General features: G+C 37.8%; 9 protein-coding genes across 21 annotated transcripts; 6 read left to right on the top strand and 3 right to left on the bottom strand.

Annotated features, from left to right (window-relative positions):
- The first annotated feature begins 34566 nt into the window (after positions 1 to 34566).
- Positions 34567 to 50648, top strand: LOC118804690 (protein NLRC3-like). The gene is made up of 13 exons (XM_036565277.1): positions 34567 to 34614; positions 35013 to 35166; positions 35299 to 35412; positions 35555 to 35668; positions 38131 to 38244; positions 40721 to 40834; positions 42727 to 42840; positions 45213 to 46976; positions 47727 to 47891; positions 48097 to 48279; positions 48768 to 48941; positions 49064 to 49237; positions 49920 to 50648. Exons 2-13 carry the CDS (start codon positions 35048 to 35050, stop codon positions 50062 to 50064), a joined length of 3294 nt encoding a protein of 1097 aa, XP_036421170.1. The 5' UTR covers positions 34567 to 34614; positions 35013 to 35047; the 3' UTR covers positions 50065 to 50648.
- Positions 50649 to 55315: 4667 nt separating this feature from the next.
- On the top strand, positions 55316 to 69973 carry LOC118804688 (NACHT, LRR and PYD domains-containing protein 12-like). 3 transcript variants are annotated; one of them, XM_036565274.1, is made up of 19 exons: positions 55316 to 55387; positions 55798 to 55952; positions 59126 to 59239; positions 60932 to 61045; positions 61182 to 61295; positions 62432 to 62545; positions 62661 to 62774; positions 62900 to 63013; positions 63138 to 63251; positions 63375 to 63488; positions 63576 to 63668; positions 64403 to 66169; positions 66750 to 66914; positions 67264 to 67464; positions 67616 to 67789; positions 68201 to 68371; positions 68514 to 68687; positions 69033 to 69206; positions 69724 to 69973. In XM_036565274.1, the coding sequence occupies exons 2-19, from the start codon at positions 55903 to 55905 to the stop codon at positions 69866 to 69868; spliced, it is 4026 nt and encodes a 1341-aa protein (XP_036421167.1). In that variant the 5' UTR covers positions 55316 to 55387; positions 55798 to 55902; the 3' UTR covers positions 69869 to 69973. The 3 variants fall into 3 exon arrangements, with proteins under 3 accessions (XP_036421167.1, XP_036421168.1, XP_036421169.1); XM_036565275.1 differs by having other exon boundaries at positions 62697 to 62774; XM_036565276.1 differs by lacking the exon at positions 62900 to 63013.
- Positions 69974 to 72175: 2202 nt separating this feature from the next.
- Positions 72176 to 82916, top strand: LOC118826673 (NACHT, LRR and PYD domains-containing protein 3-like). Its single transcript, XM_036597704.1, has 13 exons — positions 72176 to 72221; positions 72542 to 72707; positions 74242 to 74328; positions 74914 to 75001; positions 76458 to 76753; positions 77037 to 77123; positions 77902 to 77988; positions 78109 to 79875; positions 81400 to 81585; positions 81780 to 81953; positions 82138 to 82311; positions 82452 to 82622; positions 82790 to 82916. Exons 2-13 carry the CDS (start codon positions 72658 to 72660, stop codon positions 82914 to 82916), a joined length of 3294 nt encoding a protein of 1097 aa, XP_036453597.1. The 5' UTR covers positions 72176 to 72221; positions 72542 to 72657.
- A 2202-nt stretch (positions 82917 to 85118) lies between these two features.
- On the bottom strand, positions 85119 to 152947 carry epha4l (eph receptor A4, like). 2 transcript variants are annotated; one of them, XM_036565278.1, is made up of 18 exons: positions 152641 to 152947; positions 148131 to 148198; positions 144047 to 144710; positions 115609 to 115764; positions 112137 to 112472; positions 103402 to 103526; positions 103031 to 103190; positions 100736 to 100847; positions 100007 to 100056; positions 99153 to 99266; positions 98394 to 98579; positions 92157 to 92218; positions 91042 to 91251; positions 90692 to 90841; positions 89803 to 89996; positions 88881 to 89042; positions 86869 to 88008; positions 85119 to 86734 (listed from the first exon to the last, which is right to left on the bottom strand). In XM_036565278.1, exons 1-17 carry the CDS (start codon positions 152735 to 152737, stop codon positions 87894 to 87896), a joined length of 2961 nt encoding a protein of 986 aa, XP_036421171.1. In that variant the 5' UTR covers positions 152738 to 152947; the 3' UTR covers positions 85119 to 86734; positions 86869 to 87893. The 2 variants fall into 2 exon arrangements, with proteins under 2 accessions (XP_036421171.1, XP_036421172.1); XM_036565279.1 differs by lacking the exon at positions 86869 to 88008.
- Positions 152948 to 163260: 10313 nt separating this feature from the next.
- Positions 163261 to 189233, bottom strand: LOC118804692 (NACHT, LRR and PYD domains-containing protein 3-like). Of its 9 annotated transcripts, XM_036565282.1 has the most exons (15): positions 189118 to 189233; positions 186203 to 186328; positions 185993 to 186087; positions 182807 to 182908; positions 181257 to 181373; positions 176159 to 176275; positions 175871 to 175948; positions 172702 to 174501; positions 172053 to 172103; positions 171243 to 171416; positions 170885 to 171058; positions 170630 to 170800; positions 168269 to 168442; positions 167852 to 168025; positions 164377 to 166386 (listed from the first exon to the last, which is right to left on the bottom strand). In XM_036565282.1, the coding sequence occupies exons 3-15, from the start codon at positions 186040 to 186042 to the stop codon at positions 166380 to 166382; spliced, it is 3189 nt and encodes a 1062-aa protein (XP_036421175.1). In that variant the 5' UTR covers positions 186043 to 186087; positions 186203 to 186328; positions 189118 to 189233; the 3' UTR covers positions 164377 to 166379. The 9 variants fall into 9 exon arrangements, with proteins under 9 accessions (XP_036421178.1, XP_036421180.1, XP_036421176.1 ...); XM_036565285.1 differs by lacking the exon at positions 182807 to 182908 and having other exon boundaries at positions 163261 to 166386; XM_036565280.1 differs by having other exon boundaries at positions 185993 to 186328.
- Positions 189234 to 204645: 15412 nt separating this feature from the next.
- LOC118804694 (calponin-3-like) lies at positions 204646 to 230912 on the bottom strand. The gene is made up of 7 exons (XM_036565290.1): positions 230693 to 230912; positions 213290 to 213411; positions 212806 to 212872; positions 212466 to 212603; positions 211507 to 211623; positions 211268 to 211414; positions 204646 to 206521 (listed from the first exon to the last, which is right to left on the bottom strand). Exons 1-7 carry the CDS (start codon positions 230747 to 230749, stop codon positions 206177 to 206179), a joined length of 993 nt encoding a protein of 330 aa, XP_036421183.1. The 5' UTR covers positions 230750 to 230912; the 3' UTR covers positions 204646 to 206176.
- Positions 230913 to 238448: 7536 nt separating this feature from the next.
- Positions 238449 to 245275, top strand: si:dkey-10f21.4 (uncharacterized protein LOC100137126 homolog). The gene is made up of 6 exons (XM_036597715.1): positions 238449 to 238603; positions 240426 to 240515; positions 240617 to 240675; positions 243041 to 243135; positions 244789 to 244862; positions 244975 to 245275. Exons 1-6 carry the CDS (start codon positions 238449 to 238451, stop codon positions 245273 to 245275), a joined length of 774 nt encoding a protein of 257 aa, XP_036453608.1.
- A 5207-nt stretch (positions 245276 to 250482) lies between these two features.
- On the top strand, positions 250483 to 256771 carry LOC118804695 (cytochrome c-type heme lyase). Of its 2 annotated transcripts, none has more exons than XM_036565291.1 (7): positions 250483 to 250594; positions 252402 to 252521; positions 252698 to 252867; positions 253333 to 253481; positions 254664 to 254783; positions 254877 to 254963; positions 256168 to 256771. In XM_036565291.1, the coding sequence occupies exons 2-7, from the start codon at positions 252422 to 252424 to the stop codon at positions 256358 to 256360; spliced, it is 819 nt and encodes a 272-aa protein (XP_036421184.1). In that variant the 5' UTR covers positions 250483 to 250594; positions 252402 to 252421; the 3' UTR covers positions 256361 to 256771. The 2 variants fall into 2 exon arrangements, with proteins under 2 accessions (XP_036421184.1, XP_036421185.1); XM_036565292.1 differs by having other exon boundaries at positions 250491 to 250594; positions 252398 to 252521.
- Positions 256772 to 258622: 1851 nt separating this feature from the next.
- rwdd3 (RWD domain containing 3) lies at positions 258623 to 266329 on the top strand. Its single transcript, XM_036565293.1, has 4 exons — positions 258623 to 258806; positions 262714 to 263180; positions 265055 to 265170; positions 265306 to 266329. Exons 1-4 carry the CDS (start codon positions 258722 to 258724, stop codon positions 265415 to 265417), a joined length of 780 nt encoding a protein of 259 aa, XP_036421186.1. The 5' UTR covers positions 258623 to 258721; the 3' UTR covers positions 265418 to 266329.
- Positions 266330 to 288358: the final 22029 nt, after the last annotated feature.

The raw sequence follows: 288358 nt of genomic DNA on the forward strand, positions 1-288358 counted from the left end.
TTACCTAATTATTTATTCTAGACTGTAAAAATGGTCAGTTCAACCTAAAAAAAAATAATAATTCATGAGGTATCAAGTAATCTAAAGCCTCAGGTTCACTACACGACTTTTAAAGTCTTAACAGGTTATAAAAGACTGGGTGTCTCACACTTTTTTGGGTGACTGAAATATTGGGGATCACACACTACTCAACTTTTCAGCTGCTGCTGTACCGAACGGAACTCACTGAACTCTCGCACACTCTCACGAACTCTCGCAAACTCTTGCGTTACTCGGAGACCTAAATAAACAAATGTGGTGCAGCTTGCTGCTGCTGCTGTTTTCTCTGCCGTTTGCGCTGACACAGGAAAGAAGCAGCAGGTAAACATGTCTAAGTGAGGGTCATTGATTTAAAAATGTGATCAGTTGGTATATAAAGTCGATTGTGCCTTAAACTCAACTCAGTAAAAGCTTCGCTCAATACATGAGAGACTTTTCGCCATTTTTCTTTGTCTACTTGCTGTAATTTCTTATTTTGTGCTCTCAGTTTTCTGTGGCTGTTGCAGAAATCTGTTCAGATTGAGTCGTTGACCAGTTTACACTAGTTTACGCTCAGAGTCGGGTCTAAAAAAATCAAACATGTTTGATAAACTCAGACTGGTCTGAAACTCAAACGGGGGCCAAAAATCTGAGGAGGTTCAAATCTGCATTTCTGATTTTATTTTGCTTTGATGCCAAATAAGCTGAAAAAGCTGTGCACAAAGCAATAACATCATCAAATTCAAGTCAGTATATAGAACCACCGAGACCTTTGGGAAGCAAATGCTGGTGAGGTTCTTCTCGGTTCCTTTTTCTCCAAAACTTATTCAGAATCACCACCAACTGAATAAAACCGAGTATAAACCTAACAACATACATTCATTTTCATTATTAAATGAGAACAAGTGATAATAACAGTCTGATCTGCCCTCAAAGGAGATGAATTTTGGAAACAAAGAACATCAACAAACAAATAATGTCCAGTTAATCCATGATGGAAAGATCAATTAGATCCTCAACAAGCAGCAAATGGATTTTATTTAAACAAATGACTGTTTTATTCTGTTTGAAGGTTTTGTTTATTTTCAGTAATACGAGAAGAAAAGTTCAGGATCCAGTGATCTCAGACGGGGTCATCACGCTCAGCCGGTCTAGAGAACACCTCACACTGAGACTGAAATGATGTGGAGTCCAAATGATGTTGAGATTGAGACGTGACTGACGTGTACTATAATACTAATACATACTATAGTAATGAATGGGATTCTAATGGTGGTGAACTGCTTACAAATACTGTTAAGTATGGTAATATGCAGGTTTGGATGCAGTCAAAGAAAAACATAAGAAAGAGACAGAAGCTGAAAGAGAGATACAGACAGTAGTACTCAAGGAAGAGAAAAAAATGTAGATGAAGAAAACAAAGATGATGGCGAGACACAGAAGAAGAACAAACACCTGGAGCGGATCACTCTCTCTCTCTGAGGAAGTGATTGAAATCAGCTCAGACGCCCCTTCTGAGTTCATTTCTATGATTGTGAAAGACTGCGATTAAAAAACAAGCCATGAAGTACAGTTAGTGTAATCACCCCGTTCATAACTGCGGCGACTGTTGCACAACTCCACAATGTGGTTTTACAGAAAGGAGTGGAAAAGCAATCATAGCTGGGAATTGCTGAGCAACTGTGAAAATACTCACAAGATCCAAACGTTTCAGTGTGGAGTAAAGCAAAGCTCCACAGTGCAGCCTCCACAAAACACATACTTAACGTGTCAGAGATCCAGGCTGTTTCGAAATGGGCTCTTGGACAATGAAAACATGGCAACATCAGCAGCTTTCGCAGTTTTCAGAAAAATAAGAGAATTACTGTCACTCCCCGGTGAGTTTTTGGAGATAAGTTTACATTCACTGGCCACTTTATTAGAAACACCCACCTTGTACTTCCACTCACTGGCCACGTTATTGGAAACACCTACCTTGTACTTCCAGTCACTGGCCACTTTATTAGAAACACCTACCTTGTACTTCCACTAACTGGCCACTTTATTAGAAACACCTACCTTGTACGTCCATGGACTGGCCACTTTATTAGAAACACCTACCTTGTACGTCCATGGACTGGCCACTTTATTAGAAACACCTACATCATACTTCCAATCACTGGCCACTTTGTTGGAAACACGTACCTTATGCTTCCACTCAGTGGCCACTTTATTAGAAACACCTACCTTGTACTTCCACTCACTGGCCACTTTATTAGGAACATCTAGCTTGTATTCCTCACTGGTCACTTTATTAGAAACAACTTAATTGTCTCATTCCCATGCCTCAGTAAGTTGTGGCCACCCATTAGTTTTATTAAGTAGTGATGGCTACCAGCAGGGCTCTGTATTATTCTTCTAAGCAAGATATCAACAACTTTTAACAAACAAACTAAATCTTGTTGCTGTTCTAAATATAATTATTTTATTCAAATGTTGTTGTGTTTTTGCTGAATAAATAGTAAAATACTACAGATAAATAGACATTTTTTTTCTAGACTGTCTAAAACTAAAGCCAATAATGTGTCTTCAGAAAAATGAAAAAATGAAACCCTCACATTTCAGCGGCTGTGTCAAACTGGTGCTCTTGCTGTGGTGGAACAACAGGCAATGGCAGCAGGAGACAGAATCAGACTATTGATGAAGGACTAGAGGATGGATAACACAAACTGTGTCTATGGCTACGTTCACATTACAAGCCACATTGCCCAAATCCGATTTTTTGCTCAAATCTGATCTCTCTGACATGATGGTTCACACTCGTTTAGGTAAGTGATTCAAATCTGTCATCATTAATGTGAACAAACCGGCGTCCTGAAATGACCCGCAGGCGCTCATCCTACTCAGTAACTTCATGTGAATGATTCACGTGCATCATCAGCACAAACTAACGAGCAGAACGAGCTTCGCTGAGAAGATAATTAACTCTGATCAGCTCTCAGCTTCATTATTAGAGCGAGACGAAGGTGAAAAAGGTGAGATGTGCTGTTTTTCCACCGTTTACAGGCTTTAACTTCTGTTTGGTGCTGCTGCCAAGGTAACGCTGAGTGACAGCACACATGCAGTGGAAATAAAGCACATGAATTCCGATCTGAGCGTTCACATTGAGGTCATATGGCCATGAATCGGATATGTATCCAATCTAGGACCACATATGAAAGTGGCTTAGGTCGGATTTGAAAAGATCAGATTTGCGTGTCCACACAGCCCTGAAAACATGAGATCCGAGTCACATTAGGGCAAAAATTTCGGATTTCGGATTTATGATTAGTGCAGTTATAGATTCGCCCTTTCAGAGGCTATAAAATCACGCTTTCCGAGCGCTCAACATCCTTTGGGTTCAAGCAGCTTCCCATAAAGCTGTTTTTAGCTTTCCTTAAACCAAACTTCCCACTGTTCCTTCTCACCCACTGGAATAACACTGTCTGTTATTAATCTTTTCTCTCATATATAAAGCGTTAGATTGTGGTGAGGCTGTAATGGAATCCAGAGCGTTTTGAGTCAGACTGGTGAGGGTCATTAGTAGATCCTGCAGTGCGCTGACATCATGTGGACGATGTGGTGGCGTTATGGCCAGAGCGACTGTATGACTGGGCTGTGTGTCACTGGAACAAAGTAAACATACAGACCGCATCAGACACAGCCTATACGGAACAATCTGGAACTGATCCGAGAGAGAGAGAGAGAGAGAGAGAGGAGAGAGAGAGAGAGAGAGCGAGCGCATATGCATTCACTGGATTAATAGACTGAAGTGTGATAAACAGATTTAAAAGCTTTGGCAACACTGCAACTTGATATGGTTGAGAGAGAGAGAGAGAGAGAAAGAGAGAGATAGAGAAGGAGTCAGGGAATGGGGTGAGAAGTGGAGAAAGAGACTGAGAGAAAGAGAGAAAGTGAAAAAGAGAGAAAACTGAGGGAAAGAGAGGAAGAGAAGAGAAAGGAAGAGGGAAGAGAGGGAGAAGGAAGAGAAATAAAGGAGATGAGAGAAAGTGGAGAGAAGGAGAGAAAATGACAGAGATAGAGAGGGAGTGCGAGAGAAAGAGAGAGAGTCAGGACTGGGTAGAGAAGTAGAGAAAGGGTGAGACAAAGAAAGAGAAAGTAAAAAAGAAAAAAGAGAAGAGAAAGGGTTAGGGAGGACAGAGGGAGAATGGAGAGAAAATAAAGGAGAAGACAAAGAGTTGAGAGAGGGAGAGAAAGTAAGAGAAAGATTGATAGGGAGCGCAAGAGAAGGGAGAGAAAAGGAGAGAAATAGAATCAAGAGAGGTAGAGAAAGAGTGAAAGAGCGAGAAAAGGTCAGGAAATAGGGAGAGAAACAGAGATTGAGACAAGGAGAGAGAGAAAGTGAAAAACCAAGAGAAAGTGAGGGAAAAGAGAGAGAAAGAAATGAGAGAAGAGATAGAGAAAAAGAGCATGAAATGTGAGAGAAAGAAGGGAGAGATGGGAGAAGGGAGAGAAAAATAGACAGAGAGAAGAGAGAAAGAATCAAGAGAGGTACAGATAGAGAAAAAAGAACAGGACAGAGAGAAGAGTCAGGGAATGGGGAGAGAAGTAGAGATAGAGAGTAATACAAAGAGAGAGAGAGAAAGTGAGGGAAAGAGAAAGAGAAGAGGAGAGAGGGAGAAGGGAGAGAAATAAAGGAGAAGAGAGAAGGAGAGAAGTGGATAGAGGTAGATAATGCGAGAGAGAGAGAGAGAGAGTGCAGGAGAAGGGAGAAGAAAGAGAACTGAGTGAGATAGAGAGAAAAAGAAAGAGAGTGAGGGAAATTATGAGAGAAAAGGGCGACAAAGGACATGAAAGTGAGAGAAAAAGTAAGAATGGAGAAGGAGAAAAATAGGAGAGAGGGAGAAGGGAGAGAAAAATAGATGGAGATGAGAAAGAATGGAAGGAGAAAGAAGAAAGAGAGAAGAGGAAGAGAAAGAAAACAGCTGAAATGAGAGAGAGAGACTGAAAGAAAGACAGAAAGGAGAAAGAGCGAGAGAGGAGAGGTAGAGAAAGGAGAGAAGGAAAGGAGAGAAAGAGAAGGGAAAGTGATAGAGAGGAGAGAGGAGGAGAGAGGGAGAGAGAAGAAAGGAGAAGAGAAAAATGGAGAGAGAGGGAGTGAGAGAGAGAGCATATGAATTCACTGGATTAATAGACTGATGTGTGATAAACAGACTTAAATGCTTTGGCAACACTGCAATTTAATATGGTCTAGAAAGAGAGAGGGAGGGAGAAAGAGGGAGAGAGAGAGAGAGAGAGAGAGAGAGAGATACAGAGAGAGAGAAATCAGTTTTCATAACAGGTTTCATTGTTACAGGTTTTTATGAAGCTTCCTGTTTTATTACTTTTAGCAGATCTTTGGCAAAACAAATGTGTCATTACTGATTCTGTCAATAACAGCATGAACTGTGAACTAAACTGAACTGAGAGAGAGAGAAAGAGAGAGAGAGAGAGAGAGAGATGGAGAGAGGGAGAGACGGAGAGAGGGAGTAATGTGTCTTTAAGTGGAATAACATTGCTCTAATCCAAACCACTGATTTGTTTTTCACCGTATTCCTCTTTTCTTTTCTCTAAGTCTTTTCCTCCTCTCTACTTAAACCTGATCCCGTCCGTATTGGCCGATGCAAAGAAGTGGAGGAAGGGATAGATGAATCTCTTGTTTCATTGCCTTCCCTCCCCCTCTTTCTCTCCTCACTGCCTCTCTCTCTCTCTCTCTCTCTCTCTCTCTGATCTCAGACTCTCCCCCGCTGTTTTCTCTCAGCACAGCACATCATCTGCATGTCCAATGTGATCCAGACCCTGTGTGTGTGTATGTGTGTTTGTGTGTGTGTGTGTGCGTTGCTGAACTTGGTCAAACGGAGACAAATTACACACAAACCCTTCCCTTCCTCCCTCCGTGTCCACATTCCTTCTCATCCACCTCTTCTTTCGCTCAGACTGAAAAGAAATCCTGCTCCAGTGCTGAAACTCTGCTCTGGAATCTGTGAAACATCCACTCTGTCACTGTGTCTCAGACACTGTGCACTGTCTTCTTAACCCTTGTGTGGTGTGGGGGGGTCTGTGGGACCCATTTTCGATGTTTACCAAAAGAAAAAATGATGCAATTTATTATTATTTCTACCTCAGATTTCTTGTCCTTTGCTCATTTTCTGTGAAGAACATATAAAATAACCCATTTTCAGTGTCTTCACTCTGTTCACCCCCCACACATTTATATTACACATGTGGTGTTGGGTGAACCTGCGGGGAATAAAAGTGTGGAGGTGCTGTGTCCTTCACTCTGTTCTCCGCCTGCTGTTAGTGCATGTGTCTGTGTGTGTCCTGCTCAAACAGACCTACTAAACCTGGAAATTAACCAATGACGTTAATCAGTTAAGAGCAGGGAAACTGTGTCCAGGACTGGAATTGAAGAACCTTGATCTAGAGCCTTGATTTTTCTAGGGCAGGGGTCGACAACATGCGGCTCTTTTACTGCCCTGATGCAGCTCCACAGCAGAATTTGATTTTTAGGTAAAAATAAAATAATCTTTCTTTGCACTAACATAAAGCTCTGCTGATCATTCTGATACACTGTGACGATTCCAACAATAAATGGTCTTAATTCTGGAGTTCACCCTTTAACCCTAAAGATCGGCATGCAGACTGCTGGTCACTATAGCAACACAGACAACAACCTCACCTAGCTAGTAGCTAACGAAAAGGCAAGACAAACATCGAGAATCACTCCAGCTGGTTTTCTGATTTGTTTAATCTGCAACGGGAAACTGCCAAATGCTAAAAAGTCACAAAGCTGTCAGAAGTCAGTTTCTCGTTCGTCAGCTTCTTGTTCAAATTTTCCCGTTCCACCTTAAAAGATGTAAATTCTGGCGCTTCATGTACCATTTAATTCTACTTTTGCTGAAAAGTATCCTGCTGGAGATGCGAGAAAAAGCAGCTATAGCTGAGCTACAGCTTAAAGCAGAGCAAAGTAAGTCTGCGTTTTCATTGATATTCTATTTTTAGCCTATACTAGTACATTAACACATATTGAGACATATTTACAGCCAAGATGGTAAAATGAACATAACATGTGGCTCCCATGATGGTTTGATTTTTGTTGAAATGACAAAATGGCTCTTTTTCAACATTTGGTTTGTCGACCCCTGCTCTAGGGCAATAATCGTCTCAAATTGGACGATAACATTTTGCATCAAACTAAAATGACAAACTGCAGGTAAGCAGTTAAAGGCGCAGTAGATGATTCTGGAGAACAATTGTTGATATTTGAACTCAACAGCTAAACAAATACACCGTCCGTTCAGTGCTCCTTCGGAAGCTCCGCCCCAATGGCGGATATCGTATATTGTATGGACAAAGACAGTGACATAACATTAGAGCGAAAAATGACACAGGAAGTAATGTAACTAACGCGAGCTAGGTAGTAGGTTAGCAAACTGCCACTACAATTGTTGCCATGAAGCTGACAGTTGCTATCACAAACATTGGCATTTATGATTATTTACTACATAAAACAATTATAAATAATTGACTGCTGTCTAAATAATCTTACAAACAAAGCACTCTTGGTGTGGAAAGGCTAATATTAGTGAGATAAAGTTAGTTATAACATAACAACCCATAACTTACATGAACACTGACAGGATAATACTCTCAACACACTCATCTGACAACAGTTTAGGTTGTTTTGAAAGGAAATTTGATGGTTCTAGATTGTTAAATATGTTCCTTTTTGAATGTATACATCATTTCCTCTCTTGTCCAATTAACACATTTCAAGCCTACAATACAATGAAAAGAAAAATGAACTACTCTAGATATTTGAAGTTCATTCAGCATTGCTTGACTGCAGTGCTGGAAGTTGTAATAATTCAATCAGGCCATGTAAGAGATGACCAGTGCTTCTCATCATGGAATAAAATTCATACAATGGTCATTTCAAAGTGAAAGTCCAAGATTTGTTGATTATGGTCAGAGCTGGGTTCTAGTTCAAGATATTCTATCCTGGGTTCATCAAGTGTGAGAAAAGTATATGCAAATCCATCCATCCATCCGTCTGTCTGTCCGTCCGTCCATCCATCTGTCCATCCGTCCATCTATCCATCCGTCTATCCATCATCCATCCATCCATCCAACCATCATCCATTTATCCATCCATTCATCCATCCATCCACTTGCCTGATTGCATAAATTATTCACCTCAGTGCATAATTTGTATATAATTTCTATCATTTGCTGGGTTTAACATATTGTGGGGAAATGTGTTCTCTGTAGAGGATATGTGAGGACAGTGTAAGAGTTTAGAGTTTACTTTAGTAAGGATTTCTGATTGAGAAGTTGACCCAGATTAATCTTTCCTCTCTGTGATCCTCAGCTGAGATAACCAGTAAACTCTAATGCAGGTATGTTTTTGAAAGGAGCTGCCAGTGCATTTAACTTCCTTGTACTTCAGCAGAAATCCCCTGTACTACCCCAACAATCACACCATTGTGTCTCGGTGTTTGAATACAGTGAGTTGCTGCTGTCAGATATGCCTTAATGAGAAAGAAACACTGTTAAAGTATTACACATATTTGACACATACTTAAACCTCAATCTCCAACACACAAGGCTGTGGAGTTACCCACTAGGCTATATATTCTGTATAAACCCCTTTTATTTATTTATAACTTTATTTAACAGCTTCACAGAGTCTGGCATGAATCCTGTGTTAAATGTGTTAATTATGTGTTAAATATTTGTAAAATGCATTTCAGTGTAATACAGTGTGTGTTTAAGGCAGAGCAGCTCACTGTATTCACTCTATAGTTTGTTTTGGTAAGTTATTAGTGCCCCTTACTTCTGACATTACTACTACTACTACTACTACTAACAATAATGACAATAATAATAATAATAATAATAATAATAATAATAATAACTTTATTTAGAGAGCACTTTTTACACCATACTATAAAGTTTAACAATAGTAGAAGAAATTTGATTTGAGTTTGATTTTCTTTGTTGGCAACAGCAAACAAACATTGAGTATTAATTTAAAATCATATGAAGAAATGACAGAGCAAATTAAAAAGATGTACAGAAAGAGAGATAGAAATTCAATTAAAAGCTTAATTCAAGAGATATATTTTCATGTTTCTTAAAAGTGAGCACTGACTGTCTAATAAAAGTTTAATTGAGTTCAACAGTCGAAGCAGATTTACAGAAAGTGTCTCTCCACATTTTCTAAATTACAGAAGGTATTTATAAAAGAGCAGTATCTGCAGATCTAAAATCACGTGTTGAAACATAAACAGACAAGATGTAAACAGACAGGTATGTGTTATGAGGTCATTTAGAGCCTTAAAAACTGTGTTTTTTCTAATATGGGGTGATATGAACAACAAGTTGTAGGGGATGGACTGTTTTCTTAGATCATTACAAACATCAACTGTTTTGCAGCAAATGCATGGAAAAGGAACTTTAGTGGCTGAGTTCAGAGTTCAGAGTTAAAATAACCACATTATGGAATGTGAATCTGTTTTAAAGAGATTATCGGTGCCTTATTGGAAGTGATTTCCAGTGCTGAGGTGATGCATCCATGCAGATCGGTTATTGGGTTGAAATCTTCACAAGTGGTCAGTGCTGCACCAGAGGGAGTGCCCAAGAGCAATAAAGCTAATGGAACCATCACCACTAGCTCGGTTCTTGCGCCGAGACTGAGCTGAGCCTCTCTGAGACGGATCTTGAACAATGGCTATATGAAATACTTATTATACACATCAACAAAGAGGTCACTTGTAGTCCTTCACTTGTAGAGGGCAAAGGAGCAGACGTTCAGAGTCTGTTTGTGCACAGACCTCGTCAATATGTTCCAGACCTCTTCTTGTGGCAGCTGAGTGTTATTTGTATTTATCATGCAATACTTGGCTTATCTAATTAAGTCCAGTGTGTAGGAGATGGAATTTAACGAATAGACAATTTAGAAACCAAGTCTGTGTTGGTTTATTAGTGTACATTACTGTACACTCTTAAAAAGATGCTGCTTCAAGGGTTCTTTAGTAAAGAAAACGGTTCTATATAGAGCCTTGAACACTCAAAGAACCCGTTGCATGATTAAAGCCTTCTTTGTATCATGAAAGGGCTCATCAGACTGATGGAGAATGTGCTGTAGATGGTTCTATATAGAACCTTTTTGAAAATGGTTCTATATATAACCCAAAAGGGTTCTTCTGTTATTATAGTGTCAAGCTTATAACAATGGCAGAACCCTTTTGGGTGCTATATAGAACCGTCTATAGCATGTATATGTATATTTTTCATCAATCCAAAGAACTCTTTCATGATGCAAGAAACCCTTTAATCATGCAAAGGGTTCTTTGTTCATGGTTCTATATAAAACCATTTTCTTTACTAAAGAACCCTTGAAGCACCATCATTTTACAAGGGTATTTATGTTTATTTTTCTTTTCTTGGCAAAAACACATTTACTGCTGAGGTAAATGGTTTAAAACAAATTTTTCAGGTTCCTAAAACTTTTGCCGAGTACTGAACTTTCAGCGTAACACGTAAACACACAACAGCAGTCAGTCCTTGTTCCGCTAACTACAGTTCTAAAGAATGAAGGCATTTCAGGTCTTTTTGTTTATGAGGTCAGTGAATGGCATCTAGAGGCACATACATGACTTTTGACCTCCAGCGGTGATGTGCTATCAGCAGGAAACAGCAGAGGTTCTTACCCTAAGCTACATCTGTCAACACACTGTACATGTGTGTGGGTGTGTGTGGTCTGGGGTCCGTGAATGTGAACACTGAAGTTTAGAAAATCTGAGTTCATATGACCACACTTGTGGCCAATAGTGTGGCCATATCGATTTTTTTGAAAAATTTCAATTTTAAGGCTTTTTGAACTGAAAAAAAGGGTCATGGTACCATTGAATTTGCAAATGAGGTAAACATTTATAGAACATGATAACATTGTAAAAGTTATAACACCACTGACTGTAAAACCCTTCATATAAATATTAAAATCTGAACTAAAAATCTGAACCTAAAAACCAGTCCACTGCCACTTTAGCTATAAAGGCACAATGGATACAGAAAATTACAGATATTGCATTCACGTTGTTTTTTAGTTCCATTTTCAAACAGTCAATATTTTAACTAAATTCATCAGAAATATACAAACAGATTTTACTAACTGTGGACTTCTCAGAGTCTTCATTCTTTTAAGGTATCTAAATAAGAAGTAATTTAAAATGGCCTTTTTTAATAATATAAAAAATTTACTGATGTTATTTCTAAATTCTTAGGACAAAAATCAAATTTATGTTTATATGTTTCAAATAATTTTAAAATAGGACATACAATAACTTGAACTTTTATACTATATACAAGCATCAAAATGGTGGTTTCACATAAAAGCAAACATTTGTGGTCACTGCTGTGATGTGTTTTTTCATATGCAACTAAACTAAAAATCACTAAAATGAACATTGGAATGTGGGTCACCATCTCCCGCCGCAATGGTGGAACGACCCAAGTACTAGTAAGTTTATGGGACTTCTTTATATGAATAAACACACTTATAACAGTGTAATAAGTGGCAATTAGTACATAGTTAATGAGTAAAAAATAAATGATAATAATGAGTAAATGAGCTATGAACCATTACTAAACTATCAGTACTCAGTTACTAATTACTAAGTACGTAATTAATTAAAAAGTTATAAGTAATACTAATGAAAAGTTAACTTACAGATCAATGACTTATTAACAATAAAATTAATAATTAAATTGTGACCGCTAAGTTTTTTTTATTCTACTGTTAATGAACTACACTATTTGGTGGAAGAATAGTTTATTGCAAATTGAACTATTGATTGAATATTGGTGTGCTTTGTCATATTTTGTATATATTTTAAGTCCTGGCATTATGGTAATTTTACTCCACCTCCTGTCTGTCCTGATTCTGATTCTGTGCTGATCCACTCCTTCCTCACTTTTCTCACTTTATTTTCATCACTGATGAAACAGGTTGTGTTTGTTTCTGTCATGTATGCTTATGAATCTCACGCTAATATCAACAATGACAAGCAGGATCATCTTTCACATACTGAGTACAGTGGGTCAGCGATGGAGGATGCCTGTGTGAATGTAGCCATATGCACATCTCTATATGTGTGTGCGCTCGGCCTGGACTGGACTATTTTCTTTAATTGGCCGTGCAGAGGATTGCATGGCCAATTAAAGGAAACAGTTTGGTCTCAGCAGTGGGAGAAAAGAGCCATTAAGCTCAAACCATGAAAAGAAGCAGCAGCAGAGAGGAGGAGAAGAGAAGGAGCAGAAAGAACACTCTTTCAGAAAACTCAGGCATATTTTATTTTATACATCTACACTATAACTAACATCTAACCTACGTAACTTTTACAGTTATATATATATATATATATATATATATATATATATATATATATATATATATATAGACAGATAGATAAATAGATGTAAACAGTAGAACAACGAGAATCAAGTAATAAAATAAGTTAAAATTAAGTTAAAGTTTAAAATTTTACAATTTAAGTTTAAAATATAAAAGTAAGTTGACAAAAAATAAATGAAAGTTTAAAGAAATACAGTAAATTATTTATCATCTAATAACTTTATAGAGTATTTAGTAAAACATCTGAACAATCTTGATAAATGTTTATCAATGAAATAATAATAATAATAATAATAATAATAATAATAATAATAATAATAATAATAATAATAATATTTAAAAGGACATTTCATGTGCTCACATTACATGGTTAGAAAATGATTTTTCACATGGACATATGGTTCTTGGAAAAGCATTAAATGGGTGTAGAACCTTTACATTAAAGTGTTTCTTAGCACTCACACAGCTCATTTACAGAAATGATTCAAGTTTACTAGATTTTTATTGGCATAACAGTACTGTCCAGTATTGCCAAACCATAACAACAACAGTAGCAATACCAGCAACACTGACAACAATAGTGCATAACAATAACAAGAAGAGAACAATAAATGTGATCATTGTATTTACAATATGAATTATTCCCATAATTGGTAAAATTATATTTTTTAAAAAATAAACATTTTATTTTACAGTCCTAATGTACTAGAGAATTATGTTGGGTAACCAAGAAATGCCCAACAGGTTCAAGAAAAATAAAATGATGAAGAAAAGAGTAAAATATTTTTTTTTAAATCTCATAAATAGATTATTATTTGAAGTTACAGGCTAACTGTCAAGGTAATATCATGTGTTTAAGCAGGAAAGTAAATCAGAAAAACTACCAAACAGATAAAATGTAAGTATAAAGATAACATGATAACAAATTACTTTCCTGCTTAAAAACGATATTACATTGACATTTAGTGCGAGTTTGTTCATATTTACCTCCTTGTTGCTACAATTTTGAGATATTTTACCGAGTCATTTCTCAGTTTAATGTCTAGAACCTGTTAGACATTTCAGTATTATTTTGTTGTCTTATTACCTACTCACGTTTTACTCAAAACAGTTGAGCAGTACTACTTTGCTATTTTAGTGTAATTCATCTTTCTGGTTACCACCATGTTACTCAATGTAATTTCCTAGTACCTCACACTTACCTGCTTACCTAGAACAGAAGAGACTGTAAAACAAAGTGTTACCCAAAAATGGGCAAATCAGTGATGCAGTGATTCTTACATTCGCATGGTGAGCACTGGACGGGGTCAGCAGGGTTGGAGTGTGGGTTGTGTTACTCTTCCTCAGGCGTATTTATGGTTCTTTAAGCCTTTAATATTTGCATGGATTGTTTTAAAGAGGTCAGTTTTTGGCATGAAATCTAGAGCTAATTTCTAGGATCTGTGTCCTTCCCCCCATTCCGCCTCTGGAATTTCACATTCCTCATCCATTTCCCATGTCATTTACATCCGACTCCCTAATCTTCACAAATCCCTTTCCCCAAATCAGACCGCAGTGCTGCAATGCAGAGAGGGAATTTTTCATGAGACATTTCAGGCCTCAGTGAGATTTTAATTAGGCAATAATACAGAAACATAGCTCTCTCACCTTTACAGGCCAATATCAATCTCCCTGTCTTTCTCTCTCTCTCTCTCTCTCTCTGTCTCTCTCTCTCTCTCTCTCAAATTCAAATTCAAAGTAGCTTTATTGGCATGACTGTTTTGAGTACAACGCTGCCAAAGCATATAAAATTCAACTCAAAGTGAAGCAAACTTTGTAGAACTAAAAACAAATCACTGTTATCAGAAGAAAATCTTGTATCTCCAAAATGGTAACTTTACAGGAGGAGGAAAAAACCTACTTTACTTTTAATGTAAGTCAATGGAACCCGACTTTTTTCCAAGTAATTTTGGGCCGTTTCTTTTGGTCCATTCATCTTGAAATGTTTACACACAATGTAAAGGGTAACAGGCATTTTCAAATTATGTCAAAAGCTAAAAAAATGACAAAAATGGAGGTTTTGTCCAGACAGCAGTGTTATAGTTAGAATATATATAGAATATAATATAGAATTAATACTAATAATAATAGTTTAATGATAATAGTAATATTGAAATAACAGCAACAATATTAAAATAAATTAAGTAAATAAATAAGACAACATATATTAAATAAGTAACACACTGAATTTACTTTTCATTTATTTATGTTTCAGTCAAAACCATTATGTTTAAGTTATTTGTTTTTCAGGAGAAATACAAGAAATGGACAAAACTGAAGAAAGCAAACAAAGAAGCTACTGGTGGTCTCAGAAGAAGTCCAGACCTCAAAACTGCTGAGTGGGTTTGGATTACTTGGCTCGTGAGAAAAGAAAATGCTGGGCCAACTTCTAAGACTGAACTTTGGAGGTGTGGAAAAACATCCCTGCAGATTTCTCTGAAAAACTGAAAGAAAATGACTTTGCCGAAAAGAACAGATGCTATAATAAGGAAGTGGAAAGTAAGGAGTGACATTAAATACTAAACAAGTTATATTATATGTAGTTTTTAGCATCTGTGTGATTTCTATTAAAAACATGTTTTCTGCTTTATTCTTGGCTTTATTTACTGATAAATTATTTTTTATTGTTTTTACTGAAAATGCAACAAATAGTGGCCTCTCACTCTTACACTGTGAAAATAAGAAGTTTGCTCAACTTAAAACGATATAGTAACTGATTACATGGCTTCTCTTGAGTTGACCCAACTGGAGGACAAAAGAGTTCACCCAACTCAAACTTCTTAATTGAGTCAAAAGTTCTCCCAGCTACTGTTTCTAGGTCTGCCTCTCAGTTAGATAAACAAACCTGAATTTGTGTTTTTTACTCAGCTCCCCACTAGCTGGCATTCCTTCTATCACACCATCCCATCTGGCAGATTTTCCTCTTGGGCTTCCAGATAAGCACAGCTATGGCATCGCTGAGATTCAAGCTAACAATCTCCTGATGTTGGGATGATTATTAGACAGCTCCACCACATGAGACTACACGCCTGCTTTAAAGTTAAAACAACAAATATTTTTCCAGTATATTAAACATTTGTAGATACATAATCTGAGCTGCTTCATGTCTTCCTGACTGGTGCAGTGGACTAAGCCATCACCCAAACAGGAGGTTGTGAGTTTGAGCCCCAGCAATGCTGTAGTCATCTATAAGTGCGTACCCAAGAGGAAAAACGTCTAGCAGGATTGTATGATAGAAAGAGTCCTGGTTAGTGGGGACGTTGAGAATAACTGAGATGCAGAAACTAAAAAAATTAAGAGAAGTTTAAGTTGTGTGAACTCTTGTGTCAAGTTGAGTCAACTCAAGAAAAGCCATGTAATCAGTTACTATATTATTTTAAGTAGAGCTGACCTCTTATTTTTAACAGTGTACACAGTACTGCACTTCATTTTCAGATACATAATATACATTTCTCTGAGTAAATGAAGGTTCTCTTCTCTGTGACCTGATTGTGCCCCTGTCTGTCCATTGCTGATGTTGTTTTGGGTTATTGACTCAGTTGATTGAATGTTTTATAACTCCAGGGTAAGCAATATCTGAGTGTTTGCGTGGCCTGTTAAACACATGCATCGTAAGTGTGTTTTCAATAAAAGCTGGAAGAGAGCTCATTACTGAGCGTGACACACTTCACGCTCGTCTGCCTGCTCAGTGAACCAAACAGGGCTGTATGTGTGTGTGTGTACATGTGTGTCTGAGTCATTAAACACACCTTGTACTCTAAATGGAGCATTTAAACATGTAAAACATGACCTGATTAATCAGCTTACACAGTACAGCAGGAAACACATGTCACCTTTACACCATAGAATGTCAAAACACACTACCATGTGTATGTCTTTGTGGGGACCGAATCCCCCCAGCATGTGTTAAAAGATTAAAATTTGGTGGTCGTGGGGACATTTGTCTGTTTTCCACAAGAAGAACAAAGTAAAATAGTAAAATGGGCCAGAACTGTTCTTTGTAAGCAAGATAATGTGTAGTTTTTGGGTCAGTAAACACTAGACTTACACTGCAAAAAATAATATCTTAAGAAGTGAAAACTTCTTAAATGTTTCTGCACATTTTCACTTGTTTTAAGTGATTTTATCCAGTGATTTTATCCACTGAAAGTGTCTTATTCCACTGGCAGATTAGTTTACTTGTTTTGAGAAATAATGAAGATAGTTTTGCTCATTTCAAGAAATAATGCTTAAAACAAGTAACATTATCTGCCAATGGAACAAGACACTTTCAAAAGATAAAACTAGTAAACATGTCTATAAATATGTTAATTAAATAATATGTTTGTCCTAAACCAGAGGTTTGGTAATGGTTAAATGAACACATTGACATACAGAAAGTCATTAGTTACTGAATCAGCATTATTTTTGTCTATTGTAATAAAAGTATTTTTTTCCCTAAACAAATACATTTTTACTGCCCAGATAAACAGCTTTTTGATTCAAATTTTACGTGTATGTGCAAGGTTATATAGCACATTGTGTTATAGAATTGGTCACACAAGACAAGCGTTTGTGAACAAAGTTAATTAAGAAGTTTAAAACAACTGGAGATGTTAAGAATTTGCCAAGAAGAGGATATATGTCTTTATTAATCCCCACACACAGTGTAGAGGACAGTTAGAGTGGACAAATAAAATAACCTGTATACAAAAACCTGTATATAACCACAAGTTGTTTTTTGGGGGGTTGCTAGAAGAAAGCCTCTGCGTCAAAGACCCGACAAACCCAAAAACCTACAGTTTGCCAAATATTACTGGAACTCAGTGGAATCATCTTCTGTGGTCAGATGAGACCAAAATTGAGGTTTTTAGCAACAAACACTGGAGATGAGTTTGACACAAAAACAGCCATGCAGAAAAGTACCTCATTCTCATTGTGAAGTATGGTGGTGGATTCGTGATACTGTGGGGCTGTTCTTCTTCCAAAGGACCCAGACAGTTTATATGGATATACGGTATCAAAGACTCCATCAAGTACCAACAGAAATAAAATCAGATCCTGCCTGTCTCAGCCAGGAAGCTTAAAGTGGGCCACAGTTTGGATCTTCCAGCAGGACAATGATCCAAAACACGTCTCAAAATCAACATAAAAATGGCTCACTGACTACAGAATAAAGGTTTTGCCATGGCCACCCCAGTACCCTGACCTATACCCCATAGAAAACCTGTTGGATGGGCTGAAGAGGAGAGTCCACATGTGGAGTCCACGTATGGAGGAATGGGCTCAGATGTCTTGTTATGTGTTGTCCAGTCTCACTAGACATTATAGGAGAAAACTAGTATTAAGTATTAAATGAAGGAGAGCCAGTGATTGTGACTAAAACAAATTTAAGAAAAATATTTCTTGACAAGATTTGTTATTAATTGTAGCTCTAAAAAAAAGTTAGATTTTTGTTAATATTTTGAATGAAAGACAAACCTGTGTACTATTACCTTTTAAATGAAGCTCTTTGTTGTGCAAATTATTAAGCACAACCTGCCTGTGTAATTGTCCAGTCTGACAATGGACTATTTTATTCTTTTTGTCTCTTCATGAATGAAGCCACCTGTGCTCACCTGGTTTGGGTTCCAGCACAACGTGACCTTAAAGGTCAAAAGGTCAGTGGTCACTTGAAAGGTCATCTGTATGTTCTGAAAGAAAACGCCTGAAGGCTTGATGAGAAAGAACTCCCTCAATTCCACCAGGCACACATATAGAGGATGTTTTCATTAGCACAGGAAGCTGTTGGAGATGTATTGGATTTTCCACTCAGGTTAAAGGTCACTTAGTGCACTCTGTGATTATTTCCATTGCTGTCATCAGTTTTAGATATGAGAGAAAGAGAGAGAGTGAGAGTGAGAGAGTGTGCAGACAGAAAGATACTGAAGAGAAATAACGAGTATTTTCTCTGGACTTTAATTATATTTAGCTCTGTCTTTCAGTTTACATTGATTTTGAGTATTAAAAATATCTGATATGAAATATGCAACTCAACTTGTAATTAAAAATAAAGCCGGTCTTTTGCCATGTATCAGAGTTTTAGCACTCAGCATGAATCCAAGAGAACATAAAATCAATCAAAAACATGGCCGCCTTATGCTAATTGTCTATTTTTACTCATAATAACCAAAAGAATGAATCACCATCAAATTCTTGCAGTTTCAGCTCACAGACACTCCAGACTAACAATGTCTGAAAAGATATCTAAAATCCACCTTGTTTTCAAGATCTCTATGAGCAAAAATGTACAAAATTTTGCAGGTGCTAGTTAAATTTTGATCAAAAATTAGCCAAATTCATAAAGATATCAAATGTCTGTTGGCATTTACATGTCAAATAATGCATATCTGAGTAGTCCAGGGTCTCCTGAAAATAACACCATATGGCATGTGTGACTGTCTCATTTAAACACTTTATGATTGCAGTTGTGATTGTAATTACACTTAAAATATCAAAAAATCCACCAGAAAATCCTAAAGTTCTAAAGGTTAAACATAGAAATATACCTATTGTAAAATATGATGCTATACAGCATAAAAAATGAAGGTACTAAAAACTGTTCTTTGCACATTGAAGAACCACTTTTGGTTCTCTAAAGAAACATCCTTTGAAAGGTTCTTTTGAGAACCAAAAGACTATGGCATCTTGAAAACATGCTTGCTTTTTTAGAAAATCAACAAAGGATGTCATTTGACCAGGAGTGTTTAAACTTATACATACGACTTTATATTATGTGTGCATCTGTACGTGTGCACACTGCAAAAAATGATATCTTAGCGAGTCAAACATCTTAAATGTAGTCAATAAATCTACTATTTCTCACTATGAGACTGTTGTAAGAATACTGAGATTATTTAACTTATTACTAGACTTTTGTACTTGTTTTTAAGCAGTTTTATCTATAAAAGTGTCTTATTTCATTGGCAGATCATGTTCCTTGTTTTAGCATTACTTCTTAAAATGAGCAAAATGATCTTCATTATTTCTCGAAACAAGTAAACTAATCTGCCAATGGAATAAGACACTTTCACTGGATAAAATCACTTAAAACATGTAAAAATGTATAGAAACAGGTGGAATAATCTTATAATATTCTTATAACAGTCTCATAGTGAGAAATATTAGATTTATTGGCTACATTTAAGACGTTGTCACTTGTTAAGATGTTAGTTTTTCAGTGCACGTGTGTGTGTGTGTGCTACAGTAATGTACTGGCTTGTCGCTGTCCTCTCTAATCAACACGTTCTGCATGTGACTACAGAGAGACGGTGGGACGCCTGGCAGCTACTGCGCTGACCACTCGAGCATGCACAAGTGTGTGTGTGTGTATATGTGTGTGTGTGTGTGTGTGTGTGTGTGGATGTCTGTGTGTAAATCCAGAAATTCAGTTTTTCTTGCCCTTTTTATCGCCAGGTGCATTGAGATTGGGCAATCACCATGACAACAGATTGTGATGTCACAGCGCATGACCGAGAAAACAGTATGACATTGTCACCCTGGGGCCGTTATCTACACACACACACACACACACACAGTGAACACTGCTCGTGAGGATGGACAGTAGCTGCGTGTTTCCTCGTGCACGTCTCACGAGCTGTTATGTTTGATTTTGTCTCACAGTTTGATGTAAAGCTGAGTGCGCATGTCTCTAAAGATGTCTCCAGCACAATCCAATGCACCAGATATTATTTAATATGTGCAAAAATAAAAGGAAAGCCTTTTAGAGTTACTGTGTATGGACCTAACATGTTGTTGCTGACTTAATCTGGCAGCCTGTGTGCTCACAGGGAAGGGAAAGGTTGTACATATTATTAGTCATATTCAGTTTACACTGGCTTCCTGTTAAGGTACACATTAACAACAAGGTTTTGTTTATGACCTTTGAAGCTCTAATTTTTTTTTTTCATTTCCCTAATATTTTATTTATATTCTTGTTTAAAGTGCTTTGAAAGTTTGACACAAAATTGAAAAGTGCTATATAAATACATATTTTTTAATTTTTATTATTGTTGTTGTTGTTACCATTTGAAAAAAAAAGCCAATAGAAAAAGATAAGACGAATAAAAAATCTCCAAAATAACTTGGTAAAACTTTTTGCTACTTTGATGTAAAATCATATTTAGCAATATATTTTTATCTCCTGTGACAGTGATAAATATTTATGTATCAGTCACTGATAGCCTCTATTTGGAAATTAGGTACCACTTTATATCATGTCTGTCCTAACTGTGTAGTTACACATTAACAATACATGTAAAAATAATGTAATTCTGCTGATGTTTTTATCATCACAGGTGGATTACAGTAGTACAGCTTTTATAAATACACTTGTGTATCAACTTCAGTTTTTACTCATATGATTATATAAGTGTGATTTGATAGTTACAACAGCGTATTTTCTCTTTTGTAATTATACATGACAGGGAGACGTTAATTACATCTGCATGAACTTGTTTTTTTCAAGAAGACTTTTCTAATTGTAACAAGATGTGTAATCACCTAGATTATAAGAGTACTTGCACTGCATTTTGCACAGGGAATGACAACTTTCCTAACATTTTACATTGTAATAATTCCCAACTTATTACAAATGTGTTATTACATAAGAAAACAACTACTTATCAAGATACACTTGTGTAATTACATGAGTAAAAGCTGAAGTTGAAATACAATTATTTATATAAACCGTATGCCTCATCCATTAGTAACTGTGAATATTTCACTATATATTATATAGTGTTCATATTATGTTATATTGTTATTGCATGTATTGTTAATGTGTAACTACACAGTTATTATAGAGACTATAAAGTGGGCACATAAATTAGGATACAAATGATGTATGAATAGGATAAGGGATAAAATATAGAAGATGTTTCCTTTACCTATGAAATGGAGCAGCAGTTACAGACTGTATTGTTGTACTAAAATCTTTTCATATAGATTTGGATTACATTGATTAAATCATCTTTAATATGGATCCAAACTGAATATATAACAAATATGTGTGTGGTATGTGTGCAGTCAACCTCTTTTATTGTCAGTGATGGCTATTACCAACAAACCCAAACACTCAAGGCCACTGGACATGGTTTTAGGGTTTAGATCCTCATCTGGACGCCTGCGGTTCAGACACAAGTGGTCAGCCTCACAGCACAGTAAGTATTTTTTTCTGCCAGAGCTCAGAGTGGCTTCTGGAGTTAATCAGTGGTGAGAGGAGAGAGAGGCTACTAACATCTGCTTTCAGAATACACGCAAGGCAAAACTAACCAGCTAAAGATGGCCAAAAAACACATAGCATCTTTATATGGGTCACTGTTACTACAGCTAAATACTGCTAGGTCTAACCCAACCTTCACCTTAACCTCAGGAACTAAGAGGAAATCTTTGAGCTCTTTAAACTTTCCAAGGAAAACAACCTTCCTCATGATGCTTGGCAAGAAGTTATTGAAAGTTGGGAACTTTTATGTTTTTCTATTATTGTGGGGACCTTTTGTAATGCAGAGAATACTTGTTGTCATAAAGTGTCAAGACATGTGATCATGTGTATTTCTCAAATGAAGTATCTGTATATCTACATTTATGTTCACATCACCATCAGAATGGGGAAAATTGCGATTTCATTCATGACATTTATTTTGCTGCCAGATGGGCTGATTCGAGTATTTCTATAACCACTGATCTCCGGGGATTTTCACACACAACAGTCTCTAGAGTTACTCAGAATGGTGCAAGAAAAATATCCAGTAAGTGGTAGTTCTGCAGATGGAAACACTTTGCTGATGAGAGAGGTCAGTGGAGAATGGCTCTGTACAATTGCGGTGAATAGAAAAACATCAGAGAATGCACAACACATTAAACTCTAAGGGTGGATGGGCTACAACAGCAGAAGACCACGTTGGGTTCTATTTCTGTTAGTCAAGAACAGAAAGCTGAGGCTGTAGTGGACACAGGCTCACCACAACTGGACATTGGAGATTGGAAAAATGTGTGTTGGTCTTATGAATCTCAATTTCTGCTTGTTCACACAGATGGTAGGGTCAGAATTTAATACCAACAGCATGAATTCATGGACTGCCCTGTCAACAGTCCAGGCTGGTGGAGGTGGTGTAATGGTGTGAGGAATGTATTCTTGGCACATTTTGGGCTATTTAATATTGTTGCTGACTGCGTACATCCCTTCATGGCCACAATTTACCATATTCTAATGGCTACTTCCAGCGTGATAATGCATGTGTCACAAAACAAAAGTCATCTCAAACTGCTTTCATCAATGTGACAAGTTCAGTGTTGTTCAGTGGTTGTCTTTTTATAGACTTTACTTGCTTTGTGGGAATCAGTCAGCTCCATTTTCAGATCCTCAACCAGCAGTTAGAAGAGCCCATGGATGTTGAGTGTTAACACAAGGTACAAGATTTGAAGAGTCAGAGAATTTGCTCTGAATATGCTCTGAATTGCTCATACCAAATAAAAATTCTTGGCCTGCTCAGCCAGTCGTAATGACTCAGTTAAAGCCTAATGAGTTAATTAAGTTCTGAGATTTTACAACAAATATGTCCAAACTTTTGAACACGCCACACTTTGTTTCTGTTTAAGCTAATCAATTATAAAGTAATTATGCATTAACATTTGCAAAAAATGTTATACTTTAGAATAGTTTGCTGCAAAGGTTGCATTCACATTTTACTTTTGTTAGAAAACATTTTACAAATTTGGGATCATGTTATTGGTTCTCTAGGTTAGACTTATTTTTCTCTGGTTTAACTGGTTTCAGATGATTTTTGTCCTGAAGGTGGACAAAAACATGCACATAAAAACAGAGCTGTTCTCTTTATTTGCAGTAAAAGCACCTGCCAACCTTCTAAGGCATTTATGGATTATGCAGATATCACCCCCTCCCCTTCAAATCTAATTTTCAGAACAGAGCAAAATAAACCTCCCTGAGCCTCCAGCATGGAGGCTGCTCGGTCAGAGCGTGCTCGGCTCTAACAGGATTATTCTTCCGCAGGGGAGAACTGCGGGACGCACAAATGACGTGAGCGATGGAGGAATGCGCGGGAAGCGCGTGATGCGATTCAGTCTGTCGGGCTGCAATGCAGGTACACAGCTTAAACAGGTATTCACTACAGGATTACGACTCAGAGGTGAGCTTGCCATCCCTAAGCTTCAAAAGTAGTGAATCTGCGGTTAGGATGCTAATCAGTGCCTTTTCTTAAGGCTGAATATCTATCATTTAAAGAACACAGAATACATTCAAAGCAACACTGACTAAAGATGGTCAGCACTCACATATTTTGTCATCTTTACATGGATTTTCTATTAGTCAGCATAACTATACCTATATGCCACTGTGCTACATCTGCGCTAACCTCAAGAAGCAAGCAGATGTATTTGGACCAGATTTACTAAAAGAGACCCTAATTACTGACAAACTACCAACATTTTGTGTTGATAGAAGTGGCCTACTAAGAACTTACTAAGAACTTCCATGAAAATGAACACAGGTGCTAATTTGTTTAACATTAAAATATGACCAGCTCAATATGATCACACCTTTGACTCACATGCTTATGTGCGGAAGCCTGTTTTCACCACATAGAAGACAAAAAAAAAGTGTTTTATCCTCTGATTCTTGTTCAAATTGTAACTTGTTAGATTGAAATAATGACTTATTTTCCTGAGGTTGAGAAAATAAACACCAATAACTAAAGAACAAGTTATTGCTCTTAGTAAATAGTAAGTGCACAATAAGTAATTGTTACTTTTTGTTTTAAAAAATGTCCATTTGAACTGAAGTGTTTGTGCATTTAGACTTTGTGCAATGCTGGAAAATTCCTGTCTGATTTGAACTTGTGGTGAGCACATCCTCTCAGCTCTGTTCAATGCATCAAACACCAGCATGAATGAGTTAAAACTGTCAAATATATATATATATATATATATATATATATATATATATATATATATATATATATATATGTGTGTGTGTGTGTGTGTGTGTGTGTGTGTGTGTGTGTGTGTATTAAAGAGTGCACAATCAATATAAGAATCAGTGTAAGAATAAGTGCCATGATTTCTGTTAAGAGAAGTGATCTTTATTTACACCAGCAGAAAAGACACATGCATATAGCTGGGCAAAGCAGACAGCCATACAATTTCTCTTGATGGTTAAGACGTGACTCACTTTAACTAACCCCACTGCCCAAACAAAACAACACAATAAACGCATGTACACACCTTCAACCAATGAACAACCAACATAAACAACACAACCGACAACATTTAACATCCCTTTGGCGGGGGGGTGGGGGGGGGGCGCTGGGTGCACAGCACATCTTATGCAGAACCCCTTCTGCAAACCAGTTTAAGTGGCAGCTGCCACAATATTGTGCAATGAGTTTCTCTCATTAGACATTAAATGAGAACAGCATTTCTGCCAACATTCTGTAGAGCTTGTTCAACATAGCAGGGAGCATGGATAAGTCATTTACGAGCCTGCCATGCCAAGGCCATATTCCTCATTTTTCTTGTATTTTATTGTTCTCCTTGAGGTCCACTTATGAGGTTCCTATGATTTCATGCACCAAAAACAATCATAATTCATTTTTATATGACTATTTTCTAGCCTCTCTTTAGATTTAAATGGGCTATGTTATTACTGTGCCTTCAAGAGTGATATGTAAATGACATCTGTTCTGATTTGCTGCTCTATATTGTACCTCATTCAAAAAGCCAGGTCAGGAATAAAACCCAGCATATAATGTCAGTGTGAGCAGGTGGGGCTAAACTGCTGTAGGTTGTTGTGCTTGTGATAAGCAAAAACACTGCTTTTTGTAATGTTATGAAAACAGTGAATTGTAAATGGCCTGTTTTTGCAGCTTAATTTCCACATATGGACAGTACAGACTGGGGGGTGAATGGTATGTTTTAAAAAACTTATACCAGGGCCACTGTCTGACCTGGGCTACCAGGGCTATAGCTTCAAAAATGTTTGACCTGTCCCAAACCTTATAATGTGAACATTTCACATGTTTCACCCAGCCTTGTTTGCATATCATTCTCATTATTCATTGTTTCATTCAAGGGCACATTTTCTGCTCAAAATCTTCAATTGCATTGCACACTATAGAGTTGCAAACTGCCTCTGGAAGCAACATTAGCAATAGAACTTTGCATTAAGAGCCTCATGGCCGAGCAGCAGCACATAAGATCACTATGCTCAATGCCAAGCATCGGCTGGAGTGGCGCAAAGCACGCCACTACTGGACTCTGGAAAACGTGTTCTTGGAATGATGAATCATGCTGAATCACACTTCACTATCTGAAAGTCTGATGGACGAATCTGGGTTTAGCAGATGCCAGGAGAACACCACCAACTGAAATGCACGCTGCCAACAGTAAAGTTTGGTGGAGGAGGGATAATGGGCTGGGACTGTGTTTCAGGGTTTGGGCCCCTTAGTTCCAGTGAAGGATGATGTAAATGCTACAGCACACAAAGACATTTAGACAATTATATGCTTCGATATTTGTGTCAGCAGTTTGGGAAAGAAGCTTTCCTGTTCCAGCATGACTGAGATGCTGTGCACAACGCAAGCTCCATAAAGACATGGTTTGATAAGCCTGGTGTAGAGGAACTCAAGTGACCTGCACAGAGCCCTGAACCAACCCCACTGAACACCTTTGGGATGAACTGGAGTGTCGATTGTGATCCAGGCCTTCTTGTCCAACATCTTTGCCTGACCTCACAAATGCACTTTTGACTGAATGGGCCCAAATTCCCAAAGACTCACTCTTAAATCTTATGGAAAGGCTTCGTTGAAGAGTGGAGGCTGTTACAGACACAAAAGGCAGGAGGGAAGGGATTCCATATCAATACCCATGGTATTGGAATGGATGTCCAACAAGCTCATATGGGTGTGAAGGTCAGGTGGCCACATACTTTTGGCCATATAGTGTATCAGTAAATATGTAGATAAACTGTAGATAAAATGTTTCTCTGTTAGCAGGACAGAGAAAAAAAAACTTTTTTTTTATTATTTTGTTTACATGCCAGTGATGAATTATAAATTTATGCATATTTTGTTGATTGGCTAGATTCTCACATTACATAAAACATTACAAAAAATGCATATTTTACAGGTTAAAATCTGGGTGATGATACCCAAAACCATCCTACAATGACCTGGTTGAACCCAACCCGGATCTTTACATACCCAGCCAACGCTCCTGGTTTATACATTGCATTAAACTCTCTTACTTCAAAAAGAGAGAAAAATTAAATTTTGCAATATATGGGCCATTTGAGACTAAAGAATCTATGAATAAGATGCAAATGAAGGTTGATTATTTTTCCTTTTCCTCCCATTTAAATACTTAGAAGTATTAAGAGGTGAGACGAACTTGGGTTGAAACTCTTGGAGTCCTTCAGTATTATATATTTAATAAGTCTTTATTTTAGGTGGACGTTATAATGCTAAATAAGCCTTATCAAGCCATCATTCAATGATTTGACTAATGACATCAAGAAAGACAACTGTTATCCAAGGCAATCTGATGAGACACAGTCTAACTGACAGTTTTAACACAGATTAAGGAGCTCTGGAATAATGCTCAGTTCACACTGCTTAGTAAAGTAATTTGCAGGCAGTAAACATGCAGATATTGACTTGAGAAACTTTGATCAAGCTTTAAAACAGGACTTCAAAATAAAGTATCTCTAATTTGGATTAACCTGTGACAGAGGCTTATAATCACAGTCAGTTTTCTCAAATTAGCTCCTCAAATGATTAATTACTGAGAAGATGAAAGAACTAGTACTAGCTTTAGATCAAAAACTGCTTTTTTGGTCAGTCTCTATTTGTTTGGACTATAAGGCCAAGCCAAAGTACGTTCTAACACTGACCATCACGGCTTTAACTCTGCTGAATCACTGCTGGCATTTAAACAGAAAAAGATTTACAGCGGCAGAGCTGCCAACTCCAGCATCGCTCCTCAGTGAGTTATAATGTTCGCTCACCTCTTTCTGTAACAGTCGGCGTATTTTCTTACCGTCACCTTGTGAGAAGTTCATTAGCATATTCATCTACATCATTTCTTTACAGGAAGCTCATCTCCATATTTATAGCTGAATAAACTGAGAGAATTATGGCATCATCAGAATGATCTCATGCTGCTGTTAGCATGGTAGTCACTACTGACCCATCAGAAACACAGTTTAAAGAGCCCATATGAGGATAAAAAGGGGTTTCACTCACATTGTTTTAAATAAGAGTTCAATGTTGTATGTAAGCATTGTTAAAACATAGTATTCATTTCCATACAGTCCATATATGGAAACTGATCTGTAATTATTAACAGTCATTAACAAACTACTGCATTATGACTAAAGTGCTGTTTATTAAGGCCTTTTATTATAAAGTGTTTCCCCTGGATTGCATTTTGAATGAGGCACAATACAGGTCAGTCAATTAGAACAGAGCTCATTTACATATATTTGTCTTAAAGGAGCAGTAACAAAAACTAACAAACTACCATAATTCTAAGAGATAAAGAGAGGTTTGAAAATGGTGATGTTAAAAAGAATAATGACTGTTTTTGGTACAAAAACCAGCAAACACCATAAATGGACTAATAAAATGCAAAAAATGTAGGATGTGGACCATCTAATGCACAAGCTTATGATCAGGTCATACTGAACTGTGGATGGTGAGGTAGGAGAAATACTCCCTAATGCATAAAATCAGAATAAATCTTTATAACTGTGACTTTTATTGATGAAATAAATTGTGTTTTATGTTGTTTGGTGTTACATATGCAGAAATGGGTGCTGTTTCTTCATTGCATTTGTGTTTAGTGGTGGGGCAGCAGCCGTCGGAATGATGCAGTAGCTTTGCTGAGACAACATTGACTCTCAGGCAGAGGAAATAATCATAGGAAATGAAATGATCTCATATCAAGGCGCTATATATATATATATATATATATATATATATATATATATATATATATATATATATACATACACACACATGACAAGACAACAAATTACGGTGAGAGTAAAATTGTTTTGTTTATTTTATGGATAGTTCCACAGATGGATAATTTTATATTATTTGAAGTCATTTTTGGCACAAATAGAGCTTTAATAGTCACACATCAGGTTATTATGATTATTGTGTCAACAGTTATTACTTCAGGGCCTTTTAACTTCAAAACATAGCCTCCTCTTACATTGCTTTAGTTCAAGGAATTAGAGATTATATTTTAAGTCATTTGAAAGCTTTCATATAACAGCTCTGATGGCACAATCTGATTGGTTGAAAAGTATGCTGCCGTCATTTGTGATAACAGCATTTTTTTACAGTAAGTGTTTCATTCCGCTGAACACCGGTTGCTAAATAACAGCACATCTTACACAGCAGCTAACCATCAGTGCCTTTCTGCTTTAGCATATACAAAAACAGAAAATAGACACATTAGATAACTTCTATTGAGCTGCAGCCCCTTTGGTCAGATTCTGAAGAAGAGAGTGACCACAGGACTACATCAGGTTCAGAACCTGTGGTTGATCCTAAGAGATCTTTTCACTCAGAAGCTGAATGACTAAACAAACTGGAATTAGCCAGAAAAGAGCAGAATAAAATTTAACAAACACCATGAGCTGTGAAACGCTTTACAGACTGACTAGAACAAAACCACATTCAGCTTCGCCTGGAAAATATTGAAAAAAGGAACACAAATTGAGTGTTTGTTAAGGGCTTGCTCACCGTGTCTTAAGCTTTGTTCATTTTGACCTATATTAGTGTGTAATTGGATGTCTGTTCTGTAAAAAACATTAACAACCGCATTATTACACTTGAATACCTTGTTTTATTATTACTGACCAAGAATGATTTATTCACTCCTTATTGCTGTAAAATTGGCACCAGGCAGTGTCAAGTCAATTCTGTCATCTTTTACCTTTGATTAAGGAATTAAGTCACAATGTAAAGTCAAAATGAGTCAAAATATAAAATATAAAATGTGGCATAACTTTTGCACAGGCTTCATTTTATGTTATTTTTTCCTATTATGTTGAATTCAGCAAATAAATTGTAAATAAAATGTAATTGTGCATCGTGTTCACTTGCTTTCACTTTCATTTGACCAGGGATGCCTAAACTTTCACATACAACTGTATATACAGACTTCCGTGCAAAAAAAAGAAGGTCCAAGCCCAAATTATGATGTTTATTTACTGATAGTTTTGGCTGGTCAGAGTCCAGATTGAAACCCTATAGAGAATATTTGGTATCACATTAAACACAAACTAACACAGCAATGTTTTTCAAATGTGAAGTTATTTATATTCTTGTTTGTTCTAATTTCATTGAGGTTTTTCTCGTAAATCACATTTAAAACCTAGATTTAAATGTTTACTTACTAGTTTTAGGATATTCAGGGTGATGTGACAAACTAAATATTGTTTTTTTTTTTAAGAAAAAAAGTATTTACATCTTGTTTTCTATATATTTTTCTAGTTTTTGTGAATGGCTGGTTCACGTTGAGGGCAGAAGTGTGTGTATGTGTGTGGAGCAGGAGACAGCCGGGCTGCCAGACGCCTCAAATGAGGTGTTGGTGGATCCACTGATGAGGTGATGGCTCCCTTCTACACCTCTTGTCACGCTCTCTACATCATCCTAAATCATCCAGAGAGAGAGAACGGAAACTGCAGAATGAAACACAGACGGTGGGCGAAAGATAAAGGGTGATACACTCCTGTTTGTTATTTATAATCTTCAGATTTTTTTATTTTATTCATAGGTGTACATACGATTTCCATAAATAACCTTTCATGAATCTCATTTCATGCTCCGACCTCTTGTTTTTCTGCTGTGATTATTTCAGCTTTTGGCCACATGCAGCACTGATACACACATGCACACATAAATTATCCTTTTGTTTTCCTCCCTGTCCTCCCTCTCTTCTCTCTTCCTTTTTATTATTCCCTGTCCTTTCTTCTCTGTATGAGGGAAAGGAATGTGTTTTACTAGAGATCTATGAAGGAAACACACTTACATCCAGTTATTTTGCACAACTCTGGGCTTTGAATGGCTAGAGACAGTCTAACTGCTCTGACAACATAAGCTACATTCTGTGCAGCTAATTAAGTCGATTAAAAATCAGGGGTCGGATTCACTAAAGAGGCTTAAGAAAGAAAATTTTCTTAAAAATGTATTTTTTTTAACTTCATTCCTCGAGAAAACGGTTGTTATTCTTCAAATAACTTCTTAAGAATTCTCTTATTTTCTTTTCTTAACTATTTTCTTAAAAATAATTGGTAAGTGGTATTCTTGAAAGTAATATGTTCTTAAATGTTTCCTTAACCTTGCAACAGCCTCACACTCATCTTAGGCTGTAAGAGTTGTCAAGGTGAACATCTAAATGTATCACGGAAGTTGCCTCTGCTGCTCCTGCCCATCCTTGTTTTTTTTTCTGTTGGCTGTTTCTTCCACCATCACCTCCATTTTGCTCCTCTGAGTGGGATGAATAATGTAAATAACAGTAAATACAAATTCAAAATGTATCTTGCATGGTATGGGGTACAATGCAACGTAGCCTACATAAGAAAACAATGAAGATTTTCTTAAGCAAGCAAAGCAAAGCAAAGTTTATTTATATAGCACTTTTTACAACAGGTGTTGTCACAAAGCAGCTTTACAGAAAAATCAGCATTACAGAAAAAGAAAAACCCGGGTCCAAGCCCCCATGAGCATCGCCAGTGGCAACAGTGGCAAGGAAAAACTCCCTAAGAGCAGGAGGAAGAAACCTTGAGAGGAACCAAGACTCAAAAGGGGAACTCATCCTCCTCTGGTTGGCACCGGATAGCAAACATTGTTTAGACAATCTTAAGAAAATAATTGCGATTATCTTAAGATAATATTTCAGAACTTCCTAATTTTTTTTTGAGAATCCTTAAGAAAACTTTTGTGAATCTGGCCTCTGGAGGTCAATATGCAATTATACTGCTTCTAGACTCATATTTTAGATATTATAGTATGTCTTGCTGGCAAATACTAGAATTCATTTTTCCTATTCCTTTCTTTGTGTGTGTGAAATTTTCATGTTATTGTTTTTTATTAAAGAAACAAGTCATTTATTTGAAAGGAGTTTCCACTTTGTTACTCCATTGATAGCTTTTCCCATGTATTACTATAAAAGTTTAATAGGCCCTTTTCACAAGAAAAGGAAATACATAAACGGCAGGTAAAACAAATTCTGCTATTGCCTTACCGACAGTTATTATCCTCAGAAATACTGGTGCTCATATCATTATCACCTGCTCACCATGGGGAGGTATTTCACTCTGTCGTTGTTGCCAAGATTGAAATTCGTGAAGAGAAAATTAGTGAGGGAATGGTATTCATGAGTCACTATTAAGCCATGTTTGGCAGGCTGAAGATTCACCATATGGGGGAGCTATTGGCACTGAAATTGCTTATGTGAGCTTTATAGAAAGAGAGGAAACCCACACTAGCAGGATCTCATGAATGCCTGCTGATTGTAGTATCAAATTTCACATACGCAAAGTAAAATCAGAGACATTATGAAGGAGGAGGAGGTTGAAAAATTGAATGGAAAGCTTGCAATGCTAATCATGGTGTCTATTTACAGGGAAAGTAGCACCCTTCACAACACAACCCAGCTTGCTGGTAAAGCTGCAAGTGGTAAAAAAGCTCTTCCTCATTGTGGAGATATGTGCACGTGCAGAAGCCAGAACAATATGAAAAACTGATTTTTTGGTGTGTTATTTGAACCAAATGCTGCAACCTATTCATGGATTATTTTCAGATGTTATCAGTGATTTCAAATATGTATTTGGAATATTATTGAGGCTTTCAGTTTTGGATTTATAGGTATCTCTAAATTTATAGAAGTAGGAGCCTAGTATTGCATGACTGGAAATAACTGACCAGGGGCATTGCCAAGATGGCTCTCGAGTGGATGGATTACTGTGATTTTATCATGGGTAAGGGGTATTCTTAGGCCTTACATGAAGCAGCCTCAAGTGGCGTATTACAGAAGAATACAAATATGATAAATAATATAAAAATATGATAAATACAAACATTGTCAATACATTATTTAAGTTATATTTAATAATGCTTGCAATGAACAATTCTTCCACCAAGAAATGTAGTTTGTTTAGAGTATCCTATTGTTGCCCAGCAACTATGGATACTGAAGGAATATAAGAACTTTCATCTACCCCTCATTGAAAATTGCAGTCATTTTATGAAGTTTTTGGTCATATTATAATGAAAATAGCATAATGTAGCACTGCAGATTTATTCATCTTATGCATTTTTGATTACCAAATTATCACAGAAACAGCAACAGTAATTTCCACAAGTAACATATTCTTTACTTTTTTGTAGTTTTATAGTGAATCAGTAATTATATAAACTCAAATCTTATCACTGTATTTTCATGGAGGTGCAATTTAGCCTGTAATCCATCATTTGGCCTATATTTAAGTGGAGTTACATAAAATAAGTTGTCAGTCCCTCAGTTTAAGCAAAACAAAGGTTCTTACTTCATCAGTTTACTTGGTGGTCCATGGAAGCAGCAACTATTCATAGAAGAATGATTTTTTTGTGCATTAATACAAAATAGAAAACATATAGAAGCCACATTTTGGTATGCTGGCTTGATTACGTCAGCACCCTGCTGACTGTGCACCACTGTTGGTCCACCATCAGACCACCGAGATTGTTGTCCTGCATACAAGGTCTAACCAGTTTAATCTCCTTAAACAGATTTTAAATGCACACAGTCGTATTTTGGAAAAAACTAAGATAAATGTTACTGTAATGTTAGACCGACTAACCAGATGCTCGCAGGTGTAAAAGTTCAAAGAGTACTTGTTAACAAAGAGCGACTTAACCAAAGGAGTGTCTAAGCCAGGCCAGTTAAGAACTGTGAAGAGTAGAAATACAAACATGAGTGCTAACCAAAAAAAGAGGGTCAAGCACACGTGTGGGTCAAAGCCAAATCAGCAATCAGTCCGAGACAAACAACACCAAAAGTGGAATTTAAAGACACAAAATGAGAAATGAGAAAAAGGTCATAAATACAAGAAGATCAGACAAAGAAAAGAACGCCCAGTATGCAATGAATAAAGTTGGCAATAGTTCACAAAGAAACTCTACAGATTTTAGTATTTACACCCAGAGGATAATGAGAAGCAGCTGACAACAGTTCAATCTGGGAAGTGGCTCATGATCAGTTGGGTTCATGGTGTAAGAGTCCAGAGAATCATGGAAATTGTAGTGTGTGGATTTGATGGAGGCAGGGAAAAGACCTGGAGGCGTGACACTTACAAACAACTGAGAAAAAAATGATCTAATACCTAAAATTAATTACACTTTACACACAATTAATAAGTGTTCAGTTAAAATTATTTACTAAACTACTTCATAAAGCACTCCAAAAGACAGCAATGATGGAAAAATAAGGAAAAAGACCTGAGAATGGAAAATGAGTGTCTTTTTCTCAAATACTCTGCTTAACCACTAGTGGACTGCCCATAAAACATTGAGCAAAAGCCAGTGGGCCACTAGCTTTGCTGTCAGCGTGCCAACAGTTGCCCTCTATCCTCTTTTTAGCTGGGGAGGTGGTCATAGGTGTGCCTGTATCAAGTATTCTACAACAGCTTTGAACATGGCTAAACTAATCAGATTGGAATTATGAGTTTTATAATATAGAATGTTTTGATGTAAAGGAAAAACAGATTTTTTTCTACAGATAAAACTGTAAATTTCTGAAACATTCCATATACAAAAATCGACAGAACTGACCTCCATGTACTAAGAATTAGTGCTGTTATTGAATAGAATTTCCAGCTGAAGAGCTGAGTGGTGTACAGTGCTGCCTTTGTCCTTTACAAGGAGGTAAATATGGCATGTAAATATGTAAAGAGAAGCTTATTCATGATTGGTTGAGTTGAAAAAGGAAAACACCCCTTTTCTTGTGAGGAATCTTATCAGGAAGAGAACATCTACCATCAGATAATTCAGCTCTGCTTCACAGGTCGGTGAAAGGATACCCCAGTGTGTATGGTAAGTGTTGAAGAGAGTGGAGAGTAAAAGGTTGTGTGATGGACAGTGTAGAGTATGACCAATGGTCAGATTTCTTAAGACACTGAACGCTTACAGGAGTAGTTTGAGCAGTTTATACAGTGAACACTGTAAGATATTATGGATCCATGGAATGGTATGTTGCCTTATTTTTCTGTAAACATCACTGTTTTATACCTTGTTTATCTTGTATTATGTTTAACTGTAATTTATTTGCAATTTGTCTGCATTTATTTGAGAAAAGTAGAATTTGTTTATGTAATGCTTAGCACAGCAAACTTGGCAGCGTTGTAAAAAGCAGTTAACATGTTGTTGAACTGGCTTAGCATGTTTTTATTAACTGACTCCTTCCTCATTCTGAACCGTGTCCTTTTTCTCAGGCTTTTGCCACTGTGTTTTATCCTTGACCAACTTTATGTATGATGGGGCACTATATCCAAATAAAATGACTGGTGGGATGAAAGAGAGGGACATTAGCTTTGCAATGATTGACCCAGAGCTACTGGACCATGGCCTTGTCAGTGAGGTTGATGGGTGAGAAAAACTTGTTTTTCCTATTCTAGTCCTCATAGATTCATTTCAATGACATTATTTCATTTAATGTGATATTTGACGTGTTCATACGATTATCAACAAGGTTTTGAAATTAATAAACAAACTAAACAGTTTCCAGCTGAAAAGACCCAGTTCACCCGTACCCAGTGGCGTGTCTCTGAAGAGTGACAGGTCCATGAAAATGCCAATTAATTACAATGAAGAAGCCTTGCCACCAGAAGAAAGGTAAGAACTTGCCTCAAGAACATTTATGCATTATGTACCTCCATTAGTTTCAGCTTAAATTTGGTCTTTAAATCATACTCCATTCCTTAAAACTCTGATTATTGAATATTAAATCAATTAATAATACTTTTTATTATGGCAGTTTTCAGCTGAAAAGATCCAGTTCACCTGAGCCCAGTTATGTGTCTCTGAAGAGTGACAGGTCCATGAAAATGCCAATCAATTACAGTGAAGACCCAATGCCACCAGAAGAAAGGTAAGAACTGAATGTTTTTCCTTGGAGCTGAAGCTCAGCTTACTGATACCTTAAATCTTACTTCATCCCTTTTTAGTCCCAGTTAATAAATATTACAGGTTTGCTCAATTGCTTGTTTTTCTCCGTTGCTTACAAAGGACAGTGGGGCACAGACTAACGCAGGGTGCAATGTAATCAAACAGGTTGAAGTGGAATGTGCTTTTGGTCATGTTTTCAAATTCCCATTGTCATCTGCGAATTTTCACTGCAAACTGAGGATGTTTCTCCAGATTCACCTGTTGTTAGATCATAAAAGTAACTTTTTTCACACTAAGTGTTTTTTGATTACTGAATTGTGTGTATTAGCCACTTTTTTGAGCCATGTAAATAATTCACAGCATGAGGTAAAGTACAGCCTCCACGCAGCAAGTTAAGTTGTAACGCACAACTAATTACAACTAAGTCTCCAAAAGTAAAAATGAGAATAGTCCATATCCCCCAATATAAATTCTAAACAGCAGTGTTTCAAAAGTGTACTGAAGATTTTATGTAAACAAAATAGATTAAAATTTTTATCAGGCAGATAAAAATAAATGTATGTATTTAGGTTGGAAAGTTCATCTGTTTTAAACAATACAGAATTGTATTGAATTAACCCCTTAACACTGCATGTTTACTTCTTACTAAGGCTTATTATTCAGAGATCACAGGATCTTCAATGCAAACTCATGGAGCTATTCTTAGGTTATAGAAGTGTGTAATAAAAGCCAGTGGGCCCATGGCTTGTTAGGGGTAAATTGCGTTTTGCATTAATTTACCAGACATTTTAGCAACTGTTCCAATAAACCTCACCTACTCCAGCCACTTTTGGCTGAGTCATTCATAAACTGTTGTTCTTGGGAACAATGTTTATGTAGGTTGCTTGTATAGAGCAATATTGATATATATTAATAATAGAGCAATGTTAATAAATATTAATATTGTATGAATCAATATTAATATAATATTAATCATGTTCAATTACTTTTAAAATTATGAAGCAAAAACAAAAATGGAAGCATCTCTGCTCTAAAATGCCCAAAAACATTTCTCTAAAAATGAAAACCATTAAATGAAAATCTAAAATATACTTATCCTATAAATAACAGTAGACTGAGAAACTGAGAACAAAGTGGTCATTGTCAGTATGCTGTTGGCTTAGTTGTGTACATGTAGAGCATAGACAGGAAAAAGAAACTGCAGAGAATTGTTACAAATTTATTGAAAAAAGTACTTACTTTTAACCAAAAATGTTCAATTCGTGTGAATTTGAGTTGGTGTGAATCCAGGGATGTGAATCCGGGTTTTGTCTCTGGAACTCAATTCCTAGTCAATTCAGTCAAATTTCAGATTAGTCTCATTATTAGCTTCAGGCAGTGCCATTGTACAAAGGTAAACCCAAATAAACCCTGGTAGATTCAACCATTCTTCAAATAATGAGCTTTTGAATACAGAAAAATCTTTAGTCTGAAGGACAGAACAGAAAAGCTGCATGCAGTAATTGTGGTGTATAAAGAGAAAAAGGCAAACAGCTTGAAATAATTGGTAAGACTGTGGTTTATAAGTACATGCTACCTAACTAGCACAATAGCTAGTCCAGCTGACATTTTACAAAATTTTAAAGGAATTAGATCTGTAATTTACTAAAACCCCAACTGGATTAGCTGGCAAGTGCTGAAGGTATTTATAGCTACTGTGCTAGCTAGCATACTTGCTATTCAAACTACATGCTAGCCAGCTGTTTCAAGTTGTTTTCTTCTTTCTTTTAGACCTCAAATTTACTGCATGTAGTATTTTATTCTGTCCACCAGACTGAAGGTTTTTGTACAATGCAAGGCTTGGTATTTGAAGTTTTGTTGAACCTGATGCCACTGCGAGCTGTTTGAGAAAATGGCAATGTAGTGATGACTGTACACAACCTTAGCAAAACTGACAAGCAACTCATACACATAAGATCGGCAACAAAAGTTTTCTTTCATTTACCACATTAAGGTTTCTAGTTGTAGAAACAAGTTTTCTTCGTGTTTTTTTCTCAGACTGAAATTTCACACGTCGTAAGTCTGACTCGAGTCCTCATTTTTGCTTTACACTCTATTCGTTTTTTAAATGAAGAAAAACTCCAGAACCTTTAAGTGCTACAAAATATGAACCACTCTTTTGTAATGAGGGAGCAGACGTGGAGGCTGGAGTCAACAAGAAACCTGAGAATGCAGTCTCTGTCTTTATCCATAAAAACAAAATAGGAAGGGAACACTCAGTAGCATGCCTGAGGAAAACAAGTAAAACAGAAACAATGAACCAACAGTCAGACTAACAGAACTAATCCACACAAGTAATGATATTCCAGGACTAAAAGAAAGGCATGAGCTGGAACAGTGACAATGTCAGTGTGCAAAAACTACACATGAAAAATGTAATACCTAAAAAAAGTGTTTTATGAACAGTTCTCAGCTGAAACGACCCAGTTCCCCTGGACCCAGTGGTGTGTCTCTGAAGAGTGATAGGTCCATGAAAATGCCAATCAATTATAGTAGAGAACCTTTGCCACCAGAAGAAAGGTAAGAACTTATGTTCTTTCATTAGCCCATTTAATCTAATTCCAAATCTTTATTTTAAATTTAATTTTATCCTTAAATTTAATTAATTTAATTTTTCTGAATTTAGTGCTTGATGTAGAATAATGCAAAATACCACTAGTGGACTGCCCGTAAAACATTGTAAGGATTTAACACAGAGACACTTATTGCTACAAGGAACCAACTTGCAAAGCATGTTAATATAATTGATTTTACCTTGAAATTAGGTGTCTGGGTTTTGAATTAGACAATAATTGGGACAGAAAAAAAGACAGGAACTGGGACAAAGACAGTGGTGGGAACACATACATACAAAAACGCTTCAACAGTGAACAGGAAAAGAATGTGGAAGTTACAGGATCAGAAATCTATAATTTTGCAGGCCATAACAGGAAGATTTCAGGGAGCCCCTGCAACCTTCCAGGGCTACCAAGAGAATTAGGTAGTGATTGTATAACATCTGCATGTTATAAGCACATACAGGAGCAGAGACAGTGATTTGAAGAAGAAACATACATGGTGATTGGAACAAGGATGGAAAAAGTTGGGACGTTGCTGGAGACAAAAAGCAGGATAGAGATGGTGACAGGCAAAGGGGCAGGAACAGGAACACTCCCTGGGATGGGCACAAAAGCCAGATTAGGGAGTGGAGCTGAGTCAGGGATTGGAGCTGGCCTAGCATGAGGTTCTAGGTCAAAGCGGGCCAAGGGGCTGATACTGGAGCCGTCCAAGGGCCTGAATTAGCTAGGGGAATTGTCTCAACCTAGTGTGAAGTGTTTGCTGTTGTTGAACATGTGGATCTTTTGCTTGGGGTTGAATAAGACTGTTGCACAGAGTTTCAAAGAAAACAAGAAGAACTGATAGCATTCTTTGGTCCAAGTAAAGCTTAGTGATATAAGAATCCATGCGTACTGATGGCAGTGCAGATGCTAACCAGGGACATCCCCTTAATGAAGTTTTCATCCTACTGTTCCCCGTCTTCCTCTTTCTGCTCATGCTCCAGCTTGCTCCACTGCACAGTGTTTAACAAAGCAGGCTGTTGAAATTTTTTTGTGTTTGTTTTTTTTTGTGATTTATTTTCCTGTTTCTTCTCGGAAGCTTGCTGGCTGAATGTTGCCTGGCAGGTTTACATTTTTTCTCTTGTTGCTTGAACACTTTTGTCTGTTCAGAGGTGACAGCTAACACACAAGACCAAACAGAGGCTTGCTGACAAAATAATGACTTTTCTTTGCAAAATGGTCCACCTTCCACAAAACACTAAACACATGACACAAAAGCTTTTCCATACATCACAACTGACTAAATCCCTTCAATCACTCACTAAACAACAATAAAAAAACACAAAATACACTTTCAGGTTTCAGCCTTCATTAGTGCTGTATGTCTAATGTTTTATCTGCTGATAGTTTCCTGCAAACAGTTTTAGAATGTGCTAAAGTATAATTATATCACAGTGTGGAACTGTGTTGAAATGCATGCATCTCAGTAGGTAGGTCTGTTGTTTTAAAATCAGTTTTATAAAATAGAAAGTTCTGGTCCTAAAATCTAAATGGCAGATCCATGTTCAAAGTCATCAGAAAATAAACAATATACACATTTAAGGCCATCTGAACTCTGTTTTACTGTGCCACCTCACAAAAACTTTTTTTTAAACTGAGGGGCTGACAACTTATTTTCTTAACTAGAACTAGGAGATTCAATTAGCTAACAAGCTAAAGCTACATTAATATCACAGGCTTGAATTAAAGTACTTATGAAATGATTCACTGTAAAACTGCAATATAAAGACTAAAGAATGTCGCTTGAATGTCTTACATGCTTTGTCAGATCTGTCTTAAGAGGCATCAAACCAAGGCTGAACCTCAAACAACTCCCTAATCCCTAAATAGCATGCTATGGAAGTTTTAAAATACTAGCTTCTATAGCCAAATAGTGCAAGTTGACCTCAGTTTTGTTAAATATATTTTAGCAATAGAGAAAAACTGCAAATAATTTAAACAAACAGTTTTGGGTGGCTAATCTATGTAAAGGAAAATCAGAGGAGTAGCTAGAACTTTTAGAAGCCATGCATACATTTTAGACTCCAGTCTATCTTTGCCGAATGTTGTTTTCCATGGGAAATTACATTTTTCTTACTTTCCTCACACTATCACTGCAAATGAAATATAGAACTGCAGAGTTTGTTGAGGTGCAGTCAGAGTTCTGTCAGTGATTTCCAAATGTATGCATTTTCCATCTTAATCTACCCAAAAGATGGCAAAACGTCTATAATTAAATTAGTGCTAAAAGTTTGTGTGTTTTGCAAAAAATACTTAAGAATTTTGTGATGAAAATGGAAAATGTTTTGTGCCGTTGACATTCAATAGGCAAAAGAATGCTTCATGCTTAGTTTGTGACATCAATGTGTAAATGATCAAGAAAAGTGTAATACATTAATAACACAGTGTTTTCTGGACAGTTCTCAGCTGAAAAGATCCAGTTCACCTGTACCCAGCGGTGTGTCTCTGAAGAGTGACAGGTCCATGAAAATGCCAATCAATTACAGTGGAGAACCTTTACCACAAAAAGAAAGGTATGGACTTAGTTTAAGAACATTTATGCCTCATTAGCCCTGAACCTAATCCTAAACTTTAATCTTATCCTCTGAAACTAATGCTAAGATTAAACCTTGCCCTTAAATCTAAAATTCTCCAGAACAGTGGTCACTGAGCCTGGTCCTGGAGGTCTACCAACATGCAGAGTCTTGTTCCAACCCTAATCTGTCACACCTGGTCCAGCTAATTAACTTCTTCATAAGTGCTTGATTGACTGAATCAGATGCCTAGTAGATGCAGGTTGGAATTAAACTATGCAGGAAAGTCTCCAGGAGATGGGTTGTTGATCACTGTTCAAGAATGAACTCCCTAAATGAACAAAAACGTTTTAGACTAGAGCGAAACTTTGCACATTCATGCTTCCGAGGCAGCTTTGCATTCGTTGGATTCCATTCATCATTCACGGAAAGACGTGTTGAAATGATGATTTTGGTCCTGTCAATCCTTTTGTTCAGATATTTTTATAAATTGCACCGTATTTTCACTGTAATCATTAAAATGTCAAAACTCAACAGAAATGTTTATTTCAGTGTATTTTGTTTCCACGTATCCACTTGAGTTCAATTGTATTTTGTTAAAGTGCAAATTCATCAAAGGTTTTAACTCAGTAAAATCTATCATGTATGACTTAAAACATAATTTCCTGTAGAATCTATTTAGTGTATCATCACTGTCAAAACAAAAGCCTAGATCTCATTTTTTGATTATTGACATAATTTCAAAATGCTAGCTTCCTTTTTATTGTGTGAATGTTTGTTGATGAATGGGCCAATAGAAATAATCTAAAATTACTATAGAATAAAGTACTATAGAATAAAATCTCTTTACATTAACTTAAATTACATTTTTCTTTCTCCTGTAAAAGTTGGCAAAAGGTACCATTTTAGAGATACAAGGTTTAGACCTGACAGCAAAGGTATTCCTAGTATATCTACTTCATTTGCAATAAGGACAACATTCCCACAAATGTCATATATTCCCCGAGATCTTTTTAGCTAACACAGTTTTGAGGCTAATTCTTACAATAAATTGGTTTTCTAAAAATCACTTTTTTGTTTGTTTTTTTGTATTTTCATATTTTTTTTCATACATTCAGTACCAAAAAATTCAGTTTTGGAAACATGCATTTATGAAATTTTACATTTTCATTTGTAGCCCTGTTCTGAAGGATGTTACACAAGGATTTCACAATATATTGGGAAAAGATGGATTTATAAGATTTTTTATTGAAATTATCTTAAAATGCATTTTCAATAACAGTGTGTGAGATTCCAGCCTAAATTATTAAAGCATTTCTCTAAACAATGTTTAATTCTACACTATTTTAATTCTAACATCAGAGGACTAGATTTTTTTCAAAGCGTGCAAGTATTTATGTTTGCTTAGATAATGTCTCATTTGCACATCTAAAAATAATTTCTTGGAAAGCTTCAAATACAAAAAAATAAAAAATCTTGGGGGAACATCAGTAATGGATTGGAACTATAATACCTGTTAAACAAAAACTCACAATAAAGAAGAAAAAAAGAAAATCAAATTTGTCCGTAGTGCCTTGCTTTAAGATTCATATCAATTTCTCTTATTATTAATTATTACACACACATTCTTAGCTTACATTTCACACCACACCATTTAACATTAATAGATTAACAATGTATGCTTTTATGACAGTTTTCAGCCGGAAAGACCCAGTTCACCTGTACCCAGTGGTGTGTCTCTGAAAAGTGAAAGGTCCATGAAAATGCCAATCAATTACTGTGAAGAACATTTACTACCACAAGAAAGAGCTTACTGCCACCTTAAATCTCCCTTTTAGCTCTAAATTTTCTATTCGCTATTAATAAAATAATAATGTAATGTCTTATGACAGTTTGCAGAAGAAAAGAACCTGTTCACTTGTACCCAGGGGTGTGTCTGTAAAGACTGATAGGCCAATGGAAATGCCAATCAACTATAGTGAAGAACGTTTAACACCAACAGAGAGGTAAGGAAAAAAAGAAGTATATCTAATGGTCTGCCATTTGTTCTGTGCATCAGAATACTGTGACCTTAAATCTTGCATAATTCCTTTTACATCCCATTGGTTTATTAAATTTCAATGTATCTATAATATAGAAGATTTTTATGTTTTCTGCTGAGGGAATTCGAACCTTCTATGCCCTTTTCACATCACAAACTTATGTTTTACCATGTTGTTGTTGGTATTTTCATTTCCATACCATTTAATTCACTTTTGTCAGTGAAACACAGCATTTGTAGACTTCTAGACCAAGACAGCCCATAAAGGATGATACTCTAAACTTTGGTGTAAACACTGGAGAAGAACTGTAATGAAGTAAACACATGCTATGTTTCAATACCTAGTAAGCTGCCTCACTGACTCAGAAGTCAGTCTTCCAAGGCAGTATTTTAACAAACATAGAGCTTTAAAAGTGCTTGATTGTTGAGACAATTTAGAGAATAATCACACCAGATGTCAACAGCAACGCAGCAATCTAGACAATCTTGTCTAATAGCTTATGCTAAAGGCTCCAATGTGAGGTGAGCATAAACAGCAAGGGAGAGAGAGGGAAGCCCTGAATGGTGCCTCTGCACAGAGAAAATAAGGAGACATGACCACATTCATGACCACGGCTACCTCAGGCCATTCTATTCTGTCAAATCTCTTATCAGCATTTGAAGAGAGTGCTTCAATAGGCGATTATTCATTACAAACCTCCCAAACAATATTATTCAAACATCTAATGTTATCTGAAGAACTGAATACACAAACAAAGCCCACTTGGTCCTGATGCACGAGATAAGGCAAAACCCAGTCCAGTTGTTTTGAGACCTTTGATAGTATCTTTCTATCAAAACTGATAAGCAAGTTTGGTCTGTAGCTTGGGCCATTGGTGGGATCCTTGTTTGGTTAAGGCAGGGGTCTGCAACATGTGGCTTTTACTGTCCTGTTGCAGCTCCACAGCAGAATTAGATTTTTAGGCAAAAATAAAATAATCCTCCTTTACAGTAAAATAAAGCTCTGCTGATCATTCAAACACAGTTTTAACAATAAATGGTCTTAAACGCTGGATTTAATGCATATCTGCTTTAACCCTGAAGATGGACATGCAGACAACAGTCTCACCTAACCAGCAGCTAATGAAAGGGCAAAGAGAACGATTAAGACAAACATCAATGATTTAGAGATGAGTGGATTTATTTGCATTTATAATCACTCCAGCTGATTTCCTGATACGTTTATCTGCAAAAAACTGTCAAACACTAAAAAGTCTGAAGTCAGTTTCTTGTACGCCAACTTTTTGTTCAAATTTTCCTGTTCCACCTTAAATGGTGCAGCAGTTACATTCTGGCACCTCAGTCAACATCTAAGGTGGAACAAGAAAATTCAAAAAAGAAGTTGGTGAATAAGAAGCTGACTTCACTTGATGTTGAGAGACATTTTACAAAAAACTATACTACTTTTGCATAAAAGTTTCCTGCCAGAGATGCAAAAAAAGCAGCTATAGCTGAGTTAAAGCTTAAAGCAGAGCAAAATAAGTCTGTTTTCATTCATATATATGGTTTTTTGCCTATACTAGGACATTAGCACCAGCTGAAACATATTTACAGCCAATATGGTAAAATGTTACTTCAATAAAACAGACATAAAATGGTGTGGCTCCCAAGGTGGATTGATTTTTGTTGAAAGGACAAAATGGCTCTTCTTAATATTTGGCTTGCCGACCCCTGGGTTAAGGAATGGGAGAGATGTAGCCTAGTTATACAGTTTAAAGGGAAAAGCCATAGTTTTTGGAGTTTTCATTTAAATCAAGCAGGACGGGTAGAATCTCCTTGGCGTAATATTTAGAAAGTTCAGCTTTGAAGTGTTTTAGGCCATACAGCTGATGTTTAATCACCTCAGCTAACAGGAACACTAGGGTTTTCAACAATGTTTTATGTTTGTAAAGACTGCCAAGTATGTAACTAGAAAGGAAGCAAGAAAGTTACAGATTAACTCAATGAGTCCTACACTCAAAAATAAAAGTGGCAATGGTGCAAGGTTGGACAATAGTTCTGTATTTGAAACAAAATTGGCAAAAAAAACTACTTGAGTAAAAGTACAAGTGTTCAATCTATATTTTTACTTAAAGTGCACAATTTCTTGTTTGTTAATGTGCCATGGATTTTTAATAGTTTAGGGTATTTAACCCACACCGGGGTCTACAAGTCTTACTAACTAGGGTCTTTTTTTAAAAAATACTGTCTACATAGACAACTCAGTATTGGGACATAGCTGTCATGAGATTAGTAGACATTTTTACCTTCGATTGAAATGATACCTAACATCGTACAAAATGTTGTATTATTTTACAGATTTGACACCCTGAAGGCACAGAGCAAAACACTGAAATTAATCTTTAGAGAGAGATATCAGCATTTATTTGAGGGAACAGCACAACAGGGAAACCCAGTACCTCTTAATGAGATCTACACAGAGCTCTACATTGTGGAAAGCATGAATGAAGCTCACAGCTGTCGCCATGGTGCAAGCCATTTTGAAGTAGCACTGAAAAGAGTAAAGGGGGGCACACGAATCAAATGCAATGATATCTTCAATCCTACACCTGGACATGACAAGCCCATCAAGACTGTACTGACAAAGGGAGTGGCTGGCATTGGAAAAACTGTCTCTGTGCAGAAGTTTGTTCTGGACTGGGCAGAAGGCAAAGCAAATCAGGATGTCCATTTCATATTTCCACTCTCTTTCAGGGAGCTAAATTTGATGAGGGACCAAAAATACAGTCTGAATGACCTTCTTCAGCATTTTTTCATGAAAGGAATCGATGCAAGTTCACCCCAATTTACAAACCATTCTCTTCTTATCATTTTTGATGGTCTGGATGAGTGTCGCCTTCCTTTAGATTTTCAGAACAATGAGAGTTTATGGGATGCAACGAAGACAACCACAGTAGATACCCTGTTAACAAACCTCATCAAGGGGAATCTGCTTCCCTCTGCACAAATCTGGATAACCTCTCGACCAGCGGCAGCTGAACAGATCCCCACTGAATGTGTTGATCGAGTAACAGAGGTACGAGGATTCAATGATCCACAGAAGGAAGATTACTTTAGGAAGAGAATCACTGATCAGAGCCTGGCCAACAGAATCATTACCCACCTGAAGTCACTGAGGAGCCTCTATCTCATGTGCCACATTCCAGTCTTCTGTTGGATTGCAGCCACTGTTTTAGAGAGAATGGTGGTGGACTGTGGTTGGGATAACATACCAAAGAGTTTAACTGAGATGTATACGTACTTCCTGATCACACAGATCAACACTAAAAAAGCAAAGTACTCTGACAACAAAGTCACAGATAAAGAAGTGATCTTCAAGCTTGGTAAGCTCGCCTTTGAGCAGCTTGAAAAAGGCAATCTGATCTTCTATGAGGAAGACCTGAAAGAATGTGGCATTGACATCAGAGAAGCATCGGTGTACTCTGGAGTCTTCACACAGATTTTCAGAGAGGAGTTTGGACTTTTCCAGAGGAAAGTATTCAGCTTTGTGCATCTGAGCATTCAGGAACACCTTGCAGCTCTGTATGTGTTCTTGTCCTTCCACAATCACAAGCAAGATGTGCTCAATTCACACTCCCGTGAATCTAACCAACCTTTAACAATATTAAGTTTGCTCCAGCAAGCAGTTCATAAAGCCTCTATGAGTGAGAGTGGTCATCTGGATCTCTTCCTTCGTTTTCTCATGGGCTTCTCACTAGAGTCCAACCAGAACCTCCTTCAAGACCTTCTGGTACAGGGAAGCAGCAATCCTGAGGTTGTAACAGAAGCCATTAGCTATCTGAAGAAACAAATTCAAGGGACCTGCTGTTCTTATATGTTTCTCAAATGCTTCCATTGTCTCAATGAGCTTAATGACAGCTCTCTTGTAGATGAAGTCCAAACCTTCCTGAGGAACAGAAACCTAAATGAGGACAACCTATCTCCTGAACTTTGGTCAGCATTAGTATTCATCATAGTTACGTCAGATGAGAACTTGGATGTGTTTGAACTTAATAAATATGGCACCTCAGATGAAGCTCTTGTCAACTTGTTGGCTTTAATCAAGATGTCTAAGACAGCCAGGTAAGTCTTTTTTTAATGCAGAAGTACATTATTTCTGTAATATTCACTTTTGACTTGAATATAAAGCCATTTAAAATCATTACAATCTTTAACATTTGAGATATTTTTGACATGACATTGAAAGCAAAATCACACCTAAAATAGATGTATTATCTGTAACAAAAAAAAATAATAAAAAAAAGCATAATGGAACACATTTCACATGGTCAACTATTTTGCAATGGAAACATTCTCCTTTATTAACATCCTGTTTACTTAGAAAACTTTTTAGTAATTTGAACATGTATGGCAAATTCTACACCAAGTCAATGTGTGTTTATAACTTGTGAGATGCTTTTTTCCAAGTTTGCTATCATTTTCTTGCACCTTATTTCTGTTTCTCACAAGTAGTGTTTATTGGAATATTGGCTATTACTATTTGGGTGACCAAGTAGTGTGATTTGGGTTCAGTGTGTTGATTTATAGTGCTGTCCAATCGGTTTGGAGACATTTTATTATACATCATTGTACAGGGTCCTTTATGCTTTAATTTAAACTTTAATATATAACTACCAGTTGAGGCATAAGGGTAAAACAAAGCAGAGAAATCACTTATATCAGTATTTTAAACTCCACAAACTGTTTCCTGCTGTGCCATAAAAACAAATGCATCTTAAAGAAAATATCTTAATGATGTTAATGTCTGCCATCAATATGTGTTCCTAGGTTTTAAAATTACAGTGGTGAACTGTATTGTATTTATTCTGCCAGGCTCAATAACTGTAACATCACAGTGAAAGGCTGTGCAGCACTAGCTACAGCTCTTCCCATCATGAAAGCCACAAAGGAGCTGGATCTTAGTCACAACAATGTGCAAGATGCTGGCGTGAAGGTGCTCTGTACTGGAATCCAAGGCGACACTATGGAAGAAAAATTGTAGGTTTTTCATTTTGTCAATATACATATATGGACTAAACTTGGGTTATTAATGCTGCTTTTACCAACTCATTAAGTAGTGGCTAAAATCATGCATCCAAATAGAAATGTAAATAGAAATTACTCGGAAAGCTTTACAAAATACTACTTAACCTGCGCTGACCTTAAGCTGTAAAAGTTTTTGTTTTTGTTTTTTTTCTTGCAGGTTGAATTGCTCTGGTATTACAGAAGAAAGTGGTTTAAACCCTTTGTGTAAGAGAGAGCAGGTCCTGGTGTGGGATAGCATGACAAAATTGCTTTACCGTTTCATGGACTCATTAAATCAGAAACATGCCATAAAGGAATTCCCAGGACTGCAGGGCACAGAGTGTAACATCGAGATCCTAAGGTAAATTAACAGAATTCACATGTGTTTTCAAATCCACAAATATTAAAGCTGCTGTATAGAACGTTAGCTCTTTCTAGCTTCTGCCGGGCTTAGCCACGGACAGAGTCCAGAGCTTCGATTCCTTTTGATTTATAGCCTCCCTTTGACAGGCAGGGAGAAACTTTTTGGAGACGTTTTCTGAAAGTTCAGGACAGTCACAGAGACATTTTTTCTCAGGGCATCTTTTTAGTACAGGCCACATGTAACTACAATGAAACTAAAATATAAGTTTGGTAGTTATGAAAGTGAACACTGGAATCTAGAACTGCAAATGCAACCTGGATATTTAAGGGGTTAAATGAAGAGGTTCACAATTTCCAACTGTCCAAAATGTAATTTTATAATTTATTCTAAAAAGAATATCCTGTAAAATAACAAGTATAAGCTGCAATTCAAATCTTTACAACATTGACTTTCTTTAATATAATTGTGTGCTATCTTTCCTGCAGGTTTAATAACTGTGGTGTTACGAGTGTAGGGTGTGGTTTTCTAGCTCTTGTCCTGAATTCAAACTCCTCAAACCTGAAGGAGATTGACCTGAGCCAGAATGACATTGAAGACTCAGGAGTGAAAGTGCTTTCTGATGCATTAAAGAAGGCTTCATGTAAACTGAGCACTCTAAAGTGAGTTTCAATGAAGGAACTTTACTAAATGAGATAAATTGATACTGTCTATTAATATCCTAATTGTAATGCAATGTTCTACACTTACCTGGTAAAGCACAATGTATTTTATGGTCTTTTAGGCTAATTGAGTGTGGCATCACAGAGAAAAGCTGTGCAACTCTGGTCTCAGTTCTCAGCTCTGAGTCCTCATGTCTGAGAGAGCTGGACCTAAGTCTTAATGACCTGAAAGATTCAGGAGCGAAGCTGCTGTCTGTTGGAGTGGGAAACCCACACTGTAAACTACAAAATCTTACGTAAGACTATTGAAATATCTTCATTTTTAATAATACTTGTCCACCAAATATATTACAAGACAGCACATTAACAGGGTGGCATTTATCAATCTAACATCCTTGTGTTAAAGTGATTTGAGACTAAAATCAATGTTTTAATGCTGTTTGATGTTTCACTTCATTTATATAGTAAATAATATACACAAGGGTACCAAATTGTAGAAAAAGAAAAAAATAAAGAAATATAAGTGCAGATGCTTCCAGAGAGGTGTACTGTATGATACATTTAAGCAATTAACATAAAGAACATATAAAATGAGGAACGGGCCCTAGACTTTAATGTTGGATCTAGATGTCTAGTGACCGAAGTAACATCTGCATCTAGATTTAGAGGAAAAACATCAGTAAATAAGGTTGGAAATTGTGGTCAGAAGTGCACATTCAGAGAGTGTGATGCTTTTGCATTGGTACAGTATGCAGAGGAGCAACTGTTCCTCAGGTGACTGAAAATGTCAGTGAAGGATGTGATCAGCTTTATTCACCTTATTACAACACTGAATGTTCTTCTTTCTTTTGATTTGTCACCCAACATGTGTAAGATTTAAGATGTCTAAGATATATTATAAGGATGTACATTACTGAGTATAAAACCTGAATCATACTAAAAATACTGATGAGATAACAAAACATTACATTTTTATAGGCTGTACAACTGCAACATTGCCGAAGAAGGCTATGCTGCTCTGACTGAAGCTCTGCAATCAAGTCCCTCACTTCAGATACAGTATTGTCTAAAGGACAATGAGGCCAGAGACTCCAGAATGCAGGGGCTGTCTGATACAGCATAGTTCATAAATCAGGCTCAATCAGCAAAGTGCAATACTTCAGATGTTTTACAGCTCTGGAAATCCATTCTTAAGCTAATGTACAGATAAAACAGACCTGTCCAGATATTATCAGTCATTTTACAACAACATTACACTTATTTTACCTGAGCAACAGATTACTGTTTGCAAAAGTTTTCTTTTCTTTATTTTTTTTTTACAAAGATTTCCAGTTAGTATTAGTGTGTTGTAATATCCTTTATATTGTCCATGTTCATTCACCTTTGTATTCCGTGCAGGGCTCAGAAACAGGATTACAACTACTAGAATGCTTTAATGTTTCCAGTCTTGCATTCAACACCCACATATCAGTCCTTAACCATTTAGACCATTTAATTCTCTTCTTTTTATATAAGCTGTAAATAACATATCTGTTTGCAAAGTTGTTGCAAATAGTTGCTTAAATTGATCTCTTTCTGTTGTTAAACTGCATCTGTGAAGCAAAGCAAAACAATTACACACATGTTCATTTTATGTATTGTTGTGTTTGAGAAATCAACTACCAAATTAGCTAAATGTTAGTTGAATAAATGATACACTGAATGACATTTCTGTCATTAAATGATTGCATTTGAAGCCTTGATTCTGCATTCAAAAAGAGAACATTTATCACTGTTTCTGAAAACTCTAAGCTTGTTTATACCCTTGTCTATTTGTTTAATACTGTCTTCAGCATTGTTCTTTGTCTGGAATTAAAAATTAAATATTGATGTTCCTTTTACTATTTCTATTGAATTTACATATTTACAAAAGTATTTTTCTACTGAAATTTCATTATCAAAAATGTGGATCCATATTTTACAGGCTGAATTCAAATTCTGGTGTCCTTGTACTGAATGATAACATTTATCTTCTAGAATTTAAACATAATTGATTTTTTGTTGAGTAGATTTCCTCCTTCATCCCTGAAACACCTGGAGGCTTTTTTTCATAAAGAATGATCCACTGCACATGCAGTTCTGGCCATATAAAAAATAAGATATATAAAATGCACAGTATCTTCATGAATAAATGGAAATATGCACATTTTTATCATTAGAATATATTAATAGATGTTTAAAACTATTAACTATATTAACCACAATTTTCTCAACTTGCAGGAAGTGATTTTAAAGAAGTGAAACAAACTAAGACATGGACATTATCAATGGTCCCTTTCCTAATATTTTGTTGCAGCAGTGATGGCCTCCAAATGTTTTTGGTAGCCATCTACAAGCTTCTTGCACCTGTCTGCTGGTAGTTTTTCCTACTCCTCTATCGCAAACTATTCAAGCTTAGATATTTGCATGGTATCTCTTCCCTATGGCAGATTTCAGGTCTCTTCAAAGATCTTCAGTGGGGTTTAGATCAGGTCTCATTTCTGGCCAGTGTAAAACAGTCCACTACTTCCTTTGAAACCATTCTGTTCTACTTTTTGATGTGTGCCTTGGGTCCTTATCATGCTGGGGGACCCATGATCCTCTACCCACACCTGGCTTCCTTACACTAGAAAGCACATTTCCCTCTAAAACACCATGTTTGACTGTAGGTAGGGTGTTCTTTTGCTTATAAGCTTCATTTTGTCTCCTATAAATAAATTACTGGTCTGCATTGCCAAAGAGCTCTATTTTTGTTTTATCTGTCCACAAAGCATTTGCCCAGAAGGATTCTGGTTTGTCTAGATACATTTTGAAAAAAGATCAGTTGTGCCTTCTTATGTCTTTCTTTCAATAGGGTCTTCCTTGGCCTTCACCCATGAAGTCCTTTTTGGTTTAACAAGCCTGCCGGCCAGCCCATAGTTTTATTACACACTTCTATAACCTAAGAATAGCTCCATTAGTTTACACTGAAGTCCCTTTAATAAGCTTGGATTGTTAAGGGGTCAACTTAAAGCATATGGTACGGGTTGAAACCATCAATCCAGACTGCTCCAGGCCTGCCTTTAGCTCTTTGGATGTTACACGTTTTTTTTTTTTTTTTCCCCACAGTTTGTGCCAACCTTGGAAGACTTTTCTCACTGATTTTCCTCTTTGACCCTAAGAGGTTCTTGACAGTTCCATTAGCAATAAACTTCTTAATGACATTAGGCACTGTTGAAACAGAGATATCAGGAACTTTGGAGGTGGCCTTATACATTTTACCATTCTTGTGTTTGAAGATAATAGCACTTCTGATGCTCTCAGATAGCTTTCTTGTTTTCAGCATTGTGAAATGGGAACAGGGAAAGTGTTTTTTTTTTTTATAGGCATTAAAGCCATCATTCATTGGTTAATTCAAGTTATATGAGCCCTTTATTTATCACAGGTGATTCTAATTTCTAATTTATCAAAGGTTAGTCTAAACTAGTCTAACCAGATTAGAAATCTTTAGCAAAGGGTATCATGTATCAATAACTGTGTCATGTATATATTTCCTTTTTTGTACTTTTTCCTTACATGACTTTTTTAAAATTGTGTTTTAGTAAAATAATGCTCCTTAGCTGTTGTTTATTGAACAGTAGCTTTTTTGGGGCCAAAGATGAGTTTTATAAATAATATATATATATATATATATATATATATATATACATATATATATATATATACATATATATATATATATATATATATATATATATATATATATATATTATATATATATGGTTTAAGGAGCTGTAAAGCATCTATAGGGGAACATCCAAATAAACTGTAACCAAGACTTTGCAGTGCAACGTAGGGCCCAGAAAAATGAAAAGCATAGATATAGTTTAACACAAAGTGCTGGACTGTTCTGAAGTGGTCATCAGTGAGTCCAGATCTCCAATTCCAATACAACACCTGTGGAATAATTTCAAAGTGGTAGTTGGGAAAAGCACCCCTCAAATCTGGAGGATCTGGCATAGCAAAAGATGAGTGGCCCAAAATAACAGTAAAGACGAGAAAGAAACTCATTCTGGGCTTCAAGAAGCACTGGATTTCACTTATTCTTTTCAAAGGGTTTGATACACTAATGTGTGTGTGTGTGTGTGTGTGTGTGTGTGTGTGTGCATGTGTGTGTGTGTGTTCCAGGATCAAGCCACACTGTGGGGACCAAAACCTGTTTATACATATTATGAAGACCCTTCTTTCTTGTGGAGACCACAAGCTGGTCCTCACAGCATAAATCATTAAATTTTAAGGTGAAGACAGGTTAAGGTTAGGGTTAGCGTTAGGGTTAAGGTAAAGGCTTGGCTAGTAGTTATGGTTAAGATTTAGGTTAAGTCTTCAGGAAATTAATGGAAGTGGAAGATGGAAGACATAACAGTACTTTTGTGGTTCATAGTTTGCATATAATTAGTAAATATGTGAAAAGTATCAGGTATATACAACAGAGCTTAGAATTTAATGGTAAATATTTACAAAAGTTTAATATGTAACAATAAGTAACTAATGTGAAAAATACCAGATGTATTTCAGCTTTTAATGATTCAGCATTTCAGTAAATACTTATATATGTAATAGAAATGTACAGAGCAAAATTGAGGAAGAACCTTAATTCCAGTACAGTAATTGATCCATATTATTGGTATAATCACTGGTCCTCTGTTATACCATGGAAAAAGGACTATAAAATAACGTGTAAATTTGTTCATAGTAATTTTATAGTAATATTTATAGTAATTTTATATATGTTAATAGTAATTACACAGTAACTTCCTATTATCTCTTTGTAATCATATGTAGATATTTACCAGATATTCTACTAGGTACATAGTGTAAGGTTCTCTGTGATATGATGGAAACTTCACTGTAAAATAAATTTCACTTTGTACATAGAAATTAGACAGTAATGACCTTTCTTATCATTATTATATCCATATAACAAGACATACTGAATGCAGAGTGTAACCATACATAGCGTTCATCTATCTATCTGTCTATCTATCTATCTAGAACCATAAATAATGCTATAGATGTGATCTAGGTAAACCCCTCGCATGGCCATGGGCCCACTAATGGGCCCAAGTTTTATCCTTAGCATGTAATAAGCCTGGGAAGGGGTTAAAGCACAGCAGTGGTAAGTGATGTCTCTGTTGCTGTGTGAAATATGGAAGAATAAAGCAAAAACAACACAGATGACAAAAATGGAAATCTACAAAGCAGTGAACTACAACACACAGCTAACTGGAATTTAGAGTTCAGGTTTGACCCACAGACAAGATAACAAACAAAATTCCCAACTACCTGGTAACAAGGATACAGGAGTGGCTAACTTATACAATCAAAACAACAACAAACAAAAGACACAGAACCTTCCTTTTGTCTCTGATTACCAAACACACACTGAAGAATCCAAAAGGGCAGAGTGAAAAGCACGGCAGAAAAAATGATAGATAGATGTGTAAATACTCTGTACAACATTAGACTTTATATTACAGTCCAGTTTCCATAATATTACAGAGACCTTACTAGTAAACATACCATAATGTACTGTATTGTATATCTCACATTCTTTAGCCTGTACTTATATATTAAACCTGAAAAGTATGCACCGAGTGTTTAGTACTTGTAAAGACCACAAATTTATAAGTTAACTTTGTGTAAGTAGTGCTGTAAATGTCTGGCATGTACAGGCAAAGTATGTACCTGAAAAATACTTGTAGTTCTACATATTTACCTAAATGACATGTTTTGTTGATTTGGAAAAAATGTAAAAAATAAGCTAACATATTCTCTACAGAGAACACACTGAAATATGACAGTTTTCTGTATGTTTGGTGCCCAATTTCTATTTGTTTTCAGAGTTTAACATATTGGAAAAATATAAAAAGTTTTGCTCATGCCATATTTTATGTGATTATCCCCAGAATTCAGCAAATAAACAGTATCTGTGCATGAAAATGTACGTAAATGTCTTCCCTATAAAGGATGTGTCAACCCCTTAAATGGCCCAAACTTTTGTTACACACTTCTACAACATCTATAAGAATAGCTCAGCCAGTTTGCACTGAAGTCCCTGTAGTTACTGAATAATAAGTCTTAGTATATAATAAGCCTGGGATATTATTTTTGATACTGGACCACCTTTACTTTTCAGTAATGCTTTAATGGCATGAATTTGTTAATATATGCAAATATGTTATAAAGCACATGGCTTTTCTGAGTAATGTAAAATGTACTGTAAGGAAGTAATAAACATGTGCAAATGCATTCTTTCTCTTTACTGGCACAGTTAAAAAAGTTCACACCCCTTTTTGAGGCCAGAATCTTACCAGGAAGAAAATATCAACAATCAGATAACTCAACTCCATTTCATGAGTCACTGTGGAGAGGAAAGGCTGCTGAATATGGTGAGTATTAGAGTTTGTGGAGTGAGATGAATGTGTGATGGACTGTGTGCAGTAAGATCAATGGTCAGAGCTAACGCTGATATGCAAGACACTAAAAGCAGCAGTAGTTTGAGCAGTAGTTTGAGCAGCTTATGAAGTGGTTGACCATATGTATGATCCATTGGTTGCTATGTTGTTCAGTTTATACATGAAAGTACCTTTGATAAAAACCAATTATGCAGTGTATTTATTTGATAAAAGTACAATCTAGTAATGTAATATGCGTGAATGTACTTGACAGAAGTGCAGTGCACAAGCACAATGTTTAAGAAACTTTGTCAGTGTTGTATAATGCAGTTGCTGAACAGGTTAAGTGGGTTTTTGATACATGACTCCTTCCTCATTCTTCATTGTTTTTTTTTCTCCCTCAGGCTTTGGCAAGTACCTGTATGTCTATGCTGCTCAGTTCATAAAGGCGCACCATATCTAAGTTAATTATTTCTACTGGGTAGAAAGAAAAGGATATTTGTTCCACAATGAGCAAACTGAAGAAACAGAACTACAGCACTGGCAGTGGAGTCAATGGGTGAGAAAAACTTGTTTCTCTGAAACAACAAGACATTACAATGCAATCTTCAATTAAACAATGAAGTCAGTCAGATCTTAATAGTTTGATTAGTTATTTTGTTTTTTTGTGATCTGTGTGCTGTGATGTTAATTGTTGAACCCACACATTCAGTGTTACTATGTATCATTTTAAGAGTGACGAGTCAGTGCAAAACCCATTCAATCTAAAAGAAGTTGGCTTTATTCATCAACAAAGTCAAGCTTGTAGTGTACTGTTAGATGACAAAGGTGAAGGAGCTATATGTGAGACCTACATTTCATTAAGAAGAATATAATATGTATACAGACATATTGATAGCTACCTCACTAACCTATCTGTGCTGTTTTGTTTGTTATTGAGAAAGAAACAGAGCACTAAATAAGAATGTTTGACCAGCGACAGCAAAATTGTCATTAAAGTATCCACATTTTATTTAGAACAGCTAAACTAATAAATAAGTCAAATAAACTGGTATGATTATTAGTGATTGGGTACAAATCCCTTGCTCACAATTATATTGAGCCCTAAATGTACATCTGACATGGATGTAGCTGGGATTTAATACATTAAAAGAACCTTTTGAGGTGATTATTATGTTAGCCTAATGTTGATTTTCCACAGCAAAAGTCCAAATTTCACTTGTCTTTGGACTAGAGAGGATGAAATGAGCACCCATGGCATTAGACAGCCTAACCACACTATAAACTTTAAATGAGCAGCATAACTGTTTTTGATATGTTTGTCTCTGTTTAATCTATCTTATTATAAAATAATAAGAAGAAATAATAAACCTTGTCTTATATGTATCAGAAAGTGACTTTAGGTTTTTGCTTAACACTGAAGCCAGTGCAGTTAGAGGAAGTCATTCAACAACCGTACATAACAACTGACAAACATGCCAAGCCAGCATGGTCAGGCTAGCCAAAAATAATAAACAGGACATTTATATACTGAGTTGGTTGTCAGAAGTGTAGATGATTGAACATGAGCTGTTAACCTATTTTGTTAATATTTTTATGCACTTATCTCCACCATACACAAACCAAAGCCGTTGTAGTTATACTGACTACCAGTAAGACAGCTATCTAACATTTTGAACGTTGTGCATGAAAATACCCCTTAACCACTGGGATACATCACTGTAGATCATCGCTTTAATGCCCAATCCCATTTCAACCCTCGCCCCTACCACTTAACCCTTAGCCCTCTGTTTTGCGCGTTCATGTTTAGGGGTAGGGTGTCCCAATTCTTGCTGAGATAGAGGGGTAGTGTGAAGTGTTAGGGCCACATGGCTCTCCAAACGAAGGTTTTTCAGAAGCACACTCCAAACAGAGTGTTATAAACTAGCAAGATGGCTGCGCGAGTGACCAAAGAAACCCACAATTGTGAGAATTTTCTCTGTTTTATCTTAGTTTAATGTCGTTTCAATGTATTATGGTCGTTTTCTTCATAACAAGCATAAAAACTCACTAATAGCATGCTAATGTCTCGGTAGCTAGCTAACTAACTTTCCTGTTCCACCTTAAATAGTCCAGCAGTTCTGACACCTTAAGCGGCAAAGTGTAACTTCTGCACTATTTAAGGTGGAACGGGAAAATTCAAACAAGAAGCTGGTAAATATCTGACTTCAGCTCCGTATCACCAAAGAATTGGCAGTGGACGATAATAAATAACTGTCTTTTACCCCCTCTTTGAAGGCATATGATGCCCTAAATGTAACTAAAGCCCAGCAGTGAGGTTGCTGAACTGTTCCCTCCTCTGATATCACTGAAGACTGGCCGTCACCTACAGAGCAGGGCCAGTAGAAAGTTAATGAAGCGATGTAAAGTTAATTCGAGGGTTGTCCCATTATGTAGGGCAAGATTTTAACCACTTCCGCTTGTAACTCAGTTCCAGGGGGTTAGGGTGACACTCGAAAATAAGGGGTAGGGGTAAAAAGAAGAAATGGGATTGGGCCTAAAAAGAAAAACCTATGTCTGCATAGCCAACCTTACAAAAAGCCTAAATTGGCCTTTGAAGAGGAGCTTTTCAACACTATTACAAGTACGAGTAAATTAAAATAAAGTAAAAAAGCAAAAAGATGGGGTGCACGCTGCTTCAAGTCGCCCTGTAAAGCCTGAAAAAGTCATTTAAAAGACCTAAGTGTTGGATAGGATTTTGTGGGGGTTTTTCAGACCATGTTGTACATCTTTACATATAAAGGTCACACATACAGACTCAAAAAGAAGGTCACATCATCAGATGCATTCACTCGGGGAAGAGATCTGACGCACAACCCACATTACAGAGCTCTTCAGCATATTGGGTGCAATTCCACATTACCACCAGGGAGGACTCCAAATCCACAAAACTTACATAGTGTAGCTTTAAGCTCAAAATTAAGTCTAAATTAGACAGCAAATTCTAATATTGTTTAAATGATTTCTTGCCTACCATAGCTACCAAGCCCCAATACGATACTTTAGCAAATGTCACCAATTAGTCACTAACATTTACCACCAGAGCGGTAACTCACAACTTCCCTTGGCTAAACATAACTCTACCTCCAGTGTCCAGTACCACACAAAGGCCTGACAAATGTCACACAAAAAATAATAAAAAATAAATGCCCTACTGGGGTGTTTGAGTTGCAATTGTTACACCACTACCAATTATTGTGTGGTCTGAAATGCTCAGATGCTGTTTTTCTAGCTCTTAACTTAATTATGGTTCAGGTTTTTTTTTGCGAATCTGACACATATTTTTAGGATCATTGACATATTGTTCATTTCTGCAATCAGGTTGGCAGCTCATTTAATACAGAGGTTGCACTGTATGACTGTATGCTTTTAAATTTCAGTCTTCCTGTTTCTGTTATTGTACAGCCACTGAGATCACACTGACCTTTATCAGACTCACTACTGAACCTGAAGTGTGGTCCATGTCTTGTCTTACACATGTTCACTCACTAAGACAAATTCCATGTATAACATACTTGGCAAAATAAAGTGATTTTAAATTCTGATTCTGATCTCATGTTCATCGTTGCTATCAATTTATTAACGCAGTTGTGTAAAGCATTGTGTCTCTGAAAAGTGATCAATTCAAGCATTCTTTTTAACGTTTCAGTTCTTAAACTTAAAAAATAACAATTTAGTGTGCTTTTATGACAGCATTCACACAAGAAGATCCAGTTCACCTGTGCCCAGTGATGTGTCTATGAAGAGTGATAGGTCCATGCAGATACCAATCAATTATAATGGAAAACCTTCACTACCAGAAAAAAGGTGAGCACCAATAGTCTTTCATTTGTCTTGAACTGAACATTTTTGCCATTCACTTCTCCTTCCTGGTTCAAATTGTGAAATATTAACATGATAAAAACTAAGCAACAATAACTTTTTTGACAGTTTTCAGCTGAAAAGATCTAGTTCACCTGTACACAGTGATGCTTCTCTGAAGAGTGACAGGTCCATGCAAATGCCAATCAATTTTGATAGAGAATCAAATGGAGATTTGTCACCAGAGGAAATCTACCTTATCATGTCCTTAGAAAGCCCTCATCTTTTACTGCCTAAGCAATGAATCACCACTGTTCTGACTTCCCTTAAAGGAAATTATACAAGAATGATTCAAACTGCCCCACCACAACCTAAGAAATTCCCATATTTATTCCTGCTGAGGTGTCCCCAAACTTTATTTTTGAAAACTCCAACTTCCATACATTGCACAGCCAGCTACTTAGACACTCCCAAGTAACAAAGAGGTGAGTTTACCTCTGAGTGCGCAGAGAGTGGGACACAGGTGCGGACAAGGAGCAGCATATTGTGGACTATTCATTAAAAGCGCTGACCAATTATGCTGGGTCAGAGTGCAAAAGTTGCAAAATAGCGAAAGTGAAGGGCATTGCTTCCATTTTCTACCAAGTCACATCAAACTTTACTGTGGCTTCAGGTTATTCAGACACAAAATATCCAGATGATACATCAAGATAGATATTCAAATATGAGAGCATGTGTCAGCATTTCATTCCAGAGGACTATGAACATGACCTTCAAGCAGAGTTTGCTGGTTGTCCACCAACATGTAAAGAAACTGCTGTTCCTGGAATGTGAAAGTTCTACCGGCATTCTAAAAAACTGCTCAAACAATTCTGACGTGAACAAATTAGTTCTGCTAACTGTTGCACGTAAGTTGGCTAACAAAAATCCTCACACATCCTCTAAACCACTTATCCTTCTGGGTCACGGTGGGGTGCTGGAGCCTATCCCAGCTGTCATTGGCCGGAAGGCAGGATACCCCCTGGACAGGTCGCCAGTCCACCGCAGGGCAGGCTAACAAAAATAATATTTATAATTAGGTATATGAGCATCTATATGTTTGTGATATGTGCACTGGGCACTATAGCAACAACCTGCATTTTATGAATGAGTAAACTGTTTTTCTTTTTTCTGTAAACAATGAATAACTACTTGTTTAACTCACTGAGGAGCTGCTAAGAGCTGTTACTCCAAATTTTGCACAAAATAAACCCACTGCAGTACATATATTCAACCTCCTTAGACACAGGATAACAAACGCAAATAGTCAGCAGTAGCCTGTTTTTCTCCTGTGTCAGTTTTAGTCTGCTGTCATCCAGATACTGTTGTTTGAGAGTCCTATCTGGGTCAATAGCAATGGTAGTTTGAAATCTTAGTGTATGTATGTGTGAGACTTCCTGTAAGATCCTTAGAGAAGTAAGTCACCATTTTTTGAACATTCCTTCCCCGAGTGAAGACCTTGCAGGACACAATAACACCTTCTGCTCTACCTCTTCTAGTTTTAAGCTGAACCATTTTGATTACATCAACAAAAGTTAAGAACTAATGTTTTTTCATTAGACCTGAACTTAAACTAAGGAGCCTTATATCGTACTCTGTTCTATTTCATTTCCAATTAATAAACAAAATTATTAACATTAAAGTGAGCTTTTATGACAGTGTACAGATGAAAAGGTCCAGTTCACCAGTGCCCAGTTACGTGTCTATGAAGAGCGACAGGTCCATGCAGATGCCAATAAATTATAATGGAAGACTTTCACCACCAGAAAAAAGGTAAGAACTGAAAGTTTTTAATTAACCCACCAATCTAAGCTCACTGAAACCTAAAATGTCCCACCATTGTTTTTTTTTTGTTGTTTTTTAACAACTGTTAAATATTACAACAACATGCTCTACTGTTTAATAACAGTTTCCATCTGAGAAGATCAAGTTCATCTGTGCCCAGTAGTGTGTCTCTGAAGAGTGATCGGTCCATGCAAGTGCCAATCAATTATCAGGAAAAACCCCCTGTACCAGAAAAAAGGTAAGAGCTGAAGGTTTTTCACTAACCCGCCAATCTGAGCTCATATATATATATGTATATATATTCGTTTTTTTTGCAGCTAACATTGTTGTGCATTTATTATGACAATGGTAGCATTGTCCAATACATTCCAAATATCTTTCTGTACCTGTTGTAGAAATGCCAGTAGGCTACCTGTTTCTTCTAGCAGTCTTGGTTTTGAGCGTGGGACCAGCCCATCAGCGTCTGTAAAAGTAATAAATTTACATACATCCAGACGTTTATGGAACATTGTTTATGGTATGAGCATTGCTACACAGCTAGCCATTGTTCATCATCAGTTGTGGTAGCCACTCCTAATAGCAAGGCAATATAATGAGTCAAGTCAAAATATAATAAAAGTTATATTTGGTGCCCAGCCATATGAGCAGAAATTAGAGATTAAACACTTGGGACCACACCAGCCAGAGGATTTCAACATCATTCAGTCTGGAAAGGACAAAAACTGTTCTTTCAATCCAGAGAGGATCAAGAGAAAAACATGGCTAACTTTGAGTGTAGCTAAAAACACTGTCCTTGCCTGCACTTTTATGCACTTGCTTAGCTATAAATTGAATTCATTCATGCGTTGTTGGACTTTGAGAGAAAAGTTTTTGACAAGTTTGCCCAGATGAAAGATCGTCGTACATCTTTTTTTTTTCGAGCAGTGAACGTCACTCGTGAGTCATTCTGCATTATTAAAAGGCGTGTTATTCCTAATGCCCGGAAAACAGTGTGTTTCTCTGATATGAAATATTGCTTTGGATTTGTAGTTGCAGACCACAATGATCATATACTGCAAGATAACTTTGGATTTGTAATGTGATGCTGCATAACCAGGTTTTGTGAGATCTAATGTCGTTATCATATCACTCATATTCCTGTCTCCACTTCCTCTAACTCCTGCACCACATTACGTTAATTTGTGAATTTGTGATTTAATTGATTGAGTGTGTTGGTGTTTGGATCAGGTTTGTGTGCAGTTTCATTGACAAATCGCTGCTGCCCCTACAGTGTTTTGTGCCCCACCAGGCTTTCTGTGCCAAAGACACCACGGATTATTATAGACTCCAAATATTAACTATTGACACTCAGATAATATGGTGTTTTTTTGACAGTTTTCTCTTGAAAAGATCCAGTTCCTCTGAGCCCAGTAGTGTGTCTCTGAAGAGTGATCGGTCCATGCAAGTGCCCATCAATTACAAGGAAAAACCTTCACCACCAGAAAAAAGGTGAGAATTTTCAATAGCTCTCAGTTTAACTTCACTGAAACTTCCAATGTTACTTCACTGTGTTAAGCACCAGTTATTAAATATTAATACATTTTTCTATACTATTTTATAACAGTTTCCATCTGAGAAGATCAAATTCATCTGTCCCCAGTAGAGTGTCTCTGAAGAGTGATCGGTCCATGCAAGTGCCAATCAATTATCAGGAAAAACCTTCACTACCAGAAAAAAGGTAAGAACTGAAGATTTTTCATTAACCCACCAATCTGAGCTCATTGAAACCTCTAATGTTACTTCATTATTATTGGCTCCAATTAATAAATATTGACACTCAAAAATGATGGTGTTTTATGGCAGTTTTCTGCTGAAAAGATCCAGTTCATATGACCCCAGTAGTGTGTCTCTGAAGAGTGATAGATCCATGCAAGTGCCAATCAATTACCAGGAAAAACCTTCACTACCAGAAAAAAGGTAAGAGCTGATGGTTTTTCATTAACCCACCAATCTGAGCTCACTGAAACCTCTAATGTTCCTTCATTATTATTGGCTACAGTTATTAAATACTGATACTCAAATAATGTGGTATCATTTTCAGTTTTCTGCTGAAAAGATCCAGTTCATATGAGCCCAGTAGTGTGTCTCTGAAGAGTGATAGATCCATGCAAGTGCCAATCAATTATCAGGAAAAACCTTCACTACCAGAAAAAAGGTAAGAGCTGATGGTCTTTCATTAACCCACCAATCTGAGCTCAATGAAACCTCAAATGTTCTTTCATTATTATTGGCTACAGTTATTAAACAATGATACTCAAATAATGTGATATTTTTTCAGTTTTCTGCTGAAAAGATCCAGTTCATATGGACCCAGTAGTGTGTCTCTGAAGAGTGATAGGTCCAGGCAAGTGCCCATCAATTATAAGGAAAAACCTTCACTGCCAGAAAAAAGGTAAGACCTTATGGTTTTTCAATACACCTAATTTAACTCCACAGAAACCTCCAATGTCCTTATCAAGTAGTACTCTTTCTCTATCAGCAACACACAGTGGCAGTTGAGGATGCCTAGACAAGAAGAGACCACGAGGAAGGAGTTCATTCACAATAGCAATGAAAACTCCAGAGAAGCACTGTAAGTAACACATTAACCATCTGTTATTTCTCAATGCCTAGTGAGCTGACTTGCTATCCACTAACTAAAATAGAACAGTTTACTAAGAGATCCTGGTTAGGCAGCAATCACACCACCAATCAGCATCACTATAGGTTTTAAATTTTTCTGTAAAATCTGCTGACTGAGCAGCAATGTAGTCCCAGATTAGCACAATGTTTTTTTTTATAATTGGAGCTAATTATCAAGAGTAGGTCACATACTAGGGTCAGTTTATCAACTAACAGTAACTTGCTAATGAAGTTCAAAAACACTACTTAACAGCCTAGTACTAGCTAAGCTAAAAAGTTAGTTAACTAGCATGCTATCTATGATTACCTTTGATGCATCAAAAAATCAGGTAATTTGTCTAATGTGTAATTTGACATTAACAAAATCATTTTTAAAAATTATATTTAGACACTTTTAAAACAACAACAATAAGATTACTTCACCACTTGCCACATCACCATCATCTACCCTCTTGACTGAAATGATTCACATAAGATTAGGTCAATTTGAGACATTTGAGTAGGCAGCATTTTAATGTATGTAATGTAAAAAGGTTCATGTTGAGGATGCCTATTTGCTGTTTAAATGCTGTCTATTTCGACAGCTTGAGTTATTTAGACATAACAGCCATTGTGAATGTAGTACAATGTACATTTTTGTATAGAAACATATTAAACATATTAAAATTCCTTTTTATTTCACAGACATGAATCAAGCACCTTGGAGTTACCAAATGAAAAACTGAAATTCATTTTTAGAGAGAGATATCAGCATTTATTTGAGGGAACAGCACAGCGAGGAAACCCAATATTACTCAATAAAATCTACACAGAACTCTACATCACTGAGGATATGAATAATGCTCTCCAAGGCCATCATGAAGTGAACCACATGGAGGCAACACTGATGACAGTAAGAGTGGACACCCCAATCAGATGCAATGACATCTTTAAACCCTTACATGGACAAGACAAGCCTATTAGAACTGTGCTGACAAAGGGAGTGGCTGGCATTGGAAAAACTGTCTCTGTGCAGAAGTTTGTTCTGGACTGGGCTGAAGGTGAAGCAAATCAGGATGTCCACTTCATATTTCCACTTCCATTCAGGGAGCTAAATTTGATGAGGGACCAAAAATACAGTCTGAATGACCTTCTTCAGCATTTTTTCATGAAAGGAATCGATGCAAGTTCACCCCAATTTACAAACCATTCTCTTCTTATCATTTTTGATGGTCTGGATGAGTGTCGCCTTCCTTTAGATTTTCAGAACAATGAGAGTTTTTGGGATGCAACGAAGACAACCACAGTAGATACCCTGTTAACAAATCTCATCAAGGGGAATCTGCTTCCCTCTGCACAAATCTGGATAACCTCTCGACCAGCGGCATCTGGCCGCATTCCACCTGAATGTGTTGATCGAGTAACAGAGGTACGAGGATTCAATGATCCACAGAAGGAAGATTACTTTAGGAAGAGAATCACTGATCAGAGCCTGGCCAACAGAATCATTACCCACTTGAAGTCACTGAGAAGCCTCTACATCATGTGCCACATTCCAGTATTCTGTTGGATTGCAGCCACTGTTCTGGAGAGAATGGTGGTTGACTTTGGGTGGGATAAGATCCCTAAGAGTTTAACTCAAATGTATACGTACTTCCTGATCACACAGATCAACAATAAAAAAGCGAAGTACTCTGACAACAAAGTCACAGATAAAGAAATGATTTTCAAGCTTGGGAAGCTCGCCTTTGAGCAGCTTGAAAAAGGCAATCTGATCTTCTATGAGGAAGACCTGAAAGAGTGTGATATTGATGTCAGAGAAGCATCTGTGTACTCTGGGGTCTTCACAGAAATCTTCAAGGAGGAGTTTGGGCTTTTCCAAAGGAAAGTGTTCAGCTTTGTGCATCTGAGCATTCAGGAACATCTTGCAGCTCTGTATGTGTTCTTGTCCTTCCACAATCACAAGCGAAACATGGTTAATCCTCAACAGACAAGTAATCATAAACCCCTAACGATGTTAAGCTTGCATAAGACTGCAATTGATAAAGCTTCTGAGAGTGAAAGTGGACACCTGGACCTCTTCATCCGTTTTCTCGTGGGCTTCTCACTGGAGTCTAACCAGATCCTCCTGCAAGACCTACTAGTACAGAAATGCAATCCTGAGGAGATAACAGAAACCATCAGCTATCTGAAAATGAAAATCAGAGAAAACCTCTGTGCTCATTTGTCAGTCAAATTCTTCCATTGTCTGAATGAGCTAAATGACAGCTCTCTTGTAGATGAAATCCAAACATTCTTGAGGAACAGAACAATAAATAAGGAAAATCTCTCTTCTGAACTCTGGTCAGCATTAGTATTCGTAATACTCACTTCAAATGAGAAGTTGGATGTGTTTGAACTTCGCAAATATGGCACGTCAGACAAAGCTCTTCTCTGCTTGTCTTCTGTGATGAAGTTGTCTAGGATGGCCAGGTAATGAATAGGTCATACCTAGTGACAAAGTAACAAATACTTGACTTGATGAGCTATATTAAATTATATGAATATATCTGAGTATATATATATATATATATATATATATATATATATATATATATATATATATATATATATATATATAGCTGCTGTCAGAAGAAAAACTTGTATCTCCATTTTTGTAATTTTTTCAGTTTTTGACATGAAAATGCCTGTTGCCCTTTACACCTTTACATTCTATGTAAATTTCATGAAGAATGGACAAAAAGAAATGGCCCAAAACAACCAAGTCTAGTTCCACCGACTTACATTAAAAGTAAAGTAGGTTTTATATATATATATATATATATATATATATATATATATATATATATATATATATATGTGTGTGTGTTCTTTCAGATTGAAGAACATTGAACTGTCTTGTTCAGTGTTATTTAGGTTCAATTTATGAGTGTAATTTGAATAAACTAAGAATGTCATTGTTTAACAGTGTTTCATGAAACTGCTTCCTATGCCTCGATATATACAAAATGCAAGATTTCAGAAGTGAAATGTGATGTTTTTGTTCTGGCAGCTTGAGGAACTGTAAGCTCACAATGAAAAGTTGTGCAGCATTGGCTGTACTTCTCCCCACCATCCCAGTCACAAAAGAGCTGGATCTCAGTCACAACAACGTGCAAGATGCTGGAGTGAAGCTGCTTTGTACCGGTCTTTCAGCAGACACTTTAAACAAAATGCCGTATGTTATTTGTTTTATATTAATTTATTCAGTTAACCTCTTAAAATCCCAGGCTTATTACATACTAAAGCTTAATATTCAGTAACTAGAGGAACTTCAATAGAAAGTGGTTGAGCTATTCGTAGGTTATAAAAGTGTGCAATAAAACTATGGGACCACCAGCAGGCCCTGGCCATAGGGCTGAACAAGAATATTTTGAATAAGTGTGTTTTTGCCATATCCTGTTTGAAAGCAGTGGCTATTGGTAAATTCACATAGGAGCAATAATGAGGTAGAAAAGTTCAGATTTGCTCAATACTGTTTCATATGTCTTGAGGTTAAATACAAAACATTTTTTCCCGCTCTGCAGGGTAAACTGCTCTATTGCTAAAAAGAAACATTTTCTTACTTCAGCTCTGAGTTTAAACCCCTCATTTAAAACTGACCTGACCCTGGAATGGGATGATGCAGCACAAATGATTTACCATTTAATAGAGGTATTGCCTCAGAAATGTGGCATGAAGGAGTTCCCGGGACTGAGGGGCACTCATTGTACCATTGAGATCTTGAGGTAAATAAACATGGTTGGTGTTCACCCACAGTTGCCATTATCAACAGTAAAAAACACTGGGCCATTTAAAATACAATCTTGGAGATCTGTTTGGACCTCTACAATGTTGAGCCCATGTATTTAATCATGTTTATGTCTTTGGTTTTCGCAGGCTGAATAACTGTGGTGTTACAAGTGTGGGCTGTGATTTTCTTGCTTCAGTCCTGAGTTCAAACTGTTCAAACCTGAAAGAACTCGACCTGAGCCAGAACAACATAGGAGACTTGGGATTAAAAGTGCTTTCTGATGTTTTGAGAAGTCCTTCATGTAAACTGGACACACTAAAGTGAGTTATGATAAAAGCACTTAGCAGATTAAATTGCTTAAATTGATATGATTCAAGAGAGAATTTCACAATTTTTTCGAAATATCTCCATAATTTATTTGTTAAGAATGTACAATTGTATGTGTACTGAAATTTTATATGTGTTTTTATATGGATGAAGACATTTAGACTAAAATGTACTCAAAACTATTATAAAACATCAGTCAGCAATCAGTCAGCAATTCATGTCATCATGACTGAATGAGTTTTATATCTTAATACATTTTATATCTTAAGAAATTTTGAATTATTCTTTTAACAATATTCTTGATTTTTTTCTATCTTTTAACAATAACCTAATTGTGTAGCAATATACTGCATTTAGAGTACTGAATGCATAATTAACATATATATATTATTACTTTTCCTCAGGGTGAATAATTGTAAACTTACAGAGCACAGCTGTGCAGCATTGGCCTCAGCACTACAGGAAAATTCAGGCTTAAAATCTCTATCCCTGAGTAATAATGAGTTACAGGATTCAGGAGTGAAGCTGCTTGCTGCTGGACTGGAGGATCCTCGCTGTAAACTGGAGGCATTGGGGTGAGATTTTCCAACAGAAGTTTATATTCAAATGATACTCAACGAGAAATATTTGAGGAAAGTCAATCTTTAAATGCATCAGTTTGTTCTTTTGTAAACAATGATCACTAAGATTAAAACATTCATATATCTCTCTTTGTAGGCTTTCAAATTGTAACCTCGAGTTACAAGGTTTTGCATCACTGACATTGGCCATGAGGTCAAATCTTCCTAACCTGAAAGTTTTGGACTTGGGCAAAAACAGACCAGGAGATTCAGGAGTGAAGCTGCTTTTTGCTGTTCTGGAAAGCCCACAGTGCAGACTTGAGAAACTAAAGTTAGTGTTATGATTAGTCATCTTACTTTGTATATGAATATTTTTACTGAGACATTTTGGTAGTCATGTGGAAGTAATTGCAAATGTAGTGTACACTATAAAAAGCCTATCTTGGAAGTATCTTATGTCTGATAAACATGTACAATATACAATATTGACAAGCAGTAGAATAAGAGCATTTTACATTACAATGTATAGACCTATGTTGAAATATCTTACAACAATAAGATTTATTGTGTTATCTTAAAACATTTTGTCAAATATTAGACATTGCTTTCATTTGCCAGGATATCCTTTTTCTTGCAGTATAGAAAGTAATGCTTTAATGATATTTCTGCCCTGAAGGCTAAACGAGTGTGGCATCACAGAGGAAAGCTGTGCAGATCTGGCATCAGTTTTCAGCTCTGAGTTTTCATGTCTGCGAGAGCTGGACCTGAGTATTAATGACCTGAAGGATTCAGGAGCAAAGATGCTCTCTGTTGGAGTGGGACATCCGAACTGTAAACTAGAAAATCTCATGTAAGTCTGTTTGACTGCTAACACTATAAGTATACCAAGTCCATTTCTAGTGAGCACATTGGTTTCAATGTAAAGTCCTGATTTGCTTTTTTCTTGCATTTGATGTATTTACAAAGTAGTTCAGTTTTTTGTCATGCATCGTTAATGTGTAACTACACAGTTATTATAGAGACACTATACTACTGTAATCCATTTTACAGTGAATACATTTCACCAATAGGTATTTTGTTTTTGCATGTACAGTTAATATTTAACTACACAGTTATTATAGAGACACTATACTACTGTAATCCATTTTACAGTGAATACATTTCACTAATAGGTATTTTGTTTTTGCATATACAGTTAATATTTAACTACACAGTTATTAGAGGCACTTCTTTTAAAGTGGGACCATTTCACCTGTTATTTTATAAATTTGACAGAAGATTGTTGGTTTCATGCATTAACTACTGACTATGTGTCATGATTTGAGTCTGAAACTCTTAATAATAAAAAACACCTTTCTTCTCCATAGGCTGTACAACTGCAGGTTTTCAGAAGAATGCTATAGTGCTCTGGCCAAAGCTCTGCAATCAAATCCCTCACTTACAAAACAGCAGTGTGTAATGGACAATAAGCACGGAGGCTCCAGAATGCAGCTACAGTCCGATACAGGATAGATCACATATCAGACTCAGTCAGCAAAGTGCAACAGTAACCAGATAGTTTACAGCTGTGAGGAAATAAATGCCTAAACCCATCCTCAAGTAAAAGTGTTGTCACTGCTGTTAAAAATAATGACTGCTTTAAAAGTGACAGCCCCTTCACTTTCACTGGAGCTGAACCAATACAATAGACTGAAATTAAACCCAGGAAGGAACATTTTAACATTTTAAATGTTAATGTATAACAAAACCAAGTAAAGACCAGATTCCTCACAGATATACTTCAGTAGATGTAAAATGATTACTTGAATTATTAGTACAACTCATCAAAACATTAATGTGCCAGTTTAAGTGATTACTACCCATCTGTGATCTGTAGTTAGGACTCCTTTCAACTGAGTAACAGATGACCAGAAGCATCAAGATAGAACCTTTTAAGGCACCCATGGTTTACATACATTGAAACGGCAATTATTTTCATTTCTCAGAAGTAGATCTTGGAAACACATGGAAATTGCAGATTCTAAACATTCAGTCCATACCTCATTTAAATAGAGGGGGAGATATGTTATTGTAATTTTAATGTGAAAATGTATTTTTGTGTGTAGTGTTGTTTAATGGACAGAAACTTCTATTTTTTGGCCATGTTTGACATCAAAACAAATCGAAAAAGGTGAAGAAATGTAGACTCATACTTAACAATATAAAATGAGATTGTAATATATGTAAATAACTCTGTAACTAGTATGTTATTACATTTAAATTTGTATATTATGTAAATAAAAAAAAACATGGCTAAATGACAATAAAGACTTCTAAAATGAACGAATGAATCAGACATACTAAAGTACTGTGTTCCAGCTTCTGTTTACAATAACGTTCAACACAATATCCATATTTATTCACATTTGATCTCGTTTCATACAAACTCTGTGAAGAAATATCAAATAAAGAAAGAAAGATAGAAAGAACAGAAATAATGTCTGAATGTGAACGTAAATAAACAATAATATTTCCCAATAATTATTGTCTTGTGCTTAGTCTAGAATTGAAATTATTCATTCTTATTACTGATAAAGAAATTTGAGAGACTTTTGTGCTTTATATACATATATTGTTTTTAACAGCTACACAGAGCATTTACATTGCATTAATTATTACTGGATTCTGTTATGTTAGTCATACAGACTGCCATTTGGTTTGTTCAACAACTACATGTTATATTCTAAGAGGAATATGAATTAAATCTGTGCTACCTAAGAAAACATTATCCTGTTTGCCAAACAAATATGGTGCCTTATTTTCCATAGACTCCAATTCAAGTCATTTGAGATTGCTGAGTGTTAGAACCAACCATAATAAGATCATTTACAGCATTTAGACAAGTTGTTACATGTACTCACTCAGAGCACAGCAACTTGCTTACCGTGTGAAATCAAAATGTTCACCACTAACGGTATTTAGGTCAAAAAGGCTCATCATGAATGAAAAAATAAACATATATTCTCTGGGAACATCAAAGCAAAGAAAGAAAAAATAATTAAAAACAACAGCAACAAAGTAGACAAAGTAGATTAGTCTTCTTACAAATATACTAGAATAGAATTAAAAGCATACATAGTATCCAGAATTATCCTGTTTTAATGTATAATGTATAATGTATGTATTTTTGTGCTGCATTCAAAAAAGTACAGTAGTGTCTTACTGTAAACAAATGTTAGTGTGAGTACTGTAAATATTAATTACAACTACCTTGGAACTTTGCTACATGGAAGTTACTGTAAATATATAATTATTTATTTATTTATTTAGTTAGTTAGTTAGTTAGTTAGTTAGTTATTTTACAGTGCACAGCAACTTTCTTATGGCATGAAACCAAAGCGTTCATCAGTTCATCACTATTTCTATGGTGGCATAAATTCTTTATTGCTAAAAGTTCCTCCACAGCAAGATGAATGTAAAAGGATTCATTTAATTACAAAACTTGGAAAGATTAAAGGTGAAGTGACAGCTGAATGTATTTAAACAGTATTTTTTTTTCAAAAGGGGGGTTTGCAGTCTTATCACAAATAGAGGGTCTTGGACAAAATGTTGGACAAAGTGACTATAATGCAAAGAAGTAATCAAAAAAATTAAAGGCATATTATTATAAATGACCCTAATTCATTTTGTTTTTGTTACTCAACCCAGATACAACCCACATACACAGTTTATAGGTATGCTGAAAATAAATAAAAAGGTTTTATGTAAGAACAAAAAGAGAATAACTCCTCCTTCCTGAAATAGTACCTTGTGCGTAATCATGTGCAGAGAGGACTGTCAGGTCACTCAACTGCATTTTCTGAGCAGGCAACATTAAGAGTGAAGGGTGAGTAAAACACAGCAGTTCTTTGGATTTTTAATAATCCATTTGCTAATTTAGGACAATAAATGTCTTCATTAAAACTAGAGAATACAATAACTTAGAAAACACACTGTTAAAGATTCAAATGCTATGATGTACTATTTCAAATATGTGTAAACAAACAGAAAAACTTATGTATACTTGTGTAACAGTGTGTATAAGTGAAATGTTCAAGAAATCTTTTATAGATTTTCACTAATTCCTTATTTGTTTCTGTGGAAAAATTTTATTTTCCTAGTAGTTTGTTACCGTCAATTATAAATGTGGCTTCACCTGTTTTACAGGTAACTACAGACTCTTCTTCCTTGTTCGCTTGCAGTTTTTTCTGTCCTGCACTGTTCTTGATGGATCCAAAAATACTTTGTAAATAGGGTTCAAGGAAGTTATTTCAGTTTTCACTATGAACCTCAAGCGTGCAGAAAGCTATGAAGATCACATTGACGTCAAAAGGTGAGGTAGTTTTGTTTGTCTTTTTGCATGTTCTTTCCTAAATGAGATAGATCCTTTAATATAGTCCATAAATGGAACATCTTAAATTATGCATGCATTTAAATCTCTCCTTTAAAACATCAAGACAAGTGAAGAGCTATATTGAAAGTGTAGTTTATGGATGTTAAAAAAAAATGAGAATGTGAATGTCTGATGTGGAATCTTTGGCAAATGTTATTTTTAAGAAAATGGAGGCAACCAGTGAACATGAGATTGTGATGCTGTGCTGACATTAATATTCATATTGTCAGTCGTGTATATAATTTCTGAATGAATAATATTTCCCAATGTGTTATGTGGTCATCATTTGAATTTGTTGTTTATCTTTTATCTAGTTGCTGATTTAACACCTTAAGCCCTTAAAATTCCCAGGCTAATTACATACTGAGGTTAATATTCAGTAACTACAGGGACTTCAATGCAAATAGGTTGAGCTGTTCCTAGGTTTTAGATGTATGTAATAAAACTTTGGGTCTGCATGAGGGACCTGCCCATTTAAGGGGTTAAAATCCCAGACTTATTACATAGTAAGGCTTATTATGGGTCTTCAATACATATTTCCTTTCCCTGTCTGAGTTGTCTCAAACTGCAATCACCAGCATTTCTATCTCTCATTAAATCTGGTACACCACAGCTTTAAATGATGATTTAAATCTTGGCCAATTCTAAACAGCATTTTCTTACTTTAAATGAAAAAATATTTGTGGGGAACACCATAAAGTCTTTTCAGTCATGATTCACCTAACTATCCTAAAGTCTGTAGGATAGCCCAAACCCATACTTAAGTAAAAGTGGAAAGATTTGGAAAGATATTTTTACTTTTATTGAGTCATTATTTTACAGAAGTAACAACACTTTGACTCCAGTGTGGGTTTGGGCTATCATACCAGTGAACAACTTATAAAACAGCAGATGAACCTATTAGTATATCCAGCATCTATCAACATAGTAACTGAAGTTTGTTAGCCTCTTGATGCACTTTTACTTTAAAATGAAATACTGAAGTTCAAAAGTCAGAGATGCAACCAATTTCAAGGCAGTGCAAATGCTGTTAGTAACATAACATAATGAAATTAAACACAAAAGAAACTAGTAACTAATTATCAATGACTAAAATGTAAAAAAATAAAACAAGGATTACTTTTTTCCAAGGTGTATTTTAATGTATTTTAAGGTAATGCAAAAATTCATCAAACGTTTTCATCAGTACATGAAACTAAGTAAACATAATGAGTTACTATCCATACCTGTGGATAGTGTATTTTGATTATAATGTATTTTGAAGAGAAAACACATGTATGAGTAAAAGAAAGTGCAGTAGGTAATGGTCAGGTTAAAGGTGCAGCTTTGGACAATAGTTCATCGTAAAGAAAAAACAGCAGGGAATGTTTGTATATTTGTGTAGACAGTGTGCCTCCAACCAGTGTCTAATTTGTATACCTAGTGTATTAATTTAATATATTACTTTTTTCATGTCCATTTTCCAAAATGTTAGGTCAGATTCACCTATGCCAAGCAACGAATCATTTAGGAGTGATGTATCAGTGCAACATCCAGTTGGCAATTTCTCATGTGACCATAGGTAAGACCATAGTTCACTTCTACATGCATAGCTTTGAGGGATTTTTTTGTCCATCCTTTGTGAGCATTACTGCATTTTTATTTCAACAATGTATGTGTTATTTTGCTTAGCCCTTTATAAGTACTAGTATATTTTAAGTATAAGTACCTTAAGAACTAGAATGTAAGTTTGCAAATAAGGTTTGCAAACAAAGAGGAGGAATTTTGCAGTCAGTATGAAATGAGCTTTTGTCAGTAGAGGATCTTTCTAGCAAGCCTATTGCATGGGCATAAAAAACTGAAGAAGTAACAAAAATACTTCATTTCTATGAGATAGTGGAGAGACAAGAAAGTATGGCAGGATTAGATCAGAATGAATTACAGATCTGGCACCTGTGTCAATGCCTAAAGCTTAATCTAAGCTTTCTAGGTTGTGCTTGGTTAGACAGTGGACTATTTAAACAGCATTGACTGATGGCTGTGAAGTAAGAGAGAGCAGCAAAGGTATAAGAAAACACAGTAAAGGAAAAAGTCAGGTAAAAGATGCAGTTTAGTAGGGCGACTAACACTAGTTATATTGTTTCCATTTTCCAATTAACAAATTTAGGTCAGTCTCATCTTTGTCAAGCAATGTGTCCTTTAAGAGTGATACATCAATGCAACACCCAGTCGGCAATTTTCTCACGCACCCAAAGGTAAGACCATAGTACAAAGGCAAGCTCTGTATTAAATTGATTGGCACAACTATTCAGAGTAAAGTTTGTAAAAACTTTTAGCTGGTGTGGCAAAGTTTAATTCAAGACATGGAAACGAAGAATATGTCTAAACCAAAGATTTTTAGGGATGGAAAATCAGAATGCAGTGGAGTGAGAATAAAATAATCATTGCACATCCAGTATGTTATGCAGCCTATGCACTGTTTTCAGGAGAAGAATCCTTCTGGCAAGCCTATTGGTTGCACCATAAAAAAGAAGAAGTAATGAAATAGTTCATTTATGTGAGCTGACGGAGAAACAAAAAGTTATAACAGGGTTAGTATCACAGTGTCATCCCTCTGGGAACACTCCACTTGGACTTGCCTGGCTTGGCTCTCTGTATTAATCTGGTCCCAACACCTCTTGTTACAGTTACGGGAGACTTGGCTGCAGCCAGTAGCAAACCCCTCACAACCACCACCATGCCTGTCTCCTCACAGTCTTTCTTCCTTAGGACAATTGATGGTTCACATCAGGGCTGTGTGGAAGAGCTCCAGCTCTACTTCCAGACTAACATTTTGAGCTCTTTTGAACAGAAAAAAACCTGGCAGCATTTGCTTGCCTCATGATTAGGAGGACCTGTCTTTGATTGGGCTGCCTTGGGAGCCACATCTGCTCCCGTCCAGCTGCCTGGGGCCCCATCTGCTCCTGCCCTACTGCCTGCAGTCCTGCCCATTATTGCCCCACTGACTGCAGTCCTGCCCATTATTGCCCCACTGACTGCAGACCTAGAATGCTCCTGCCCCTGTAATGCTCCTGTCCAGCCTCTGCCTCTATTTTGGGCTCCTTTGTTGGACTGCACCCTCCGTGATCCAGGCCAATGCTCTTTTTTACTTTTCAGGGGCTGAACATTAAGGGAGGATAGGGTTCTTTCACAGTGTCAAAAGAAGAGACACCAATCCAGCTCCAGCAGCTCCAACTATGTATACTATACTTATGTATAGTGTATACTTGCCTGCTTGTGTTTTGACTGCTGCCTGTGACGACTGAGTGTTGGAAAGCTATCCTCCACATGTATACTGCCTTAGTGCCCCTGACAGAAAACTTTGTCAAAGAAGAATCCAGCGAGTAGCAAACCCCTCACAGCCACCACCAAGCCTGTCTCCTGACAGTCTGTCACCCCGAGGACATTTGATGGCTCATTTGAGGACTTTCTGGGCTTTATAGGAGGGCCAGTTAAACTAAGCCCAACACCATGAGGTCTTTCATTCAGAGAAAACTTTGGCAGCATTTGTTGCCTCCTGGTTAAGAGGGCCTGCTTTGTATCAGGCTGCATACATATGCAGTGCCTTATTCACAAATCTGAGATCTCTTCCATTTTAGATCTCCTCTTTGAACTGGAGGAGGAAGAGGAACAGTGCCTGTCTCATAGCTCATGTGCCTGTCCCTCTTGCAGCTCCTGTACCTGGCCCTTGTGCAGCACTTGTGCCAGATTGCCAGTACACCACTCAGACAACCTCTGCCTTCTGCCTCTGCCACAGAGCCAGTGCCACCTGTCTCTGCTGTTGATCAAATCATCATAAGCTTTTGTCCTGATCCACGTTCTGTACTTGCTCTAATCCATCTCCTGTCCAGCTGTCTGCGGCCTTTTTTGCTCCTGTCCAGAGGCTTGTGGCCTCATCTGCTCCAGCCCTCTTGCTGCAGCCCTTCAGCTCCCACTCCTGTCACTCGTCCAGTCCATGCCTCTCCATGGTCTGGACCCACCTTCTGTTTCTGTCTCAACACCATTTATTGTACAGTTAGATCATGGCTCTCAATATGAAATCTGGTCTTGGTCTTTGTGTTAATGGCAGACAGTGGGTTTCTGTGGAAGGACAGATGGTTGTAAGAAAGGACAGCGGGGTTTTAAAAGAAAAGTGCAATCAGTATAAAATGTATTTATGTAACTTGGAACAGCAGGTATGTCATTTTGATATCCACTGAATAAATAGGACTGATTAGTTTTGCCATTTTTAATTTCCAATTCATAATTTAGGTCACAATCACCTGTGCCAAGCAGTGTATCACTTAAGAGTGAAACATCAATGCAACACCCAGTTGGCAACTTTACATGTGACCAAAGGTAAGACTATTGTTTACTTTTCACTTTTACACCATAGCATTAAAAGACTTCTATTGCAGGTCCTGTGTGTTCTTAGAGCAACAATGATATTGATATAACACAGCCTATGCACAAGTCAGTGTGCTTTATTAACGAGCTGTACTTGGCCACAGCTATGCAAAACACAAAGAGAGTTTGGCTACAGTTTAGTCTCATATTCTCAGCTCTGGACTCTTTAAGCACTCAGCTCTGCCTACCTCTGTTCTTCCTGTTTTACAGGCATAAAAACAGCTGACAACCTCTGTTCGTCCTGTTCTACAGGCATAGACATATTTTGCAGGCTAGCCTCACCTTTGCAATAAGCGGCCTTATCAGAATAAAACCTTTCTTGAACATGCTACACTATCCATGACCTCTTCATTCAGTAAGGAACAGTACATTTTTAAGTACTACGACAGCTAGAATGTAAAGTCTGTAAATTTAAAGTTAGATTGCCATTCCAAGGCATGGAAATTAAGTATATGGAACATGAGTTTAAAAGTCAATAGGTTTTCTTTCACTTGAGATGAAATGAAAGCGATCACTTTGCTATCAGTACAAAACATAGCCTATGTGCTTTTGTCATGTAATTTTTGTATCTGGAAGAAGTAATAAAAGTAATACTTTTCAGTTACATGACGAGAAGTAGCAAGAAGCAGGGTTAGATGAGTGTTCTCAGACTGAAAGCCAGTCTTGACAAAGTTCAACCACTGGTATTTTTATATTCATGCAATTTCTAACAAAGTTTTGCCTCTGCCAGTAATTCACAATGTCATTTATGGACCTTTGGACCAAGAGTGCCCTCCCAGAATTGCTCCAGTCTCAATTCTGACGCAAACTCTACACGGTAAGGAAAAAAAGTACAAATCATTACAACAGGACACACAACTATTTCTGCATAATATTAAGCTAATATGAAGCAACAGGTCTTTTTGAATTCATAATAATATTATAAATCATTTTTCAGACATCCCTCAAGCACTCTGGAGACAGCCCAAGAAAAACTTAAGTTAACCTTCAGAGAAAGGTATCATCATTTAATTGAGGGAACAACACATCAAGGAAACTCAGTACCACTCAATAAGATTTACACAGAATTGTACATCACACAAGGTATGAATGAAGGTCTCTGCCATCACCATGAAGTGAACCAGATTGAGGCAAAACTGAAGACAGTAACAGTGGACACACTTATCAAATGCAATGACATCTTTAAACCCTTACATGGACAAGACAAGCCTATTAGAACTGTGCTGACAAAGGGAGTGGCTGGCATTGGAAAAACTGTCTCTGTGCAGAGGTTTGTTCTGGACTGGGCTGAAGGTGAAGCAAATCAGGATGTCCACTTCATATTTCCACTTCCATTCAGGGAGATGAATTTGATGAGGGACCAAAAATACAGTCTGAACGACCTTCTTCAGCATTTTTTCATGAAAGCAATCGATGCAAGTTCACCCCAATTTACAAACCATTCTCTTCTTATCATTTTTGATGGTCTGGATGAGTGTCGCCTTCCTTTAGATTTTCAGAACAATGAGAGTTTATGGGATGCAACGAAGACAACCACAGTAGATACCCTGTTAACAAACCTCATCAAGGGGAATCTGCTTCCCTCTGCACAAATCTGGATAACCTCTCGACCAGCGGCATCTGGCCGCATTCCACCTGAATGTGTTGATCGAGTAACAGAGGTACGAGGATTCAATGATCCACAGAAGGAAGATTACTTTAGGAAGAGAATCACTGATCAGAGCCTTGCCAACAAAATCATTACCCACTTGAAGTCACTGAGGTGCCTCTACATCATGTGCCACATTCCAGTCTTCTGTTGGATTGTAGCCACTGTTCTGGAGAGAATGGCAGTCGACTTTGGGTGGGATAAGATCCCTAAAAGTTTTACTCAGATGTATACGTACTTCCTGATCACACAGATCAACACTAAAAAAGCAAAGTACTCTGACAACAAAGTCACAGATAAAGAAGTGATCTTCAAGCTTGGGAAGCTCGCCTTTGAGCAGTTTGAAAAAGGCAATCTGATCTTCTATGAGGAAGATCTGAAAGAGTGTGGTATTGATGCCAGAGAAGCATCTGTGTACTCTGGAGTCTTCACACAGATCTTCAGAGAGGAGTTTGGACTTTTCCAGAAGAAAATATTCAGCTTTGTGCATCTGAGCATTCAGGAACATCTTGCAGCTCTATATGTGTTCTTGTCCTTCCACAACTACAACCAAAACATGCTCGATCCTCAACAGACAAGTAATCATAAACCTGTAACAATGATAAGGTTGCATAAGACTGCAATTGATAAAGCTTCTGAGAGTGAGAGTGGACACCTGGATCTCTTCCTTCGTTTTCTCATGGGCTTCTCACTGGAGTCTAATCAGATCCTCCTACAAGATTTACTAGTACAGAGACGCAATCCTGAGGAGATAACAGAAACCATCAGCTATCTGAAAATGAAAATCAGAGAAAACCTCTGTGCTCATTTGTCTGTAAAATTCTTCAATTGCCTGAATGAGCTTAATGACTGCTCACTGGTGAATGGAATTCAAACATTATTGATGAACAGAACTCTAAATGAGGACAATCTCTCTCCTGAACTCTGGTCAGCATTAGTATTCATAATACTCACTTCAGATGAGAAGTTGGATGAGTTTGAACTTTCTAAATATCCCAAGTCGGATGAGACTTTTTTCCGCTTGCTTCCTGTGATCAGATTGTCTAGGAAGGCCAGGTAGTAATATGTGACTTTATTTATTTTTATCCTTTTAAATTTAAAGGGAAATTTCTTATTGTTTAGAACATCTAATCGAATTCATATCATTTAAAAATGAAACTGCCCACAACAATACTAATTTGTATTTATATGAGTACTAGTACTGCCAATTTTCATTTACTTTTTACCTTTATGTACTTGATCATGTTTAAATATTAATACTTTTATTTACTTTCACTCAAGTATTTTTGGCTCCATATTTCCACTTTTATTTAGGAAAGATTTTGACACAGTACTCACTATTTTGCTGTTTTAGCACCCCACAAACTGCTCCATATAGTAGTTTGGTTTGGTTCACTGTATCCAGAACGTTTTGAAAGATTTTCTTGTAGATTACCACACAGTGTACTTTTTTTACCAGTATAGACTAAACCAGAGAAATCCATGTATGCAGATCAGGAAACATATCTTAAAGAACCATGTCTTAATGACAATAAGAATACAAGTAAAATGTAGCAGTAAAATTTCCATTTAAAAAGTACTTTAAAAATATTCTTAGAATATATTTGTTCCTAACACTCTATTGCATGAATCATTACTTTAACACTTTAACCTGATAAAAATGTTTGAATGTTTTCATTATTTAAAATTGCTTAATTAGTGGAAATAAGTTCCATGATTTCCATGCTTCCATACTTTCCATGATTGCACATTGTTGCTATACTGTTACCTAAAAAAAAAACATTGATCAAACATTGATTGATTCTTGATCAAAACCAAATGTTTTCTATTCGATGTCATTTGATCATTCTCATTCCATACTTTTCATTTGATTTAGTCATCATTGACATGTTTTTATTGACTAGAAATTGGATTGGATTTATGAATCATTTGGGACACAGCGAGATTATAATTTACACCACTGTACATCATGGTTGTCCAGTGGTGTAAATTATAATCTCGCTGATATCTTACAGTTATAAATTTTCTCTAATTACAATTGATTGTTTTTTTTCCTTTTGAAGGTAATCAAAATTTGTAAACATAGTCTAATATGTGCTATGTAACTCAATTACACTCCATTAGATTGAACGAAGACACATCACTTCCAAATTTGCCATATGGCAACAAATTCATTTTAACATTTTACAAAAAATGTATCAGATCTAATTTTTTTTAAATGATGAAATTTAAAAGCTAATTTACCCCAGATAGTATTTCAATTTTTTTCTTGAAGGAATTTTCCTTAAATATTGAATAATTAGTCATCTTTGGAAGTCATGACCAGGTCATAACCTTCTCAGTGTCAAGTGTCCATGGAAAAAGGAAGTGCAAACAGGATTTCCTGGTCATGTAATGTAATCAAATATGTGTCCTTCAAAAGTAAAAGACCCTTTTCCACAATTAAACCTAAGGATTTTATATTACTGCTATTTAGTAAAATTCAGATAAAGTAATTGTTGCCATATGGGTTGTTGCCATGCACTAGAGGACTAAGTTTTAAGATTGCAATGGTGAAATGAAATATATTTATTCTTCCAGGTTAAATAATTGTAACATTACAGCGAAAGGCTGTGCAGCACTAGCCGTAGCTCTCCCCACCATGATAGCCACAAGAGAGCTGGACCTCAGTCACAATCAGTTGCAAGATGCTGGAGTGAAGGTGCTCTGTACTGGAATCCAAGGTGACATCGTGGAAAAAAAAACTGTATGTTTTAATTCTGTCAAGTCAAAGACATTTGGATTAAATATAAGCTATTATTCCTGTTATTATTATCTTATAAGGTAGCGTATAAGGTGATTAATGCATATAAAGAAATATTCATGTAAATCAAGAAGTTCAAGTTTGCTCATCGTTTTACTGAGCTTAATGGTGAAATTTTGTTTTCCTCTCTCTGCAGGGTGGGGTGTTCTGGTATTAGACAAAAGAGACACTTTCTTGATTCAGTTCTGAGTTTAAACCCCTCATGTAAAAGAGAGCAGGTCCTGGTGTGGGATAATGCAGCAGAACTGCTTTGCTGTTTAATACAGTTTTTACATAAGAAGCAGGAATTCCGTGGACTGAAAGGCACTCCTTGTAACATCGAGATACTAAGGTAAATAAACAGTTTTGATCTATGCATTCAAATCACAGATAACAAATGTGCCTGCCCACAGCTGCCATTATAAAATGGACCATTACTAGAAATAAGGCTCCCCTAAAAGGACAAATACAAGCTTAAATTAAAATATGAACAATTATTTCATCTAATCATGTATTTATGTCTTTGTTCTCTGCAGGATGAATAACTGTGGTGTTACAAATGTGGGCTGTGGTTTTCTTGCTTTAGTCCTGAGTTCAAAATCCTCCAACCTGAAGGAACTCGACTTGAGCCAGAACAACATAGGAGACTCAGGAGTGAAAGCACTTTGTAATGTTTTGAAGAGAGCTTCTTGTAAACTGGACACATTGAAGTGAGCTATTATTAATGCATTAGTAGATTAAATTAGATATGTTTATTTAATCTAACAATGCCTTCAATTTAATGTAATAGAGTATTACTGTATGTGCATGGAACCAAGATTAATTTTGCTTTTTATTATTTTTTTCCAAGAATAGACAACTGTAAACTTACAGAGCACAGCTGTGCAGCATTGGCCTCAGCACTACAAGAAAATTCCGGCTTGAAAACTGTGTCCTTGAGTAACAATGAGTTACAGGATTCAGGAGTGAAGCTGCTTGCTGCTGGACTGGAGGATCCTCGCTGTAAACTCGAGACACTGCGGTAAGATTTTTCAACAGATTCAGAAGTTCAATTATTAATCAACAATTTATATAAATGTTTGACTAAAGAGCCTTTTTGGAGCAATGGCTGAAACATTTGTTCGTTCTGTTGTTAACAGTTATCCCTAAGATTATCTCAATGAAATATTTTAATGTCTCTCTTCATAGGCTTTCAAACTGTGAGATCAAATCAGAAGGTTTTTCATCTCTAGCTTTGGCTCTGTTGAATTTATTTATAGGTTGGAGGTTAGGGAACGAGCCTTGTGATTGGAAGGTCACTGGTTCGATCCCCTGAGCTGACAGTACGTGACTGAAGTGCCATTGAGCAAGGCACCTAACCCCCAACTGCTCCCCGGGGGCCGTGGATAGGGCTGCCCATCATTCTGGGACAAGTGTGCTCACTGCCCCCTAGTGTGTGTGTGCCTTTGCTAGTGTGTATGTAGTGTTTCACTGCATGGATGTGTAGATTGCAGAGGTGAAATTTCCCTGTTGTGGGACTAATAAGGGAAGGGTCACTTAATCTAATTTATCTTTCGTTTTACTGTACATTAAGCACTATTAAAATGTATTTAAATTTTGTTGATCTTTAATGCTGTATTCAGCACTGTTCTGTCTAGATTAAAATTGAAACTTATATACATATGTAACATCAGAAATTCCTTGTAATTTATGATATAAATTAAATATATACATTCTCACATGCAGAACCATGATCTTTTATTCTATTATGCTTACTAATTCTCTTATTTTTAGTCAGTCCCACACAGATTTTAGGATGTCCTGGAAGATGTTGCATTTACCAGTACAAATGATATTACTAAATACTCATAACGTCTAAAAGTTGTTGCGAAAGCCTTTTTCAATATATCCCAGATGTAGATTAGATTGTAAGCACTCCCAAGATCTGACTTACTCAAATACCATGAACCCTAGAGTTGCAGTTTAATCTAGTGCAGAATTTAATCCATAATAATCTATACATGCTCTAAGTCCTCTGTATTTCTTTTGTATGAAGAAAAACACTGCAAACATTTGATAAGTAAAGGACCCCATAAAACCCTCACAAAGAGACTCATGGTTGTACTCCTCCATGGATAATGAGTAGTTCATTTAATATATGCACCGTGGTCATTTTTGTGTTTTTTTTTTTTTGGTCTATTTTTTTATTTTTTTTGAATCTAAAAATTCAGGTCTCTTTCACCTATGTTAAGTAACGTATCTTTCAAAACTAAATCAAACCTAATGAGGGTGAATTTGCATATGATCAAAGGCAAGTTCATTGTTCACTGTTATATAGGAAAGCAAGAAGTGTAAATAAGATGTTGTGTATGACATAAGGTGATATGTTTGGTAACACTTTACTTGAACCCTGCGATATATCATTAACATGACCATGCCACAAACATCATGGAAGATGTCATGTATGACATCATGAGAGCTTGTACCCTAGTTAGTCATCATGACATCAAATATTACGACATCTGTCATGACAATTACTGGTAATGGTAATATGATACTTTAATATTACTGGTCATAATAATGATATACGTATGGCATGGATATGTCAAAGTTATGTAGCAGGGTTCAAGTAAAGTGTTACCTTATGTTATTTAGTAAACACTTCTGGGATAGTGAAGTCAAGAGTAGTGCTTATTCTTCATATACAATAAGTGGAATAAAGGTGAAAAATCAGATATAAGTGAAGAGCACAGTGTAAAAAGTAATGTCTGCTGAAAAGATTTCTATGGTTGTTTTGTCCTTTGGGCTAAATGAGTGCAGCTTTGGCCTCAGTTCTCAGCTGAGTGTTTATGTTGGAGAAAACTGGACCTCAGTAATAATGACCTAAAGGATTCAAGAGTGAAGCTGCTTTCTGTTTAAAACAATCTATGGTAAAATTTTTTAATGAATGACATCATTCTTCAGATTGCCCAAATGTTATGAAAGTGTGAATTTATCACTAATAGGTAATTTAAAATGATTTGTCTTTTGGATTTATGTTTGCACCATTTCAGAACAATCTTAGCCAATTCTTTCTTTTGATGTTTTACAGTTAACTCTTAGTTAAACCACATGAATCCAAGAGCAAGTAAATATACAGGGTCTGGATTCTTTGAATTAATCAGAAGCATGGCTTTTTAGTTCAGGCTGTCCAGTTGTAGTGCCGCAGTAGAGTGTATTGTTGCATTGGCTGAAGCCCTGAAGTCAAATCCCTCACATCTGCAAGAACTCAGTTTGCAGCATAATGATATTAGTCTCTGGAATATGCTCTCTGGCATCCAGGCCTACACATGATATAAACAGCGGAATTCAGAGAGACTGAAATGTGATCCTCCAGACGAGCAAGTTATTGAACTTGTTAAACTGTGCTCTTTAGAAGCTGGTTATTTTGAAAGCAAGACAAACCCACTGAACTTCCAAATTAAACTTGCTACTGCATACTGATCTGAATGTAAATCAAATAGTGTGTGTAGTTTCAGTGATCCACACCACCTCTGTATTTTACCTTTATTTTACAAACTAGATACAAAATTTCATAAATAAAACTCATAAGTTACATGTACCTAAATTCATCAAGAATGAAAAAAGGAAGAGAAACATTTCAAGCAAGATGAACAAATCACATATTTTAAGAGTGCGCCTAAGAAGTGTTATTGCATTATGCTGTGTTATGTTCAGTGTTGTCCATTTTAAAAAAAAAACACATTTATTATATAATACATTCAATTCTTCTTTCCCTTTTGCATATGAACCAAAAGACTTTCCATCTGCATTTCACATATTCCGCTCATAATATAGCAAAACAACACTGCTATATGTACATATATAATCCCAAATGTGTAGACTTTTAGTGCGTCCTTAGTGAGTGCTGTTACATACATGAATCTGTAAAACATCCCCCAAAACATGGGCTGGCTCCTTAGAGACAGATTAAGGAAATACATAGATCAAAATTAAGACTCCAAGTCCAGGACGAGGCTTAATCTGTGTCTGGGAAACAGTTTAAGGCAAAAGGGCTTGTGAAATATCTGATTTAGTGGGCAAAAAGACAAACACATTGCAATAACACTTTACTGAAGGGCAGGATTCATAAGGCTACATGACACCTACATAAGCCCTTCATGACAACTCACATAAACGTATATCATGCCTGTTGGCTTATTCCAACAGGCATGAGCTGTTTTTGCAAACTTTGATTTTGAAGTTGACATAACACCTATGTCAAGGTTATAGATTAGATATTCTATAATCTTCACATAGATGTTTTTTCTGACATTAGATTGTAAAGACATTCCTTGTGGGGAATGGGATAACATGCTAGGACAACTGACTTTGTAGAGCAGTGTATTTTAGGTATGTCATAGTGGTGTAATACTGATAACTGCCAAGTCAGGCTGGTAACAAAAGTGAACAAAGTGAAAAAGATGCTCTGGATCTCCTGTAGTTGGTCATTTGTGGTAACATTGAGATAAAAACCTATTGTACAATAGACATATAGTGAGTATATATAGTAGAGCATTGACACTAACAGCCGTAACACTGTGAGGACAATATTATGTATATTTTCTCTGGCGCTTAGGTGAAGTGAGTTTCAATTTACTGTTTTGTTTGAATCCCTAGGCCAAGTCCATGACACTTCAGTGTCATGTTTACAAAGGGCTTATTTAAATGTCAGGTGTCACCCAAACTGCCTATGTAGTGAAATTGCTTTTATAGTGTTTGGTGATGTGGCTGATCTAATGTGAGAGAGTTTTCCAGGCACATATTAAAGATCATGAATGAACAATTGTGTTCAGAGATCCCTATTTAAACAATATATCTCCATAGCTTTATATTACAAGGCCACCACTTTGTTGTGGTCAGTTCAAAGTGGACTGCTAGTCTAATTTGAAAGCAAATGACATTATAACATGATGTTTTACATTCAAATCGTTATGTCCTTAATACAAGTCTGGAAAACCAAATCCACACAAAATACATTAACAACAGATGAATACCGGTGGATTACAGTGTAATACAATGGCGAGAATTTGTCAGGACTTCTCACTGCAGTCTCATCACTGAACAGTATGGAGGCAGAGGGAATCCTTAACGCAACAGAGTGGAATGATGTAGCTAGAAAGAGAGACAAAAACAAAGAAATGAAGAACAATGATGAGTTGTGTTTTTAATTCTAACTTCTGCCCATTTTGTAATGGAAAATAATGGAAAATAAATGAAGCCTTGAGCCCCTTCATAGTGGAAAATACCTGGATTCATCTATTCTCTCCCATGATCTGTATACTGCATATGTATTTGTAGAAGAATTCCTCTTAGTCCAGTGATGCTTCTGAAATGCATCTGAAGAGAGTAGCTCTATGTCCAAGTAAATAGAAGTCAGTCAGGTATATTGGAAGTTGGACGGAATGGATCCTGAGAAAACACACTCCAGTAGAAGATAATGCTTGAATTTTGAATTTGAAGGACCATGTGAACAGAGAAATAATCCATAATCATTGAGAAGAGTGACATTCAGAAGATGACCTGAAGGGGGCAAAGTTGCTACCAATTCAAAAAACAAAAAAATCTTCCAAGACTAAGTGGAACAACTGGCATCTTATTGCAGTTACGTGAGTTTCAATCCCAGTAATGCCACTGCCATCCATGTCTTGTTGTCCAAGACAATTACAATTGACTTGACTGTACTCTGAGTAGAAAGGATAGCTTTAGTTTTTCTTTCATGTCTATCTATAGCAATGCTAGCCAATTGTGGGCACCTGCCATGTCACATAGACAGAACTTTGCTTGGTAGTATTCACCATTCATTGCTTGGTGTCATTGCGACAATGGGTGGGGAAACATGGCAACTAACATTAGGGAGATAAGTGGGCCACAAAAAAATATCTCTGTTCACAAAAGGAATACACATCTCACAGTTCAAGTCCCACTTTGCAGTCTCCAGAGCCAAGAGTAGATTCAGATATGTGTCAAAGAAATCCTGAATCTGTATCAAAGTCTCAATAGTCTTGAGAGATTAAGTAATCAGCCTTCATTATTAGCAAGGGGCCACATTAGATATCCTCATCCAGGAAGACCACGAGGACCACAGGCATGGAAATGTCCATGTTCTCTAGATAATGCAGGCTAGTCCATCGAAAGTGCAGCTATTCCCACTGTCTCTTACTCTCCATTTCGAATTAAAGTGCATGAGTAGGTAAATTATTATATCCCTCTTATCTTCATATGATCATTCATGTGGGTTTAAGATGCACTGAGTTTTCTTCCCTTTTGCAGATCAGACAGGAATCTTTCTGGCTTGTATCTGCTGTATTCCAGCTCGGATTTCCTGAAGACCACTCAAGAGTTTCTTCTGATGTGCGCTGGATGAGATCCCGATTTTGGCAAAGTCTCTGTAAAGGGCAAAGATGTTTTTAAAGAAAGTGTGCATATACAGTGGCCCAAAAAGTTTTCGGACATTTGTGCCATACATGCATTAAATAAAAAACAAAATTCCAAACCAAGTGTTTGAATTTATCAAAAGACACATTGTAGAAAAAGTTTCCAAATACTTTTTAGGATCATGTAAATGTGTTTAACATATCCTGTACTGGAAACAAACTTAAATATGGCTTCTGTGGAAATTCTTGTGCACAATTTCTATTTATCTGCTGGGTTAACAATGCTCTAGAACTGACACATTTAAAGTCAATAATCAAAAACTCAAAGTACAATATTTTTTATATAGAATATTTCACATGCACACTACATCAAAATTAATTAAGTAGCACTAATTATGCTCTTTTTCAATGAAACATGCAGCTGGTCAGTTCTCTCTCTCTCTCTCTCTCTCTCTCTCTATATATATATATATATATATATATATATATATACACACACACACACAAATGTTGATTGAAAAAGATTCATCCGATTTCAAAATGATTTATTTCACTTCTAAATCAATACAGATCAAAACAGTAAACTGTAAATGGTTTAAATGAGCATAAAGTTTATTATGTAATTTTACGAGTGCTCAGTATGAACCTCCTCCAGCTGTACAGTCAACATCAACGCCATAGTCAAATTCATCCCATTCTCAACTGAGCATGTCCGGTGTCTCTGTACTCACGGCTCTTTCAATGCAATTTTGGAGATCATACGTATATATATATATATATATATATATATATATATATATATATATATATATATGTGTGTGTGTGTGTGTGTGTGTGTGTGTGTGTGTGTGTGCGTGCTTGTGCTTGTTTGTAATGACACTTACTCCTGATTCATGTGTATAACACTCTCCAGGTTGCTGTGTCCAGCTGTAATGAAGTTTTCTCTGTATTTCTCCAGACTGATAGTTTTCAGCCACTCTTCCACTGAACCAAGTGAAGGGGGAGGTTCTACAGAGGCGGTGTGGCTTAGCATAGATGGGTGGGGCCTGTGAAGAAATAAATCAGTAAGTCCTCTAATTCAGTTTTCCTTGAAATTTACCAGTAAATGTTCCACACACACACATATGTGCTTCTTCGTTAGTTGCTGTTGCTGGGTTGGACAAGCTTTAGAGAACGTTGGCAAAACTCCCATTTAACCTAATAAATGCCTACAAAATAATATTTAACCAAAAACTCCCATTTAACCAAATAATGCCTACACCTTACACGGTGATTTTTTTATTTGTTGCAGTAGTTTTTGGTCAATTTTTTATACATTATTATCTTCTCAGTAGGCTCCAAAAGAAATGTAAATCTTAAAATAAAATGTTTTATTGAAGTTATTAACTGATATTGGATTGATTATCTATTTACAAACATTTTGGTCAAACTGTCTGCCTTGAGTTTTGATCACCACTTCTGAAAAGGCATGCTGGATATTCATTTTATTAGAGTTTTGTTAATGAAGCCCTGAAGCTGTACAACTTTCTTATAAATGTATATGCAAATTAGTTTTATGTTATCAAAAACGATTCTTTTGAATGGTATTGTGCTGAGATTGAATAGGATTTTAACCTGTGTTCTGTAAAGCTTGTCCAACCCAGAAATAGCCACATTTGTGAGCATGGGCCTGTTAACTCAGTGTATTCCCAAAAAGCAATGTCCAAACAGACATGCTATTTATCACTTAGTGAATGAATGTTTTTGCCTGAGTGTGTATACATGTGCGTGTGTGTGTGTGTGTGTGTGTGTGTGTAAGTGTGTGACCTGCTTGTCTCTCCTCCTGTCCTCTTGAGCGACGCAGGGTTGCGGATCAGTTTGTCCAGCATGTTGACGATCTGGCTGAATTTGGGCCGCTCGCTACGCTCTCTCAGCCAACACTCCAGCATCAGCTGGTGCAGCGCCACGGGACACTCCATTGGCGGCGGCAACCGGTATCCCTCCTCTATCGCCTTTATCACCTAGAATACAAGGTCAGAAGTAGGAGGTGGCCGACACTCACTGGTAATGTATGAACTGTGAACACTAAATCCAATTATCAATATTATGTTTATGAGCACCAAGCAGCAGACTGAAAACACTGCAGGTAAAGAGTTTAAATGAACATCAGTGCTCAGATTACATGGACAACAGATAAAGAAAAATGATATAATATGCAAAAACGTAATAATTCATTTATTGTTGTTACAAATAAATTATGTAAATTAATTAATATAGTATATATTTAACCATTACAGTGGATATACAGTCATATACAAAAGATTGAAGACCTCCAGACAAATTATGTGTTGTTGATTTTCTGAATGTAAATAAGTTAACACATCCTCTACAGAAAACACACTTAAATAGACAGACATAAATATTGAATGTGCCAACATTTTTGCACAGGCCACATTTTATGATTTTTGCTTATTGTCCCCAAAATCTTAAATTTGGCAAACAAACAATAATTGTGCATTAAAATGTGCAGAAGTGTGTTCTCTGTAGAGGATGTGTTCACTTGTTTTTAACTATTAAATCAACTAAATGTAATTTGACTTAACACTTTTGCAAACATACTGCATTATATAATATTTCACAGTTAGTGCATAATTAGTATTACTCTAAATTAGCAATAATAATAATAATAAAAATAATAATAATAAGTTGTACTTACATCCTGATTACTCATATCCCAGTATGGGCGCTCGCCGTATGACATCACCTCCCACATGACGATGCCGTAACTCCACACGTCACTGGCTGAGGTGAACTTCCTGTAGGCGATGGCTTCTGGGGCTGTCCAGCGAATGGGAATCTTTCCTCCCTGTGATTGACAGCTACGTGTTAACACTATTATACAGATCCGTAGTGCTCAACATTCACAAGTCCAGTGATGCCTAGATGGCCAGGGCTCACTTAAACAAGACATTTTTACTCTTAGTAATAATAATAATAATAATAATAATAATAATAATAATAATAATGTAATTCACATGTACAGAAAAAAAAATCTCTCTCTCTTACCCGGGTAGTGTACGCTCCCTCCGGCTCGTCCTCCAGCACTCTGGACATGCCAAAATCAGACACTTTACACACCAGGTTACTGTTGACCAGAATGTTCCGCGCTGCCAGGTCTCGGTGGACGTAACTCATGTCTGATAGATATTTCATGCCTGAAGCAATGCCACGCAGGATGCCAACCAGTTGAATGACTGTGAAACGCCCATCATTCTTCTGTGGTTTACAAGAATAAAGCAGCAGGTGATGAATAAATTAAAGGCTAAAGATTACCATGATTATAATTGTCTAGACACAAGCCATGCAGAACTGAACTTTAAAATAATGAACCCTTAGAAGTCGAGTTATTATATTCTTTTTTGCTACTTGATTTTAATTTAAACATGTAATTACATATGCATTACATAGTTTGTTACATAACGAATTACATGTAAAGTCAATTTACATTCTGCATCAAAAGGTTTGAGTCGGCACTTCTGACTTGTTTTAGTTTTTATTCACAAAATGACAAAAATGCCGCAAAAATATTAAATGTATACATTTACATATAAATTTCCTCTTCCACTGACGAACACAAAGGTGGTAGGGATTAAAAGTTTAGCACCTGCACATTTGACTGAATTTCTACACTTGTTTCAATGAGCTACAAGTGAGAACACAGTCATGTGCCAAAGTTTAGGCGCCCTTCGTCAAATGACGTTTTGCTGATTGTCTAAGTGAAAATAAGTGAACACATCCTCTACAGAGAACAACACTTCTGTGCACTTTAATGCAAATATACTGTTTATTTGATGAATTTGACAAATTCAAAAAAGTATTAAACATAAAATCTGGCCTGTGCAAAAGTTATAGCACATTTCATATTTTATGTTTTTTTCTAATATGTTAAACTCAGCAAATAAATAGAAATTGTGCACTGAAATGTGCAGAAAATGTCATTTGTGTTCTCTGTCGAGGATGTGTTATACTATTTTCACTTGGAAAATCAACAAAATATGTAATTTGATCTAAGGTGTTCAAACTTTTGCATACAACTGTATAACATTTTCATTCATAACGTTTTTATCATTATCATCAATAACTGCAGCTTTTAGGAGAATGAAAAGTTGATCCAGACTTACTCTGAGAAAGGTGTCCAGAGATCCATTCTCCATATACTCCGTGATGATCATAATGGGTTTGCCTATAAAACACAAGGGACACAGAAAGGAAAGTTAATGAATGATTTTGCTTTTATGTAATAGTTTGTCACAAAACAAAGGAAAAAAGCAAGGAAACCCTGCAAAAAATGTTGTTCTAACAATTTAGAATATAGGGACCTTTTTTGTTACTTAGCGGGCAGTGGACAGCAGAATGATACATGACACCCTGTTCTAACAGTAAGCGATGGTTTAAAGAATATTCTAAGATTATTCCACCTGTTTCTGTACATTTAACTTGTTTTAAGTAATAAAGATAATTTTGCTTATTTCAAGAAGTAATGCTTAAAACAAGTAACATCATCTGCCAATGGAACAAGATACTTGAGATACTTGAGACTATGAGATAAAACTTAAAACAAGTAAAAAAATGTCTAGAAATAAGTTAATCTTGCAATATTCTTATGACAGTCTCATAATGAGAAATAGTAGATGTATTGACTATATTTAAAAAAAAAAAAGTTTTCTTTGGGGGCTATTTTACCTCACAACGCCCTGCAGGTACTGCTCCACCATAAAAGATTTTACAATACCATATCATATAACTATCATAACACTATGTCTCAGGAACCAGGCAGTGTGTTCATAACCATTTCATGTAACACATTTCTGTGTAAAAGCTTTTCAAGGTGGACGTCGGGTTCCTGTCAACACCACTGTGAGCAATTCTGACTCTGTTAGTTTCTCTAGAACAGAGCATTTCACACCAAACCACTCTGAATGACTTTGTTTACATGCTTTTCAGACATTTGGGAAATTGGAGTGGAGTTCCCTTTTAACCCTCTATTGCATGCATTAAGAGAACAGTTTCAAAAAAAATATCCGATGTACTTTTCTTGCATGAAATCGACCTGATTATTGAATTCAAAAACATGTTTTGAATAATACTATGTGCAGGGGTCCTTTTGGTGTATGTTGCCTTGAGGCAACGTTGTGCGACAATGGGACGAAATGATGTAGATCCGTGTTCCCTGAAGTGGTGAGACCTGGCTTGTGACTGGCTAAATCTATTCCACTGTCGCACAATGTTGCTTCTAGGCAACAAACATATTCCTGCAAATTTGCGTAACTAAAAAATTATACTGAAAGTTAAAAAGAGGTTTAAAAGTGCCCACTAAGAGACAGTATGACCAAATATATGCTTTTTTACTGACTTACTCAAAATCTGCCCTTTATTGTTAACCCTGTCAGTGTCCTTAAATATGTATAATATTATTGGAAAGTGAGGAGAATGCTTGTTGCCCTGAGGCAACATTGTGCAATAGAAGGTTAAATGTTATAATATACTTAGACTTAGCTACGCAGCAGCAGACGGACACATTTAAAGACGAATAAACAGACACTCACTCAAAAAGTAACAAATGTCCCCTTGTTATTCACAGAGAAATCAACACCAGAAACACCCTCACACTCTCGTGCACGTGGCCTCTCTGACTGACAGCTGCTTAATGGTGCGTTCGTAAAGAGGAAGTGTAGTTAAGCAAGAGCAGCCAGACACATTGTCGGCCATCTTTGTTGCCGTTGGCCTCTGCAGTGACCTCCAGTCAGATTTGACTGACAGCTCCTCATGAGGGCCAGAGAAGCAGCTGACCTCTGACCCCGCCTCCTCCTACCCGCCTGCGTTTCCCAGCCACACCCCTTTTCATCCGCCGCTTTAAGATGCAAATTTGTTATTTACTATGTGCGGTTATGTGTGCGTGTCTGTGAGACTGCGTCAGAAGTTGGCAGTGAACTCCACACGACGAAGCTTTCACCGTCACTTTGTAACGAAGCGTGAATAATCTTTAAAGGGGATTTCCACCAATTTTTCTGAATTTCTGCAAAATTCTCAGACTCAGATGTTTTAAAAAAGTTTTAACCTAAGAATAGCTTAACCAGTTTGCACTGAAGTCCCTGTAGTTGCTGAAAAAAATACAGGCAGAAAAACACATGAAACTTTGAAGTCTTTATATTTTACAACACTAGAAAACAACAGCTGTTCTTTACATTGTGTGAACATTTCGTGACAAATGAACTAATATAAATGCTCTACGCTTAATAGAAACAAAATTTTGTTTTATTAACAGATGTTAAATGGGAATTCCACCTATTTTTTCTAAATTTCTGCATACTTAAATTAAGACGTAAACAAAGTCATTCAGAGTGGTTTGGTGTGAAATGCTCAGCTCTGGAGAAGCTTACAAAGTCAGAATTGCTCCTAGTGGTGGTGATAGGAACCAGATAACTGAAGAGTTTAATGCAAAATAGGCAAAATAGTCCCCAAAAAACTTAAATTTGTCAATATTTTACCATCATAAACATTACATGTAAAAACTCAGAAGTAGGTTCACTGGTGGTTCTGGATAGTAAATGTCTATATTTGTGTTGTAGACATTGTTCCTATCAGCACCACTGTAAAGAAATTCTCTATAATGATTTTGTTTCCATCTCTGTGTTTAAATTATGCAAAAATCCCTGTAAAAACATCTTTTCCTTCTCCAATGAAGTTAACATTATTATTATTTTGTTACGTTTTTGGTTACCATAGTGATGATATATAAAACATATAAAAGGTGTAAGAAAGAAAAGACAGAAAGGACACAGTAGAAAGCCTTGTGTCTGAAAGAAAGCACGGCTGAGAAGAAAACGTGTGGGCCGAACTCTCGCTGTGGCCTCATTTACATACTCAGATTTAATTCACAGGCATTTACATTATGCAAATTAAGCATTCAAATTCATTCCCATCGCCGTAACAAAGAGCAGGAGACTTACGAGGAGGTTTTTGTGGTTTCTGAGGGACATTTGAGAGATGAAAACTGGAGTGCTGATCATTTTCATAGAGTGTGTGCTGCTTTCTGCCTGTTTGGAAGTGTTCAGTATTCCAATCACCATCAAAGAATCATAAATAATTAAAAGCCTTTGATGTGGCCAGCTGGTTGTAACTGGTGCAGGGTTACTTTTAAAAGGATTACGATGACTAAAATATTCCATTAAATCAAGTTTCATGAAAGGGTGAATATACAAATCTGTGAAAGATTGATTGTTATAGTGACGGTGATTTTATGACAATATGGAACGGACTAAAAGGAAACTGCTGCAGGGGAATTCTGATCTGCTCACCTGATCGCCTACAACACCCTGAAAAATACACATTTATTATAGAATTGTGTACAACACTTTCACACAGACACACTTATTTGAGGAATTACTCTGATTTTTCAAAATTTCTGCATAATTACATGTTTAAGATGTAAACAAAGTCATTCAGAGTGGTTTGGTGTGAAACGCTCCGTTCTAGAGAAACTTACAGGGTCAGAATTGTTCACAGTGGTGGTGAGAAGAACCAGACATTAGAAGAGTTTAATGTCTCTAAAAGCTCCCTCAAAGAAAGTTATTACGTGAAATGGTTATGAATACACTGTCTGATGCATGAAAGATTGTTTTATGATAGTTTGGTAATAGGATTTTGACCTAATGCCTATTTTTAATACATTCATGTTAAAGATACACATGCAGGGTGTTGAAACAGTCCCTAAAGAAAACATATTATTTTCAGATTTACCACTATGTTACCATCATCACAATTACATAGAAAACTCAGATGACCCCTGGTTCCTATCACCACCACTGTAAAGAAATCACTGTACAGTTTCTGCGCAATTAACCATTTCACATCAAACTGATACATCTCAACCGTTCAACTGTTCAGAAATTTTGAAAAATAAGTGGAATTCCCCTTTAGTTCTTTATAACATTCTCACAGTAAAACTCTGCAACACTGACATTTACAGTAGAACTCACCACATCAGTCTCGGTCACAGAACAGAGCATGATGAGCCATTATAACTAATCCAAATACTGCACATCATAAAATAGACTTTGTAATTGGCAACATTTCTAATTACATGTCAAAATGAACCTACAATGAGAATGTGTTCACACAGTGTGTGTGTTTGTGTGTGTGTGTGTGTGTGGGTGTGTGTGTGTGCATGTGTGTGTGAGGGGAATATAGAGCTGTGTGGGAGATATAAGGTAACAGTCTGACCTCCCACCCCCAAAGATATCAACACTCACTTTACTTACTGCTCTTTTACACACACACACACACACACACACACACACACACACACGCTAATATACCCCGTATGCAATACACATATAATACTAATATACTAGTATACTCCCATATGTAATACATATAAATGTAAGACCATGTTCCATATCTATTATGTACGTCAGTATTTTTATGCACTGTCCTATATATGTATATATGTGTATATATGTATATTATATATATATATATATAATATATATATATATATATATACACACACACACATGTATGTATGTTCCATACTACTATGTAACCACAGATTATCCATTTCTCATAATTATTCAGTAATTGCCTTACATTATTTAGTAACTCCTAAATAATTGAAGTATACTAACTATATATATCCTTTATGTGTGTTTGTGTAGATAGACAGATAGATAGATAGATAGATAGATACTTTATTGATCCCGAAGGAAATTTAGTCATTTATATATATATATATATATATATATATATATATTATATATATATATATATATACATACATGTAAGTATATATACATATGTGTATGTGTACAACAGTGTTTTTGCTTGTAATAACCTCTAATCTCAACCTCAGTAACCAAATGTAAAGAGAAAGAAATGTTAACCCAGAAGAAGTGCGTGTGCACACACTACGCTGTAGGCTATAGAGACGTACATATAGGGTGACACTCAAACGTCCCAAACACACATTGAGTCACTCTCTCTCTCTCTCACAGACCCCCGCGGTAGGGCTGAAGGCTACAGAGCAGTAGATATAGGGTGACGGCTGAACCCAGCAAACACATTTAGATGTGACAGTGTGATTAATGGTTCTCAGAGTGTTCCGGATTTACTGAGCTTTTTACAACACCTACTACATCTGGAACCCACAAACCTTGTGTTTATGTGTGTGTGTGTGCACTTTTGAGCTGGAGAAAGAGGCTAAAGCCTTTGTTGGTGCTTTGCATGGCTACACACACACACACACACACACACACACACACATTGAAAAAAATTGCTGCAATGAATTAACTTTTTTGATGTCTGGAATACGTACAACTTACATTTGTCTTCTGTTTTATTTGTTCCCTTGAGATCCACTTATAATGCTTGTGTGATTTTATGCACCATATTCAGTCATAATACACTTGAGCATTTAACAAGACCATTTCCAAACTGTCTTTATCCCTCTCTAGAGTTAAACAGACTGTTTTTGTTACTAATACATGTAAATGAACTCTGTTGTTATTGGCTCCCCTGTATTATGTGCAAAACAAATCTGACTCAGCGTGACTGGGTTGAGCTAAACTGCCATATGCAGATAGGTGTGAATAGTTGTTTTCTGTGACATCACAAAAGCTATGAATTTAAAACAAGCTGTTTTTGCAGTTTAGTTTTCGTATATATATGGAAGGATGCGATGTACTATATTTGTGTGGCAATGAGGTACTATGAATTATTCAGTAACTACTATTAGTAATCACCTTCAATCAACCTGCAACTGTTTGTTTCTTATACTTATTTTATCGTATTTATTAAGTTACTATATCATTGTAATTTTATGTTGTAATTTTTTAATGGTTATGTATATCTATATAAATATATACACATATATTATTATTACTTTTCAGCATTTGTTATGTTTTTACTATTCAACTTCTCAATCCCTGATTTCTGTATTGGCTCGGCTACATTGTAAATGAGGGTCTCCCTCAATGTACTCTGAGTTTAAATAAAGGTTGATTGACTGATTGATAATTCAGTAAACACTATGAATTATTGCATATCTACTATAAATTATTCAGTGTCTCCTAAAAAGTATTCAGTAACTAATATATTTTTTTCTGAATTTATTATAAATCATTTAGTATGGACAACACATTCATTATCTACTATACCTTATTCAGTATCTACTATAAATTATTGAGTAACTACTATAAATTCAGTAACTAGTATAAATGATTCAGTTTCTACTATGAATTATTCAGTAACCACTATACAAATAATGTGTAGGAATGAGTGAGAAACTGAAGTGTGAAGACCGTTATATGTTAAAGAGTCTTTATGCGCCTTAAAAAGCTTAATATAAGGCTTTAACTTACACTTGGTGACCACGCCCTCCAGGTGAATGATGTTGGGGTGGTCAAACTGACCCATAACACTGGCCTCGCTCAGGAAGTCTCGCTTCTGCTGCTCTGTAAATCCTGCCTTCAGCGTCTTAATGGCCACACAAATCTCACGCTTTCCAGGAAGCTTCAGACGACCACTGCACACCTCACCAAACTCACCTACACACAAACACACATACACATACATGCAGTTTAATTATGCTACACTGTAAATATACCAACAGTTTTCCTCCTTACCTCAAACATATTTTTCCTTGTTGTTTGTTTGATGTTTGGAGTCTTAAGTTTTGCACTAGAGCTATTAGGCTAATGTAGCTAAAAGTAATGGTGACAAAGACTTTAATATTAATTATTTTATATTAACCTAATAGCTCATGCTTCAGATACCAAACTTGTCTTAGCTGATCAACTACGTTCGAGGAAAGGAGAAAATTGTGTCCATTTGATTTTTCGGTGAGCTGTTCCTTTAATATCATACATAAAAAATGCAATATCCCTTAGTTCATCTTAATGACAAAATGACTGTCTAATTATTTCTTTCCATTTTTAATTTTCTCTGTGTCTGTATATTCTTATATACCATGCCAGTACACTGTATTATGCACACTCATAGTTACAAACATCTGAATTTCCCTTTCAGGATCAATAAAGCTCTTAAATCTAATTTTATTCTAAGAAATTAGAAGCGAACACAGTTTGAAACAGCTCTGTCCCAGTATTAATAACACTTACCAATGCCAATGACTTTCTCAATCTTAATGCAGGACGCATCAATCTCTTTAGCGAACTCCCTGATGGCCTGGTTGGGGTCTTCATAGGTGAAAGGGTCCACATAGACCCTCACTCCTAAAAAACAATGTGGAAATATATGTAGCAAATCAGAAATACATGTACATATTTGAATTGACACTGCTTAATTTTTCTAAACATTTAGTAAATCACATTGATCATTTCTGTCCTTGACAGCCTACGTAAACAACACGATCTAACAAAGCTGAAAATGTATAGATTTTCTATTTTGTTTGTTTTGCAAACTACTATTTTAAGCAAGCAGACATAAAAAGGAATACATTTCACACTTCATTGGCCTTTATTATTGCAAAAAACAAATCAATAATAAGTGCTTCCGATGTGAAGTGTGTTCTGAATGTGTTCACTCACTTAGAAACTATAACAGAGCATCCAACAATAAAGGCAGCATGGAGCTCCTTTTATACAGGGATAGGAAACACAGTAGCTCACAGAAAGCTCTGATTCCACAGGCTGATCCATTTAACTGACCAACGTGGATATCACTGTTGTCGGATAGAAAACTTCGTATCTCCAAAATGATAACATTACGGGAGAAGGAAAAAACCTACTTTACTGTTAATGTAAGTCAATGGAACCAGACTTTTTTCCAGGTAGTTTTTGACCATTTCTTTTGGTCCATCGATCATGAAATTTACACACAATGCAAAGGACAACAGGTATTTTCAAATTATGATAAAAACTGAAAAACGGAATTCAGAATTCAATAATGCCACTTCAAACCAAGGATCCCCCTGCGTCCAGGAACAGAGTGATTAAACTCGAATCATTCATACCTGGCTGGTGTTTCTCTTCATCTTGTTTAGCTTTGCTGTACTTTGCTCTCCTGAAAATAAACAGCTAGTTTAACAACTGCAGCACAGCATCAGTGGGTAAGTGTCGACTATAGTAAACAGTTATTTTTTAAAAAACATTAACAAAATAAATACAAATAAACAAACAACCAATACATTGTCATTTGACCTAGTTTATCTAATCTAACCTTCCTTTACCTCTTTCTACAGGCCCCCTAGTGGCCATTCCATGAGTCAGACATTTTGATAACATTTTAGAATAACAGTAGGTTATAAGACATGTACTAGCTGTTATTTAATGATTGACTATCACAAACTAATGAAGCATGTAGCGTTATTAATCAATATATTAACATGACATTGTAATACACAAATGAACCATTACTTTATAGTGGTTTACAAATGACTTGTGAGTTATTTTTGCAGCCCCTAATCTAAAGTGATGTCACAGTGTCCTGTTCCTGGCTCCGCCCTCTCCTGACTCCTCCTATGAAGCTCTGCCTTATCATAATGATCAATGTTATTGAAGGGAAAAATAGTCCAACTGAAACACTTCTAAAACGGGTAAAATGATATTGTGTGTATATATGTGTGTGTGTGTGTGTGTGTGTGTGTGTGTGTGTGGGTGTGTATTATGTACATATTTGAGTGAAGTAACTTCAATACATCACTTTTTTGTACACACAGAGAGTGAGGCAGCGTCTAACTCACCTCTTGCTGATGATGAAGGTGCAGGCGAGGATGAGGAGGAGAATGATGGTTCCACCTGCAGATAGCAGCAGGACAGTGGGGCTTACACCCTCCCCCACCACTGGAGAGGGCACTGAGAGAGAGAGAGAGAGAGAGAGAGAGAGAGAGAGAGAGAGTGAGAGAGACTTATGTTACCTCATTAAATTTCTGTCTAGTTTCAAATGAACTCTTCCATACGTCTTGCCAGCGACCCAATCAGAGTCTTAGTGTTTGTATCCTTTAACTGATTAAATCTACTCTTGGAGTAGTTGGTGAGTGTGCATTTCCTCGTTCAGTAAAACGGATCAGCACGTGGAACTGGAGCTGAAATGTGTGCGTACACTGAGAACACAATTTACTATCACAATGCTTATTATTGATCTGCTTCATCAGAGTAACAATAAAAGGCCACTGAAGTATGAAGTGTATTCATATTCATGTGGTTTACTGTTTAAAATGGTAGTTTGTGACACAAACAAAATAAAAATCTATAACCTGTCAGCTTTGTTAGATCATGAACAACAGCATTGAGGAACCACTTTACTAAAGGAGAAGAACAGATTAAACGGCAGAAAAAGCCTTTTTGTGCTGTTCTTAAGGAGTTAATATCTGTCCCTTTCACAGCATGGACTTTTCCTTACCACACACACAGCTGCAAAAAAAACAACAAAAAAAAATAAATAAAAACCAAAACAAAAAAGAAAACCTCAACCAATTTGGTATAATCCTACTCTTCCTATATTTAACACTTGGATTTCTGAAACTTTGTATATGTTGAAGTACATGAGAGATCAAGCGCCAGGCTTCAGACAGCTACAGGCAAAACTAGACTAACATAATTCATTTTCTCAGAGAACTTATATAACTGTTTCTTTTTTCATTATCATTATTGATTTAGATTGCATTAATATTACGTCTATTACTGCTGTGATGCATTGTGACAGCTATTATTCTTATTATAATTATGATTATATTCTATATCCGAATAAATCTGGCTTTTTCTAATAAGTTCGGCCTTTTCTGTCTCAGAGCGATGCAGAGAAACTTGTTCATGCGTTTGTTGCATGAGAAAAGTTGATTACTGTAATGCTTTGTTTACTAAGCTTCACAAGAAAACAGTTCTTCCTCTGCTACTCATACAAAATGCAGCAGCATTTCCAAACAATAACTCCTGTTTGGTAACTTCACTTGCTGCCTGTATCTTTTAGGATAGATTCTAAAGTTCTGCTACTAGTTTATAAGGACTGATTTTATGAACTAGGTACCTGTAAATACTACACTTGCGTGGGTGTGTGTGTGTGTGCTCCGCCATAAATACACTGGCACAATATGGCTGCTGCTTTACATGCGCTTTTCGTTTGAGAGATGCTGTATCGCGACTACGAGGCTCTCTTGACTGGGGACCTGATCGCCATGACATCACAGCCTGGGCTGGCTGTTTGGTTGACGCTGCACTGCAGCTGTGGGGCTGCCTGGACCGGTAGCATTTGGCTGCATGAGCAGCGCTGACTGCCTAAGTGACGCTACATCGCAACTACGTGGCTGCCTGGGCCGGCCGCTTGGGTGACGCCGCACTGCAGATATGAGGCTGTGTGGACTGGTGGTGTTCAGATGCAGGAAAACACTACCCCTTCTTTGTTAAGTACATTTTCAGCCTCATGGCTTCCTGGGCCGGCCTCCTGCGTGATACACCGTAGGTGTGAGACTTTCCCCGCGGCTAAGGACTCTTTCTGGGCTATGTAACTGACAGTGGTCAATAAGAGGTCAGTAAAATCTTTCCTGCTACACTGTAAAAAAGTGGTTTGTCAGATCTACCTAAAAAATAACAAGCAACAGAACTAGTTTCATTCAACTTAAAATACTACATTGATTTTAGGTAGACCTGACGAGGCTCATTTTACAGTGTAGCTGTGGGAACTGTGGAGAGTGTGTGTGTGTGTGCGTGTGTGTGTGTGTGTGTGTGTTCTGTGTCATGTATACTATGTTGATACTTTCTGATTGTAAAGCATTCTTGAGCATGGGAAACGCGCTATGTAAATAAAAGTTATGATGATGACGATGAAGATGATGATGACTTCCTACTAATACTACACTTTCAAATCTTCAAGAATTGTTTTGTTTATTTGCGATTATTCTAAAGTTAATGTTTCTTTTTTCAAACAAATAAATGTTACTGCCCAGAAAAATGACTTTAAATATAATTTTCTCAGACTTCTGCACAGCACTTTATGCTGAATCTTGAAAGACAAAGTTCACTGTTTCTTTGTTTTTTCTAACCTGAGTTGGTCATGACCTCCAGCGGAGCGCTGAAATCTCCGTAACCTGCCGCAGTGCGAGCGCGCACGTGAAACACGTAGGAGGTCAGAGGGGTCAGGTCCTTTATGTTAACGGTGCGAGACGTGGTCTTTACGATGCGATAACTCCTCTCATTCTGCTCCTGAGAGAGAGAGAGAGAGAGAGAGAGAGAGAGAGAGAGAGAGAGTAAAGGATAAAGGAAGGAAAGAGGAAGGTTAGAAGTTCAGACGCTAGGAAGTCTGATGGTTATTTTAGTCGTGACAACTCTCTGACTTCCTGTTTATCCCCTCAGGGTGTCCTCAGGATCCAAGGTCTACACAACTACTAACCAAATCTCCCATGATTCCTCTCACCTTTTCATAGTATTTGACCTCGTACTCCAGTATGACTCCGTTGGGTTTCTCAGGCTCCTGCCAGAACAGAGTGAGGGTGTCCCGCGTCACGTCCTTACTCTGAACGGACATCACCGTAGAGGGAGCTTCATAGAGACAAAGAGAGAATTTAGTGAAGTTACTTCTAATAATTTACTACAATAACTTGAAACTGAAAACAACAGGAAATCTTATGTGGTTCAAAAAAATAGAAACCAAGCAAAATCAGCTGTGATGATCGCTACTGTTAAAAGTTACTAAAACAGTACAAAAATGGTCCCAAACATTTTAGCTTTTTTATTATTTTTATTTTTATTATTATTATGGTTAAGATGTAAACAGAGTCATTCAGAGTGGTTTGGTGTGAAATGCTCTGTTCTAGGAAACTTACTGAGTCAGAATTGTTCACAGTGGTGGTGATAGGAACCAGACGTCCACCTCTAAAAGCTTCCTCATAGAGAGTTATTACATGAAATGGTTATGAATACTTTGCAAGATGCCTGAAAGTTTGTTTATTGAAAGTTTTGAGATTTTTTTCAGCTTTAGCACTATTTAACCATCAACATCATTACATATAAAACTCAGAAGACACAGAGGTTCACTGGTGGTTTTGGATAGTAAATCTGCATGTTTCTCTACAATGAACCGTTTCACATCAAACCACTCTGAATGACCGTTACAGCATAAAGGTTCTCTGCCACACCACACACACATATATATATATATATATATATATATATATATATATAAAAAATTAATCCTAAATGGATTGGCAAACTCAATTAAGTTTTAGCTTCCATATTTTATATTTATTTAAAATATTAAAAATATTAAATATAAATATAAAACCAAAAAACACCCCGAAAATCTTTTTGTTCTTACATTTGATTTTTATTTTTGCTATTCCTTTTACCTCATTTAATTGTTTTTTGTTTGTTTATTTGTTTGTTTTGTCTGCTAACTCTATAAGAATTCACTTTTATAGTTGTTTTTTCGAATGAGTTTGTAGGGATCCAAGCACCACAAATACTATTATTATTATTATTATTATTTTTTTTTATTATTATTATTATTTTTTTTCCCACATAATATGATGGCTATCATACTGTAGATTTGTGAAACTACAATATACAAAAATGAAATAAAACCATTTTTTCTGCAAATGAAAGCTAATAAAGCATCCATCCTAAAAACTGAACCTACACTAAAATGTAAAATAATATAGAAAGAAAAACCACATAATGCACAAGTGACTTGAGTTAGCAGCCAGGGTCTTAGTTAGCAGCCAGGGTCTTAGTTAGCAGCCAGGGTCTTTTCATCAGTGATCTCCTTCCACTCTCTCCTTCTGTCCCACAGATACAAACTGAATCAGAACAGGATTAAGAATGCTTTACATCTCTCCCTCGGCTTTCCTCTGGATTAAATCGCCAGCCTGCTTTGTGTGCATGTTTGGTTTTTTGTGCTGAACCTTGTTTTGTCCAGGCTGAGAAAGTCAAACAGAGTTAATGTGACTGAGGGAGAAAACAGTTTCAGCTTCGGCTCCGCAGCCAGGCCGGCATCAGAACACAAACAAAACACAGAGAGACTATCAGCAGCTCAGGCTTTAGGCATGTGTGTGTAGCAGTTTCTTCTGTTCTTCATAACTCTGAGAAACTCCAAACTCCACATCACTCATGAGTGTGGAAAATTACAAGAGTCTCTTAAAGCGACTTAAAAATACAGAAAATACAGATTTGTGTTTATTAAGGGTGAAAGTATATTGACGTATCTTTATACGTTGAACTAAATGTAATAATGTGATTCAACTGCACTGATTTTGGAAGGCTATCGTGATAGTTATTGTGATAACTGTGTGCCAGACGGCCAGTTCAAAAGCTCTGCCTTGTTAGGTTTAAGTGCTCCAATTGAAACTTGTTAAGACAGCAGTAAACTATATAAAATATATATTAAAATACTGCCCTGATTTCAACACAAAAACAATTCATTTTTCAGCCCTATTTCATGGCTGCTCAGTGCTGTATATATATGCAGAATTAACAGACATTCTATAGTTGCATGCAAAAGTTTGGACACCCCTGGTCAAATGACAAGCTTTGCTGATTTTAAGTGAAAATTAGTGAACACATCCTCTACAGAGAACACACTGCTGCACATTTTAATACACAATTACTTCTTATTTGCTGAATTTGATGTACTTGAGAAAAATAAAACATGAAGTGTGGCCTGTGCAAAAGTTATGGCATTTTATATTTTTTTATGTTTTATTGTTTGCAGTGTGTTAAACTCAGCAATTGCATAGAAACTGTGTGCTAACATTTTTAGAAAACTGTAATCTGCAGATGATGTGTTTTAATTTATTTCTTTTAATTTATAAAATCAACAAAAGATGTCCTTTGACTGGAGTGTTCAAACTTTTGTATACAGCAGTAATTATAATGTTAGCTGCCGCTGTTATGATCCCACTAAGACTTGAAGTGGACTGAGAAACGTTTCTGATACCCAGAACACTTTTTCTCTCCCGATTACTCAGGTTTCCATGGGCTTAAGTGTGTGTGTGCATGTGTGTGTGTGTGTGTGTGTGTGTGCATGTTAAACAATTAAACCCGTCTCCAGCAGCGCAGCAGCATGACGGTGGGTTTGTTCCTTCAAGCAGATCCATCTCTCTCTGCTCAGACCGACAGACTAAACACGGTTTAGGGGTCTGTCCCAAACCCCCCTCACTGGGGTCAACACCCCTCTAACCCCCAACACACTCAACTATAACACACACATCCATCACTCAGGCTGCTGTGACAGATATGAGCCCGTAATCGAGTTCAGTTTGGGGGGTGATGTGAAAGTAAAGATGAGTGTTTCTGTGTGTTCAGTGAAAATGGTTCAACTGATCTGTCCTACAGAGAGAGAGGACACAGATACAACACAGCTACACCCGTGGACACTCAGGTAGAAGATATACTGCGATTTTCAACACACATTTTAGTCAGTCTGTAGTTTCAACAGAGATTTTTAGATTTGCAGAACAGCTCTGGTTTCACAAGCACCCACTTATATATATATATATATATATATATATATATATATATATATATATATATATATATAAACATACATATATTTCAGTTTTTGACATAATTTGAAAATGCCCGTTGCCTTTTACATTGTGGTCCAAAAAGACTTGAAAAAAAGTCTGGTTCCATTGACTTACATTAAAAGTAAAGTATGTTTTTTCCTTCTCCTGTAAAGTTACTATTATGAAGATATAGGTTTTTTTCCCACAACAGCAATATGTATATATGTATATATATATATATATATATGTACTAATGGTAGCACTTTATAGTAGGATCCCACTGTACACAGCAATGTCTTTATTGTTTAATAGTGTGTTAATAATTGTTAATAATGATCTAACTGTTATTAGCTTTAATAAGTGCTATCACTTCAATTATTAACCATTTACTTAGTGACATCATGTAAAGCCATTATATTTAAGCATAGTAAATAATACTAGATATATATACTACATAATACTATATATGTTGTTATCAAAAAAAAAAATCAGTTCTACAGTAGAGAGCAAAAAAGTTCTTAACTTTTAATATAATGTAAATAAAGTTTATTTCAACATTCCTATTGGTCTATTTATTGTGAAATTTCCACACAACTGCTGAGTTCAAATGATGTAGAAAAAGAGAAATTCAAACAAAAACAAGGGTTTTTTTCTAGATGATATATTAATGACTGTATAATGTTTTACTAAACATTAAAGGAAAGTAATAAGACTGTAAGTAACAATTTAATAATTTAAAACAGGATGAAATACTTAATAAATAGTCCTTTATATTGTTTACACAAGTAATTAAATGCTTAATATTTCAAGCTAAATAATTCATGAAGTATTAGTATCAAATAACTAAACCATTATTGACAAAACAGAATTAATGATTACATGTCTACATTTCAAAATGTTTATTTATTATCCAAATGTCACTAAGTAAATTCAAATTGCCTTTTTAATTAATTTAATTTGTTAATTATTAATGGTTATTGCATGTGTTACTATAGTCTTTAACAAAATTTAGATCATGATTTAGCTTATTAATCTTAAAAAGGTCACCATATTATCACATACAGCTCTGTGCAAATGTCAGGGACCACCCCCTAATTTATTTACTGTCCAGTCAAAATGGCTATTAAGCAGAAGTTAGTTCAGGAGACTTGCTTTCAACTTTTCAAAGAAATCTGCAGGGATATTTTTCCACACCTACAAAGTTCAGTTTTAGAAGGTGTTTTTGAATTTTCTGTTTCTCATCATAAAAATAATCCCAAATATATTCAGTGATGTTGAGGTCTGGACTCTGGGGTGGTCAGCCCATTGTTCAGCTTCTTTGTTTGATGTGTCCGTCTCCTTTTCTCAGTGAGGTTCTTCTTGACAGCTACACATCCTTTCAGACCCACAGCGCTGAGTCGTCTTCTCACAGTGGAAGGATGGACAGAAACACCTGTGGATGTTTTCAGATCTGAAGCAGCTTGATTTTCTCCTCTCTCTCAAAGATGAAAGCTTTAAGTGCTGTTTATCTGATGGGGGCAGTTTTGGTGTCTACCAGGTCTTCCAGGTGGTTGTTAGGAGTCTCATTTTCTCTGTAGCTTTTAATCATTTTTTGAATTCCAGTTTTGGAAACTCCTGTTTTACACTTTGACTTTCATTTCTTATGCAAGTGGATTATCTTACATCTAGTCTCCTCAGCAGTGTGTCCTGAAAAATGAATAACTTCTACTTAATGGCTGTTTTGACTGGAAATTAAATAAATGACTGGTGGTCTCTGACGTTTATACAGTACTGGAACCTACAAAATCCTATCAGTCATGTCTGTATGACAGCTCGAAACATACAAAAAAGGTTGTGTAAATAAAATGCAGCTTGTGTGTATGAGTGTGTGCTCCACATGTGTCCGACAGATTTTCTTCACGAGCTCCGGAGAGAGAAGGCAGAGAAATGCACAAAAGAATATGCAGAGCAGATGTCATGAATATTCAGGACTCACTAATGAATAAACAGCAGCCGCTCGCACGCCCACCGCTTCCCTCCTGCAGACCCTCCTTCTCACTGCCTGAGCCTCTTCCATACAGCACACACACTTTCCTTTTACACACTCTTTCTCTGTGTGAGACCGAGAGTGCAGAGCCGTTCTCTTAAAGGCTGATTCAAAAAGTGGGGTTTTCTGCTGTTTTATCTACACTTTTTTCCTTAATAGCCCAATTTAGATTGTAGCTTTTTGAACAAGAAAACATATGAACAGAAATCTAAGTCATGTCAGTCATATTACTGTCACAAATCAATAATAATCACTTACTGATCTGAACTGCGCTCTGAATGAGTTTGTACGCTCACTATTCAATCATTTGCACTGTCATCAGGAGATTGTGAGTTCGATCCCTGGTGTTCTCTCTGGGTGGGTAGGATGGTGCCCCCCATCTCCCCCCATCACTCAGCGCAATGCTAGCCAGCGCGGGCATTTGTAAGCTGAAGTAACAGAACTGACGATTAGTGTTCTCCTCCAAACGCGTTCAGCTGTCCAATGACTTTGCATTAGCGGCAGTTCAAAAAGATGCGGTGGCACTTCGCAGGTCTCGGAGGAAGCCTGTGCTAGCCTCCACCCTCCTAGCGCTGGTAGTATCGTGTGACTGGGGAGCCCTAAGTAGTGGGTGGAATTGGAAATGACTAAATTGCAGAGAAAGTAGAAAAAAATCACAAAAAACAAGACAAAACAAGTAGTTGTATAAATTGTATATCATGTATATAAATTGTAATTATAATGTATATAAATTGTTCTTATGCAAGTAATCCAATGTTTAATATTTCAAGATATATAAATTATTATGTTCACATTATTTAACCCTCTACTGCGCGCTTTAGGGGAGAATAAAAAAAATGTTCAATTCACTTTTCTTGCATTAAATTCAAAAAACTTAAAAATAAATAAATAAATAAATACGTGTGCAAGGGTTCTTTTGGGGTATGTTGCCTTGAGGCAACATTGTGCAACAATGAAAAGCAATGATATAAAGCCGTGTGCTTGTGACTGGCTAAATGTGAGGCTGCTCATAGAAAGTACTGGAAATGTGTTAATCCATTTCATGTGTCCACTCACACAGGAAAAACAAAAAGGCTATTGGAATAGAAACTGGAAATGAAAATGTATGACCGGTGCATCTCTACTAAAATGAACTAATACAGACTGGAAGAATTTCAACAAGAATTATATTGCTAGACTTTAATTGGGACTGCACAATTTTGGGAGTGCAAAATCAAAAAAATAAGTAAATAGAAACGTGTTTATTGTAGAAAAGTGTTTATTGTGACTTTCACATGACGAGACTAGATGAAAACTTTGCTTTCATTTAGATTAATTAGCTGAATATTAAAATAAATTCAGTAAAAACACAGAAAGTTTAAAAATCCATTTAATGTTTTAAATGTAAAAAATTAACCATTCTATTTTATTTACTGTATTTATTTACGTTTAATGAAAAAAAAAATGTTTTTAGCACTGCAGGTAGGGGGCAGTGTTTTTGTTTTTTTGTTTTTTTTTACTTTTGTTTGTGAAGCATCTTGATATGACAGTTTAGATCTTCAAAGCATGAGCTGTCCAGTTGGCATATATATTATTATTAGTAGTAGTGGTATTATTTCATTATTATTATTATTATTATTATTATTATCATTATCATTAAGCTCCTGTGTGACAGATTCTCCAGATGTGTGTGAACTTCTGTAGGTAAAGTTGAAGCATTAAACGCTCTGTGAAGCTGATCCCCCCCTGCCCTGCCACCGCTCTAAACCCTGAACCCTACACCCTCTTACACCCTGAGGGTGATTTACGAGTGTGTGTTGTCATGGATAGATCCGGATTCCCAGCACACACACCGTTTCAGCCTGAAACCCAACACACCATCAAGAGCAGAGACTGACACACACTCTTAAACACACAATATAATGCACTCAGAATAATACACCACAGCAGTAAATCTACAGAGCGTGAGGCTCTCAGCTCCTGCACGTGTGTTTGAACATGTGTGTTTATGGAGCAAAGAGGTCTTTCAGAAGTTCTCCGCAGGTGATTAGGAGAGCGAAACTGATCTTCTCTCCCAAAAAATTCTCACATACTGCCCACAAAAAGCTCCTCGTATCTGTTTCATATATTTATATTTTACTACCTATACAATCGTCTGGACAAATGAGATCTTTTTTAAGTTACTTTGGTATAGGGAGACATTCTAATATACTTATGTAGTGTTATATAACCTATAGCTGCTTATTAACAGGCTATTTATTACTATGTTCATAAGCAGTTAACATAGTAATAATTATATGTATATATATCGCTGTTGTCGGAACAAAACCTCGTATCTCCAAAATGGTAACTTTACAGGAGAAGGAAAAAACCTACTTTACTTTTAATGTAAGTCAATGGAACCAGAATTTCTTTGGTCCATTCATCATTAAATTTACATACCATGTCAAGGTCAATAGGCATTTTCACATTATGTCAAAAAACATCAAAAATGGAGATGGGAGGTTTTCCTCTGACAACGACGATATATACTTTATTATATTTGACACAATAATTGAAAATGAATAAAATATGTATCCTAGCAACTTGTTTTATTTAAGCTATGCAGTATAACTTAATTAACCAGAGTTACTGCTTAATAATGAGCAGTGATGTAATAGATAAATACAGGTTTGGCATAATAAATTATAATAAACACATTTTAATAATAATAAACACATTTTAAAGAGATTACTATGCCCCCCATAATTGAAGTGTTAATGAAATCTTATGTTTAAATTAGGGCTGAGTGATTCATTGAATACACACAATATATTCTGGCTTATTTTTTATAAAAGCATTCCTGCACATTTCTGCACATTTTGGGTGCATTTTATGCTCACAGTTCCTGAAGAAAGTGTCAGTCTCACCCAGTGAATAACACAGCTCCGCACAAAGGAGAGCGAGATTCGTTTCTCTGCACGGGCAAGAATTCGACTCACTTGTCTAGCATATTAACTGGGCACCGCTTGTGTTCGTTTAGTGGAGAGACTGACCTTGATGTTTCACTTTTTGGTTCTTATTACAGTAAACATTTTGTCCAAATTGTCCAAATTATCGTTCTTCAACCTGAAAAAATCACTCTTTTAAGCCGTTTCAGAAAGAATGCATGAAAATCAAATTATATATCGTTTGCAGGGTTGCCAACTCTTACGGTTCTGACATGAGACTCACGTTTTTCAGTCTTTTCCAAGCTCTCGCAATGAAATCTCAAGCGAGTGAATGGCCAACCAGCCCGTGTGCTCAGAACAAACTCACAATTTCCATTCTTTCTGCATGATTCGGTTTAATTATTTCAGCATGACGACATCCGATTGGCTCATACTGTAGCCTGTTGTGAAGACATTGGCTGTATCGCCCGCAGCTTTGCCTTTTTATATCACTAGCATAGCTGAGTATGTACGTGAGGAGGAGGGATGTGGTGAAAGGGGCAGCTTCAGAAAGCCGAAATGTCTGGGTTCCTTTACGCTGCAACACCACTCTATCCTGCTCAAGTTCAAGTTCTGTTTGGTTTAACTTTCTCCCCTTGTCATCACAACAACCTCCCCTCTTAGCTACACCGTCAGTGTTGTCATAACTACGACATCAGTGTCACACACTCACCGGCCTGGTTGGTGGTCAGGCTGATGGAAGCGGCCTGGTCCGGGTTGGGGTTTTGTTTGGAGACTCCGTTGATGGCCCAGATCTGGAAGGTGTAGTTGGTGTGTGCCTGTAGCTGGTGGACGGACACCCTGGTGGTCCTCAGGCTGAGTCTCTGGGGGGAGAATCGCACAGTGTCCGCACACGGCACACACCGCGATGCCTCCCACACACACTGCTTACACACCACATTGTATGTGAGGTCCTGGCGGCCGCCGGAGGACAGAGGTGGGCTCCACTCCAGCAGGACAGACGTTTCGTTTACACTGGAGATCAGGTGCTGAGGGGCCGAAGGGGGACCTGAGAGAGGTACAGAGGGGGACACGTTAGCGATATGGGCCCCAATTCAATACTTTCAATGCTCTTTTAATGTTCAGAGTACAATCGATAACACAAAAAAAGCTAGCTGGTGAAATGACTTTGTTGCCTAATAGAACTGTTTGGCCCTTATATGAGCTAATGTTTACTTTTACACACACAATGTGTTTTCTGCACATGCATCACACATCTACATACTTGAGCGATGCTAATTCATGCTAACTTGCATCACATCCATGGGCTAACAACAGCTTTGTTATGTACCATAATTATTTTATGATTTTTTTCCCCCAATACATTCAATTCAGCAAATGAACAGTAAATGTTCCTGAAGAAAGTGTCAGTCTCACCCAGTGAATAACACAGCTCCGCACAAAGGAGAGCGAGATTCGTTTCTCCGCACAGGCAAGAATTCGACTCACTTGTCTACCATATTAACTGGGCACCGCTTGTGTTCGTTTAGTGGAGAGACTGACCTTGATGTTTCACTTTTTGGTTCTTATTACAGTAAACATTTTGTCCAAATTGTCCAAATTATCGTTCTTCAACCTGAAAAAAGCCGTTTCAGAAAGAATGCATGAAAATCAAATTATATATCGTTTGCAGGGTTGCCAACTCTTACGGTTCTGACATGAGACTCACGTTTTTCAGTCATTTCCAAGCTCTCGCAATGAAATCTCAAGCGAGTGAATGGCCAACCAGCCCGTGTGCTCAGAACAAACTCACAATTTCCATTCTTTCTGCATGATTCAGTTTAATTATTTCAGCATGACGACATCCGATTGGCTCATATCGTAGCCTGTTGCGAAGACATTGGCTGTATCTCCCGCAGCTTTGCCTTTTTATATCACTAGCATAGCTTAGTATGTACGTGAGGAGGAGGGATGTGGTGAAAAGGGGCAGGGTTTATTTGCTAACTTGCATCACATCCATGGACTAACAACAGCTTTGTTTTGTACCATAATTATTTTATGATTTTTTTCCCCAATACATTCAATTCAGCAAATGAACAGTAAATGTTCCTGAAGAAAGTGTCAGTCTCACCCAGTGAATAACACAGCTCCGCACAAAGGAGAGCGAGATTCGTTTCTCCGCACAGGCTACGATATGAGCCAATCGGATTAAAATGTGCTGAAGTGTTCTCTGTAAAGCTCATTTAGAAAATCAACAAAAACATGTCATTTGTCCCAACTTTTGGATTCGACTGTACAGTGTTTGTCTAACTGAGACATAAATCTAAACGTTTGGAGAACATTTGAGTGAACTAAGAAGTTTAAGTTGCTTGAACCCTTGTGTCCTCAAGTTGAAAAGTTGTGTAATCAGATTCAGCTCATTTTTCATTTTTTACACTGTGTGTGTGTGTGTGTGTGTGTGTGTGTGTGTGTGTGTGTGCTTGTGCATTGTCTAAAACACACAGATAACATTCTCTGGCACTCTGGTGTTTATTGTCATGGAGACGGCTGAACGTTTACCTTCTGATTTTATTACACAGCAATTTAATAAGGAGAAATTACACACACACACACACACATACACACATGCACGCACACACATACACGTGCACACATACACACCCACACACACACACATACATACACACACACCTGTCTCTGGCTGCATTCCATAAGCTAGTTCAGGCCGTGGGAGAGCAGCACTGTTCAGATTTGACTGACATGCACATATGAAGGCCAACACGCTTTCAGAAATGTTCAAAAGCTTTTAGAAGCCAGTGATAAATGTTAAAACTGTTTCTCACTGCTTATTGTGCAGATTCTAAACTTCCAGTCCACACCACACTTGAGTTTGTAAGTAGAAAAGTAGATGTTATGACCTGACAGTAAAGAAATGTTGTGTGCAGTCTTGTTCTGCAGCAAGAAAAATCTTCTTTTTGACACTTTTTGTCATTTTTTAAAGAACAAAACAAACAGAAAAAAGGGTCGGAACCTTTAACCTGTCAATACTGAATGTAAATGTGATATACATATAATTAACTCCTTAAAATCTCAGGCTTATTACATACTAAGGTTAATTATTCAGTAAATACAGGGACTTAGGTAAAGTAAAGAACTGAAGTGTTGGCCACTTACAGACCTTTAAATAGTTTAACACCGTTAAATAGTTAAACATTTAACTTTACGTATTAATTTCAATGTAACATGTGAATCTATGAATCAGTTAAGTGAATTATTAATCATCATCATCATCATCATTATCATGATTGAATAACTATGATCTGAGTTAAGAGATTTAGTACTTATGGGCGAGGAAAGTAAGTGTGACATCACAGACAGGGCCTTAGGATGCAGGAAACCCTTTCACACACATGCGCACACACACACACACACACACACACACACACACACACACACACACAAACATGCTCACAAACATACTTACAACTAATATATTGAAATATAATTAGAATATGGAAACATTCCCTGATGCTCTACAATCACACGTCCCTTTGAATACAGTTATATCGCTGCTGTCGGAAACAAAACTTTGCATCTCCAAAATGGTAATTTTACAGGAGAACCAAAAAAACTTGCTTTACTTTAAATGTAAGTCAATGGAACCAGAATTCTTTCCAAGTAATTCTGGGCCGTTTCTTTTCGTCCATTTATTGTAAAATTTACACACAATGTAAAGGGCAACAGGCATTTTCAAGTTAAGTCAAAAATTGAAAAATGACAAAAATGGAGATAAGAGGTTTAGTTCTGACAGCAGCAATGTGCAAATGTTTCAATACTATTGGTCGAATGATATGGTTTGTTTTGTTGATTTTATAAGTGAAAATGTGGCATTTATTTTGCTAATATCTATATAATTGTTGCATATTTGCATATTGGAAAAAATATAAAACATAACTTATAAAATGTGCCATACCTTTTGAACAGGACACTTTTAATGTTTATTTTTTCCCCCAATACATTAAATTCAGCAAATAAACAGAAATTGTATATTAAAATGTGCAGAAGTGTGTTCACTGTAGAGGACGTGTTTATTTACACTTAGATAATCAATAAAATGTCATTTTATCAGGGGTGCCCAAACTTTTGCATTACACTAGTGTGTGTGTGTGTGTGTGTGTGTGTGTGTGTGTGTGTGTGTTACTTACGCGTGCAGGGCATGGCAGGGGGGTCCGTCTCTGACCTGTAGTAGCCTTTATCACAGTCACAGGAAGTGGCTCCCTCCCTCACTGAGTAACTGTGCAGAGGACACTTACTGCAACCTCCATCTGTAGATAACGACCTGTAATAACCCAGCTTACACACTGAGAGAGAGAGAGAGAGAGAGAGAGAGAGAGAGAGAGAGAGAGAGAGAGAGAGAGAGAGAAAATTATTACAAAATGAATGCACAAATCCTACACTCTTAAAAAGGATGGTTCTTCAAGGGTTCTTTAGTACAGAAAATGGTTCTATATAGAACCATGAACACTCATAGAGCCCTCTGCATGATTAAAGGGTTCTTTGCACCATGAAAGCATTGTTCAGTTTAATGGGCAATGTGTTGTATATGGTTCTATTTAGAACCTTTTTAAAAAGGCATCTATGTTGCACCCAAAAGGGTTCTTCCATTAGTATAATGTCAAGCTTTTAACAATAGAAGAACCCTTCTTGGTGCAATATAGAACCCTTTTCAAAAAGGTTCTATACAGAATCATATGCATGCTACGTTCTTAGCAAAAAGGGTTCTATATAGTACCAAAAGAGGTCCCTAGGCAATAGTGGAACCCTTTTTGGTGCTATATAGAACCCTTTACAAAAAGGTTCTCCATAGAACCATCTCTCCATCAATTTGAAGAAACTTTTCATGATGCAAAGGAAGCCTTTTTTGAGTGTTCATGGTTCAATATAGAACCATTTTCTTTGTTAAAGAACATTTAAAGAACCGTCTTTTTGAAGAGTGTTGGAGACCAAATATGGCAAGTGTCACTGGTCAAAAAATGGGGCTAAAATGACCAGAGCAGCACTGAGTTTAGTGTAAAACAGCAGATAATTCAGTCTGTGATTTTATTAGAGGAGGAGAGAAAAAAACACTGACGGAAAAATAAAATCACGGAGGAGAACCTGTAAAAGAGGAGATCATCCTAGGACCCCATTTAAACAGAACCCCATCCGAATAGAGCTTTTTACACAGTTACTGTGGGGTATTTGTGTTATTACATGTTAATCTGATCAAATCACATGGATTTAATATAATACTAATCTGTAATTTCACAAAAAGATCTTCTAAAGATAAACAGACACCTGCTGTTGTAACTGCTGTCACTTTTAACGGACAATCACTGTTTATTTGCTGAGTTGAACATATTGGAGAAAATACTAACACATAAAACGTGGCCTGTGCAAAAATCACAGCAGTTTATTTATATATTTCAATAGGTTAAACTCTAATAAATAGAAATTGTGCACTACAATTTACAGAAAAATACTGTACATGCATTTGTATTGATTTTCTGTCCTCTTGGATTCATGCTGAGTGCTAAAACTCTAATGCACAGCAAAAGACAGGCTTTATTTTTAATTACAAATCATTTTTAATACTCAAAATCGATGTAAACTGAAAGGCAGAGCTGAATATTATTCATTTTACAATAATATGTGTCATATTTTTTGTTATTTATATTCGTAAAATGAGTTTTAGGGCCTGTTTGTGTGATGTTGAGGGAAAGAGGGAAAGTGCACTCAGTGTAGTGGATTGGGACAAGGCCATTTGTCTCCTTTTTGGCCTTTTTCCGCCCCCGCCCCCCGTTTTTACATATATTTAGCTTTAAATATCTGATTACGAGCACTAAACTCAGACTCTGAGTCGATCAGAGGACGGTTTGAGAGGACGGTTTGTTGCTGTGAGGGCGTTTAAATGGGGCGTTTAAATGGACGTAAACAGTATCTGAATGGTGGTTTTCTGAACTGGATTATTGACTGAATCATCGCTGAAATCTCCACAGAGCCACTCTGGACAGGGTAAGTCCTGGTGGTCAGTGTGATGTGTGAATTGCGTCACTGTTTTAATTTGACTGGAGGTTCAAACAGCTTATTACAGCAACAGCTGTAACTCATGTGGAAATGAAGTACCAGCAAATTCAGCTGTAATATATTTTCAGTGCGGGTCTGCGAGGTTCAGCAGATGAGATGAACAGAGCAAAAGGACAGAGGGGGGGACGGGGGGATAAGGGGATGGGGGTGCAGATGGAGAAGTAGAGAATGATGTACAAGGAATCCCTGGTATTTTCTCAGCAGGCTGTGGGGGAGCGCAACACGGCCCTAAATCCAACACTCGCCCGTGCCTCGTTTAATCCATACATCCATATGTCTCCGTGTTTATCTCCTGACTCTGTGCTCCGCAGCTCTCGCAGGGAGAAATGAAATATTCACCCTCTTTAATCACTCTAATGTGCTCGAGGCTGAGTGTGCACTGCTTTATGTGGTCTGCAAGGGGTTTCTGTGAGCTTGATGTTTGAGGAATGTAGCAGGCGTCAGATCCTCCCTTTTCGCTCCATTTAACTCCGTTTTATTCCTCCTTCATCCTCCCTTTACATTCCCTCCATCACACGCTCAACATCTGCCATGTCTCTTTCAGTCTGATACCATCCCTCGTTCCTGAGTGTCAGGCCGGAAAAAATAAGAAAACTCATCTCTCGATTTCTGTTCTCTCTCTCTCTATTTCTCTCTCTATTCTCTCTCTCCGTCTCTCTCTCTCTTACTATTCTTTCTCTCTCTCTCTTTCTATTCTCTCTCTCACACACACTTTCTTTTCTCTTTCTCTCTCACTATTTTCTCTCTATCCCTCTCTTACTATTCTTTCTCTCTCTCTTTCTATTCTCTCACACACACTTTCTTTTCTCTTTCTCTCTCACTTTTTTCTCTCTATCCCTCTTACTATTCTTTCTCTGTCTTTCTGTTTTCTCTCTCACACACTTTCTTTTCTCTTTCTCTCTTTCTACTCTCTCTATTCTTTCTCTTTCTATTCTCTTGCTGTTCTTTCTCTCTCTACTCTCTTTCTCCCTATTCTTTCTCTTTCTATTTACTTTCTCTTTCTATTCTTTCTCCCTCTTTCTAATCTCTATTCTTTCTCTCTCTCTACCTGCTCTCTCTCTATTCTTTCTCTCTCTCTACCTGCTCTCTCTCTATTCTTTCTCTCTCTATTCTCTTTCTGTTCTTTCTCTCTCTCTACTCTCTTTCTCTCTATTCTTTTTCTCTCACTATTCTCTCTCCATTTCTATTCTTTTGCTCTTTTTCTACTCTATCCTTTATATCTCTTTCTACTCTCTCTCTATTCTCTCGCTCTCACTTTCTATTCTTTCTCTCTTCCAACTCTCTCTATTCTTTTTCTCTCTCGTCCTCTCTATTCTTTTTCTCTCTCTTTCTACTCTCTCTCTATTCTTTCTATTTTTTCTCTTTCTCTTATTCTAGTCGTTCTCTCCGTTATATTTTCTCTCTTCCTTCTGTTCTGCCTCTTTCTATTTTTTTCTGTTTCCTTTTATGCTTTATCTCTTTTTCTGTCTTTTTCTTCTTATTTTTCCCCTTTTCTCTTAGTATTCTCTGTTTTCTCTCTCTGATTCTCTCTTACATCTCTGTTTCTCTGATTTTCTCTGTTTTCTCTCTCTCTATTTTCTCTCTCTTTCTGGGTTTTTCTCTCTATTCTGTATTCTCTCTTTTTCTCACTGGTTTTATGTCTCTCTATTCTCTCGATATTCTCTCTCTCTCACTGATTTTCTCTCCTTTATTCTCTATTGTCTCTCTCTGATTCTCTCTCTCTTTCTCTCTCTCTCTCTCTCTCTCTCTCTCTCTCTCTCTCTGGTGAGTGTTTAATATAGAGTATAGAGGGATCAGGCTAGGGGGATTGTAATCTGGGGGGGGTTTAAGCCCCTCTTCCCCACTGAGCAGAATCAGAAAGATGCTTAAGACCCTTACGAGGTGTATCTGTGTGTATGTATGTGTGGTGGGGGTGTTGGGGGTTGTGGTGGGGGTGTATTTGTCAGAGCTTTACTGTAAGCCTGCGTGCTCTGTGAGTGCGTACTGAATTACTGAATTAGTAGACTGTGTTTTATTTATTGTTCCGTGTGTGTTTATATACGGTGGGTTTGCTTTCATAAGACTTAGAGACATTTTACTGACCGCCCTGAACTCTATCTTCAGTGTGGTCGGAGTGAGAGCGAGAGAGAAAGAGAGAGAGAGAGGAAAGAAAGCAAGATAACATCAGTCTATCCTGGAGCTTTAATCACATTATTCTCCAGTATACACGCTCGAAGAGCAGATTTCAGACGGGTCAATTTCAGACACCAGGCTTAACCTCCATACAGAGAGAGAGAGAGAGAGAGAGAGAGAGAGAGAGAGAGAGAGAGAAACTGAACAGTTTTTGATTTCAACTTAATAGTTTATGCGTCCACAGTCTAGTCTCGCAAGCTAGATTTGTAATGATCTCTAGAACCGCCTGCTTTAACAGGATGGATTTTTTTACTGACGTGTAAAGCGACCAATCACAGGGCTCTGTTTTTGTATAATGTGTAGGGGAAGGCAGATTCCCAAAATGGTGCTAAAACAAAAATAGACCCGCAGGAAACAAAGCAGTACGCCTCAGAAAACATCCAAAATATCTACTTTCTACTAGATCAGAGGTCGGCAGCAACATACGGCTCCAGAGCGTCATGCGGCTCTTTTACTGCCCTGTTTCGGCTCCACGGCAGAATTAGATTTGTAGGTAAAAGTAAAATAATCCTCCTTTGCAGTAAAATAAAGCTCTGCTGATCGTTCAACACAGTTTTAACAATAAATTGTAATAATACATGGTCTTAAACACTGGAGTTAGTGTAGTTATATTAACTGCTAATTCACCCTTTAACCCTGAAGATTGGTGTGCAGACTGCTGGTCACCATGGCAACACAGACAACAATCTTGCTTAGCTAGTAGCTAACAAAACAGCATCCATCCATCCATCCATCCATCCATCCATCCATCATCTAAACCGCTTATCCTTCTGGGTCGTGGTGGGGTGCTGGAGCCTATCCCAGCTGTCATTGGGCGGAAGGCAGGATACACCCTGGACAGGGCAGACAGACAGACATACACATTCACCACACTTAGGGGCAATTTAGCATCTCCAATTGGCCTGACTGCATGTCTTTGGACTGTGGGAGGAAACCGGAGAACCCGGAGGAAACCCACGCAGACACGGGGAGAACAGGCAAACTCCACACAGAAATGACCCTGGTCACCCGGCCGGGAATCGAAACCGAGGCTATTCTTGCTGTGAGGTGACAGCGGTACCCACTGCACCACCGTGCCGCCCTAACAAGACAGCAAATAGAAAGATTTAAGACAAACATCGATAATTTGTATTTATAATCACTGCAACTGAAGAATCATACGTTTAATCTGCAGCAAGAAACTGACAAACACCACAAAGTTGCGAGGCTGTAGTCAGTTTCTCATTGGCCAGCTTCTCGTTCGAATTTTCACGTCCATCTGAAATAGTACAATAATTAGCTACATAGTTAGCTACATTCTGGTGCAGCTACCAGGCAGAACAGGCACCATTTAAGGCAGAACAGGAAAATTCGAACGAGAAGCTGGCCAATGAGAAGCCGCTTCAGTTGACCATTGAGAGACACTTTACAAGAAACTGTTCTACTTTTGTGGAAAAGTTTCCTGCTGGAGATGCGAGAGAAGCAGCTATATCTGAGCTAAAGCTTAGAGCCGAGCAAAGTAAGTCTGTGTTTTCGTTTATATTATTATTTATATTTATATTATTTCAGCCTATTCTAGTACATTAGCACATATTGAGACATATTTACAGCCAAGATGGTGAAATGTTACCTCAATAAAATGGACATGAAATGTCGAGGTGGTTTGATTGTTGTTGAAAAATGACTAAATGAGTCTTCTTAACATTTGAGTTGCCAACCTCTGTACTAGATGCTAGGACCAGATGCCAAGTCAATCCAGTGATAACAGTTATGATTTTCCAAGCATTTTGCTCGAGAAACAATTTTTTTAACCAATTAGAGTGTGAGGGAGTGTGGCGCACAGATGTGTGGTGAGGGATTGTGGTGCACAGAAGCTAAGATGGGGTGACTTTTTTATGTAAACTATTTGTTTAAAAACAAATTCACGTAGAACATGCTTTTGGTCAACTTCTTTCACTTCCAGAGCACCATTATCTGCAGACTCTCACAATAATTAGACAGACATTTCTTAAGATTCACTCTTAAGGCTGTTTTTTTTCTCATAAATGGTTGTTTAAGTGGTTGTCGTTCAAAAAACCACGTGGAATGGAAAGTGGCACTTTCTTTAAGAGATCATCAGTGCTTTATTTACAGCAATGTGGTGATGTGTGTATCCATGACAGATCAAAGTTACTAACATGAAATCTCCACAGGTGACCGTATGGCATCACAGAAGGCACTTGTACAGTGTGAGGACAAAGGGGCAATATCTCAAGCCCCCTGGTGGGTCTATCTGTGCCTGATAATCACATGTTGGTCCATTTATTTATCATTTTTTATTTATTACTACACATCATTCCATTAACTGAACAGTCTCACTGTTACCACTCTGTTAAAGCCACTATTATAATACAGCATGTGTACACAAACACATACACACATGTACACTCTCACACACACATACACAAACACACAAGTACACACAGGTCTTGTAAACAGAGCATTTCCACACTCTTATAATCTGATTATACGTCCTTCATTAGTGTTAAAGTCACAGTAAAGACTGAACCAGTGGGTGGTCCGATCACTCCACACACACACACACACACGCACACACACACACACACACGCACACACACACACTTACTTCCTGGAGCTCATCAAGCTGGACCTCTATCACATACACACACACACACACACACACACACAAACACACTGCAGCATATCTTTAAATAGAGATTCTCTCACACTGGGACCCAATCCACTCCATGCACTCATCCGCTCTTTCACTCCTTTAATCTCTCTCTCTCCTCTCTCTCTAAAGCCTCGCTTTTCTTTATCACCCCCCTTTTCCTTTCCAGTCTGCTTTAAGACCCTTTATATCCAGTTCACACACATAAAAATATCCAAAGAAAACAAAGGAAAGAAACAAAAAAACAACCTGACTCAAATCATTTCTACTATAAAATATCACAGTGATAACTAAAGCACTGTGTAATTTAATCTAATAATGCTTAAAAAATGAATATTTTGGCAAACTGGAGACGTTCTGCTGGTCCACATGAGAACAAAATGCCTTCTTAGGTGTCCTTATCAACTCTTAGAAGCTATATAACAATAACAAAAGTATGTTGTAATTCAATATTATCTGTTGAAAACTTTGAGTCCATAGCACATTTGTGTCTGTAAGTAGAAGAGGAGACATTTTATAATGATTTGAATTTGATAAGTTATTAGCTCTCTGGGGTCTGAGGGAGATTTTCTTGATTTTTTGCATATCGCTGTTGTTGGAACAAAACCTCGTATCTCCAAAATGGTGACTTTACAGGAGAAGGAAAAAACTTACTTTATTTTCAATGTAAGTCAATGGAACCAGAATTTTTTCCAAGTCATTTTGGGTCGTTTCTTTTGGTCCATTCATCATGAAATTTACAAACAATGTAAAGAACAACAGGCATTTTCAGATTATGTCAAAAACTGAAAAACGACAAAAATGGAGATACAAGGTTTTCTTCCGACAGCAGCGATATCTTCTTTCGCTTGTTCTCTTTCTTTCTTTCTCACCTCTCATTCTCTCTATGCCAGCTTTCTCATATCTCTCTCTGCTTTCACTCTCTCTTTCTCTTGCTTTCTTTTGTATCCCCTTTTCTCTCTGTTTTCTTTCTCCACTCATCTTCTCTCTCACTTGTCCCTTTCTTTCTGTCTCTGTCAGCTCTCTCTCTTTCTCTCTCACTCTCTTATTCTCACTCTGTCTTCACTCTTCATCTCTTTCTGTTGCTCTCTTTATCTCTCTCTCCTTTCACTCTTTGTCCCTCACTGTTTTTTTTTCTTGTTCTCTGCCTGCTTTCATTCTCTCTCTCTCTCTCTGCTTTCACAACTTCTCTCGCTCTTTTTACCTCATCTCTCCATCTCTCATTCTCTTTCTCCCCTCACTCTCTGTTTAGGTCTCTAGAACAAATCAACCTGATCCTTGTTTCCAACAATTCCCTCTCACTTTCTTCTGTCCTTTCTCTTTCCGCCTGCTCTCTATCTCTCTCTGCTTTCACTTTTCACTCTTTATTTCTTTCTGTCTCTCTCCTTCTTTTCTCTCTTTTCCATTCTCTGTCCACTCTCTTTTATCTCTCTGTTTTCACTGTCTTTCTCTCCTCTTTTTGCAGTTCTTTTTTCATCTCTATCTCACTTTGCTTTTGCCCTTCATCTCTTTTTGTTGCTCTCCTTACCTGTATTATTTGATCTCTTTCTCTGCTTCCACTCTATATCACTCTCTCTTTCTCTCACTCTCTTTATCTGTTTTTCTTTCTTCTCTCTTTCTCTTCTGTCTCACATTCACCTTTTCCCTCTGTCTCTGCCAGCTCTATCATTTGTCTCTCTTGCTTTCTTTATCTGTCTTTCCCTTTGCTTTTACTTTTATCTCTTTTTTGTTGCTCTTTTCTCTCTCTGCTCTCTTTCTCTCGCTCTCTCTGCTCTCTATCTCTCTGCTTTCACTCTTTATCTCTTTTATCTCTCCCTCTCCATCTCTCATTCTCTTTCTCTCTATCTTTAGCACTGTCTGTCTAAAAAAGTCATTGTACATGAGTACATGATTTCCAACTCTCTCTCTCTCTCTCTCTCTCTCTCTCTCTCTCTCTCCCTCTCTCTGAGACAGTGAATAGTTTCCTGTCTGCAGCAGCTGCTCTACAGGCTTTAGTGACTAATTAACAATTACCTCAGCCTCCAGGGAAGTGAGTGAGTGAGTGAGTCTGTGATGGATGAGAAACATGCGGTCTGCGAGGCTGATCAGTGTGATTGATGAGGTTTTCACTTCTAGTGTTAACCTTCACCTCCATCCACAGTGAGAGCACTAACTCAGACAGAAACGCTGGTTACATATCAGCTCAGTGTCCATTAAAACCAGTCAGACCGGGATAAAGTCCTCTAACAGCCTGCGCACACAGTCACATACCACAAAGGGGCCGAAATGAATTAATAAACTCTATAATTCAGTTGTAAACTCATCCTGAGCTGAGCAACTTGGTTTTATTCTGAAAGGAAAATTTCCATCATCCCACAGTCTGACTCTGCAGGCCTCAGAGCTACTGAGTGGCTTCAGACTTTATCTGCACCAGAAATAACAGAGTATCAGATTCAAATTCAACTAGGACACTATTTTACTCAAAATAAAACAAAACATACACCCAGGTCAGGGGTCGGCAACCCAAATGTTAAGAAGAGCCATTTTGTCAACAAAAATCAAACCACCAATCCAATCAAGTGCCAACATTTTATGTCCATTTCACCACCTTGCCTGTGAATATGTCTCAATATGTGCTGATGGACTAGTATAGGCTAATAATATAATATAAATGAAAACACAAACTTACTTTGCTCTGCTTTAAGCTTTAGTTCAGTTATAGCTGCTTTTCCCACATCTCTGGCAGGAAACTTTTATTTTTTGTTTAAGTGACCCTTATTAGTCCCACAACGGGGAAATTTCACCTCCACAATCTAACCCATCCGTGCAGTGAAACACTACATACACACTAGCAAACAAACACACTACGGGGCAGTGAGCACACTTGCCCAGAGCGGTGGGCAGCCCTATCCACAGCGCCTGGGGAGCAGTTGGGGGTTAGGTGCCTTGCTCAAGGGCAACTCAGTCATGTACCGTCAGTACAGGGGATCGAACTGGCGACCTTCCAGTCACAAAGCTGGTTCCCTTACCTCCAGCCCAACACTGCCCCCTGCCAGAAGTAGAACAACGTTAGTTTTGTGTAAAATGTCTCTCAACATTTGGCTTTTTATGAGGCTTCTGGTTTGAATTTCCCCCCTTCCACCTTAAATGGCGCCTGAGAAGCCAGAATGTAACTGCTGCACCATTTAAGGTGGAATGGGTCAATTCGAACGAGAAGCTGACGAACGAGACGCTGACTTCAGCTTTGCGACTCTTTACTGTTTGACAGTTTCTCGTTGCAGATTAAACGTATCAGAAAACCAGCTGGAGTGATTATAAATACAATTAAGTACATTTGTCTCCAAATTATCCATGTTTGTCTTAAATCTCTTTGCCGTTTCGTTAGCTACTAGCTATTCGAGATTGTTGTCTGCATTGCTATGGTGACCAGCAGTCTGCGCTCCAACCTTCAGGGTTAAAGGGATGAATTAGCAGTTCTACATTAACTCCAACGTTTAAGACCATTTATTGTTAAACTGTGTTGAACGATCAGCAGAGCTTTATTTTACTGCAAAGGATGATTATTTTATTTTCTACCTAAACATCTAATTCTGATGTGGAGCCACAATAGGGCAGTAAAAGAGACGCATATTGCTGACCCCTGACCTAGACTTTTCAAAAATGATTTCAATAAATGACCATGTATTTTGTGACAATGTCTGTAAATACGTTAATGCCACTTTATGTTTTAACAATGTTTCAACATTTTTCTAGTTTGACTACTCCTGTAGTAGTGCAGGCTGAAGCCCAGCTGTGATTAATTGCAATTATTTTAATCATTTAAAAGCCCTTCTAGAAATGTAAAAACTCCATTAGTTATAGTTTTAACTGCTTTCTTCATTAAAACCGTCAGTTCTCCCCCTCTGTAGACATTAATGGACATCCCATCCTATAATTTGGACCACCTGACCAGTAACCCCATTAATAATAGAGCAATAACATACATATTTTCAAGTTTCTGAAGTCAAAATTAGATTTTTATGCCATGATATGAGTGAAAACATGGGAAGAAGAGGCAGAGGCAGAAAAAATTGATTAATCGAGTATAAACAATGAGTGTGTTTACATGCACTTAATAATGCCGGTAACTGTAGAAAATCAGATTTTGTCAGTAATCTGATCAATGCATTTACATGCACATATGTAATCTGATAATGGGGAAACTCCAGGTCTACATGCAGTAATCAGATTTCTGTTTTGCAACCAGCCAATAAACTCACAGAGGAAGACGTGACGTAAATGTAACGTAAAACTCAAACGTCACGCACCACTTTACCTGAAAATATGAACATACATCATCTAGAAGTTGAAGAATATTTAAGTCTTTCATTTTGTCAAGCATGTATTTGGTTTCAGCATCACTTCAAAAGAGTTTTGCTGCATCTCGTGGCGATGCTGCTCACTTATTTCCGGTATCCGCAGTCTGTTTCACACATGCGCAGACTGAGAAATCCGAAAGAAATCAGAGTAAGAGTTTACATACACTGAGAAATCTGATTACTGAGCTAAAATCCAGCTCTCTTTATTGGTTTCTTAGTCGGATTTCTAGACCTTACTCTGATCTAAGAAATCTGAGCGCAATAAATAGTTAACTGCAGAAATCAGATTATGATCCGATTTTTAAGTGCATGTTAACACACTCACTGAAAAAGTTAGCATTTATCCTTTAACGCAGGGTAACAGTTCTGTGCTAAAAAGTTCAACAAACAGCATCATGAGTTTCAACGTGTTTCTAAATTTTTTTATTTATGTATGTATTTATTTATTTATTTATTGGATTTAATACATGCTAACGCGTATTAAAGACATCCTGCAATGCTGGGTCTCCTCACAGTTTCAACCAGCTGTTCATGTCATTAAATACTTCTGACCAATGACATGCGAGAAGCAACACTGCATTGTTAGTAATTATGAGAATTAACATTTAATGCTGTTTCGTTCTCCTTTCTTTGAATTCAAATTCCTCCTACTGCCCCATACTGAAGCCACTCACCCAAAGCTGACCTCAGTCCAAAACACAACCCACGTACACACCATTTTCTCAAGTGAGCTGCAGTAGGTGTGACAGCCCTATTTATTAAGCGATACCGTATGAACTGATAAGTGTTGTTTTTTTTGGTATTGTTGTGTCAAGCAGCTCTTTACATAACAGCCTTGTTAAAGGGATTTGAAATATTGTTATACAGCTTCCTGAAATTAAATATGTACCACGTTCCCCTCAACACGTAGGCCTGTTTCCCGCCCGCAGTTCAAAGAATAGTTTCCTAAGAGATACAATGAGCTTATTATCGCTGGCCCAATCTGCGCGCTGGCATGGGGAAGGGAGGGCAGCAGTATCAGATAGGATGCGTTTAATAAAGATTTAATATGTGCTGCCAGATACAGAAAGAATGGAGTGACTGGAATAAGAGGGGGAGAGAGGGCAGAGCTGGCCGTGTGTACTCTGTGTGGGTGCAAATGCATTAATAATGACTTTAAAAAAGTTGCTGCTCCCTATAAAGAAATATATATATATATATATATATATATTATATATACATACATATATATATATAGGCCAACAGGCATTTTTAAATGATGTCAAAAACTGATAAACTATATATATATATACTTTTTTTTTTCACATGCAATTTCAAATAAAGGTTCTGTGCAGGTACATTTCTTGTTTATTAAGGTACAAACAATGTAAATGTGCCCGTAAAGGTACAAAAGTGTTTTGAAGGTCCAATTGTGAACCTTCAATATGTTTTTCCAGATGAAAACTACATATTTGTACCATTTCATAACTTAATGCTTTATAACAGAACAATGAAATAAAAAGCCTGGAGACGAAACGGGGTGTGGAGTCAGTACAACCTGGATTATGGTTCGGTTATGTTCCCTGACTGAAAGTACTGAGATGTACCCTTGAGGGTCTCACCCTTATATATGTATATATATATATATATATATATATATATATATATATATATATATATATATATAGTCTTAAAACATGACACATTCTTGTCATGTTTATGACATTAAAAAAATGTTAATATGTCAGAAGTGCAGACTCAAACCATTCAAAACATGTAAATGTAAATCATTATTTAATTAAAATTATTATTTAATTGAAAAGTAAAAGTATGGCAACACTACAGTAATAACTCTTCACTTCTACATGGTCAAAAAAAAGGTTCTGTAGAGGTACATTTTTGTTCATCAACATACAAGTAATGTAGACGTACCCTCAAAGGTACAACATTGTACGTTAAATAGGTTTTCCCAGAGAAAACGTACGAAATTTGTACCTATTTGTACCCAATGTTTAAAACAGTTAAATAAAACAATGAGCCTGGAGTCAACACAAGGGGTATACAGTCAATATAGCTTAAAAAACTGCAAAGCAATATGGTACAATAGCTAAATGTACTGCAGATGAGGGGACCACCTCAGTGAAAAGAGAGCGGTACCACACCAGAGAGTAAAGGTTTTCAACAAAAGCCCAAAACATCAGTTTTATGACTGCACTTATATTTATAGTTAGATAAACATATGGTTACTTAGATGTAGATGTCGTAGTACTGATCCCTATCAAACCTGATATCTTGCCGGTGATCTCTGTGTTTGTCCCGTTTGACTGATTAAATCTGCCCCCCAAGTATCTGGAGAGCATGTCTACACTGGCCAGTAAAACATAGCAGGAATGTTTCCTATCATTGCATAAAAGAAGCTCCATACTGCCTCTACTGTTGGATGCACTGCGCTAGTTTCTGAGAAAACGTGTGCTAAACAGAACGCAGTTCACATAACTATGGACACATTTATTACTGAGTGTTTCACCAGAGTAATAATAAAAGGGCACTGAGGTGTGAAGTATATTCATATCTATATGTTTGCCTGATCAAAACAGTAGCTGTCAAAATAAATATGAAAATAAATGCAATGAAAATAGTAAAGAAAGTAAAAATAGAGTGGAATAAAGAAAGAAGTTGCCACTTTGCCTTTGCATTAAAGGGTTAACAAAAAACAATACAATCAAAAACAGTACAATGATTTTTAATAACTGAGGTTATATTTATGGTTAGATTTAGTGTCAGTAGCAGTATTTCACTGCAGTAATACAGAAGTCAATGGAAAACCCCTATGGAGAAATGCAAACGTGTGTGTGTGTGTGTGTGTTGTGTGCGGTCAGGTTGGGTGTGTATCTGGCAGGATGTGCTGATATTGTTAGAAGTGAGAGCTGTACTTCTGTTCTTTTTTAACAGGAAGTGTGTGGCAGAATGGAATATGTTAATACACTCCTCATTTAAACACACACATACACACACACACACACACACACACACACACACACAGACAGAAGGTAAATGTGTGTATATGAGTGAGCTGAAGGTCATGTTTAGTTAATCTATAAGTACACTGTGATAACACACACAAACTCTACAACAGTTACTTCAGATACCTCCAGCATTCAGTTGGAGTACTGACCCCTATAGACAATAAATAAACACACAAACTTTAGTTGCTACACCTCGTCAGGACAAGGGGTCATATATGCGCCCTGTAAGTATTATACACATGTAAGTACCTATATGTAATAATAATATGTCCCATATATGTTGTTGTTGTCAGAACAAAACCTTGTATCTCCAGAAAGGTACCTTTACAGGAGAAAAGAAAAACATCCTTAATTTTTAATGGAAATAAACAGAACAAGAACTTAGTCTAAGTCATTCGGACCATTTCTATTGGTCCATTTGACACAATATAAAAGCCAACTGGCATTTTCACATTATGTAATAATAAAGTAGTTTTGTTCCAACAATGATAATATGTCCATATGCTGATCCTGTAGCAACATAAACACACACATAAACACACACACACACACACACACACACATTCTTTACTACTGTCTACTGAATGACTGAGCTGTACAGTGAGAGACGGATCGTGTCATTCTCTGACACTCAGCTGATTCACAGCAGGTCTGGCTGAGATGCCTCGCTGTGTACAATTAATTACATAAACACATCCACCCAACCCTCATACACACATCATATTTTACTATACTTGTGAGGACTTTTACTGTCTCCACTGATGCTGCAACGAAACATGGCAATTTAGAGGAAAACGCTTTGAGGACCTGCAGAATTTAGGTGTTTTTTTTTCAGATTGGGTCATTAAAAGTATAGTAATACAAGCATATTAACAGAGTTTATCATATTAGTAAAAACCAAAAAGGAAAGAAAATAAAATATAATATAATGTGTGACTTTTGCAATGGCCATATTTATTTATTTATTTATTTATTTATGCATTCAGCAAATAGCAAATAAGTAGTATTTGTGCATTAAACTGTGCAGAAGTTCTCTGTAGAAGATGTTTTAACTTATTTACACTTAGAAAATCAATAAAACGTATTGTATTTTCGAGGTATTTTATTAACATAATGATGTGAGAGTGAAGTTATGAAATGTGCTTATAATGACCTACCTGCCTCCTTTACATTTACAGCATTTTGGCAGACTCTCTTATCCAGAGCGACTTACAATCTGATCACATTACACAGGTAGGCGATGGTAGTGTTAGGAGTTTTGCCCAAGGACTCTTATTGGTGTAGTGTAGGGTACTTGCCCAGGTGGGGACTGAACCCCAGTCTACAGTGTGACAGGCAGAGGTGATACCCACTACACTACACCAACCACCTCTTTATTTATGTACTGAATAGTCTTTTGGCCTCAGCCCACCACAGAGTTGACACTGGCACCCCAAGACAAAAAGTCCTGGCACCCCTGGTATAAATGGCTCATCATGTTTGCAATGTGTATGTATGTATGTGTGTGTGTGTGTGTGTGTGTGTGTGTGTGTGTGTGTGTGTGTTTGGGGGCGGGGGGCTCCACAGTGTGATCCGGATGCTAGAAGAGTAAAGAGGTGGAGGAGTTTGAAGGGTTAGATGGTGGACGGCGGCCGCTGTGTGAAGAGTTTATTTTTAGCTTGTTTGTTTAGGTAATCTATGGGAAATGCACGGACGACAGACTGCCTGGAGCTGGAACACCTTCCATTGTCCGCGTGTGTGTGTGTGCGCGTGTATGCACGTGTGTGTGTGTGTGTGTGTGTGTGGTTTAACTGTGGGAACTGCTGGTGGTGAAGTGGATGTTGGTAAAAGTTGAGCTGGATAACTGGAAAACACGTTCAGTAATTGTTTTTAAAAACATACAAACACACACACACACACACACACACATACACACACACACACACACACACAGAGTGCACCATGGGTGTTTTCACTGCTATTTTGTTTGTGCTCACAATGCCCTTTACCTTGTGTCAAAATCTCATGCTGAACAGGGCCAATAAAATCTGACTTCCATCAAACATTAAGAGGTTTTTTTTTCGTTCTCATGTAAAGTTGCCATTTTTTGAGACAAGCGGGTGCTGTTTTGTTCTGTGGCCACCTCTGGTCAAATTCCATGTTTTGTTGATTTTCTAAGTGAAAATAAAATACATGTCCTCTACAGAGAACACACTTCTGCACATTTTAATACACAATTACTGTTTGTTTGTTAAATTTAACGTATTGCTGACAGGAAAAAAACATAAAACAGCCTATGCAAATGTTACGGCACATTTTATATATTATTTTAATTTGTTTTAAGATGATGAGTTGTTTTTTATATAGTTTTTAAAATGTTAAATTCAGCAAATAAATAGAACTTGTGCACTTAAATTTGCATATAATGCCCTATATTATTTGTTCCCTATAAAGGATGTGTTAATGCACAGAAATAAAATAAAACAAAATAAAATGAAAAATAAAACCTCTTCATTTACCTGTTTGACATGATTTTACATATGCTGCTCTCACAGTACATACTACCTGCATTTGTTCACTCTCCACTCACTCTGTATGCATGTATATTACATTTATACTTATCTATATTTTTTACACTATACAATCCTTCTGCCCTTTATATGTAAATAATACTGTATGTCACACTGCTGGTTAGATGCTAACTGCATCTCACTGTCTCTGTACCTGCACTCTACACAATGGCAATAAAGTTAAATCTAATCTAATCTGAATATATTAAGCTTTAAGGCATTAAACTCTTCAGACGTCTGGTTCCTATCACCACCACTGTGAACAATTCTGACTCGGTAAGTTTATCTAGAACAGAGCATTTCACACCAAACCACTCTGAATGACTCTGTTTACATCTCAACCATATAACTGTGCATTTTTAAAAATGATTGAATTCTCTTTTAACCTGACACTGTTTGAGGCGAGTGTGTGATGATTTAGGCTCACAGTCAGGACTGTGCTAACTGGTATAATGGAATAAGCTTTCATTATTAGTTAGCTACATTAGCCTTGGCTGATCGACTATATTTGGCGTAAAGGGGGAAACTGTTTCAATTTGATAATCGGCTGAACTTTCGCTTTAACTAAACGCCACAAAGTACAACAGACACTGTAGATTACACCCCCTCCCCCACTTCAGGACCCAGGCTATGCAGACACATGGACACCAGAGCCATCTCGCCATATATTAATACTGCGGGAGCACTTGGTGTGTGTGGGGGGGTGGGGTGTAATGAGATATGTAGGCTGAAGGAGGCAGGTTTAGCAGAAGGCAGCAACACTAATGTTCCTCATTTGTCATGATGCTTTGAAGGGAATTCCACCAATTTTTTAAAATGTTCTACATGATTCAATTGTTGAGATGTAAACAGAGTCATTCAGAGTGGTTTGATGTAAAAAGTTCACTATAGGGAAACTTACAGACTCGGATGTCTTTACAGTGGTGGTGATAGGAACCAGGGGTCTCCATGACTACAACACAAATATAGACATTTTATTTACTATCCAGAACCACCAGAGAACCTACACATCATATCAAGCAATGTTTCACCTGTGTGTGTGCATGTGTGTGTGTGTGTGTTTGTCTGTGTGTGTGTGTGTGTGTGTGTGTGTCTGTGTGTGTGTGTCTGTGTGTGTGTGTGTCTGTGTGTGTGTCTGTGTGTGTGTGTCTGTGTGTCTGTGTGTGTGTGTGTGTGTGTCTGTGTGTGTGTGCGTGTGTGTGTGTGTGTGTGTGTCTGTGTGTGTGTCTGTGTGTGTGTGTCTGTGTGTGTGTGTGTGTCTGTGTGTGTGTGTGCGTGTGTGTGTGTGTGTGTGTGTGTGTGTGTGTGTCTGTGTGTGTGTGTCTGTGTGTGTGTGTATGTGTGTCTGTGTGTGTGTGTGTGTGTGTGTGTCTGTGTGTGTGTGTCTGTGTGTGTGTCTGTGTGTGTGTGTCTGTGTGTGTTCAGACATGTAGAAGATCCTAAACTCTTCTGTAGCTCCTCACTCATATCTCTCTCCTTTACAGAGACCACCTACGTTCTCCTACAGCTCACAGCAACACAGATAAGATAGAGAGACAATCACTCAACATCACAGAGAGGGGGAGAGAGAGCGTGAGAGAACCGTGAGAGAGAAAGGGTAAGGACAGACAGGCAGATGAATACAGAAAGAGGAAGACAGAATGAGATAGAATGAAAAGGAAAGGAAAAAGAAAGAGAAATATATAGTGGGCGAGAGTAAATGAGAGAGATAAGAGAGAGAAAGTAAAAGGACAGAGAGAGTGAGAAAGGAGAGAGAGAAACAGCGCAAGGGAGACAGAAATAGAGAGAGTGAAATAGAGAGAGGACATAGAGAGAGAAAAGGGGGAAAGAGAGAGAAAGAGAAATAAAGAGAAAGAACTAGAGAGAGAAATAGAGAGAGAGGGAGAGATAAATAGAGAGAAACAAAGAGGGAGAAACAGAAAGAGAGAAACAGAGAGATAGATATGAGATAGAGTAAAGCAAAGAGAGAGAAAAAGGGAGAGAAAGGAGAGAGAAATAGAGAGAGACAGAAATAGAGTGAAATAGAGAGGAAGAACTAGAGAGAGAGAGAGAGAGAGAGAGAGAGAGAGAGAGAGAGAGAGAGAGAGAGAGAAAGAGAGAGAGAGAGAGACCAGGGAAAGAGAGAGAGAAAAAGAGAGAAATAGAGAGAGGGAGAGAGAGAGAGGAAGAGAGAGTGAGAGTGTGTGTGTGTGAGAGAGAGAGAGAGAGAGAGAAAGAGAGAGAGACCAGGGAAAGAGAGAGAGAGAGATTAGTGATAACAGTGTCTGTCATCAGATCAAAGGCAGAGTGAAGAGAGCGCTGATGAAAAAGAAAAGAGACATACCAAAATACTTTTCTTTCCAAACTCTCTCCCTCGATCTCCTTCTTTCTTTCGCTTTGAGGAGGGCGCTGACCTCCCCTCTCTTCTCAGAAATCTGTTTTTTTCTTCCACAGCTTCCTCCCATTCACCTTTCTGTTTTATCTCTCCCCTCCTGCCAGACTCTCTCTCTCTCTCTCTCTCTCTCTCTCCCTTTCACTTGCTCACTCACTGTTTCTCTCTTTTCCCCCTTTTGCTTTGTCTCCATCTTTTTCTCTCTTTCTCACTCTTTCACTCTGTGCCTCGTTCTCTCTGTTTATCTCTTTCATGCAGTCATCTCTCTCTCCCTTCCTCTCACTCTTTTTCTCTCACTCTCTCTTTTCTCATGCCCAATCTAAGTGTGGTACCGATATTTTCTTATTTTTCCCTCTTTTTATTCTTTCATTTGTGAGGTTATTTATTCATATTTTGGCCTTTGAGCAAACTGTCTGTCCCAATAAATACAAACGGCTATAAAAATCTCTGTCTGTATAAAATAAAGAGTGAGAGAGAAAGACCGAACCAGAGAGAGAGAGAGAGAGAAAGCATGAGAGAGAGAATGAGGGAGAGAAAGGGGCCATTAATTCAGAAGCTTTTGACATGCTAATTTCTCGTTCTCCTGCTTTTCAGCCGTCCACCATCTCCCACTTCACACAGAGGAAAAGAGAGAGAGATGGAGGGATGAAGTGGGGCCTCCTGCACTTCTCCGTTAAGCTCTCTGAAGAGTCTGTGGGTATAACTCTCTATAGAGACTGACATTGAGGAAATGATGTGGAAACACTTCACTCGAAGGCTACCTACATAAACATTCATTAACATTTAAAAAGCAATGCTTCAATATCCTTCAGTATTTATGAACAGCTTATGTCCGTATTCACAAGATAACATGAGATGTTTTATGAACTAAATGACAATTAGTCACTTTATTAGAAGCCCCTCTCTCGCAGCTGGTGTGCAGCTAGAGACTGTAGCTCATCTGTTGATGGACAGTTTGTGTTAGTCATCCTCTAGACCTTCATCAGTGATCAGTTTCTTACGGACCACCACCCAAATAATACCAAAAAAACAGCGATGCTGTGGTGAGAAACTGACCAATCATGAATGAGGGGCTGATAAACTGTGGCTATTGAGCGGAAGCACAAGGTAGGTGTTTCTAATAAAGTGGCCAGTGAGTGGAAGCACAAGGTAGGTGTTCCTAATAAAGTGTCCAGTGAATGGAAGTTCAAGGTAGGTGTTTCTAATAAAGTGGGCGGTGAATGGAAGTACAAGGTACGTGTTTCTAATAAAGTGGCCAGCAAGTGGAAGTTCAAGGTAGGTGTTTCTAATAAAGTGGCCAGTGAATGGAAGTTCAAGGTAGGTGTTTCTAATAAAGTGGCCAGTGAATGGAAGTACAAGGTAGGTGTTTCTAATAAAGTGGCCAGTGAGTGGAAGTACAAGATAGGTGTTTCTAATAAAGTGGGCAGTGAATGGAAGTACAAGGTACGTGTTTCTAATAAAGTGGCCAGTGAATGGAAGTTCAAGGTAGGTGTTTCTAATAAAGTGGCCAGTGAATGAAAGTACAAGGTAGGTGTTTCTAATAAAGTGGCCAGTGAATGGAAGTTTCAAGGTAGGTGTTTCTAATAAAGTGGCCAGTGAATGAAGTACAAGGTAGGTGTTTCTAATAAAGTGGCCAGCAAGTGGATGTACGAGGTAGTGTGTTGAATACAGACGTAAGCTGTTTATATTTCAAATATATAACATCGACACCATTATTGTCTTTCAGGTTTTTTATGTTTGGCAACAATTGTGCACATGTAATACGTTTCATTCATGTGGAAATTGTGCACATAGTTAATTCAGGTCAAATACAAATAATTATGCTCTTTAAATACGTTTAAGGTATTCACAATGATCTTCTCCACACTGACGCATTAGATCAGTGTCAGTTCAGCGCTGGAACAACTCCTCTGGAGTAAAAAGGGCTGGTGATGACAGAGAAAAGCCAGAGCAAAGCGAATCATATCCAAAGCAGAAAAATATCTCTCAGCACTTCAGTAATGACAACTAAATCACACACACATGTACATGCATATACACATACAGTGCTGTGTAAAAATCAGAGACCGCCCGGCAGTTATTTCATTTTCAGTCAAACAGCCGTTTAGTAGAAGTTATTCATTTTTCAGAACATATTTCTAAAGAGACTGGATATAAGATAAGCCACTTGAAGGAGGAACGGGGAAAGTCGAGATGAAAAAACAGGAGTTTCCAACAACCTACAGAGAAAATGGGACTCCTAACAACCACCCGCAAGGCCTAGAAGACCACCAAAACGGTCCCCATCAGATAAGCAGCACTTAAAGCTTTCATCTTTGAGAGAGAGGAGAAAATCAAGCTCCAGATCTGAAAACATCCACAGGTGTTTCTGTCCATCCTTCCACTGTGAGAAGACGACTCAGCGCTGTGGGTCTGAAAGGATGTGTAGCTGTCAAGAAGAACCTCACTGAGAAAAGGAGACGGACGCATCAAACAACGAAGCTGAACAATGGACTGACCACCCCAGAGTCCAGACCTCAACATCACTGAATGTGTTTAGGATTATTTGGATCTGTGAGAAGCAAAAAATGTAACCAGCTTTTAAGACTGAACTTTGAAGAAATCCCTGCAGATTTCTTTGAAAAACTGAAAGCTCATGAAAAGAATGGATGTTGTAATAAAGGTGAAGCATGAATACACTAAAAATTGAAAAAAAAAGAATATTATATTGATACTGATGCTGACTTGATGACTGTTACGCAGCACTCTATACATACACACAGAGCAGAGAGTGGTTTTAATTTAATGGGTGGAGCTGTGTGAGTATTTTTTATATAGAAATATGTGTTGAATCTATCTTGCTCTGACATAGAGGTGTGTGTGGAGCTTAACCTTCAACTCTTGGGAGTGTGTGTGTGTGTTTCTAAACGACTCATGTGTGAAATGTCCTGCTGTCGAGTCGTCCAACAAAACACCTTTCTGGTTGACTGGCACCAATAACGCATCCAGGAAAAACTGTCCTGTCAAAACAATGAAATTCCCTTGTGCACACAAAAATAGTTCTGTGATTGCATGTTTCTGTTTTTTTCACAAGTTAAAAATTACTGTACTGGAGGATCATCACACACAACTCACCCCTACACAGTCAGATACAGTCTTACAAGGCATCTTTACACTAGGGCTGATATACTAATATGTATTATTTCAGAATCGCAATAAGGAGTGCAAATTCAAATCACAAGAGCTGCAATTTTCAGAGTTCAATCTCACTACATTCAGAGTTCAAGTCTCACTACATTTAGAGTTCAATCCTTACTAAATTCAGTGTTCAAGCCTCAATACATTCAGAGTTCAAGTCTCACAACATTCAGAGTTCAATCCTCACTACATTCAGAGTTCAATCCTCACTACATTCAGAGTTCAAGCCTCACTGCATTCAGAGTTCAAGTCTCAATGCATTCAGAGTTCAAGTCTCAATGCATTCAGAGTTCAATCTCAATGCATTCAGAGTTCAAGCCTCACTGCATTCAGAGTTCAATTCTCATTGCATTCAGAGTTCAATTCTCAATACATTCAGAGTTCAATTTTCAATGCATTCAGAGTTCAAGCCTCACTACATTCAGAGTTCAATCCTCACTACATTCAATGTTCAAGCCTCACTAAATTCAATGTTCAAGTCTCACCACATTCAGTGTTCAAGTCTCACTACATTCAGTGTTCAAGCCTCACTAAATGCAGTGTTCAAGTCTCACTACATTCAATGTTCAAGTCTCACTAAATTCAATGTTCAAGCCTCACTAAATTCAGTGTTCAAGTCTCACTACATTCAGTGTTCAAGTCTCACTACATTCAGTGTTCAAGTCTCACTACATTCAGTGTTCCAGTCTCACTACATTCAGTGTTCAAGCCTCACTACATTCAGTGTTCAAGTCTCACTACATTCAGTGTTCAAGTCTCACTAAATTCAATGTTCAAGCCTCACTAAATTCAGTGTTCAAGTCTCACTACATTCAGTGTTCAAGTCTCACTACATTCAGTGTTCAAGTCTCACTACATTCAGTGTTCAAGCCTCACTACATTCAGTGTTCAAGTCTCACTACATTCAGTGTTCAAGCCTCACTACATTCAGTGTTCAAGTCTCACTACATTCAGTGTTCAAGTCTCACTACATTCAATGTTCAAGCCTCACTACATTCAGTGTTCAAGCCTCACTTCTTAAATGTGCTGCATAAAATTTCTTAAACAAAAACCGATATAAGTTCACATCTTTAAATGTATCCTATTAGCATTTAACCTACATATTTTTGTTTTAAATACAACTGGGCACTAATCATATTTTTAAATTGCAGTCACAATATTGGCCAGAAAAAAATGGTCAGTATGACCTATGAGACAAAAAAAGAAAGAGGAAAGAAGAGAGAGCACACAGATAAAGAGCAAGTAAAGGTAAACAGATCTGTTCTTCCCCTGAATTTCCCTCTCTCCCTTGAGTGTGTCTCCATGGTGACCTGTAGAGGCCCAGCTGTCAGAGTTTTGATGTCTTAATAAATTTCTCCTCTTGCGCTGTCAGTCGAGAGGCAGGAGATGGATGGAGGAGTCCAAGACCTTCAACCTCACTCTAGACCACCTCCTCCCCCAACCCCTCACTGAAGCCCCCCAAACTCTAGCCTCCATTCAGCTTCTAGATTAATTCTTGTCATAGCAGTTACCAAATAATTTATAGTAGGTACCAAATACTTTATAGCAGTCACTAAATAATTCATAATAGACACTTAATAATTTATAGCAGATAATGAATAATTTATAGTGTTTACAGAAAAAAATGTAAAGCAGTTACCAAATAATTTATAGTAGACATCAAATTATTTAGTAGTTACTAAATAATTCATAGTACATACAGAATGATTTATAGTCGCTGCTGTCGGAATAAAATCTTGTATCTCCAAAATGGTAACTTTACAGGAGAAGGAAAAAACATACTTTACTTTTAATGTAAGTCAATGGAACCAGAATTTTTTCCAAGTAATTTTGGGCCGTTTTTTTTGGTCCATTCATCATGAAATTTACACAAAAAGGGCAAGAAATATTTTCAAATTGTGTCAAAAACTGAAAAACAACAAAAATGAAGATACAAGGTTTTGTTCCGACAGCAGCAAGTTATCGAATAATTCATAGTAAACACTGAATATTTTATAGTAGTTAATTAATAATTTAGAGCATAAATTTATAGCATGCATAAACTCATAAATTATGTGTTTACTAAATTGGGTATTTGAACAAGGTATGTTTGATTTGCAATAAAAATGATTTACATTGATTTTAAAATATAATACTCAGCAAAACAGACAATATTCGAGGGGCTGTAGGGAAATACATCAAATCAAAATGACAAAATGGAGCAGTGTAAGTTTGTGCGACTCTGTGTTATTGTTCTGCAGACTTAACAAAGATAAATCACTAAATCAACCAAATGATCTAACTATAGTTATCTATCTGTGTAGCTGGTAGTGTGTTAAACCGCATAGAAAACACAAAGACAAATCACTGAATCCACCAAACGACCAGGTACAAATGACCTCTAATGCAACAAATATATCACTGTTGTCGGAACAAAACCTTGTAGCTCCAAAATGGGGACTTTACAGGAGAAGCAAAAAACATACTTTACTTTTAATGTAAGTCAATGGAACCAGAATTTTTTCCAAGTCATTTTGGGCCGTTTCTTTTGGTCCATTCATCATGAAATTTACACACAATGTAAAGGACAACAGTGATTTTCAAATTATGTCAAAAACTGAAAAAACGACAAAAATGGAGATATGAGGTTTTGTTCCGACAGCAGCGATATGTTCAACAAATTATGAATATCTTAAGATAAAGTAGTAAATAATTAGTCTAGAGTTTAAGTGGTTAAACTTTTTTTCATATGTTTGCTCGTTTGCTCGTTATTACTGAAATGTGTGTTCATATCACATTATTTTTATGCCCTCATACGTCACTCTGAAATGACACTATGTGTCATCCTGACACTGAAAAAGCATCACAGACATGCTCTCACACACACCCACACACAAAAGAACATCAAACAGGTCAGGAGCACCGCACTCCAGAGCTGAGAGAGAATGTGACCTTTCACCTTCCACCATTAAGATCAGATGTCAAGGGTGGCTACGGTAGCCCTCATCACTCTTCCAGGCCCCTGGAGACTAGAGAAAGTTTGGGGGGGGGTGGAGGGTCACTGCTAAGAGAAGTCTATCCAGTTCGTCGGTCTGATCCGTCACTCCCTGCAGCAACTTAGAACGTGCCACAGTAATGTGCCTGTGATGTTTAGCCAAGTTTAACCAGCTCCCAGTGAAAAAAAGTAGTAAAAACTAATTTACTTCTGTTAAGCAGCACATTTTAATGCACAGCTTCTTGTTATTTTTGTTGAATTGAACATACTGGAAAAAATCTGACCTGTGCAAAATTAATAGCACATTTTATATTTAATCTTTTTTCCCAGTATGTTGAATTCAGCAAATAAATAGAAATTTTGCACTTAAATTAGCAGAAAAAATCCATATTTAAGTGTGTTTTCTGTAGAGAATGTGTTCATTTATTTTCACTTAGAAAATCAACAAAACGTAATTTGACTGTGAGTGTTCAACGTTTAGGTGGTCTGACACTTCGTGGCTGAGCTGCTGTGGTTCCTAAATGCTTCTATCTATCTATCTATCTATCTATCTATCTATCTATCTATCTATCTATCTATCCATCCATCCATCATCCATCCATCTACTTAAAGTTCATCCCAGTCGTGGACTCACAGTCTAAGCTGCCGTGTGAAATGCAGAGTGTGGCTCACAGTTCCTCACACAGAAAAAGTGCTGCATTCAATTTGCTTGATTTACTTGATCATTTCCATATGAATAAACTATATTACATTAACACGGTTATTGCCAAAAATAAGTAAACTGAAAGACAATAACAGTTTTGACCATATTGCTCATGTGGAAATGATGTACTTTTGAGACGGGAAATTCCAGTGCAGCAGAGCGAAGAGTGAGTGTGAGTAAAACTTTTACAGCTGAGTTGAAAACAGCCACGCTGTCTTTCTCCACTCAGCCTCTCCACTGCTTTTTCCACCCTCTCTCTCTCTCTATCTCTCCCTCTCTCCTCGTCTTGTTTTGATGCATGTGTATTCAGCCTGTCTCCTCATCATGACTCGTTTCTCTCCAGAGAGAATCGGCCTCAGTGAGCTGACTGCAGATGACGCCTCAGATAAATAAACAACACAGCGGAGGAAAAAAAACACAAACAAATAGTGAACAAGCTCCACTCATCCTTATTCCCACACTAACACACAGTCACACCGCTAAATGATCCAGCCTGGCTGAGTGATATTATACTGAATCACACTCAGTGAAAAAATCAGTGGCATTTTAAAGCTCTTGTTTTGTTTGCAGCCCTTTTCTAACTATGGCTGCCTGGGATGATCCAATGGGCCACTAAATAAGAGGCAGAAATGATGTTTTTTAATGGCAAAACTACAGGTTAATGCAGCAATAACATTGTGCAGCTCCATCATGGCAACTGAGTTTCACTTAACCCTCTACTGCACGCGTTACAAGAGCAATAAAAAAAATATCCGATTCACTTTTCTTGCACGAAATCGACCTGATTCTAAAATTCAAAGAGATTTTTGAATAATAATGTATGCAGGGGTCCTTTCGGGGGAGTGTTGCCCTTAGGCAACATTGTACGACAATAGGACGAAATGATATCCTACAAAATGACCCATGTTCCCTGAAGTGGTGAGACCTGGCTTGTGACTGGTTAAATCCATTCCTCTGTCACTGCAGTGCAGAATATCTTTCCAGGGAATTTAAAGACAAAAACAGCTTCATATGCAAAGAAACCCTCACAGTCTTTGACGAATACAACATTCGTCAACGTTTCAGACTTTCCACAGATGCTGATGATGTGTGAAAATGCTGACAGCTGTGAGCTGTTTTGTCCGTTTTGCTGCCTCAAAAATCACACTTTTACCCCCAAAATAGAACATCTGGGCACCAAATAGATGGACGAATTGATGGATGAACGGAGAAATTAAACTTGACACTTTTTGTCCCCAAATGTAGTTGATCGCTTCTTTAGTTTTGTTACAAGGCTAATGTAGCTAACATGTAATGGAAGCATATTCCCCACCAATCCTCTAACTGCATGCCTAATTAATCTCACGCTTGCCTCAAACGATGTTGAGTAATCTCAATTAGACCTGCTTAAGTGGTTTCTGACACTGTATGACATATATTTAGTAGGTTGGCCTGAGCAGAATTACAGAATTCACATTTTTGTGAGTTTGTGAGTTCAGATCATGCCTTCAACATGGTGGTGGTAGTATGAGGGAAGACTGACTGAAGGACGGGGGGAGAACTTGGCCTGGAGCTCCGGGCAGCTTCTGCCTGTAGCTGGAGGGCCGGACCCCCTCATAGCAGGACTGTAGTAGGACTGATGTAGGACAGGAGGAACAGAGAGGAGATGGGGTGGTGGTGGGGATTGCGAACACTTTGTCACAGGAACAGAAGGTGAGGATGTGAATTTATAGTGCGTTAGATTGGAAGAAGGAGGGGTTTGTTAAACTTCAGTTATGAAATTACTACGTTACATGTTTCCGCATGAGTACTCAGAAGACTCATCCTCAGTTTTACCATTAACACAGTTTTATAAATGTATACATCTCTTTTTACGATGGACGTCTCAAACAGGCAGAGACTGTTCACATGTGCTGCAGTGTGATATCAGCTAAGGATATAACATTACATTTTGCCTACTGTTCATATCTTACAGGAATCGGCTAAACCGATCAGCCGTCCTTCTATCTCTGGTTGTCAGAGTGTCTCAGCTCTGCAGTTATGATGCTCACCATAATCACCTGAATGTCACTCAACAGTCAAAACTAGACCTAAAAAAATGAATGTGTATTTGGGTAATTCTTTTCGTTTGAACATTGACTGCCATTTTAATATCGTCTAGTAACTTATTTTGCTTTGGTCTGTCAAAGAAAAAGGGAGCGTGGCTGTCTTACTTGGGAATGGCATGTTTTACGGCCTAATATCACGTCTATCTTACAGTAAAAGCCATTTTCTCCTGGTTTTATGATAAAATGTCTTGTTTAAAATAGGGATAAATAAGGCTACACCTCTGAAAATAGACAGGAATCCACAAACATGAATTCTGTTAAGGTTCTGAAGTGTTAACACAGAAGCTTTCAAGTACTAAATAACAAAACAAATACAAACATAATTAACAAACATTTGAGTATTTCAGGTAATCGGGTGGTCCTTAACTTTTATCTATAAAAATGCATAAAATTTTAGCAAATGTTAATTAGATTTTTTCATCAAACAATCCCTTTAACAGACAAATAAGGCAGCAACATGGAGGAAGCCCTTGCAGGTCAATCTGGTCTTACCTTGGCACTGTCCGTTGCGCTCCTCATAACCCGGGTTGCACAGGCAGTTCCCAATGGGTACCAGCCACTCCCCGTCTGCCCCGCAGTACATTTTGGGCACCTCGCGCTCCTCCGAGTGATCCACACAAGAGCCCCGAACCTCCACTAAAGACGAGGTATCTGCTCCGGTCACTGTATCAGGAAACTGTGCAAGGTTTCTGACCGCTAGTGGGCATCTTTTATAGAAGACACGGACAGACACCAACGCAATGCAGGCTCCAACATCCTGGAAGGCCAGGTAGAAGCCTTTTCGGGTCAGAACTCCCACGTCCCTCACTTCAGTGTTCAGCTTCATGATCCGGTCTCCAATGTCCACCTGCGTAAAGCTCTCGTCGGCTGCCACTGTGTCAATCTTGGCGAAACGGCTTTCGCGCACCGTTCGCTCGCTATCAGAGTCCGTCTCCTGGTAGTACAGGTTAAAGGTCTCCTTGCAGGTGCCTATAACTCCAGGAAGGCTGTTGCAGTCCCGCAGGGTGAATTTGATCTCGATGTAAACCCGCTGGGCTGGACCTCTCTGGATCCAGTGCGTTCGCAGCCAGTTGTTCTGACTGGCCTCCATCACGTTACATACCTGATATGTCCGGATGGGCACGTTCTTCTCGTCCATGATGCTCACCTCCTCCCACTGCAGAGAAAGCAGAAACAACACCAGAGGTCACTTTTCTAATTGGAGGAAATATGCAGTAGCCACTGTGCCCAGTCTGCATGCTTTCTGTATGAGGAAGAACTTTTATCTTGTAAGGTTTAAGGTTAAGCTTAAAAGCTTTCTAATTATTTAATACAAAAAAAAGAATATGTTCTTTGTAAGTCATTGTCAAAACAGTCTATGAAAAAATTGAGTTCAGGTGAATCACAGCCGTGCCTACACCTTAATGAATTGGGCTTCTCCAATGAGTGCTAGCATACTCCCATAATCATTGTAATTTATTTATAATTTAACAACCATGATTCTGCAGGTGTTTGTTGTTAAAATTGTTTATAATACTAACCTTTAATTTGTTTTTGTTTGATTGGTTGGTCCATTACCATTAACTTTGTTAGTCATATAGTTAGCTGGTTAGGTCCTTTACTTGTTCGACGTTAGAGATACGTGCTGGTTGGTTGATACTAAAGTGATTGCTTGTTTGGTTGGGAGGTTTACTGGTTGGTTGGTTGACTGATTGGTTGGTTGCTTAGCTGCTTGGTTGGTTAGTTGGTTGATTGGTTGGTTGTTTGGGAGGTTCACTGGTTGGACAGTTAATTGGTTGGTTGGTTGGTTGCTTAGCTGATTTATTGGTTGGTTGGTTGGTTTAGAGGTTTACTGGTTGCTTGGTTGGGAGGGAGGTTTACAGATTGGTCAGTTATTTGGCTGACTTACTGGTTGGATAGTTGGTTGGTTGAGAGGTTTACTGGTTGGTTGGTTGGTAGGTTGGTTGGTTTGTTGAGAATGTTTATTGATTGGTTGGATGTTTGGTTACTAGTGGTTGGAAAATATGTTTACTGGTTGACTGGTTGGTTCACTGAGATGTTTATTGTTTGTTGCTTTTCTGGTGGGTTGGTTGGGAAATGTAATGGTTGGTTGATGGTTTATTGGTTGGTTGGTTCGGTGCTTAGTTGATTTATTGGTTGGTTGGTTTGGAGGTTTACTGGTTGGTTGGTTGGTTGGTTGGTTGGTTGGTTGGGAGGGAGGTTTACAGATTGGTCAGCTGTTTGGCTGACTTACTGGTTGGATAGTTGGTTGGTTGACTGGTTGGTTCGCTGAGATGTTTACGGTTCGCTGGTTTATTGGTGGGCTGGTTGGGAAGTTTATTGGTTGGTTGGTTGCTGGTTTGCTGAGATATTTTGTGGTCAGTTGGGAGTTTCACTGGTTGATGGATGAATTTTTTAGTTGTTTTGCTGGCTGGTTTGTTGGTTGGGAAGTCATTGGTTGTGAACACTCTAATGTTAAACTCCTGTGGCCAATTTGACATTGTAATATAATAAATTATCTCCTCCAGTTATTCACAAAATAGCATCGCAAATTGAGCAATAAAGAGACAATGACAGTGAAAGCGATCCAGTCTCGTGTGTGTGCGTAATCGTGTGTGTGTGCAGTTCTCTCCTGCCCTGTGAGCTCTGAGGGCCAATGGACCGAACTACTGATAAGGGCTCCAGTCTGTAGATAGCAGTCCAAAAGGAGAAAGGAGCTAATTGGCCGTATTTAGAGCCTGAATGCCCGCCCACCTTTGCTGCCAAAGAGCTGTCACTCATGCAGGTGATCACAGAGCCCGGCCAGCTGAGGAGCACTGAAAGAACTGGGTCACATAGCAACAGCAGACAGTGGCAGTGATGGGAACAGAAGTTAGTTTACAGAAGTTTATTTAAGTTTAGAGTCTGATCTTCTCTCCATACTTGGCATAAAACCTGAGATGCACAGATATAGACTATTTATGCCAATAAGATAATTATTAATAATTAACATTATGTGGCTGATACCAATTTAAATAACTTATGTTGTTTGTATTTTAAAGCAGGTTTACAGTAAAATCCATAAATCCAATGGCTGTAAGATGTAAGACAGATTACAACTCTAAAGATGGATCATTGTTTCATTTCTCATAGCCACTGCTAAATCAGACATGAAAATCGTTGTAAACTTTGTAACTATCGGTTGTAATTCCAATAATTATACATTTTCCTAATCTGTCAAAGCATAATATATCAGCTGCTATTAAACTGTGCAGTCCTACATAAACCCAACCATTTCTGTGTCCATCTACTCTTTAGGCTTAGCAGAAAGGTATGCATGAATAGAGAGCATAAAAGCGGGGACGACTGAGAGAGCATACTTTATCAGACAGAACCCACTGACCTCTTAGATTTGAAGCCCCTTCTTTCAAAAACACACACACACAGACCCGTTCACTGTTTCTATGTTGCCAAGTGTCTCCCCCCTTTCTCCCCCCGCCCTTTTTTTGGAAGTTGAGGGATAAAGTTTCCCAACAAAGGCCATTTCTGTCTCTTTCCACTATTTACGAAACCTGATGCTTGTCGCATTAACCTAGCTATCCAAATTCACATCAGACAAAGAGAGAGGGAGAGAGAGAGAGAGGGAGAGAGAGAGAGTGAGGGAGGGAGAGCGAGAGAGAGGGAGAGAGAGAGGAAGGGGGGAGAGGGGGCAAAAAAACAGAGAGATGGAGGAAGAAAGAAATAGAAAAGAGAGAGAGAGGAGGAGCAAATAGGAAGAACGAGAGAGAGAGAGAGAGAGAGAGAGAGAGAAAGAAAAAAGAAAGAAAGAAAGAGAGAGAGAGCGAAAACAGAGAGAGGGAGGAAGAAATAGAAAAGAGAGAATGAGGAGCATATAGGAAAAAAACAAGATAGCAAATAAAAAGAGAAGAGAATGGAACGAGTGAAAAAAGAGAAAAAACAAGTAAAAGAGAGAGCAAGAGAAAGGTGGAAGAGAGAAAGAAAGACAGAAAGAGAGAAAGAAAAAGAGGAAGAGAAGGAAAGAGCTAAAAGAGAATGGGAAAAGGGAGAGAGAGGGAGAAAGAGAGAGACAGAGAAAGAGAGAGGGGGAGAGTGAGAGAAAGAGAGAGGGGGTGGAAGAGACAGAAAAAGAAAGACAGAGAAAGAGAGCAAGAAAACAAGAGAGACAGGGCAAGGAAAAAAAGAGACAGGAGAAAGAGAAAGGGGAGCGAGAGAGAAGAGAAAGAGAAAGAGGGAAAGAGAGAGGGAGAGGGAGAGAGAAAGAGTGAGAGGGAGTGAGAGAGACAGGGAGAGAGAGGGAGAAAGAGGGAGGTCAAAAAATAGATGGCGTAAGAAAAAAGAGAAAAGAGAGAAAGAGTAGGAGCAAGTAAAAAAGAAATAGAGAGAGAGAGAGAGAGAGAGAGAGAGAGAGAGAGCAAGAAAACAAGAGAGACAGGGTGAGGAAAGAAAAAGAGAAAGGAGAAAGAGTAAAAGAGAGAGCAGAGAGGGGGGGAGGGGGAGAGAGAGAGAGAGAGAGAGAGACAGAGAGACAGAGAGAGAGAGGGAGAGAGAGAGAGAGAGAGAGAGAGAGAGAGAGAGAGAGAGAGAGAGCTATACTCACTCCTCCTTCGGTGGGGCTGGCGACCCAGGCCAGTTCTCCCTGCACTGATCTGGAGTCCAGTAAGGTAACTGAAAGCAGCAGATGGAGAGATACAGAGTGAGAGAGTGCAGGTAGATCCTGCCTGTGATTGTGATCCTGATCCGGCGTGTAACAACCGCCTGACCTACATAGAGCGACAGCAGATTACAGAACACCTCAGATTCATAAACAAAACAGAACAACAGCTCCAAACCCAGCACTGCAGGACTGAGCGCCGGCGCGTCACCGAGAGACTCCAGGATAATAAAACTGTCTGTGAGCACAGTCTGAAAGCCTTGACCGGCAAACGCTGTTAGTATTGACCATAATTAAAAAAAGCACGTTGTAATTTCATATGAATTATTGCTGACTCGAGGCTCACTGAAACAAGTGGAGTGGAAACTGTTTGGAAAGTGCAGATTCCAGGCTTTCAATCCATAAAATGTTTGTGTTTGTAAGGAATGTGAAATCGATGGAAAGTTATTGTTTTGTGTCTCTTGTTTTGCAGAAAGAAAAAACAAAAACAGGAGTCGCTGCAAAACTCACTGTGTCATTGATTAGGTAATTACATCTGAATAGTAAAGCACCAGGAAAGTAATAACATTTGTCTTATAAAAATATGGATGAAAAATGACTTCATGTGCAAACAAGCAATTTAAAGAAAAAAAGTACATTTTTCCCACTGTATTTTATTTTTTCCCACTTATCACTGGCTGTCTGAACAAAACCTCGTATCTCCAAAATGGTAACTTTACAGGAGAAGGAAAAAACCTACTTTACTTTTAATGTAAGTCAATGGAACCAGATGTTTGGGCCGCTTCTTTTGTCCTCTTCTTTATGAAATTTACATACAATGTAAAAGGGAAACAAACATTTTCAAATTGTATCAAAAACTGAAAAACACAAAAATGGAGATACGAGGTTTCGTGTGGCTTTATGTTCTAAAAAACAGCCGTAATTTGTTCTTATACGGGTCACTCTCCATTTGGATTGGGAATTCAGGTGGGGACATTTCATCAATGTCCATTAACATCTCCTATTATCATCTATGCAAAAAGAAGAGCTTAATTCCAAAAACATTTTACAGTCACTGGTTATATGAATATGGTGTAACTCCAGTGACTTTCTGGTTAAAACTGAGTATTTGGAAATTGGCTGACTCATCAATGAGCTTCTGCAACTATTTAAAATCTGTAATAAAAATGATATATTTGGCATTATTTTGACAACATTTTAATTATCCCACTCCAAATGGAGAAGAATGACCCACATGAGCATTTTCCAACCTTTCTTTATCCCTCAGAATTAAACAGGCTGCTTTCGTTACTGCGTCTTTAAGAGTGATGTATGTAAATGAGTTCTTTTCTGATTGGCCATGCCTCATTCAAATACCATTCCGGGCTGAAACGCGCCTTATAACTTCAGTGCGAATGGGTGGGGCTAAGCTGATACAGGCTGAATAGGTAGATATATAAGTGTGTTGGTTTTCTTCACGTCACAAAAACAATGAATTGAAAATGGGAGGTTTTAACAGCTTGGTTTCCATATATGGGCTGTATGGACTGCAGAGTGATGTGGAAACTTGATTTGTTGAGATCAAACTCCAAAGACTGAGACCAACTCACTGAACGAGTGGAATCAGGTGAGCTTCAGCATAACTGGAATGAAAGCCAGTCCCTTCCAAAAGAGGGTGAATCTGATGATTGTAAACGCTTTGAAAGAGCTAAGAGAACTCAGTCAAAATCAAATCTCCATCAGTTTAATGTTGGTTTTTCATGACATCGTCATGATACACGATACGCATCATAATATTTGATTTTTCTGAGATTCCACATATAAAAATACTACTACGGCTACTGCTACTACTAATAATAATAATAATAAACCTACAAATACAACAATTTTTATTCAGTATTTTACAAACTGCACTCAATCCAATTAAACAGGCCTAATTATGCTCCCTTTGTAATGAAACATGCAGTGAGTCAGTGTTCTTTAAGTACTGATGACATCCACAATATGCTTTACTGAATTTATCATGATAATGATAAAATATCATCATATTGCCCACCATAACTGTGATAATATCAGAAATGAGCATATTGTTCCATCCCTGTTACTGAGAGGCTCCAGAAAACTATATCATGACAACATCACTGTAACATCACCATAATATCACTGTAACATCACCATAATATCACTGTAATATCACCATAATATTACTATAATATCACTGTAATATCAGCAGTCAGGGACAGTCAATTAACCCTACACATGACTTTAACTTGAAAACAGTCAGTAAACTGAAGACCTCAGTCCGCCTCCACACCTCTGGTGCTGACCACTGACCGGAGTTCTCTCTCTGATTATTGTGGGCACTTAGAAAGAGCAGAGAGAGCTCAGTCGAAATCATATCTCCATCAGTTTATCGTTGATTTTGCATCTGAGACCTGAACATCGAGCTGGACCTTCTTTTTGAGCCTGTGTGTGTGACATTAACACAAGACTTATGACGTGGACCAAAACCTCCTGACCCGACGCCTCTGACCTTTAAATGATTATTTCAACATATACAGGGTGATTTGCAGCAGGGCACACTCACCAAATTTTACAGTTTTTTTTTTTCTACTGACTCAGTAATGCTATTTCTTTCAGTTTTAATCATTAAAAGAATGCAGCTATAGTACATTCTTGAAACAGATGGTTCTTCAAAGGTTCTTTAATAAAGGAAATGGTTCTATTTAGAACCATGAGCTCTATATAGAACCGTTTGCATGCTAAAATTGTTCTTTGCATGGTGAAATTGTTCTTTAGATTGATGGAGAATGTGTTGTGTGTGATTCTGAAATTGGCTATTTATAGCACCCAAAAGGGTTCTTCTACACTCTTAAAAAAGATTGCTCTTTAAGGGTTCCTTAATAAAGAAAATGGTTCTATAAAGAACCATGAACACTCAAAGAACCCTTTACATGATTAAAAGGTTATTTGCATCATGGTTCTACATAGAGCACTTTTCAAAAGGCTTCTTTATAGCACCCAAAAGGGTTCTTCTATTGCTATGATGTCAAGCTTGTAAGAATAGAAGAACCCCTTTGGGTGCTATATAGAAACCTTTTAAAAAAGATTCTATATAGCACCATCTACAGCACATTCTCTATCAGTCTGATGAACCTTTTCAAAATGCAAAGAACCCTTTCATGATGCAAAGAACACTTTCTTTGAGTGTTCATGGTTCTGTTTAGGTGAATCAATCTGAAGAACCAATTCACCACGCTAAAAACCATTTAAGCGTGAAATGGTTCTATACAGAACTCAAGATTCTAAGCAAGAACCATTCCTTTTGCTGAAGAACCATCTTTTTAAGAGTTAGATGAACAAATGCAATATTTTACATCAATTTATATCTCAAATATACATCAAATCAACTTTCTGTTCCACTTTTTACAGTACAGACCTCCCCTCTTTCTCTCTCTCTCTCTCTCTTCTCTCTCTCTCTCTCACTCTCTCTCTCTCTTTCCCTCTCTCTTTTTCTCTCTCTCTCTTTCTCTCTCTCTTCCTCTCTTTCTCTTTCTCTCTCTCTCTCTCTCTTTCTTTCTTCCTCTCTCTCTCTCTCTCTCTTAAGAATGAACATGAAAATCAGAAGGAAATTCTTATTGTTAAATAAATAAATAAATGGTGAAACTGCCAGTTTCAGCCGGACCCTCAGACTAAGCTTCAATTCTAACCCCACCAGGATGGTGCAGGACCAGTGACTGACACTAAAACACAGTTTTAATCAACGGGGCATTTCTGTGAAAGTGTTTCTGTATGAATGCCGATAATCACGATTCTTTTACACAGTTGAGCTACAGTCATATGCAAAACTTTAAGCACCCCTGGTCAAATCCTCTACAGCCCGTGTGTCAAACACAAAGCCCAAGCGAATGGGCAGTTTTAAAAAGCCTACTGTACATCGGGGACGTATAAGAACCCTCTGCATGACTAACGGGTTCTTTGCATCATGAACGGGCTCTTTCAGATTGATGGAGAACGTGCTGTAGACGATTCTATGCAAAACCTTTCTAAAAAAGGTTCTGAATAGCACCAACAAGGGTTCTTCTATTGTTAGAAGCTTGACATCATCTACAGCACATTCTCCATCAATCTGACGAACCCTTTCATGATGCAAAGAACCTGTTAATTATGCAAAGTGTTCTTAAAGCATTCTTAGTTCACTATAGAACCATTTTCTTTACTAAAGAACCCTTGAGGAACCATCTTTTTTTAGAATAGCATTGTTACGATGTCAGGCTTGTAATAATAGAAGAACCTTTTTTGGTGCTATATAGAACCATATACTACACATTCTTCTCAGATCTTTCTTTACTAAAGAACCCTTGAAGAGGGTCAGCCTTAACGACAGCACCTCTGGTGCTGACCACTGACCGGAGTTCTCTCTCTCTCTCTCTTTCTCTCTCTCTCTCTCTCTCTCTCGCTCTCCTCTTTTCTTTACCTTCGTTCGCCGGGTAACTTCGCGGAGCTGAGATCCCGCTGGAAACCCCGAAGAGAAGCGAAGCCACCGTGTAAATAATCCCAGATAGCGGCGCCATCCGTCCCTTCAGCGCTGTGTACTTCTCCTCTCTGAACCGCTCCGTCTCTCTCTCTCTCCTCTCTCTCCTTTCTCCTTCTCTCTCTGCGTCTTCTCTGAACCTTCTTCTTCCCTCTCTCTCTCTCTCTCTCTCGCTCTCTCTCTCTCCTCAGACTTGAGACCGTTACTAACAGGCTGTCTCTAACTCACTCTACTCTAACTCACTATCACTCACTCACTGAGCCGGAGGGGCGGGGCCTCCTTAGAGTGACGCACCTGCCAATCAAAACGAGAACGAGAAACTCATTTGCATATCGTCTTCAGAGCTGCGAGGAGTCATCTGGAGAGTTAAACTCTCGGAGGAAAATAGAGACAATATTACAGTGAATATTATGACCATGCTTTAATTTATAATTACAGTAGAGGTATAAATACAATATAGTATATTTATATATGCTTTTATATATTAAAACATATATTGAATACATTTCATGTAAGACACAAAAAGCAAGCTCTCCACTATTATTGTTGTATTAATATTACTAGTACTGTATTATTTATGGTGTGTATAATTACTAAACTGTTTTTGTCATATATAGATAGATAGATAGATAGATAGATAGATAGATAGATAGATAGATAGATACTGCTAAGCCTAAATAGATAGCTTAGAATTTTACACTTATATATATGTATTATTATTATTATTATTATTATTATTATTATTATTATTATTGTTGTTGTTTTGTTGTTGTAACATATTTACCTAATGTGTAATGTATTTATACTATTTGAGCTACTTTCAGTGCTGTAGGTCTATAGTGAAGCGGTGTGCTGTCGCCCCCTAGTGCTCACTGAGCTTGATCACCTCTGCAGTACATTAGCTATTTAGGGAAAGGCCCAGATGGCTCTTCTTGGTCAGGAGCTGCACTGAACGCTTCGGGCACTTTCCTTTAGTTCCTTCATCCAGCGGTCCAGACAAAACGCCAATAAAGAAGGTCAATATCCTGCAGAGGAAGGAATGCGTGAAATGACGTAAGAATGATCAGAAAGCGATTCGCAGTTTGAGTCTCAGGTGGTCAGTTGATGGAAGCTGCAGATAATAAAGCAAACAGGCCGAGAGGCTGACAGTTACAGTCAGGAACATTGATTATAGTCTCAGGGGGCTTAAACATGCAGTTATTCGTGTATCCCAGGGGTCACTAACCCAGCTACTGTTGCTCTGCACGAGTTTGGCCAGTGAGTAGCCTAAACCCCTACTGAAGTGAGTTTCGTTACTTCAGTGAAGTGAAATATTCTTTCTAAGCAGCACAGCTTTAGTCTAAAAGTAGTATAAAAATAAAAAAGTGACGCTCCACTCAGGAATTTTTAAAATTGATTTCTGTTCACAGCTAAATTGGCCCTTTTTATTTCAGTTTGTTTTTATTTGTATTTATTTTGTATGAGCTAAGCATATTTCAAGTACTTTCTATTGACTAAAGCCACAATATAAATAACATTATTTGCTCTTTAATGAGCCAAACTGACATTTTAAAGTCTTAAACAAAAAAAGTAGTCCCCTATTTAAATGACATGAATCAAGTAAAGTTCTGCATTGAAAGTAAGAGATGACTGGACATTTGGCACAACAAGTCAAGTATGACTATGTTACAATATTGTGGTTCAGGTGATGATGGTGATTTGTTTGACAAACAAAATACACATAATACTGCATTCATTCAGAACTTACAAGCATTTAAAAAATGATCAAGGACAAAAACACCATAAAGCCCAGAGGCTTATATCAAGATGACAGATTGTAATGGTCAGGCAGTGAAAATTACTATACACTCTCAGAAAACAGGTACTAAACTGTCGCTGGGGCAGGACCCCTCTTGTCACTGGGGTGGAACCCTCAAGAGTACATCTCAGTACCTTTAGTCAGGGAACATAACTGAACCATAATCCACTGAAATGATATGTTCTAAGCTGTACTGACTCCACACACCCCGTCTCGTCTCCAGGCTTTTATTTTACTGTTCTGTTTTAAAACATTCGGTTATGAAAAGGTACAAATATGAACTTTTCACCTGGAAAAACTTATTTAAGGTTCACGATCAGACCTTAAAACCACTGTTGTACCTTTGAGGGCACATTTGTGTTGTTTGTACCTGGATGAATGAAATATGTACCTGCACAGAACCTTAATACCGATTCAGTGTGTTACATATTTAGCTGCCATTTCTTCATACGATATTTAAAGCTCCTCTCAATTGTAATTGTTTAAGAGAAGCAGGAAATCTATTCCACATAACTGCCATCTGCCAATTAAACTGTTGTGCCCCCTCTAGATGCATAATGGTGACGATCTCTTACAAGGTTAAATAGTTAAGCAGGTAGTTTGGGACTAATTTATTAAGAATTAAGGTGTTGCTGATTTCCCAAGTGAATTTAATTAACTCATCACCTACAGAGAAGTAAAATATGGCATATTCTGATCATTTTAGTGCATATAGTTTCATATTAACATATTGGAAAAATTAAAACATAACATAAAATGTGCTGTAACATTTTCCAACATGTTAAATTCAGCAAACAAACATTAACAGTACATTAAAATGTGTATGTGTTTACTTATTTTTTAACATAAAAAATAAAAAAATGTAATTTGGACAGGGGTGCCCAAATTTTTGCATATGACCGTAGCTGCGTGTGGTTGATAACAGGTTCTGGTTATCAGTGATAAAGTGACGGCAGTCACAGTGGTTGCTATAGCATCATATGACACTACTTAGACCAGTAATGTGCTACAAGCAAGAAACTATACAGTAATAATCAGAGTGATGTAATATGCTGTTGCGGTAGTGAGTAACATGTAGAACTGTGGTGGAATCCCTATCTATCAGAAATAATAAACAGAAGTTTATTGGACTCTAATTTTCTCTTTCTTGAGGTTTTGGGTCTAAAACAAAATGCTAGAGCTCAAAAGTCAGAGATGTGAGCAACCAGGAGCTGAGCCAACACAATAGAATGAAATTAAAGGGGAATTCCACCGTTTTTTTTTATTCAGCGTAGTTCAATCACCAAGGTGCAAACAAAGTCATTCAGAGTGGTTTGGTCTGAAATGGTTCACTGTAGAGAAACATACAGACTCAGATTTCCTTACAGTGGTGGTGATAGGAACCAGGGGTCACCATCTCTACAACACAAATATAGACATTTTATTCACTATCCAAAACCACTAGTGAACCTACACGAGTCTTCTGAGTTTTATATGTAATATTGATGATGGTGAAATAGTGATAAATCTGAAAATAATAATAATAATATGTTTTGTCTTACAGCACCCTGCATTTAGGCCTACCTCTCCTTTTAAAGTATACATTTTAGGCCAAAACCTTAACAAAACTACTATAAAACAACGTATTAAACATCAGGCAGTGAATTCATAACCATTTCATGTAATAACTTTCTGTGAGGGAGCTTTTAGAGGTGGACGTCTGGGTCCTATCACCACCACTGTGAACAATTCTGACCCTGCAAGTTTGTAGCATTTCACACCAAACCACTCTGAATGACTCTGTTTACATCTCATTGATTTAACACTGTAAAAAAAAACACGGCTGAATTCCCCTTTTACATGAACAGATTCCTCTTAAATTAAACTGTGAGTGACCGTTGCTTCAAAGTGGTCAGCTGGATTCTTATTGGTTCTGCGAGGGCAGGAATGTTTCTCCTATTGATCTCCTCATCACACCTGGACGCTCAAGCACATCCAGATGGTTCTGCCCACAGTGCATGTCAATCAGACATCACGGATTCTTCCCCTCCCCTCCCTCTCTCCCTCTTTCTCCTAAAGCTACAATAATGTCCTGCTCTGAGTGGGAGGGCCTCATCTTTCTGCTTCTGCTGCCCAGCCTGGAGGGCTGAACTGTGGGCTGAGAGAAGCTGGAGGGCACTGACCAACTGCATACTTCATTGAAAAAGCGCACAACTGTCCTGTTTAATTGGATTCATGCATTATGATATGCAGTGTGGCTGCAAACTCATTTGCCATTGTTACAGCAAAATGTTTGGTTTAAATTCACTCTTTCCACCAAACTCTTGGGAAATTGGGCATATTTTCAGATTTAAAAATACACTGCAGCATATTGTAAAGATTTTCAGAGGTATCCCAGGCATAGTTACAGTTGGTAGGCTGTGAAGGACCAACTAAACGAACCATTCTGCCACAGCGCCACCCTGAGGCAGACCAGTGCTGCAGTTCTTGTTAGTTAAGAACATCAAAGACAGAAGCTTGCTGTTTTGTGGGTGAAGCAGCAAAACAATGACTTTGTATTTGCGTATCTAATTTTACACCATTGAACATTATAATGTCATAATAAAGGACACTTTTAGCCCCCTTTTACCCTGTTCTTCAGTGGTCAGGACCCCCATGGACCCTCACAGAGCAGGTACTATTTGGGTGGTGGATCATTCTCAGCACTGCAGTAACACGGACATGGTGGTGGTGTGTTAGTGTGTGTTGTGCTGGTACGAGTGGATCAGCAGTGCTGCTGTGTCCACTCACTGTCCACTCTATTAGACACTCCTACCTTGTCAGTCCACCTTGTAGATGTAAAGTCAGAGATGATATCTGCTGCTGCACAGTTTGTGTTGGTCATCCTCTCTCTAGTCCTTCATCAGTGGTAACAGGATGCTATACATATATATATATATATATATATATATATATATATATATATATGGAAATGATAAAAACATGGCCAAAATATACAAGATATATATGGTGGTAACTGTAACTTTAAGGGTTAACACACTGCTAATATAATCAGATAAATCTCATCTCACATCTACCTATCACTAAATAAGGTATCAGGATTAACAGGTTTAATCTCACCACATCAACCCGCTTATGTGCTCTTATTGTCTGTGAAACACGAGCCCTATCACACACAGAGCGTGCTCTTTGTTCCTCGCCCTCCTCTACGTATCTAATCTCACTCCATTAGTCGGCCCATTTAAATTCTTTAGTCTAATTTGAGAGGAATCCGTTCACGTGAATGTGAAGCGATGGCCGGCAGAAAGAGAGCAGCTGCTTCCACAATAGGTTCTTTCAGGAGGACGTCCAAGTACTATTACTGACCAGCCACTCGTCCAGTCACACTAACCTGTCCTGTCACCTGAGACGGATTCATGTGTTTAGCTCACACAAATGTTACAGGCGTTCAGTGAAAATTCAGCATGCTTAGAAAAGGCTCTTTAGTTGTTCAAGAGGCAGCACTAAAGACCTTTAAAGGAGCATTTAAGTGACATATACAGTGATAGCAGCAAAATTATTCTTATTAATTTTTTTTTTTTTCATTTGAATATGTTACCATGTGATATAATATGGCAGGAGATATGCAAAACTGGGCACCCCTGGCCAAATTACATTTTTTGTTGATTTTTGAAGAGAAAAGTAAACACAACCTCACAGTAAACTATATTCATACAACATTTTTTCCTGCAGATGTAAATATAAAGTTACTATATGTTTGATGAATCCAAAAAAAGAAAACAAAATAATTTTGGCATGTGCAAAAGTTTGGACACTGTAAAATATCAGAACTTAACTCCTTAGGCCTTAACTGGGTCATTAGGACTGGTCAGGCAGGTCAAGAATTATCATAATGAACTGTCCAGAGTGAAATAAATTCTCTGACTCTTCAAACTTCAAACTCGTGCTAACACTCAACAACCATAGGTTCCTCTAAGCAGCTGTCTGAGAATCTGAAAATGAAGCTAACTGATGACTTCGAAGCAGGTGAAGGGTATTAAAAGAAATCTAAGTGCTTCCAGTTCACAATTTCCACTGTCCGAAATGTCATTAAGGAATGGCAATAATGGAAACTGTGGAAGTCAAGGCAAGATACAGAAGACCAAGAAAAAACTCAGATAGAGCTGCTCATATGCTGGCCAGAAAGGCAAAGCAAAACCCTGTTCTACTGTGCAGCATTGCAGCACAAACATGATCTACATGGAAGAAAAACTCAAAAACTCAATGTCAGAAGTATGCAAAACAACATCCAGATAAACCAGAGGCGCTTTAGAAACAAGTGTTGTGGATGAAGTAAAAATGGGCTCTTTTGTTACAGTCACGAGAGGTATGTTTAGAGGAAAAAAGGAGCAGCATATGATGTAAAGAACACCTTGCCAACTGTTAACCATGTGGGGGATCTATTAAGCTTTGAGATTGTGGGGCAGCCAGTGGTGCAGCAAACAGTGCAAGGGTAGATGGAAGAATGGATTCCACTTAATATCAGCCTACAACTGCATACACTTTTACTCTGGACTAATGACATGGCCCCAAAGCGGCCACTGTAAAATTTAAAAACTAAAACGTAAAATAAAAATATAAAATCTGCTCTAAAACAAGCTCGCACAGGCCTTCTCAGGTTCTTCTTCTTCTTCTTCTTCTTCTTCTTCTTCCTCTTATTATTATTATTATTATTATTATTATTATTATTATCATCATATCCCCACTTTCCACATCCCTGGTGATTTTTTGTGATTTTATTTTTGTGATGTCACAAAACCCAAAACAATTACATATTTAGCTGTTAAGCTCGACTCATTTATGTTGAAATTATGTCTGGTGTTTCAGCCTGGATAGCTTTATGATTGAGGCAGAATGCAGGGCAGCCAATCAGAACAGAGATCATTTACATATATCAGTCTTAAAGTGGCAGTAACAAAACAGCCTGTTTAATTCAAAGGGATAAGGTGAGGTTAGAAAATGGTCAAGCAAAAATTGATTAGAACTGTTTTTGGTACACAAACTCACACAGGCATTGTAAATGGAGCCTGTAAAAAAGCCGGTTAGTACTTAAAGTGTTGATGAAATAATGACTGAAGTAGTAGTAACAGTACATTTCCAAGAACAATTGAGTGAAAAAGTGCTGAGTAACTTATAGAACTGCATCCAGCATCTATCAACAAAGGAACTGAAGTTTGTTACACTCTATTCTTCTCTTTTTGGAATATTTAGGTCTAAAATTAAATGATAAAACTCCAAGGTGAGAGATATGAAAAGCAGTAAAGCAGTTCAGGACCTGAACCAACACAACAAAATGAAATTAAACCCAAAATATATTGTTCGTTGTATGTGTGTTACATCATATTGCAATATGTATGTGTATTGTGTTACAACAGAAGTAAATTAGATCTTGATGAACTGAATGGAATTACCATCAACCACCATGTCATGTGGCAATCAATCAATCAATCAATCAATCAATCAAACAAAGGGAGTATAAGGAATTAGTATAAGGAATTAGTCAAATTAACAGAATTAGTGTACGTTTAATCATTTGAACATATTCAGAGAAGTACAAATCCATCAAACTGAATGATTAGAGGTCCTGAAAAAGATCAATCAGTCATTATTATGTAAAAAAAGCTGTGTATTGCCACTGAGAATTTGGCACGGAGTTCTTGCTCATGACACTTTTCCCTTTAAGCTCTTCAAACCTCTCCTTGGCTCTGTCTTCCTGGCAAAAGCCCATAAATCTCTGGAGCTGAACGCTCTGAGACGACTGTGGCCACTCCAGTCATTAAGTGCGTTTAGATGGCCGCAGTGCCCACCGACATCAATGCAGGTGTCAGTCAGAGTGAAAGCTTTTCGAAATGCCTTTCCTCTCTCTCCATTCAGCAGGCCTGTCTGGGGTTCTCTGGAGGATTTCTGAGGAGATTTAGACTCTGTTGTGTTTCTTCTTGTCCAGTGTCCCGGGGCTGTAACCTGCTGCTCTCCAAATAGAGTTTTGTTTTGATCAGTGGGTTTCCTTTGATATCCAATTCAGGAGGTGAGAATGCTAATAAATTTATCTACACTGATGTTCAAAGGTTTGAACTCACTGTTTCCAATAATATAAAACCAGTATGGTGGCAGAAAATGTAGGAAATAGTCTCATCCAACTTCACAAGTTTATATGATTACAAATAGTGGTAATGCTTTCTTTTACTGTTCCTCAAGTTCAGGCACAACTCAAAAGTTCTAAGACAGTATAAGTGAATTACACTGACATATCTAACAGGTTCTAGATATTAACCTGGTAAGTATGAGGGACAAACTCCACAGTACTGTGTAATTATTTTGGGGTAAAAGCCAGGTAGATATGTGGCACAAAAAGAATGTACATAAATAAATAGTAAGTCTATAAATGTAGTTTGTACCTGTTCATTAGTTACAAACAAAACTGAATTCGGGCCTTTTAAAGAAAGCAGTCATTGTAACTGTGGCTATTGGATTTTTACTATTTACTTCAGAAAACTTTATATCTTCAATATATCTTACATTTTTATACTCACACTAAATTTCACTGTAATGTCACAGAAAAAACAGAGAACACATAAAGATTACCACCTTACTGCACAGCCCTAATTTATTAACTAAAGCAATAATAATAATAATAATAGTACTAATAATAATAATGACACCTATCCATGTTATCCATGACATTAATAGCTGGTCTGTTCAAGGCCAATAAAATTATATATTCCATATTCAGGGTTTTGCATATACACATACATATGATCTTTTGTTACTCAATAATTCCGAGATATTTTATTATTTCTTTTTTCAGTTTAATAGCTAGAAGCTTCGAGTCATTTCAGTGCAATTTAGTTAAACTGCTTTGGAACTTACTGTTCCTTTCACAAACATCTGGTGGTAACGCTGGTAAACATGAGCAAAACAGGCTGTAAAAAATATTCTTCACTGCTTATCCAAGAATTAGGTCTTGGGGTCAGAATGTCTCCCAAACTACAATCAGGCGCCACTTACATAATCACAAGTTGTTTGTGAGGGTTGCTGGAAAAAAAAGCCTCTGCTGTCAAGCACGTACAAACTCAAGCACTTACAGTTTGCCAGATGTTACTGGACCAAGCTAAACCAAAATAGAGCTGTTTAGCAACAAGCACCGGAGCATAGACATATTGGCCTAGACACAAAGACAGCCATGCAGAAAAGTATCTCATCCCCACTGTGAAGTATGGCAGTGGATCTGTGATGATGTTGTTTTTCTTCCAAAGGCCCTGGACAACTTGTTTGGTATCAAAGACTCCATCAAGTACCAACAGAAATAAAATCAAACTGCCTCAGCCAGGAAGCTTAAACTGGGTCATAGTTTGGATTTCTAGCAGGACAATGATCCAAAACACACCTCAAAATCAACACAAAAATGTTTCACTGACCACAGAATAAAGGTTTTGACATGGCCACCCCAGTCCTCTTACCTAAACCCCTTAGAAAATCTGTTGGATGAGCTGAAGAGGAAAGTCCACACTATGAACCTCAGAATCTGAAGGATCTGGAGAGGTTCTGTTTGGAGGAATGGGCTCAGATGTCTTGCTGTGTGTTCTCCAGTCTCATTAGGCATTATAGGAGAAAACTCAGAGCTGGTATCTTTGCAAAGGGAGGCTGCACAAAGTACTAAATGAAGGGATGCCAATAACTGGGGCACACACAGATTTGAGAAGTTCATGTTCACCAGGAGTGCCAACATTTGTGAAAGGCACTGTGCCATCATGTTGCTCAGAATCATCATCTGGTACTTCGCCATTTTATCTTCACACTTACCTGATCAATACCTATAACAGGGATTGGCAACCCAAATGTTAAGAAGAGCCATTTTGCCCTTTGAACAAAAATCAAACCACTTTGGGAGCCACAACACTTTCTGTCCGTTTTACCATCTTGGCTGCAATGTTTAAGACCATTTATTGTTAAACTGTGTTGAACGATCAGCAGAGCTCTATTCTACTACAAAGGAGGATTATTTTATTTTTACCTAAAAAATCAAATTCTGCTCTGGAGCCACAACAGGGCAGTAAAAGAGTCGCATGTTGCCGACCCCTGACCCATAACTTAGGGGACTATAAAAGAAATCACAACCCGAAAAATTAATAGGAGGTTGAGAATAAATAAATCCTTAAATAAATAAGTAAATAAATAATTGTGATGAACAAAATGACAAAGAGCAATGTAAATTATTCAATAATGATGTTATAATAATAATATAAATTAATATGTAGAATGTTTTGTATTTCAAAACTGATGATCACATCTTGAGGCAGATGCCTTGACAAAACTTGACAAAAATCCCATGAATAGATAATTACAATATATTATTTAGCATATTATTCAAATAACTCCTTATTGTTGCCAGAATACTTGAAATACCAAATATAACACTACCTAATGTCGTCTAGTTTACAGTATCTGACATTTTAACAATAATAATAACAATAATAATAATAATAATAATAATGCATATGTGATATCTGAAGATGCTTATATTATTAACAAACTATTTGGTGGAGCCATGTTAGGATTATGTTTATGATTAAGTTCAGGTTTTAGGTTGAAGTAAGGGTTAGGTTTAGTTTTAAAGTTTGATTTAATAGAATCTATTACAGTCTTAACATTCAGTTACACTAAAAATGATATAGTTAAAAAACTGAGCATCTACAAAGCATCTAAAACAAAATAGTAAAAAAAAAGAAGAAGAATACTAACATAATTCCTTTATTTTTACATAGAAAAATGTTTATTTATCGTGTAGCACCTTTCCCAAGCCCTGTGCAAATATGACCAATATATGTTAAAAATAATACAATATACTGTACAGATCAGGAAGAAACCCATCATGGCACTGGCCCTAATACACAGACAGACAACAGACTGACTAACGGGAAACACCCAGTATTACATTAATATAATTAACATAATAACCTTATGAAGAAGAGTAGTGCCATCTTTTACATGAAAGTTGTTCACCGTCTCACTGGTGTTGAAACCACTTTTGTGTTCCTTTAACGTTGTATTGGTGTGCTATAATATTGGATTAGAGGAGTTTGATGAGAGCAGCTATACAGTGCATTAGTGAACACAAGCCTCAGATTACTTGGCCATCACCACCAGCAATACAGAACAATCGCTGGACCCAGTGGCTCCAATGAAATTAACGCATAACATCTTGGATCTTCTATCATGTTTGACAGTTGTCAGTAGATACTGTAGGTTGAAGGTGATCTTAGGCTTGTGTCCACATGTAAACAGATCTGAATGTAGGAACAGGTGAGTGATGTTACACTTATTGTTAATACTTATTCCATTGAAGTTCAGCTTTTGTGCTTCTTACGCCAAGTTATGTGTCGCTATGCATCAGCTTTAAATCCAAGCTGTTTCTGAATCCCAGTCCACCTACACGTTACAGCTTTCAGATCATACTTTGATGAATACTGACCTCTAGTGACGGAATGCTGCAGTTGATATGTCTAATTTTCATGCAAGACATGAGTAATCAGATATCACAAAGCTTCTTACATTTAAAAATCTTTTAAAGTTGTGACAAATGATATAAAATTGGGAATACTACACTTAAAATACATTTTTCAGCATATCATCGCTGTTGCAACCAAACCAAAGTGATTACTTTACATGACAAATCGAAAAAAGGTATTCTTGAATTTGAATAGAAGTGAATGGAACAAGTCATTTTGGAGCATATCTACTGGTTTCAAGTGATGTAAAAAAACAATAAATAAAATATAAAAGGTTTTGTTTCATTTCAAACGAGTGGGATCTGTACTAGTCCACATATTATAGCTCATAGCTGTAAACAAAGCAGTATCATCAAACAAAAAATGATGAATCGAGTAACTCATTTATAAAAGAGTACAGCTGATGAGTCATATCTCAGGCTATTTAGATCCATGTTCACAGCATATCATTTCATAAAAACAGAGTCAACAAGCTTTATAAATGTCACATTTAGGAAAAGTCTTGCTTTAGACCTAAACCAGCAACCAACACTTTTGAACAGATATTGCTTAAAACTCTTTTCTCTACAGTTTAGTCCTGGCAAATTCCACCCTCTACCTAAATCTCCCCATCACAAGATCACCAAGCAGGGAGGACGAAGCTTCCTCTAAGACACGTGAAGTGCTACTGAGTCTTTTCAAGCTGCCGCTAACACAATGTCATTGGATAATTCATACCCAGGAGGGTGGTTGTGGGAGATGGACAACCTCAGCACCAAGAGAAAGCAAGGCCAATTATGCTTTCTTGCTATCCACAGACGGCTGTGGCAACCAGGGCCGGAGTGGGACTTGTTCTCAGACCAGGAGTTATACGATGCAGACCAGCCCACCTTAAACTCTGCTAAACACACAGCAATGCCTTTGTGCAACATAACTTTTTCTGAAATCTGTGCATTTTCATCTTCTTTTCTTACTCTTATCCCTTATTTATTATTTATGTGCTATACTGAGATAAACAAAGTGGCTAGACTGATGCAAGTTTTTGTCTTAAATGTGACTTAATAATCACGACAGCCAATATGCTACAAACAATGCTAATGTTAGCTAAGAAACTTAAGTTAACGTAATTTCTCACTGTCCACCTGCTCGGATATCTCCTCATCCTCCTTAACTGGCTTTTTCATACCTGCCGTTCTTGCTGCTGCTGTCCATCTTCACATAATTCACTTATGAAAATCGCAAAAACAGTAATAAACTCAGTGGAGCGATATCTGTTGTGTTGCGAGCACCACATTGTCACACTTAATCTCGAGGCTGATGTTAACTTCCTATTGGAAATTCCGCTCCGCCTTAAATGGTGCAGCACTTACACGCTAGTGCCCGAAAAAAGGCACCTATATGTAAATGCTGCATGATTTAAGGTGGAACAGGAAATAAGAAGCATAAGAAGCTAACCTCAGCTTTGTCTAATCTCTAAATTACTATATATGCACACTTGGATGAACCAGTTACAGTTTGTCTGAGTGTTCTTGTGCTTCTATGCGTGAGTTTATAGATTAGCTCACAATAAGTGGCCCAAAACATTACCAGCACACCAGGAATTCTCCCAATTACCCACTCCGGCATTGGTGACACTGCTGGGGAACCAAGATCCTAAAGATAGAGCCACTGACTGTGTTCTCTAATAAGTAGTCTTGGTACCAGGTGCCTGCGAGGACATCTAGTGATAGGAGATTTTAATACTAGTAGTAATGAATAGAGTGGAACCTGATTGTCTAATGACTCTCATCATTTCTGAAGATTGTCCCACCTATAAAAAAGTTTATCTCAAAACAGACACTTGTGATGTGCTTGTTAGCTTTAGCTCGCTTTTTAATTGATTGTAAAAAGAACTAAACTGACATTGTCCTTTCATTGGCATGTTGGATTCATCCAGTTCACTCAGTGAGAGATATCCAGCAGCTTTGTGGCTGTGATTTGCTAGAAAAAAATGACTTATGTTCCTAAAAAAAGGGCTGATTCCTCTGCAGTGGTTACACGAATCCAGACAACATTCAACATCACCTGGAATTTGAGGCTGGTTTGTTGAAGAACTTACTGAATGTATAACAGAGCTACACTGGGTTAAATTGAAGTAAACGTCCTCCTGAGCCACATGACACAGAGTAGGGAGCACAAAAGGGACAAGGGACATCATAGACTCCATAAAAACACTGTCCAGCTCCTGGTTTGGATGTACATAATGTAAGTCATATCCCATGTTACTCTTCTGTGCTATCATTTCATAAGCATACATACAGTGTACTGCATTGAAACCCCTCGCTGGTTGTGGCAGAAGACCTCTTGTCTTGTCCCTGTGTAGATGATCCTGCATTAGTCTTCTATATTCTACAAAGAGATAACAAGAAAAGAACCACAATAAGCTAACAATCATTTACCCAAATGACTCTGAAGTAACTAAGACTTTAAGGTGCAATTGGTGGCATTTTTATTGTTTTATCGTTAAAAATTACCTGAAAATGAGTTGTTCTTAAATGTGTCAGCCAATACGCTACAAACAATGCTAATGTTAGCTAAGTAACTTAAATTAATGACATTTCTCCCTGTCCACTTGCTTGGATATCTCCTCATCCTCCTTAACTAGCTTTTTCAAACCTGCAGTTCTTGCTGCTGCTGTCCGTCTCCACATGAATCATGTAGAAACATAGCAAAAACAGTAATAAACTCAGTGACGCGCCGTCTATTGCTTTAGCAGCACCACGTCATCGCATTTCATTTGATATTCTCTCAAGGCTGGTGTTAGCTTCACTTAACTGCTGCACCTTAAATGGTGCAATGGTGCAGCAGTTACACAGTAGTGCCTGAAAGTGGAACAGGAAATAAGAATAAGAAGCTAACATCAGCTTTAAAATGTTTAAAATATATATGTCCAGGGTGATTCAAAAAGATTCATCCGATTTCAAAACTGTGAGGTGCCTAGGAACCAATCACATTCCAATTGAAAGAGGGGGTCATAGAGTTTCTGACTGTCATCGGAAGATGGCTCCATACTGTCTGTGAGGAGATGAGACCCCTGAGCAGAAAGCGTTCTGCGTTCTCCACTTCAATAAGAGTGAATCCGTCATAACTGTGCGATGTGATTTTCGTGGACAGTGAAGCTCCAACAGCTCAGAGCGTTCGTCGTTGGTTCCACAACACTGGATGATCTCCGAAATCGCACTGAAAGAGCCGTGAGTGCAGCGACACCCGACATGCTCAATCGAGTATGGGGTGAATTTGACTATGGCGTTGATGTTGTCTGTACAGCTGGAGGAGGTTCATATTGAGCACTTGTAAAATTATGTAGTTAATAAACTTTATGCTCATTTAAACCATTTACAGTTTACTGCATTGTTCTGTAATGATTTACAAGTGAAATAAATCATTTTAAAATCAGATTAATCTTTTTGAATCACACTGTATTGTTTTTACATGTGAGATACATTTCAAACTCTAATGTGCATTTTGGGCCATTTTTATAGTTTCAAATGTATTCGATAAATATCTTTTATATTATATTTATTTTCCATATGAGTTGGTTTATTAGTGCCGTTTACTGCTGAAAGTGTGAGGTCTAATAGACAGGGACAGGGGATCTGTGCACAGGCCTGGTTCCAATATTACTGTATTTTGCCTTGTAACTGCTGTTGTGATGCTATTGGGAAGCAGTAAGGTGTGGTAAATCATAGCAGGTCAAAGACAAATTATGTGGTGCATTCTGTGAACTCTAGGTTTATTATCAACTATTTATCTTAAGATGTATCCAATAGTTATTCAGTAACCACTATGAATCAGACAAAAGAAGCCCACTCACTTTAACTTTTCCAATCTGAAGTCTTTATGCTCTTGCAGAGCTTTAAGCAGTTGCTTTCCTGAACTTCCTGGTTTATTCCCACTCAGTTCCAGCTCTCTCAGGTGTGACGGGTTCAGCCGGAGAGCCGAGGCCAGAGCAGCACAGCCCCCTTCTGAGATATCACACTGTGACAGGCTACAGCATGCTTTCAGTTAGACTTCGGCACACGGCTCAGTAGACACTATCAGTAAGTATGAAATATGGTACGGCATGGTCCGTGTCCAAGTTATACTATGTAACTCCTTTCTTAAAAGAGCACAAATATTGTTCTCTAAGGTTATTTGAATGGGTTCAGCAGAAATTACTATTCAAGCAGAACAACTTTGGTTACTTTGGGTCATATTTATATTTGTCTGAGTTAAATAAGTTAACATTCACCTTAGTTTTTCTAGCTTGCAGTGCGGCTGTTTCAGGAATTCACAGATGAACTTCACCCCGGGGTCTCTGAGCGAGTTGAAGTTCAGATACAGCTCACTCAGGTGAAAGAATTTTGACCTCAGAGCAGCACACAGTAAACTGCAGCCAACCTCTGTGAGGCCACAGTCTGCCAGGCTGAGAGAGAGACAGAGAGACTGGTCAGTAAAACAGGTTCTGTCCTGAACTTCATTTGACCATACACTTTAAAAAACAAAACATATTTTCACCGTCGAAATGGTCAGTACCTGTTTTTTGAAAAAAAGGTCAAATGCATGTAAATAAACCATACATACAATGTAAAGGTGCTGCTGTTAATTTACAGAAATAGAAAGTAAATTCACAAAGACAAATTATCATCTTTATTTCACAGACATTTCTGTTTATTTTAATGGTTGTTATTGTTATTATTGTGGTAGAATATTGCATATAGAATAGCTAGTTGATGTAGTGAAACTATTGAATTACAATAAAGGGCAGTATTTATTTATTTAAAAGATATTTACTGTAATTTCACAGAATTTTAGTAAACATACTTCTACTGTTAACAGGTCTACAACCCTGACTTTTCACCTTCTTAAAATGTAATAAAAGAGCTATCATTAGGGAGTAAAAATGCATTGACAGACTGTGAGGCATTGGTGTGAAGGTGGTGATTCAACTGTAGCACTCTTTTTTTGGACAAAAGCAAACTATTGAGGTGTTCTCAAATGTAAAAACAACAAAAACATTGTCTGTATTTTACTTCTGCATAAATCAGTGGTCACTAATTCCTCTCTAACCCCAATCTGACACACCTCATTCAGCTAATTGAGGAATTATGAAGGCAATAATTAGGTGAAAAGTAGTCTCACAAACCAGATTTCTGCCTATCGTCAAAGAGTATAGACTGTTATTTTTTTGTGACGTTCAGGGCAGGCAGTATTAAAAACAAAGCTGCAGCAAAAATACACCAACAGGAAACATCAGCAAAGACCTAAAAATATATATCATCGCTGTCCAATGAAAACCATGTATCTCTAGTTTTGTCGATTTTTAGTTTTCTACATCATTTCAACACACCAGCTGTCCTTTATGTTGTGTAAAAAATTCATGATGAATGGACCAACGGAAATGCTCTAAAGTCACTTGGAATAAAATGTCTTTACATTGACTTACATTGAAAGGTCAGAGTGTTTTTGTCTTTTTCTGTAAAGTTACTATTTTGGAGATACTTGTTTTCCTTTGGACAGCGATGATATTTTCTATGAAACTACATACTTTAAACACAACTTTTGAACAACGTTTAAAATGATGTGTGAAATTCTTAAACTTTTTTTCCATCTGGCAACACTATCTAGCCATCTCTTAAAGCAACACTATGCATGATTTTGTGATTTGGAGACCTCTCTGGTGGAAATGTGTAATTGCACAGAACTTGTCAAAGAACATTTTGTAATGTGGGTTGTTCGTCAGACTCCTTCCCCAGGTGGATGAACCTGATGATTGTGAATGTGTTGATAGAGAATTCAAAGAGAACTCAACACATGGTGAAGGATGTGTCTTCAAGTGAGTGAATTATCTACTATTATGATCATATCTTTATCAGTATAATGTTGATTTTGCATTTGAGATCTAAACATCGAGTCGGACCTTCTTTTTGAACCTGTGCATGTGACGTTAATATTTTAAAGATTATGTGGTCTGAAAAACCCCCACCAAATGTGTCCCATACCTGTGTTTTTTTATTTTAATGATTATTTCAGGCTTTACAGTTTTAGTCATAGCAGTGCATGCACACCATATTTAAGTGTTTTCTTTTTCTCCATACTCAGTAATGCTGCTTCTTTCAGTGTGAAGAAAAAAATCACATATTGCTGCATTCAGAGTTTACTATGCACATCTTTTATGTAAATTTTGAAAAAACAAAAAACTTTGAAAAGCCAAAAATGCAAAAATGTGATTGGAAGAGATTTTTCAAAAACATGTTAATGTAATGGGAGCAGAAATTGTGTTTGGCACTACGTCCTGACAGAACTGTTTTATCCAGTGCCATTCCTAGGGGTTTGGTGGGCGATGGCAAAGTATAACAGTGACTTCAGCCCTCATTAAATGGGCCACTGCCCGTTCAACCTGGCGTCCCTAAACTGTTAGGGCTACAGCTATGTACAGCTGACAGAGAGCTGCCAAAACTGTAATTAAATCTATGCACTAAGGAATTTTCCACTTGTATGCAATGCAAATGTCTGTGGAGGTTATTACAAAGCTCTGAAAGTACACATTCAGTTTGAAGATCACTGGTGCATGATTAAGGAAAAATATTAATAAGATTAGGCCAGATCTCACCTAAGACTCCTGAGCTTCGAGTGAGAATTCCTCAGTCCTGCAGAGAGCTGCTTTACTCCAGAGTCCTGAAGAGCATTTTTACTCAAATCCAGCTCAGTCAAGCTGGTGTTGCATTTCAGTGCTATGGACAGGGCCACACAGCTCTTCGCTGTTAGTTCACAGCAAAACAACCTGATAATAAACATCAGTTTACAGTTAAAAACATTATGTTCTTGTTTCAGGTAAGTGATGTGATAAGTAAAGGATGGCACTAACTTTAATTTCTCCAGCCTACAGCTTGGTTTCCGCAGGACCTCAGAGAGCTGCTTCATACCAAAATCTCCAAGAAAGTTGAAGCTCAAATCGAGCTCTCTCAGGTGCAGAGGGTTTGAGTTGAGAGCTGAGGCCAGCAAACAGCAGTCTTTTTCTTTGATTTCGCAATCAGACAGACTGAAAAAAAGGATGGCAAAAGGAAGGAGGAAAAAATAGTTTCATTTGGATCAGTATTTGTTGTGCATGACCTGTTTTCATTAAAAAGAAAAGAAAACAATATTCTGAAATGTTAAAAGAACTTAAATCGTTCAACTGTTTGAGTACAATGATTAAAATTGTTCAAAAAAGAAAATTAACTCACTCCAGTGTCTCCAGTTTACAGTGTGGACTCTTGAGACCTTCAGAAAGAATTTGTGTGCCAGACCCATGCATTACATTACCACTGAGTTTCAGTTCTCTAAGATTTGAAGATTTTGAGCTCAGAGCTGAAGTCAGAGCTTGAAAACCTTTATCGGAGAGGTTACAATGCCTGACCCTGGAAGGTAAATCACAATACACTAAATTACATTACAAAATCACTTTCGTGTAATCTTGAAAAAAGTCACCAAGATATCAGTCAAACAAACAGAATGACAATGTCATCACATGTAATCATCAAATGTGTGGTTTCTGACAGTAACATTTTGAGCAGAACATTTTAAGCTGAAACATGCTCCTATTTATGTTATTGTACTCAGTAACATCCTGCCTGATATTACCACATTTACCCTGAACACTTTTTTACTTTAAAAGTAACTTTTTTCATTGTGTTTTGGGTTTTGTGATGGAGTTGCAGAATTCACTTCTGCTTAATTTTGCTTCTCAGTGGCTTTAGTACAGCACTGTTTTGAAACATGTAAACACCTCATAGTGAAAGCCAGCTAAAGGACAGCCTCCACATGACAGGGTTAGGACCAAAGACCTCTAATGCACAGATTTTAATAGGAATGAAATTTCAGTCTGAACCCAACCTGTATCCACGGGTTTGAGACTCAACTCAATCCAGCCTGACGGGCGCTGCTAAATTTTAAATCTGAATCCGGTCCAAACATTAATAGTGCTTTGCCAATATTTATTATCAGTATATATTTTGTGGAATTGTTGGTCATATCTGGCGGAGAACAGTACCCACCCTCTTCCTGATAGCCTTGCTGTGCTCAAGTTCCTCCTGCCACTGCTGCTACTGCAGAAATAGTTCAGGTGAGATCTGTGCAATATGTGATCTTTCACCAACCCAACACATCCCTCACATCATCCAAGAATGAGACTGATTTACAGTTGAACTTCTATTCAGCGGCATGTTCACCCACTCCTCACACTCTGAAGCTATTCTGAAAGCAGCTAACCTTATGAGAGAGTGGGAGAGAGAGACCACATAAGCCTGACATGAGCCTGTTGTTGCACAAGAAAAATCGTCCTGAAGCTGGGCTGAAACTTTATATTTTATTGGGTCCTGTCAGGCTCAGGTTGGGTAACAGACGTCTACAGCCTTACTGTTCATGTATCTAGAAAGCAGTATATCATATTGTGTCAGAACCCACATTAGCAAGTCTATTAGAGGCTACGTACGTTACAGTTTGAGGCAAGTATATAATAACTTAAGTATGCAGACTGCATGTGAATTAGTGGAATATAGGCTTTCATTACTTGTAGCCACATTAGCCACTTAGCTTCAGTTCAAAAGTTGTCAACTACATTTGGGGTAAGCAGAAAGTCAGATTTTTCACCAAATACTTTAAACTTTATAAGATTCCTAATGTTTAACACACTCAGAAACTTACTCGGCTGTTCTTGAGGCCTTCACGACAGGCAGCATTCTGTAAAGGCATTCGTCTGCGTTGTTCAGGCTGTATTTCCTCAAGTCAAAGACCTCCACTTCCCTCTCTGAGGTCAGCAACACAAACACCAGAGCTGACCACTGTGCTGGGGAGAGTTTGGTCTTTGAGAGGCGTCCAGCACTTAGTAAGTTTAGTATCTCATCTTGCAGGGAAGAGTCATTCAGCTCGTTCAGGCAGTGAAAGAGGTTGATGTACTTCTCTGGAGAGAGGTTCATCCTGAGGCGAATCTTGATATAATCGATTGTCTTTTCAACATTATGGGAACCACAAGCTGATACCTGTGGCAGCAGCATTTGCAGGAGAGACTGGTTGCTTTCCTGGGAAAGGCCAAGAAGGAAGCGGAGAAACAGGTCAAACTGACCGTTTGTGCTTCTCAAGGCCTTGTCCACTGCACTCTGCTGAAGGTCAGAGATGGATGAACATGAAAATGTAGCAGCAATCTTTGTTGGATTCCACTGATTGAGCACCGCTTTGTTACCTTCACTGAAGGATACATACACGTACAAAGCGGCAAGATGTTCCTGAATGCTCAAGTGGACAAAGCAGAACACCTTGCCCTGTCCAAGATACAGTTCAGACTCCTCTCTGAAGATCTGTGTGCACACTCCCGAGTATACTACTGCATCCTTGACATCAATGTCACACTCCTTCAAGTCTTCTTCGTAGAAGATCAGGTTGCCTTTTATCAATTGTTTGAAGGCAAGCTGCCCAAGCTTGAAAATCATCTCTTTATCAGTGTGTCCAGTCTGACTGTACTTCTCCTTTCTGATGCACGTTTGGATGATGAGAAAATGTGTGTACATTTGGGTCAAAGTCCTGGGTATTGTTGTACCTTCTGCATCTCTCAACATCTTCTCCAGAACGGTGGCCGAAATCCAACAGAAGACCGGTATGTGGCACATGATGTAGAGGCTCCTTGAAGATTTCAGGTGCATGATGGTTCTGTCAGCCAGACTTTGGTCAGTGATTCTTTTCTTGAAGTATTCTTCTTTCTGAGGGTCATTGAACCCCCGAATCTCTGTGACTTGACTAATGAATTCGACAGGAATCTGGCCTGCTGCAGCTGGCCGGGAGGTTATCCAGATTTTTGCAGAGGGAAGCAGATTGCCCTTGATGAGGTTTGTCAACAGAACGTCCACTGTGGTCATGTCAGTTGCGTCGGTTATGACTGCACCGTTTAGGAAGTTCAAGGACAATCGACGTTCATCCAAGCCATCAAAGATAAATACAGTGTTGTGATCAGCAATGTGGGTGAACTTCATGTCTTTAATTTGCGGAAAGAAATGATGAACAAGACCCTCCAGACTGAAGGGCTGGGTGTTGATCAAGTTCAGCTCCCTGAAAGGAAGTGGAAATATGAAGCGAATGTCCTGATTTGCTTCACCTTCAACCCAGTCCACAATGAACTTCTGCACAGAGACAGTTTTTCCGATACCTGCCACCCCCTTTGTTAGCACGGTTTTGATCAGTTTATCGTGTCCAAGCAAAGGTCTAAAGATATCGTTGCATTTGATTGGCGTGTCGTCCGTTGATGACTGTGTCCTGGCTGCCATCTCAATCTGTCTCACTTCATGTTCATTATTGACCTCTCCAATTCCTCCCTCAGTAATGTAGAGCTCCGTGTAGATCTCATTAAGGAGCACTGAATGTCCATGATGTTGTAGTCCGTCAGATAATCGTTGAAACCTATCCTTCAGATTGGCTTTATACTTCTCGTACGATTCATGCCCAGTAAATGATAACCTAAGAAATCGTCACATTATTCAAATGTACAGATTGTTAATAACTGAACACATAAACAGTATCCAAAAAAAAACACAATATATAATAACTATAGTTAGAGGTGTAACAAAACTTTATACAGTGTCCCTGGTCAAATTAGATGATTGTTGGTTTTCTAAATAGATAAAAATAGAAATTGTGCACTATAATGGGTAGAAGCATGCAAATTTTAAGAGTGTTACAAGTTTTGACTTGAAAAAATTAATCTTTGTATGTATTATGACTGGAAGTATTTAACCCTTAACATCACCAAGAGATCTAAATGTTTGCAGTGTCTACTTATTCTACAGTAATATATCGCTGTGGTCTGAACAAAACCTCCAAAATGGAAACTTTACAGGAGAAGGAAAAAACATACTTTACTTTAAATGTAGTCAACGGAACCAGACTTTTTTCCAAGTCATTTAGGGCCATTTATTTTGATCCATTCATCGTGTAATTTACACACAATGTAAAGAGCAACAGGTGTTTTCAAATTATGTCAAAAACTGAAAAACAACAAAAATGGAGATATGAGGTTTTGTTCCAACAGCGGCGATATGAACTCTTGTAATACATTAATGTAATATCTGTAATAAGCTATTTGTTCCAGTATTTTGACTGAGTTTGCAACTGGATTGAGACTTACTTACTCATTCACTATTTTTACCTTGTTATCTAATGTCTGTGGTCATATTAAACATGATTCATTGTATTATTTCATTTAAAAGCAAAATTCTTGTTTTCCCTTGTAGCCCATGTAGTTACTGAATAATGAGTCTTAACTTAATTATAATCTTAAGGTCTTAGGAATGTATGTCAGTGCATATATCATGAATGTAAAGAATGACTGGCATGTGTTAAAAAACTAACTAAAAAGCTAAAAAATGCTGAGTTTCTAAGTTCTTAGACGGCAGCAATGATATATACTTTTGTGTGCAAAAATTTGGGCACCCTAAGCATGTTCCATTTTTTGTAGAGTTGATTTTATTAGGTGTAAATAAGGTCACAGATCCTCTATTGAGAACACACTTCTGCACATTTTAATTCACAATTACTGTGTATTTGCTGATTTTAACATATTGGGGAAAAAATAGCAGATAAAATGTGGCCTGTGCAAAACTTACACCATTTAATATTTTATATTTTATTTTTTCCCAATATGTTAAACAAAATTGAATGAAACGAAACAAAACAAATTAAATGAAATTGATTAAAAATAATAAAAGTAAATGCCAAATTTAAGTGTGTTCTCTATAGAGGATGTGCCAACTTATTTTTACTTAGAAAATCAACAAAACGTTATTTGACCAGCATGTTCAAACTATTGCATATGACTGTAGTCACTTACATTGCAGGGCCTTTAGGACTGACACAGATGCTCTGTTCCACAGTACTGCTAGTTTCATTACTTCTCAGCGACGTCATTCTGACAAAGGTGCCAAACCAAGGTTGGTATTTAGTTCAAGGAGAACATCAAGGATCTCCGTTGTATTAAAAATGGTATTAACATGTTATATTTGATACAGTGTTTATATGGTAAACATATGACACTGAAAAAAGTAAAAACATCAATGTATTATAATAATTTATTGTATTATATGAAGAGTAATAATATCAGAGAGGTCAGAACTCTTACTGATGTCCAGAAGGTGGGGGTTTATCATTAATGGTGATCGGAGGATCCATAGAGTGGTCACTCTTGAGGGACACACAGCTGGGTGCTGATGGGACTGATCTGTCCTGCTGAACCGGACTGCAGGAACATGAATAGAACCAAAAGAGATGACAACACTTCAGTATCTGTAACAACTTGTGCTGATGCCATTGCTAAATTAGTTCTTTTTTATGTTCTATCTCCAGAATATTATTACCAGCAATAATATTTGCATGACTATCTACTTCACTGAAACCAACATAGCCGAGGCCAAGAGCATGTTAAAAATATTGAAATGAGGAACCCTTACTGATGTCCAGAAGGTGAAGGTTTATCGTTTTTTACAAAATTGAAATGCAGTAGATCATCCAAGACATGTTTGGTGTCTGTAGGCTGCTTCTTCAGATTTGTACTGGAGCTATGAGGCTAACATAGCTAACAAGTAGTGGAAGCTTCAACCCCACCAATTAGCACGGTTCAAACTTCATACTTGCCTCAAACTGTGTTAAGTAGTTGAGTAATCTCAAATAAATTTGCTAACGGGTTCCTAAAACTGTATGACTTGCTGTTATCCATAAACTTGGACATAAGGCATCATACGAGTCGAAGTCATCATTCTGAAACCTGGGTGTTGTCTGTGCTCTAGTCTATATTCAAATTTATAGTTAACAGAATGTGACATAGTGGGAGAAGAAGGCCGGTTAGAGATCTGGGGCAGATGATTGTTTAGGCATGCCACCCGTTTCAGTAGCGTTTTTAACAAGTTCTCGTCAGTTTGGCCTTGTGGTTTCTTGTGTTATGAATCCCTGATGTCATCTTAAAGCTGAAAATGTGGGTCACATTTTATGTGGATGGTCCCCTATAGATGCTTTACAGATACTTAAATGATCAACAAACTTTCTGGTGATGTTCAGTTGAGTATCAACAACATTGTGGTTAGGGTTAGGGTTAGGAGTAGATGTAGGTTTTGCTTTGAGGTTAAGGTTAGGGTTATTTTTAGGTTTAGGGTTTAGGGACAGATTTCATAAACTCCTTCACACTGAACTTCAGGTTCAGTTGAATTTAATAGATGTTTAGTTGAATGTGTAGTTGAATGCATTTACAAAGGATTTGCAGTGGACCATCCAAATAACACTCAACCTCATGATAAGTTCCATTTAATGACTATTTCGTTGAATGTTATTTAAAGATTTGCTGCACATTTACAAAGATTCTACAGTGGACCATCCATATAAAGTGTTACCGAGATCTGTATTTGGGGAACGTTGCTAGTTCTGCATCCAATTTCATCCCCTTTGCATGTTATAATTCCATCTTTGAAAAAGTGCTTCCAATGTAGGTTCTTTTCTTAGTGTGTTTCTTGTTAAGTTGTTTGGCTTTTTTTTTGTTTTTTAATCATGTTCTATTTTCCAGGTTATTTGAACCAGCACAGAAAGAAAGAAGTCTGCTAATGCATATTTAAGGGCCGATCCATTATTATATTAGCACAAGTGAAGTTTATTAGACCGAGTGAACATAAATGTTGACTTGTCCAGAAATCATTATGCATTACCAACCTGAAAAAAATTGCAGCTGTTATTAAAGGCAGAGCAATGAGATATTTTACAAAACCATAACCAGAGCATATTTCATTTGCTCTGTTCAGGCTGGGTTTTAGGTAATAAACTATGCCCGCTGTTATACATGACCGCTGATATAGCTTCATTACTCCACAAGCTTGCTAGTTAGCATGCTAAAAGCTACATGGTGGGCAGCATTAAAAATAAAGGCAATGCACCGGTTTTACAAAGATTAAATTCAGACAAAGCAGTTTCATCAAATAAATGTACAGTATGTTCAAACGTCTAAAAAATGTTATGCAAATTTTGACATTTTTTGAGACGTTTGAACATACTAGCTACTTCACTGATGCTAATACATGCAAAAACACTACTGAAATGTAGGATGTAGTATGAACTACACTAACTGGTGAGATAAAAGCTTCTATAACTTGCTAACTATTTTAGCCTTACAGCTCCTGTGCAGAACAAAAGAAGCAAACTTCAGACAAACTTTGACTTTATTCAACTACATGGGAAAGTCCCCACCGACCCACTCAGGGTTAAGCATTTTACTGAAATGTATTTTTTCCCACCCTCCTGTACGATGCACGGTGATTTTCACTGTAACTTGGATGAGTAAAACAGCTTTTCTTTGTAATGTACACACATGCAGCTTGCGACAGGCTGAACTAATTCACAAAAGATGCACATTGTTCCACTATGATCGATCAAAGTTGGAAAGACATCAACTGAGAAACAAGATGAAATGCTGTTATAAGACTGTCTACTTAAATATCAGTAGTGTGTAGTTAATCAGTGGCTTTTAAATGTTCCCTTTTATCATTTACATTGTCAGAATTACTGATAATCTGGTTAACTTTTATTTGAAGGCTACCTTTATAGGGAGTTCAGAACACATGCATAAAAATTGAACAATTAATTTTAAAAGTGATACTTGAGCATACTTTAGCTGATGTTGGTATCTGCAAGATGTTTTATGAAAAAAAATTGTCACTTATCCCATTTATGACACTATTATGAAGCACCATTCCCAAGCAGTAAAAGTCTGACTTAATGACTTAATTAAGAATGTTATATATCACTTTTGTGAATTTCTTCTTGAGTTAAAGTACAAAAATGCATTTAAGAGCAACATACAAAGTACATTTATTTAGTGGAAGTACAGTCAAGGGACTTCTACCTTTCATTAAGTCATATTTTACCAAGAGTATTTCTACCTTTACTCAAGTACAGAATGTCCGTATTTCTTCTAAATATTACACTGAAAAATCCATCCATCCATCATCTAAACCGCTTATCCTTCTGGGTCGCGGTGGGGTGCTGGAGCCTATCCCAGCTGTCATCGGGCGGAAGGCAGGATACACCCTGGACAGGTCGCCAGTCCATCGCAGGGCAGACAAACAGACATATACATCCACACTCACACCTAGGGGCAATTTAGCACGTCCAATTGACCTGACTGCATGTTTTTGGACTGTGGGAGGAAACCGGAGTACCCGGAGGAAACCCACGCAGACACGGGGAGAACATGCAAACTCCACACAGAAACGACCCTGGTCACCCAGCCGGGAATCGAACCCAGGCCATTCTTGCTGTGAGGCGACAGCGCTACCCACTGCGCCACCGTGCCGCCCACACTGAAAAATATGTATGAAAATTCTTACTTTAGTTTGAGGGCGGAATCTTTCATCTTTCAACACTTAGGAATTCCCCTTGCTTTAGTTTAAGGGCCTTTGTGTTATTACAGTCTCATTTTATTTCAAAAACTTCTTAAAATTAAAATACTCAAGTATTTAGTTTTTATGCATGTGTAATGATGTCCAGTTGTAGATGGCCTTTATGAAAGATCAACCTGCTAAACTTTGCTACCATCAGTGCCAACAATTCTATACAGCACAGTAAAAGCTTGATTTTACATATATTTTGCTTATAAGTTGTACAAGAAAAAGGAGGACAAAAGCAAAAAAAATCTGTGTATCATAATGTACAAAAAAAGTTTGGACATTTTATAAAATGCAATAAAAACAAGAATATTCTTTTGAACCTTTATCTAACAAACAGATACAAAAAAAATGACCTTTTAATGTTTTGGTTGACCAACTTTTATACAATAACGATTATATTTTGTAAATGTAAATAGATTTTGAATTTGATGCCTGCAACACACTCAAAAGTTGGGACAGAGGCAAAATAAGAGTGAAAAGTTATATAGAATAAATAAAAAGGAATAGAATAAAATAGAATATTCAAGTTACACTGTTTTGAAACATTTCACAACAAGCAGATGAATTGGTAACAGGTGAGGGTATCATGATTGGATATAAAAGGATCATCCATCAAAGGCTCTGTCTTTGCAAGCAAAGATGGGTCATGGCTCACCATTTTGTGCCAAACTTTGTGAAAGCATTGTCAAGAGTTCAAAGAGTAAATTTCTCAATGTTAGATTGCAAAGAATGTAGGTCTTTCTCAATCTGCCATACGTAATATTGTGAAAATATTCAGGGAATACAGAGAAATCTGAGTCCATGTAGGGCAAGACCAGAAACGACTGCTGAATGTATGTGACTTTTGAGCCCTCAGATGGCACTGCATGAGAAGCCATCATGCTACTGTGTTAAATATGTGTTCAATATGGCGGCTTGGGAGTATTTTGAAAAAAAGTCCACTGCTGCATAAAGAAACTCGAAACTCTATTACACAAGAAGAAAGCCATACATCAATTCTATGCAGAAACACCGCCGAGTTCTCTGGGCCCAAGCTCATCTCAGATGGTCAGAAAGACAATGTGTGCTGTGGTCAGATGAGTCCATGTTTCAATTTTTTTTTTTTGGGAAAACGGACGTTGAGTTCTCCGTGCCAAAGACAAAAAGACCATCCAGACTTTTTATCAGCGAAAGGTGTAAAAGTCAACATTTGTCATGGTACAAGGGTGCATCAGTGCCAACAGCATACATGCATATCTGTGAAGGTACCATTGACGTGGGGCGTATATTGGGATTTTAGAGAGATACATGCTGCCATCAGGACGATATCTTTTCCTGGGACATCCCTGCTTATTTCAGCAAGACAATGTCAGGCCTCATTCTGCATGTGCTACAACGGTGTGGCTTTGCAGACACAGATTGTGTGTGCTTGACTGGCTGCAGTCCAGATCTGTCTTCTTCAGAAAATGTATATCATAAAGAGGTTAATCAGATAACAATGACAACGGACTGTTGAGCAGCTGAAGTCTTGTATCAAGCAAGAATGGGCAAAAATTCCTCTTGCAAAACTACAACAATTAGTCTCCAAAGTTCCCAAATGATTAAAAAGTGTAAACAAAAGGAGAAGTAATGTAACACACTGGTTATCATGCCTTTGTCTCAGCTTGCAGGCATCGAATTCTATATATTTTTTTAAATGTACAAAATAGAATTACGTTGGTCAGTGAAACCAAAGGGAATCTTTTTTTTTTCCTTTTGGAAATGGGGTTTGTATTATATATAGAGTGTATATGTCAGAGAGGTCAGGACTCTTACTGATGTCCAGAAGGTGGGGGTTTATCATTAATGGTGATTGGAGGCTCCATGGAATGGTCACTCTTGAGAGACACACAGCTGGGTGCTGATGGGACTGATCTGTCCTGCTGAACTGGACTGCAGGAACATGGACAGATCCAAAAGAAACAACAACACTTCAGTATCTGTAACAACCTGTAACCTTCTTACAACACATTACTGATCACTGCTCTGCACCTACGCTGTAAAAAGTGGCTCGTTAGATCAACCGACAAAAATTACTTCATGTGGTAACAAGTAAATTAACTAGTTTTATTCAACCTAAATCAATACTTTGAATATTTTTTTAATTAATGTCATTCTTTGAGTTGAATAAAAGCAGTTCAATTGCTCGTTACCACATTAAGTATTTTTTTTTTAGGTAGATCTGACGAGACTTTTTACAGTGTATATTAAAGATGCCGAAGAACATTTTATAACATGGGTTGTGCTTCAGACCCCCACTAGCGAATGTATCTGATTGTATTCTGACACTTTGTACAGCAGTTAGCTCTACTTTTTTTAGATGCATTGAACTAAAAAAAAAAGCCTTTTTTATGATGATGGTGATTATATCACCATAAGTTTAAAGATTAAGACTGTTGCAATTATTTGAGCCGATTCAGCAAGATAGCTAACGTTTTCAACTCCTAGAGACTACCGGTGGTTCCAAAACGCACTTCGTCATATTCTTCATAACTTTCATATTTCATAAGCTTCATTCAAAAGGTGGGCGTCATATGAGAGCTGTAACTGTCTTCTTTCCAGTCAAACAGATGGGTGATGGAAATTTATACCCTTATAATAAAAGAAGCTGAACTCACAATTTTTTTTTTTACTGAAAGACGACCCATTTTTCCACAAATCTGGACTATAAACTATAAACAGATGGCGTCTCTTCAGTGATCTGCTCTGTAAACATTATTTTTATAAAATAATACAAAGAGTGTCTCAGATTTTTGGCTTTCAGCAGTAAACTGTAAGCATATAGCAATATGTGTGATCATAAAACACGTTCTGTTAATTTGAGGGGAACTTTTACGAAAAAAAAAAAAAAATTACATTTATTTCGTGCAATTACTGAATAATTTGCCTTACGATTTGGTCATTTAAATTCAGATGGACAAATCAAAATATACCCTGGTCAATAAGAGGCTAAGCGTTTTGTTTAAAGGCAAAGTGTCAGCATCCATCAACTAATGGTTTCTTCAAAAATAGCCACAGCCTTTTAACTTAAACATCACATACATCTGCATACAAATCTATGACAACCACTAAAGTGAATTAAAGTCAACCTGAAATCAAAATTGACCATATTTGACCCTGTAAGTTCATGTCTCTAGTCATATTAACCCCTTAAAATCCCAGGTTTATTACACACTAAGCCTTATTATTCAGTAACTACAGGGACTTCATTGCAAACTGGTGGAGCTATTCTTAGATTATAGAAGTGTGTAATAAAATTTTAGGCCCTGGCCTGTTAAAAGATTAACTAAAACCTGGACTGAAAAACATATGAAAGTCTAAGTTACCTGAGATTGGGGGATTTTTCCCCTTGAAATGTGATTCGACGTTTCATAGAGGCGGTAGTTTTCTCTGAAGCGTAGCTCAATATAGACGGGGCTGATTTCACACTGTGAAAATAAAGAACACTGCTTGTAATGACTGATCATCTACGCTGCTTTGTTTCCATGCACTAAACTTAGAAAGTGACAAAAGCCTTCTTTATAATGATGGTGATTAAATCTTAAGTGGGAGGACTAGACCTGTCATAATTATTAACTAATCACCCGATTACAGTTATTTGAGCTGATCGCAATTATTTTCAATAGTTCATTCACAATCTTTCACAATCATTTGTGTACAGTGCAGCAAACAATGTGAACTGGGTGTCTTTTTATCTACTGGGCTGAGGCAAATGCATACAAATAAAAGAAAGCACAAAGCGCACGTGGTGAGTAATGTCTGTTTGAGCTCGAGCTGCCTTTGTCTTCACTTCGGAGTAACTGAGCCAAATTCATTGAACTCGGCGGTAACAGTGCAACGGCACACAAAATGTACAGCATGGTAAATCTGACCCAAGTCACTGTGGCGGTGATTAGGGCACCAGTGTCTTTTAACTCTGTGGTATTTTCACTGGTGTTCTAAGCAAGAGCCACATATAATTACATATATATCGCTGTTATCGGAACAACACCTTGTTTCTCCAAAATGGTAACTTTACAGGAAATGGAACCAGACTTTTTTCCAAGTAATTTTGCGTCATTTCTTTCGGTCCATTCATCATGACATTTACACACAATGTAAAGGGCAGCAGGTATTTTCAAATTATGTCAAAAACTGAAAAATGGAGATATGAGGATGGTAGCGATATTATATATATATAATATATATATATATATATATAATCAAACAATGATGTATAAAAAATGGGTAATAGGAATTGTATATAAGTATGTAGTGTTTCATTTTATATAATTCAAGCAATCAACTACTAACATAAATCAAAATTTCACGTGTTTTTTTTCCTACACAATTAAAATAAATTCACGTTCTGAAATTCTAATTACTGTGGAAAGCTATTTTAGCTTTTCATGAATTCTGTAGAGGATGTGTAAATTATTTTCATTTAGAAAATCAACAAAACACTGGGAGACACATGCTTTGCATACAGCTGGAAATGGTTCAGTAACTACAATGAAACTAATGTGTAATTTACACACGAAAGTGAAGTGTGGACCCACATAAAGACCCTTAGAGTTTAACCCCTTAAATCGCCAGGCCCAACGTTTTATGACATACCTCAATGCAAACTGGCTGAGCTATTCTTAGGTTATAGAAGTGTGTAATAAAACATATGGTTTTGGAGTCTATATTGTCTTATAACACTCTGCCTGTCCCTTTCCACCATGAATAGATTTTGGAAAATATGTTTTAGACCAAAACCGTATCTATCAAAATGTCAGAAAACGATGTGTCTGACATCAGGCAGCGTATACGTAACTATTCCATGTAATAACATTCTGTGTGGGAGCTTTTAGAGTCTCGGTAAGTTTCTCTAGAACAGGGCATTTCACACCAAACCACTCTGAATGACTTTGTTTACATCTTAGCTATTTAATTATGAACAGTTTGGGGCTAAATGTGAGTGGTTAAAAAGACTTATTATGGTTGGAACAAACTGAGTGAGAAAATATGTAAACGAATCCAGAGTTATGTGATGCGGAGCTCAAAGTAGAGGGCAATGGTGCGTCATCAAAACTGTCCGACAAGCCTGCTGTTAACCTGTGGATGTAATGTAAATTATCATCACTGAAATGTCCCCCTAAAAACTTCAGCTGAGCATGCAGATGTGTTGAGTGAGCAGAGAACACATTACACGTGCTTAAAATAAACATTACCTCTTGCTAGACAAGAACATGTACCAGTTTGCAAGGTAGCTTGGCTTATGTTATCATTGCATCTGGACATTAAAAAGCCCAGACTAGAGGAATTGGGGGGGGGCAAACTTTTGTCATTGTTGCATGTTGGCGCAATCCAGCACCACAGGTTCAACAGATTGTCCTCAAATATGTTTTCTTGTTATGAGACAATAATAAGGCCAAATTTCCTATATAAATGCCTCTGGAACAAAATCTCATTTCTCTAAAAAGTAACTGCAGGAACAAAACGACAAAATTACAGTTAATAAAAATCTAATTTAACTTAAAAAAAAATACCTAGAAATGACAAAAGCTGAGATACAAGGCACCAGATACAAAATAGATCTGGGCAGTATGTTAATTTCCTAGAAAAAAAACACTAATATTAGAATAAATACAAACAAACTAATATTAGAATACATACAAACAATAATGCAAAAAGTACTGAACTTATGTGTCTCAATGCATTTCCAAAGCTTTCCTCACGGCTGTGTGTGTGTTTATATATAAACGGCGGTTTTGACTGAAAATTCAGTTTACAAGAGTGAAAATTACATTCCAGCTACTTAATATTTGATTTTTGATCTCTAGAATTTAGTGTACACATGTTAAAACTGACATTCCACTAGTAAATATTACATTTAAACTAGGAAAAAATCCAGTAAGGAATCGTTTTTTCCCAATGAATGTCATTTTCAAGCATCTAAATTAAATTCCTTTGTAAAATCTATAAATTGAAAATATGATTCAAAGCTAAAGCTACTTTAAAAAAAAATTATTTAAGCATGTATTTAGAATCTCATCGTGTCAAATTACTCTTCACTTATTTGAATTACAAGCTAAACATACTTTCCATACACAAGAGAGGGATTCTTGTTCAGTCTTCATATTCTGCACATTTTAATACACAATTACTTTTAATACACAATTAGTTGCTGTTTATTTGCTGGATTTAATGTACTGATGAAAAAATAAAATTATGGCACATTTTATATTTTATGTCCAAGTATGTGAAACTCAACAAATACAAATTTTATGCTTAAGCAAAAAAAGCCATATTTAAGTGTGTTCTCTGTAGAGGATGTGTAAATTAGTGTGTAATAAAACTTCAGGCATACCTATAAAAACTACTCAGCCAGTTTGCATTGAAGTCCCTGTAGTTAGTTGAATAATAAGGCTTGGTATGTAATAAGCCTGAGATTTCAAGTGGTTAAAAGGTTAAGCATAAATATGCAGTTAATCTAGTGTGTCCAAACTTTTTCCTGGCACCGTATGTTTTAATAAGCATTAAATTACCTCTGTGTTGTGGACGTGTCTTCATCTTGAAGGCCGGATGTTTCCTCCATTACCCACCTGTTCTTCTCACGCACTTCCCTCCCTGTCTGCTTTCCCTTCAACAGCATACGATCAGTTCATTCATGCTGTTGAGTCTGAGATCAAATCATTGATGCATGTGCGTGATTAACCCTATAAACACTGAGAGTGAAGGGGTGCAGAAAACCTCACCGCTCTGGCTCAGGATCAGTGTGGCTTTTATTAAAAGTCAGTTCAGACGTCACTGTGATGAGAGATGAAACTGATGTAGCCCTCGGTGGGACTTCCTTCAGTGGTCTTTGACTAATTTCAGGTATTCTGCAAGTAAACAGACACGTGAGTAGAAGTAATTACCTAATATTTTAGGTAAAATTACTTTCTATCGTGTAATGTCAGCATTAGGCCTTCCACCATCAATTACAGTGAAAGTAATTCAGCTGTTACTGTAAAAGACTCCAAAACACTTATTTGGAAAAAGACAAACTACTAAGATTTAAAAAGGAATTCCACCAATATGTCAAAATGTCTGCATAATTCAGTGTTTGAGATGTAAACAAAGTCATTCAGAGTGGTTTGGTGTGAAATAGTTCATTGTAGAGAAACGTACAGACTCAGATTTCTTTACAGTGGTGCTGATAGGAACCAGGGGTCACCATGTCTACAACACAAATGTAGTTTATTTAAATGTTTATTTACTATCAAGACCACCAGTGAACCTACACATGTCTTCTGAGTTTTACATGTAATGGTAATGATGGTGAATTGGTGGTAAATCTGAAAACATATGGTTTTGGAGTCTATATTGTCTTATAACACTCTGCCTGTCCCTTTCCACCATGAATAGATTTTGGAAAATATGTTTTAGACCAAAACCGTATCTATCAAAATGTCATAAAACAATGTGTCTGACATCAGGCAGCGTATACGTAACTATTCCATGTAATAACATTCTGTGTGGGAGCTTTTAGAGTCTCGGTAAGTTTCTCTAGAACAGGGCATTTCACACCAAACCACTCTGAATGACTTTGTTTACATCTTAACTATTTAATTATGAACATAATGTGAGTGGTTAAGAAGACTTATTAGGGTTGGAACAAACTGAGTGAGAAAATATCTAAACGAATCCAGAGTTATGTGATGCGGAGCTCAAAGTAGAGGGCAATGGTGCGTCATCAAAACTGTCCGACAAGCCTGCTGTTAACCTGTGGATGTAATGTAAATTATCATCACTGAAATGTCCCCCTAAAAACTCCAGCTGAGCATGCAGATGTGTTGAGTGAGCAGAGAACACATTACACGTGCTTAAAATAAACATTACCTCTTGCTAGACAAGAACATGTACCAGTTTGCAAGGTAGCTTGGCTTATGTTATCATTGCATCTGGACATTAAAAAGCCCAGACTAGAGGAATTGGGGGGGGGCAAACTTTTGTCATTGTTGCATGTTGGCGCAATCCAGCACCACAGGTTCAACAGATTGTCCTCAAATATGTTTTCTTGTTATGAGACAATAATAAGGCCAAATTTCCTATATAGATGCCTCTGGAACAAAATCTCATTTCTCTAAAAAGTAACTGCAGGAACAAAACGACAAAATTACAGTTAATAAAAATCAAATTTAACTTAAAAAAATACCTAGAAATGCTGAGATACAAGGCACCAGATACAAAATAGATCTGGGCAGTATGTTAATTTCCTAGAAAAAAAACACTAATATTAGAATAAATACAAACAAACTAATATTAAAATACATACAAACAATAATGCAAAAAGTACTGAACTTATGTGTCTCAATGCATTTCCAAAGCTTTCCTCATGGCTGTGTGTGTGTTTATATATAAATGGCGGTTTTGACTGAAAATGAAAGAAATTATACATATATATATATATATAAATATGGACCATTCTATCAAATTATTTCAAACTGCAGGCCTACAAAAATAAATAAAAACATAAAATAAAAAAACTTAAAAAAATTAAATATTCAGAGATTTTAGAGCAGGAAGTGAGGCTGCATCCCTGTCCTTCATAGCCACATGGTGAGCAGTTAGATCCCATTGAAGTCAATGTGTCCCAAAGTCTGAAAATCAGTGTGGAACATTAAGAACTGTCACCACTGTAACATACATTTTCTGGAATTAAGTAAGCTTTTTTGTGTTTTAATGATTTTATGTGTGCACATCTGTTCAAAGCCGTGTTTGCTGGTCATGTTCTGGCTAGTGTTTTTGAGGTCTGCTCAAAATGAGCTAGAATTGTCAGAATGGTTACAACTGAAACCTTTGGTAAAGTTTCAGTAGTGCTATGGATGTTTTGTTAGCAACAAAATGGAATGTTCAGTCATTTGTTTTAATAAAATAAACGTAATTAAGGTAGATGGTCACTCACGGCAAAAGGATTTTAGTCTAAAGTCCAAGCCAGTTAAAAGTCAGTGATGTGTTTTTAGTTCAATAGAATAACAGCTATATATTCAAGTAAAGTGTTACAGAGTGTAATTTCACTGCTCCACAGCCCAAAGTTGGAGAACTTTATACCCCTCTAGCCGACACTTGGCACTGAGCTTGGGGACATTAGGCTCATTTGCAGGTGTTCCAGAGTGTCCCGTTCCATTGGTCAGTGCTACAGAGACTATGCAAATTCTGTGAACACCTATGTGAGCGATGGGTGAGGAGCTGAGTTCACTCATTGGATACTTTTGGACAGATAGAGTAATACAGCTGGTCACTATTGTCAGATTCCTCTGAAATGACTTTTGCACCACAGAAGCTTCATTTCACTGAAGGCAACACACACATCTAAAAACCACCGGATGGTTCCTAGTTCACAGGTGTGCATGCAAACAGAAGGAGGTAGAAACTGAATTTTTGAGTAAGAAAGCAGCTGGGTGGGACTCAACAGCACAGTTTCTGATATTACTCACCGAAGACAAGCACCATGACACAACAGATCACTTTGAATATGATATATTAAGAGAAAGAAAGAAACTGCCAACATGACGAAAAAGAGCGGAGTGACTTCCTCCCAGATAAGGGCAAAGATCAGAATAACTATGCTGTAAACAATGCTTTAAAACACACAAGTTTAGCTTCATAGATCAAAAACATCACCCACTTTTAGTCCCACGGAGAGCGGATGGCTTTGATCATGGCATATTTCCCGTCTTTTGTTGATGTTCTCGGCTGCAGTGCTGTCAGATTGCGAATAAGGCTGAGTTTCATTTCCCCTAATGCTCCGCCTATTGAACATCTGATCAGACAAGCGAGTTTATCTGTCTCTCTGTGGACTTACACTGCCATCTAGCAGCCAAAAGAGCAGTCAGAGCATGCAGGCTTAGGGGAAATGTAGGCTTTGTGTACATGTGAATGATTGAATGACTGAATGAATGAATGAATGGCTTTTTTGGGATAGTTACAGGCTAAAATGATTGATTTTGTAGCAGTTTTCTTCAATATTTGTGTTTTTTTGGTAGTACTTTAGAGTGCAACTACTCTTATTAAGGGCTTATGAATTAATTAAACTGAGCTTATTAATAGTTATTAATGGAACATCTTAAAAAGAGAGAGAGAGCCTGACTTTCCTGTAAAAAGGCAAATCTACTCCACTTCAAAACAACATTTCAAATTCACTGAACACCGAATAGTAAGTTAGAGAACAGTGCATGTTACATTCTGTTCACTCATTATTTGAAGAACAATCAATTTAACATTAGTCAGACAGGTTACTGACTTTTTTAAGCTCTATTTAATTTTCACAGTGTACATAAAAAATCACTTATTTGAAAACCAGCCCAACCAGAGCCTGAAGTGGCACTGAAAAATGATTACGCACTGTTTAGTTGGGCTTGGCAGGCTCGTGTTTTTCAGGACACTCACAAAATTACCCAGAAGGAAGGCTTTGTTTTAACTTTTATACTGAAAATGTTGTGTCTTGTTTGGGTTTAGATAAAAAAAAAGGGTTTTGAGTGTTTAGCCTAAAATATATAAAAAATATAAAAACTATAAATCAAATGTTAAATGTTTCTCTATTAGCAGAACATTAGAGATGTTTATGAGTAGAAGAGCTGATTGATGTGAAGAGAGAGGAAATGTGCAGAGAACTTTAAGAACAGCACTGTTGGGGAAAAATCTCGGTTTTTGACACATTTCTTTATTTTCTGTTACAAACTCTACAAAGTCTTTTCACAATTTTTTTATTTAATGATTTTGTTTATGAGACAAATCCACATTGCTGAATTGCTGCACATTTTGTTAATCTTAATCTTGTAAATCTTGAAATGAAATAATAAAAAGTAGAAACTGCAAATCTACAATGAACTGGGGTACAATCAGTATCTCTGGTTACAATGCATAAATAAAAGGGCAATAGCAGACCTGCCAACCTTAGGAAAGTATTTTGAGTAGCACAATAGTGTAACGCTTAGTGCATTTGCTTTTGCACCACTTTGCATCTCCCCACTCAGCATCAATTCATCAAGTTATTTAACATATAAATATGTTACTAAATGAGACACTAAATGTTGTCTGTGCAAAAAATAACGCCTTTTTTGGTATACGTTATATATAAATGTTATTTGTAAATGTTATGTGTGTGTAAATTTTATATATGTATATGTCACTGTTGTCGGAACAAAACCTTGCATCTTCAAAATGGCAACTTTACAAGAGAAGGAAAAAACCTACTTTACTTTGAATGTAAGTTTTAATGTAACAAAGTAATTTTGGACCATTTCTTTTGGTCCGTTCATCATGAAATGTACACACAATGTAAAGGGTAACAGGCATTTTCAAATGTATATATATAAAAGAGGATGTTTTAGAGTCTGTAGGATCTGTAGAGGATGTGTTAACTTATTTTCACATAGAAAACCAATAAACCGTGTAATTTTACCAGGAGCATCCAAACTTCTGAATACAACCATCTTAGGAATTGGTCACTAATAAGAACTACAGCTGTATCACCTGCAAACAGCAGATGGCGCTGTAACACAAGAAAGCTTTTAAACACAATTGCTCCATGTGGAAAAGATTCCAGCTCACCTTGAACTTTGCTTGAACACGTATTTCAGTCTTTTCATGCTTTTGACATGAAAAGCTTGTCAGAAAACTGTATTTCTGTAGACAATTGTACCACAGGCCAAGTCAGGCCCGTGGCACAATCCTATTCCTAATCCTACTATACACATGTCAAAACTGTTGATTCTTCACATTCTGTTGATAATTTCAGTTAATTTTGGAAAATTATAAACTAAAAATCTTACAAATTGTACCTTTAAAACTGATATATGTAAATGAGCTCTGTTCTGATTGGCTGCCTTGTACTGATCCACATTCAAGCATTCAGTAAGCTGAAACATTCCTTACGACTTCAGTGTGAATAGGTGGGGCGAAACTGCTGTAGGCTGAATAGATGGATTTATGTAAATGAGTTGTCCTATTTGGCCCATTTTACCATCAGCTGCACTACAGTTCCCAGCATGCACTGGTTTGCTCCCACCCCTTCCCCAACAATGAAAAACAAACAAACAAACAAACAAAAAGCATTAAAGAAATGCCTAGTTCAAGCGAGTAGGTTACTGTACACTGGGGACACTTGAAGAGGTGTAACAGTTATCTGTAGCTAATGTAGCCTGTTGTTTTATATAAAACACTTTGTTTTTATTTAAAATTATTTTTAAATGGTTCAAGTATTCATGCCTATTTTTTGCCATTGTATTTTGGCATATTTTGAACAAACAATGGCCAGTTCGGGTCATGGAAAAATGTTAAGTAAAAATGAAATAAAAACTTTTTAATATGGCCCTGTTAGTGGTTGAGTTTGACACCCCTGACTTAGACCACCTGTGTCGTTTTATGAACCAGGTATGTATGTATGAATTATGCTCATAAATCATTTCACATGACCCGCTGTCGAATTCATACTCCACACTTGAAACAAACAGGGGCAAAATATCACCAGAAACTTGTGGCGTCCATCTCTATTATGAGAAACAAGGAAATGCACAGTCCCTCCTCCTCCCTCTTCACTCCTCCCGTCCCTACCAGTCTAGAAGGAACATCAAGTTTCATCTCTTTACTCGCCCTGAGCTCCAGTGTCCAGCAGTGAAAAGCAGCACCGATGTTAACTCCTGTTGTCCTTCTGTTTATGTCATTTCTTGCTGGGGGTGAGCGGCGGTGGTGATAATGGTCAATTGCCAAGAGCTTCAGCCATTGTTGGGCTTAGTGTTCCTTTCTTTGGCTACCTGTTCTTAAACGCTCTAACCGGGGGCGGGACCTTCAACATGATTGACAAGAGGTTAGAATGCACCCTCAGGCCGGGCAACTTCTTCATTCTCGCATGTTGGACTGATGCCAAGCTCAACACTACAGTGACTCATTATCGCCCCTTGAGGTACAAAGTGGTATTACGAGACAGGACAGGCTGAGGCTAGCTGGTTAGCACGCTAACTTCTGTGGATATCTCTGCAACACGGTACATAGACGTCTTTGACATGACGTCAAAACTGTTATTTCTTCACTTTCTGTTGATAATTTTAGTTTATTTTGGAATATTTTAAACTAAAAATCTTACAGCTTGCACCTTTAAAACTGACAGATGTAAATGAGCTCTGTTCTGATTGGCTGCCTTGTATTGAGCCTCAATCAAAAAGCACTCAGTAAGCTGAAACACTCCTTATAACTTCAGTGTGAATGGGTGGGGCTAAACTGCTGTAGGCTGAATAGGTGGATTTATGTAAATGAGTTGTTTTTTGTGACATCACAGAAATAATGAATTCAAAATGGGCAGCACAGTTTCCATATATGGACTGTATGGACTGGAGAGTGAACAGTACATTTTGGAACTTGTTGACTTGCTTGAAAACTCCTTTATTTGAAGCAGAAATCAATGGAGATGAGGTTTTCCATGATATGGGCCCTTTAAACACTGGGGTGTTGGACTTTAATGCACTGTTATGTTGCTTAATGTTCGCTTTAGGACCTTTTCAGCTTCTTCCAAGTTATTATAACTGTCATTTGTCAACCTCTGCTCTCAGTGACAGCAGTCAGGCTCAGATTTCAAAGACACTGTGCGCTCAAACAGGTCAAATAAATTATAAACCATGACATTTTTGATGTGACGTCAACTCACAAGTCCAGATAAGCTAAATTCAAACACATTGAATAACGTCAAATTAAATCAGTCCCCATTCAGACATCAATGGCATCTCAATTCACAGAGCATGTAATTGGTTCTAATCCAATTTCAGTCAAGGCCTGTAACCCTTCGCCTCTCATAGAGTCAATCTGCCAGATAAGGCTGTCTGATACAGTGAATTATTTAATACGGTTGAGTTATTTTGGGCTTTCTGAAACAGACGATGCACAATGATGCACGTGGACTTTCACGGACTCGTCAAAGGAACTTCTGTGTTCACTTTAACTCAATTCAACAGCCCAGAACGAGCTGATGAAATTAGGAGACATTTAACAGAAAGTGATCTTCAGAGTCAAGCAAATCTCTCTTTATGGTATTAAATAGTAAAGCGCTATGTGGTAATTAAAATACACTCATGAATTGAGAAGAATTAAAACAATTGAGTCAGCACTGTCGGCTCCTCTGGGTTCGTGTCCTGTTTATGTCCAGCTGGGTTTTATGGTGTTTTAAATGAGAACGTAATGCACACAGTTTATGTGATACAAAGCCAAAACTCTGTCCATAGTATGGGAAACATCAGGCCGCACTTTTCTGACCTGCCTTTTTACTCGTGTAATGAACAGTCTGTGAGTGATATCACTGATGCTGCTGTCAGTTTGTAAAGATGGATCAAGGAGAGTCCATTCAGGCACTAAAACTTCTCATCCTGTGTTTCCACACTCAGCAAAACTACACAAATAAAGATATTCACTACTCATGTTGATGCAAAGATGCATACTCTGTCTATATATATATATATAAAGAAAGTGAAAATCTGCTCATTTTAGTGCACAATTTCTAATTATTTGCTAAGTTTAACATATTGGGAAAAAGGAAAACAAAACATTTAAAATAGTCCATAATTTTTTAAAGACACATATTATGTTTTATAGTTTCCAAATATGTTCAATTTAGCACATAAGCAATTACTGTGCTCTTAAATGCAGTGTTGTAGTCTAGGCCACTAGAGCCAAGTAGGAGCCAAGATCGGGACCAGGACAGATCAAGTCTGAGTCAGGCTTGAGCCAGGGGTGCCCAAACTTTTGCATAGGACTGTCAGAGATTAATCAATGACCAGAACACTGTTAATAATTTAATTTAAAAACTTGTCACATGAATACAGAATATATGAATACAGGCCACATTTTATTTTATTATCTTTTTTTTTTCTTAGATTCAGCTAAAAAACAGTTACTGTGCATTAAAATGTGCAGAAAGAGGTGCAGAGAGAAGAAAGACAGATGAAAAAGAGAAAATTAAGAGACGGAAAAGAAAAAGAAAGACAAAAGAGAGCAGAGAGACAGAAACTTAAAGACAAAAGAGAAGAAAGTAAGACAGAAGAGAGCACAGAGAGAGAGAATAATGAGAAATGAGAGAATGGAAGAGTGAGAAGAAAGAGAAGACGGGGTAGAGAGAGATAAGAAAATAAAAAGAGAGGAGAGAGAGAGAGGGACAGAGAAGAGTGAGAGAGAGAGGTGAGAGAGAGAGAGAGAAGGGGACAGAGAAGAGTGAGAGAGAGAGAGATAGAGGGACAGAAAAGGGTGAGAGAGAGAGAGAGAGAGAGAGAGAGAGAGAGAGAGAAAGGGAGAGAGAGAGAGAGTTTTCCAGTCCTTCACCCTCTCAGCAGCTGTGCTCTAAATGGAATTCACTTTCAGCCACAAGTGGAAAATATTCATCAGTGAGTAAAAAGCAAATGCACTCATTTACTGCAGCCACAGCTGGCTCTGAAACACACTGCAGTCACATACGGTCCACTCCCTGAGCGCTGAGCTCGGCACTCAGGCTCAGAAACACACCACACTAAACCCTCTACTGCAGCCACAAGAGCTCTAGTTCTTCTTTGTATTATCTGTATAAGTTAAATCTGTGCAGAAACCATGTCCATATGATTCCAGACTGGGCCATACTGGACTTAGAATGGCCCCTGTCATTTTTTCCCTGGAGTCCACTGACATATTTTTGTGTTTTTTGCACCAAGAACAACCATAATTCATTTTTACACGACTATTTTCAAACTTCTCTCTATCCCAGAGGCTGTTTTTGTCTGAGTGGCTGTGTATTGTGTCTCATTCAAACAGCAATCTGGGCTGAAATGTACTGCATTGTTAAGTTCAGACTGAAAAAAGCTAACTTCAGTTGTTCCTTCTGGTTGTGTGGATCGTTTAAAAGGCTGTAGTGATCTATTCGCTTCCTGACAGCCAGGAACAGCACAACGTTTAATCATCTTACACTCTAATAGCTCTGCTATAGACCACAGTCTGCAGGAACAACACTCCATATCACTTCGAATGAGTGGGGCTAAACTCCCGCAGGCTAAATGGGAGGTAGTATGTAAATGTGTTCATGGTTGTGACGTCACAAAGACATTTTTGCCATTAAAATCAAATAAACAGGAATATTGCAGCCCCATTAACAACTATGTTTAGGCAAAGTTGTCTAACTTCCCTAAACTTTCCCTCAAACTTGCAAAAACAGCACTGCTAATTGTAATTCGGAGGGTGCAGGGCTGTCCTGAGTTCGCTCTTGAGTGCTTTTCCAGACAATGACGAGTTTTCTTCAACCATTTGCATGATTTATTCAGCAGATGCTCCCAGGACTGAACTATTTCTCCATTTATTACTTTATGCTTTAAGAGTCCACTCTTAAAAACTCACACCAGAGCAATAAATCGTACAGCATTATGCAGTTAGTTTAATGTTTTTAACTGCCCCAGCATTCAGACACTGTGGTACTCTTCATCTAATAATGAACTGATGATGTACAGGACGCTCTAATAGCCACAGCCTCCTCCTCACAGGACAAACTCCAATCAGGGGTGGAAAAACTTTTAAAATTGTGCTTTGTTGCTATGCTTAGGTGTTATACTAAAAGATCTGTGCTTTGCTTGAATATCAATGAAATTGAATACTTGTATTCTAATTTAACTGCATCTCCGAGAGAAAAAATGTATATATTTTTACTTCTCAAATATTCATTTAGAACTTCAGAGAGCTCATTACAAACCTCGAAGGAGAGGCCAGGAGAGTTCCTGTGCATTTAAATTAGTTGTATTTATTAAAAATTCAGAGTAATATCTATAACTGTGTTTCCATCCAAAGGATTTTTTGCAGAAAATGTTTTAACACTTTAAAACGTTTGTTGATGTAGGATATGCAAATGTCAGAAATTGTTGGTAACTTTTTTCTGTTCAACTTAAGGAGAAAAACTGCTTAGCAACAACTGAAATGTTGGGAAAACCTGCACTAGAAATGTTTATTCTGGAAAAATAATTTACATATAACTTTTACATTTACATATAAAATTTAGTTTTGTTTGAGAATTTAAAATTTCCCACATATGCCCATTACCCATATCTTACAACAAACACAAAGAAACACATGCGTCCTCTTGTAAAATCATAATTTTCATAAAAATAATCAAATAATTTAAAGATTTACTGTTTTTTTTTAGTAAATTAATTTTAAAAAGTTGTTTGACATTTTTTATGAGAGATAGTTGTCAACCATTATAATATAATAATATGTAATATGTACATATTTATATACACCGATCAGGCATAACATTATGACCACCTCCTTGTTTCTACGCTCATTATCCATTTTATCAGCTCCACTTACTATATAGGTACACTTTGTAGTTCTACAGTTACAGACTGTAGTCCATCTGTTTCTCTGCATACTTTGTTATCCCCCTTTTACCCTGTTCTTCAGTGGTCAGAACCCCCATGGACCCTCACAGAGCAGGTACTATTGGGTGGTGGATCATTCTCAGCACTGCAGTAACACTGACATGGTGGTGGTGTGTTAGTGTGTGTTGTGCTGGTCTGAGTGGATCAGACACAGCAGTGCTGCTGGAGTTTTTAGTTTTTGTCCACTCACTGTCCACTCTATTAGACACTCCTACCTTGTCAGTCAACCTTGTAGATGTAAAGTCAGAGACGATAGCTCATCTGCTGCTGCACAGTTTGTGTTGGTCATCCTCCAGTCCTTCATCAGTGGTCACAGGACGCTGTTGGCTGGATATTTTTGGTTACTGGATTATTCTCATATATATTTATAAATATATAAAATGCCATTTGTCTTTGTGTGAGGTTTCACAAAGCAAGATTTCTCAGTTTAGCCAGATAACTTTAAAAAGTTAAAGCCAGTCCTAACCAGTAGAAACGGAGCTATTAGACAAAACATAACTTAAGGCTTAAGTCGTCTGGCTAATTTAAAAATCCTGCTTCATGAAATAACCCTAGGATTTCCCTGCACCATATTACACACCATCAAAATAGATTTGTTAACTTTTATACACACTGTTATATACTTTATTACTCAAATATTGATTTTTTTTTATTCTTTGATTCACTCAAGTATATTTTAGGCTCCATATTTTCACTCTATTTATTTGAATTGATAAAGATTTTAACACAACACCCATACCTGAGGACATCAGGTATGAAGTGCGGTGCATGTGATGCTCAGGATAGCCTTCGTAACTTCAGCTTTGAAGAAAAACATCAAAAACACACATTATTGCCTTTTGATATGTTGTTAATGGTAAAAGAGACATGAATCTACAGCTCATCCCTACATGCTAATGTTGCTAACAAAGCTAGCTGCCACCACTGAGCATGATGTCGTCTTCATAATGGTCACAGCAGCTCTGTTGGTCCACTCCTCATAAACAGGTTCACACAGTGTAAAGGTAAGCTGGCTAAAGGCCGTCAGTCAGCATGATGTCATTTTCATAAAGCTGCTGACTTTCTGATTCCAGTCTGTCTTAGAAACACTACAAGCTCAAGCCTGAGTGTGTTTTTCTGCTTATCTAAGCTTCCTTTGCACAATGTCATGTAACCTGTTCATGCAAGTTTGATTTCTGATAAACATACCCACAAGGCAAAGTTTATACGGCACTGGATCAGAGGTGAGAAGCCTGAACTCACACACTTCAAAAACATGGTTCTTCAAGGGTTCTTTAGTAAAGAAAATGGTTCTATATAGATCCAAGAAGACTCAAAGAAGCCTTTGCATGTTTAAAGGGTCTTTGCATCATGAAAGCGTTCTTCAGATTGATGGAGAATGTGCTGTAGATGGTTCTACACAGAACCTTTTTGATGGGAGTTCTGTACAGCACCAAAAAGGGTTCTTCTATTATGACAAGCTTGGCATTGTAACAATAGCAGAATTTTTTTTTTTTTAAAAAAGGTTCTATACAGAACCATCTACAGGACATTCACAAGATTGATGGAGAATATGTTGTATATGTTCTATGTAGAACCTTTTTGAAAGTGGTTCTATATAGCACCAAAAAGCGTTCTTCAATTGTTGTAAGCTTGATATTGTAACAATAGCAGAACACTTTTTAGTGCTATACAGAACCATTTTCAAAAAGGTTCTATACATAACCATCTACAGGACATTCACAAGATTGATGGAGAATTTGTTGTATATGTTCTATATAGAACCTTTTTGAAAATCGTTCTATATAGCAGCAAAAAAGGTTCTTCAAATGTTGTAAGCTTGATATCATAACAATAGCAGAACCCGATTTTCGTGCTGTACAGAACCATTTTCAAAAAGGTTCTACACAGAACCATCTACAGCACATTCTCCATCAGTCTGAAAGAACGCTTTCATGATGCAAAGAACCCTTCAATCATGCAAAGGGTTCTTCGGTTCCTTTAAGCATGCAAAGGCTTCTTTGAGTGTTCATGGTTCTACATAAAACCATTCTCTTTACTTAAGAACCCTTGAAGAACCATTTCATTCTGCTGTGCTGCTTTACAGCTGCTCGCTCCTCTCACTTTGATGATTTCACATTTAATTTTAGACCAAAAGAACCCAAAAATCTGTAGAACAGAGTGTAACACTCTTCAGTTCCTGTGCTGAGAGACGCTGGATGAAGCAGTTTGTTGATCTGCTAATTTTGTACTTCCACTTTCGCTGCTTTACTCGGAAAGATGTTTATATTTGAGTCATTATTTCACGGAAGTAACACTTTTATATCAGTGTGTATTTAAGACAGCTGTGGACAATATAGCAAATATATATATCAGATACTTAAAGACATTTAATGGTGCACCATACAAAAGATGGTTCTTTACTATGGAAAACGATTCTATAGAACCATGAACAGTCAAAGAACCCCTTTGCATGATTGAAGGGGTCGTTGCATGAAAACAGTTTTGAAAATGGTTCTATGTAGCACCAAAAAGGGCTTTTCTATTGTTTTAAGCTTGACATTGTAACTGTAAATAGCAGAACCCTTTTTAGTGCTATACAGGACCATTTTCAAAAAGGTTCCATACAGTATCCATCATTCTGAGGAACCCCTCATGATGCAAAGAACCCTTCAATCATGCAAAGGGTTCTTCAGTCCCTTTAAGCATGCAAAGGGTGCCTTGAGTGCTAATGGTTCTATATAGAACCATTTTCTTTACTAAAGAACCCTTAAAGAATCATCTTTTTTTAAAAATGCATACTCCAGTAAGTCTGAAATACTGAACTAGTAACTAGTTATATTTATTAGTTAATTGCAAGTAAAATGCTGATGGTTTTGACTTTAGTGAGCATTTTCTGTATTTTTACTTCTACTCATCCGTATTTGTGAGGAAGGTAATCTACTCATTTATACAGAGTTACATTTAAGTCAAATTGGGTTTCACTTCATTCTGCTTTATATCAGTGTGCAGTCATTATTTCACGCAAGTAACACTTTTATATCAGTGTGCATTGAAGACAGCTGTGAGCAACTTAGCAAAAACTTATAAAAACGTATAAAACTGCTGTCACTTCTCTCACTTTGGTGATTTCACATTTAATTTTAGACCAAAAGAACCCAAAAATCAGAAGAACAGAGTGTAACACACTTCAGTTCCTGTGCTGAGAGACGCTGGATGAAGCAGTTTGTTGATCTGCTAATTTTGTACTTCCACATTCGCTGCTTTATTTGGAAAGATGTTTATATTTGAGTCATTATTTCACGGAAGTAACTAAAGAACCCTTGAAGAACCATTTCATTCTGCTGTGCTGCTTTACTGCTGCTCGCTTCTCTCACTTTGGCGATTTCACATTTAATTTTAGAGCAAAAGAAGCAAAAACTTTGTTTGATGCTATATAGAACCATTTTCAAAAAGGTTCTACACAGAACCATCTACAGGACATTCACAAGATTGATGGAGAATATGTTGTATATGTTCTACACAGAACCTTTTTGAAAGTGGTTCTATATAGCACCAAAAATGTTCTTCAATTGTTGTAAGCTTGATATCATAACAATAGCAGAACCCAATTATAGTGCTGTACAGAACCATTTTCAAAAAGGTTCTATACAGAACCATCTACAGCACATTCTCCATCAGTCTGAAGAACCCTTTCATGATGCAAAGAACAGCTGCTCCTCTCACTTTGGCGATTTCGCATTTAATTTTAGACCAAAAGAACCCAAAAATCTGTAGAACAGAGTGTAACACTCTTCAGTTCCTGTGCTGAGAGACGCTGGATGAAGCAGTTTGTTGATCTGCTAATTTTGTACTTCCACTTTCGCTGCTTTATTTGGAAAGATGTTTGTATTTGAGCCATGTTCAAAAAGGTTCTATATAGAACATACACAACAAATTCTCCATCAATCTTGTGAATGTGCTGTAGATGGTGCGAGTTAGAACCTTTTTGAAAAGGGTTCTATATAGCACCAAAAAGGGTTCTTCTACTGTTGTATGATGTAAAGCTTATAACATCAGACAAACCCTTTTTGGTGCTATATAGAGCCATTTTCAAAAATATATGGTCCTATAGAATCATTATCTTTACTAAAGAATCCTTGAAGAACCATCTTTTTTAAAAATGTACACATCAATATTTTGTTTTGCTGAAGTTTGATAAGTTTGATGAGGAACCGAGAAGGAACCTGCAGTGTGTTTCAGAAAAATACCAGCAAAATCTATGAATACAGTGCTGAAAATTTCACCGCACTAAATCCAGTGACAGTTTATCACAAAACTTAATAAAGTGCAGTCATATTGCTCAACTCTAAGCAATATGTACAAAAGTCAAAAGCAATTTAAGAAAAAAAGAAAATAAAGTTAGAATCAATAGGTATAGAACAGCAGTGGGTAACACTTTATTTGGACAGTCCACTTTAGATGCTTTGCAGATACTTAATTTACTTTAAAGTTACATTCAACTAAATATCTACTAAATTATTTTCTCTAAAATAACTCTAAACCTGCTCTAATCCTAATCCTAACCTTAACCTCAACCCAAAACCTAACCCCAACCCTCACCCTGGTCCAAATCCTAACCCCAACCCCACCACTGTTTAGGATCATGTGAGTTTCAGCTACAGTTTGAACATCTGTAGTTACTCTATAGGGCACTATAGTGGACTATCCAAATACAGTGAGACCCAGCAGTGGAAGTCTGTTTAGTCTTAATTCTTCTCTTTATGACCTAAAATTAAAACCTAAACCTAAAAGAGAGATTAAAGGATGAGAGGAGAGATTAAACCCAAAAATAAACACTAAAACTAAACGTTAATGACTAAAATGTAACTAAAATAAAAGTAGATTACTTTCCTCACTGACACAGAAGTGAAAGTACCCTTTAAAAACACAGAGAGTACAAATCCATCAACGTTTTACTTCACTACGTAAAACTACCCACCTCTGCACTGTACGTATGAGGCACACACAGGTTGGTCATTCAGTTTCCACCGAAAGGACATGTTGCTAGGGTGACCTGCGCTAGGCGACCGGCCTGTGCTCTAATTGAGAGCTGTATTATCAGCCTGAATTCCACAGGAACACAAAGCCAGGATTATTCTCTGCCTGAGCAGAGAGGGAGGGGGGGAAACTCTGAGCCACGGGGCTTTTCTCATGAACCCTCGGGGCACGCCAAGTCCCTGTCTCTGCGCTCCCGACGTGCTGAACCAGGATCAGCTTGCTGGAGTGTGTGTGTGTGGACACACTGCAGCTTTTGGCTTCTTGTATAAGGTCCCATTCAGACCCACTCAAGGCTCATTGTCCCAAAGCGGGAGCCCATCGTTTCCAGGACAGCTCATCTCCAATCAACAGAGTCTCTTTTAAAGGCTTTCCGGCGCTGTTGTAAGAAAATCTCACATTAATGTGATGGTAAGTTTTTAGGAGACTAATAATAATAATAATAATAATAATGATAATGTTTTATTTATAACGCACCCTTTCACAATCCCAACGTCACTTCACATAACAAAGGACACAAAAAAGCAGTAAAGGAGGAAAAGAAATGCTCATGAAAGTACACACTCAAAAAAGATGGTTCTTCAGGGGTTCTTTAGTTTAGAAAATGGTTCTATATAGAACCATGAACACTCAAATAACCCTTTGCATGATTAAAAAAAGATTCTTCAGATAGATGGAGAATGTGTTTCACATGGTTCTATATAGAACCTTTTTGAAAAGGGTTCTATATAGCACCAAAAAGGGTTCTTCCATTGTTACAAGCTTGGAAGAACCCTTTTTGGGTGCTATACAGAACCATTTTTAAAAAGTTTCTATACAGAACCATATAAAACACATTCCTCATCAATCTGAAGAACGATTTAATGATGCAAAGAGCCCTTTGATCACGCAAAAGGTTCTTTGAAGGTTCATAGTTCTATACAGAACCATTTTCTTTACTGAAGAACTCTTGAAGAACCATCTTTTTTAAGACTGTGGAAAAAGAAGAGTGGTCACGGAGAGATTTGGGGCACTGAAGGACCTCCCTCCCAATGTGGAAAGTGGACTGCAAGTAAGTTATTACAAGAAGACCTGAGAGAGCGAGAGGGAGAGTAAGTGGTCAGGAGGTCAGTGAGGTAGAGGGGAGTTAGGTTACACAGGGCACTCCAGCTGTAGAGGTCTGAATATACAGTAGCTGTAGTAGATACTTTACAGGGAGGCCAGTGAAGAGGGAGTTACAGTAATCAGTACAATACATAATAAATGAATGAACCAAAGTTTGTGCATAATAAGTTGTGCATCATCAGTCAGGAATGGGAGACGAGCAATGTTACGTAAGTGACATCCATCCATCCATCCATCCATCCATCCATTTATCCCTCAACAACTTTATCTGCCTTTCTATCCATCCATCCATCTATCTATCTATCTATCTATCTATCTATCTATCTATCTATCGATTTATCGATATTGGATACTGTTCTGTAGATGGTTCTATATAGAACATTTTTAAAAATGTTTCTATATAGCACCAAAAAATGTTTCTGCTATTGTTACGATCAAAACCCTTTTTGGTGCTATAAAGAACCCTTTTCAAAAAGGTTCTGTGTAGAACCATCTACAGCACATTCTCCATCAATCTGAAGAACCATTTAGCAATGCATAGAACCTTTTCAGGCATAGGGTCCTTTGAGTGTTCATGGTTTTCTACAGAATCATTTTCTTTACTAAAGAACCCGTTGAAGAACCATCATTTTTAAGTTCATAGAAAAGAACCCTGTTAACTTATTACTTAAGAAACCTTCATGCCCATATTAGGAAGTCTGGCTCAGTGTAGTTTCTTTCTATGACAAAAATGAATAGTGTTTTCTTAAATTGCTGCTGTTGAGTTCTGTGGTAAACACATGTTCCGAAGCTGACTGTGTGGTCTGTGTGTTTTCCCCTGAACATCACTGGATCCTCTGAATGATCAGGTTGTTAACAGTCAAAATATGACAAGGTATAAACAAGTTAACACTCCTGTGCACTGAAATGATGCAGCATCAAAGTAAATCCCACTATTAAACGTCAACATTATGAGCCTGCACCCCTTGCATTGACTTTAATTTGTGTCCAGATTATTTACATTTTTCACTAAAATGCCCCTGCTGTGACATGTGTGATATAAGATTTAACTTTCCTGTGTAAAAAGCACATCAACACAATGTTTCTGTTTTACTTTTGTTTACTTGAGTTAACCGGCTGTGTTCGAGAGTGAAAGAAGGCTGTTGGTTTGGGGAATTTCAGCTTTGCGTATCCTCAATGTTTCGTTTCCTTGTTTATTCTCTCAACTGCTAGTCAGCAGGCGCATTCATCTTGGGTGTGTTTACATCTGGCTTTTTAATATGGTCAAGCGAAAGCCAAACTTGACCAGATCAATGAAAACGCATGTCAATGCAAGGTGTAAATAGACCGTATTATATACCAACACCAGCTACTCAAACTGTACACAAAAACTGCCAAATCCTGCTGGGTTGTTTGGGGTATTTTGGTGAGATTGTCCATATTAATAGTTCAGAATGTAGCAGTTTTATCTTGCAAGTGGTTGTATTTATATTTTTAATCTTAAATGACCTCGAAATTTACCACCAGATGCGGGGAAAACCAGCTTAAAGCCAGAGCTCCTAATATGGGCATGACACTGACCACAGAGGTCTATGGGTCATGCAAAGAGAAGATGAGCATTTTTCAAAAGGACTTATTATAATACTTCCTCCGTTAACCAGTAAAGACAAGACAAAAATATGTAAAATGTAAAAATTTATTCATAAAAAATACGTCCACAGGACTGTGGGTCTCTCTTGAGTGACCATGGCAATAAATACATCAGGACAAAGAAAGCTGAGTCTTCTAAAACATGAGAATATGGCACAAATAATAAATGCACTACCTGGACAAGTCATTAAAAAGCCAAATTAACCCCTTAAACTAGAAAGATCCGACTTTCCTCCCTCAATCTCATAACATACATGAATTACATATCACAGTAGCCGCTAAACAACTCAGTAAATCGCTAAATAGTAAGTCTAAGGATTAATGACTCAATAATATGCCTACAGTTTAAAAGGGGAACTTCACAGATTATTCAGAAGTTCAGATTAATTTAATGGTTAAGATGTAAACAATGGTTTGATGTGAAGTGGTTCATTATAGAGAAAGAAAACAATGACACTGCTATTATGTTATTACACTGCCTGGTGTCTGAGACATTGTTTTACAATAGTTTTGAGAAAGTTTTGGCCTTAAAACATATTTAATAGCAAAAATAGTTCTCAAGAACACAGATTTTTCCAGATTTTATCATCATCAGCAACACAAAGCTTGTAGGTACATGTGTAGGTTCACTGGTGGTTTTGAATAGTAAATAAAATGGTTATATATGTGCTGTAGACATGGTGATGTCTGGTTCCTATCACCACCACTGTAAAGAAATCGGAGTCTATAAGTTACAATGCACTAATTCACATCTAACCATTCTGGGTGACTTTGTTTACATCCCACCATTTGGCCTGTGCTGAACATTTGAAAAACGAATGTAGTTCCCCGTTAAAGGGTTAAAGTTTAAGCTCATTTAAAACTAACAGCAACAGACTGGTCCCTGGCCTAGCATGGGAACCACACAACCTTTTGGGAAATGCCACTCTCACCCCTCCCACTGTCCTTCGGACGCTGTGGTTGAGTTCAGGGATTTCGGCTCAACACAGAGAGAGAGAGACACGACACTCAACAAGCTGCACGTCCCGCAATAAAACCAAATCAAATTACAGGACGACAAGGAGGAGTCCGGATAAAGACCGTGGAGAAGGCTAACGGTCATGCTTGGCATTAAAAAGAACACTTTAAAACAAAAAAGGCATTTTAAAAAGAACCAGAATGTTTCCAAAGCGTTCACATAATAAGACAGACACAGTTTTCTGCATAACTAAAAAGAAAATACTGATAATCTAAAGAGGAATGATTATTACGGTGGCATTTTGCTCCCTCTGCACTGGGGAAAACTTGAAACATTAAACATTAAGGCCAGCAAGGAAAGAAATCTTGCTCTGTTGAAATAGAGAACCAGAAAAAGAAAGGGAAAAAAAAAGACATTCATCTCTTAAAGGAATACCTTGACCATCCATGTCACTAATATCACTAACAGCGAATGGAAGCTAGAAGCCACCAATTACCATGACACCATCTGCGCCATGCTGACCAGCGGCTGTTCGTTTTCATTTACTGTTAGCAACATTAGCTTCTTCTGACTGCACTAATCCTTGAACACTGAGCTCCAGCTATCTAATAATCAATGCCCTGGTCATAGTGGCCCCGGTACTCATCCTGGTACTGGGGTTGGTACTCATGTTGGTATTCTCCCTGGTACTCAGCCTGGTAGTCAGTGTCGCTGATTTCGGAGTTGGTGCGGGTGCCCTGGCTGCCGTTAGAGTGGACGCTAGCCTCTGCGGTAGAAGGGCAGTATTTTGGGTCGTAAATCTGCCTGCCAAGCCCGTAAACACTCATGCCCTTCTGGGACGCTGCCTTGTTGGTGCCCATCTGCAGGGAGATGGTGGAGTTGTCCATCGGCTGCAGAGCAACTTTCTGGTCGTAGATGTCCCTCCTGGTGCCAGGGGCCGCCATACCAGCCTAAAGAGTGGACATAAGGCACATAGGTCAAAGCTGTATCTGTTGTTAATCTACTCTTCACTGTTTATTAAGCTCAAACGCCACAACTGATTGGCTGTTGCATTTAATTTAAAATGCACGCTAATATGAAACTAATGGATAAAGATGCTCATACTGAAGAAGAGAGATCCCCAAACTCACCTAAAAAGGCCATTTATAGACCTGTATTGGTTTTAGGGTGCATCTATATTTGGCCCAATTCCCTTTGGGCCAAAGCAGAAAATTATACACTGTTGTATTTTAGGTCTAGTTTGCTTTCAGACTAACATATTTGACACTGAACTAAAAGACACAAACAAAGACACTCCGTAAGGTCTGTGTTCGTCTGCAAGTGGATTAAGACTAACTCCTCAAGAGGTTTCCACCCACTTATATGGTGCGCACCAGGATTTGAATGGCTGCATTTTCACCTCTTCCATGATATTATTACTTCACTCACATTTGAGCGCCACATGAAGCCACTCACCAATACTGCATTTTATTATCCATGCGACATTGCACATCTCTGCCCTCTGCTCAGCAATGTTGACGCAAAAATGCTGGTTAACACCTTCGTTCTCACCCATGTTGATTACCTAACTCCCTCTTTAATGGTCTCCCTGTTAAATTGCTCAAACAGCTTCAGTTCATTAAAAACTCAGCAGCTGGAGGCGCTTTTACTAAGCGTACCTCACACAACACTCCCATCCTCCATCAGCTTCACTGGTTACCAACATCTTCCCACATGAAGTACAAAACTACTCCGCCCTTTATGGTCTCGACCTTACATACCTCACTAAGCTCCTTCATCTGTGCTCCATACGTCAACCAGGCCTGCAGGCCAGATCAGGCCCACGACACAATCCTATCCAGTCTGCAAAAGTATTTTAATTTTCTAATAATATTAGCCTGTTTCACAATGCGCTGCACTACAGTCCCCAGCATGCACTGCAACGTAATGTGCACTCCGACTCTCCTCCCCCAACAACAGTGTATGGGACAGCAGTTAAACCTCAGTTCTATGCAATTCCACACCAGTCATATCACCAAACACAGTAGTGGCATTTCAGCTGCAATTCAACCCATAAACCCTTAACATTAGCTCAGCAGCTCAGAAACTGAGCTGAACCTGGAGCAAAGAAAGGATGCCAGGTGTTTAGATCAAGCAAACAGATAGAGGACATTTAAATTTTGAATTTTCAATGTATTCATGTAATATTTCAACTACAAGTGCCTGTATATTTTGAATAAACAGTGGTCAGTTCAGGTTATAGCACGACATTAATTCAAAATGAAAAACAATTTTTTTCTCAGGCCCACAGATTTGTTGAGATTTTCTAATATGACCCTTTTACTCCTTAAGTTTGACATCCCTGATCTGTACTGCCCCTCTCACTCCTGCAGAGTTGCTCTCACTGGTTGGTGGCAGGTCTTTCAGCACTGCTGCTCCTAAACTTTGGAACTTACTGCCTCAGTTTCTTCATGACTGCTCTTCCCTCTCTTCCTTTGAACTTAGAACTTTCCTCTTTAATGCACACTATTTGTCTTTCTACAAATCTGTAAAGCATGCTCGAGTTTGTAAAAGACTATATAAACTGAATCTATTATTATTATTTTTATTATTATTACTACTACTATTACAAACCATGCTAGCAGAGCAAACACACCAGGGTTTGTTTTAATTGAACCAACCTGCCAAGTATGACATGCCCTTTGGCTAGCTTTACACAATGCAACTTTCATGCAACTTTATTTACTTGAAACCTACACTAAACTAAACTGCGCTTGAGTTGCATAATGTAAAGCAATGACAGCTGGAAAAAATCTACAGTAAAAGACTATATAAATGCTGCAAATATGTAAATTATACCTTGCAGAGGACTGAATGATATGATGTATAAGCTGCTAATTTGGATAACTAGTGGAGTAACTGAATGTGTTGCATGCAACTTTAATTCTGAATTGCATTTGTGTAACTGCGAAGAAATGATGTTGCAAGCATCTCACAACATGCAACAATCTGCATTAAAGCTCTCACCAGCTGTAGAGAGTTAAGCAGAAGTAATGAGATTATTTATTTATTTCTGGAGAAGGTAAAGTAACCCCATCACAGATCAGCAGAGGTAATCAGTCATTTGAAATGGGATTCCTTTGAGTAACTACCCAAACACTGGTTGTATGCAACTGATTATTTTCGGAAAGCATCATGTAACTGTCACATTGTGAAATTCTGTTATACGCAACTCACAACCTGCAACTAGTCGCGTGAAAGTGCCCATGTAAAGTCAGGCTAGGATGCAGAACTATGAAACTGAGATGCAACTTAGTCAGTTATGACTGTTAGTGTGGGCCCCACATACAGACCTCTAGAGTTAAAAAGGGACATGCTGCAAATTACATTATGAGGAACACTGCAAGTCTGCTCTAAGGCTGTGGTGGTCAGTTCAACAGTGGACTACAGTATTGCAGAAGTGAAGTTACAGATTACAGTTTCCTGTTTTGTGTAAAACAGCTGTTTCTGAGAAAACGTGCTTTGAATAATAAGCAGATCCAAAGCACTGATGAACTAAATTGTGCGCTATACCATTATATGCTATATACACAGACGTATACATTTAGAAAGTATTAGCATTACTTTAATTACTGCAGTTCTCATATTGGGGGCCACAGCAGGGGAGCGCTAAGGAGGCCAACAAAACTTCATAAGTTGTAAAGTAGCAAATTTTAATTTAGCCAGTTTAATAAATCTGCTTTAGCCATACCTAAAACTTCATACCTATTTAAAAACGGTAAATATCATTAAACACAAATTAAACCTGCTTACTGATCACAATTCACAGTTACACTATGCTCACCGGTTATGCTAACAGGTTATTGTCATAGGGGCCCATGTGTCAATGAGCAGGTCAGCGATAGCTAGAAAAACAGACAAGGTTCTGGTAAAACATGGACTCGTCAAGGGTGGGGCGGCACTTAATATCCACAAAAGGGGCCCTAGGCTAAAAAGTTGAGAGAACGTCTGGCCTGGTCCTTAATCAGTGTCCAGTTTCTGACCACAGAGCCACTCTTGTCTGGATATTTTTGGGTGGTGGTCCACTTTCAACCTAGCAGTGACACTGACGTGTACAAAAACTACTACAACTGTGTCTGATACACTCGCGCTAGAACCACAAACACTACCATGTCAGTGTCACTGCAATGCTGAAAATGAATCGCCACCCAAATAATATCTGGACAACAGCAGTCCTGTGGTCAGAAACTGACCATTGATGAATGGAGTAGAGGGGGCTGATAAACAGCAGCAACTGACTGGGCTACTGTCTGTAATTGTAAACCTATATAGTGGAGCTATAAGGTAGATTAAGCTTATAAACAGTGTTTTCCACTACATAAAGTACTTCTGGCATCAGGGAACCGAAACTGTGCTTTTTCCAATCGGTTCAGTACCGAAGGCTCCACTTTTATCGTTTTTGGTGTTCCAGATCGGTACCAGCAGCACCTAAAGGTACTTGCAGATCTTCTCCTCCATCTTTGGTTACATTTGCAGCTGAAAGCCAACAACAATTTAGCGAATTCTTTACTCTTCCAGGTGAAGACAAAGTCACCACATGCTATTACATTCACCAAAAGGTGCACCATAAAGTAAACTAGAATGGTATTCTGATGTGTCAACTGCTGTTTCGAGAACTGCTAGTTTGTAAAGAGTTGGCTAACGTCACATAAGCTAGTTAGAAAGCCAAGGCTAACATCGTTAGCATTTATGCTACACTCTACAGAACAAGTGTTTTTGCTAAGCCAAGATAACTAGTGAGCAAAACAGTTAACGTCAATTCACACTCAAGAGAACAAATTAAAGTTTTATGAAAGTTTATGATTTCATGTTGGTACAACCTTGTGTAACCAATAGTTAAGCTAACTAGCCAATCAAGACAGACAACTAGTCAAATTAGATGCTTTAGAGCAGGGATGGATTCGTAACAGGGCCACTGGGGCCAGTGCCCAGGGGCCTCCAACTGCCAGAGGCCTCAGTGGACCTCAGACCACAAGGCCCGAAGGGGGCTCAAACACTTAGACGAAAGCATAGCTACTGACTATCTACAAATGATCAAATAAATGAAATAAAATCAAGAAATGTGTTTTCAGGCCCCTCAGGTTTTATATCATCATTGATTTTGTTGCTGCCATTCAAACTGGATGTTTTAACTTTCAAAGTGTAGAAATTCTTCTGATTCTGAATTACAACTTTATATGGCTTAAAAAAAAGGGAAGAAAGATTGTCTAAAGATACACAACCTTCCACAAAAAGCATAAGCTGTTACAGTGTAGACACAATCGAAACTTGTACACTAATCAGTAATCAGGCTAATTTTGTTTAGCTCAAAGCAAAAAAAGCTATTCTTTAATCTCACTTTCCAGGTATTTATTTATTTACTGTTTTTGTAAGAGTTCAGGAGGGGAGGCCCTCACAAGATACTGGTGCCCACTGTTAATCACTGTTATTATGGTCAATCTAACTGTCTCTCAAGCAGGTGGAAAATCACCAAGAACCAGGTCAGCTCTTGTTTTAGAACACACAGTGGGGGAAAAGTGGCCAAAGCTATAAAGGCAGGTGTTTCTGATAAAGTAGACAGTGAGTGAAAGTGCATGGTAGGTGTTTCCAATAAAGTGGCCAGTGTGTGCGTCCATAGACAGTATGATCACGGCCATTTATTACTCTATGATAGTTACCTGACTTGCTCCCTTGTTGGTACCCATTTGCAGGCTAATGGTGGTCTGGTCGTAGGGCTTGTCTGTTTGGGTCTTTGGGTCATAAAGGTGTCTGCGGGTGCCATAGGCCGTCATTCCAGCCTGACTGGCACATTTATTCGTACCCATCTAGACATGAGAGAGAGAGAACAGCAGTGTGCTGAAAATGTGTCCTGAACTTTAAATATAACAGCTGTTGGTGATGTGATGATGCTCCTCACCTGTAAGCCAATAACACAGTGGCCAGCCTTCATCTTCTCGTCATCAAAACGGCGCTCTTGCTTGTCTGCATATTTCACACCAATATCAATCTTGGTGTCCATACCTTTGGTCTTCGCCTTTTAAACACAAATAAATAATAATATGCAGTTAAGCAGCAGTAAGAAACCTTCTTCAGGGCTTTTCTAATGATTTCTGGGACCTACAAAAATATATGTTTAGAATATTTATGTTTGTTGTTTGTTCATGTTTGTTGCACTTAAACTCTGCAAGCCTTTATTTCATTGTTAAGAAGAGAATTAAATGCCCAATATAACTGTTCATAATTGTTGTTTCCTCTGTGGTATCTTGGTAGATACAGCCCAGTAAGCTCTCCCTCTCTCATCCTTAGGAAGTGACAGCTGAATCAACCAATCATGGTTTGATTTACAATGAGTGAGACTAAATTTGTGAGTTAAAACAAATGTGACACTATGTCTTCTGAAAGTTTGAGATACACCACCGTCTGTGAATAAGTGCCATAGTCTAAATAGGTTCCAGTCAGTCGTTAGAAATGGAAAATAGTGGTGGCAGCTCTATGTCAGGACTCTTTACTTAAAGAGTCCCTGTAACACTGATACATATAAGAGTATACATATAAGATTATATCTATAAAACCTGTGAAAAGCTTAAAGCAGCACAGCCAAAACTGTTAGCCTAGCGCTAACATACTATTAGGGGTTCTAGGAGGAATTAGCATTAATCGCAGAGGAGTTTGCTTTGATATTTAAGGCAAACTGAAGGCCTAGTTCTAATAAGCACAGCTCGTCACAGCAGTCAGTAATACAGAATCATACTACTACTACTTATTATTATTATTATAAATTGCAGTTCTTTGCTGAATTTCCAAAAATGAACTGTCTGAATCTTGATATGTCTCTGGTGCAGCACCACTATCCAAAGGCTTGTATGAAAATCTCACCATGCTGGCCAGGGCTAGCAGCGTCGTCTGGACTTGAGTCATGTTCCCATTCTCAAACAGGTCGTTGGCTTCGAATACGTCGCTTGGCTTCAGGCCATACACAAGAATGGCTTTGATGAAGTTCCCCAAGTTCTCAAGCTACATTAAATGACAGAAAATAGGATTTGTTTCCAAGCTTCTGTTGGAGAAACTACAGAAAGGATTGGCTTTGGGTATAAGATTTGCTTTGCATTAAAGACGAAGAACCCAACCCATTTAAAATCACTTTAGACCTAAAAAAAAAAAAGAATTTCACTGAACTACAGGCAGAAATGCTTCAGCAGAAATGATCAAAGCTCACCTTGTGCCAGTTGAGTTTGGAGTGGTTGATTTTCTTTATAGAGCCAGGCTGTAGTTTATTGATCAGCCTAGATATGAAGAAAAAGTTAAGTCAATATTAAGGACGCTGGTATTCGATCCATCACTTTCTAACGATATCAGACAGATACCGAAACCTGTGTTGGATCAGTGCCGTCTCTACTGATCAAGGAAAAGAAGAGAGCCAGTCCCACTTTGGAGACGTTTTAGTTTACCATTAGTGTAAATAATGAATGTATGCAGTTCAGAAATGCTGATGTACTTTGAAACTGAACATTTATGACCGTTGGTGTTTTTACTGATCTACATTCCTGATCAACCTTCATCTGTGCATGACCCAAAAACAGAAAGTCACACAAAGGAGTGTCTCTGAGAAGATCAGGTTGGGCAGGAGAAGAGCTCAGTATCGACTGAACAATGAGTGGTAAACTACACAAACCATCATCTGAATGACAAACACCACTCACTCGCAGAGGATGACTCCGTCCTTCAGCCCCATCTGGAAATTCTCTCCGATCGGCATGCCGGTCACTTCCTCAATCCAGTAGCGGAGCTCCTCCTCTTTCTGAGGGTCATACTTCTGAGCAATCTGAGAGGACACAAGTGTGGTCAGGGGATCAGTGATTTTCCTATAGTAGGATTAAATAATCAGAAAGACACATGTGGAACTAAGAGAACTGTAGTGTTATTTAAAGTGAAACATATGGACATAAATTGTGCTGTGAATAAACACTCTGACATTTCCTAACATGCCAAAGGGGAATACCATGGATTTTTCAAAATGTTTGCATAATTCACTCGCTGAGATGTAAACAAAGTCATTCAGAGTGGTTTGATGTCAAAAGATTCATTGTAGAGAAAGATTCCACTTTCTTTACAGTGGTGTTGACAGGAACCAGGGGTCACAATGTCTACAACACAAACATAGCCATTTATTTTTACGTGTGTTATGAAATAATGATGGTTTTCTTTCAGGGACACAGAACTGTTGGACATCTGGTTCCTGTCACCACCAGTGTGCACAGTTCGGACTCTCTAAAATGAACTATTTCACATCAAACCATTCCAAATGACCTTGTTTACACCTTAATGATTGAAATATAAAGAAAGTTTTCATTTCAATTTAAGTTAGTGGAATTCCCCTTCAGAGTGCAATATTTTAAAAGCTGTCAGCGTCTGCCAGTCCCAATGCAGTGTTGTCCTCCAATGATGGATGTTCTAATTAGTTGATGAGTGGAGTGCATAGGGAAAGCACTAAAATGAGCAGTGTAGACTGGGAAACAAAACAAAACACACCTTGTGAAATACTAAGGTCACTTAGTATGAATACTCAAAAGTATGACTGTTTGAGTTACATACATACATCATCTAAACCGCTTATCCTTCTGGGTCGCGGTGGGGTGCTGGAGCCTATCCCAGCTGTCACTTGGCGGAAGGCTGAATGTTTGAGTTAAACTGAGTTGAAGTTAAATGTACAAAGTTTTCCCAAAATGTAGTCAAGAAAACCAAGGTTTCTAAACAACCTGAGTTGGTTTAACTGCCCCACAGGCTATGCTCAGACTGCCAGCCCAACTCCAATCTCTGGCATATCCAGATTGGTTTTTGATAGTGTAGACAGCAAAAAAAAAAAACTGGATCCAAACCACATTTGGAGGTGGTTTGCAAAGTGAATGTGATCAGTCTGGATGCTCTGGCTGCTTAATGCGGATTTCAAAATGTCTTCTGCCTCACTTGCACCGTGACAAATAACAACAATATCAAATTCAGAGGGACAGAAGTGCTGGGATTCAAGAAGAGCTCCAGAGATTCATGCCTATGCCAGAGAATTCTGAAGAGTTCGGAGGGCGAGATGATGCACCTCCATCTCGAAATGTGTGTCACCAGCATAGCTACGCAGTTACTGATAAATACGTTGTTACCGCAACGACCCGTGCAGACAGGTCAGTGATGTCTGGACACACAAATTCGATCTCATCACTAGCAAATAACAGGACAGTCATCTCAAAAGATCCGATTTGAGAACCCATCACAATTTGCCTGCAGTCTGAACACAGCCACAGTCAATGATCAGACAGTTAAAGAGCAATTAGGAGATCTAGAACTTGGGGCCTGCTAGCATGATTTCAGGTTTGTTTGTATTTAATTTAAGTCGATTCCCATTCATCCAGAGCTTGAGATCAGAGGTACATGCTGTCAACTGTGCCAGGGAACTGACAGTAGAAGTATTATTGGATACGGCAGTGGAAGCAGCACCTGGATATAACCAGGTCATTGACATAGCAATGAAAGCTAAAACCATGGCTATTGATCATTTGTCCATTGTCCATGTAAATATTTAATAAAAAAAAATAATAATAATAAAAAAAGAGGACCAAGTACTGATCTTTGGGGCACACCATGAGTAATCGGGGCAGTGCATGGCTTTCATAGGGCACACAAAGTGTTTTCTGTTGGAAAGGTATGACCTGAACCAATCTAAAGAAACGTCTGTAATACTAATAGACCTGCTTATGTTATATCGGACTCTATATCACATCTATAAAATTGAGCAAAAGTACATTGCACAGCTAAAAACGGTAGTAACCAGAATTTTGTTCACACTTTGTATATTTTAAATTAATGGCATCTGAAGTTTGGAGAAAACTGTGTAAATTTAATACTTTTTCCCTTCTGAACTCCCACTTTGACATTACAAAGCTGTTCCCAGCTTAAGGCTGACTCTCACTCTCTAAGACTGGCTTGCTGTCATGCTTGAAGGTCAAGTTGGGAAAATCGTCCCCTCCTCTACATCCCAGCCCTGTTTGCACAGGATCAGTGCCAACAGCAGCACGACATACAGGAAATTGCATGGAGGGTTTGCCCCACGCATGAACCCTGACTCTAGGGCCAGCTTCAGACGCCCTTCAGACTGCAGCGCTCCACAACCAAATCCAAAAGAACCACAGAGAAAACACTCATCTGACGTGCAGCAGCGCTTGGAGTACACTGTCATTATGAAGTCAGTTTAAGCAGTTAGTTTTTACTGCCTGGCAGCCAAACACAATAACCATAATAAAAGGAGCATAATAGTGACAGAACAACTCCGTCTGAAAAAGCACGGATGCCTTTTGTTGCCGCACTTCCTTTCCCAAAGCCACAACACACCTAAAGGCCTTCTGGAGTGCACTCAACAAGTCGGGTCTTGAAAGACTGTCTGTGTGCGTAACACAGGTAAGCTACGCTCAACAAGGAAAAACACAAACATTCAGGCGTTCCTGTTCCCACCAGGACTGTCGCAGGCACACATATGGTCCGTGACCTCTAAGCTGCACATAATATAGCATATTTCAGCATATTTGTCTTCTCTGGAGTGAGAGAGGAAATCCCCCGAGCTGCATAAACAAGCTAATGTTACAAATAACAGCAGCGGATAACGTGACTGCAGACTTCTCTGTGTAACTAGTTTGTACAGGAAGTAACTACATGATATCACCGAAAAGGATGGTCCATAATAAGAAACCTGCTCATGTTAATGTTTCACTGTATCTAATCCTAATTATAGCTTTAGTGTTAAAAAAGTGACTGAAATATACAGGAATTTGATGAGTGAAAAATCAGTTCCCTTTTAAACCGTGTCGAGTTGTTTATTAATCTTTAATAGACTTGCTTACATGGTTTCAGACACTGTTATCTATTAACAGACTACAGTACATCACATTGCTATAAACAGCAGCAGCCATTACAAAACCAGAATTCTGTCCCCGTATTTGTCCATTTTTGTGCGTCACAATATTATGATGAATGGTTCAAAATTACAAATAATTTCTCCATTACCTTCCCTCAAAAATCTGTTGTTCTTCTGTAATCTTACCTTTTTGAAGATATGAGGTTTTGTTACAACAGGATTGATATCTAACATTTTATAATGTGTCTGAATTCATTTATAACAGGCATTTTTCATTTGTATTAGATTTTCTTTGTTTACACACACACACACACACACACACACACACACACACATACACATACATACACATACACATATACATATATATATACACACACACACACACACACACACACACACACACAACTAGCCATTCTGAACAAGGCTTCACATTTATTTATATGATTATTAGCTGGATAACGCTAATAGACAGAACCACATTCTCGTGTGGGGTCACTGCATGAGAGGTGGATATCGCTGCATGGAGTTTTTCCAGAAAAGTCCTTCTCAAAACATGATCATCTCACGAGGCACAACCCCCCCCGGCTGAGAATCACTGGTTTAAACATCATGTGCTTTTTAGGAAACTTGATCATTTATGCAGTGCAACCTGTTGGACTGCACATTGACTTAAAAATATGAATTAAATGATTAAATTAATTAATTTGAAAAATATATATATATTTTTTTTTATTTAAATATTTGAGAAACACACACAAAAAGAAAACTTCAAACATGACGATCTTGTCTGACGTTCTACTCCGTCCAGGCTCTGTGTCAGTCAGCGCTCTGCTCTGTGGTGAGCACCTCAGCTTCAGAGAAGTGTCAGTTTAAGCACAACAGGAAGCAGCACTTTAACACTACTCACTGCTGGAGCAAACACAGAGGCTTCAGCATGACACCATGAGTAAACACCGCAGGGCACTGGCACCACGTTCAGACACCCTGCACTTAGCAAGGCCCTCTAGGCTGAGTCTGTGTTGATGGGGAGGTGTGAGTGCAGTGATTTCCACTACAGAATGGTGTCCGTTTTTAATGCATAAAATACAGAGATACTTACATACAGGGATTTCTCCAGATTCTCTGAATCTTTTAGTGATATTTCAAACTGCAGATGATGAAAAGCAAAAGTTCTTTGCTATTTTACATTGAGAAACATTATTCTTTCACAGAGTGGTGAGCCCCTCCGTATCTTTTCCTCTGAAAGACTCTATGGGATACTGTGTTATACTCAACTATGTTACTGACCTGTTGCCAATTTACCTAATTAGCTGTGAGATGTTCCACCAGGTGTTTTTTCCAGTCTTTTCTTGCCCCCGTCCCAACTTTTTGTTGCTGGCATCAAATACAAAATGAGCATATATTTGTCGAAAAGCAATAAAACTTCAGTTTCTACATTTGATTCGTTGTCCTTGTACTATTAAATATAGGATATAATTGATTTGCACATCGATGCATTCGGTTTTTATTTACATTTTACACAGCGTCCCAACTTTTTTGGAAGCGGGGTTGTCCTTCTAGTACATACATTATACTCATAATGGCCCACATGCAGCAATGCTGCGTAAAAAAGTGCGTGGATTTGACCGCCTTTATATACATAGCGCCCCCTCTTGGAGCATGCCAAGTAAGTGAGTGTGTTAACAAGCCTAAAAGAAGGTTAATAATCAGTCATTGGCCAATTGAGCTGTAAAGAAACTGAACTGTCTAAATAAATAAATAAATAAATTCAATTAATAAATAAAAAACAATTATATATATACACATATATATATATATATATAATTATAATGTTCTTGTTAAAGTACAATTAACTGTGCAGCCCTAGCTGGATGTGCCGATGGTGGATCTACAATGAAGTCACGTCATCTCCAATTGACTGAAGCTCCTGTCTACACCGTGTTTACACACACAACACAAAGAAAGACACAGGTGAGCATTAATCAATCGCATTGAGCCTCAGGCTGTAACGACAGCAACAGGCAGGTCTATGGAGAATAAAGAACCACTTCAGACGGAAACACAAAGCAGTAACCGAGCTGAAAAAGGCAATTCCAGCTGTTCAGAGAGAAACAAAAGCAAAAGCAAGCAGTGAACCCATGGCCTTCCCCTCAACCTCACCACAGATAACTCCTCCTTCACAAGCTTACAGTCACCACATGACCAACTGAAAGCTCCAGAGGGAGAAAGAGAGGATTTATGGTAAACAGCAAAAGCCTGGAGTTCCCCCCACCTGTGACCTGTGACAAAGTGTAAAAAAGACATCAGTGCTTCATGTCTTCATGTCATCAGTCTGAAAAGTGGTGATTCAACTGCATTGACTTTGCAGTGTTAGAATGAATTATAACTATTATACTACTTGAAGGGGTTTGACGTCACAGAACAGGGGTGGGGCTATCAGAGTTTGGTGACTTACCTGCTTAAACACACCTGATTCAACTCGTCTGTTATTTGCCAGGTTTACTATGCGTGTGTGAGTAGGGGGACTACAGAACTGTGCTGACACAAACTCTCCAGGACCATAGTTGTGCAGATGGAGGCAACATTTGTGGTGAGCTGAGGGCCAAAATGGCAAAACAGAATAAAAATAAAAATGTAGGTTTTAATTTGAGAATGTGTTTTACCAATATTACACTATTTTATGTTCCTTAAGTACTTCAAAAACACATATTTAAAAGTGAATAAAAATACAGGGAGATTCACTCGAAAGAGGCCCTGAATATTCTGTAATAACTCTCTACAGGACGAAGCAATCTGAACAAAATAACGTGCAATGTGCTCCCCAGTAGATGGAGCTTCGAACAAGCCGGGATGCCCCTGCGTCGACGCGCTGAGGTAAGGCTAAGGCCTGTCACAATAATTACACCATCGCCTAATGGCCATTATTTGAGTTGACCACTATTGTTTAAGCTGACTGCAATCATATGCCAAAAATCATTTCTCAATTATATTATGCCAAAAAAATCTATTTTAATTGAGTGTGTTGATGCAAATAACTGTAAATAAAAAAGAATAAATGCATTTACTGGGTCTTACAAACACAAGAAAAGTTCTAACAAGTTCTAACAAGTTTAGAGGGCAGTGCTGAGTAATGTTTGTTGATTTGTTAGCTATGTAGCTAAAACTAACTAGAATCACATAACATGCTAACACTTATTTGCCCACTGTAGGCTTGGAATCTAGCAGCTGCTTTCAAATGAACAAGAAAAGAACTAAATAGTCAGTCTTGATCACTTATATGGCTTTTAATCATCAGCTAAAATTATATGATTGTGATTTACTAAGTAGCAATGAGCAGTGCAGTGTATCAGCACATCTAGCAGTATATTTATAATATATTTTGAGTGTAATAACTGTTGTCTACAAATGACATACTTAAATCTACTTAAGTGCAACTTAAAAGCACAACTAAATGCATTTAGCATGTATTTAATTATAGCTTCATTACTAATTAAACACCCTTATGTTGTCATAAATTGTTCCAAAATAAGCCACGACCAATTTCAGAACATAATACAGATTTAGAGCAATTAAAAAAAAAGCCCAAAAACACAACACAACACAACAACAACAACAACAACAACAACAACAACAACAACAACGTAACGAGTAACTGATTTAGAGCTGCAACAATTAATCGATTAATCGATTAGTTGTCGACTATTAATCAGCAACTATTTTGGTAATCAATTAATCGGTTTGAGTAATTTTTTGTTTAAAAAAAGTAAGTAAAAATTCTGATTCCTGCTTCTTAAATTTGAATATTTTCTGGTTTCTTTACTCCTCTGTGACTCAAATATGAATATATTTGGGGTGTGGATTAAAACACTTGAGGACATCATCTTGGGCTTACACTCATCGACAAAACTACCGATTAATCGAAAAAATAATCAACAGATTAATCAACAATGAAAACAATCGTTAGTTGCAGCCCTAAACTGATTATGTCTATACATTCAATGGCCTATTATACCATTACTTTGTTATTTTATTCATGTAATTTTTCCCAGTTGTCTGATTTTTCTTTTTATCATTCAGCCTTAAACAGATTTTCACCAACCAAAAAAATGCTTTCTAGTCATTATTTAATGTGGCGCAGCTGTTTTGCTGCTTCCTCTCAGATCAGACTTGTTTGAAGACTAAACATCGTGATGCATTTCATGAAAATGTCTTCCAGTATTGTGATTTTTTTTTTGGTTGAACGATCAGAGATATCCACCCCTCCCTCTCCCCATCTTCAAAAACACCATCAGACACTTTGTTCCACAATGGAACAAATGCCCTCCCATGGAGAGGTCAAGGGTTAACGGGAGGAACGTAGTTTTCCCCACACTCGAACCTCAGCCTCTTCCACACTGTCAGGCTGTTGTGTTGTGTTTCTCTACAGTAACTAAAAGATCAACACGAGCGTCTTCGCATGCAGCTGTCTGCCGGCCGAGCTCCAGCACAATAGATCCTGTGTCTCTGGCCTTCTACAGCATGTTCAAGGGAAAAGGGGAAAACCGCCTGGAAGTTCGAAGATGAATCAGTAGCCTCCAAAGCCTGAGACATCCATTACTTTCAGCCCACGCTGCTGGCAGACGTTCACGTAGACTCAGAGAGGAATATGTGCGGTGGCTCATGGATGCGATTTCACTTTGGAGACTGAACAGAGCGAAGAGGCTCGGATTCGAGCGCATGAATGGATCTTTCATACAAGTCTAGCAGCAGAGAAATCAGACACCTGCTAGGAAACACACATGAAAGAACGGTGCTGAGAAGTAGGGGTGGGCAGGCTGACAAAACGTTGACATTACTGCGATAAACGACATCAAAATACGCTTTTCTGATTTTATGATGGGTATCGTCGTCACTACTAGAAACACGGAACAGCTGCAAGTATCGTAAAATTAGACATATTTAAGGCCTTTACACAGCGAGCGCAACTAGGCCTGCTATGAAACTTTAGCTGGTGATTAACTGTCATACAAATAACTGTGTTTAACAAATTTACTTGTCATTTTTGTTTATGTATTTTTCATGGTACAGGTTTTAAAGTGGTCAAACCGGCTGATTAGCTATTTGGCTTTTTTAGGTGATGATTTTTTGTAGTTCCACCTGACGACAGAAACATAGACAGAACGTTTAAATGAACAAACTCACTGCTGCCCTCTGACTGCATTACAGCACCAAGCCAGAGGTTACTTCTGTTGTTTTTGACAAAAATGCACTCGATTCACATTCTGTTTGTGGCGATATAAACACGATTGTGAAAAACAACTGGTCAAAATGATTGTGGTCATCTTGAATAACTGCTATTAATTCAAATAACAGATCAGGCAATTACATAATAATTAATAGCCTAAACACAACATGAACAAAACATGAAAATATGAGGAAAACAATTATAGCACAACTAGGCCTGAATATATATATATATATATATTTTTTTTTTCCCCCCCCAAGTCAGGGGTCGCAACCCGAATGTTAAAAAGAGCCATTTTGTTCTTGGGACCACCTTGGGAGCCACAGCATTTTATGTCCACTTTGCCATCTTGTCTGTAAATATGTCTCAGTATGTGCCGATGTGCTAGTATAGGATAAAAATGTGATTTAAATAAAATCACAGACTTACTTTGCTCTGCTTTAAGCTTTAGCTCAGGTGTAGCCACTTTTCTCGCATCTCCGGCAGGAAACTTTTCCACAAAAGTAGAATATTTTCTTGTAAAATGTCTCTCAATATTCAATTTTTACGAGGCTGAAGTCGCTTCTCATTCACCAGCTTCTTGTTCGAATTTTACCGTTCCACCTTAAATGGTGCCTGAGGTGCCAGAATGTAACTGTTGCAACGTTTAAGGTATAATGGGAAAATTCAAACGAGATGCTGGCGAACGAGATGCTGACTTAAGCTTCGCAACATTTTAGTGTTTGACAGTTACTCGTTGCAGATTAAACGTATCAGGAAACCAGCTGGAGTGATTATAAATGCAAATAAGTGCATTCGTCTCCGAATTATCTATGTTGGTCTTAAATCTTTCTGTTTGCCTTTTCGTTACTTACTAGCTAGGTGAGATTGTTGTCTGCATTGCTATGGTGACCAGCAGTCTGCATGCCAATCTTTAAATATTGGTGAATTTGCAGTTCTACATTAACTCCAGTGTTTAAGACCATTTATATACTCTTTGGTGTTCCTGAACAAGTACTTAAACACTGAACCTTAAAAAGCAGCATTATTTACATTATTTACAAATAATCAGAATTTTAAGTACATTTGTTCATTTCTAAATCAAAATCACGAGTGAAATAACTTTGGCAGGTGAACATAAATCTAGTTCAGAACTGAGTTTGCAGTGTTTCATACTGGATCCATATAGATTTCCATATAGATTAAATGTAGCTTGGCATCTGAATGTATTTCACCCACCTGTCTTGCTTCAGTCTTTCAAAAACTTTCTCCTGGTTTTATGGTAATGTTTTTGTTTAAAACTGTGATAAAAAGCCACCAACTCTGAAAACTGAATTTCACAAGAGTGTTCTAGATCTCTGGTGGGTTCTAAAGGCTTCTGAATACTAAATAACGAAACAAACATCAACATACGGAGCAAATGTTTGAGTATTCAAACCACTTGGGCCAGACTTACACACTCTCAGAAATAAAGGTACTAAACTGTCACTGGGGCAGTGCCCCTCTTTTTACTAGGGTGGAACCATCAAGGGTTCATCTCAGTACCATAATCCATGTAAATTATATTTTCTAAGCTGTACTGACTCCACACAGCCCGTCTCGTCTCCAGGCTTTTATTTTATTGTTCTGTTTTAAAACATTCGGTTATGAAAAGGTTCAAACACAAACTTTTCACCTGGAAAAACTTCACAATCAAAAAAAAAGGTTCACAATCAGACCTTAAACCCACTGTTGTACCTTTGAGGGAACATTTACATTGATGAACGAAAAATGTACCAGAACCTTTATTTCTATCAGTGTATTAACAACTTTTTTTTTTTTAACTTTTACTTCTTAAAAGTTATCTTACGCAAACATTTACTTTAAACATTACCGGCTGATGCATTTTGTCTGTAAACTGAACTTAGAAAATCTGAATATTATGTAGTGTGAAATGCTTTTGCCATTTCGCCCAATATCACTGAAGAGAACGTGCTGCTCTGCAACATACAACTGAGCCTGCTGCTCTAACAGTGTGTAACAGACTTAACCATGCAGAAAACTGTCTGTCTGTGCAGCGAGTGAGAACAGGTTGCCTGACTACTGGTTACGCAAGTTGCTGATACTCTGGTCAACAACCTTCTAAACACGGTAGGAGGACTACAGATTAGATAACACAGGTCAATTCAAGATTTATCACCAAATTCCACACATTTCATAAAGAAGTGGTCTGAAAGGATGATTTGTATTTGTATTTTTAAGGAAAAGTAAGCAGAACCACTAAGCAACTTTGAAGAAAACATAATAGAGCATAAGAAAGATGGCAATTTTATAGGAAGGAAAATAAACCAAAATTCATGTTAATATATTACAAGGTATTCCAGTTCATTTTGGACTATTTATATTGGTCCAATCATTATAAAACGTTCTCATAATTCAACAGGCAGATGGCGTTCCCACAAAATGACCTTATGAAACAAACGTTTCCATTAAATTGGCCAACGGATGAGTTAAAATGTTACTCTGACTTTCAACATGTTACAAAAAGCCACTTCTCATTTTAATCAGGTAAGACCGAGAACCATCTTAGTATGGAGAAAACTTCAATAAACAAAAAAAAATTAATTACAAAAAAAATTAATTAAAAAAATGAATATACATGCATACATACATCATCTAAACCGCTTATCCTTCTGGGTCGCGGTGGGGTGCTGGAGCCTATCCCAGCTGTCACTGGGCGGAAGGCAGGATACACCCTGGACAGGTCGCCAGTCCATCACAGGGCAAAATTAATATAGTTATTATTTTTTTTTATATATAAAATCATTTCTGGTGCTTAAATAAGCCCATTTTCGTAGGTTAAGAGTAACTTATTATTCTGGAACAAGTGCAAAATACTAAAAGCAAAACTCAACAACGTAGATTTATCTATAGGTCGATACTGCTTTCTAACATCAGCCCTTCAGGTCCAGCAAAAACAGGGCTAAACGTTTCACGGCTTAATTTCTACACTGATATTGGCTTCTTATTCTCCAGCTTACTTTTCCAAATTTTCCGTCCTACCTGTACAGGCGCCTGAATGCAACAGCTGCACCATTTAAGGTGGAACAGAAATTTCAAACAAAAAACTGCCAAGCGGTCGCCTGACACAGCTGACCCGAGTCAGGCGGCTCCACAGGCGGTACGAGAAGAAACCATCTGTCCACGTTACGCTAAGGCTAACCTCAAAAGACCAGCCATTCCTTTATGTCTGCTGCTCCAAAAATAAAGTGGACAACTTCAGATGCAACAGACTGGACGGTGGGAGGTGATCGAGGGTCTGCTGTGTTTTTATTTGAAACAGGACAAACGTCACTGTGTCCACCGTTAAGCTAAAGAGGCTAATGTTAGCATGTTTTTGCACTGTTTGTACATCACATCAGCTGCACTTATTGGTGGCACACTGATATAATGGTTAAAACGAATACCTCATATCTCATAATGATATCATGCTTATCATTAATTCATCATACACTAACAACTGATGTACTGATGAGCAAACAGGATTAAAAAATAGCAGCACAAAAAAAAAACATTAGCAAGTTTCTATTATTCATGCTAAGGGAAAACCTCAGGTCACTGCATGTTCAGTAGGTTTTCTAGCCCAATAAGGCTTGAGTAACCAAACTGGGTACACAGTGGTCACTGATGGGCTTCTACACAAAGATGTCTCTTCAGTGAAGACTGCCAATATGTTGAGTTATTGTATTATATGTTTATTATTTTATTATTGTTTATTTTCTGGGGACATTCCAGGCCAAAGTGGTTGCAGAGATTAGCATTTACCTTCATCTAACCCGCTTAATTCCATTTATAAAGGCCTTGTTAATTAGCTGATGAGCTCAATCGGGTGAGTTTAATGAGGCAGTGTGCTAAAGTCTGCAGAGTTCTGGCCCGCAAGGACTGGAGCCTGACACACATACTCTACAGAGAACACACTCCTACCCATTTTAATGAATAATTACTGTATAGTTGCTGAATATAACATACTTGGAAAAAAATAAACATAAAATGTGGCCTGTACAAAATTTATGGAACATTTTATTCTATTTTTTCCAATACATTAAACTAAACAGAAGTTGGGCATTACAAACTGCAGAAAAAAATGCCATATTTAAGATGTGTTGACTTATTTCCACTTAGACAATTAACAAAATGTGTCTTGCCCAGGGGTGTGCAAACGTTTGCATACAACTGTATCTTTTCATCGTTTTTGCTTCTAGCTAATTCAACTAGTTAGCCTAGTTAGAAGCTGCATTGCCTTCTCAATCACTTCTTTAACAACACGCCCTTGGCAACAAACTAATGTTAAGGCACTTGTGTTTTGTAGCAGCAAAGTTTTTTATATACTTACTTCCTCCAAAAGACAAGCAAAACTGTTGCACTTCACAGCCCTGTTAAGACACAACAGCAGTTAGTTAACCACTGGCCTGAATGTTTTTCTCCGTCTTTTTGTGACGCAGCATAACAAATACCAGAATAATGATTTCAGCATTCAAATACTGGCACCTGGCCTGGATAACCGAGTACTCAAGTACCTGTGCACAACCCTAGTAGTAGTGATGAATCAATACTTTCAGATAAAGTATGTTTTTAGAACTCTCTGATACCGAGTAGGATACCATATCGTAACCATAAGTGACTTAGAATAAAGCTGCTGCTATGCTAAATTAGTGCAAATGTATGTTAACAGTTAAATCATTAAAATATAGCTGATTTTCAATAAAGTGCAAAGGAAGCTAGCAATGCTACATTAGTTAACTTGGATCGAGTAGCACTGCTGTGGAGAAGAGCAGGTTTTGTTCGTGCAGGTAAAGTATGTTTCATAGTTTTGATCCTCATCTGTCTCTTTCAACAGTCTCTGTAGCGCAGTGACAGCAGGAATCACACCCGAGGCTAATGCATCCGAGGAGCCCAACTGTGGAGTTTTACATCTTCTTGAAGTGTTTTTGGCTGATTGAGCCATAACTTTAGTTGACTATCCTCTAAATCTTTGTATACCACTGTGCGATTTTAAATATCTTGTCCTTTGGTGACTCACACTGTACCTTTTAATAGACCACTGTGTGCGAATAAAGCCTACAATTTATACTATACGAAATTTCTCTGTCCATGGTACATGAAATGCAGCCTCTAAAGACAGCTTCAAAGTAAAGAAGCTAAATAAAGACTGTTTCAAATAAAGCTGTTTTATTCAAAATAACATGCTGCACACCTGAGTACTGAGCAAACACACTGAAAGACCGTTGTGTGTCTGTGTGTGTGTATATTATATATATATATATATATATATATATATAAATATATATATATATATATATATATACATACATACATACACACACACACACACACACACACATACATACATACATACATACATACATACATATATATACACATACATACACACACACACACACACACACACTCACTCATACATAACCACTTTAATGCTCATTCACAGCCAGCTTGAGTCATTTGTTCATTTGCACTGCGGTGTACACTATCTAGGTTTACGCCACACAGTACCAGGTGGTATCGGTGAATATTTATGAGCATGAGCAAATGAGCACGGTATCGGGCCGATACCAGTATCGTTATCAATGCATCCCTACCTAGTAGCATCAACCTGCCTGTGACTGAACACTTCAACAACAGCAATGTGTGTTCAGCGCTGTCCCTGTAGTTAACACCTTCTCAGCCTTTGCTGCCTCCAGCCCTTTCAAGTGGTTTATTTCATGTTTGCACCCACCTCCTCAAACTAACATTTAGCTAGGAGACCTGCAAACTGCCTGTAATCAGTTCATCAGGAAGCTACAGACTTCAGAACACAGATCACGCTGCATCAAACCACTTCAGATTTTAGAGCTTGTCATTTTCAACAAACTACCAGGATGTCTAGAACAGCTGCCTACGTTACAGTAAATGAATGGCCAGCATTCTAAAAGCAGACAGACATCTGAACCATCTTAAATCCATCTGCTGAGCACAAAGCACACAACAAAATACATGCGAAGGGCACGAAACTGCTTTGTCTTTCCCATGAACAGCAAACATCTCATTGAATTTCAAAAGTAACAGAACTTGCAGAACATGTTCACTCAGCACAGCTGACTTCTAGAATAACAAACGTGACAGGGAGGAGGAGCTCAGTGGAATTTTTATAGTGTTTACAGACACATCAAACTCTTGTTTACAAAAAAAGTAAAAATACACGATGAAAAAAACGGTATTTTTTATTATATGGACCTTTTAAGTCTGCACGATGCTAACTGATGGTGTATAAGCGTCCATTACTACTACAGCTACACAGCAGTACAAACTAAATAAGCAGATTTTGGACACAAAGCCTGTGTATTGGATGACTGACCACATTAGGAGTAACGGGAAAATGGTGTACGTTTGATTTTTGCCAGACTATTGCTTTAAGCAGGACCTGGAAAGTGCAGTGCAGTGTTTAAATTAATGTAAAATTATTAGAGAGAATCGCGTACGACTTTCAACATCTTGCAGTGACCTCTGTGCTAAGATGCTTTGAGGACAGTGTACAGTATCGTTCAAAGGAGGTTCAGCCTTGCATGAAAGTGACACTGCAAGTTTGTTTTTGGATTGCAGAATGCTCTTAAAAAAACCGTTGAGATCATTTCCTCAAGCCTCAGGACCACAGCCACCAAGTTCCTTCCACCACGCTTGAATAGACCTGAAAGCTTCTGCGGCATGGCCCCTTTTAAGAGGGTGACAAAGGCAGCTGTTATTCACTTGCTTAACTTACATCCCTTCAAATATGCATCATGCATGGAACAGTAGGTTACTAGAAACATGCAGGAGACTGTGGCCAGAACCACTGCATGCAAAACCCTTCTTCCACCCTGTTATCTGTCACTACATGACTGCAGGTAACGCTAATACTGCCATCTTACAATCAATCAATGAAGAAAATAAGCAAGCCTATAAAGAAAAATTTAACTAGTAAACGCATATCGTTGCCTTTTTCAGTTTTTGCCATAATTTGAAAATGCCTGTTGCTTTTTACATTGTGTGTAAATTTCATGAAGTATGGACCAAAAGAAATGACTCAAAATGACTTGGAAAGACGTCTGGTTCCATTGACTTACATTAAAAGTAAAGTAGGTTTTTTCCTTCTCCTGTAAAGTTACCATTTTGGAGATTTTCTTCCGACAACAGTGATAACTGACGCAATAAAGTCAATCAAATAATCAATCATGGCTGCAAACATAAGCATATAAAAATGGGAATTTCACATATTTTTCCAAGTTTTATCATAAGTCAGAACGATTTAATGTGAAATGGTTTATGGTAGAGATGGTGATGCGAACTAGGGGTCTAAGAAAATATCAATGCATTTGAGTATCGCAATATTATATTTTGAGATACTGTACTGATTCTCAAATTTTTAATTAATGGTTACATATAAATATTCGCGGCAGATTTTGCAGTGTTTAAACCCACGACTACTAGATAGCAGTGCTGTAATCTTTTTACTCTGATTTTTTTGCATATGGTGGTACTTTTTATGACAGTTTTCCTACAATTAGACTTTAAAAGTTTGCGATATCACCTTGCTTACAGTATCGCAATATATTGCAATATATTGAATCGCAACCCCTACATGATGACACGTATTGCATTGCCAGGTTCTTGCTAACACAACTCCAAAAGGAACCAGGGGAACATGATCTCTACAGCACAAATACAGCTATTATATAAAAAATAAGCTGGCTTTGGGTCCTATACTGCCTAATAACTGAATCTACTTGTACCTCTCTGCCACAAATGGATTATGAAAAATACATTTTAGGCCAAAAAACTGACACAAAACAACGCAAACACCAGGCAGCACATTCATGACCACTTCATTTAATAACTTTGCATGAGGGAGCTTTGTAGAGGTGGACGTCTGGTTCCTATCACCACCACCGTGAACAGTTCTTTCACACCAAACCACTCCGAATGTCTTTGCTTACATTGTATTGATTTAATTATACGAGAATCTGAAAAATGGGTGGAATTCCCCTTTATAGGTCTTGCACATTGTCACTCATTCTCATTGGCTTGAGTCACTCAAACTTCTCTTGAACTGCCTGACTACTCTGGTTTCTTCTCAGAGGCACATGGGACTCCACCCAGGATCTGCCCAACAAAAGTATGACCCTCCATACTTCGGAGTGGCATCTGTCCTGCTGGGCTGCCCTGCAAACATCACCACCACCCCACAGTCACCCCAACATGGCTAGTAGTTTGAGCTGTAGGCCTGGTCCCCACAGTTTAGACCCATACCTACAGTGTTACAGCCTTGACGACGGACTTTAAGCCAATCCAAGTCACCAGATTCGGTTAAAAGGAGGTTAAAAGTGATGAAGTTTGAAAAATAAGGGGGGGAAAAAAAACTTCCAAAGAAACATCATTGAGTTTGTGTGTCTGAACGCATCGTGGCAAAGTTGCTTTCAGCAGCCTAGTGGTGGTGAGAAGAGCTCACGTTTTTCACCACAGAAAAAAAAAGTGTGAAAAAGGTAAAGAAGACTTTCATTCACTGACCAGAACTGCATATATGTGGATGGTAAAAGTGATTAAGGCGATTGAGGTGCAGGGTGTTCTGGGATGTGTCTCCAAAACCTTCTCAAAAACGTGTTAAAGCGCACTGCTAAAGCGGCGAAAGGAGGCCGGCGGTAGGAAGAAAAGACAAAAGCCTGCAAAAAAGTAACCAAACCCAGATTGTCGCGCGATAAAGCTGAGGAAAACAGAAGTGCTCGAACTCTGCGGGGCTCGAACGTTCGAGAACGCGAAGGAAGGAAGAAAGAAAGAACGCGCTCTAGAACCGAAGGTTCGTCTTTCTGAACAACAAGACTCGCGCAGACATTAGAAATGTGCAGTGGGGGGAAGTGATGGCTGAGAGAAAGTGAAGGACAACAGCTCAAGATTAGCACGAAACCAAACGGCTCCTCAGCCTTGCAGTCTTACCTTGCTTCTGACTTCTGCGGACAAGCCGTACGCGGGGCCTTTGTTAAACTGGGCCATTTTTCGTTTCTTTTATATGTAACCAGCTGAAGAGAGTAAAAAAAAAGGCTCCGAAAGCTCCTTCAGGCGCGACGCTCTCGGAAAGTGAAAGAGGCTCCGGTGAGCTCAAGCTGGGCAGGAATCTGCCTCCTCCTACCCAGATGAACTCACTGAGACTGGGAGTGATCTGCAGCTGGGGGAGAGGGGTGGCTAGAGGAACTCAAGTCCTTCCTCAGCTTACTGCAGTGACATAAAGACTCAAGCAGAAGCAGAAGCGACTTCAAACTTCAATAAAAAAAAAGATTGAACAAAGTTTGGTGGCGCCGTTTTTCACTTTTTGGATCCTTTTGGTCTAAAACGAAGTTCCAGACTGAGAGCAGCCATACAGAAATCTGATATATACACAGAGCCCTGCTGGTGACGTCCCGTATAAATAAAAATAATGCGTGGCCACGACTTAGTAAGGCGTGGGAACAAGATAATTAAGTCGTGGGAGCGAGATAGGTCTATTAATGCGTGGCCACGACTTAGTCAGACGTGGGAACACAATAATTAAGTCATGGCCACGACTTGGTAAGGTACGGAGCCCCGCTGGTGACATCCTGTATAAATAAAAATAATGCGTGGCCACGACTTACTAAGTCATGGCCATGACTTAATCATCTCATTCCCACGGCTTACTAAGTCGGGGCCACGCATTTGGATGTCGTTCCCACCAGCGAGGCTCCGTAGTAAGGTGTAGGAATAAGATAACTATGTCGTGGCCACGACTTAGTAAGGTGTGGGAGCGAGATAGGCCCACTAAAGTGTGGCCACGACTTAGTAAGGTGTGGGAATGAGATAATTAAGTCGTGGCCATGACTTGGTAAGGTGTGGGACAAGATAATTAAGTCAAGACCTCGACATAGTAAGGCATGAGAACAAGATAGGCCTACTAATGCATGGCCACGACTTAGTAAGACAAGGGAATAAGATAATTAAGTTGTGGCCACGACCTAGTAAGGCGTGGGATCAAGGCCTACTATTGTGTGGCCACGACGAGTGTGTTTATTCCTTCTCCTGTGAAGTTCTCATTTTGGAGATACAAGGTTTTCTTCAGAGAACAGTGAACTGCTAAATAGAACTCACTGTGATTGGTAGCCGCTCTCTGTTTGCCCACAGACCAGAAATGCAAAATATGCGTTTTTGAGAGGCTTTTCTTTATGTATATGCAAAACTGGCCTACAGTCAATTTATAACCAAATAATAGTGCTTGTGGGAATCCGGTGTAGGCCCTTTTTGCTTGCTATGACAATTTCCCCAGACTAAAGACTAAACCTACACCACAAATAACAAGAATCTCAATGATAAATCACCACTGCAGTCCAAGACTAGACCACGCCTGGGAAAACAGCCCTAGAGGCCTGTAAGTGATGCATTTATTAGCCTAGACAGGGTGGGGAACTCCAGTCCTGGAGGCCCACACAGTTTGGTGTGATTTTCCCACTCAGGATCACCTGATTCAACCCATCAGGTAATAACCAGGTTTAAGTGGTGGTCTAGAGCAGGGAAGTCACCAAATTGTGCTACACTCCCACCCTCAGTTCCCCACCCCAGGCCAGCACTCTTCAAAAAACCCCAAAAAATTATTTGAATGATGCCACAGAAGAACCACTTTTGCTTCCCTAAAGAACCATGTTTGAAATAGAGATTTGTGAGTGTGAACGTTTATGTTTTGCAGAGGTTCTCTGAACTTTAAAAGCTCTTTAGGGTGTTCAAACTGACCCCCAGACAGTCCACGTTTTGTCTCACTGCCTGTGTGTTGGAAGTTAAGTTGGAGCAAAAATCCATATATATCCCTGTATAGCTTATATAAGCTATGCAGCAAGTTGCATAACAACTAGGGGGGCATGCAATTGCGCTGAAGCCCATGGTGCAGGGGGCTCTAAAATCCTTCTCAGGCCTCATATAGGTATCTAAACCTTACATATGAGTACATATAAATCCAAATAATTAGTCTAATGTAAACATTTAGGTTAATGTTAGATGGTAGTAGGTGGAGTGGCATGACTTGAGAGCATCAGCTTGCTTGAAACAACAAGAGGGGTAAACAAGCAAATTACATCTTTTTTTAAAATATTTTTTGTATGAGGTGCATTAATTATTATTATTATTATTATTTTTTTTTGGCAGCACAGTATACAGTACAGCAGTCAGGAACGTCATGCAAGAGCAGTAATGTCACCTTAAGATGATTAAGACGTCTGTGAACGTGTTTTAAACCATCTCGAAGTTTCATTACATAACAATTACATAACAAATTACACAACAGATGAGACAGTTTCCCACAGGATGGATGTCCACAACCTAAGAGGATCAGTTTGATAAGGCTGATTAAAATGGGACTTTTATGAAGTTTTCTAACATGTCTTCCCTCAAAACTGTGAGAAGAAACTTTTTTTAAAATTTAATTTGTATCATAAACAACAATGCACCATTGCTTCATAAGCAATATAAGAAATTAAGCCTAGTTTAGAGAGAAAATGGACACAATATGGTAAAATGTGACGACCAAACAAAGTCAAGTTAGTCTAGTTGGTGCTAAAATTAGCCGCGGTTTTCGAGGCCATGATTTCTTCTTCTTTTCCAGCACATCCTGAACGCATCCTGGACAGCGAGTCTCATCCTCCTCTTTTCCATGAGCTTCCCGCGGCCTCAGCGCTGCTGTCATGGGACGTGCGAGTGTAAACAGGATGTGCAACAATGGAAACTTACTGCCAGGAATAAGTCATCCTGAAAATTACACAAGGTGCAAGTTTCTGAATGACTTTCATTGAACTGTGTGAATGAAAGTGAATATTGAACCGGAACAGGACTGAATAGAACTGTCTCCTTTACTTCTTGTTTACTTTTAAAACTCTAGGAAGTTGTGGAAACAAACAATAATGGGCTGCCACTATGTAAGCGATCAGATAACCTGATTATTTTGATACTGGAAAAGGCCAAACAATGGAAACTGATGCAATAACAAACTGAACAATAACAAACCATCCATAGCTCAAAATACTGTATTTAAAAAAGACTTTAAAACGCAAACATCTCACATTTTTCTTGTATTTTATTACTTTTATCTGTTTTTACTGTATCTGTATTATGTTTTTACTTCAAAGTAAGATAAAATTGGAGCCCATGGTAAGTCAAGAGATCTTAAAGTGAGTTTTTACATCATACATTGCATGTGCTATATTGAAAAATGCTGAAGTTTAACCTTCTGTAAGTGGTCCTGTAGACAGATCCCACCATCTAGTGGTCAGTATGTGTCATATCCTCTTAGAAATGACGTGATTTTACCCAATTGTCAGCCAAAGTCATCTGGAAGAAGATAATTGTTTGGCAAGTGACAGGAGTGCTTTTTTTTAAGCTCCAGAATTGTTCTACTTTTACATACCTTGTTACTAATATACTGTATCCTGTTCAGAAACAGAAGCATTTTTAAAAGATGTTAACAAACATAATGTAAGACATTTTAAAAAAGTATGAAAAATATGGCAAATTTTAATTACATATTCTAAACGTACCATAGAAAGTTGTGTACAGCTGAAAGTTCATACAGATCTGTGCGAAAGTCTGAGGCAGCAAAAAAAATGCTAAAAACTTTTTTACCTGTATGTTTTGCCAGTAACAACAAAATATAACATTTGAATAAACATAAATAAGCATAAATACAGTAAAAAGTGACTAGAAGTGGAAAGTTCATGAAGAAACTGTAAGTTGGCTTGACAACTGTTGATTAAATAAATTCATTTAATTTGGTTTACTGGGATGGACTGACGGCCTGTCCAGGGTGTTTCCTGCCTTCCATCCAATGACCGCCGGGATGGGCTCCAGCTCCCCCAGCAACCCAGGAAGATAAGCAGCTTAGATAATGTGTGTGTGTGTGTCTGTGTGTGTGTGTGTATGTGTGTGTGTGTGTGTGTGTGTGTTGATATGGTATTCCAGCTTGGTGGTTGTTAGGTGGTTGCTAAGGTGTTGCTAGGCTGTTGCTATGATATCCCAGGTGGTTGCTAAGGTGTTCTTGGGTCTTTGCTATGCTATCCCAGGTGGTTGCTAAGGTGTTCTTGGGTCTTTGCTATGATATCCCAGGTTGTTGCTAAGGTGTTGTTGGGTCGTTGCTATGATATCCCAGGTGGTTGCTAAAGTGTTGCTCGGCTGTTGCTATGATATCCCCGGTGGTTGCTAAGGTGTTGTCGGGTCGTTACTATGATATCCCAGGTGGTTGCTAAGGTGTTGCTCAGCTGTTGCTATGATATCCCCGGTGGTTGCTAAGGTGTTGTCAGGTCATTGCTATGATATTCCAGGTAGTTGCTAAGGTATTGCTAAACCGTTGCTGTGCTATCCCAGGTGGTTGCTATGGTGTTGCTGCATATGACATATGATGATATATGTTAATGACCTCTGTTCTGATTGGATGTATTGTGCCTCGTTAAAAAAGCAGCTCATGCTAAACATATATAACATCAGTAATAGTTACCAGTAATGAGAAACAGATATGTGTTCATGCTGCAGTAAAGAGAACTGGAATAAAAAAAGCCAAAAACATGAATAATTAGCTTTAAAATAGTGCAATGAAAGAAACTGGGAAAAAAACATTATTAAAGGATTTATTCTCACATCTTCCTGTGTTAGGTATGAGAATTAGGTCTCTTGAATTGGAAAATATTACTAAACTAATTTAGAATCAATTTAGGTAATTCAGGTTTACTTTTAAATACTAAACCAAGCATCATTGTTTGTGTACACTGCAAAAATGACACCTTGGCAAGTGAAATTATCCGAATCCAGCCAATATATCTAACAATTCTCATTATGAGATTGTAAGAGTATTATAATATTATTTACCCTGTTCACTGAATTTAACATATTGGGGAAAAAATAAAACTTGTGGCTTGTGCAAAAGTTATGACACATTATGTATTTTATGTTTTCCAATAAAATAGCAAATAAATAGAAATTGTGCACTAAAATTAGCAGAAGAAAATATCATATTTAAGCGTGTTCTCTGTAGAAAATGTGTTATTTTCACTTGGAAAATCAACAGAACATTTCATTTGACTACAAATTTTGCATGTGGCTGCAGTGAGATAATTTCACCTCATAAAATGACTTAAAAGAAGTGAAAAAGTCAAATAATCTTATAATATTCTTACAGCAATCTCAGAATGAGAAATATTAGACATATTGACTACATTTAGGATGATTTCACTGCCCAAGACTGCTTGTTTTTTCATTTTTAGTCATTTCCACAATGGATTTCAGTATCAATCATGTTAATTAGAGTAACACTGACCCTCAGTCTGCTGTGCTAAAAATGTTTTCCTATTAATCGTTAGTCGTTTTAATATTAATCGTTACTGGCTCAGAGGGGAATTTTACAAACTATCTGCATAATTAAATAGTTGAGATGTAAAGAGAGTCATTCTGAGTGGTTTGGTGTGAAACGCTTCGTTCTAAAGAAACTTACAGAGTCTGTACACAGTGGTGGTGATAGGAACCAGACGTCCACCTCTAAAAGCTCCCTTAGGGAAAGTTATTACATGCAATGGTTATGAATTCACTGCCTGATAAAAATGTATTTTTATAATAAATTGTCCAAATAGTCCCCAACAAATGTAGTTATTTCTTTATTCATCAGTTATTTCAGTATTCATCAAAATTGCATATAAAACTCAGAAGACTGGATAGTAAATAAAATGGCTATATTTGTGTTGTAGTCATGGTGACCCCTGGTTCCTATCACCACCACTGTAAAGAAATCTGAGTCTGAATTTCTCTACAATCAACCGTTTCACATTAAACCACTCTGAGTGACTCAGTTTACATCTCAACTATTTCATTATGCAGAAATTTTCTAAAATCAGTGGAATGGCTCTTTAAGCAGAAGTCCCCTTTATTGGACCTCATTGAGCCTCGTTAACCAATCATTCTTAAGAAGAAATTTCCTCTTAAAACCAACTTACGCAGTTTGCGTGAAGATTCTGACATTCACCAGTGTTTTCTTATTTGGGATTAATTCTTAGGTAAGAACAGAATCTACACACACTCAACAGCACAAAGGTGTAAACAGTTCTGCACTTTAAGAACACGTCATGAATCTGATACAGACTTTTTTAAAAACCTTTCTCATTATGGAAGGCAAAGGCAAGAACACATTTAAGCACAAACTTAGGAAGACATTGGTGAATGAGGCCCAATGTTGTCAAGACGGAACTACAGAAATGAAGAAATCAGCAAACTGGATGTGCAGTCAACCAAGAAGGAGCCAAATAAAGGCTGTTGAGCTCAACATCAACAGTGCATAATGGCATATAAGACACCTATTTAAACATGTTCAAAACAGGCAACATATGTATTGCCCTATAGATGTTATAGAAATAGTGTGTGTGTGTTTGTGTGTGTGTGTGTGTGTGTCTGTGTGTGTGTGTGTGGTGCTGCTTCTTTGTGCTTTTTCTCCTCCTATAATGTTACACATGTCAGCAGTAATTCTGCCAGAGCAGAGTTTGAAGCTGAAGGTCATTCGTGTGTCTGTATCATTCCCTGCACTGCCCACCATCCCACTAAAACAGAACAGGATGTCCAGGAAACAAGACAGTTCATTATTACTTCTATTATTGTTAATATTATTATTATTATTGTTGTTGTAGTTTTGTTGTTGCTGTTGTTAGATAGATAGACAGAAAGTTTGATTAATTTTATTGAACCTCAAAGGAGACATTTAGGGATAAAATTATTATTATTATTATTATTGTTAGTATTATTATTATTATTATTATTAATATTATTATTATTATTATTATTATTATTATTGTTGTTGTTGTTGTTGTTTTGTTAATAATAATAATAATAACAATAGATAGATAGATAGATAGATAGATAGATAGATAGATAGATAGATAGGATATTTGTTATTATTATTATTATTATTATTATTATTATTGTTACTATTTGTGTATTAATTAATTAATTAATTAATTTATTTATTTATAACTCTATCACACAGTTAGAACAATACACCACAAAACATTTCTATTTACATTTATTATTCATATCTTATCTGTGTAAGTATTGATTTCCATGTATTTGTCCATTATCCACTTACAAAAGTGAATCAAATCCAGAGAATCTTCAGGGATTTACGCTGTTCAGCTATTACTTCACTGCATCTCCTCATCTCTGGAAGGAATCATCATATAAACGTGTGGAATTGAAGGAAAGCTGTGGTGTGACGGTGTTTGCGTCTCTGTATCAGCTGCACTGTCAGACTCCGGCGCTCTGCAGGGTTATTTATGCATTTCTCCGGATCCATTATGCACGCTGGCGTGCGATAGATGGATACAGCAATCTGAGAATTGCTTGACCTCTGTGTGATAATAGTGCTGTGTCAGCAGATATGCAAATGCAGCCCCACGGCGGGCGTTTGGCAGTGGAGTGGCACTGCGGCAGCACAGGTGATGACCGGAGCTTTTCAGAACCAAGTCAGAAAAACAGAAAAACATCTGTTTTTGTTACAGCACAGGGCGGTAATGATGTAACGGAGCGGAGAGGGGACAGTGTGGACAGTGGTCTGTTACAGAGCAGCGGTATGTATGGATTTGTGTATTACTGAGCTGGTATTTATCACTCTCTCTCTCTCTCTCTCTCTCTCTCACTCACCCTATATTTCTCTCTGCAGGGCTAGCTGGCCATGGAGCCTCTGAGCCTGGTGGTCCTGCTGGTTTCGGTGGGCAGTTTCTTTTCCTCTCAGTGGCTGTTTCACAGAGGGAGCCCCTGGCTGTCTGAACGGCTCACTCCAGCTTTCCTCACACTCAACCACACTCAGAGAACAGAGTGGAACTCCAGGTAATTATTATTGATTATAATATTAATATCATTAATAACAGTAATCGATGAAAGATGACTCTCTTTAAAGTGATAGTTTAGCAAAAAGTCAAACTGCAGTTTTCACAATTACCCCAACACAGTTTTCGCAATTGCCCCAAATGTAGTTGATCAGCCGGGACCTGTTTGGTGTCTGAAGTTTGCTTCTTTAGTTTTGTACTAGAGCTGTGATGCTAATGAGCACAATGCTAATTGACCTCTCCATGGTCCATGCACAGCTGAGTTCTTTCAGAGCTACTGGTGCCATTAGACCAGCATTTTAGAACGTTGGTATTCAACCTGATGAATTTAGGTTGGAGTTGTGATCTGTTACATGATGTTGAGTCTCCAGTTTAAGATGCTAAGCTACTGAGCTGGATTATATTGTTCTAGCTAACTGAGAATACACAGGTTTGAAACACCACCATGAAGTTAGTTCTAAAGTTAGTCAGCTATTATTATTACACTTTTTAAGTGCTGTCAAGTTAGTTCAGATTCCTTGTGACCATTTTCGGTTTGGGCTGGCTGGTTCATGATTCCTCTGATTGTCTCCATCCATCTTGTTGCTGCTCATCATCCTCTTCCACTGTCATCTTCAGCTGTTCCAAGCATAATTATGTTTTTCCCAATGACTTTTTTTCTCCAAATAAGGGCTTCGGTTTGGTTGACTGGGCTGGATTAGGTCAAGAATTCATTCATTTGTTTACCTTGCTATCCGAGGTGCTCTCAAACGTCTTCGTCAAAGTTCAAAGACGTCAACATTTTTCCTGTCCAGCTTTCACATCTACAAATAACCCCAGAAAAAACACAGCTTGGAAAATTCTGATATTTGTTGATACATTGGAAGATTTTCCACTGATTTTGAATCCTTGATCATCATCTTACAACCCAGCTTCTCTCATTATATGTTCAGCATTCAGGTTGAACAGGTCTGGGGATAGTGGGCAGCCTTGTCTTGCCCCTTTGCTGATGTAGAGCCAGCCTGTGTGTCCATTTTTTGTCCTAACTGTGGCTTTTTTGTCAGTGCAGCAGTTCCTCAATACAACAATGAGATGCTCTGATATTCCCTGGTCATTTTATGTGGTCGAACAAAAACTACATCCAGTGATATATAACGGTGCAAAACGTCACATGTACAAAATAAATATGATTTGAAATTAATATCACAATCTTAATTGGTAGTTCCTCATTAGGCTGAATGGAATTTTGCACATGTTCTGTAAAGCTTATATAACCTAGCAACGGTTGGTATGAAAGACCAGATTTGTGGGCGGAGCATGGATAGATCAATCAGTGGGGTATAAGCTTCCATTACTTGTGCGAATTTAGGAACATGTAGGTCTCCAAACACAGGAACTCATTCATAGGTGTTCAACAAGAATGCCAACCCATAATGTATATAAAGTGAAGTGTTAAAAAAATCTGTATAGAAAACAAATAAATAAATACACACATTATCTATGCTGCTTATCCTCCTGGGTCATGGGGATGCTGAAGCCTATCCCAGCAGTCATTGGGCAGAAGGCAGGAAACACCCTGGACAGGTTGCCAGTTCATCACAGGGCAGACACACACATTCACACGTAGGGGCTGTTTAGCATCTCCAATTCTCTTAACAGCATGTCTTTGGACCGTGAGAGGAAACCCACACAGACACAGGGAGAACATGCCAACTCCTGGACCCTGGCTGCCCGGCCGGGAAATCAAACCCAGGCCTTTTTGCTGTGAATAACATTTCTTTACATGCCCCTATCTTTGTACTGTTATTCCAGTTGCTATTATTTGGTTTCTGTGTGTGGCTCAGGGCCGTTTCCACTGTGCATGCCTTGGTGGTGGGACTCCTGTGTCTCTACATACTGCTGTTTGATGAAGCAGTCAAGAAGGACCCGGTCTGGTAAGCATACCTTCATGTTCGATTGTGCTGGTTATAAAAGTAGAGCCATGTCATTCGTCTTCATTTCTGATGATCATTTTCTGATCCTTCTGTTACAAAAGGGGAGATCCGACACTGGTGAAGCTGAATGTGGGCATAACCACAGGCTACCTCATCTCAGGTGAGGCCTTTACTGCTTTTTAAAGCATTTTCACCTTTTTCACTCGCTGGGTGCTTCTGGTTTGCCTTATTTGTCCTGTTGGTATTTTATGCTCTGTGTTATGCCTCAGATAGACTGGGTGCTGCAGACTAGCCAAGGCTTATCTACCTTAGCCCATCACAAACAGACACCAGAGTCACCGACTCACCTCACAGAGAGCATGTTATGTTAATGTTGCTTCAATAGGCATTTTTATGGGATAACTTGAAAAACATAATCCTGTTATCATATTAGGGTCAAGTTTGAGCTTCAAAAAACCTAAAAAATGAAACTTGTTTTATGAAGAGAGTTTGCAACTTTCTCTGTTATCCCAGGTTTAAATACTCAAGCTACGATTAATCCTTGTTTGCACATGAAAGCATGACATTTATCACAATCATGCAATCATATGAAACATGAGGAGGAGTCGAGTGGCTCAGGAAGAAGCAATTTGCATAAATATGTGTAAAGTGAAGCATTTATACTGGTAAAAAATGCAAGCATGTCTCAAATACCACTGTGTTAGTGCTAACTGGAGTAATAATTGCATTTTATTCCTTATTTTTTATGTATTTGTTTTGGTTCCTCTGCTAAAAAGTGATATTCTTCAAGCCACAAATGTCTCAATGAAAAAAACTCACCCACTTCCATTGTCCTTGCCTGGTCAGAAGCTTGGCTCTATTTGGTCCAGGAGCTCAATCTGAAATTCCAGCCCTAGAACAGAGTAGGCCTGAAGTATAAGTTTCCGTTTTTTACGGTAGAAAGTGATCCATCCTTGTGAGACAGAAAATCCAGGGTTGGATCGAATTAGCCTTAAAGCTAGCTGGCTAAGCCAGAAGTCCTTCTTTGTGAGACAAGCTCCAGGTGGGCTTCTACTTCATTCCACTTTATTACAATGTGCAAATACTGGATAACATATAAAAAATACTACTGGATCCAAGATCTGATCTTGTTCTGCTGACGTTGTGGAGATTATGCTGCACAACAATTACATTCTAAAACTGCAGCTATGCTAAAATTACTCACTCTGGCTCACCTATGGAGATCAGAACTTACTTGTGAAAGTGGTCAACGCTGCAAATGTAGGAAGAAGAAATTAATTCATCAAGTGGTAATGGCTATGAAGTCATCATTTTTCTTGTAGCCTGTGCATCAGGTACTGGGTAACGGCCCATTCTGCTAACAGAGTTCAAAAAATAGCACGAAGAGTATTTAAAATGATGCAGTGAATTTACTTGGTCCAAATTCATTTACATGTGAATAATTTAATAATTCAGTAATTTGGAATAATTTGGAATAATTTTATAATTCAGTAATTTGGAAATGTTGTACACATTTGAACAGGTGACCTGTCCAGGGTGCTTCTTGCCTTCTGCCCAATGACAGCTGGGATGGACTCTAGCACCCCCCCCTTGTGACCCAGGAGATTACACAGCTTAGAAAATGTGTGTGTCTGTGTGTGTGTGTGTTTGTGTGTGTGTGTGTGTGTGTGTGTGTGTGTGTGTGTGTCTGTGTGTGTATACACATTTGAATTTAGTACCTTCAATGCAATTCTCACTGTATAATAATGATTTACCTTCTAATCACTGCTATTAGATCTTCTATGAAAAAGACCTTGCATGTCTATCAGACCTTTATGGACCGTTTGGCCAGATTAGTTCAAACTGTGGTTCCATAATAAAAAATTATTTTAAAAATCTATTTTGTATTCAGATCTTATATGTTTACAAGGATTTTGTTATGATCTATTTAAACTCAAGTTTACTAAAGGAGACAGTAATAAGCTAAATATGCACTAAATCTATACACTAAACACTTTCTGTTGGGATGTCTGTCCCAAACTCCTAAATTTGTGAAAATAATACTTACATTTTTCTGCATCATCTGTTTTTTAAGATCTAAGAGTCTGTCCTATGCTTTATGTCACCACCGAAACACAACGTTTTAGTCCATAGGTGGAGCCTTATTTTAGCCACGCCCCTGCATTTTAGAGCAGGAAGTGAGACTGCGTCTCTGTTCTTTGTGGCCTCATGGTGAGCAGTTAGATCCCACTGTTTTGAAGTAAATATGTCCCAAATTCTGAAAATCAGAGTGGAACATTAAGAACTGTCACTACTGAAACACACATTTTCTGCAATTAAGTAAACTTTTTTTTGTTTGAATGATTTTGATTATGATTTTACATGTGTACAACTGTTCAAAGCTGTGTTTTGCACTGTTTTTGAGTTCTGCTCAAAATGAGCTAAAATTGTCAAAATAGTCACGACTGAAACATTCTGTAAAGTTTCAACAGAGTCTCAGTCCAAGTCAGTTAAACTTCAGACACGCTGCTCTGTTTCCTCTTCAGATCTGCTGCTGATGATCTGTTTCTGGGATTTCATAGGAGAGAAGTATTTTGTCGTACATCACCTTGCTGCTCTTTATGCCTATTACTATGTGCTGGTGAGTGTTTTAAATAAAAACAGATACTGACTCATTCAGTGAGTTCTGGAAAGCTGTGCACATTTCAACACGTCACATTTTTGTTTCTGCATCTTTAAGACCTATATGAGTTAAATGAGCTCTGTTCTGATTGGCTGCCCTGTTTTGGCCCTTATTCCAAAAGCAGTTCAAGCTGAAACACTACCTGTAACTGGAGCATGAATGGAACATATTTATATAGTATATCAAACCAAAAAAAATTATAAATAAAATTATAAAAGCTACCTGGTGTGTTGAAAGCTGAAACAAAACAAACAAGGTCGAAACTAGATATCATTGATCAACTGCATGTTTCTTTAAAAAAAGAGAGCGTGATAAGTAAATTAGGTGATATAAAGTCTGTGAAATGTTGAATTAAATATTCTGTATTTGTAGTTTTGGAATTTTTCACTTTTAATTTGTCAAACATTGGAAAAACTGAACATTGTGATATGTATTGTTATCGTGAAAATGTCTTAGTACTGTGATATTGTATTTTTTGTCATACTGCCCACCCCTACCATGAATCAATGTGGTCATTCTCCATTTGGAGTGGGTAACCATGTCACAAAGGTTGCAGGGCTTAAAAAGATGCTCACAATATTAGGCACAGCTCCAAAAGTCAGTATGTACATTTACACAGTTGATCTAAGATTAAATAACACTTTTCCCTTATGATTCTCTGATTTTTCTTTGTTTATCCTGTTTTATATTCGCTCTGCATCTGTAAAACAGCTCGTCACAAAACTAAATTTCAGCATCTGAGAAACCATTTTTAATATAAAACAATCATTTTAAGAGGTTTAACTTAGGAATTTGTATAAAACAGATTCATGTTTACTTTATATATCATTGACTTTATACTACATTTAAAAATATGATTTTATTTTAAAAATTCATTTGATTTCATTGAGATTTTGGTCACTAGTGTTACCAGGACTCCTATATTACATTTTAACACAGTATTTTCAGCTCTATTAAACTGTTTCTTTGGGTCGAGCCTCTTTAGAGAGGAAGCATCTCAAGGCATGAGAAGGCGAGTCACACTTGCTCACTATATTAAATTAATTTATTAATAATTTTGTTTATCAGGCAGCTCATAACTTCTATGTGTCACCGGTGTTTTGTGCTTTAATGGCTGTGTAATAAAATTTTGTAAAAAAAATAGTGCTATATATCATTTTTATTACTGATTTTAAATACACAAGGTCACCTGACCATTAATGAGTCAGCCAATTTAAAAATCCTCAGTTATAACCAGAATGTCACTGGAGTCACCGTCACTGGTGTTACACCATATTCATACAACATCAGTGACTGTAAAATGTGTTTGGAATTAAGCTCCTTTCTGCATTTATGACAATAAGAGATGTTAATGGACATATCAAGATTATTTAGTTTTGGGATGAAAGACACTGATTTTTTAAAAAAATGTATCCACCTGAATTCCCACTCCAAATGGAGAACGACCTGCACCACCATAGAACACAACACGTCTGTCACCCCTTCCTCACTGTGTTATAGAAAATATATTATCTGTGGTAAAGTACCTTTGCCTGGTTTTACCTTTAACTCCAGTTTATTGAAGCTGTATCTCAGCCTTTGTCGTCTCACATTGCGTATTTTGCCTTTTAGAGTCAGGGATTATTGCCCTACTTTGCAAATTTCCGGCTGCTCTCTGAATTTTCCACCCCCTTTGTGAACCAGCGGTGCGTATGCCACGTAATATCACATGTACAGTACACACAGCAACCTTTAGCTGCTTATTAGAGTTATTATCTCAAGGTCCTTTTACACCTCTGTCCACATCCTGTTTTTCAGATGGTTTCTTCAGGTGTTGGGTTACCACAAGCTTTCCAAGCCCAGCCTCGTGAACGGCATAGCTATGGCCTTCTCTTTTTTCCTGGTGAGGATTGCAGTCATTCCAGTCTATTACAGCCATATGTACTCTGTGTACGGGACAGAAGCTTTCTATAGGCTCCCCCTGGGGGCCCGCAGTGCCTGGCTCCTCTGCAGCCTCTGCCTGGACGTCATGAACGTCATGTGGATGCGCAAGATCCTCCGAGGCTGCCTCAAAGTGCTACGCTCCAGCCGATGCCAAAAAGCAACAAAGACGGACTGAGAGAGAGAAAGAAACGATATGAAACAGAAACCTTCCACCAAGCGTGTCCACCCTCCTCATTTCAGACTGTTTTAAATATTAATGACCTGGATATATGGCTCATATATTCATAATGATGCTATATAATCATATATAGGCTAAATGTGTTTATATAATTTCCAGTCAAAACAGCCATTAGGTCAATTTTTCAGACCCAGGAAAAAATGCAGAAAACATGTTTCATTACACAGAAAATTACACAGAAGCCTCAACAACTAAATTTAATATCTTTTATTTATTTTTTTTTGGTATTCATTTGCATTTATTACAGCGTCCATTCTTTACCAGAGACTCGCTTTCAGTTTTTCAAAAACATCTGCAGGGATATTTTTACACACCTCCAAAGTTCAGTCTTAGAAGCTGGTTGATCATTTTCTGAAGTAATCAAACCCATTCAGTGCTGTTGAGGTCTGGACTCTGGGGTGGTCAGTCCATTGTTCAGCTTCTTTGTTTGATGTGTCCGTCTCCTTTTCTCAGTGAGGTTCTTCTTGACAGCTACACATCCTTTCAGACCCACAGTGCTGAGTCGTCTTCTCACAGTGGAAGGATGGACAGAAACACCTGTGGATGTTTTCAGATCTGAAGCAGCTTGATTTTCTCCTCTCTCTCAGAGATGGAAGCTTTAAGTGCTGCTTATCTGATGGGGGCAGTGTTGGTGGTCGGTCATTTTCTCTGAAGCTTTTAATCATTTTTTTCACTTGTTTTCCTTTGCCTTTCTCCTTCGTTATATTAGTGGATTATCTTATATGTAATCTCCCCAGAAATATCTCCCAAAATCGAATAACTTATACTTAACGGCTGTTTTGCCTGGAAATAAAATACATGAAAGTTGGTTTCTGACTTTTGCACAGTACTGTATATACTGTATATGTGACATATATACAGTCATTGTTTCAAAACCAAAACTTGGCTCATGCAAGACTTGGGCCCAATTTCATTTCTTATTTTTACCCCTACCCCTTCTTTTCCAGTGTCATCTTGCCACTTGGGGCTGAGTTACAAGGGGTAGTGGTTGAAATCTTGCCCTACGAAATGGGACCCTCAAATAAAAAGAGCATTATTTCATTAACAGCTACTGGCACTGCTCGGTAGGCGACCCTGCCAGTCTGCAGTGATAGCAGAGGAGGGTAAAGTTCAGCTCCTCACTGCTGGACTTTAGTTACATTTAGGACATCATATGACTTCAAAGAGGGGGAATGACAATTTTTTATTATCGCCCACCCCTATTTTTTCTGTTATATGAAGCTGAAGTCAGATATTCACCAGCTTCTTGAATTTTCCTGTTGCATGTAATTTAAGGTGGAACTGGAAATTTAAACTAAGATGATACAGAGGTTACCGTAATTTTTTAACAGAGAAAATACTCACATTTGTGGGTTTCTTTGGTCGCTTGCACAGCCATCTTGCTGATTTATGTATTTTTTTTTCTCATAACACTCTGTTTAGAGTGAGTCTCTGAAAAACCTCTGTTTGGAGGGTCCGTGTAGCCCTAACACTTCACCCTACCCCTCTATCTCAGCAAAAACCAGGACACCCTACCCCCTAGACATGAACATGCAAAACAGAGGAGTAAGGGGCTAAGTGGTAGGGGCAAGGGGTAAAATAGGTTTGGGCCTCGGTGCTTGAATGGTGTAACGCATCCAGAAATACTTCGCCTCAGTTTCTGTAACAGCGCCCTCTACAGGCAGCACCTCAGCAGAAGTAGCAGAAACCACCAAGCAAGTCATTTTTAATTCTGTTTTGGGTCAAGTTCCACTGAGAAGGTGGAGTATCTTCTATCTACCTATTTTAAACACACACGCCATCACAGGGCTCAACTAAAACAGGAATTCCACCAAATTGTTTTCAATTTCTGCATCATTCAACTGTTAAGGTTAAATCAGAGTAGCAAAGATTGGGTTGGATCCTGAGTATTTAATGCCTCACTGGAAGCTATTACACAAAATAGTTACAAATATGTTGCCTGATGTCTGAGACAATCTTTTATGATACTTTTTCAATGTCTTTTGCCTATGTTTCCTTTTTTTTCTTTTTTTTTAATACACACAGTGTGGAGAGGTACATGCAGGGTGTTGTGAGGCAAAATAGTCCCCAAAGAAAACTTTTTACCATCATCAACATTAAATGTAAACACCCAGAAGACTCATGTAGGTTGACTGGTGGTTTTGGATAGTAAATAAAATGGCTACATTTGTGTTGTAGTCATGGTGACCCCTGTTTCCTGTCAGCACCACTGTAAAGAAGTCTGTAAGTTTCTCTACAGTGACCAATTTCACACCAAACCACTCTGAATGGCTTTGTTTACATCTTAACCTCTGAATTATGCTGAAAATTTTGAACAGTTGGTGGACTTCCCCTTTAATAAGACAAAAAAAATCTTACTGAAGCTTGCTCCTGCTGGTTGTTGACTGTGGCTACACGCTTGTGCAAACAGTTTTAATGTGCACACTGGTGAACTGATAACTCTCTCTCCACCATTGAGGGTCAAGGATAAATATATATGGACAATCAAACCCAATGATTGTGGTTACACTAATCATTGCTAAGCTGCTATGGAGCGAAAACCACATTTGCCTTCAGTGAAACGGATGCAATAAACAGCACAGCAACAGCACATTTTAACCACATTTAAGAGAATGTGGCTCTACAGCTTAGGAGATGGACGAGACGGACACGACGGTCACACTACAGGGACCATGCATGCCTATATGAACTGATTATTATGGATATTATGGTATTATGGATAAGCTAGAAAGTACGTACTCAATATATGGTGTCATTTTTTTCTAATTGTAAACGGCCTTTGAAGCAAAGTTTGTCTATGTAAGACAATCTGCTCTACAATATGATACGAATGATACAGTGAAAGCGTGTTAATGAAAAACGTAGTATGTAAGGCTGGGTGATGTAAGACTTTCCTGGAAACAGTGAAATTACAGAGTAAGTGCTGAAGTTTTAACTGCAAGTAAATGAGGCCTGATTTACTTTGCAGTTCAGAGTTTTTCCAGTGAATCAGCTTTATATTGAACAGCGGTGGTGTTGGTGTATGAAAGTACAAAAAGCCTCTGAAAACGGGACGGACTTAATCGCTGTAACCTTTATAAGTAAGCATGTCTGAGAAAATACATTTTTTAAAATAAAAGTCTGAATAAATCTTTTTGTTTGTGCAGAATATTTTCTGAATCTTATTTTTTATGCCACTTTGACCTTCTTAACCCTTGTGTGGTGTTCAGGTCTGTGGGACCCATTTTCAATGTTTACCAAAAGAAAAAAATAAGGTGATTTATTATTATTTCAACCTCAGATTCTTGTCCTTTGCTCATTTTCTGTGAAGAACATATTAAATAACCCATTTTCAGTGTCTTCACTCTGTTCACCCCCCACACGTTTATATTACACATGTGGTGTTGGGTGAACCCGCGGGGAGTAAAAGTGTGGAGGTGCTGTGTCCTTCACTCTGTTCTTCTCCTACAAGGCCTGCTGTTAGTGTGTGTGTATGTGTGTGTGTGAGGGTGGACAACATGGACAGGCTGCTGATTGGCTACAGCTGCTAAAGGAGAACCCTACGCTGGACACTTGTGATATTTTAAACATCTGGTATTTTTACACAAATTGTTTTGGCTGTATTGATTTAAAAACACAGTAATGCGGTGGGTCCAGCAGACCACTGAGTAACAACAACATCAACACCACATACATGGTGAATGTTTATAGAATACAAGGTGATCTTAATTAATGCAAGATATAAACAGTTTCTTTAGTATAAACTACCAAAAACAAGCAGACAATGAAGCGGTACACTCAGTGGCCACTTTATCAGAAACCCCTCTCTTGTAGCTCCACCTTGACTGTAGATCATCTGTTGATGCAGTTTGGATTTGTGATCCTCTGGCTCTTCATCACTGGTCAGTTTCTGACCACAGAGCCGCTCTTGGATCAGCTAAAAACTCCCTCACAGAAGTTTATTACGTTAGATGGACATGAACTCAGATAGTGAGAGGATAGTGAGCTGCTGTTGGCCCACTGATGGCAAAGCTGGTGGCCCACTGGCTTTTTGCTTAGCATACTTGATGTCGCCCTCTGGTGGTTAAGCAGAGTGTCACACAAACTGCCACTTCACTGTTTTTCAACTCACAGTCCAATTTACTGTTTTTTCCTTCATTTGTTTCTTCTGTGTTCTGTTGTAAATTAGTTTACCACAGAAAACAGTGGGTTATACAGTGGGTTATACAGCTATAACCAATCTAGCACAGTGTCAGTAACATTTTCACTCAAATCATTTTATAGGAGGTCAGTCATTCATTATTTCCCCCCAGTTTTTGTAATATAATTTTGTAATATTCGCCTTGATTATTTTCCAAAATAAAAGACTGTGTGCATTTAAAATCTGTTTGATGACATTAAAAACCAGTTAGACTTTGTATGCAGGACAGTAATCTGGTGGTCCGATGGTTTACCGGCAACGGTATACAGTCAGCGGAGTGCCAACCTTATCAAACCAGCGGACCAATATATGCTTCCTATCTGGAAATACGCTCCCTGATATCTGAGACATTGCTTTATGATAGTTGAAGAAGCTTTATGGAAAACCTGATTTTTTTTTATTCTTTCCATTCATGGTGGGGAGGTGCATGTAGGGTGTTGTGAGCGAAATAGTCCCCAAAGAAAACACTGTTTTTCAGATTTACCACTATTTTGCCATCATCAGGATCACATATAATAACTCATGTATGTTGTCATATATAGGTTGTTTCAGTAAATAAAAAGGCTGTGTTTGCATTGTAGACGTCACAACCTCTGGTTTTTGTGGCTAAGTTTCTCTACAGAATCACCATTTCTTATCAAACCACTCTGAACGGCATCTCAAGAATGGAATTAAGCATTGGTTTAATTCCCTTTAATCCTAAATTACAGTATGCATTTAACCCTTCAGACGTCTGGTTCCTATCACCACCACTGTGAGCAATTCTGAGTAGGTAAGTTGCTCTAGAATGGAGCATTTTACATCAAACCACCCTGAACGACTCTGTTTACGTCCCACGGGTTTAATTATTCAGAAAATTTAGAAAAAATGGTGGAGCTCCTGTTATACTGTCCAATCCAGCTGCACTCCAATCCAGCAGGTGGCAGTATAGAGGCGCAGATCCCTGTAGTTCACCAGTAGGTCAGCATGCTGTGTGCAGTGTGAATGTGGCGACATTGAGAAGGTCTTGGGTTGAATTATAAACAGAAATATTAATCTACCGAAGGGACGAGACGAGATCTGACTGTAAGATAAAGGTAATTTATTCAGGTCTTTTAATGTGTACAGTTCAGTACAGTCGGCTTCCGGTCTCCTGTGTTATGTGACTGCTGTAAAAACTGCAAGGACTTTTGTGTAACATGTTCGTTCAGACTAAGTCCAGAAAATAAAAACTGTCATAATAATGACTGAAAATATTAATATTGAGCTACAACGATGTCTACAATGCTGAAGGTATTATCCAGGCTAACTGAGAAGTAGGTAGTAGCCACGAAGCTGAAGTCAGCTTCTTATTAGCCGGCTTCTAGTTCGAATTCCCCCGTTCCACCTTAAATGGTGCAGCAGTTACATTCAGAATAAATTAACCTAAATAGAAAATAGGAAGCCAACTTAAGCCTCGTGTAGTAGCCTAACTAGTGACATTAATTCAGTTTTATATGCTTAAATACAATTTTCTGTTTTCTGTTTAAGGTGGAACGGGAAATTAAATACAATTTTCTATTTTCTTTTAAGGTGGAACTGAAAAATTCGAATAGGAAGCCAACTTCAGCTTTCGTGTAGTAGCCTGACTAGTGACATTAACTCAGTTTTATATGCTTAAATAAAATTTTCTGTTTTCTGTTTAAGGTGGAACGGGAATTAAATACAATTTTCTAATTAAGGTGGAACGGAAAAATTTGAATACAAAGCCAACTTCAGCCTCGTGTAGTAGCCTGACTAGTGACATTAACTCAGTTTTATCCACTTAAATACAATTTTCTGTTTTCTGTTTAAGGTGGAACGGGAAATAAATACAATTTTCTATTTAAGGTGGAACGGAAAAATTCAAATATGAAGCCAACTTCAGCCTCGTGTAGTAGCCTATTAACTCAGTTTTTTCCACTTAAATACACTTTTACAATTTTCCACTTAAATACACTTTTACAATTTCCTAATGATAATACTTTTCATTGTGCTCAGGTCTCTTTTAATTAGCGGATAAAGATGTTACATTTAAAGGGAAACTCCATTGATTTTTCAAATTTTCTGAATAATTAAACCATTAAGATGTAAACAAACTCATTCACAGCAGTTGATGTAAAATATTCAGTTCTAGAGAAACTTACAGAATCAGAATTGTTTACAGTGGTGTTGATAGGAACCAGACGTCCACCTCTAAAAGCTCCCTCACAAAGAGCTGTTAGGTGATGAATTCACCGCCTGATGTCTGAGACGTTGTTTTGCGATAGTTTTGAGATCAGATTTTGGTCTAAAACTTATTCTTTAAAATATGGTTGGAGCTAAACTCTTCAGGACCAGGATTGAGCACCCCTGTAGATGTTGGAACATTGCTGTGAGGATTTGATTGCATTCAGCCCCAAGAGCATTAGTGAGGTCATGTACTGATGTTGGATAATTAGTTCTGGATCACTACAACTCATCCCAAAGGTGCTGGATGGAGTTCAGTAACTCCAGCACAGTGTCGCTGCACTGCAACAATGGTCAAGCAAAATTATTGTAAAACTACTCGGTATATCTAATATTTCAAGTTTTGAGCTGGTTGTAGGAATATAATAAGAAGTATCTTCTTTCTTATCTTATGTTTCTACAACCATCTCAAAAATTGAAATGTTAGATATTTTGAGTTGTCTTAAGGTAATTTTACTTTGATACCATTTTTGCAGTGCGGTCCAAAGCCCAATGCTGGGGGGCTTTATTCCCCTCTAGTTCGACACTTGATGTTCCAGAGCATCCCATTCTATTAACAGTGCTTTTCTATTGAGATTATACAAGCTGTGTGAACACCTGTATCAGCAGTGGTGCATCATAGGTGACTATAGTGACTGTGCTGTGTTTGCCTGCTAGGTTCAGATTAGGCAGAGACCATGTCCAGTCCTTTGGGCACTGTCAAAGCAGAGGGCCTCGTAATGCCTGACCTAGGCCAAGCTCCACAAGGCTGCCCCATGCACCAGGACACCAAAAAAAGTAAGTTCTCCTTGCTGTTTAATTGTATTAATTTAGTTAAACTGTCCAGTAATTAGCTCTACCTGAATTAAATAAGAGATATAGATAGATGTACTTTATACTCCCAGAGGGGAAACTGGGGATCCTGTACTCTGTTTTCCAACTGTTCAGCCTTAAGTTTGTGTCTTTGTTTCCAGGTGCACCTCCACCTGGGTGCCCCATGCACCAGGCGTCAGCTAAAGAGCATCCAAAGAGCGTTCCAGATGTTCCAGCACATCAGGAGAGGGCCTATGAATTTGTGGAGTGTCCTATGAGAGCTGCTGGTGGAGGCAGACCCACAGCACACGACATCGACCCTGCTAATATGGTACAGCAAATCCTGTCGCTATGGATTATAGTAGATCAAATCTACAGATGATTTTGACTGTTATGCATTTATTGCATTTCAGAGGAGCAGAATGTTTAGGTGACGTGGGGTTACTGGGCTAAAATATCTGTGTTTTTTTTATTTTAATGTGCTTGTAAGTCTACAGAAATACACGTTATATGCTTGTGTGTTTATTCCCGGTTTCTGTATTTTATAAATGTTAATGTATCGCATTGGCCGATATGTACACGAAAAAAAAAAATTGTATATTAGCATCAGCCCAGAATGCCCATATCCGTGCGTCCTCAATGAAAACTATGTGATGCCAAAAAATACATGTAAATGCTGGCATTCATTAATCTTTTTAAACCCAAGTAATTGTGACTAGGCTAAAATATTTAGGAGTTTGCTCCCCTTCTGTTGAAGCCAGTGGCCTCAATTCCAAATTTGTCCTGTCCATTTCAGATGCCTCCACCTAATCAGCAGCCTTCGCCCGGTCAGCCTTTTTCTCTGTCTGTGAAAAGAGAGGAGTCTACTATCCCTCGTGCCAGTTCAGGTCAGAACTGGGTCTACCCATCTGAGCAGATGTTCTGGAACGCTATGCTAAGGAAAGGGTAAGTAGATATCAGAGTGGTAGTTCAGTAAATACAGTCACAAGCGAAAGTTTGGGCCTTTCCTGCTCAAATTCCATGGTTTGTTGATTTTCTAAGTGACAATAAGTTATGACGTCCTCTACAGAGAGCACACTTCAGCACAGTTTAATATACAGTTAGTGTTTATTTGCTCAGTTTAACATATTAGGGGGGAAAAGCTGAACATAAAATGTGGCTTGCGTTGTCGGCTCAAGAAGGGCCTGGGTTCGATTCCCCGGCCGGGCGACCAGGGTCCTTTCTGGGTGAAGTTTGCATGTTCTCCCCGTGTCTGAGTGGGTTTCCTCCCACAGTCTAAAGACATGCAGTCAGGCTAATTGGACACGCTAAATTGCCCCTAGGTGTGAGTGTTGTCTGTCTGCCTTGCGATGGACTGGCGACCTGTCCAGGGTGTTTCCTGCCTTCTACCCAATGACTGCTGGGATAGGCCCCAGCTCCCCCACCGCAACCCAGGAGGATAAGTGGTTTAGATGGTGTGTGTGTATGTGTGACTTTTCTTTTCCCCCAGTATATTAAATGTAGTAAATAAATAGAAACTGTGCTGTGACATTTGCAGAAAAATGCCATATTTAAGTTTGATCCCTGTCCCAACCCCCCCTCCACTTTTGTTGCTAACAAGTAATGGAACTTTATGGCTCACCAATTAGCATCATTGCTACCTGCATGCTTAAATCATCACCACACTTGCTTTAAACCATGCATGTCAACCCTGGGGACCTTCCAGGCCAAAGTGCTGCGGAGATCAGCGTTTACCCTCATCTGACATTCTGAATTCAGTCGTAAAGGCTGTGCTGGTGCAGTGTTTTGGCCCACGAGGTCTGGAGCCTGACACATGTGACTTAAACCGTGTGGAGTTGTTGAGTAATCTCTATTAGACTTGCTCAGGTTTCTGGCACTGTTTGATGTACTCTTTAAAAATGGTCAAAAGTATGACACAATTTAAGCTGCAAGATGGGAGCTGCTGCTGGTTTTAGCTTTGCAACAGAATCTCGTACAGTTTCATTCAAGGGAAAATTTCTTTTTTCATTGTTTTTTGCATTATTGTTTTTTTTTAAGGATAATATGTACCTCACTCAAAGCCAGCTAATTAATCTTCAGTCATATGTGATCATTGAATGAATACGATGTACTTAAAATGTCCACCAGGTGGCGCTGGAGAGAGCAAGACATCTCTCAGAAAGACATGAAAAACATCATTAGGATTCACAACCAGAACAATGAACAGGCATGGAAGGAGATCCTGAGATGGGAGGCACTGCATTTAAAGTAGGTCAAGAGGAACCCTGTTATCTACCTATACTGTTTTCTTGGAGCCTGTAGAGTTATTGATCAGTCATGATTCTGTACGCTCCCCCACAGAGAGTGCCCGTGTGGACCTTCTCTTCTAAGGTTTGGAGGCAAAGCGAAAGATTTCACTCCAAGAGCCCGTTTTCGTCACTGGATGGGGTGAGTCACTGTCACTGTCACTGTGAAGTCAGAGACCACCCATCATTTGTTTAATTTCAGGTCAAAATGGCCATTAAGTACAAGTTATTGATTTTTTTTGTTGGGAGATATTTCTGAGGAAACTGGATATAATATACACTGTTAGAAATAAAGGTTCTGTGCAGGTACATTTTTCGTTCATCGAGGTAAAAACAATGTAAATGTTCCCTCAAAGGTACAACAGTGGTTTTAAGGTCCAACTGTGAACCTTAAATAAGTTTTTCCAGGTAAAAAAGTTTTAAAACAGAACAAAAAAAAAGCCTGGAGGCGAGACGGGGTGTGTGGAGTCAATACAACTTAGAAAATATCATTTCAGTGGATTATGGTACAGTTATGTTCCCCCGACTAAAGGTACTGAGACGTACCTCTTGAGGGTCCTGCCCCAGTGACAGTTTAGTACCTTTATATCTGAGAGTGTAGTCTGCATGTATAAGAAATGGAAAGATTCCAAAAAATTGGAAAAAAGTTTCCCCAGTAACTTTACAAGACCTGACAGACCAAACGGTCCCCATCAGATAAACAGCACTTAAAGCTTTCATCTCTGAGAGAGAGGAGAAAATCAAGCTGCTTCAGATCTGAAAACATCCACAGGTGTTTCTGTCCATCCTTCCACTGTGAGAAGACGACTCAGCGCTGTGGGTCTGAAAGGATGTGTAGCTGTCAAGAAGAACCTCACTGAGAAAAGGAGACGGACACATCAAACAAAGAAGAAGAAGATGAAGAATGTTTGCACTTAACACCAAAAGTGAACATCTGAGATGTGGAGTAAGGTTTTACAGGCTGATGGGTCTAAATTTGTCATTGGGATTAAATGTATTGTGAGAAACAAAAAATGCAACCAACGTCTAAGACTGAACTTTGTAGGTGTGAAAAAAAAACAGATTTCTTTTAAAAACTCAGCGAGTCTCCTGAAAAGAATGGAAGCTGTAATAAAGGTAGAGTGGACACACTAAATACTAAACAAAAGTATTTAAATATTAAAATATATATATATATATATATATATATATATATATATATATATATATATATATATATATATATATCTCTTTAGTTGTTGATGATCGTATGATTTTACTATATATTAACAGGGTGGTCTCTGATTTTTGCACAGTGCTGACAATAAACTACACTGTTTTTCTCTTTCATGTCTCTGTTGCTGCAGGCATGAGCTTCCATTTGACCGGCACGACTGGATAGTTAACCGATGTGGAAAAGAGGTCAGATATGTGATAGACTACTACGATGGAGGTCAGGGATCCAGTCACACCATCCTAGACGTCCGTCCAGCGTTTGACTCTTTAGAGGCCGTGTGGGATCGTATGAAGGTGGCCTGGTGGAGATGGACGTCCTCATGAACCTGTTCTACTGCGAGTAGATAGGACTTATATTAAAATATATTTATTAATAACACTCTGGCTTACTTACTCGGTTTGACAGGAGATGCTGAGATGACCTCATCTTTGCCTCTTATGCACAAGAATGCAATGTCCTGCACTAATTAGCAGTGGTTGCTATTCAGGTTATGCCATGTTATTATGGGCTGTAAGTGTGATTCGAGCTAATGTACATTAGTAGAATGTAAACTTCCCAGTGAGAAAGTTGACTGTAAGGTTATATCAGCGCTTTCGCTTCATATGCTGCAGATTCTGATGATAACAGGATAAACCTCATGACAATTAAAGTGGAATTCCACTGATTTTTATAGATTTCTACATAGTTAAATGGTTGAGATGGTTAAATTGTAAACGGAGTCATTCAGAGTGGTTTGGTGTGAAATGCTCTGTTCTTGAGAAACTTAGTCAGAAGTGGTGGTGATAGGAACCAGACGTCCGCCTCTAAAAGCTCCCTCACAGAAATGGTTATGAATAGAATTCTACTCTGAATGACTTTGTTTACATCAAGTGAATTCATACTTTTGGAAAAAATGGTGGAATTCCCCTTCATGATCACTCTTTACTGTTTGGACAGTTTATTCATGAAAAAATCAACTCTAAGACAAAAATATAAAGATTTCAGAAATGTTCATTAAACTGCAACGATCTATGATGTGTTATTATTTAATATCGCTGCTGTTGGAACAAAAACCTTGTGTGTCTATTTTTGTCATTTTTCAGTATTTGACATAATTTGGAAGTGCCTGTTGTCGTTTACATTACGGGTTAATTTCATGATGAACGGACCAAAAGAAACGGCCCAAAATGATGTAGCAAAAAGTCTGGTTCCATTGACTTACATTAAAATTAAACTATGTTTTTTTCCTTCTCCTGTAAAGTTGCTATTTTGGAGACGCAAGGTTTTGTTCAGACAGCAGCGATATGTAGAATCAGTCATACGAAAACAGACTGTGGTTCTTGAGGAAGATGCTGATTGTTCGGAAGTAATTATGTGTAAAAAAGTTGTAAGATACTGTAATATATTGTTTCTCCTCTCTGTTCAAATTTGTTAGAGCTGTGCAGTCGGAGGTGAAGCTCCAGCTCTATTCCAGTTATACCAATAGTTTAATAGAATATTGAGATACTCATAGCTGTAAGTGTTGGACTAGACTCGGAGCTGAACTTACTCACTGATTTACTCTGCTGTACCAATATGTACTAATTAAATACTGATTTTACTGAAAGAATGATGTATAGTCTCTAGTAAATAATTTCTTTTTTCTGCATATGTGTTTATTTCTTTCTTTAAAATTGGCGTTGGTCTCTTTAAAAACATGTAATCTGTATGAATGGCTTAGTTCTATTGACTTCAACACTGTCTGCTATTAGCTGGTGCTAAATAATAGTGCAGAGGAAAAAATGCAGTTTGAACACCCTGAAACAAACTCTCTGCAAATTTAGTGCACCGTTTCTGAGTATTTGCTGTTTAACATATTGGAAAAAATATGCAATTCAAACTTTTATATAAACATAAACATTTATTGTGTATTAAAAATTGCAGAAGTTTGTTTTCTGTAGAGAATAAAGTGTTAAACTCGGCAACAAAACATAGGAGTGTGCAAACTTAACTTTTACATATGATACATATGTTTACATATGACTTCACACGTGTACATGGTGGCGGTGGTGTGTTAGTGTGTGTTGTCCTGGTGCGAGTGAATCAGACATGCTGGAGTTTTTAAACACCTCGGTGTCGCTGCTGGACTGAGAATAGTCCACCAACCAAAAATATCCAGCCAACAACGTCCTGTGACCACTGATGAAGGACTAGAGGACGACCGACACAAACTGTGCAGCAGCAGATGAGCTATCGTCTCTGACTTTACATCTACAAGGTGGACTGACAAGGTAGGAGTGTCTAATAGAGTGGACAGTGAGTGGACACAGTGTTTTAAAAACTCCAGCAGCACTGCTGTGTCTGATCCACTCAGACCAGTGCAACACACACTAACACACCACCACCACGTCAGTGTTACTGCAGTGCTGAGAATGATCCACCACCCAAATAGTACCTGCTCTGTGAGGGTCCATGGGGGTCCTGACCACTGAAGAACAGGGTAAAAGGGGGCTAACAAAGTATGCAGAGAAACAGATGGACTACAGTCTGTAACTGTACACACTCGGAACTGAGTATTTGTAGTTCAGTGTTGCAGCACGGGCTTTAAATGTTTCCACACCATCACACGCCCACGTGGTCTGTGTTTACAGCGGCTCTACAGCTGAGCTCGGTTCGGGAAACTGGTTCTGAAACTGAAACTCTTCTTTTAAATTCTCTCTGCTGAAATGTGTGAGGAGGTTCTGGATGAACTGTCGGTTCTGTCTGCGATTTTCTGCGGAAAGGACGAGTTTGAGGTGATGGAGGAGTCAGGTAACCCAGAGCACCTGAAACCACGCCGGTGTAGCCCCAGCCAGCCACTCAGCAGGTTCTGTTAGGGGCTGAGCCAGAGAACCTGGAGAGAGGAGAATGTTTAATTTTTAATTTTTAATTTTTTTATTGCTAGAGGAATAAGCAATTATCAGAGACAGGGTTTCAGTATAACAATGAGAAGTCAAAAATGTAAATAAAGGAAATTAAGAATACTATAAAAAAGTGATATATCATTCATATATATATGAACCTTTTTAGCCAACTGTGTCTGAACACATCGGAATTAGACCTCCGCATTTAACCCATCCGTGCAGTGAAACACCACATACACACTAGTGAACACACACACTAAGGGGCAGTGAGCACACTTGCCCGGAGCGGTGGGCAGCCCTATCCACAGTGCCCAGGGAGCAGTTGGGGGTTAGGTGCCTTGCTCAAAGGCACTTCAGTCTGTCACGTACTGTCAGCTGAGAGGATCGAACTGGCGACCTTCCAGTCACAAGGCTGGTTCCCTAGCCTCCAGCCCACGACTATATAAATAACGAATAAAGTACATTCATAAACTGAAAAGCAGATTATCACATCTTGCATGAGGTAAGTTAGTGGAACAAGTCTTCAGACAACGTTGTATGTTCTCAATACGGTCATTAGCTTAGCTGTTTTTTTACAATACATATACTGGATTGAGGAGATATGATTGTAAAAGTTATTTTTAAATGCACTGTAAAATGGGATTCTCTTTGCAAATTTCATTTTATGGATGAAATATTTACCAAGTAGAATGAACAGATTAAGCAAGTAGCAAATGTCCTTATTGGAGTCTTTATAATAAAATAAAATATCAAAAAACATCATCATTTTTTGTCCAATATCCTTCATTGCATCATACCAAAAATTCTTAGAATGAATACAGTAGAATAAGATGTGTTGTAGAGAGGAGAATTACCACTCTGTAATGTCTTCCGGGTTTCTCAAACACTAGAGGGCGCTCCCGACTGAGTCCAAAATGAATGGGTTGATGTGGAGCATTTGAGCAAAATCATAGTTTATAAATACTGAAACATTTTTAATGTAAAAGAATACAATCATTTCCTGAACACAGAGCAGCATAAAACATTTTAACACCGCTGTTATATTTTAAAGAGCTTTTAAACTCGACTTAAAGGAGTTTATAACGGCGCCTCATGTATATTCATGACGTCAGTCAGCGCGAACAGCCAATGAGCTGCTCCGCTCGCCAACCAATCAGCACTCAGTAGCAGTAATGCCAGCATAGCCGGTTTATGAGGAGCCTGGCCTCTTCCTATTTCCCCTGTTATATCGAAAACATGACTCCTAAATGCCAGAGGGCGCCTGCGAGTGAGTCCTCAGTGAATGGAAGTAAATAGAGTTCAACGGCTAAAAACGAAAAGTTAAAACAGTTTCTAATCACTCGCCCAGAACGTTTCTTTAATTTTAGAAAGTAGAAGGATGGATTTCACTAAAAAAAACAAAGAAAACTCACCTGTATGTTTCCTTTTTTCTACAGCAAACGGGTTTTGGGCAGCAGGAGGCGGGCATTAGTGCTAGAGAGTGATGATTGATTGGCGAGCGGAGCAGCTCATTGGCTAACAGACGTCATGGACGTACATGAGGTGTCCTTTTAAACTCCTATAACTCGAGTTTAAAAGCTCTTAAATTCTAACAGCAGTGTTAAAATGATTTATGCTGCTCTGTGTTCAGGAAATGATTGTATTCTTTTACATTAGAAATGTTTAAGCATTTATAAACTATGATTTTGCTCAAATGCTCCATATCAACCCATTCATTTTGGACTCACTCTGGAGCGCCCTCTAGTGTTTGAGAAAACCGTAAGACATGGCAGAGCGGTAATTCTCCTCTCTACAAGTTCTCTGATGCCAGGTCCTGCTGCCCAAAACCCATTTGCTGTAGAAAAACGGAAATACATAGGTAAGATTTCTTTGTTTTTTTAGTGAAATACATCTGTCTACTTTCCAAAATTAAAGGAACGTTCTGGGCTTTTTTAGAAACTATTTAAACTTTTCGTTTTTAGCTGTTGAGCTCCATTTACTCTCATTCACTAAGGACTTGCTCACAGGTGCCCTCTGGCATTTAGGAGTCATGTTTTTGATATAACAAATAGGAAGACACCAGGCTCCTCATAAACCGTCTTTGGCTAAGCAGGGAGTTACTGTTTCACTCTGTATTTTTATGGCCTCATCCTCATCCTCATCTGCTCTGGAGCTCAGATGTTTAGGATCAAAGTTGTCTGTGATGTAAAGCCAGTTTTATAGCTGATACATTGATAGAATGACTATAATGTGATGATAATGATGTGAAACTTAATATGTTTCAAATGATTTTGTAGAAAGCTGTAACAGAGATTTTTAATGGGTGTTAATGATCACATTAGTCACTCCTGGTGGCTCTAATGAATTCATTTGCTGTGTTTTCTGGCTGTTTAATAGTTCTTCCTTTTTGGGTTTTGGGAAATGATAATTATGAAGTTTCAAGTTTACAAAGACAATTAATTCATTCATTTAGACCTGTTTGCAAGGTATTATATGAAAATTTGATCCAAAGAACACATTTATACATAAATACGTACTTGATTTATGTGTTGCAAAGGTGATAATAATAATAACAATAACAATAATAACAATAATAATAGCAATAATAATAATAATAATAATAATAATAATAATCATAATAATACTACTAATAATAATCACTAAAAATACATGTGGCCCTTAGGCTGGCTTTACATGGTGAAACTTAAGTTGCTTGAAACGTACATGAAACTAAGTTGCAGAATGTGTCATGCAACTTATTTGAAACTAGTCTCAACTATGTAGAACCAGTTTCATGAAACAGCCAATCAATCAAGGCATTGATATTGCGTCACATGCTCATAGCAACATGTTCCTTATAGTTGTATGAAAGGTTGTAACGTTATGCAACGTTAGTTGCTTGAAACCAACTAAATTGCACTTGACTTATAAAAGCATCCCGCAGCTCGCTTGAAACTCGGCTGTAACAGTTGCAAGTGTTTCCACTTCATGAAACAAGTTTCATGAAACAGCCAATCAAAACGGCAATAACACATCACATGATCACATCAACGTTCACTTGATCAATGGACAAGAAAAAACAGCAGATGGTTTATTGAGTGGTTGAAAAGGAGACCCACCTGACTCGAGTTGGTAGTTTTCCATTTTGCCAGTTTGCTGAGCCACGAAAACAAGTTAACGTATCTGTAAGCAGTAATAACATTTAAATGCTGTTTGTGTCAAACTGTGTAAATCGTTATATTACGCAATGATTTACATAATTTAATTATTAATTTTCTCCTCACTTGATGCCAAAGACTGGAAATTATTACAGAAGTGTAGAGTGAGATTTGGACCACTTTGAACTTTATAACAGCTACGTAAACCTTAATTTTCAAAGGCTTATCATACCCACAACATGTAAAAAACACAAGTGTACATTAAAGAACCTTAGATAGGTTGATAAAAGACTGATGTATAGATACAGAAAATAATAAAGAACTGGAATAAAATATACAAAAACGCAAATATGTGATTACGAGCAAATACGTAGCAAAATAGTGCTGATTTGGCTTACTAGTGGCGTAATCAAATGTGTTGCATGCAACTTTGTGTTTAAATTACTTTGTGTAACTGTCAAGTTGCATGGAAATGATGTTGCAGGCAACTCACAGCATGCAACCAGTTGCTTGAAAGTTGCACTGTGTAAAGGTTTAAGGGGTGAATATAGTTTGAAGCTACACTGTAGAAAGTATTAGTGAATAAAATAACAAGAACTATTAATATGACGATTCCAGTAATGAGTCCAGCTTTATGAGCACCACTGCATTGACCTGCTCCTCTCTCCCTGTGTGTAGCCGAGACAGGCCTCGTGTACCGCATCCACACACTGGTACAGACAGACAAGAAGGAAACACCTCTGAACCTGACCTTTCACCTCCCTCCCGGGTACCCAGACGCTCCTCCGGACGTGAGCATCAGCTCCAGCGAGCTGTCCAGGAAACAGTGCCAGGAGCTGAAGGAGATGGTAGTGAATAAAGCGCACAGTCTCCAGGCCAGGCCCATGGTCCACGAGCTGGTCATGTGGCTCCAGCAGAACTTCTCTGACCTTATCGCAACTTCAGACGTCCTCCAGAGCCAAAACATGGCAGACAGCGAGGCTGAGGGACTCTGGACAGCACTGCTTCATTTAGACCACATGAGATCCAAAGCTAAATACATCAGACTGATTGAAAAGTGGACGGCAGAGCTGAGACTCACTGGACGACTCTTCGTGGGAAAGCCTATTCTGATTCTGCTGCAAGGAGAGAGGAGGAGCATTAAGGTGAGCTGTAATATTCACTGTAGGAGGCACATCAGATTAAAGATCAGATTAGATCAGATCAGATTAAACTGTTTATTCATATCGTAGTAGCCTGATAGCAGGTGTGTTAACTCGCTACTGAGATGGAGCACAAACTCCTAACTCATAAAGCAGTGATTTTAAAATGTTTTTTATTTTTTTATTTTTCTTTAAATACAGATTTTAGATCTTGTTTTTATTTGTCATCGTATGTATGTTAATAATTTGTGTCATTTTCTTACATGATTTTAAATTAATACTTATAATTTCTTGTATTACTCTTTAATTTTATCTCCTGTTCATAAAGCACTTTCAGCTACTACCGGCATGAAAGGTGCTAAATAATTAAAAAACATTATTATTATTATTATTATTATTATTATTATTATTATTTAGGATGTATGTTTCTGAACGATTCTGTTATAATTCTTAAAGAAATGATTCAGTGCATCATGAAATCTCAGAGTTCAGAATGATTTGGTTTAATTTGATTATTGTGATACATTATAATTAATAATAATAAATATTTTACATTTTTTATATACAAATATACAAATGTGACTGAAGGAACTGCTATGTACGCAGTAGTGGAATGTACACAAAATACAGCATACACGCTTAAAAAAGATGGTTCTTTAAGGGTTCTTCAATAAAGAAAATGGTTCAATATAGAACCATAAACACTCAAAGAACCCCTTGCATGATTAAAGGGTTCTTTGCATCATGAAAGGGTTCTTCAGATAGATGGAGAATGTGCTGAAGATGGTGCATATTTAATGCACAATTGTTGTTTATTCGCTGAATTTAACATATTGGGGGGGGGGAATAAATGGTCTGTGCAAAAATTCTGGCACATTTTTGTTTAATTTTTTCCAAATCAAGAAATAGAAATTGTGCTCTAATATATGAAGTAAAATGTCATATTTTAATGTGGAGAGGATGTGTTAACTTGTTTTTTAATTTATTTTTATTTTTACTATTTTTCCTTAAAAAATCAACGAAACGTCATTTGACAGCGACCGTTTAAACTTAACAAAATATCCGACAAAATAAGCCAGCATAGTATCAACGTCTAATGATGTTGGAATGTCACGTCTAATTGACGTTGGGTTTTGGTGACCATACCTCACGACTACATGTCAATATTTTATGCCAATATGACGTTGACGTGACGTTTGTAAGACGTTGGATTTTGGTTGCCTGACACAAAAATTTTAAACCGACAAAATATCAACGGCTAATGATGTTGGATTGTCACGTCGAATTGACGTTAAGGTTATGACGTTAAATAGACGTTGGGTTTTGGTGACCATACCTCACGACTACATGTCAGTATTTTATGTCAATATGACGTTGACGTGACGTTTGTAAGACGTTGGATTTTGGTTGCCTGACACCACAATTTTAAACCAACAATATATGACTGTAAATTTACACTGGCCGACACCCTTTTTAGTCTTTTCTTTCATGGTTTCTTACATAAAATATCAGATATTAGTGGTTATTTGTATATTTTAGGGCCTTAAACTCATTTGTGACGTTGGTTGAGCCCTAATCAGAAATAATCTCAGTTCCTCCTTTGTTTCCTTTACCTAGAAAATCAGTTTGACCTGGTGTTCACACTTTTGCTCACAACTGTAAGTCTTTTGGGGGTTGTTTGGACCTGTTGATCTTTGCGTTATGAGCCGGGCACACGTCCACTGCGTCACTGTGCTACCCCGACAGTGAGACTCAAACCCACAGTCCCTGCCTTAGCAGAGCAGTGTGTTAACCATTGAGCACCTGGGTCTCTATTAATTATCTTAATGTCTTTAAAAATACTTTACAGAGTTATGAATCTCAGTTCTTCTCTACAGGAGTATATCCACCTCCAGAGGACAGCGAAAGTTGATGTTGACTCATCAGGGAAACGGTGCAAAGAGAAGATGATGAGCGTTTTATGTGAAACTCCTCTTTCTGAGGATTTTAAAAGGTAAGAGCCTCCCCATCCTACGTTTTTGCTCTCTTTTAAAAAATAATTCCTCATTAAACTCTTTCGTCCTCATTAATATTTAGCCAGTTACTTCATCTGTCGCTCTCCTTTTTCTTCCTCTGCCCTTTATTTCAGGATATCGACTTTTGAAGTGAAAGAAGCTTTATCTTTAGAGGACCTCAGAAAGGAGTTTGATGAAGTTGGAGCCTTGAAGCTCTACCAAGAGTTTGTTCCCTCGTTACTGTAAATGGATTCTTCAGTGTTAGACTGTTTTTCTGTTTATTGGCACTGGGTGGAGCCCAAGACTGCTTTTACATGTGACTCCTGGAAAAACCGGGACCAGACAGGACCCTCGGGGTGAAATCTTCTACCCCCTAATGGTTAAATACTGCAGGAGAATGATGGCCTGACATTTTCGCCTTGAAGGCTGTTCAGAAATGCTCTGGATCAATTGTATGTTTTAAACCCCGTATTTAAGTTAACCTTTACATTTTCTCGTCTGCAGTAATTCTCGTCCTATTTGTGAGATGGACAGAGCAGATAGAAACATCTTACACAAGAACGATTTTGCAGACTGTGTGTGTGTCAGGGCAGCCTTCAAGAGCATTTTCCTCCACGCTTAAAGGGCTCATTATGCGGAGAAACAAATTTTGTGATTTTCTACTCTGACGCAGCATGAAAGTTTGAGTTTGATGTAGAACGTAAACTTGGATCAAATTATAAAGCGTACAGTTCGCTCCCCAGCCCATATACCATCGCTGTCCAGAGAAAACAGTGTGTCTCCATTTTTGTCTATTTTATGTTTTCTATATCAATTCAACACACCAGCTGTCCTTTACATTGTGTGAAATTTTCATGATGATTGGACCAATGGAAACGCTCTAAAATCACTTAGAATAAAATCTCTTTACATTGACTTACATTGAAAGGTAAGAGTGTTTTTACCCTCTCCTGTAAAGTCACTGTTTTGGAGATACTTGTTATTCTTTGGAAAGTGACGATATGGAAATAAGCTGCATTTTGAATTCAGTGCTTTTGTGATGTCACAAAAAACCCAACCCATTTACGTAGCTCCTCCTGTTTAGCCTACAGCAGTTTGGCCACACCCATTCACACTGAAGTTATACAGAGTTATACATTTATTTTCCTGTATTTTATTTTTTTCTCAAGGTCCACTTCTAGCATTTGTGTGATTTTGTGTGTTTTATATACACTGATCAGGCATAACATTATGACACTGACGTGGTGGTGGTGTGTTAGTGTGTGTTGTGCTGGTCTGAGTGGATCAGACACAGCAGTGCTGCTGGAGTTTTTAAACACTGTGTCCACTCACTGTCCACTCTATTAGACACTCCTACCTTGTCAGTCCACCTTGTAGATGTAAAGTCAGAGACGATAGCTCATCTGCTGCTGCACAGTTTGTGTTGGTCATCCTCTAGTCCTTCATCAGTGGTCACTGGACGCTGCCCACAGGACGCTGTTGGCTGGATATTTTGGTTGGTGGACTATTCTCAGTCCAGGAGTGACACTGAGGTGTTTAAAAACTCCAGCAGCACTGCTGTGTCTGATCCACTCAGATCAGTGCAACACACACTAACATACAAACACCACGTCAGTGTTACTGCAGTGCTGAGAATGATCCAAATAGTACCTGCTCTGTGAGGGTCCATGGGGGTCCTGACCTCTGAAGAACAGGGTTAAAGTGGGCTAACAAAGTATGCAGAGAAACAGATGGACTACAGTCTGTAACTGTAGAACTACAAAGTGCACCTATATAGTAAGTGGAGCTGATAAAATGGACAATGAGTGTAGAAACAAGGAGGTGGTCATAATGTTATGCCTGATCGGTGTGTATCTAACACAAACAGATCTACAAACTGAATTGCTGTGTATAAAATTGTTACAATTTTTTATCTATAATAACAGAATAATAAAATGTATTTTGTTATAATTTGATATTTATTTTTTCACTTATCTCAGTCTGATTCATGCATTTAAGAGTTGATTACTTACTTTAAATCTCCATGAATGTCCCCATTTATCTGAGCACTAGTTGAGAACAGGCTGCATATGGTTTCTCACATTTTCTCTCACTCCTCCTCCTCCACCCACTCCTATATCAGCCTCTCCTGAACATAAGCAGCTGTTGGTTATAGCTTACAGGGGGATTTATGTAAAATTACGCTTTGTAAATCGTGATTAACAGAGCTTAATGAAAATCACCTCGCTGCCCTTTTCCCGCCGTCCCCTCCGAACAATAAATTCACCTTGTTTGACCTTTTCCTGGACATGTTCTTCCGAAACAACAGGGCTTAAATGTCATCTACGTAGTGGCATTTACTTGTATAAAATCGCTCTTCGATCTGGTGCGGAAGCAGTGCAGCTTTCAGAGAGACTGAGAGGTGAGTGATGGACACTCGCAGCCGGGTTACGGGGGGAGCCAGGGGGGCTCAGCTCCCCTGAAAACCATTACAACTTAAGTTTGGGAGTGTGTTTGGGGGGGATAGTGTGTTTATGTAAACCTGACCGAATCAAACTCCAAAGATCCTCCATTCTCACTTCTGTGTCTTACTGTTCTGGCAGCTGGAGTTGCTGTTCTGCCAAGCCCTGCTTTTGGTATCCTGTCTTAAAGGGCCCACTTAATGGAAAACGGCATTTTCTTCACTCTTTAAGAAATACCTGAGATGAAGTATGTAGATATGTTTTATGCATGCCAACATTGCCCAGCTTTAACAGACAATCACTATCATGCTTTCTGGATTTGTCCCCTGACCCAGCAGTTATAGTTTAGGCTATCAGAGATTTTGGGCCTTGTCATCCCTTAATGTCCCATTGTAGCACTACTTAATGACCTTTCCTCACTTTCAGCACCCAATCACCTCAAATCCTTTATATTCATATCACTTACCACTGTCAAAAAAGTTAAACTGCTGAACTGGAAGGACAGAACCAAAATTTCAATAAGGCATTGGCTTAACCTCCTCATGGATCACTGCAACTTGTAAAGACTCGCAGCAAATTTTACAAACAACACAAAATCATTCAAGGAAACCTGGTCACAATTTTTACAATATATTGAGAGCTAATTTCTCTCACAATGGTGTTTGGAGGGGGGTTGGGTGGTTGTGGTACCACATCACCTTATGTCTGTATGATCATTAATGAATGATGAGTTGTGACATTAATAGCGAAATGAAAAAGAAAAAAAAAATAATAATAATCGCTCCTCAGTCTGTACATCTCATATATGGAAACTCTGCTGCAAAAAAGCAGTTAATGATTTTTGTGACATCACAAAAACAAACAAATTCACATATATCACCTATTCAGCCTGTAGCAGTTTAGCTCCACCCATGCAGTGAAGTTGTAGTGAGTGTGTTTACCTGCACTTAATAATCCGATAACTGCAGAAAATCAGATTTTGTCAGTAATCCGATCAACATGTTTATATGCAGTTGAGTAATCAGATAATTGGGGAAACTCCAGGTCTATATGAGTCAGACAGTAATCAGATTTCTGCTTTGGAACCAGCCAATAAACTCACAGAAGAAGACGTGATGGAAACGTAATGTAAAACTCAAACTTCATGCTGCGCCTTTTTTTAAAAAACATTGCACCACTTTACCTGAAAATATGAACAAACATCATCTAGAAGATGAAGAATATTTAAATCCTTAATTTTGGCGAGGATATTGTCGGTTTCAGCGTCGCTCCAAAAGAGTTTTCCTGCGTTTTGCAGCAGCGCTGCTTGCTTATTTCCGGTACCACCGTCTGTTTCCGCACATGGGCAGACCGAGAAATATGAAAGAAATCAGAGTAAGAGTTTACATGCACTGAGAAATCTGACTACAGAGCCAAAATCCAATCTCTTTATCAGATTTCTTAATCAGATTTCTAGATCGGAGGATGGTGTTCACATGACCATTTGGATAATCGGATTATGATCTGATATTGAGTGCATGTAAACGCACTCAGTGTTTCAGTCCAGACTGCTTTTTAAACGAGGCACAATACAAGGCAGCCAATCAGAACAGAGCTTATTTACATATGTCAAGTCTTAAAGGCCCAGTAACAAAAACAGCCTGTTGAATTCTTATAGAGGTTGGAAAAGTTTGTGTAAAAATGAATACTGACTGTTTCTGGTACATTAATCAATCAATCAATTAATCAATCAATCAATCAATCAATCAATCAATCAACCTTCATTTAACCTCAGAGAACATTGTGGGTGACTCTCATTTACAATGTTGCCGAGTTGATACAGGAAAAGGGATTGATAATGTGTAAGAACATATCAAATAATAAAAGTCAATTTAATAAAAAATGACTCAAATCAGGAAAGTATAAAAAATGAAACATTAACAATAAAAATACATAAAAAATAGCAGAAAATATAAAACAATAATTAGAGCATAACTAAAATGTGAAAGTTAAAAAAATCAAAAGAAGATAAATAAAACAAAGAAGGAAAAGATCAAAAAGGAAACTTAAAATGACTAAAATAATTAAAAAATCATAATCAAAATAAGAATAGGAAGAAGAATAATATAAAAACAAATAAATAAATAATAAAATAATGAAAATAAAAAATAAACAGGTAAAACAGTTGCAGGCAGAGTGGAGGTGGTTAGAGAGCAAAAGTGTAAACGTTTAAAAAATAAACCCACACAAACATTACAAGTGGACCAAAGGCGAAAAATGGAATATGTTGAATACGGGGTCTTTAATAAAAACATAATGTGTGGCCACAGCTTATTAAGGCACGAGAATGATATAGTTGAGACGTGGGAACAACTTAGTGAGGTATGGGAATTCGGCCAGGACTTAACTGTAATAGCTTAAAGGGGAATTCCACCAATTTTTTCAAAATTTATGCACAATTGGATCGTTACGACGTAAACAAAGTCATTCAGAGCGTGAACTTGCCAACTCAGAATGGTTCACAGTGGTGGTGATAAACTAAAAATAAATAAATAAATAAATAAATAAATAAATAGAAGCCTTCTCTCATGCTACCACCACATGTTGAAGGCCTTGGTCCAAACGTCTGCATATAACTGTAGGTGAAGAGAATAAACATGTTAATGTTACGTTTTTGGTTCAGTGCCGTCTTCTGAGCCAGTGATAAACACTGGCATCCTATCTCGCTCCACTACACCAGCACGCTGATGTGTTGTGGTCACTGAAGTCGACACTTGGCATCCGCTCCGGATTCCCCAATATTGAGCCTGACCCTCATTCATCATCGCAGCTGAGAAAGGCCGCCTTTTTAGCATGCAGGCACACACTTGTGAATAACGCTGTGAGTGAAGGCAGCGTTTTTTAATTAAACTGGAGTACTGAGGACGGTTTTAGGTGGGAGATAGATGCGTTAATTATACTAACCGGGAAAGGAGATATCACAGGATGAGCCGTGGAGAGGGGCTAAGCAGATGGTGTGCGCTTTAATTTGTGATTTAATTTGTGGTGGAGACCGGTGTTTGGTTGATGGGAAGCAGTTTGGTCAGGTTTAAGTGTTTGGGTTAATGTGAGAAACAGCTTTATCTCGTGAGGGGAGTCTGGTGTTCGTCCTTTTCCTTTAAAAGATATTCACTTTGTTTGCTTTTACGTCACAAAACAATGGACAGGGAAGTGAAATCATCTTAAATTTAATCAATATACACCGATCGGGCATAACGTTATGACCGCCTCCTTGTTTCTACGCCCATTGTCCATTTTATCAGCTCCACTTACTATATAGGTGCACTTTGTAGTTCTACAGTTACAGACTGTAGTCCATCTGTTTCTCTGCATACTTTGTTAGCCCCCTTTTACCCTGTTCTTCAGTGGTCAGGACCCCCATGGACCCTCACAGAGCAGGTGCTATTTGGGTGGTGGATCATTCTCAGCACTGCAGTAACACTGATGTGGTGTTTGTGTGTTAGTGTGTGTTGTGCTGGTCTGAGTGGATCAGACACAGCAGTGCTGCTGGAGTTTTTAAACACCTCAGTATCACTGCTGGACTGAAAACCAAAAATATCCAGCCAACAGTGTCCTGTGGGCAGCATCCTGTGACCACTGATAGAATGCATCTACAAGGTGGGCTGATAAGGTAGGAGTGTCTAATAGAGTGGACAGTGAGTGGACACAGTGTTTCAAAACTCCAGCAGCACTGCTGGGTTTTTGGTACATAAATAAATAAAACCTGATTAATTTCTACAAAGACTTGATCATTAGTAATTAATTGGTGCAAGTCAACAGCACTGGACCCGGGCCTGTACTGACCACTTTATCAGAATCCGCTCTCTTGTAGTTCCATCTTGCTGGTGTACAGTTAGAGACTGTGGGGCTCATCCATGTCGGCGTCACTGCTGTGTTGAGAATGGACCACTACCCAAATAATATCTGGTCAACAGCAGTTCTGTAGTCAGCAACTGACCAGTGAATCATTGACAAGTGTGTGTCAACATTAATGTGAATGTACATCTGACCGCAATGTTGTAAAGGTTTTTGTGATCCTTTAATAAACAAACAAGTAGAGATGAATGAGAAAACAGTCGCTGATAAACAGTCCATCAACAGATGAGCTACAGTCTGTAACTGTACACTTATATAGTGGACCCATAAAGTGAGTGGCCAGAGAGTGGAAGGACAAAATAGGGATTTCTAATAAAGTTTATAGTCAGTAAATTTGACTGCAATGGTTAGGATCTTGCTTCAGCACTTTAAAGGGAAATTCCACCAATTTTACAGAATTTCTGCATGATTCAGTTGTTACAATGTCACAAAGTCATTCAGAGTGCTTTAGTGTGGAATACTCCATTTTAGAGAAACATACCAAGTCAGAATTGTTCACAGTGGTGGTGATAGGAACCAGACGTCTGCAGAGTTTAATGTCTCTAAAAGCTCCCTCACAGGAAGTTATTCCATGAAATAGTTATTAATACATTGTTTTATGATGGTTTTGAGAAATTTTTGGCCTAAAACATCCATCCATCCTCTAAACCGCTTATCCTTCTGGGTCACGGTGGGGTGCTGGAGCCTATCCCAGCTGTCATTGGGCAGAAGGCAGGATATACCCTGGACAGGTCACCAGTCCATCGCAGGGCAGACAGACAGACATACACACTCACACCTAGGGGCAATTTAGCACATCCAATCAGCCTGACTGCATGTTTTTGGACTGTGGGAGGAAACCCACACAGACACGGGGAGAACATGCAAACTCCACACAGAAACGACCCTGGTCACCCGGCTGGGAATCGAACCCAGGCCCTTCTTGCTGTGAGGCGACAGAACTACCCACTGCACCACCATGCCGCCTGGCTTAAAACATATTTTTTAAATTTTTTATGGCAGAGACGTGCATGTAGGGTGCTGTAGTTCCCAAACAAAACTGTTATTTTTTGATTTTTGCCTGGAAGAACAAGGTTGTGTGTCTAAAAAAGCGGCCAGTGAGAGGAAATACAAGGTAAGTGTTTCTAATAAAGTGGCCAGTGAGTGGGAGCACAACATATGTTTCTAATAAAGTGGCCAGTGAGAGGAAATACAGGGTAAGTGTTTCTAATAAAGTGGCCAGTGAGAGGACGTACAAGGTAGGTGTTTCTAATAAAGTGGCCAGTTAGAGGAAATACAAGGTAAGTGTTTCTAATAAAGTGGCCAGTGAGAGGATGTACAAGGTCGGTGTTTCTAATAAAGTGGCCAGTGAGTGGGAGCACAACGTATATGTTTCTAATAAAGTGGCCAGTGAGAGGACATACAAGGTAGGTGTTTCTAATAAAGTGGCCAGTTAGAGGAAATACAAGGTAAGTGTTCCCAATAAAGTGGCCAGTGAGTGGGAGCACACTGTAGGTGTTTCCAATAAAGTGGCCAAATGAGTGGGAGAAATACGTATGTTTCTAATAAAGTGGCCAGTGAGAGGACGTACAAGGTAGGCATTTTTTTTATAAAGTGACCAGTTGGTGCAATCACAAGGTAGGTGTTTCTACTAATATGGCCTGTTGGTGGAGGTATAAGGTTGATGTTTCTTATAAAGTGGCCACTGAGTGTATGTGTATGTACTTTCGATCTGTGTTTGGTGTCAGTGAACAGCAGAGGGCGCTGTTGTGCTGCAGTAAAGCTTGTCTAAGTGCCACTTGTATTTGTGCTCACTTTAAGTCTCTAAACATGTAATGCATCTGACAGTATTGACCTGTTTGGTGGTGATGTATTAATTGGATGGCTTCTTTAAGCTGCTTTCTGCCCACAATAATACAAAAATACAAACTCTATGATGGCAGAAAACTTACTTGGTTGGTTATAAGTGCTGTAAAAATCTTGACGAGGTTTGGCAGAGCACCTCAGGCTCAGTCTGTGAACTCCTATGAGTTAATTTTAAAATGAAGACCTATTGAAGAGCGCAGGTTCTCTTAGTAACTAGTTCAAGAGAAGAAAGCGATTCAATCTTACAGAATGCAACTTTGACTCCAGCATGAATGAATGGGGCAGCAGATCAATATTATATCATCACTGTGCTTCAGCTGCTTCGCCATAAAACTCCAACGGCTGGTTTCAGACTGAAAAGGGTTTGAGAGGAGGATCACCACTGACCCATGCAACTCAGACCAAGACTAGGATTAGTCTGTGAACAACAAACCAGAACATAGTCTCAAAATAGCAATAAACTCCTCTGGACTATTCAGCCACCTTGCCTTCTTTTGCTTGAGTTACATCGATGCTTTTCAATTAAGTTAGGAAAATGACTGTATTTCATTAATATTAAACAGTAATTATGCGCCAGTATGGGAATTATGAACTAATGCTGACATCTGATATATTTTCATGTACATATGTACCCATGTCAATACTGATGCCAAACCGGGATTTCTATCTGGATTAGGTTTACAGAGAAATATAAATAAAATGTAGAAATCAATACAGATTTAACACAGTAGTCCAGCATCACCTGAACATTCTGCTCTTCTAGAGTGCAATAAAAACGTCATCGAATGATCTCTTTGAAATCGAAACATCTGTCCGATGCAGATAATTTTTTCACCCCTTTCTACTGTAGCCATAAAATGCAATGTCTGCCTGTTTCGGAGTCGCTCAGTTGAGCTATGTATTGTTTCTCTCTTCAGAAACATTGACAGAATGCAGTTTATTTCAACGGAAATGAAAATGATTTTCAAAACCAGAAGCGAACTGGATTTTTTTAACTATTAACTTTTTAGCCATTTTTAACTGTGTCAGTTGTGCAGGATTGTTTGATGTGTAGAAGCTGCAGTTGTCCCGTTTATCTCAGCACGGCCGTCTTTGTGGGGAGGCGCATTGTTTTCACAGCAGGGGGGGGTCTCACCCCTCCCCTTTCACCCCTCATTGCTCACTAGCAGCTCAACAGAGTCGCAACATTTCACACACAGAGAACTCAATATTTATTTATTTATTTATTTAAAAATATCCAAGTTGATTTCCATCCTGCCTTCCACCCAATGACAACTGGGATAGGCTCCAGCACCCCACCGCGACCCAGAAGGATAAGCGGTTTAGATGATGGATAGATGGATGGATGGTGGAGTCGCTATTAGGGGGGTAGATAGAGGTTAAAGCAATTTTCTGCTAATATCGATGTGATTCTGAAATCATTTTGCATGTCTATTAAGGTCAAAACGTGATCTGATGATTTTCTAAGCAATAATAAGTTAACACTCCCTCTACAGAGAACACATTTTAGCTTATTAGCTTAGTTTTGGAAATAAAATAAAACATAAAGTATAAAATGTACCAGTAACACTTAATAATAGTAACATGTTCTAATAAACAGCAACTTACTTATTATCTAATAGTTTGTCAATGACTGTTAATGGCTGTTAATACTTACAAACGCATTGGTGACATCATTAATCTAGTCGTTAACTTTAGTTTGTTAATAATGTCTTAATTATTTGATACACTTTAATAAAAAATGTAATTGATATATATTTATTAAGCATTTTCTTGGTTACATGAAAATACTTCGCAAAAATTAGGAATGACGAATATTCAGATAAGGATCAGTCGGTATTTACTCTCTTGCTATATTGTGATGTACAGTCATTATGTATTACAAAATTGTAACTAAATAATGTGTTCATGAAGATGCTTCATATTACTTATTACACATTTATACAGTACATTTATGAAAAGGATTGACTGTGCTTTAATTGTTTGTTTGTTAAGTTAATGGATAATAGTTCTAATAGTTGTATACATAACAATTACACACTTTGCTGCTGTCAGATCATTTTTCAGTTTTTGACATAATTTGAAAATGCCTGTTGCCCTTTACATTGTGTGTAAATGTCATGATGAACAGACCAAAAGAAACAGCCCAAAATTACTCATAAAGACGTCTGGTTCCATTGACTTGCATTAAAACTAGAGTATGTTTTTTCCTTCTCCTGCAAAGTTGTAATTTTGGAGGTTTTGTTCTGACAACAGCGACTTATTAACTATCATTAACAAACTGGTAGATAATGTTCAAATTGCTATTATTAAGGGCCATAATGTTTGCACAGAATGTATGTAATGTTTAACTTTGCCAATATGTTACATTTAACATAGTAAATGTGTAGAAGTGAATTCTCTGTAGAGGATGTTTTAACTTACTGTCACTTAGAAAGTCAACAAAACATGTCATTTGACCAGGGCTGCCCAAATTCATATGACGCATGTGCTAATTCTTTGGGTATATTTAGCTTCAGCACTCAGCATCATGTTGACTGAGTGTCTTCCTTTAACTGTTGTTAAAAGCACATATTGAAACTCGTTTGGTCCAGAAAGGTTTGAATGCTGATGAGTGCTGACATCACAACAAGGGGCCCAAATGCATGGACCTTGACATTGTTCCCAAGGTTGGACTTTGGTCATTTATTCCTTCAGTTTTGCACTTTTTTTGCAAAGAAAAATGGCAAATGGTGCTAGCCAGCATTTTAATTTAATGTTATATGTTTTCACGTAGTGCTATTTGACACAACACAAAGTGCAGTGAAACCCCCTTAACAGTAGTAAAAGCACTGTAAGCCAGCCTTGAGTTGTTTATTGCTTCTATAAAACTCGGTGGCAAAATGCAATGTTAAATTACACCACTGACAATTGTTTAATTATTGTAAATAACCAAGAACTGCGTAGTCTATGTTTATATTATTGTACACTGATAAAGAAAAACTTCTGACAAGAAGTGTACATATGCTCATATTGTTCACATATCAAATCCAGTCTCTCTCTGCTACTTATGTGCTTTGCGCCCCCCCTGCGGTGAAGTGAGTGGGCCTGGCTGTGGCCCTGCAGGCCGTGCTGTACAGCTCCAGCTGAGCTCCAGCTGAGAGCACGCCTCCGGACGCTGAGAGCCAATCTAATTCCCTAAAATCTCCCCACATCCTGCAGGGAATCCTCCAGGATCCTCACAGGGCCTCTCTTTAATGGGATGAACGGAGCATTTCGAGATTAGGACACATTTCTACCTTAATGCATGTATTGCTGGATGTCACACAACAGTCCCAGGTTGTCTCTCACACAGCTATGACGCAAACATTAGCAGGTTAGGCAATCATCTGGGTGATGTAAGTTGCAGTAAATGGCATTTAGCCTGGAGACCCAATTGGCCTATCCTTATTTGATGTTACTAATGTTCCTGAGGGGTGAAACCATCTAAGTGTTGCCACTTACATCATGAGATCCCAAGTTTGGTCCCCAGTATGCCAGGAGCCCCTGCTCTCTCGGGGTGGGTAGGATGGTCCTCCCTCTCCCCCTATTACTTACCACCATGGTAGTCAACATGGACGTCTGTTAGTTGAAGTAACAGCATTAACAGTTAGTGTTCTCCTCCAAGCATGTTGAGCTGTGACACAGCATTAGCAGACAAAATTCTGGGGGGTCCCTGAAAATAAACAAATGATTTAGTTGTGCTGTTCATTAGATAAATAGACATTCAAACACAAATTCAGGGAAAGGTCATTGTTTATCCTACTTCACAACTGACAGCTTCTGTCTTTAATATTCCTAACTAAGCATGCAGCACTGGTCTGCCTCGGGGGGACACTGTAGCAAATTAGTTCACCCAGTTGGTCCTTCGGTGCCTAGCAACTGTACCCATCTCTGAAAAACTTTTCAATATGCCTAGCATATTTGGAAATCTGAAAACGTGCCCAATTTCACATGAGATTAGTGGAAAGAGTGAATTTTTACTCATTTCTCAAACCAAAAACACTAGTGGAGATGTGTAAGATCTCAATTAATGTGAGGAAGACCCCATTCCCAAACCAGAAAAGAGCATTTCCAAAAGAGGAATTGTTGAACCAAACATTTTGGTGGCCTTGAAGCTAGCACCAGCGCCGCTAAGGCGAGTAAGTTAGCAGTTAGGGTTAGGGTTAGTCAACGCTGGAGCAGCCAGCCAACATAGGACCCCCCAAATACAAAGAGGTATTTCACACACTGGGTAGCATCATGTGATGGGGGAGATCTAGCTAATGGGTGGAACTGGGGAGAAAGGTAAATAAAAAAAAATAATAATTGATGTTTCTTTTGTATGTGCTTTAGAGATCACACAGTAACATAGTCCAGTCTGGTAGTGCAGAATTTTGAACGAGAAACTCAAAATGAGAGTTTCTGACGGAGTTGATTGGGATTTTTCCATTGTTCCCAGTCCAATGCAACCATTTGTTGAATAAAGCATGAATAGGGCAATTCTGGAATGGCATAAAAAACTTATTAGATTATGTTGGGATGCTGTTAAAATTTCCTCTTAAGATAGTGACCTTCATTATCATTATTGCAGCATTGTTAATTTTTTAAACTTTTTATTGAACCTCTTTCTTTATAACACCGAAAAATGAACTAAAACAATGTTTTATGTTTTACTCATTCCTTAGCATTGCAGTGATTTTACCATATTTAAGCGGGTTTAAATCCTGAACTGTGACAAAATCACAGCAATCCACCAATTTGAAAGGCTTGTTTTTATAATACAGCATACCGTACAATCTGATAGGTTGAAAAGAGTTCCATCTGTCTATAAACAATAGCAGTGCTATTGTCACAGATTGCTGTGATTTTGTCACAGTTCAGGATTTAAACCCGCTTAACTATGGTAAAATCACTGCAATGCTAAGGAATGAGTAAAACATAAGGAAGAAGAAAAAAAAATGTGTATATATAATAAATATTATACAATGGCTTCAAATGTGGCTCAGCCAATCAGATTTTAGATCCACAACTATCTGTATCATAAACCGTCCCATCTCTGTAGGTTGTAGGTTCCTTCACTGCTACCCAACTGTGCACCTGGTGTCGTGAGGGATCTCCTGAATGCCAGACGCTGATGAGGATGCAGATGGTCAGCCCCGGTGCCTGCGGCTCTCTCCTCATCCTGTCTGCTGGGTGATTATTGCCATTATTGTGGAGGTCAAAGCTAACGAACGCCGCCGAATAAGGCCAGGTCATGAAGTCAATGACAGTGCAATTTGGCCTGATCTAATTTTACCTTCAGCAGACCCCCTGGGGCCTACTTTGTAATCTGGTCAGTGGGAGCTTTTCAAATTTTAGCTGGACCTTTTTAACCTCTTAAACTGCAGACTTGTTATTCAGTTATAAATCTTAAAGCTCATTATTCAGTAACTCGTATGAATTACTCAGTGTCGACCATGAAACAGATGTGCATGTTTTGTAGTTACTACATTGTGAACCCGCATACAGACACCTAGAAATAAAGAGAAAAAAGTGAGTATTTGCAGATTTTGAGGTATTACTATACATTATACACTGGCTGTTTACATGCTTTCTATAATTATTGTACAACCCCATTTCCAAAAAAGTTGCGACACTGCGCAAAATGTAAATAAAAACAAAATTCAATGATGTGCAAATAATTTAAACCCTACATTTAATTGAGAATAGTACAAAGACAACAAATCAAATGATGAAAAAACAAAAAAATTTTATTGCTTTTTGAAAAATATATGCCCATTGTGAATTTGATGCCAACAACACGTTCCAAAAAGTTGGGATGGGGGCCTGTTTACCACTGTGTTTCATCACCTCTTCTTTTAACAACACCCTGTAAGCGTTTGGGAACTGAGGAGACACTGCTGTTGTTTTGAAAGTGAAATGTTTTCTCATTCTTGTTTGATACAGGATTTCAGCTGCTCAACAGTTCAGGGGCTCATTTGTTGTATTTTTCATTTTATAATGTGCCAAATGTTTTCAGTGGCAACAGATCTGGACTGCCTGCAGGCCAGTTTAGTGCCTGTACTCTTTTAATACAGAGCTATGCTGCTGTAATACATGCAAAATGTTGTTTGACATTGTCTTGCTGAAATAATCAAGGCCTTCCCTAAAAAAGACGTCATCTGGATGGCAGCATATGTTGCCAAAACATGTATATAACGTTCAGCATTAATGATGCCTTCACAGATGTGCACGTCACTCACGCCATGTGCACTAATGCCCCCCTATACCATCATGAATTCTGGCTTTTGAACTGTGCACTGATAACAAGCTAAGTGGTCTTTAGCCCAGAGGACACAGTGTCCATGATTTCCAAAAAGAATTTCAAATGTTGATTCGTCGGACCACAGCATAGTTTTCCACTTCACCTCAGTCCATTTTAAATGAGCTCAGGCCCAGAGAAGGTGGCAGCATTTCTGGGTCCTGTTTATTCGTATATCTTCTTTGCATTTTAGAATTTTAACTTGCATTTGTGGATGCAGCAACAAACTATTTTCATAGACAGTGTTTTTCAGAAGAGTTTCTGAGCCCATGCAGTGATTTCCACTACAGAATCATGTCTGTTTTTAATGCAGTGCTGCCTGAGGGCCCAAAGATCACGGCCAGCAAATACTGGTTTTTGGCCTTGTCCCTTACATACAGAGATTTCTCCACATTCTCTGACTCTTTTAATGTTATTATGTACCGTAGATGATGAAAAGTAAAAGTTCTTTGCTATTTTAAGTTGAGAAACGTTATTCTTGAATTGTTGCACTATTTGATCATGCAATCTTTCACAGAGTGGTGAACCCCTCCCCATTTTTACTTCTGAAAGACTCCGGGATGCTCTTTTATACCCAGTCATGTTACTGACCTGTTGCCAATTAACCACCAGCTGTTTTTTTAAGCATTACACAACTTTACCAGGTTGTTAACATACATCAAATAAACATATGTTGCTCAACACCACCCTCTAAAGGCGTTATTGACAAACGTCAAATAAACAAACGTTACTCACCACCGCCCTCTAAATCTGTTTTAAATACGCATGAAGTAAACAACACTACTCACCAGCGCCCTCTAAAGGCATTACAGCAGCAGTAAAAAGAAAGAACTGTTGTTGTTCTTGTAAGATCCATGATGTGTCTCAATTAATACACTTTGTGTTTTCTTTTATTGACATGTTTGCCTCAACCCTACAGATATTTGTTGTGATGTAAGTCTGTGCTACTTTCTTCCTACTATGTGAAGGCAGTGAAAATAAACAAATCACTCTAATAGAGCAGTGTTACCAGGTTTGATCACACACTTGGGTTCAAGCACAGTGTAATCGCATCTTCTGCAGCTAAAGTGAAGCTCTGTATCTTTTTATAGACGCATATTTCCATCTGTTTGGAAGCAGTGGTGCTTTGTGGCCTCTTCTACATGTTCCTGTAAACCGTAGCGTTAATGCTAGCCGCTGGAGGACAAATGCATCTCTGCTTCTCCTTCTCAGAACAGCCTGATCGTTTCCCAACAACACATCATTAATTCCAGACGGACCAACGCCGCCCTGCTAGTCCACTGTCCTCCTGAACTGATGTTTGCCAAATCTACATGATTTGCGGGGGATGGTGTGAATTTGTTCCTTCTGCCAAGTGCAAATAGGCAGTTTTGTCCAATAGATGCTGCTGGCACTGTGTAAACAAATAACTGGGCCATGCTCAAGTTCTCTGGCGTTTAGTGCCGGAAGTTGGTGGGGATTTTTTTCTCCTGCTTTTTTTTTTCGGTAGAATGTCATTGTCAGGTTCAGAAACAATCAGGAGAATCCGATGCCGGCTGCGACTGACTCATCCTACCGGAAAACAAGAGAGAAAACATATTTGCCGATGCCCTTGAAGATGACGATGTATGCTGCCTAATTGCTGGGAAGAGGATAATTGGGCCACCTGCCAGTTTAAATGCACTTTCTCATGTGTGTCACCTCGTCGCTTTGAGACGCTCAAATACACCCGCCGTCTATCAGTGCGCCCAAATTGCACCGGAGGTGGGAATCGGATAACTCTGTTTGATTCGGATCAAGACGTTCGAACAAAAACGTGAAACAAAACAGCTCTTGTTATTTGTTGCTGCACTTTGAATGCACAAACTCTCTGAAGCCGTCGTTACTGACAACAGCCACATTACTTTATAGCCTTTCTTCTTCAGCAGCGACAGTTCATTATAAGAAGAGTGTCTATGAGGTGCTCGTAAAGAGCCTGTTAAAGGGAGGTTTCTGACTCACATCCAGGAAGAGAGGAACCCAAAGGATTCTGAGGCTCCTTAAGAAAGAAATGAAGAGCCATCGCTTTATCACTGAGGCTCGGTACAGCCAGTAGGCTGTAATACTCTTTACTGTTTGGACATTATGAAGAGAACAGTTAGATACATCAGCTGTGTGGAGAACATGAGATTTCATCATCTGTTTAAATAGCGGCCTGGGGGCCACGAGCTAGACGGTTCTCTCCAAAGGGGGAGTTTGAAAAAATGCAGGGAAAAAAGTATCTCATATTGTTTTTTAATATGAATTTTAACAACATACAGTTTTTCATCTAACATTTTAGACGGGCTTGTACAATAAAATGTGGGAAAATTGTTAATTTTTTACATATGAATTTTAACTGTGTAGTTTTTCATTAAACGTCCTGTTTTTTTCACAGTCGTAATTTTTAACTACATAAAGTTTTTCATTGGATGTTTTTGATAACTTTGTAAAATAAAGTGTTGGAAAATTGTCCCATATTTTAAGGTATAAATTTTAACTATATCAAGTTTTTCATTGGATGTTTTAGCTAACCTTGTAAAATAAGGTGTAGGAAAATTGTCCCATATTTTTTTAAAGCACAATTTTTAATTACATAAAGTTTTTCATCAAATGTTATAAGCTAAAATATGGTGAGAAGTGTCCTGTATTTGTCTCAGTTGTAAATGTTAACTACATAAAGTTTGTCTTCTAACATTTAAGCTGGTAACATAAAATATGGGAACATTGTCCCATATATGTTTTTAAGTATGAATTTTAACCACATAATATTTTTCATTAAGATTTTAGCCAATGTTATAAAATAAAATATGTGAAAATTGCCTCATATATTTTTAAGTCTGAATTTTAGCTGCATAAAATTTTTAATTCAATGTTTACCTAACATTTTAAACTGAAATATGAGAAAATGTCTCGTATGAATTTTGACTACATAACATATACACTAATTTAAGCACATCTTAGTCAATGTTTATTAGCACTTTTTCTGTCACCACAAACTCAACTGCTACTAACTGTATTACTCTTATTACTAATTTGAGTAGCAGTACAAATACTTAGTGTTAAATAATTTAGTGTTCAGTTAAATAAGGTAAAATTACTGTTAACAGTAAAAACGTATGATTTTAACATTGTAAGCATCAGCCGAAGATGAGATGATCTTATATAGTTTATGCTGGATAACCAGCCACAGTGACTGGTGGGTTAAGCAAATCTATATGTCAGATAAAGCCAGTTTGAGATCTGATCTTAACAGACTTAAAACACTTTTAACCCTTTATCCAATTCCCCACATTATTTTGTTTTATATTTCTCACTGAGGGCCAGTAATCACTGACACTATAAGACACGTACCTGAATGTTGAATAGATGCTGAAGAAGAGTTTCTTGATGGTATGTCCACATCTGCTGTCAACACACGTAAGAAAACACACAAAAATAAACAACGCTGACCAAAAGCCAATGTTTTTGACCGGGTTTGCTTGGATTTGATGGTGCTGTAGTGATTTCACCTCTTAAAGGGGGACAGTTGCTATTTTTTTCAGAGTCATTCAGAGTGGACTGGTGTGAAATGCTCTGTTCTAGAGAAACTTACGATCAGAATTGTTCACAGTGGTGGTGATAGGAACCAGACGTCTGAAGAGCTGAATTCCTCTAAACACTCCCTTTAAGAAAATTTTGGGATAAGTTATTTTATATAAACCCATTCATCCACATGTGGTGTGGATGCAGTGCATTGTGAGACAAAATAGTCCCCAAAGAAAATGTATTTCTCCAGATTTATGACCGTTTTCCCATCATCAATATTACATATAAAGACTCAGAAGACTCATGTAGGTTCACTGGTGGTTTTGCATAATAAATAAAATGACTATATTTGCGTTGTAGTCATGGTGACTACATTGTAAAGAAATATGAGTCTGTAAGTTTCTCTATAATAAAACTTCTTACATCAAACCTGGGTTCGATTCCCGGCCAGGGGTGACCAGGGTCCTTTCTGTGTGGAGTTTGCATGTTCTCCCCTTGTCTGCGTGGGTTTCCTCCCACAGTCCAAAGACATGCAGTCAGGCCAATTGGACACACTAAATCACATGTGTAAATGTATATGTCTGTCTGTCCTGTGATGGACTGGTGATCTGTCCAGGGTTTTTCCTGCCTTACGCCCAATGACAGCTGGGATGGGCTCCAGCTCCCCCCATGACCCAGAAGGATAAGTGGTGTGTGTGTGTGTGTGTGTGTGTGTGTGTGTGTGTGTGTGTGTGTGTGTGTTCAAGCTTTAAAAAAAGTGAATGTGGTTTAACCTGCAGGTTAAAAAAGAGCTAAAAATCATTTAATGTTTTAAGATTTAAACAATAAAAACTTTTCATCAGATCAGAAGTTTGATTCCCAGTAAAGCTTTGGTTCTCCAAGGTTGGAAGTCTGAGGAAGTCCTTTAACTTTTTTTGAGTAGGCTCAACTTAAACTGTACTGTTTACCTGACTGAGATGTAGAACTAATACATGTGAGTTAGGAAAGAGTGAGAGTTGTATTTGTGTTGTTGGTTCCTATCAGCACCACTGTAAAGAACTTTTCCTACAACTTCACATCAAACTACTCTGACATCTCTTACATCTATTGAATTATTCAGAAATTTCAAAAAATCTTTGTTGCCTTGTTTATATTGGTATGAAAAATACTTCCAGTTCGAACTGGAATATAGGAATCAGCAGAGCAAACAGGATAACATGTTAACACCCAAGAGCACTGATGAAAAATGAGGAAAATAGAAGGTCACTAACAGAACCTAGCAAAACCACTAAAAGCAGTTAAATGTAAGAGCGAGGGCTAAAACACAAGCACTGAAGAGTTTTTCTGACAGTCATATAAGTCAAAAAGCATGGCTGAAGAAATGGTTTGGATAAAAAAATCGAATTAACACCATTATAGCCATTATCCCAAATATAGACAATCACCCAAGACATGTTTGGTGCCCAAATTTAGCTTTTTTTTACTTTAGCACTGGAGCCATCATGCAATTGTTGCTAAGAAACACTACAAGTCTATAGTCACCCAAAACAATTAGCATAAATACATGCCTAAAACTGCTTCAAATGACAGTGATAAGCTATGGAATCACATCTCTAAATAAAGATTTCAGTAAAATAGCAGTGATAGCTAGGATAGACTGCATTTACACTGCACGAAATAATGTCTTAACAAGTGAAAACGTCTTAAATGTAGTCAATAAATCTAATATTTCTCATTATGAGACTGTTATAAGAATATTATAAGATTATTCCACCTGTTTCTGCACATTTTTACTTGTTTTAAGTAATTTTATCTGGTGAAAGTGTCTTATTCCATTGGCAGATTAGTTTACTTGTTTTGAGAAATAATAAAGATAATTTTGCTAATTTCAAGAAGTAATGCTAAAAACAAGTAACATGATCTGCCAATGAAATAAGATACTTTCAGAAGATAAAAGTGCTTAAAAACAAGTAAAAATGTCTAGAAATAAGTTAAATAATCTCACAGTATTCTTACAACAGTCTCATAATGAGAATAGTAGATCTATTGGCTACATTTAAGATATTTACACTTGCTAAGATATAATTTCTGCAGTGTACGAGTTTAGAATAGGACTATATTATCATCTGCATTACTTCTAGCTGTGTGGTATAATTGTGCACTCAAACTCTTGTTGTCTTTAGTGGAATGATACCAAATGTTGGTGATCTAAAGTGGCTGCCCACAGCTTTAAGCTACTCAATGAATATCATCAGATATTAGCGGTTATCGTTAATATTAAGGCCTCAAATTTGGCATCACAATAGATCGTGCCTTTATCAGAAGTAATATCATTTTAAAAGAAATAAATCTTTATTTTTCCTCACTTAATTAACTGAATCATGTTTGCACTCTGTTGTCTTTTCTTGTATTTATGGTTTAATGTGTCTTGCTGCAGTATTTATCACACTCAGTCTGATTGGTGGGCTACCAAAGCGTGATTTCGTGAAACGAGTGCTTTCCGGCCCCCTTCGATGCAATCACAGGTTTACCTGGCCGTTGTTTGTTACAGCCGCGCTCTGAAAGGTCAGAGGGAGACGAAAGGGCTTTTAATTACGAGGATACAGGCGCGCGTGAGTGTTTACAGAGTAAAGATCCTCAACATATTGCACTCATTGCTCATCTTGACCTGCCCTCTGTGACCCCTTCATCTGAACGCTGATTTCTGAGCTGCTTACCTAAAGCATGTTGTATTGTAGCCTCTCTCTCTCTCTCTCTCTCTCTCCCCTTTCTGTCTCTCTCTCTCTTTCTCTCTTTCTCATCCCCCCTCTCTCTCTCCCCCTCTCTCTTTCTCTCTCTCTCTCTATCTCCTATGTCTCTCTCCCTCTCTCACCTCTCTCTCTGTCTCTCTCTCTCTCTCTCTTTCTCTCTTTCTCATCCCCCCTTTCTCCTCTCTCCCCCTCTCCCTTTCTCTCTCTCTTCCCCTATCTATCTCTTTCTCTCCTTCTTCTCCTCTTTTCTTTCTCTCTTTCTCTTGCCCTCCCCCTTCTCTCTCTCTCTCCATCTTTGCTTTCTTTCTCTCTCTCTCCCTCTCTCTCCCCTTTCTCCCCCTCTCTCTCTCTCTTTCTTGCTTTCTCTCTCTCGTTACACATTTCATCTTTCTCTCTCTATTTCTTTCTTTTTCTCTCTCCCTCTCTGACTCTCTCTCTCTTTCTTTCTCTTGCTCTTTTTCGTTCTCTCTCTCCTTCTCTCCCACTCTCTTGCTTTTTTCTCTTTTTATCTCTTATTTCTTTCCCTTTCTTTTTCTCTCTCCCCTCTCCCCCTCTCTCTCTCTCCCCTCTCCCCCCCATCTTTTTCTCTCTCTCTCCCTCTCTCTCTCCCCCCTCTCTTCCTCTCTCTCTCACCCTCTCTCTCCCCCCTCTATCTCTCTCCCTCTCCCTCTCCCTCTCTCTCTGCTGGCTCCGAGCTGCAGGTGACGAAGCAAGCGCAGATCTGAATAACAGATGATGTCGGCGAGAAGAACAGATGATATTCCTTCACATGGGACGTGCGCGCGGTCCTGAAAGCAGGTAGCGCAGACGTCTGGAGGCGTTAACCACATGTTTGACTGGAGCGCTGATGCATACCTAAATTTTAATCATCATCAACAAACAACCTCGAGATTTAATTCTGTCCAAAAAAAAAAAAGAGTAAGCAAGTAGCTGCAGAGCTGGAGCTCAGCGATTAACTGCTTTATTCTGCATGCGCAGACAAACAAAGCAAATTACGCTGCTGAATTGGTTTTACAAGACGTTCTCTATATTATTAGCGGAACAGAGACATCCACAGTGTTCTACAGCCTTTAAATGGACGCTTGTAGACCAGAACGCTAACACAAGGTACAATCTTACCAAAGAAAGGTTCTATATCATTCCAAAAAGGGTCTCTGACAACAGCAGGAACCATTTGGTGCTTTATAGAAATATGTTTTACAAGGTTCTTTAAAGAATCCTATACAGTACGTTCTCCATTACAGACCCATATACATTATCATGGAGAAGTACTTGAACCCTTTTGTGCTTTAAAGAACCATTTTACAAGGTTTCTTAAACCTTTAAAACCTAAAACCTTTTAACATATACAACAATTTCTCAATCATGGAGAAAAGCTGCAACTATTTGTCCTTTATTTTTAAAAGGTTCTTTAGGTTCTCCCTATACAACAGATTCTCTATCATAGAGAATAACCAGAACCCTCTTCGGCACTCGATACTATCTATAGTATCGTTAAAGTTCCTTAAAGAACGATAAACAACAGGTTCTCCATCATGGAGAAGAACTAGATGCCTTTTTGGTGCTTTATGGAATTGTTTTTATTAGGTTCTGCAATTAACCATATACAACAGGTTCTCCGTCAGAAGAAGAACTGGAGCCATTTTTGGTGCACTATGGAATTAATTTTGTAAGGTTCTGTAATGAACCATATACAACAGGTTCTCCATCATAAAGAAGAACCAGAGCACTTTTTGGTGCTCTATGGAACCAATTATGTTAGGTTCTGTAACTAATCATATGCAATAGATTCTCTATCAGGAAAAGAACCACACCACTTTTTGGTGCTCTATGAAATTAAAAGTTATGTAAAGTTCTGTGATAAATCATATACAACCATTCCCCATTATGGAGAAGGACTGGAGCCCTTTTCGGTGCACTATGGAATCAACTTTGTAAGGTTCTGTGAAGAACCATATACAACAGGTTCTCCATCAGGAAAAGAACCAGACCACTTTTTGGTGCTGTATGGAACCAATTATGTTAGGTTCTGTAACTAATCATATACAATAGGTTCTCTATCAGGAAAAGAACCAGACCACTTTTTGGTGCTCTATGGAACCAATTATGTTAGGTTCTGTAACTAATCATATACAATAGGTTCTCTATCAGGAAAAGAACCACACCACTTTCTGGTGCAATATGAAATCAATTTTGTAAAGTTCTGTAATGAACCATATACAACAGGTTCTCCGTCAGTAGAACTGGACCCCTTTTGGTGTTCTATGGAATTAATTTTGTAAAGTTCTGTAGTGAACCGTATACAACCGGTTCCCCATTATGGAGAAGGACTGGAGCCCTTTTCGGTGCACTATGGAATCAACTTTGTAAGGTTCTGTGAAGAACCATATACAACAGGTTCTCCATCAGGAAAAGAACCAGACCACTTTTTGGTGCTGTATGGAACCAATTA

This window comes from Colossoma macropomum, unplaced genomic scaffold (assembly GCF_904425465.1).
Source record: "Colossoma macropomum unplaced genomic scaffold, Colossoma_macropomum, whole genome shotgun sequence".
Taxonomy (NCBI): domain Eukaryota; kingdom Metazoa; phylum Chordata; class Actinopteri; order Characiformes; family Serrasalmidae; genus Colossoma; species Colossoma macropomum.

Coding starts and splice junctions, on each gene's coding strand:
- LOC118804690 (XM_036565277.1), top strand. CDS start 35,048: ATGTATGATGGGGCACTATATCCAAATAAAATGACTGGTGGGATGAAA. Junction 35,669..38,130: donor CCAATGCCACCAGAAGAAAG/GTAAGAACTGAA, acceptor TTTTATGAACAG/TTCTCAGCTGAAACGACCCA. Junction 46,977..47,726: donor AAGATGTCTAAGACAGCCAG/GTAAGTCTTTTT, acceptor TTATTCTGCCAG/GCTCAATAACTGTAACATCA.
- LOC118804688 (XM_036565274.1), top strand. CDS start 55,903: ATGAGCAAACTGAAGAAACAGAACTACAGCACTGGCAGTGGAGTCAAT. Junction 63,489..63,575: donor CCTTCACTGCCAGAAAAAAG/GTAAGACCTTAT, acceptor TTTCTCTATCAG/CAACACACAGTGGCAGTTGA. Junction 66,915..67,263: donor GACACTTTAAACAAAATGCC/GTATGTTATTTG, acceptor CCCGCTCTGCAG/GGTAAACTGCTCTATTGCTA.
- LOC118826673 (XM_036597704.1), top strand. CDS start 72,658: ATGAACCTCAAGCGTGCAGAAAGCTATGAAGATCACATTGACGTCAAA. Junction 72,708..74,241: donor GATCACATTGACGTCAAAAG/GTGAGGTAGTTT, acceptor CCAAAATGTTAG/GTCAGATTCACCTATGCCAA. Junction 82,623..82,789: donor TGTAAACTCGAGACACTGCG/GTAAGATTTTTC, acceptor CTCTCTTCATAG/GCTTTCAAACTGTGAGATCA.
- epha4l (XM_036565278.1), bottom strand. CDS start 152,737: ATGGCGCCGCTATCTGGGATTATTTACACGGTGGCTTCGCTTCTCTTC. Junction 148,199..152,640: donor AAGTTACCCGGCGAACGAAG/GTAAAGAAAAGA, acceptor TGCTGCTTTCAG/TTACCTTACTGGACTCCAGA. Junction 89,043..89,802: donor ACAGGAGGAGAGACAAGCAG/GTCACACACTTA, acceptor ATTTCTTCACAG/GCCCCACCCATCTATGCTAA.
- LOC118804692 (XM_036565280.1), bottom strand. CDS start 186,099: ATGCTGTTGAAGGGAAAGCAGACAGGGAGGGAAGTGCGTGAGAAGAAC. Junction 168,443..170,629: donor TCGAAGCTCAGGAGTCTTAG/GTGAGATCTGGC, acceptor TCTCTCTCTCAG/CCTGGCAGACTGTGGCCTCA. Junction 168,026..168,268: donor TGCAAGCTAGAAAAACTAAG/GTGAATGTTAAC, acceptor AGCATGCTGTAG/CCTGTCACAGTGTGATATCT.
- LOC118804694 (XM_036565290.1), bottom strand. CDS start 230,749: ATGGCCCAGTTTAACAAAGGCCCCGCGTACGGCTTGTCCGCAGAAGTC. Junction 212,873..213,289: donor GACGGAGTCATCCTCTGCGA/GTGAGTGGTGTT, acceptor CTTCATATCTAG/GCTGATCAATAAACTACAGC. Junction 211,624..212,465: donor TGCTAGCCCTGGCCAGCATG/GTGAGATTTTCA, acceptor TGTGTTTAAAAG/GCGAAGACCAAAGGTATGGA.
- si:dkey-10f21.4 (XM_036597715.1), top strand. CDS start 238,449: ATGGAGCCTCTGAGCCTGGTGGTCCTGCTGGTTTCGGTGGGCAGTTTC. Junction 240,676..243,040: donor CACAGGCTACCTCATCTCAG/GTGAGGCCTTTA, acceptor TTTCCTCTTCAG/ATCTGCTGCTGATGATCTGT. Junction 243,136..244,788: donor ATGCCTATTACTATGTGCTG/GTGAGTGTTTTA, acceptor TTTGCCTTTTAG/AGTCAGGGATTATTGCCCTA.
- LOC118804695 (XM_036565291.1), top strand. CDS start 252,422: ATGTCCAGTCCTTTGGGCACTGTCAAAGCAGAGGGCCTCGTAATGCCT. Junction 252,868..253,332: donor ACATCGACCCTGCTAATATG/GTACAGCAAATC, acceptor TGTCCATTTCAG/ATGCCTCCACCTAATCAGCA. Junction 254,784..254,876: donor TGGGAGGCACTGCATTTAAA/GTAGGTCAAGAG, acceptor GCTCCCCCACAG/AGAGTGCCCGTGTGGACCTT.
- rwdd3 (XM_036565293.1), top strand. CDS start 258,722: ATGTGTGAGGAGGTTCTGGATGAACTGTCGGTTCTGTCTGCGATTTTC. Junction 258,807..262,713: donor TGAGGTGATGGAGGAGTCAG/GTAACCCAGAGC, acceptor CCCTGTGTGTAG/CCGAGACAGGCCTCGTGTAC. Junction 265,171..265,305: donor CTTTCTGAGGATTTTAAAAG/GTAAGAGCCTCC, acceptor CCTTTATTTCAG/GATATCGACTTTTGAAGTGA.